Source organism: Salarias fasciatus, chromosome 8 (assembly GCF_902148845.1).
Source record: "Salarias fasciatus chromosome 8, fSalaFa1.1, whole genome shotgun sequence".
NCBI classification, from domain to species: domain Eukaryota; kingdom Metazoa; phylum Chordata; class Actinopteri; order Blenniiformes; family Blenniidae; genus Salarias; species Salarias fasciatus.
In genome coordinates this window covers 4,903,034-5,184,946 of record NC_043752.1, presented here as the reverse complement: position 1 = coordinate 5,184,946, position 281,913 = coordinate 4,903,034, and the positions used below count along the sequence as shown (strand labels likewise).

At 43.8% G+C, this 281,913-nt stretch overlaps 14 protein-coding genes and 5 non-coding genes across 32 annotated transcripts; 8 read left to right on the top strand and 11 right to left on the bottom strand.

The window, feature by feature from the left end:
* The first annotated feature begins 1,307 nt into the window (after positions 1-1,307).
* LOC115393299 (alpha-N-acetylgalactosaminide alpha-2,6-sialyltransferase 1-like) lies at positions 1,308-9,821 on the top strand. 3 transcript variants are annotated; one of them, XM_030098212.1, is made up of 12 exons: positions 1,308-1,414; positions 2,977-3,097; positions 3,520-3,594; positions 4,404-4,701; positions 4,781-4,967; positions 6,466-6,628; positions 6,998-7,160; positions 7,379-7,517; positions 7,597-7,700; positions 7,917-8,000; positions 8,428-8,527; positions 8,829-9,821. In XM_030098212.1, exons 4-12 carry the CDS (start codon positions 4,601-4,603, stop codon positions 9,030-9,032), a joined length of 1,245 nt encoding a protein of 414 aa, XP_029954072.1. In that variant the 5' UTR covers positions 1,308-1,414; positions 2,977-3,097; positions 3,520-3,594; positions 4,404-4,600; the 3' UTR covers positions 9,033-9,821. The 3 variants fall into 3 exon arrangements, with proteins under 3 accessions (XP_029954072.1, XP_029954069.1, XP_029954071.1); XM_030098211.1 differs by adding an exon at positions 1,904-1,934 and having other exon boundaries at positions 1,323-1,414; positions 3,520-4,701; XM_030098209.1 differs by having other exon boundaries at positions 3,520-4,701.
* A 375-nt stretch (positions 9,822-10,196) lies between these two features.
* On the top strand, positions 10,197-21,704 carry LOC115393432 (ras-related protein Rab-37-like). Its single transcript, XM_030098417.1, has 9 exons — positions 10,197-10,443; positions 16,454-16,564; positions 16,838-16,879; positions 17,037-17,103; positions 17,207-17,259; positions 17,361-17,426; positions 18,454-18,510; positions 18,596-18,672; positions 21,352-21,704. The coding sequence occupies exons 1-9, from the start codon at positions 10,288-10,290 to the stop codon at positions 21,455-21,457; spliced, it is 735 nt and encodes a 244-aa protein (XP_029954277.1). The 5' UTR covers positions 10,197-10,287; the 3' UTR covers positions 21,458-21,704.
* Positions 21,705-24,678: 2,974 nt separating this feature from the next.
* nherf1a (NHERF family PDZ scaffold protein 1a) lies at positions 24,679-44,464 on the top strand. 2 transcript variants are annotated; one of them, XM_030098416.1, is made up of 7 exons: positions 24,679-25,349; positions 40,487-40,651; positions 41,719-41,872; positions 41,988-42,031; positions 43,636-43,707; positions 43,804-43,961; positions 44,006-44,464. In XM_030098416.1, exons 1-6 carry the CDS (start codon positions 24,828-24,830, stop codon positions 43,948-43,950), a joined length of 1,104 nt encoding a protein of 367 aa, XP_029954276.1. In that variant the 5' UTR covers positions 24,679-24,827; the 3' UTR covers positions 43,951-43,961; positions 44,006-44,464. The 2 variants fall into 2 exon arrangements, with proteins under 2 accessions (XP_029954276.1, XP_029954275.1); XM_030098415.1 differs by having other exon boundaries at positions 43,804-44,464.
* A 616-nt stretch (positions 44,465-45,080) lies between these two features.
* trnaq-cug (transfer RNA glutamine (anticodon CUG)) lies at positions 45,081-45,153 on the bottom strand. Its single transcript has one exon. It is a non-coding gene; the product is annotated as a tRNA-Gln (tRNA).
* Positions 45,154-46,011: 858 nt separating this feature from the next.
* Positions 46,012-46,083, bottom strand: trnaq-cug (transfer RNA glutamine (anticodon CUG)). Its single transcript has one exon. It is a non-coding gene; the product is annotated as a tRNA-Gln (tRNA).
* Positions 46,084-46,437: 354 nt separating this feature from the next.
* On the bottom strand, positions 46,438-46,509 carry trnaq-cug (transfer RNA glutamine (anticodon CUG)). Its single transcript has one exon. It is a non-coding gene; the product is annotated as a tRNA-Gln (tRNA).
* A 119-nt stretch (positions 46,510-46,628) lies between these two features.
* Positions 46,629-46,700, top strand: trnam-cau (transfer RNA methionine (anticodon CAU)). Its single transcript has one exon. It is a non-coding gene; the product is annotated as a tRNA-Met (tRNA).
* A 177-nt stretch (positions 46,701-46,877) lies between these two features.
* Positions 46,878-46,949, bottom strand: trnaq-cug (transfer RNA glutamine (anticodon CUG)). Its single transcript has one exon. It is a non-coding gene; the product is annotated as a tRNA-Gln (tRNA).
* Positions 46,950-58,526: 11,577 nt separating this feature from the next.
* On the top strand, positions 58,527-104,373 carry aatkb (apoptosis-associated tyrosine kinase b). Its single transcript, XM_030097632.1, has 14 exons — positions 58,527-58,626; positions 77,877-78,010; positions 83,649-83,790; positions 90,095-90,174; positions 91,285-91,403; positions 92,022-92,109; positions 93,720-93,853; positions 95,227-95,311; positions 95,538-95,659; positions 95,782-95,931; positions 97,084-100,600; positions 100,780-100,909; positions 100,990-101,196; positions 102,240-104,373. Exons 1-14 carry the CDS (start codon positions 58,548-58,550, stop codon positions 102,266-102,268), a joined length of 5,016 nt encoding a protein of 1,671 aa, XP_029953492.1. The 5' UTR covers positions 58,527-58,547; the 3' UTR covers positions 102,269-104,373.
* A 3,090-nt stretch (positions 104,374-107,463) lies between these two features.
* On the bottom strand, positions 107,464-164,460 carry LOC115393866 (brain-specific angiogenesis inhibitor 1-associated protein 2-like). 6 transcript variants are annotated; one of them, XM_030098989.1, is made up of 15 exons: positions 164,205-164,460; positions 146,993-147,068; positions 141,730-141,816; positions 128,994-129,005; positions 128,367-128,428; positions 126,797-126,868; positions 125,733-125,870; positions 118,609-118,761; positions 115,986-116,222; positions 115,202-115,406; positions 114,616-114,814; positions 114,459-114,539; positions 114,117-114,300; positions 112,711-112,748; positions 107,464-107,665 (listed from the first exon to the last, which is right to left on the bottom strand). In XM_030098989.1, the coding sequence occupies exons 1-15, from the start codon at positions 164,277-164,279 to the stop codon at positions 107,503-107,505; spliced, it is 1,782 nt and encodes a 593-aa protein (XP_029954849.1). In that variant the 5' UTR covers positions 164,280-164,460; the 3' UTR covers positions 107,464-107,502. The 6 variants fall into 6 exon arrangements, with proteins under 6 accessions (XP_029954849.1, XP_029954848.1, XP_029954851.1 ...); XM_030098988.1 differs by having other exon boundaries at positions 107,465-107,665; positions 114,616-114,817; positions 164,205-164,459; XM_030098993.1 differs by lacking the exon at positions 107,464-107,665 and adding an exon at positions 110,776-111,541 and having other exon boundaries at positions 114,616-114,817; positions 164,205-164,458.
* A 4,989-nt stretch (positions 164,461-169,449) lies between these two features.
* On the bottom strand, positions 169,450-173,148 carry chmp6b (charged multivesicular body protein 6b). The gene is made up of 8 exons (XM_030098998.1): positions 172,960-173,148; positions 171,892-172,001; positions 171,249-171,336; positions 171,083-171,169; positions 170,941-171,006; positions 170,754-170,834; positions 170,535-170,607; positions 169,450-169,965 (listed from the first exon to the last, which is right to left on the bottom strand). Exons 1-8 carry the CDS (start codon positions 173,020-173,022, stop codon positions 169,910-169,912), a joined length of 624 nt encoding a protein of 207 aa, XP_029954858.1. The 5' UTR covers positions 173,023-173,148; the 3' UTR covers positions 169,450-169,909.
* A 1,668-nt stretch (positions 173,149-174,816) lies between these two features.
* abca5 (ATP-binding cassette, sub-family A (ABC1), member 5) lies at positions 174,817-192,492 on the bottom strand. Its single transcript, XM_030098987.1, is given in 39 exon segments — positions 174,817-176,888; positions 177,034-177,089; positions 177,174-177,253; positions 177,580-177,732; positions 177,846-177,965; positions 178,067-178,161; positions 178,259-178,308; positions 178,311-178,333; positions 178,426-178,601; positions 178,681-178,772; positions 178,853-178,970; positions 179,045-179,168; positions 179,248-179,339; positions 179,415-179,483; positions 180,159-180,296; positions 180,379-180,492; positions 180,567-180,737; positions 181,559-181,672; positions 181,779-181,916; positions 182,026-182,153; positions 182,712-182,878; positions 183,026-183,227; positions 183,367-183,486; positions 183,567-183,706; positions 183,828-183,918; positions 184,034-184,172; positions 184,247-184,366; positions 185,940-186,226; positions 186,643-186,701; positions 186,981-187,158; positions 187,259-187,406; positions 187,493-187,681; positions 188,278-188,419; positions 188,504-188,730; positions 188,826-188,923; positions 189,017-189,190; positions 189,890-190,076; positions 191,061-191,230; positions 192,361-192,492. Coding segments are annotated over 39 exon segments (5,049 nt in total). The 5' UTR covers positions 192,374-192,492; the 3' UTR covers positions 174,817-176,741.
* Positions 192,493-192,791: 299 nt separating this feature from the next.
* On the bottom strand, positions 192,792-197,180 carry asb3 (ankyrin repeat and SOCS box containing 3). 3 transcript variants are annotated; one of them, XM_030098996.1, is made up of 10 exons: positions 197,130-197,180; positions 196,601-196,808; positions 196,060-196,227; positions 195,868-195,980; positions 195,332-195,464; positions 195,038-195,215; positions 194,673-194,891; positions 194,281-194,583; positions 193,959-194,092; positions 192,792-193,843 (listed from the first exon to the last, which is right to left on the bottom strand). In XM_030098996.1, the coding sequence occupies exons 2-10, from the start codon at positions 196,800-196,802 to the stop codon at positions 193,629-193,631; spliced, it is 1,665 nt and encodes a 554-aa protein (XP_029954856.1). In that variant the 5' UTR covers positions 196,803-196,808; positions 197,130-197,180; the 3' UTR covers positions 192,792-193,628. The 3 variants fall into 3 exon arrangements, with proteins under 3 accessions (XP_029954856.1, XP_029954855.1, XP_029954854.1); XM_030098995.1 differs by lacking the exon at positions 197,130-197,180 and adding an exon at positions 197,030-197,107 and having other exon boundaries at positions 195,868-195,977; XM_030098994.1 differs by lacking the exon at positions 197,130-197,180 and adding an exon at positions 197,030-197,105.
* Positions 197,181-197,210: 30 nt separating this feature from the next.
* Positions 197,211-203,994, top strand: c8h10orf88 (chromosome 8 C10orf88 homolog). The gene is made up of 9 exons (XM_030098997.1): positions 197,211-197,392; positions 198,480-198,627; positions 198,768-198,965; positions 199,475-199,544; positions 199,740-199,931; positions 200,009-200,119; positions 200,248-200,335; positions 200,670-200,853; positions 203,347-203,994. Exons 2-9 carry the CDS (start codon positions 198,491-198,493, stop codon positions 203,543-203,545), a joined length of 1,179 nt encoding a protein of 392 aa, XP_029954857.1. The 5' UTR covers positions 197,211-197,392; positions 198,480-198,490; the 3' UTR covers positions 203,546-203,994.
* A 1,695-nt stretch (positions 203,995-205,689) lies between these two features.
* Positions 205,690-220,832, bottom strand: htra1b (HtrA serine peptidase 1b). The gene is made up of 10 exons (XM_030098553.1): positions 220,281-220,832; positions 215,489-215,588; positions 215,275-215,389; positions 215,035-215,124; positions 209,726-209,920; positions 209,608-209,640; positions 209,089-209,203; positions 208,927-208,984; positions 207,739-207,834; positions 205,690-206,397 (listed from the first exon to the last, which is right to left on the bottom strand). Exons 1-10 carry the CDS (start codon positions 220,738-220,740, stop codon positions 206,229-206,231), a joined length of 1,431 nt encoding a protein of 476 aa, XP_029954413.1. The 5' UTR covers positions 220,741-220,832; the 3' UTR covers positions 205,690-206,228.
* Positions 220,833-236,591: 15,759 nt separating this feature from the next.
* Positions 236,592-248,247, bottom strand: plekha1b (pleckstrin homology domain containing, family A (phosphoinositide binding specific) member 1b). Of its 4 annotated transcripts, none has more exons than XM_030098625.1 (13): positions 248,152-248,247; positions 247,268-247,455; positions 246,170-246,226; positions 246,047-246,092; positions 245,615-245,712; positions 244,370-244,492; positions 243,634-243,771; positions 243,450-243,518; positions 242,258-242,322; positions 242,118-242,181; positions 241,662-241,751; positions 240,535-240,602; positions 236,592-238,697 (listed from the first exon to the last, which is right to left on the bottom strand). In XM_030098625.1, exons 2-13 carry the CDS (start codon positions 247,406-247,408, stop codon positions 238,430-238,432), a joined length of 1,227 nt encoding a protein of 408 aa, XP_029954485.1. In that variant the 5' UTR covers positions 247,409-247,455; positions 248,152-248,247; the 3' UTR covers positions 236,592-238,429. The 4 variants fall into 4 exon arrangements, with proteins under 4 accessions (XP_029954485.1, XP_029954486.1, XP_029954484.1 ...); XM_030098626.1 differs by having other exon boundaries at positions 240,562-240,602; XM_030098627.1 differs by lacking the exon at positions 236,592-238,697 and adding an exon at positions 238,709-239,712 and having other exon boundaries at positions 240,562-240,602.
* Positions 248,248-252,953: 4,706 nt separating this feature from the next.
* On the top strand, positions 252,954-255,378 carry LOC115393277 (tripartite motif-containing protein 35-like). Its single transcript, XM_030098175.1, has one exon. It carries the CDS (start codon positions 253,072-253,074, stop codon positions 254,509-254,511), a length of 1,440 nt encoding a protein of 479 aa, XP_029954035.1. The 5' UTR covers positions 252,954-253,071; the 3' UTR covers positions 254,512-255,378.
* A 681-nt stretch (positions 255,379-256,059) lies between these two features.
* waplb (WAPL cohesin release factor b) lies at positions 256,060-275,758 on the top strand. The gene is made up of 20 exons (XM_030098093.1): positions 256,060-256,383; positions 257,238-257,734; positions 261,382-262,135; positions 262,803-263,185; positions 264,219-264,349; positions 268,170-268,265; positions 268,353-268,523; positions 268,608-268,744; positions 268,871-268,982; positions 269,094-269,333; positions 269,414-269,525; positions 269,600-269,697; positions 270,120-270,196; positions 271,988-272,124; positions 272,235-272,350; positions 272,438-272,632; positions 273,057-273,273; positions 273,363-273,451; positions 273,575-273,670; positions 274,103-275,758. The coding sequence occupies exons 2-20, from the start codon at positions 257,260-257,262 to the stop codon at positions 274,166-274,168; spliced, it is 3,702 nt and encodes a 1,233-aa protein (XP_029953953.1). The 5' UTR covers positions 256,060-256,383; positions 257,238-257,259; the 3' UTR covers positions 274,169-275,758.
* A 1,395-nt stretch (positions 275,759-277,153) lies between these two features.
* atoh1c (atonal bHLH transcription factor 1c) lies at positions 277,154-277,729 on the bottom strand. The gene has a single exon (XM_030098838.1). The coding sequence runs from the start codon at positions 277,727-277,729 to the stop codon at positions 277,154-277,156; it is 576 nt and encodes a 191-aa protein (XP_029954698.1).
* Between the last annotated feature and the right edge of the window lie 4,184 nt (positions 277,730-281,913).

Sequence of the window (281,913 nt, the reverse complement as noted above, 5' to 3'; positions counted from 1 at the left end):
ATCTTTTGCAGAATTTCAGTAATACATTTATCCAAATTAGATGTTATTCTTCTGTAGATGTTGTGTATGAGTTATTTTCAGCCTGTTCTATCAGCTAGAAATTATACAAAAAGTAATTAAATTATCTTTATTGCGTTTTTTATTTTCTGCTATTATATATATGCAGTTTCTCTTCAATCCGGCAGGGGGTGCTGAAGCTGCCTCAGCGCTTCACAGTTTTGGGAAATTAATAATTGTAATGCTGTAATTCAAAAGGATCTCCAGCAGGGGCGCTGCAACAATTCTGATGATCTGCTGTGATCAGGCAGATGTGAAAATGTTTCCACATAAAAAATCTCAACTGTAAAACTGAAAAAGATGTTATGACAGTGTACGATTCTGTGACTCCGCTGCAAACACAAGAGGCTGTTCAGGCATTATTTACAAGACTTGCTAAAAGAATGCATTTACTTTGAACCAAAAGTTTGAACAAAACCAGAAATGTTTTAAAAGGAGCGATACATATAATATAATAAATAAAATGATTTGCAGTAATCTTGACATCAATTAGTCTTATTCGAATAAAAAACAAAGGAAACATTTTGACAACATTTTCGGGTTGAGGTTTACAGATTCATGTTTGAATGCTAAAGTAAACAGCTCAAACATGAACAACTTTGTGTTTTTGGTGAACAAACAACAATGTTGTGTTCTGTTTCCAGCTGCAACCTTCGTCTGATTGTACCTTGCAAACTTGAAACCTAAACCTTTAAGTTGAAGCAGGAATGTAACCCGACAGGATTTATACACTGAAAAAAATGTTGCTTTTTAAAAATTTTCCCAGGCCTGTCTGTATTCCCCAGTCGTCTCTGCACCGCAGAATCCTTTGAGGACAAACCTTTTGCTCCCATTAGGCTGCTTTATATGTACAACAGTTAAATGCTGTATTAACACCCTTCTATTATATGCAACATGCATATCACAGCCATCACAGTAAACAAACCCTAACCCTATTAACCCTAACCCCTCCTACAAAGACATCCAGACAGTGAAAAGCTTGTGGGCAGAGATAGAAAACTCTGTAGGAAGGCCTGCAAACTAAATGTGTTCTTAATGATGTTATACTAACAATGCATGTGCTTCATTCCCTGTAAATAATCCGGAATAAAAGGCCAGACAAACAGCTTGGAGTGCTGGAAAAGTCGCCCTGAGCATGTGGATCAGTGTGCATGCATGGAACCTGTGGTCCGCTGCGCTCTGGACTGCGGTCACAGGACCTGGAAAGCAGGATCCAGGCTTCAGTGTGTCGCTGTCTCATGTTGGTGCAGTTTACACCCGCGGTCTCTCCCTCCGGTCAGTGTGGCCGCTTGTCTGGAGCAGGAGAGAGGAGTGAATTGGGTCAAATATCTTTGTGCACAGTGGATTGCCTGCTCCGGTACGTAATTGGCTCGGTATCCGTCTATTTTTGGCTCAGCTCCCAGCTAGTTATTGTAATTATAACTCAGGTGTGTGTGAGAGAGAGAGCCACACCTTGAGGTTCCTGTCCTCGGTAGATATCTATTTCTATCTTAAGCAGTTTAGTTGATCTGTTTAGTTTATTTGATCTGTTTGTTTAATTAAAATGTTATGTTTGTTTCACAGTGGCTTACTGCCTGCAGACACCACCATCACCCGGAACTATGCTGCTGTTATAGTTTTATTATTGATGACACGATTTTACCTTTTGATTCCGGCTCTGCCACATTCCGGATTGGTTAGAACATCTAACAAAGCAGAACAAATAAGTGCAACTATAGCGTTAAAGAAATACTAAATACCAAGAATAATTGTGCAAATGCCTGTAGAGCTGGAATCATTCTTCTGTTTTTTGTTAGAGACACTGAATGCCTCATGGTTTCTGGGTTTTCTCTGGACTGAACAACAGGTCCAGGGACCCCAGTTTGAGAACTGCTGCTGTGAGTATACTGTTACTGTGCAATATTTTTTTTGTTGTTGTACTGTATTAAGAAATATAATAATAATAATAATAATAATGAATAATTTCTGTCGTTGTTAGCCGTTTGTGAAGTTTTGTGTTCGTGGGTTCGCTCACATCCTGTGCATCTTCTGGGGCTGAATTATGAAATAAGTCACAGCAGCATGTCTGGTGTTCACATGGCTTCTGTCTTCAACCACTAACTTTGTGGACAAGCTGTCTTTTAAAACAAGAATGTGTGTGAAATGTGGAACGTACATTATAATATAACAAACTATAAAATTCTATATTATTAACAATTCCATTTCAATTTTGTGAGTGATTGCTTCTCCTTTAAAATGAACATAGCGCCAACTATTTACAAATGTTTGAGGAGACCTCTGATCTGAAAAGAAACTGATGTTTACTTTGGGACATGATTGCAGCACAGCTGAGCAGACCTTCAACAGCAGCATCCTTCACAATGCAACATGTGAACTGATGTACAGAACGGGGAGTTGTCAGTGACGGACAGTTGAGTTCTGAGTGTTTTGGTTACTGAACAAGAAGAAAAACATGTTGTATTTTATGACTGAGCTGTCAGCCATGCAGCAAGGACCACTGGCCAGGCACAGAGCCTTAAGTCACCTTATATCGTCAGAAAAACAAAGCCAGATTTTTGTTTTCCATGTGAATGCAATACGCTTCTGTAGAAAAGGATTTGCCTGGTGGTGTGGTAAAAATTTGCATTTGAGAAAAGGAACAGAACTTTATTTGCAAACATCCTGTTTTGAATTGCAAAGCATAAAAACTGCGTGAAACTTCAGTTTATTTTTTTCTTTTATTGTTTTCCTTTTCTGCACACATGGAATTGGTTATTGTCTAAGAAGAGTGTTGAGTGTAATAATGACTTTGCTTTGCTTTAATTTGATCTGACAGTTCAACATTTTGGACACTTTTAAGTTAGAGTGCAATTGAAAACAGACCCTACAATCACAAAAATTGCAAGTGATCTCTAAAATCTATATTTTCTTTCTGTCTAGGTGATGTCTTGATGTCTCAAACTTGGGCCTTGTGGACTCGGACTTGACTTGGACTCGATGAAGGTGGACTTGACAGTGAGAGAGCTGCAAGAGATGAAAAGACTGATTCAGTGTTACTTAGGTATGTATGTATATTTACATATGTTTGTATTTAGGCTGTAGGCTTGGCTGTATGCTTTCATGCAGATGTGTACTCTGTGTGTGTGTGTGTGTGTGTGTGTGTGTGTGTGTGTGTGTGTGTGTGTGTGTGTGTGTGTGTGTGTGTGTGTGTGTGTGTGTGTGTGGGTCACAGCTATTCGGACAGTGCCTTGTTCTTAGTAGCTCCTGGTGTAATATAACCAATAACTGTAATATATTCAATCAGACAGCCGTCTGGTAATATTTGGCTTTTCAGGCCAGACATCAGTCCTGAACGGACATGACAGCAATCAATATTACCGTATTTCATGCAAACGCTGCCTTATCCTGAACTGCTCTTTTTTCTGATATTCCTCCTCCCACGTTTCTTCTTTTGATGTTTTTTTTTTTTTTTCTATGTCACAGCCTGGAACTTTTTCACACTGTCGGTTGCTCTGCACATCCAGCTCTATACTTTTACTGAATTGTCTCGAGGTTATGGTGAGAGCTCCGCCATAAACAACATGTGTCTCAGAGATTCTCTGCAGTCTCTCAAACCTTCATCCTGTGTGTGGATCACTTCCTGTTTTACTGCAGCAGCGTTCAGCAGATTCACTGAAACTTCTCACCCGCCTGGCGGTGAACCGTCACAAGGTTCACACTCTAAACTCCTACTCACCTTCATGGGTCAGATCATCTCCAGAGATGGCTTTTCACCCAAAAGTGTCAAAGTTATTTTCTCATTGTCACAGCCCACCATGATAAAGGCTCTTCTCTCTTTTCTTGCTCTTATTTCGGACTCCTCCTGCATTGTGAAGCCACTTCATGCTCTTACTCAGCCTCATTCTGCCTCTTTTTGCTCCAGTTCAGTCGATCACTGAGACAACATGCTCTTCAGAAGCTGAAATCAGCTTTCCCCCACAACCTACCCCCCCACTCGCTCTGCCTGAATCTGACAAACCATACACCCAGTGCGTGGATGTAAAGAATGGGTGGTTGACATCGATCCTGCTCCATCCTCATGGGGATAAGCTCTGCCCTGTGGCATAAAAAGATCAGATGACACTGACGGTTTCAATTAGATTCTTTAAAAATTAATGTCAACAGATTAGCTGATGGACTCTCAAGATCAATAATATTAAAGTTCCTTTTTTGTTCATCTGGATGCATTATTGAGACGTACTATTCTCCTGTTTGAAAGAAATTCATTTCAAGTCAGTCAAATTTGAGTCTTTTGAGTTGGGTGGCCCCCATAAGACCTTTTAAACTAACCTGTGCTGTTCTTCACCTTGGTAATGGCTGTTGTGCAGCACTGAGGTGACGTTTGTGGTATGAGACAACCGCTTCTCGGATCTCGGACGGCCTCGGGCAACATCCACTATGTGAGAGACGGGTGTGCTGGCGCCGCCCTCCCGTCCTACGTGACAGGCTGGCTTTTCCACCTGCGGACGAGTTCGAGAAGAGCAAGAAGACACCTGTCTGCGTTCAACCCCCGCCGCTCTCAGACATGGTGGCTCGCAGACGGAAGCTGCTGGGCATAGTTATCATCACCTCAGCCTGCGTGGTGCTGTCCCTCCGTTTACATGGCTTGTTATCCAACGTCAGCGGGTAGGTTGATTATGTTTGGGAAAGTCTGAGAATAGCTGTTGAAAATAATAATGTATCGTGCTCATGGTTTCTGATTCAGCCAGGCAGCTTTGTCGAGCAGAGCCGCAGAGGGTGAAGGCTCGGTGGAAAATGATCTTAAAGGAAATCTGAAGCAGAGGGTCACAGCTGAGACCCCGATTCCCATCATCTTCAGAAAGTCCTTCAACAAACTGCCTCAGTGGGATTTTGAGGACACTTATAACCAGGACGCCCCACCGAGACCAACGGTGAGAGAAGCAACGATTAGACCAGATAAAAGTACTCCCTCTGGCTGTTTGGAGGCCGAAGTATGGAGGGATTGTGATCGTTGTCCTTGTTTAATTTTCGAAAAGTTGCTGAAGTCACTTCTTAAGTTTTAAAACGGAGCCATCGTTTAAGTTCAGTGCAGCTTAATATGATCTGAACTCACGTGGAGCAGTAAAATAGAAATTAACAAAGTGTAACTCTGCAGATTTTTTTTTTTTTTTTTTGCATGTGTAAGAAGAAAATAGCAGAATATCCTGATAATGTTCAGATTACTGTTTAGAAATTCCATTATTTACAACCTGGACAACTGTTCGTCTATAAGAGATAATATTACACACACACGCACACACGCTCAGTCTTGTATTTCTATCCTTGTGGGGACCGTCCATTGACTCCCATTCATGTCTAGCCCCTAACCCTGACCCTTACCCTAACCCTAACCCACACCACAACAAAGCCTAACCCTAAAGAAATGTTTTTGCACTTTTACTTTTTTCAGTAACAACAACATGGTCAAGAAAACACTGTTTCTCCTACTTAGGACCGGAAAAAGGTCCCCACAAGGCACGTCGTTCCACGTTTTGCTATCCTTGTGGGGACATTTGGCCCCAAGAAGGATAGAAATACAAGAACGCTCACGCACACGCACACACACACACACACACACACACACACACACACACACACACACACACACACACACACACACAACACACCAAAAGATGATTGCAGCCTTGCAAGGTGTTCAAATCCACCTCACTTGTCTGTTGTGGTTTTAGTTTATGAAACACTGCCACCACCAGGGCTACATGGGGAATTACAGTCATTTCAATATGCACACTTTATTTTGAAAGTTGCGAGCTTTGAGGTGAAGTTAGCCAATCTACAGACACAAACAGATTGTATAAACAAAATACTGACTGTAACATTCTCCATCATATCATTTCAATGATGCCACTTCTGGAAAACCGTCTTGCAGTTTTCCAGCTTGCTAAAGCATTCCAACTCAACAGGAAGTGAACATCGGTGAAAGCTTTGGGTCTTAGGGTTTGGATGAAAACTTTAGGTGACACCTCATTCATAGTTTAACTTACACTTTGTTATCTTAATGGGTCATTTGGCTCAGGAAGTGATTCACTGATGCTTTATTGTGTTTTATTGACTTAAATTTATAAGGAAAAAAGTCCTAAGTCCGATGCTGCAAAAATCTTTAAAGATTAATGTTGACTGCAGGTTATATCAAAAAACACTGATTTCCAAATGCTGTGTCAACTGGAAAACAGTATTTTTTTATTTATTGGTAGTGATTACTGTCAAAACTTACACAGATGTTCTCTCTGTTCACTCCTCAAATAAGTCTGTAAACGCAACCAACTTTTTATAAATCAACAATCACGTTGATCCTGTTCTGAATGAGCTGTTAGGGATTATGTTGATTCTGTTCATTAATTTTCTAATTGCATGTTGACTCATTGTCAGAAATGTGTCAAGTCTCTGAGAAACCTGAAGGACGAGCAGTTCAAGAAGGCTTTTCTCCCCAACCTACGTTTGTACCTGCACAAAGACAACATCAACGTGAGCGAGTGGAACCGGCTGTCACATTTTAACAATCCCTTTGGTTTTATGGAGTACGAGTATGACGGTAGGTGTTTGTTTTTCTGTGTGTTTGCATTATACATTTTGGTATGAAGGTGGCAGTTTTGACAATTGACTTTTATTCTGACAGTTCCATGTTGCTTCCCTCATGCAGCAGGTCCTACAGAGTTTAAAACCTAGTGAGCACACTGGTGCTTTTTTTTTTTTTTTTTTTTTTAACTGAAAAGGAGATTAATATACTGATAAGGGGAATTTTTATAGAGAAAAACCCAACTGTTCTAAATCAGGTGATGGAAAAATGAAAAACTTCTTGTAACCTACAGACGCAGAATGAGGTTTTGTTCTCTGAAAGGTTCACAGTGTTCGTACTGATCCATGTCAACATTAACCAGAATGCGTTTCCTTTGTCTTGCAGAGGTGATGCCTTCACTGAAGCTGATCCCAAAGCCGAAGGAGCCTCTTCTTCTTCCAAAACCAGGAGGTGACGGCTGCGTCCACTGTGCAGTGGTGGGAGGTGGAGGAATCCTCTACGGCTCCAAAGTGGGGAAAGAAATCGACGCTCATGATTACGTCTTCCGGTAAGAAACGAGTGAGGACGGTCCTAAGTTCTTTAGAGGGCACAGTAATGTCATCGCCGTAGGAGAGACAGAAATAACGGCGGTTAAAAGCCTCAATTGTTTTATCGTTCAAGCAAATATACAATTACAACTCCAATGCAAAACCCTTTGCTTTGAAAGCTTGATGATGTCTAATGATTCAGCCACATGTGAAACGTGCTTCGCTGTTTGTGCGGCAGCGTGAACGGCGCCCTCACCAAGGGTTTTGAGGAGGACGTCGGAAACAAGACGTCCGTCTACGTTCACACGGCGTACTCCCTCACGTCCTCCGTCTCTATGCTCAGAAGCTACGGCTACACCGCCGCCCCACACGACGAGGTACTGAGCCTCGAATGGTAACGACGCCATGATTGATCCCACACAGGATGAGTGACCTCTGCTGCCTTTGTTTTCCCAGGGCATCAAGTATGTGCTGATCCCCGAGCAGATCAATGATTTCCAATGGCTCCCGGCTCTTGTCAAAGGAGAAAGAGTTCCGTCTGGTCCATTCCAGGATGAGTGGTGAAGACAGTACATATATGTTTCATTGGGAATAAGTATAAAGATTATAAAGAACTCCAGTTATTATCATGTTCATAAAAATCAGGTCTAGGCTGATTGGTTGGACCTTTTTTTTTCCCCCCCCAATTTTTGAGAGCTGTTCGGTGGAGGTATGTACTCCCCGGGTGCTTTTCTAGTAATGATTGTTTTTCGATCTTTCTAATGTTGACCCTTCAGGCCGAGAACCTACTATTCGGGGCAGTACAACGAAAGTCGCTTCTACGTCCTTCATCAGGACTTCCTTCGATACGTGCGGAACAGGTCAGCATCCCGCCAGGTTACTTCAGAATATCTTTCTGGTACTGTTCCAGTACGTGAGTGAGGATGGTTTGAAGTCAAGAGCATCTTCTTCCCCATAACTGATGTAACTTTCACCTGAACTCTTGCTGCTGTTCACATCAACTCGACGTCAGCATAGCTTTCTTCATGCTAGGAAAAGCTTCTGTGCGTACAATAGAAGGATCTCTGGAGTAGATTTCATAAGTGACTTGTTACTGTTCATTTGCAGTAATTGGTGGAATAGCTGCTTTTCTTTTTAAAGGAATCTTTTTACATTTTTATCAGGAATTCTGAGCTTCTCTTCAAAATAAAATATCTAGAAACAGAACCTGAAATAAATAAATGATTACTTTTCCAACATGTGAAATGACTTTGAGGTGTGTACATTTATTTCGTTCCTCTCTTTCAGGTTCTTGAAGTCTGAGAGTCTGACCACCACTTTTTGGCACGTCGTCAGACCAACCAGCGGAGCGTTCACTCTCTTCCTGGCCTTACACACCTGTGACACAGTGAGTTCATGTTGTTCAACTTGTACAAATAGAAGCAAAAGATCAAAATCCAAAGTATCTCAATGAGTATCGCTGAAATAACACAGTTTTGATTGACCTGATAGACGTTCAGTGAGTTTTCTTGTCATTAAAATTAAATCATATTTTTGCATTGACTGGATGAAGTTAGAGAAAAAACTGAAGTGGTTTTATTTGGTTTGTAATATTATTAATAAAAATAAAACATTTTATGATTTTAAAGTAAAAATAATTCATATCCATTGATCTTCTTCATCTAATGATTTTCTGGTGTCGTCCTCAGGTGAGCGTGTACGGATTCATGACTGACAACCATGAAAAATACTCCAACTACTATGTCGAAAAGGACGAGAAAACCAAAGTGACCTTTTTCAAGAAGCACGACTACCTCTTGGAGAAAGAGACCTGGAAATGGCTCCACAACAGAAAGATCATCCGGCTGTACCAGAGAACTGAAGCAGACTCGAGGACTGAGAAGCAGACATAACGCCAATGTTTTATGGATTTTTAATTTCATTTTATATTTTTACTTGGTTGTCCCAAGTGGTGTTCCAAGAACACTGTGGGCCACATTAACAGTTGCAACAGTTTTTCAGTCTGATGAGGAACAACAACATCCAGTGGCTCCCTTATCCTGAATATGGATCATTTGATCACCCAGATCAGGAGCCAAAAACCAAACATTTATTTAGCCTGTAGAGAACGTTTCTGTTCCACCATTTTATTTAAGACGAAATTTATTCCACTTGAAGTGAGTTAGTCTTAGAAACTTCATTAGATTCAAACTATCTGTAGCAGAACAAAAACCCACAGTAATCAGATGTGGATTTGATAACTGATCACAATTTTGATTTGTTGACCCTCACTGAATCCTGGTTACACTGGAAGAATATCCTTGGCCTAAATGAAGTGAGCCTCAGTACTCATATTATTGATCATATTCCACTCACTCTGAACCTCAGAAGCCAGTTCTATTTGTGATAATGTATTTTCCTACAGTTTGTATCTGAATTATAGTAGGCAACTTTAAAATTCATGTAGATGTGGACAATCAGTGTTTACCTCAACACTGCATTCAGTTCATCACATGATACAGTTGGCTTTTGCCAGAAGGTGCATAAACCTAGTCATTATTTCAATCACACCCTTCATCTGATTCTCACTTTTTATAGCTGCTGATTAATTAACAGTTTTCCTCCACAACCATCTGCTGTCAGACAACTTCCTGATGTTTGAAATACATGAACGGCTTTATGACTGGAGTGAGACGACTGTTGTTGCCATAGAAATAAAATTTTCTTCAATTTTTTTAGCTTCCATCCTCTTTTTCCTCGCTCCATACTCTTTATCCTCCCTCCACCTTCTCTCCATCCTCCCTCCATCCTCCCACTATACTAGGTCATCTCTCCATCCTCTGACTATCCTCCCTATATGCTCTCTCCATCCACTCCCCCCCCCCCCCTCTCTCTCTCTCTCTCTCTCTCTCTCTCTCTCTCTCTCTCTCCTGCGTTGTGTGGTTTAAGTGAGCGATAACGACCCGCAGTGTTAAGTGATGCAGGCTGTGATTCACTCCAGAGGAGGAGCTAAAAAAGAGGAAAGCAGAAGAAGAGAGAGAGAGAGCAGGAGGAGAGAGGACAGCCGGAGGAAAGAGGAAAGCAGGAGAAGCGCGCACGGCATCGGGAGTGTTTTCATCCTCCCCATCCACCGGGATCCTCGGGTTTCCTCTCAGAAGAAGCGGACTCATGGAGCGGATGGAGTCCATGGAGCCGATCACGGCGTACTACACCACGGCTTACCCGGAGATCCAACCCGACAGCGGCTACGGGTCCAGGGAGACCACCGAGAGCCAGGCGAAGACCCCGCCGCCTCCGACGTACGACGAGGAACTGGTGCACAAGGTACCGGATTCTCATCCAACATCTGGGTTAGAACGGTTGGGTTCATTCCCTCAAGCCTTTCCCTGTTTGGGGAAACTTCCTCTTCCTCCTCACTTGTCCGTCGGGACCCCCGGTGCTGGATGGGTTTGATTTGCGCTGTCCGTGGTGCTGATCTCCACAGCGCGCTCGGTGCGTAATGTGCGTTCAATCCGCTTCAAACGCGTAATTCCTCCTGTGATGAAGTGTCATCTGTTAAAGGAGCTGCCCATCACTCAGAGGATTAGTGCCTCTTGATGCCTGGGTGGAGGAAAACACGTCAGCTGAGGACATTTAGACACCAAATACCCTCCAAATCCTCTGGATCGTCTTTAATTTAGAATCAGAATCAGGATTTCGCGTTTTTGGGTGGACAAATTAAGAAAACACAAAGTCCAGTGTTTCTCCCTCAATCATGACAGCGCGGGCATATCCAGAAATGTAGTTTTAAAGGGGGCACAGGGGGGCTAATTCTTAAAATTATAGGCCAAGGCACAATAGATTAGACATTTAAATCTTTGTATTACCACTGTTGTTGATATTACTGACTGTTTCTTGACATTCCTAACTGTATTTATTCCCTTTATGCCAAACGTCTTCATTTTTGAGTGTTGGCATTAATATCAGCTTGGACATGTTTCTCCAGTGACTTTTTTTCTCCATAACAACTGCTATTTTTATTATAATCCTCAGCAGCTCCATGGTACCGAACCACCAATCAATACAATGCAACATAAGTTTATTTTTTTCTTTTAAAACATACAGAAATATCCTGAAAGTGAGATAAAAAAATAAATGTCTCATCCTAAAAAGGCAAAAAAGATGCATTTTCACATGTAACTGAACCTAAAAGCACAATCATTGAGACTTTACTGTGAGGTTTAGAGTGATAAATACAAAACACTTTCACTATAGTCATGAAATTATTCACCTTTTTAACCAATATATTGTTGTCTAATTCAAAGAATTCACTATTGAAGCATAGTTAATGACTGTAAATCCATCATTCAGCCATTTCTCTGGCTGTAAATTGAAAAACAGTCAAAACTGAAAAAAAAGAAAACTATAAAATGAGTATATGTGACAATTCATGAGAAAAAACATGGTTGTATTTATACTCGAGAGATTCCCCTGTTTCTACACATATACACATGTCACAGACATGGATGTACTCATCCACTTTCACACATATGTGAACGTATGAACATATGTAGGCTCCTAGGTGTCTACGCTTATGTAAAGGGAATCATGGGAATTCTTTTCACTCATGCTCTGTTTCAGCTGATTAAGTCAACCTGATAATAAGTGTATTTTCAATTTAAAGGAATATCAAACAAAGAAAGTGAGAGTTTGAATAAAGCCCCATTTACAAGAAAACATTTCTAATGAAAAAAATGCATCATTTTTGCATTTTCATTATTACTATTATTTCATCATCATGTCAACATTTTCATGTTGACACGGAAACTATTTGAAAAAGGAAAAAGCAAGCCAGTTGCATTAGAAAGATTATGAGCTCTGGGATTTGAAATGACTACAAATCCTCCAGTGAGCCATTTCTTTTTTTTATAGTGTTGACCTTCGACCTCCTGTGCGTGAGACAAAGAAGAGAAGAGCAAGTCGCTCTGGGCTGCCGTGAAATGTCACCTCTTGTTACGAGGCAGCGATACAGAAACAGCTTCCAGTGCAGGTCTGAGAGCTGCAGAGCTCCAACTTCCTCTCAATCAAAAAAAAAAAAAAAAAGATTTTTTTTTCCTCCGACAATTTAAATTAAAACCAATTTCTTTTGCGTTTTGATTAAAAAAACTAAACCAAAAACAACAGCAAATAGTTCTGCACAGAAATAGAAAGTCTTCAAAAAGGTGTATAATATTTGCATCTAGCGAGAACTAATCTGTTTATTTTCTTGTCCATTGAAGGCATTCTAGGTAATTAGGAAGAAGATCTGCACCTCGTCTTTGGAGCCTTGTAATATTCTACAAAAATAAGACATCTCAGAAGAATTCATGTGCTTTTTCTTGTTCTCACTTCCACAGTCACTCTCATCTCTTGGCCTTATGTTGCGCTGAAAACAGTGAGGGAGTCTCTGAGGTCTGTGCTAATGACGAGTAATGAACTGAGCTGCTCTCAACACTAATGCTACGATACCACCATTCTCCTAATGCAACCACTGTGTGTGTGTGTGCGTGTGTGTGTGTGTGTGTGTGTGTGTGCCTGTAGTGCTTCAAAAACATGTAAATGCTGTAAGCAGTGACTGATTTGTGTAATGGAAATGAACGTAGTCAACAAACACTCATCTGTTAGCAACATTAGCCTCTATCCACAGCAGCTGTAGATTAGTTTCACATTAATGTTAACGTCCCTTTTATAAGAACTCTCTGCATGTTATTGTATCTAATGTTTTATTGCTGCTTATCATTACTTCATAAATCCTTTTCTGTCAACATCCACACTATAGAGCATCTTCCTCCCACTAGCTGGTGTGATTTCTAGCCTTCAGATTAGACACCAACTCCTCCTGAAGATAGAAGTGTTCCGACGTGTTTCTATCCAAACACAGACGGTGTGCAAACACGGGCAGAGGAGGGAGTGTTGGAGGAACCAAAGCAACACAAACTGTTCTTTTCTCCCACCGATCAGGAACAGTGATTACAAGTGAGCAGCATGAAGCCGTCAGAGCGCCCACACTGTGTCACTACTCATTACTCCCGTGGGGGTTTGGTGCTGTCTCATGCTTTCAGCCTTCCCTCTCCGGGACGGACACGTTCCTCTGCTCCCATACTCCTTTTCGTTCCTGGAAGAGTCATGAGTCTTGTTTTGATAAAATGACTCAAACTGTTAAAACTGGCTGAGGAGCAAAATTACTAAAAAAGATAAAACGCAGAAAGAGGGGGGGGGGGGGGGGGGGAGAAAAAAGGCTAAACTACAACAACCAAATCCACTTTAAATATCAAAAAAAAAAAAGCTATTAAAACCAGCAAAAATTGAATAAAAACAGCAATCAGTCGAAACTGTAATCATGAAATTTAACAAACCCGACAGTTTGTGTATGTAGTTTATTCTATGTGCTGGTTCATCTTTATTTTAAATTTAAGCATGTTGTCCAGATTAACTATATCTGCTGAACTGTCATAAATACATCTATTTCCTAAAAGTTATAGACACCTGGACTAATATATGCAGCAAAATGTAAACCAAAGTGCAAACAGCAAATGGATTCACTCTCTCACCCTGATATCACAGAGAAAAAGTGTTTCAGTAGCTTCAGGAATCACTCATTTTAATGCTATTTTCCTTTTTGAAAAGAGGATAATATCAATGGTAATTCTTCCGTGGTATTTCTTTGAAGCCTGCATATTCGTGCTGAGGCTTTACATGTATTTAAATGTTAGAAATCCCCACAGGGAGCGATTAAAGTGACTGCTGGGCTCAGGAGGAGACGTCAGCTGTGCTGGATTATCGTCGCTTCTGAAACTGTCGGGTTGAGTTAGATCCCAGTGATACGGCAGACTTTATCTCCATGACGATTAATGTGACGTTACGCCAATTTCACAGCATTTCCTCAACACACACACACGCACACACACACACACACACACACCACAGACTCAGAGACATGCATTTAACAGTGTGCTTCTGTACACTCTTCACTTCATCAGTGTCTGATTCCCCGGCGCCCTCGGCCCCTTCGGCTGTTTATCATTTCCAGAAGCGGTTTTTTGACTGCCCAATCCCAGCCAACCTCTGTTGCCCGGGAAACGGCGTCAGCAACCTGGTCATTTCCGTGCCCCCCCCCCCCCACACACACCTATGACGTGAAGACGTTTGTCAGTTACAGAATTTTCATTTTATTTCAGGTAATTTTACCTTGAAAAAGTAAAACCTGTGTGACTCAGTCTGTTCATGTCATTGAGAGGAGGTGGGTTTTCAAATCCCTTTACCTTGCTGGGATATACTTTGGAAATGAATCCATCTTAAAGCAAGTAGGACGAGACATTTTGACTGAAAACAAGCCTCAAAAACTTTTGTAAGATTGGAACTTCTCGTAATGTACCATCACCACCGTGGAGCTTTTCAAGGCCACGATAGAAAACCGAATTAACAGCAATGCCTGAGTGAAGCCGATATGAGAATTCAGAGCAGTATCTTTATTTCACTCCCCACCGCTCTGCTGAAATCCCTCTGAACGCTGACACCGAAGAGAGGCTGCAGAACCTGGAACCGCTGAGAAAAGCTGCTCCAGCATATCAGCTCTAATCCCTCTTTTCTTTCGGTCCCGCCAGACTTTCATCCTCAGTGCTTCATGAAGCATTATGTCAAAACTGAGCTGAAGCACTGCTGCTTTCAGTTGGAGGTTTATTTCCCCCACTTTCACCTCTGAGCGTTGAACCCAGTCTCGTTATTTGAAATGACATTGTAGTAGTTTTATCATTGCGTTTAGCGGCATTGTCCTGTTGCGTCAATCAGCTTCTGTCAGGCTCCAGCTGGTGGACTTGGCAGGTCAATGACAAATAACGATTCTCTATTTGTCCCTGTTCTGGACTAATTCTCATGTCAATATATTGACATTTACACTGTAGTTTCTACTTTTAGCCTAAAGCAGATGAAGGTTAAAATGATGTGTTCTTTTCACAAAATATCTTTTCTGTTACGTTACGTATCAATATGCCATTCATGATATTTCAGTCATGATTTAATTGATTTCAAGCAATAGCTCTTTTTTTGCTGAAGTTAACTAGCTAATAGCTTCAGGATAAATCCTTTAAGCCCGTTCAGATAACAAGAACCTGGCTGAAAGGTTTTGGTACCAGATTGTGAAGAATACTGAGAGGAGTTGATGCTAAGAGGTAATTGTACAACGTTTAATGTGACTGTCTGAAAACATTTGTTTTATATCTCATTGTGTATGTTTTTTTATGCATTTTGAAAAAGGAGGTTTGAATCAGCTTTTCCTCTTGCTCTTCCTTCAAAAAGATTTGGCGTCGTGACAGATCGTCTTCCATATTGTCGACATCTTTTTCTTTTTAAAGCCATATTGCGGTTCATATGTGTGATATCTTCCTCCACAAACACATCGATCTCGGTGGTATCACCTTTCATTTTGTGCTCTGCGGTGAGCGGATTCAAACAGTTTCAAGTCGACAGCTCTCGTGTAAATAGGGTCGATTTGAATACAACCCTCTTTTGAATACTTCTGATCCCACATGATGTTACCCATGATATCATTCTCAAATGCAAAACACACGCAAATTGAAAATGTTATTTAGCGAGCCTGAAACAGGATTTCAGGCTCTTGTTACATGACAAAGTTTGACAAAAGTGCTTACACCCACTGGAAACATGACTCCTTAAAATGGCTCACAAGGTTTTTTGTTTTGTTTTTCGGAACAGCTGACCTGAAGACCAGGATCAGACAGTCTTTGACAAAAATAATCTATATAATCTAGCAGAATTGTCAAACCCTCCAACTCCTCAGGCAGAGAGCGTTGGGACTTTTTCGCACTTCCTGTTGCTTCACAGTGTGGGTGCACAGTGTGTCGAGTGTGTCGAGGTGGCGGCTCACCTCGGCATCATTACAGCGAGGTGACGTCCCCTAAAGTGGAAGTGCTGATTGATGTCTCCGGTGACTGCGTTGAATGCCTTTGACTGGTTTCATTGTCTTGAAGGTTATCTCCCCCGGGCTGTGAGTCACGCTGCGAAAGCAGTACACTGCCAAGCTCTTATAAAAGTTAATATTATTTGTGCTGCTTGGGAGCAGAAACGCTCACTGTGACGCAGACAATGACTCACTGAAAATTATCAAAAGCCGACGTAGTTCCTTTAAACACAAGCAGGTTTTCAAGGCAAGTCCTGACAGAAATGTATTTCTATTACTTATAGCTGATTGGTCTAACCAGCTTCATAGAGGTAGAAGCAGTGCCTGTTTAAGACTCCAGAGTCAAACTGATGCTGCGGTTATGAGTCCTGACGTCTGTCTGTGTGTGTTCTCCTGCAGACGATCCTGGTGGGGGACAGCGGTGTGGGGAAGACCTCTCTGCTGGTGCAGTTCGATCAGGGCAAGTTCATCCCTGGTTCCTTCTCTGCCACAGTGGGCATTGGATTCACGGTGTGTTTGTGTGTGTAGGTGTGTGTTGTGTGTATGTGTTGCTTCCCAAAAATCTGTTCACCTAAATTGTATGGAGAATTTCTCACTGACATTAAAAGTAAGTGGATGGATGGATGGATGGATGGATGGACTGATAGTGGTAAATACAACCAACCGTCTCCATGGATAGTTACCCTTCTGTGTTTGATACTTCAGCTTTTGCATAGATGCTTTGAATGCTGTCCTTTCATCTGCGCCTCCAGTAACTCCTCTGTTTGTTTCCGCTCCTCTCAGAATAAAGTGGTGACTGTCGACAACGTAAAAGTCAAACTCCAGGTCAGTAAGCATTTCAGCTCCAGCGAAAACTTGACGTGCTTCCACAATGGCGTCCCTATTTTTAGCACGCCGGCTGGTTACCTCATGGGCACTGGCACTGCAACTGAAAATAACAAGTTAGCCAAGAGGAACAGTGCCAATTTCTTTTCTGTTTCAGATTTGGGACACTGCTGGGCAGGAGAGATTCAGAAGTGTGACTCATGCATATTACAGAGACGCACACGGTGAGGCGACATGCAAACATACTTTAGAAAACGATAAGAACTGTCCAGGAACAGCTTTATGCACAGATTAAATGTAATTTTTTTTTTGTTGTTTCTCCCAAAGCGTTGCTCCTTTTGTATGATATCACCAGCAAGTCATCCTTTGACAACATCCGGGTGAGTCTGAGACGTGGCTACAAGAGAAGGAAACACTCAAGTGCCACTGAATGGATGTGCCTTATGAGGAACTGCTTGTGTGTCTGTCTCTCTCACTCCAGGCGTGGTTAACGGAGATCCACGAGTATGCACAGAGCGACGTAGTCATCATGTTGCTGGGCAACAAGGTGAGATGAGATGTCTTGAAGAACTCAGCGTGCGGAGGAAAAAGAGCCAAGAGGCCACATGAAGAGGCTTGTTTGAGGGCCAATGAGGACGAGGCGTGCTGTCGACTGGAGAAACAAGAGTATTATTTACTCTCAATAATAAATAAAAGATGAAACTGTGGAGGAGAACTTATGGAGAATATGGATGCTAATTTAATCCTTTTTGATCATGTTTATATTGTGTTGTAATCGTGTGCAGATCTCCATCAATAACAGCGAATGCACTGCAGGCAGTCAATGAAGTGCATATTCACAAGAATATCTATGTTTGTCGGTATGAGCAGTATGTTGGGAACTGAATAGAACTTTCTCAGGTGCACCGAGAAAGGTTCATCAAATGTCCACCAATCTATTTTTGAAGTACTAGCCTTATGTTTCTTCTATGTATTATTCAGCTGTCTAAACTTGAAGCACCTTCACTAAGAAAATGATTTAGCTTGACCTGGGGAAGCCTGAACTCAGCTGAACTTTATCAAGTAGGAGAGTTTATTAGTCCAATGTTGAAGGGAAGGTCATTTCAGGCGAGGCGCCGGCGCCTTCTGAGTCACATTGACAAATAAATGAACCCAACAGGAGGAACTTAAATTGGCCTTTCTATTGACAGCTTGCACACTGAGGATTTATGATGCGTCGGATCTCTTATCAGAAATCTCGACACATAAAAGTAAAGCAAATATTTGGCCAAAAAAACAAAAGAAACTTTTGTTTCGGCGTGTGTGCTGCACCTTTCTTCACATGGTCCTTTGCCAACATGTTTCTACTGTGCTGCTCATAATGTCATATGTCTGAGAAATAAAATACATCAAAATAATCTAAAAGACAGAAACATGTTAAATGTATGTGAATACAAATTACTAGTATCAATTTATCTCATATCCAATTGCATCTAGTTTTATTTTAAATGGAAAAGTATTTGGATCATAAATGAGGTTCAAAAAACCCCAAAATATCTCTCCGAGTGTTAAAAAAAAGTGTTTGTGTTTTTCAGGCCGACATGAGCAGTGAGCGAGCGATCCGGAGAGACGAGGGGGAGAGGCTGGCCAGAGTAAGAGCTTTGATCAGTGCTGAAGGAGCGTGACTGATGGTTTCACCCCCTGCTCACTGTCATTCACTTCTCCGTGTGTCTTCAGGAGTATTCAGTTCCCTTCATGGAGACGAGCGCCAAGACGGGAGTCAACGTGGAGCTGGCGTTCACTGCAGTGGCCAAGTAAGAGTGATAGATCTGTGTGGAGTAGCTTATCAGCCTGGAAAAACACACAGTGCTCGAATGTGAACATCATTAAAATACATGTACTTATTTGCAATGTCCAAAGTTACAATTTGTAGAGAGGAATCGCTTTCTCACCATCAGCTTTGAGACGCTCTTAGAAATCTTACAGTTCAAATTGTGCAGTGTCTCTAAGCTACTCAATGTGCTGGTTTGTACTCTGTGTGTACAACTTCTCTTCAATGTGATGATAAAAAGAGCCAACTCCTGCCTTATCTTTTGGTCAAATCCAGCATTTTTTCTACTTTCACTTAAAGGAAACCCATACAAGTTTTCCTTCAACCTGAAGCTGTAAAGGCCTCAGTTTACTTTTCTGTGAAGAATTTTTTCAGGAACATTTTTCTTGGTTTACGACACTAAAAGTCATTAACTATTTTTTTGGAGAACTGATAAGCATGTCAGAACATTTCCAAAAAATAGCTTCATATTTTACCTCAAAAATAAAATGGTTTCTAGGTACCACCACATCTGTGCACTGGGTGGAAGGGTTGAATTTCTACGACTCAGATTTTAATGGAGTAATTGGTCTAAAGTACTTTAACGCGGGTCAGATGTCCTGCTGTTATTCATGTCAGAATATGTCGCAGCTTCTTGAGTTTCTCCATAAATGCATTAAGGCCTTGTTTCCATGAAAAAACAGAAATGAGACATTTTCCCTCGGAATGTCAAGCAATCAGGCTTAAGTGAGGTTGAATGACTCACTGCTCATCTTGTGGTACAATGTGGTATTGCATGAATGATTTAGCTGTGGCTCGTCTTAACTTTGGTGGATTTCACGGAAATGTTTAGAAAATTATTTTGGTGAAAATCCTTAGAAACTACTGACTTGCTAAACAGTTCTGTATTTTTACTTGTGTTAGTCACTTTTCTTTTTTGAGAAAACTGATGTGATGTGATGCGAACTGCAGCCCGAGTGGTTGTGGAGGCAAAAACTCGGGTCTGGGAGGAGTTCGGGGAGGCCATGGAGGAGGACTATCAGTCGGCCTCGAAGAAATTCTGGCAAACCGTCCGGCGCCTCAGGAGGGGAAAGCAGGTCTCCGCCAACACTGTTTACAGTGGAGGTGGGGAGCTGCTGACCTCAACTGGGGATATTGTTGGACGGTGGAAGGAATACTTCGAGGACCTCCTCAATCCCGTTGCCACGTCTTCCGTAGAGGAAGCAGAGGCTGAGGTCCACGGTCGGGGACAGTACCTCTGGATGGGCAGACCGGGGTGGTGGTCCCCCTGTTTAAAAAGGGGGACCGGCGGGTGTGCTCCAACTATAGGGGAATCACACTCCTCAGCCTCCCCGGGAAAGTCTATTCCAGGGTACTGGAGAGGAGGATCCGACCAATAGTCGAACCTCGAATTCAGGAGGAACAATGCGGTTTTCGTCCTGGTCGTGGAACAGTGGACCAGCTCCAGACCCTCCATAGGGTGCTCGAGGGTTCGTGGGAGTTTCCCCAACCAGTCCACATGTGTTTTGTGGATTTGGAGAAGGCATTCGACTGCGTCCCTCGTGGTGTCTTGTGGGGGGTGCTTCGGGAATACGGAGTCCGGGGCCCCTTGATAAGGGCCGTCCGGTCTCTGTATGACCGGAGTAGGAGTCTGGTCCGCATTGCCGGCAGTAAGTCGGACCTGTTCCCGGTGCATGTTGGACTCCGGCAGGGCTGCCCTTTGTCACCAGTTCTGTTCATAATCTTTATAGACAGAATTTCTAGGTGCAGCCAGGGGCCGGAGGGGGTCCGGTTCGGGAACCACAGGATTTCATCTCTGCTTTTTGCAGATGACGTTGTCCTGTTGGCTTCATCGAACCCGGACCTACAGCATGCACTGGGGCGGTTCGCAGCTGAGTGTGAAGCAACAGGGATGAGGATCAGCACCTCCAAATCCGAGGCCATGGTCCTCGACCGGAGGAAGGTGGCTTGCCCCCTCCAGGTCGGTGGAGAGACTCTGGCTCAAGTGGAGGAGTTTAAGTATCTTGGGGTCTTGTTCACGAGTGAGAGACAGATGGAGCGTGAGATTGACAGACAGATCGGTGCAGCAGCTACAGTATGCGGTTGTTGTATCGGTCCATTGTGGTGAAGAAGGAGCTGAGCCAAAAAGCGAAATTCTCGATTTACCGGTCAATCTACGTTCCCACCCTCATCTATGGTCATGAGCTTTGGGTCACAACCGAAAGGACAAGATCCAGGATACAAGTGGCCGAAATGAGTTTCCTCTGTAGGGTGGCTGGGCGCTCCCTTAGAGATAGGGTGAGGAGCTCGGTCACCAGGGAGGAGCTCGGAGTAGAGCCGCTACTCCTTCACATCGAGAGGGACCAGCTGAGGTGGCTTGGGCATCTGTTCAGGATGCCTCCTGGACGCCTCCCTGGGGAGGTTTTCCGGGCATGTCCCACTGGGAGGAGGCCCCGGGGAAGACCCAGGACACGCTGGAGAGACTATGTCTCGCGGCTGGCCTGGGAACGCCTTGGGATCCTCCCAGAGAAGCTGGAGGAAGTGTCTGGGGACAGGGAAGTCTGGGCATCCCTGCTGAGACTGCTGCCCCTGCGACCCGGCCCCGGATAAGCGGTAGAAAATGGATGGATGGATGGATGGATGGATGGAGAACTGATGTTGTCTGTCTGGTCCTGTTCTTTAGGGAACTGAAGCACCGGGCCGTCCAGCACCCGAATGAACCCAAGTTCCAGATTCATGAGTACATTGAAGCACAGAAGGAGAAATCTGGATGCTGCAGCTATTTCTAAATGGAATATCCGGAGCCATCCTCCCACTGCTCTGGGTGGACAGACTTGTCAGAGACACACCGAGAGAGAGCTGCTAAGTGGGAGGAAGCCCTGTAACTCACTGCTGCTCCCAAAAATATCACGCTGCCATTCATTCTGGACTCAAAGTACATCCATCAATGGAACCGGAGGAGGTTTTCCCAAGTCAGTGACTCACAAAACCCACATTTCCTTTACAGATCATCATGGGCTGCTAAGAATATGTCATATAAAGAGCAACAAAAGAAAAACTGTATCCAAATATAGCCTTAGAAGTTTAGTTTTTTTTTTGTGGTAAGAGTGATATCACTCCCATCTATTTTGTGGAAAATATGGAGATAGTGTCAGGGTGCGGTTCACCGAGCTTAGTATAAATTCAAAGTTTCAAAAGATGATCATCGCTTATGAGAATGGGGCTAAAAATAGCTTCCAATGACTCAAAGGAAAATAGTTTCCACTTAATTCAAGCCTGAAAGAGTTTTTTTCTCAAACGTGAACAAGTCAATCCCCACCCACCTCTGCTTCTGATGGGCGTACACATTAGATTTCCCTAAACACAATTGATCACTCTTTCTAGCACTAGCTAACATGTGCCCAAATGTGGAGATCTGATTAAGTTATCTATCTTATGAAATTTAATAAGTTCACCTACCAGCCCATACAGTTTTGTAACGTCAGGCTGTATTGCTAATTGATTCATAGATGATCTCTTAAAGAGCACAACTTTACAAAAGAGTCTTTTGGGCTTCTTCTTTATAAAATATGATGCAAATTCAAAATAATCTGATAGGGGTAGAAAGGACCAGCATATTGGTATGGTGATAAAGATAAAAAAAAAAGCTTGACTGAGCATATTAGCATGTCTGGTTCAACTGTATTGTTGAGTATTTGTTTAGCTTTGCACTGTAAGCCGGTGTAACAACCGATGACACTCCATACTGAACTCACTGATATCAATACTTCATCCCTTAGAAAAGAGTTGATCAGGACATTTCCCCACAAGTTATCATGTATTTATCGATACATTTTTTTTTCTCATGTAATTGGTCATTTGTTGACTTATCTCAAATTGACAGTAGTTTTTGTAATAGTAATCTTTATTAAGCCAATAAAGCATTTTTTTAAATGCGCTAAAGATGTTTGAAACCCGTGGCTTTGCCAAAGTGAACGCCCATTTCTGCAACTCTGTGTACCAATGCAACAGATCCAAACAAAGGCCACACACTGTGTCGTGGACGCTATTGGAAGCCATGTGCACGGACAAAAGCCTGGCTAATGGGCAATTTTTTTTACCTCGTCACTTTCCACGGGCTACTCTTGGGAAGTGATGGGTAGGAAAATCTCAAGAAAAGCTCAGGGACACAGCTGGAAAAAGAATTAAAAAAAGACTTGTATCTACTTCTCGACATGCATCCAACAATTGTGTCCATGGACGAGGATTTGCTGCATCAGACCAAACACAGCAGGAGCTCCTTTGCACTGATTTGTGTTTGGATTTGTAATTTTGGAAGCATTCATGTACATACCGTCTCAGTGATTGCAGTGAAAATATTTTTGAAAGAGTTTTTTTTGAAGATGTTGATTTGCATATTCTCTGCTTCAAAACGCCTGGTTGTAAACTTGCATGTATGCAGGATTGCATGTATCTTTGTGCAGTGCCTCCAAAACGGAATGAACTCTGTTTTATTTGCAAAAACTTAAACGTGAAGGAACAAACTACTGCATTTCTAATCAAATTTTAACTCAATGCTCAGGAATGCTCAGGGTTAAATTTTGCTTTGCGAGTACAGGATGTGGTGTATCTTGAAGCCACATCAACACATTAAAGCTGCATTAATTCATGTTTGGAAAAATGTTTGTGGACATTTTCCTCCCCATTTATGGAGACGTAGTTGGAGCGTTATGAAAAAGTTGCATTTTCAGTGGTTTCAAGCACTGTTGTCGTATGAATGGACCTCCAAAAAGGCAGTGGGAAAGACACCAAAACAGAATAAACAATGCTAACGATACTAAACTCATGGAAGCTACATGGTTGTCTCGTGCAGGTTTTCAAAAAATGCAGCTTTAATGAAATGATGTCAGAATATATTCATGTTACAGTATAAAATTTGTACTTGACAAGACAAGAGTATGCAACACTCCTCCGCACATGTCTGATATTAGTGAGCTGACTGTGTATTTTCAGGTTGTGGTCAGCAGACTTGATGTACTCTGAGCTGCGTGTTGTGTCAGCCATGTTGTTCAGTGTGCGAATATGCTGCATTAAATTCAATTATTTTTAATGGAACTGCAGTCAGTAACTATACTGTTGATGCAAGAGTGTGTATTTGTGTATGTGATGTAGAAAAAGGTCATCCTTTCTTTCTCGGTTTCACTCTGGGGTGTCAAACATAAGGCCTTTAAGCCAAAACTGGTCTACAAGAGGCTCCAATCTGGCCCACCAAATCACCATGTGAATGGTTAAAGTTTCAATAAAAGCATAGATTTTTCAATACATTTCTTAATAATAGCCGACTCGATACAAAACAGCACTTAGACCCAATTTGAGCTGTGCAGGCTAGTAAACTGGCATGAGCCTCAAAAGCCATGCTGTCAGGGTGAGTCTGCAAAAACATGAATCATGCATCGTTTTACATTTACAGATGATTTTTTGTAACTTTATTTTGCAGCATAAGGTATCATTAAAACTGGATTTATGTTGAGCGTGTTGTAATCTTTGGTAGTGATTGTTTGGTTGCCCTATAGACATTTTCATCTCATTCCCTATTTTGCACTTTGTAAATCTGTAGGGGGTTTTATTCACAAGAGGTAATCACTGTAGTGTTGGATTGAACTGTAGGTGGAGAAAAAGCCTTGTACAGTCACTTCACAAATACTACTTTACTTCTCATGAGAAGACAATTGAACATGGCGAATTACAGGAACTATATAAAATATGATTTTTACTGGACAAAATTTAAATCTATATCTCTGTTGCAATCAATTTAATGTCATATTTCTTCATGAAAACACTTGAGAGAGAGGGAGAGAGAGAGCGAGAGAGAGAGAGCTGCAGGACATGTGCTTTTGTTTTGAAACGCCGCCGTGACGTCAGAGCCTGTGCCCGGTGCCTGATTGGTTCAGACGGGTGATTGACAGGCGGCGTGGCAGAGTGGGCGGAGCCCAGCAACAGGCGGTCCCGGTGAGAACTCCTCATTAGCGGCGGAAAGTAGTTGTTCGGTGTCAGAGCGGCGGAAGCGGAGCTTGGAGAAGTCTGTGTCCGCCCCAGGTGTCAGACAGCCTGTATGGTCATCGCGTGACGGCTCGGAAAAACGGTTTTGAAAAAGTTCCTGTCGGGAAAACAAGCGCCAACATGCCGAACCTACGACCCAGGCTGTGCGTGATGGAGAAGGGACCCAGCGGGTACGGCTTCCACCTGCACGGGGAGAAGGGGAAGAACGGGCAATTCATCCGGCTCGTGGAGGACGACACCCCCGCCTCCAAGGCCGGGCTGCTCGCCGGGGACCGGCTCATGTTCGTGAACGGGGACAACGTGGAGGGCGAGAGCCACCAGCAGGTGGTCTCGAGGATACGGGCCACCACCGGGGCTCTGGCGCTGATCGTGGTGGACGAGGAGACCGGGGAGCTGCTGAAGAGGCACAACCTGCAGTGCCGGGAGGAGTTCGTCGAGGACGGGATCCCGGTTCCCGGGGCCGACAGCGACTCCGACCGCGGCGACACGCGGAGCAACGGCGACTCCGACCGCGGCGACACGCAGAGCAACGCCGACTCCGACCGCGGCGACACGCAGAGCAACGGCAGCGAGGCCCGGCAGGAGAACGGGGACACGTCCTCGGAGAGGTCCGCCAGGCTCAGTGTGAGCTCCAGCACCAAGGTACGGTGAGGCCCGGTGGCTGGGCGAGGGTCAGGGTTCGAGCCCGGGTCAGGGACTACACCTAGTCGGGACTTCATGTGAAGGGTGCAGCAGTATTTCATGACAGTTGTAAGAGATCATGATAAAAGCCACAAAAATGTAATTGTCACGTCTAAAGGGCCACTTTGTGAAGCATCATGTGTCCCAACAGGGACATATAGATGGTCCTCCCTCTATATTTATGACACTTTTAAAAACCCTTTTTCATATTGACAGACTTACAGAGTACATCAGCTTCAAAGATGGTTTCATTATTCCAGGGAAATTGACTGGACATGACCATAAAGATTGATTATGTGCCACTTTTTAGTCATCTTGACATGTCTTTGTCATTCTCTGGTAGTTGAGCATGTTTTGGGGGCTTGGATGAAACTGTTGGCATTTTTATAGATCTGATTATTTGCAAAAGTTTTTACTTTTGTCGTCATTTCCACACTGTTGTATGTCTGCTTATGCTTGTTTGTGAGTGTTTCATATCTTTTTCAGATTTATGTTGATCTACTCCTTGAAGTTCTTGCTTGTTGTAAGAGATTTGTTGAGTTATTTTGCTACTGTATAGTCAGTGAATCCATCTCTGAGTCTTGTGTTGGAGTAAATAACTTGTTAACTACATATTTGTGTGGATTGAATGTTGTTTAGTCTTATTTCAGATCATGGGTTAATTGTTTGCAGTGTTTGCTCCATCTTGTGCTTCTGTGTTGTGGTTTAAACCTTATTCATGTAGTTTTTTTGTTGTTGCTCAGCTCTCTTCGTGATACTTCAGCGTGTTTTAGTTTGTGGTCGTTTTATCTTCCTGCGAGTTCTTGAGAACAGTTTGAGCGTCTTTTTGGTGTCATAATAAGACTGGTTTGTGGTCAGTTTGCACCATTCAGTTTTTTGTTGTTTAACTTCTTTGTAGATGGTTTTGGACTTATGTACGAGTTTTCCCTCAGTTTGTGCCTCCATGGTGAGATTATGGGATTTCTTTTGCCTATTTGTTTTGTTTACTTTTTTATTATTATTATTTCTGCGATTAAATTCTGGCATTTTCTGGCCATAACAAAGCTCTTTTTAGTTGTTTAGCATAACTTTCTATTAGTTTCATATCACATTGAGTTATGCTAATTGTGATTTTATGGCACCTGTAAAAAATGGAATGGCTGAATTGATTATCTCTTATTGAACTCTCTGCTTTTATCACGTTTTAATGGTTGTGTAATTAAACTGCCATTATGCTGGATCTTTGATTTTTCTTTTGGGTTTGCGTTAAGACAACTTTTATTAAGACCTTTCATTTACTTCCCTGTGATTTTTGAGTCTTTTTGTGGTAGGATTTTTTTTCTTTCTTTGAGATGGAGTTTTGACTTTATAGTCATTCAAACGCTCCTTGACCCCGTCTTGCATCACACTGATGATTTTATAATGTTGACATAATCTACTCTTTAATTGCTTTGATGTCAGTTTGCATCTGGTTTTGACAGATTAGTTCTGATTCTTTGTAGCTCTTTGGGCCTGAGAAACTGAGCCTACACGTCTTCCTCTGCAGCTCAAAGCATTGACTCTCTCGGCAAGATTTTCCTGAAAAAAAAAGAAATAAAATAAGAACTAGGGTTTCAAAGTTTTCCATTGTCCTTCATAATCCGGTGCAGGAACCACTCCACTGATCTCAGTTAGATCACTAGCATTTATGATTTGACCTGCCAGCTGTTTATTATGTAAGGCTGTCTCTTGAAAAACTTTCCAGTCAGAATTAAACCACTTCACCGCTGAACTCATCTATTTTTGAGTCAGACTGATCTGCCTGCCGTGGGAGGATTCCCCTGTAAGAAGTCCCTTCCAGTGTCTGTGCAGGAGCTTCAGGAAGCCAACACGCGCCAGACCTGAGCTGAGTGTTTGTGACGCGTTTCTGTCAAGTCCCCAGGCTTTACAGTCAGAAATTCCCCGTCAGGTTTGGCTCGTCCGACCAGAACGTCTGTCGCGTCGGATGCCTGTCAGCTCAGATCAGCATCATCTTTCATGTCTCATGTCTCATTTGATCCTGAAGATTACCGATTGGCTTGTTGAAATTTAGGTGAATCTAAGTGTTTTCGTGACCTGGTTTTGGAGAGAAGTTGGCGGAAGTGTCTCACCTGAGAGAAAAGTTCAGCCCTGCTGAAACTGAAAGCATGTAAAACATGTAGGTTTCTTTTTTGGATTGCCTGTTGGAAAGACCCAGCCTTTGTTCTCAGTTATGAAACAGCTTTCTGGGGTTTTTGTGTAGATTGAGTTGGCCCACGTTGGAGCTGGTGCAAAGTCTGGGCCCCTTATTTAAGCCTTATGTAACAGCACTGCGATCAGCCCCATTGTGGAGGCACTTAGCCGTGTAGAACTGGTCTTTGTTTTGTTTACTTGGTTATTTTTAGACTTGACCCCTTCCACTATTGGTTGAAAGGAAGTTCAGTACAAAGGAACCAATGTTGATTGAATGTTTTTCATGCGTTAAGTTAGGAAAAAACTGATCCATACTAAAAATCTTTACAGTTCAAGGCTGCATAAGAACTTGCCTTCAGCAGCAGATCACTCAGTTCTAGAACTTTTTGGTAAATATTGAAGGACTGGAGCAGAAGCAAGATTTAGTTTTGCAGCAAATTGTAGACTACTAAACCTCGAAATAAACCCAGTGTCATTCTAAAGGATATCTTTAGTTGGTTGATCGGTGACAGAAAACCCAAATACATGCATGACATATTTTTAATGAATGGCTTCAGTCTGCCTGAGAATACAGCAGAGAGAAAACCTGTGGAAAAAGACTGCAAGGGCAGCAAATTGAGACTACTTCACATCAGCGACAGTAAAACTAGTACAGATCCAGCATGATCTGCCTGAAACTACAAGGTGTTGTTTTGAAATGCGTGTTTAACGCATGTTTTTTGTGGTCCTTCTCAGGCATTGCACAACACCCTAAAATAAAATGTCCTGCTTTCCTCTGAAAGTGAAATGAGACTTCCTCAGTGATGTTGACATATTCCGCTTAGCTCAGTTCACGGCCCTCGTGTGAAAACAAGTCTACAGTTTTGCTGAATTGAAGTTTTTGTTAATGATTGTATGATCTACATTTGCACATTCTTCACAGTACTATCTATTCTTTCCTTGCTATGGATTCTTCTTGTGGCACAGGTTTCATTGATCTCAGATGATTGTGTTATCAGAAGAATGCACATGGATTTTTTTTTTCACAACATGGTGAATCTTTGTCAAGGCTAAAGTTGAACTAGTTGAGTCCAAAGGCACTATCAGCCTCTGGCGTTATAAAGAAATAAATATTTTGGGTTTTAGTTGTTTTTGTGAATCCAGTTACTGTGATCCTGACTTAGAATTTGTACCTGTAATGGACAGATAGAAAAGGAAGTTTAGGTTTGTATCTTCATTAGTAGCTCACTGATACTCTGATTGATACGTCCCGTTCAGCGGAATCCTCCGCTGTGTGAGATGCTGCATTCCTGTCTGATAGGAAGCTTGGCAGGGCCTGACTGATGGCATGTTTCTGGGCTGCATTAGCAGCCTCTGAGGGATTTGCTTGAGTGGGTGGACCGCTTGATGACGCGTGAAACCAGCCCGGCTTGTGGTTCAACAATGGCCCCTTTCACCTCATTGGTTGGACTTGGTATTTAAGGCCAGGGCTCAGTCACCGAACATTGTCCCCAAAAAGTCCTGCTGCACATCCCTGCCTTTTCCTGCCCAGAGGAGGCTATCTCTGCTGAGCCAAACCAAGATAGCATATCATGTTGTGGTTCTGGCGTCTGGGGACTCACAGCTCCACCACACCGAGGGCTGTCTATTGGTCTCCATAGAGATCCCCGGCAGCAGAAAGAGGCTTTGTCCACACTGTTTGCCTGTGGAGAAAGGCCTCTGGGCCAGAGAGGAAAGGAGAGAGGACTCTCACGCCTCTCTAAAGGAAGCCATGCTGACCCTGAAATGCATACACTCTCACTTCACACACACCGCCAATAGTCCTGGAGTGATGAGGGAACATGTGAGGGTAAGAGGGGGTCGCTCTGAGGATTAAACTGCAATTTGTTCTGTATTTGTAGATGTGAAAATGTCAAACAAATAGCACGTACCACATAACTGCAACGTCTAGATCTCAGCTCCTGGATAACTCAGATCTCTATCCACTCAAAACACCAAGTCATTTTCCTATACTTGGTTTAAGTGTTTGTATTTCAATTGCTCGCAGGAGTAACACTGGACTCACAACTCACAGTGTATCTGCAGGAGTTTCCTGACTTCTTCCCATCCCCACAACACTTTATTGCACATAGAAACGTGTGGAAGAAGTTGTTTGAAGCGGGGAAGATGTGGTTCCAGTAGGATGACGGGACTTCTTTGGCTGTAGGGGATGACCACAGTGTCTTCCATATCTTGCTGGGATCTTGTCACTCCAAAACGTTTCGCTGTTTCAGCTTCTAGAACGCACAGGTCAGAGTTGAGTGTCGGATCGATGAGTGAACCTCAAAAAAAGCATCCCAACCTCTCCCAGCAGAAGTACTGTCACTCCCTGATGCCCCAAACAAGATAAGCAGATCTTTAGGCCAAAGAACGTGCGTGAGTGAACCAATTTGACCTCCATGACCTCCAAGCTCTGTGTACTTTTTTGGTTCTGGGTTTGGCGCTCCTTGTAAACAGAACCAGATAAACATAGACCCTCAGAATGTAGACCTTCAGGCAATCCCAGCTGCCCTAGTGAATAACTCCCCCCCCCCCTGATGTTTCACAATGTCTCTTATCACCGCGTGTAGAGGAATTTTCACATGAACAATTCATTTGGCATTTTATTGGTTCAGGAGTATAAATGTGAATTACCATGCTGTAACTGCTGTCACACTCAGCAGAAATAAATGAGAAGCAGTATTAAAGGTTATCTTTTGTAACTCGCACGTTCTAAATGTACTTGCATAAGATCTCGCCAGCTGGTGGCTGATGCGCCACACCCGGCCATATTTTTCATTCTTTGCTGCCCATGATCTAATTTCATAAAGTCTTGCTTTTACTGATGGAGGAGGAAGGTCAGTTCAACCACATCTGAGCCCTTCTGTAACAATGATACTGTGAAAGTACCATAAAGTAAAAAATCCAAAACATCCATATCAATTAAAGACAACTAAAGACAAAGTGGTTCTTTTGACTGAATTGCTAACAGGCAATGACGATGACATTTTAAAGTGGCCCTAGTTCCCCATCACTGGTCTACAGATGTTGTAACATGGGTGTGTGTGAGTCAGCCAACCCTGTCTGACTATGGCACCAATCAGAGCCATTCGCTGTTCACCTACTCATTTGAACAAAGCTGTCGTACAGTGGGAATTTTTTTTTCCTGACCATTCTTTGTAAACTACACAACTGTGCCATCTTAAAATTCACTTTAGTCCCGTTTGTTTGCCTTTGTGATGCTGAATTTTGATTTCAACAGTTCGTCTTTACAAAGTCTAAATGAACAAATGCATTGAGTTGTTACCATGCGATTGACTGATGACGTGATTCTGTTAACAAGCAGTCCAACGGCTGTAGCTGACAGTGTATCTACCGAGTGTGCTGGGTGGAATGGACATGCTCATGTTTTTATTGCCACACTGTGTGAGAGGTTTGTTGTTACCCAATGAAAGTAGAGGTTAGCGAACTTGTTCGTTTGAAGTTGTTTCTTCTGGGAACCGTCTCATCATCTATCTGTTTCTGGATGAAAGAAAATCGGGGATTTCACATCGATAAAGATGTTTTTGTAGTACTGATTTCACTCTGTCTTGAATGAATGGTTGCTGTTGCTCCCTCTGAACCTCAATCTGAATGGTGGGAAAGCCTTCCACTTCTGTGTAATGCTTTTATCATGATCATGCATGGGTAATGCTGACTGCCTGATCCTGTCAAATGCCTCATCGTGGTCTTACTTTTTAATTTTTTTAACAATCTATACCTAACTACTTAGAATAAATTTGCCCTTACTTTTGTTAGTGCTGCACGATATTTCACACTATTATCGTTACCACAATAACATGCACAATATATGGAACTGTTCAACTTTTTGCTTCAATTTTGCTCAGTTTCTATTTAAAATAAGCGATTTTACCTTTTGTCTGTTTAATGATGTGGAGTGTAGCTGGGAATCTGGAAATTACTAGTTTAAAAAGTCCCATTTACAAGTTGCGAATGAAATGATCGTGAACTTGATGTTATTTATGCACTTCTACAGTTTTTAAGTAGCGAGTTGTCCATAGAAGCTAAGTTCAAGAAGCTATTTTTACTTTCACTGCTGTAATGTTGCAGCAATGCAGTGTTTTTTCATGCAAACCTCTCCTAAAGCGAGTGTTCACAACAGTCTGAAGTCCAAGGCTGGCCCTCATTTTGTGTCTCACACACACACACACACAAACACACACTTTAACCGCTGAATGTGATGTGTATGTTTGAGACCAGAGTCTTTGCCCTGAGGGGGGGACAACTTTCCATCAGATGATTCCTCATACGGGCCGCTGTCCAAAACAAACTCCATAAAAAGGCAGCTGGCGTCATCTGACTGAGCTCCTCGCTGTTTTCTTAGTGACACAGGCTAAACAAACATGCACTCAGATATCAAGGATCCCTGTGAGCAGGCAGGCTTCCCTTCCAGGATTTACAAAACAATTGAAAGAAAATGTTGCCCTCCATTCATATTTTAGCCTTTTTGGGGCTAATCAGCCTGAGCTGTTTGCTCCTTCAGCCTTCTTCCAAAGTTCAATCGGGGTCTTTGGCATGGAAGTGAGTATAATCACATTTAAAGCAGAGAATTAGGAAATTGAATTCTCTTCCTCTGGGCGCCGGCGGCTTTCAGCTCCAATCACTCAGCAGATGCTAAGTTGAGGATTCAGCATGACCAAAGAGATTGAGGAAGCACAGGCAGTATTTGACAGTTACAACATCATGCTTTAAAATAGCACTGCCTTTTCCTGTACTGTGGCAGAACTCCATATTCATTTAATAAAACTCAGAATCCTTTTTATGCCCTGTTTTATGTCAAAGGTTTAAAGGGCTACAATTAAACAGCAGAAGTTGTGTGTTTATGGAAATAGGGCTGCGTGGTGTTGCATTCATCATTATTGTAATATCAACATTTGTAATATACAAGTATGATATAAGACTTACCGACTGGCAGTAAATCATAGTTTTCCATGCACTGTGCTTTCATGTTCTGCGTGTGAATGTATTTGGTCATGTGAAGAATTTGGTGTCCCCAAATTGTAACTACCGGTATCTTATTTTTCTACATTTCTTTTTTTGTTGCTGTTGTTGAGCTGCTCATGTGACTTAAGAAGTCACCTGTATGTCAAAATATAGTGGTGCACACCATCTAGATGTCACTGTAATAAATAATATTATCATAGTTTCGGTGAAAAACCCAGACTTGATTAGCTTCGCCTGCTTAGTTTGCAAGTTTTCGGAACAGCAGCAGGATCTACCATATTTTACATAATCTAAGTTGCTTTTTTTCCCTGTATCTGCTAATGCCACTTCTATTTAGAAGCGACTTCTCTATCAAAATATGCCAAAAATACGTCTGTGACCACTATAGGTCACTGTATATGACAGCAGAACGCTGCTATTGTACCATATAAAAACCTGTTATTGCTGTATTTGACTGACAGAGCAAGAAAAAATATCTCCAAAAAGAAGAAAAAAAAAAAAGATAAGATAAGATTGTGAAGTGTGCAGTAGTAAACAGAGAGAGCAGCAGAAGGAGCTCGGAGTGTGTGAGAAGCTTGTGAGGGACTAGAGAATAGCAGAGAATCTTACAGCGTTGAGGAAAATAAAGAAGGTTGAGGATCATCAATGATGCAGTTACATCTGGACATGAAATGAAGAATATCATGAGTATTGCAAAGACAAACCCTGTCTGGCTTGTAAATAGTAAAATAGCTGAGCACGCCTCTTCCAGACATGTATCTTTACATCAATCTCATTTTTTTTTTCTTAGCTGCTGCTAAATGTGGGGCGTGTTACAGTCTTCCAAATGAAGCATTCTTTCGACTGTAACGCTGACACCAGATTCATACTGAATGCAGCACATCTCTCTTTAAACTCGGTGGCTTGTAACCTGTAAATGGCTACAGTTTCTGCAAACTACGGCATGGTGTTTCACTCTGTCAGAGGCAGAATTTAAGCACACACGTCTGTCTGCCTGTCTGCAGAATAGCTGTTCACTGTCTGAGTGGAAACGGTGAGAAAACCACTTCCTGCCCCCGGAGCAGGTTGCCACATTGTCGAAGCGCCATTATTTGCTCTTCTCTCAGCCGGTTAATGATAACCGTGCTGTCACACACGGTGTGCGAGCGAACAGCTTCACGGGTAATTAACTCGAAGTTACAAGCTGGCACATCACGCACCAAGTTATGGAGAGTTTCAGCTGTTGTTTTAGCAGCTAAGTACATGTAATGGATTGGAACACACACACACACACACACACACACACACACACACACACACAGTCACACAATGCACTGTATGAAGTCCTCTCTTTGAATAGGAGGAAATAATGAGGAGTGATTTAGTATCATTATGCAACAGCGCTGAAAAAGTTTATCTAAAAAAACAACAGATAATTATAGAGCTGGCACAGCCGAACTGAATTATCTTTTCTTGTAACTGTTGTATGAAGTCAACTTTAATTCCAGTCGTAGTGTTAATCTGTCAGTTATTAAAAGCTTTTCGCTACATCTTATTAGTAATTAACAAATAAATCTGACTCGGTGATGAAATGTGGATTGTTCAAACTTGGTCCAAGAAGAGAAAACATACAAAGACATTAACATCATAGAATTCAGTGCTTGTATTTATCACATCTTTAACGAACGTACTGCCACAAACTGCAGGTTGTGTCAACACTTTTGCCCGTCAGAGCGATCATTGCGAGCGTTGATGACCAGCCCAAACTTTCAAAGTCGGAGTTGCACAATTTTCTATGAACCCTCCCGACCCCACTCGACTTTATTTCAAGAGCTTTCTTTTAAAGACTTTGTGCTTTTCAAGGACCAAACCAGTTCAGCAGATTGCAGCGAGACACTTCACTCCGAGCTTTTATCTCGGGCCGTCGTAAAGTCCTCGCATCACGCACTCCCTCAGTTCAAGGTCCTCGGAGTGAGCTGTTCCTCGCGGTTATGGGAGAGCTGGGTCTGAACACAGGCTCTGATGTTTAACCACAGCGAGCTGTAAAACCATTAACCTTTGGTATCTGACAGGCTTACTGAGTGTTTACAGTGGCCGCCCGCTGCTTGGTGCACCGTCGCTCCAGTGCTAATGCTAATCCTGCACCGCGGCGCTTTGTGGATGAGTCAGAACCGGATAACATGACGATAAAAGTTACAAAGTTCTTATTCCTTACTGCTTGTTATTATAACATTAATCTTTTGCGATAATATGATTTGCCATAAATGCAGGCTCTTACTTAGATGATGCTAATGTCTTTGTACTTTGAGGGTGATAGTGTTCTTTCTCTTGGTCTGTGGTTTTATTTTTCATTTTCGTTAAATTTGTAAATGAGCGAATTCATTAATTTAGGAAATTAATCCCAATTTGCGGCCATTATCCCACCATTTTTGACATTCCATCATTTTCAATTTTCATGAATGCACATTGCATGAAAATACAATTTACTGTTCTTCATTCAATCGCTTGTAAAATGCATATTACAATAACGATGAATTTGTAATATATCGATATTATTTACACAATATTTGGATGCGAATTGATCGAGGAGACGTCACAGGACTACATAACGTGACTAAAGTCACAGAGACACCAACGGTGTTACGTAACGGTGATCGGACAGCTGTTTTACAGTTATGAGCAAGAGGAAAGGGCATTCTAGCAAAGTGATTTATTAGCTCTGCAGTTCTAATTATGAGTGGTTGAAGTTGCGTTGAGCACAAAGAACTAAAAGAGCTCCTGAGCCTTTTGTCATCCAGGTTTCAAAGATCATACAGGAGGTGGGGATAAGAAAGCCACCAAATTCATATATTGCTGAATAAGTGCTGGAGAAGCCTCCACCTACAGCCTCTTTTGACAGACTGTAAACACTGAACAGCTTTTTACCCTGACTGGCAGTTAGGTTAGGGTTAGGCTCAACAGAGTCCTGCTTTTCACGTCCCGACTGCCGAGTCGGCAAGTGAAAGGAGTACACCTCAAAGCTCGTGTGGCTTTTGACCTGCAGAGGAAGATGAGTCCTTCCTGAGCCGGTCAAATGTATTAAAGAGGGCACCGGAGAGACTTTCTTCCGGGCGGAAGTCAATCCTAGCTCCGGGGCTAACTCCGTTCACCTGACTCAGCTGTTAGAAAGCAAAACAAAGGGCTTAGCTCAAGACCAGGAGTATTTACTGTCACTTCAGTGAGTCTTCATACTGCACAGGAACCAGCGCATTCATTTATGCACTTGTATCATTAGAAAAGCCTCAAACACCCTGAACTATGAAGATGTTAAACATGTCAAGAGGCCTCAGTGTTTTTGTATTTGGTTTTGTGTGCTTTCTTGGTTGTTCACAAAAACAAACACTACATTGCCGCACTACTATTCAGTCACTGATAAAATAAACACCAACATATTTATTATTCTAACCAACCAACTCCATAAAGCATGGGAGCCACACTTTCTTTCAGAAAACGTCTTGATTTGTGAGTAAGTGCAGGAAACGCAGCTCTGGTTTCCATGGCGACAGATTGCCTGCTAAGTAGACTCTGCTCTGGACTTTACCCGCCGCTCTTATTGTCGCGCAGCACTTGCAGTCACCACACGGTGTGCGAGTGTGTGTGTGTGTGTGTGTGTGTAGGACTGTTCAGATGCTGTGGTTTCCTGTGCATGCAAATAAACCCTGAAGTTCAGAAAGCAGGGCTCACATGCGCACACACAACGGGGTTTGTTCACAGCTCGAGGCCTTCACACACCCTGAAGAAAGTGGTGCAACGGAAGCTGTAGAAGCTGAAGGAGTCTGGTGAGCGCTGAAAACTGCCCCACATGCAGCTCTAGATTTAAACCGAAGTAGACTTTTAGCTGGGTGTTCTGCCAGAGCTTCCCCTTGCTGCTGTTCATTATCCTTCCTCCACCCCCCCCTGCTGGGTGCTGTCACCAAGCCCAGACCTCAGAGCCCAGTGTGAAGCAAACATAAATAATAATAATAATAAAGACACAGGATCACCAATGTGTGTGTGTGTTAATCAGCATCCACAAAATGATGGCGAGAGTGACACCACCTCTGAAATACCCCCATCCAGAGAGAACCGTTGGAATGAAGAGAAGTCGACGGGGAACTGAAGTTTGTCCTGTGTTGGCCGGTTCTCCGCTGCCCCGCAGTGCATTAAAAGGATTAACTGCTGCTCGCTCACCTTACGTGACTGCCTCACACCCGGCAGCAGCAAACAAAACTGTAGCGCATGCGACAAAAAAAACACACAATCTGTAGAAGTAAATAAATGCACAATCGGTATAGAAATTGGGAAACCTGCTGGTCATTCCACACATCCATTTGTCTCTGTAGGATTTCATCTCCACTCTCACACTTAGTTTTGCTCCTTATATCTTTAGAAAAGCATCTTAAGAAAGCGGTGGTTATTTACCAGTGTGCAAAAGAAAGAAGTAGTAATACTTGACGAAAGGAATTAAAATCAATATTCACATGCGAAAACCTTTGCACACCAGTGTTGCACAATCTTCATGCAGGATGAGCGTCATCTGGCATGTGCACATTCTGAGCTACGTTGTGTTTTTATTGCATCCAATCAGGAAAAGGCAAAGGTCAATTCTGTAGGCAGATAGTTATTTTCGAGGTAAAAAAAAAAAAATGAAAGTCATCATCTTCAACAAACCCAAACCTTTAGACAGACCAAACCATGACTGATCAGATTACATACCAAATAAACCCTTCTATCAGATGAGATTGAGGAGATCCAGTGGTGAGGAGGTGGTGTAACCCGGTTTATGACCTGAGTAGAGTCCGTGAAACACGGCATGTTAGGGTAATTTCCCACTGCTGCTGCTTTGTGTGTGGGTCTGTTGTGTAATTCACCACGTGTCCCATCATGCTTGTTGTTTTGAAAATGGTGGGGAAAAAAATCGCGGTGGCGAATTGATTCAGTTTCTAGAGAAACGCAAGCAGGGCATTATGGGATTGAACCGCAAAATACTGGCTGATGCTCCTGGTTTTAGTGCTGGCATAAAACAGGAAAATCTGAACTCCGTCAGAAATAATTCAATTAGATTGGGGGGAAAAAACTGACCGTGTAAACACAGCTGGACTACATTGACTCATGAAAACATTTGTCAAGCTTCAGTCTAAGAGTTTCCTTTCTATTTGAATTTGTTTATAGATTTTTAAAGTGTTTATTTTAGTTGGTTGTGGATATAATACTATGGCCTAATACACAGATGGATCAGAGCGCTTGAGAGAAAAAAGGTCCTAAAATCCTCATCAGTGTAGTGAAATTTTGGAAGCGTGTATTGCTGCCAGAGAGGTTTTTCTATTTTTCTGCAGCATATTGAATATACACACACCGGAGTAACACCTTGGTTTGAACTGGGAGGAACGAGTTTACACTGTCTTTCTATCGTCTCTGCCCAGTCTCCTGTGACCTCCAGCATCAATCTTGTCCCAGCAAACACCTGGATATTGTGTGTGTGTGCTTTTTTAACACCCCTCTCTGTAAACTACAGGTTGTTGTGGGGAAACCCCAGTAGATCAACAGCCTGTGAAGTCCTGACGACGGGAGAAGCCCTTTCCTCATTCACATACTTTCTTCTCAGATGTCCCCAAGTCCACTGCCATGTGATGTACTTTCTCCCTCAGCTGATGTATCAGCATTTTCACCCTCATTAATAGCTCTGGGCTGTGTCACAAACAGATGAGCATCGTCACACGGGGCGTTCTAGGAATCATCCACCTGCCGTCTGACTCGGTGCTGATTCTGCACCGCTCACTGGACACTGAATCATTGACAGGTGGCCGCTGATAGCTGAGGACGTTGGACAGATAGCAGCGGGTTTATCATATTGGAGGAGCCACTGAAGGGTGGAGAGCTGTTTTTAATTCCTTTTATCAAGATCCTCAGGTATTCTGTCTGAACATGGGTAATAGAGGTTAAAGATCGTGTTCCCTCACATGGATTATGAAGCCACTCTGTGCCAAGTAACAGGGATAAAAGATTAAACTGTTACGAAACGCCCCCTGATTTAACTTTAACCAGCAGAAGTGTTTATCTGCATGATTTTTACTTTTAGTTCTAAATAAAAGCGTTTAAAGCACTTCTGAGTTTCCACTGATTGCAGTTTATGTAAAAAGAGGGTAAATGACTCACTGCACCACCTTGTGGCATAAATTCATATTACAATACAAATCCAGGTACGAAAACAGAACTGAAGTTTTGGTGTTGTCACTTGAAAACGGCACGTAAACATAATGTTTCTACAGCAGAAGTGATGTGGTGAGTTTCTTACAGGGTTAAATGATCAGTCTTCACCTTCACCTGCGCCCTGGATTAAGGCCTGAAGCAGGATTATCACCTGCAGCAGGAGCTGCGCTTAGTCTCCATCCAGCACATCCTGGTGTGGAAGTCAGCTGGAAATGGACGGCCGCAAAGGGAAACAATCAGCTGGAGTTCAAAGAAACCTCGATATTCCTGCAGTTTTCCCACAGTAATCTGACTGGAGCAGATAATTTCTAATAGTGGTTCATCCGCTCTAATCAATACCACGGTTTTATTGTCCAGGAAAGAAAGAGGAACAAGTGGAACTGAGGCGAGAAAGCCCTGTAGAAGAATAAAAATCAATAGATTAAACGTCTCGTTTCACCAGGTTGTTCTGGGATTAAAACAAATAAAGGTTAAATCTATAATGTAGTGTACGTTCGATAGATTTTTTTTTTTTTTTTTTTTTTTAATCCTGCTGGTTGTCTCCTGCACAAAGTTGAAATCAGATTGATGTCTTGTACCAAATGTTTTTTTTTTTAATTGAAAACCATCATCTCATTGTTATAGTAATGAATTCAAAAATCAACTGATATCACATCTAGTGACATGTAATATGTGTGGATGAGCCATAACATTAGGACCACGGACAGGGCAGAGGATCTGTGTTCAGGTTCATTTCTGCTCTACTCATCTTCAGACCCTCCTCACTTGGAATTCGAACGTTCCGGCTACATGTGACGTGTCAAGTGAAAACACATTGGCTTTGCGTTTTCATAGCGGAAAATGTTTACGTTTAAAAAGCGACATTTTGAAGTGGCTATGTGGAGTTGAAACGGCCTGAAAAAGGCGTTCTCACTGATGCAGGCTTTTAGTTTTCCCGTCATGTTGCACTTTGCATTCCTTTCAATAACTTGACTGGCCCGTTTGTTCCCGTCTTTGTAACAAAGTATCTGCTTGATGTTAGAAGTCTCTTGAAGTTTCAGTCAGGTCATATTTGTGATGTTTTTTTTTTGTGTAACTGCACTCTCTCAGGAGTTCAGATTTGTTGGGTTAAGAAGTTTCTCTCTGTGGTGGATGTAGATGATCATCAATCCTCTGGATTTAATTCAGATTTTTTTTACAGGATGTTTGTTGTCATTGACGCTTTCGGCCTCTTGTTAGCTAGGAGTACCAAGTCTGGATCCACAGCTTAGCTTTAGGTAAATCTTCTTTGAAAGAGATGGATAAGGCTGCTACTCCAGCTGCGAGTGCTAACACTACCGCTACTCTTGATTCACTGCTCTGCTGTTACTGTGAATGCTTTGATTCTTAATAGTGCTGCTGTTTCCTATCAGTGTTTTCTACTGTTAATGCTAACCAACCTGCTATTACTGCTATGCTTACGTTGCATAGTAACGCTACTGCTGGTACATCTACTACTAATGCTTACACTACTGCTACTCTGACGTTACTGTTGTTAGTAGTACTAGCCTGTTGCTTCTTTATTGCTCTTTTTTTTAGCTTCTAATTCTTCTGTTGATACTGTTCCTGCTATTGTTACTTAAAGCTACAGCTGCTGCTGCTGTAGTGGAGTACGATTCATTTTGTGTATTGTTTCGAAGACATGCTGATTGTGTACGTGTGTGTGTGTGTTTGTGTGTGTGTGTTTGTGTGTGTGAGCGCAGGACGACGGTCCACGGCCTCGCCTCTGCCACCTGAAGAAAGGCTCCACAGGTTACGGCTTCAACCTGCACAGTGAGAAGACCCGACCGGGCCAGTTCATCCGAGCCGTGGACGACGACTCCCCCGCACAGAGAGCCGGGCTGCGAGCCCAGGACAAGATCATCCAGGTACACACACACACACACACACTCTCACACACACACTCTCTCTGTGTTGTTGCGTTGGTGTATCAGCTCTAATCCTCTTACACGAGTGGGCAAACTGAGCTCCCGGGTCGCAGCAGGATGCAAAGGGTGCGTAGCGCTCGCGCACGTTTCACCTTCACACTGCACGTGCACGCTCCTCCCCTCTCCGGCCCGATGGCCGTGCTGAAGCCTTCAGGTCAGTTTTAATCCACTTAGAGCGTCTGTGGGCTGAATTACAGGAGGAGGAGGAGGAGGAGCAGGGAGCCGTCTGGTACCGCTCAGATTCCTGAACCTCCTCCCACAGGAATTCCTCAAACCGTTATCTCCCTCTGCTCCGTCACCCTCAGCCCCGTGAGATCCTGAACAAACAGCACCGCCCGGCACTGATGGACTCCGATTATCTCTGCTCTCAGCGGAGGCAGAGAGCAAATCGTTCGGGAATATATAACACCTGATCAATAAAAGCAATCATAAGAAAAAACATTCAGCTAATTTAGAGATGTTTAAATAAAAAAATTTAATTATTGGGGAAAAAAATTGCAAAAGGGATGAGTAATTTAAAGACAGTTATTTATTTAATTTATTTAAAAAATCAATACAATGTGATTTCATGTAAATAATAAGGAATTTAAATTGGACTGGAATAAAATTAAAATGATATAAAAGACATAATAATGGAAATAATTTAAAATTAATCAAATTATATGTATTAAATTATAATATAATAAATAAACATTTTCCCATTTCAAACCTTCAAATTATTGCATATTTAGGTTTTGTAATATGAAAATAATTGATAATGATTTTTTAAAAAGTCATAACTAAAATATCAAAATAATATAAAAGATGACAATAATGTTAAGACATTAAAAAGAATAAAATATGTAAATAATATAAAAAATGAAGAAAATAACGATCGTGCCGTCACTAATGCCACCATTATTTCTCTCACAAAATGATACAGCCACCATTCAACATGTTTACCGCTCAGAACCTGAACCTTTTCATACTGAAAGAGCTCGACAGCTGACGTCTGCGTGTGTCTTCAGGTGAACGGCGTGTCTGTGGTCGGCATGCAGCACTCGGAGGTGGTGGCGGCCATCAAAGCCGGCGGAGACGAGACCAGGCTGCTGGTGGTCGACCCCGAGACCGAGGAGTTCTTCAAGAGATGCAACATCCAGCCTGGCGAGGAGCACGTCAGCGGTACGACACACACCCACACACACACACACACACACACACAACACTGCGAACTACATTTGGATGAAAGACTTGTGATGAAGTGTTGAGCCCGTTGTCTGCTTTGCCCCCCTTGCAGGACCCCTGCCTGAACCCGTGTCAGCGAGAGCGTCGGAGGACGAGGTGAGAACCACTAACCACGTTCACACTCGCACATCGTTTCCCGGTCCTGTGCTCTCTCGTAGCCATCATGAAGGTCGAGCTGCGTGGTTTCAGTGGGTGTGTAATTCACCCCAGCCATGGCCGCCGATACGCCAGGGTAGACTGAAAGGCCTTCCGGTTTCTGAATGCCAAATGTGAATCTGCTTTCCTGGCCGAGAGGAATCCCAGACAGATTAACAGGACTGGGCCGTACAGACTCAAGCACCAGAAAACCCCCAAATCCCCAAGCCCGTGAAGGTGAACACACCTCATGTCGGTGCAAAGGGTTAAGCCTGGCATGATGTTTAGGAACGAAGATTTTCTCCATGGAAGTCAGTCATGTAATACCACCTTGTGCCACAAGATGGTGCACTGAATCAGTCCAGACTTAAACTAACCTAACTAACCTAAATTTCAAACTAACCACAAAACATCAATTTGTCTTTTTTTTAGGTACAGTAACCACACAACCTCACAATTCAGCTTTAATGTTTAAATATTCATCACTGTGTTCATAAAGAGGAGCTGATGGAGAGGAGGTGACTGTTGAGGAGCAGCTGCCACTGTTCTGGTTTATTCCTGCTTCTCCTCCTCACGCTCCTCTTCCTGTTCCTGCTCATCCTCCTGCCCCACGGGTGACATTGTGGCTGACCCATCACCATGGGAACACCCCTCCGCCCTAGAGGATCATGGGATTGCGCTGGCTTTAAACTCCAGGATTATGCTAATGAGGCGGCTAACGAGCAGCGTTCACACACATGCAGGCAGATTGTCCACAACAATCGCTCATTCACTCCATTACCGTTATTACATAACTCAGCGCTCAGCTAGAATTCAGGGGCTGGAGAGGAAAAAATAACCTCTCTAATAGCAATCCACAAAGTGAAGTGTGAATAAAACATGAATATTAAAATTAAAACAAAACGATGATGAGTCCAGAGACACTTTCACTGTGACAGAAACAGATGTGATGCAGTGAAAACATACAAACAGTGATATTTTTTGTAGGTTTTTATGGACTTGGACCTGAAAATGTACATTTATAATATCTGGACCTTCTGGAGAGAACCGTCCGCCCCGACTGTTTTTGAAACGCAAAATATGAAAATCAGTTTATTCAGCTGCTCTGTCAGAGGGTGTTTCTGAACCGACGGATTTGAACACAGGATCTGGCGGATGTGCAGCTGTCAGTAGTGAAGATGGGGTGGAGGAGACAGAGGTCCAAAACCACATCCAGTCCTGAGCTATGCTGCCCCCTGCTGGAAGAAATCCAGAAATATTTCTACCCTCTTTTTTTAAACCTTGATAATCTAATAAAATATATAAATAACATAAGTCAGCCATAATGCGTTGTTGAGTTTGTATCCATTTTATTTCCATTAAAATCTTGTTTTATTTTTTGTATTTTTACATTTTTTAAGAGTTTTACAATTCCTGCTTCAGTGATGTAAAATAACCTGTTTATGACATTAGATTGAAAATACAAACCAAAAATTCTTGAGAATCTTTAAAGCGAAAAACATTTCCAATCAGATGGAGCTATACTGATGTGTGTGTGTGTGTGTGTGTGTCTGTCTCTGTCTCAGGAACCGAAGGTGAAGTCCAAACTGAGCTCCTCTGCCTCTAGCGCCTCCTCCAACAGCTCCCTGCCTCCACAGGTAACTCCTGCGCCTCGCTCAGCTGCATGCCCCCGCCATCCTGAAGAGACACCATCCTTATGTGTGTGTGTGTGTGTGTGTGTGTGTTTTTGACAGACTGAAAAGGAGCCCGAGTTTCCCGATGGCCTGGGTCTGGGTGTGTCTCTGGCTGAGGCGAGGGAGCGAGCACAGAAGAAGCGAGAGGCCAGGAAAGCCCCGAAGATGGACTGGAGCAAGAGGAACGAGCTGTTCAGCAACTTATAAAGACCTGTGACGCCCTCCAGCCCCCCAGCCCTCCACCCCCACCCCGCTCAGTGCACCCCCACCCACCCCCCAGTGGAGGATCTGCAGATCATCAGCCCATGAAGGACACTTCCTTTGAAACTTCTTCAGTATTATTCCCACGCGCAGATTTTATGGTTGTAATTTCGGGGTTTCTGCATCACACTGGAATGAATGTTAATACAGGAAGAAGAAGAATGTACAGTTTGTAATGTGGGAGGAAGAAATCAAAGGTTCGATTGGTTTTAGTTTTTTTTGTTTTTTTTAATCAATCCGAAAAGAGGGAGCTGACTCCACGGCACATCTTAACAAGGCCTCCTCCCCCTCCGCCTCCTGATTCCTAGAAATAAAGTTATTTTTTCAATGTGTACATACCTAAAGGAGATGATTTTCAAGCTGATTTTTTACTGACTGATCGTGTAGCGTCGTGTTGATTGTGACTGAGGTGGTCCCGCCGAAGCCCCTCACACTTGATAAAACTAGAATTTGGATCACATGCAGCCCCCTGTGTTTTGTCTTTAGGAATAGAAAATACACACACTCAAAACACACACATACATCAAGAAGCCTCAGAGTGTGTGAGAGAAAATGAAATGTACACAAATATCTTCATAGTATCAACAAAGTCTCTCTCTATATATGTGATCTATTGTTTGTGTGTCGATATGTGTATAATGTTTGAGAAAATGCATGAACACAATTTCTGTAGACTCATTTCCGGTGGGGTGTGCGTAAGTGTTTAGGCAATACACTACTACATCTGTATGCACAAACATGTATTTACATACAAGTGGGCCTGTGAATATTCAGGGAAAAGTTTGGGTCACCTTTTCATATTAACAGATTTTAATATTGATCATGTTATTTTGTTATAGTAACGAATTTGCACTTTTGAGGTAAATATTTAACCTTCATTTGAAGTAATTATAAAACGTGAATCAACATCTCAATTAGTTTTAATATTAATAAATAGATTGCTGTTAAGCAAGAACATGTTTCAAGACTGACAGCTGCTTCTCAGTAGCAGATTTTTATTGTTCCTGTATTTTGCAGTGAATGACGGAGGTCCCTCTCCTACAGGAGTGACACAGTATTTTTTCATGCGAAAACTCAGGTCCCACCGAGATTTGAACTTCGGATCGCTGGATTCAGAGTCCAGAGTGCTAACCATTACACCATGGAACCCATGACATGTTACCAGATGGTGCATTCAGGGACATCCAGTAAACAATAATACTTTTCGAAAAAATGGTCTAAAGGAATATGTCAATGTTACCTGACACTGAAATTCGCATATTTATGGTCAAACTATCTTTCGAATTGCACTGTTCTATCCTCAGTTAAAAAAACACAAAATGTGTGTGTGTATGCCAAGGGCCAACCTCTGCTCATAAAACATGAAGATACAATGTGGAAGTGCAAAAAAGCTGTAATTCTGGAGAAATTCCAGCAGGGGGCGGTGATGCTGGTTTCAAAAAAAGCCCTGGTCTCATTGGAACCCATTCAAAAATGCCGATTTTTAGAGTGCAAATAAACATATAAAGCAGCCGGTTTCAGAACATATTTTGATATCTGATATTTCAATAGTTTCTATAACAGTGCTGGCTTCACCCGACTCTGATTTTCACATAAATCATCTGTTGATTTTATATTACGAGTTAAAGTTTTGCATAAATCGCCCTATCACAGCTCCTCCTCTGTCCACGTGATGCGGTCACGTGACGGGCTGGACCAATCACATTTACATCCGGTTTCAAATATTCAATGTGTAGACATCCTGCTGGACTCGCTGAAGTCTTCAGAACGGCGGTTGGGAACGCTATGGGTGACGTCATGAAAGGCCTATCCATTTATTTACAATCTATGGTGTATGCACATGTATAACACTTTGACAACTTAAACGTTGAAGACTACTTTCACCAATGTTTCATTAGTGTAATCACAATTTTCAGTCGTTGAGGGAAACATCTTCTGTATCTGCGTAAAATGCCGCTTGTATGTTAGTGTAGCATAGCGACATGCCTATGATATGTCTGAAAACTTAGGTTCCACCGAGATTTGAACTCGGATCGCTGGATTCAGAGTCCAGAGTGCTAACCATTACACCATGGAACCAACGAAACGATGACCACATGGTGCGTTCACGCACATCTGGGAATTTTTTTTATTTTCGCAAATGAAATTGTCTAGTTTGTTTTTCCAAATATACTTGTATGTGATGTGATGTCATAATATTCGCAGCGGGAGTGAAACAAGACTTAAATAATCCAAGAGAAGTAACTGTGGATTTGAAATCGAAATATTAATGGGAAGTTTTGTTTCCATGTTGTAGGATTCTCACTGACATCTGAATTCACCAGTTCATCTAGTTAAATATGTCACTGTGAGACAAGAAACAACGACTCCCTTTATGGAATCACTTTTTAGGGCATCTTAGTTGACACCAGATATATGCTTCAAAAGACATTCAGGTCCCACCGAGATTTGAACTCGGATCGCTGGATTCAGAGTCCAGAGTGCTAACCATTACACCATGGAACCTATGACATAATCACCAAATGGTGCATTCACGGACATCTAGGAAATAATAATACTAACGTTGGAAACAGTGCAGCACTTGATGTGTTTGGATTCAGATACATTAATGATGAAGCATTCAAAGCAGAGTGGCGCAGCGGAAGCGTGCTGGGCCCATAACCCAGAGGTCGATGGATCGAAACCATCCTCTGCTAAGTCTTTTTGTTTATTCTCCTCTGGCAGTTTCATAAAACATATCGTGTAGTTATTCTGAATTTGATAGCTCTGACGCTTCAGCAAATTTTTTTTACTGGGTATTTTGATTGTTTTTTTACGGTGAGTGTTGGAAATGCATGCTCATGAAGTGGTTTTTTTGTGCTGAAACAAAAGTCAGGTCCCACCGAGATTTGAACTCGGATCGCTGGATTCAGAGTCCAGAGTGCTAACCATTACACCATGGAACCGATTACATCACCGCCGTGTGGTGCATTCACGGACACCGTAAAAACAACGTGCCGACTGGAGCAACCATGTCAGTGTGTGTGTGTGTGCGTGTGAGTGAGTGAGTGAGTGAGATCTAAATTCAACGGAACAAACAATTTCCTTTTTCAAAATATAAAGTAATCCATTTATACGTTTATTGATATGCCATACATTGTGCTCTTTAACAAAGACCAAGTATTTCAGCATTACATTTTGGCAGCTAAAAAGTCAGGGAGTTAGGATTATTGGAGTTGATCACACACCTTGGCGCATGGGAGACCCACCCAAGATGGCGGCCGCACTGATAATATGAGTCATGTCTATTATGTCTTTGGGTCAAAGGTGACAGGAAGAGGAAGGTAAGCATCGATGGCAGGGATGAAGTTGTCAATAGACCAGCAGATAGCCGGGACAAAGATACAAGGAAGACCCTGGTATGTTCATGTTTTGCTATGTTTTGCCAGACTTCATGTCGACTGAACAGGAAATCCTGTTAGAAGGAAGAGCTGTCTTCATGATGCGCTTCTGGTTAGAGAAAATTAAAAGTTACTCAGAACAGGTCAACATGTCTTCATATTGAACACGCAATTGTATTTAGGTTATCAAATAAAACCAGACAGCCAGTTTGTGTGAAAGAATGTTTAGCAACACAACACAATTTCAGTATGTTAAAACTTCATTCTGTCACCTGAAACTCACTGTCAGGCAAAGAAAACCAGAATAAAAATGTATTCCATATCTTTTCACCAAGTGCAGTTCAAAACTAAAGCATCTGCTTGCTTAGAAATAGAATAATCCAGTTAGACTGTGAAGGGGACATTTCATAAATTTTTTCCATCCTTTTAATCATCTTTTTTTTTTTTTGCCTCTTCTAAACAATTTCAGTGGCTAAATCATAATGAGAGGCAACACTTAACCAATCTCTTGACAGATCTAGTAATAAAAACAATAAACACGTCATACAGTCACTAAATGTGGACTACAATGCCTCACACGTCTCCCATAATATCCATCAAAAACACATAAATAAACCACTAGATGGCGTTTCAACACGTCATGATTCCCACAGTTTGTAAGAGAAGCTTTTTCCTAGAAGTGAATGATCCCTTCAAACCAAGTCCAGCACTTCTCTGGGAAACAGGTGAGACAGTTTTAAGATGAATTTTTAAGTGGAACAAGAAATATTTCCAGAAACACAAAACTATCATTTCCACCAGAGGAAATAACTAAAACATTCAGACTCTTTTATTCATCCATTACATCTCTCAAAACACCGACTTGTTGAACAGTTCGGCTCCGCTGTTTCCCACTATTCATTTAAACAATAATTGAAATTAAAGAAAAAGCTGAATTTCCCACACACTTGAACACATCTGTAATTAAACTCAAACCCAAACCTCAGAGACATTACAATACTGTCAAATTATCGAGCTGATTTACACAAAAATCATCAGTAAAACTTTTGTTCTGAGGATAGAAAAGGCGATCCCTCACTCAACTCACCCAGATCAGATGAGCTTTATTCAATTTTAATTTGAGCTTCTATATTCTGCGGTTGAAATAAACAAATATGTCTGTCGAAGAGTCGTGTTGTGACCTGAATATCTAACATAACCACGAATGTTTCTGTCTGCTTGATAATGGATCCATCTGTAACCTTCAGTGTATCACTGCTGGAGGCTGTTTTTCTGCTGATTGGCTCTCTGAATTATCACATGCTGTGCAAAGTTGCTGTTTTGACCGAGAGGTTAAAGTGGTTTGAATCCTGCCAACCACATAAGAAAGAACTATTGTAACATGTTCAATTCAACGAGTCTCTTTAGCAGCTTTGAAAAGAATCCTGCAGCTCACAAGTTACAGCTTCTCTCTTGTTTTTGCGCCTGAATTTCAGCCTTCAATTCAAAGTGTTAAAGTGGGTTTTACACTCCACAAGTATTCATCTCAACAAAAGAATTTAACAACTGTCTTCAATGTTTTTTTTTCTTCTCCCATTGTTTCATTTCCCTTTGTTTCCCTCTACAGTTTGTCATTGAATACTTGCTTTTAAGATCCCAAACTTTTGTTCCATTCCTCTTCACTGCATTTCACTGCAGTTTTAGGCAACAATTTGAAGAGGCAATGCAAACCTTTTTTTTTTTTTTATTCCAGTGTGCGTTTAGTGTATGTGTTTTCTGAGCTGCAGAAAACACGTTTTTGGAAACTACTTCTGACCGACATGGAACTTTTTGAAAGTGCTCGGTCTCTGTCATTGTTGGTCTGAAAAGCTGATGAATAAGAGTGACGATTTCAATTGAATTACTTAAAAAAAAAAAGTGTTTTTTAATGTAGAGTATTGAGTTTTGAATTGATTTGATGAGTTTTTTCAGGATCAGCCTGCAGAGGGATGACCTCCATTCTTCACTCTGAACCTTCAACCAGCAGCCGTTGTTTATCCCGTTTCTGGACCTTGTTAATCATCCCTGGCGTCCATCGCGGCAGGGTTACTCATGCATGTCACTGATCTCAGGCCCTGTCATCCTTTCAATATGTGAGCATCATGCTGCTTGACGAGCGGGTTTGCAGTGACTCAGTCGGACAGCGGACGAGGTGAAAACAGCAGCTGACGCGACTCAACATGTATCTGAGTGTTGCTGCTCTTCCACTGCCTCTTTCATCACTTCTTCGCTCCCCGTTCCTTCTAACGTCATTTGCACTTCAAGAACCGGTGGTATCAAGATGAAAACGCTCTTTCCCTCGCCGGCCTGGGGTCGCCAAGAAGCGGCACAGACGGAACGTGACCGCTCTGTTTTATTTCTGCAAGCAGGGAGGAAAATGCACTGCGTGTTTTACCAGTTTGACTGATAGGACTAAGAAAGCAAGGCTGACTTAGTGGAAATCTTTACCACTTATTGATTATACAGACCAGTCAGAAAAGTCTGCTCCATTTCCTGGACCCTCCCTCGCTCTGGGTCTCTCACATGCAGGAAAGATGAAGCCAGTGGTGGCCTTGCACCTGTCCTGCTCTCCATTAAAACCGGGGCTTCCTGCTGCTGCAGATTTATGGGAACAGGACCCGACATTAAGTCTGATGGGGTGAAATAGAGCCAAGCCGCCGCTTGATGAGGCAGAACCAGAGCGGGGCTTCAACATCCCACTGAGTCATGTGTCTGCAGTGCAGCACGAGGACGGCGCACAGCAGGTGCGGTCCATTGTCGCCTGTAAATATCTTGTATGTATGAATTCATGTGTGTGTGATGGACTGGTCATCTGTCCAAGTGATGCTGCCTCCAGAAATATCTAGTGGTTGAATTTCTCTGAAACATCTTTGATCAACACCTCCGATAACTGAGGTCCAGCCCACTGTGTTATCACTGTCTCGCTGTAGTACGAGCATCCAGAAGGAGCACAGAGCGAGTACGCCTGCATCCTACATGAATTAAAAATAGAGGGAAGTGAAGCCAGATGAATCAGGGGCTGACTTTTCAGCTCCAGTACAAGAATAGAGGCTTAGACGGAGTAAAAGCTAAGCTCAGTACCTGAAGAGAGGAATGTCAAGCAGAGTCAAGACACAGCGGCTGCACATCGGATTTCTTTGTGTTTTTGATCTGAAAAGGGCTGATCCTGATCCGCAGGGAGGTTGGAAGTGCTGCAGTGCAGTTGGTTTAGAGAGGTCTTTAAGTTATCTTCCTCATACTCAAGCTGAAATAAGGTAGCTATCCGCTGGTAAAGCTCACTCCAACATCAAGTTTTTATTCACAATTTCAAGTTATGAGGCCACATTGAGTTAGTGGGGAAATCCAGAGACTGCAAGCAATAACAATAATAATGTCTATGGTTAAACTATTTAACAGATCAATGAGCTGTAATGAAACAAACAGATGGGAATACATTAAACTGGCATGGGGGAGTAGTGGTTGGCAATATGGCTTCGAACTAGAATATCCCAGGTTTGATCTGACCAAGGAAGGTCTCCTGGACCTTCTTTTCACTGTGAAACCGATCAGTTCACTGTTTAAGAGCCTCAACATGCACGTATTCATATAAACCTACTTAATATTTGATTCTATGTACTTATTTGATATTTCATTAATATTTCATTCTGTTTACACTCAATATGGAGCAACACTGTGAGGAACTGAACTCAGATCAGCAGCCGGCAGGCCTGAACTGGAGGAAGAGGAGCAGAATATGGATTCGTGAGGGTCAGAATATCTGCAAAACCTTCATTAACATCAGATGTGAGTCATATTTTGATAAACTAATGGCATTAGGTGTTTAGGTGTTTTCTTATGTCACAAATCCATTGATAAAACAAGCAAACGTCTTCAGAAACAAAATGTGAAGATACAATTTATATGAAGCTTTCAGTCTTCTCAACTTTATTAAGGATCCTTGGACTTCTTTCCTTGTTATTTCTTCTTGGCAAACAGTTTTAGTGTTAGTTGCTTGCAAAAGTATGAAGAAATATTTTTTCTCAGATTTTCTGAACAGCAGAATCTTTTTGCGGGATTCTCGGTCCAGCTCTCTGCGCTTCACCACCGTCTGCACGGTTCTATTTTTCTTTTCAGCACACAGAAATGTAATCTTTTGTCATGTGGGTGTGATGTATGAGCTGTTCCTGCAGCCGAGCGCCAGACACGGATGATGAACGGACTCTTAGCGTCTGCTGCTAGCCCTCAACAAAAGGGCCTCAGCTGTCCCGGACACATCAGCATCGGCTCTTTGATGAGAAATCAGGGATACGGGAAGAATCGGTCCGTCCCGCCGGCATCGCCGCTGGCGGGTAATCAGGTTTACCGGCCTCACGAGCGAGCTGCAGAGCAGAGGCACATCGGGAAGAAACCGCACGCTTACATAACTCAGCTGTGTGTGCTAACATGTGCATAAAGCAAGCAGGGGAGAACTAATACACACGTGAGTGATCGCCACAGACGCTGTGCTTTCTTTCACGGAGGACCAGAGGTTTGCTGAAGCTCGACGGTCCAATTCATAGTTTTGATCAATATTGAACAAACTTCCTTCCAAGACTGGAGCACAACTCAGAAAAAGAAATAGAAGAAACATCATGTTGCACACAGTCTCTTCACTCTGCACATCTACTATTGATCAACCACGGGTTTGTTTTTACTGGAGGAAAGCGTTGTTCTGATTGTCCATCTATTTCCACCGTCTGCACGTAGCTGGAGCGTTTTCAAAAAGTTGCATTTTCAGCGACTCCGAGCACCGTTGTCGTGTAAACGGACAACCACATGAAGTCGTTTCCGTGTAAACGGGCCCCGAGTGTTTCTGCGCGTTTTGAGCTGTGGGAGTGTTTCATGCTCTCACTCTGTCTGCAGGTTTAATCCTCCACATTTCTTTTATTTCCAACACTGGCTGATTACACAGCATGATGTCTGCATTTCACAGAGGAGCAGTCAATGTTAAAAAAAAAAGAGAAAAAGCTGCTGGAGCTCTGGCATGGAGCAGAGTGTAATTAATCCCATTAAAGCTCCTGAATCGGGGGTTGGAGGACGAGTCCGGGAGCCTAATTGAAATGGACTCTGTGAAGAAGTATTCAGCTGAGGCATCGCGCGTTAACGTGACGGATTAGCAGGGCAGACGTCTCCTAACGACGTGTGAACCTTTAGAGGTGGATCCTGCCGCGATGTGTGTGTGTGAGAGTGAGGCGCCGCCGCTGCCGTGTGTGTGGAGAGAAGATGGAGCCGGGACGCAGAAACAGAGCAGAGGAACAACAGGGGGCGGCAGTGGACGTGTCACGTCCTGCTCCTGGAGGTGAAATCAACGCAATCAAACTGCAGAGAGAAGAAACTCTGTGTCACAGAGCAGTTTGAATGATTAAAGCCTGAACCTGACCCTTAACCTGCTGGTAGAAAACCCCAGTTGGAGACATTTCTTCCAAAGACGATATATTTCTGATAAAGACAATGTAATATATTATCAGAATTTATACTAAAATGTGTCCAGATCCCTTAATCTGCCTTTCTTCTAAAAGGAAAAAAGTCCGGTATTGTGTAAAGTAAAATATAGTGTTTAACACAACAGAATATGCACTGTTATCCTTGTGATCGTTATCAGATTTTGTTGTCCTGTCGTATCTGCTTTGTGCTTTTAAACTGACCGAACACTCCCATGATGCATTGCTGCAGCAGGGGATTTGAAATGGGCACATTTTAGAACACAAAAAACAATGCAGAGTTTGCCTGAGTCTGTCACTGCAGTCAACATTTAAGTCCCAAATAATTCTAAATCCAGTGCAAAATTTGGTACAATAATAATACAAAGTTATCCTGAATTATGACCAATGTTAAATTAAATCAAGTCCAAAACATTTTAAAAGACACCTGAAATCAAGTTCGACCCACATTGATGGAATTTGGGTCTTGACATGACACGTGGAAAGTGCAAAGTGAGCAAAATTTCTAAAATGAATTTCGACGCAGTGTGACTCTTCATTTGACGCATTAGGACGAGGGCGCTTCTTTTGTCGGACGGAGAAAACAAACAGAAGCTTGGGAGCTTGTAAACAAAGCAAAGGAGCTTTTCAAGTGTAATTCGTCAGTTGAACATCCTGCTGTTCTGCTCTGTGACAAAAAGCTGAGCTCCCGTTTGTTTTTCATGTCTGCTGTTAAATTGCTCCAGTTTTCTGTTTCCCTGCAGATCCTCGGCTCCACTTTCCTCCGTGCAGAGTTTCTCACTGTACGCCTGTGACTCCTCCTCCTCCTCCTCCTCCTCCACTCCTCTGGGCTTTGTTTGTGCCTCCAGGACTGAAAACCTCACACACCAACACAGATGCACACAAATAAACATTTAGACTTCCTAATGAGTCCCCCTGTCTGTCCCCTAATTACCTCTGCCTCTGCTTCACAGTGAGACTGTTCAAACTGAATGCGTTAAACCCAAAGGTTAGCAGGATTAATGGTGACAGAGTTACAGTGACTACTGTGAAAAGTAGCGCAGTTTATTTACTGTTTAGTACTAATTGAAGGAACTAGTTAGTTATGAATACAAAACGGTCAAAGCAACACATCGTCAAGGTACTTGAGCTCGTCACTTTTCATGTGAAAAGAGGGGAAAACGTTCCACACCGCAAGTCCGACTTCCCCTCGCCGCTCTGTTTCCAGGGAAACGGCAGACATGCAACACAGTTTATCAGAGGCTGGAAAGTGACGTGAGGAGACAGTGAAACATGAAGGAGACGAGGAGGAGGAGGCAGAAAAGAAAGGATTCAGAGGGAATATTATCTCAGAGAGATATCTTCTGTCCAAAAATAGGTAAACACAGCCTGTCTCCCTCCACACATCATCCTCGCCTTGTGCTTTATCTGCTGTCAGATCCTCGCTGGATCACCCTGCACAGATTGTAGATTCCCTCATATTCTCTTAGAAACAGGTTCCATGTACCTTCTGACACACTTAATCCATCACACACACGGACGAACAGTCTGCCTCTTGGTAGAGGAGGCCATGCTCAGGGAGAACATGCAACTGTAGAGATCCAGAATAGAATCAACCTGGGGTCTTCTCACAGTGAAAACAGGATGTTTGAGGTCCTAAAACCCAACAATGAAACCCGTGTTCCTTGAAGTTAAACTGTTTATAAAGTTTTGCTGGAGTCAGGTTCTGTCTGTGGTTCAGGCCCCGCTCCTCTCCCCCCAGCGAATCAAACTTTTAGTCCATTTACATGCACTCTGAAGGAGTTTGCAGGTAAGCTATATTAAATCCCAATCGGTCTGAACATGAGCAAAATGAGCAGTGAATGCCTCGCTGGGCATCCTGTGGAAGCACAGCCTCAGACCGTCCTCACCATCAGACGCATTAGTGAGGCTGAGGAGGTTTAAGTGCATTCAGATGTGTAGAGGAGGAGGAGGAGGGTTTGTGGAGACATGCTGAGACAGGGACTCCACATGTTCAGGCATCTCCCAGTCAGAAAATCCATCGCATGCCCTGTTCAGGCAGCATATAAGACTGCCCACAGCCTGATCCCGGACAGATCAGAGTGCTGGAGGGAGGACTGAAGTGTGACTGTGCATTCAAATAACCTGTAAGTAAACCTTTCCTCTACTGATAAAGATCCATGTATTCTGTATGGAATTCAATCATTTCATTATTATTTTTTTTTATTTCTATTTTTTTGGGTTTTTAACAGTTCTGTAGTTGGAAATGGGTTTCTGAAAAACATTAATATTGGAATTTTCTGTAGGTTGATTGGTTATTACCACTATTTCTTAGTAGTTTTTTTGTATTTTCAGTTTGCAGAGCTGCAATTTGTAACATATAAGTGATGCCACCCCTTCACATTAGAGGGCAGTAGTGAGTGACTGCAGTCTGTCTTCGATCCACTTCTTCTAGTTTCTCAAGTTAATTATTTATTAGTAATGATCATTGTGTTGTATTTCCTGTTCAGTCTGCAGGATCGACTAAATTCTATAATCTCATGAATGGAATAACATGTTTTCTTGCAGTAGCTTGTAAATGTATGAAAAATATCTTGAAACCTTTAAAAGAACATCCCACGGGGTGTATTTTAATTCAATTTGTCATCTATTTTAAATGCTGTTGGTAAGCTTTAGCTGGTAAAAATCCCAGAATGCATCAGTGTTGTGGAGCTTTTGTTCACTGCAGCTTTCCATCAGGATTTTTTTTTTTTTTTAATTTTGTCCAACGTAAAAAATTTGTGTAAAGTGAGCTGAACAAGAGAGCAAACATTTCTCTCGCTCTTTTTTTAAACCCAACATTGACCAGGAAACTGCTCTAAACCCCGAGAATACCGAGTGAGGCTTGTTTGTTAGTTTCCATTTCCTGTTCATAATATAATGGAACACACACTTCTGATTCGCACACATCATGGAGATATGAACGGGGTTTGATGGATGGAACTTTATTATATTTGACCACAGAGTATTTACGTTTTAAAACCACACCCAACGTGTCCGTGAAGTCATGGATTTTTTTGTTGTAACAAATCAACATTTTTACTCTTTAATGGGATGGAAGCACGTGCTTACATCTGTAGCTATCTTTTATAAAACACTTTGAGCTGAATTTTAGTCAAGTCAGTTTAGAATTGAAGTCTGTATAAAGGAATGTCATTGTTATTATTGTTAGTAGACCTTTGAATGATGTTTGAATCACGTCAGTAAACTTTACAACAAATAGGGAAAATGTATTGTTTTGTTGAGGAATAATTGAGCTTTCTTTTCACTCTTTACAAACAATCATGATGAGAACAGAAAAATAGTAGATACATTCCAACTTTCCTGATTTGGATTTCATCGGGATTTATTCCACATCACAGCAGCTCTGAAGGGAGGATCATGTTTTTCATTCTGTCTCTTCCAATCTTCAGCATTTCCAAAATAGTGACACAAAAAACTGCCAAGACTTGTAGTGAACGGAGGTGTTGCTGCTTTAAATTTCAACGCATTGACATTACATGAGCTCTACAGGAAGGGTTTCATAGACTTTTCTTGTCTTAATAATGAGGATACATTAGATTACTTTGGTCTTTGAGTATTTTCTTATTTTATTCTCTCATGCTTTAATTCAAGTGTGAACTCAGGACTCTTGCTTGCAGCTACTTTTTATTAGATGAAGCTCAGCTCAGGATGAAGTGGATGTCTGGTTGAGGTCATCTCTGAATAAAAAAAGACTGCATGACTTAAGACCGCAAGGTAATTTGATTACTCGGGAGACCTGCAGTCGACTGATGGAAGAATCATAAATAGAAGGAAGCTTTCACCACCTGACATGTTTCCCAGGTTTTATCAGCCCAAACTTCTCCTCACCTGATTAATCCTTTCCGCTTGTGCTTTGTTTATTTTGTCCCCGGCTGCGTTTTAATGGCGTGTTCCCATCGAAAGTCAGTGAGTCTGTACGTCTATTAATAATATATGAAAGATTGCATAACTATTCATCCATGCAACAAAGAGCAGGGTGCACGGCGAGGACGGAGCAGCTTCTGACAAAAGGATGCTTTTTGTGCTTCGACACATCTTTTCATCTCCGTCTTCTGACATTTCTGTGGCTCAGAATCACAAACGTGTGAAGATGTGGAAAGAAAAGATAGTCGACCGGGGATTAATAATCTGATATTTCATTTGCATTCAACCAGAAAATATTCATGAGCAAACTTTGTAAGATGCTACTTACGATATATATTTTTTTTTTATTTGAAGTAAACAAAGAAGGGTGAAGGGGTTTAGTGCTGGGGTGTCACAATAAAAGCCACAGGCAACAATCAACCTGTAAGAGGCTCCAATCCGGCCTCAGAAACCACAAAGAATTTCAAATAGAGTGATTTTTTTCCAAAGCAAATTTATTAAGAGTAGACCCTGAGATCATTACGAGCAAATTAGCATTAGCCTCAAAGCCATTCTATCAGGGTGAGTTTATAAAAACATGCAGAATTCAACAGTTTTGTGGACATTTCTCTGTATTTTGCACCAGAAGGTTTCATTAATATTGGCGTTATATTTAGAATGTAGTTTTCTTTTGTTAATAATTGCTTAGTTTTGTGAAAATATAAGTATTTTCACCACATATTATCACCGCTACAACAAAGAACAGCTTTAGAGTTTGTATTTCCAGGTTATTATGGCTCTATTTTACCGGTCCGGGACACTCGAGATGAAAGTGGACTGAATGTGGATTCTGGATGAGAGGAAAGAGGAAGAGCAACGGGGATGAGAGAGAGATGGGAGAGGGAGAAAGAGAGAGAGGATGGATGGATGCAGTGTGTGGGGGAGGGGGTCTTCTCCATTCATCCAGCATGTCCGAACAGTAGGATTACAGTGGAGATATTCCACAGATATTTCTATCATTGCTTACATCACACAGTTCTTCTAAGGTGTTGCTTCTTTTTTTTTTTTTTATTAAAAGAAAGTAAAAATAAACCTGACCCGCACATGTCTGATCAAAAAAAAACCTCAGATATTCTCAAGTGATGAGAAGATGCGCGAGCTCCTAAAAAGCTCCCTGCACATGTGTCCTGTAGCAGGCAGCAGCCCAGGCAGCCAATCCGCAGCTCGGGAACAGGCCCCCACCCTCCTCCTCCCCCTCCTCATCCCACCTCCTCCTCCTCCTCCGCGCAGAAAAGCCGCTCCATCAGTGCTATTTGGGCGCATTACCGAGCAAGATGGCGCTCCTGCTGTCAGCACCTCGGACAGCTCCCGCGCAGACCTGAACCTCTTTCTCCATCTCTCGTCACGTCTCAACACTTGCGGTGTTTTCTTTCTTTTTCTTTCTTTTTGATGAATCCAGGTGCCAAAAACAAAAGGATTCAATTCCGGCTCAACTTAAACTGCTACCAGGCAGGACTTGACATCCCTCCTCCTCTGTCCTCCTCCTAAAAAGCTACAGAATAGACGCGACCTCAGTCTGTGTGAATCTAGATGTGTTATTTTACGCGTCCATCCGGAGGAATGGAGGGACGAGCGTCCGGATCTCCAGAGGCCGGTTCAGAGAGGAGCGATGGAGCCCTGTAGATCTGCCTCCGATCCTCTCCTCTGAGCTCGGCCCTGCTTTCTCTCTCTCTCTCTCTTCTTCTTCTTCTTCTTCTTCTTCTATTTTTTCCCATCTTTTTCCATCCCTGGGCTGTGAAAGATGATGTTGGCGCTGCTGGCGGCCGCGTCCTCGGTGTTTTTCGGCACCGGCTGCGCGCTCAGCTCCCATTTCAGCTCAGGTGAGTCCACATTCCGCCGCTTTTGTCACGCGCACGGATGACGGCGCACACGGTCCTCGTTCTGACGCGCGTGCCCCGCTCCCAGTGTTCACCTGTACGTCTCCTGTGATGTACAGTTACAGCATCATGCAGAGTGATGTAATCGGGCTGACCTGCAGGATGCCTGCTGAGGGCTGTGCAAAAAAAAAAAAAAAAAAAAAAAGAGAGAGAGTCAGAGAGAGATATGTGATTAATAATCACATCTCTGAAGAGTTGTTTTAAATGCTGAATGAGCAGGTCAGTTTGTGCAGGTCAAATGTTTGCATGTAAAGGTGAGAAGATGAGATCCGAAAGGAAACAATGACAGAGATTGTGCTGGAACAATGGAAAAAAAAATAAAAATCACTGCCTGTCCAATGTAATATTTCTCTGTTTTCATGGTGCAGCTTAAGCAGCCACTAGCCTGTCATTCAGGTGGTTTCCATGGCAACCGGAAGGTGCAGCAGCAGTCTGAAGCTTTCCCATTTTGCTCCCAACAGCAGATAATAGATGGATTTACTCCCACTGAGACAATACACTTTCACTTTTTCTCCATTTTTGAAATGCTGTGCTGGATCTAAACGTGTCAGGAAACAGTAACGTCCTGTTCTCATTCTGCTCTGTTGTGGCCTTTTCCAGATGGCTACATAGGTTTAATGCTCTCCTTCGGAAATACATGATTTAAATTGAACATCCAGCATTCAAGTGTTTCTGTCTGCAGATGACTAAATCTCCAAAGCATCTATATTATTTCTCTTTGTTTTACACATCCTGTTGCTACAGTGTCTTTCCTGTTACCAGAAATTAGAGTACTCAGGTCCCAGTTGGTTAAATAGTTTAAAATCTGCTGATGTGACTGTTATCTGAAGCGAGTCTGTCGTGTTGGTTTGTGTGGCGCTTCTGCTGTCCAGTTTTTCCCTCCAACATGTCATTGTGGTTGTCATGGAACTGAAATAACTGTGATGTTCAGTCCGCTCTCATAAGGAATCAGTGTGGAAGGACCCGGCTCTGAGTCTGAGGATGCATTTCAATCACACATTTTGGAGCTCGCAGCTGTTCTGGAGATATTGGGAGTTAGAAAGAGATGATCACTGATTCCCGGGGTGTGTGTGTGTGTGTGTGTGTGTGTGTGTGTGTGTGTGTGTGTGTGTGTGTGTGTGTGTGTGTGTGTGTGCGTGTGCGTGCACATGAGGCAGAGAGTGAGTGCCTGCAGTTTAAAGAGGATTTAAAATATTTAGGTGATTACAGCTGTTCTAGAGATATGAAGAGTAGAAAAGATTTACATGTCTCTCCTTCCAGGCTCCAGTAGCCTCGTGGCTAATGCAGGACTTGGTGTGCATTGATGTAAATCCCGCTGTACTGTTGCACTGTCACTTTAAATAATAGAATCATCATGATTTATTTGCATCTCTTTTCAATTATTGAGTTGAATTCATTGGTAGACGACACATTTCTGAACTACTAGTATGGAAATACTGATTCAAATTTCCTCCTTGGTTTCCAGTTCTTCTCCAGCTAAACCAAACACAAACACAGAGACTAACCCCTCGGATTAGCTGCTGTGCACATATTTACACAGAGATCTGCTTCCAGGGAAATCAGTTGGCTCCCTTTTCTATCAGCTGCATGCGGGTTTGTGGATGTTTACACGAAAGGTATTTATTTCCTCTGAAGTTCTAGTATGAGTCTCTGAATACTTTAGAGTCACCACAGACTTAGGCCATATACATTTGCCCAAACACTACATCTTAAATGAAGACATTAACTGGAAGTGTTTGGATTCCAGTCATTGGCAGCAGTTCAGTGCATGTAACTCCGTCTCCATCTCATTTTCAGTTTCTTTAATACCATCAGAATCAAAATGAAGGCACAAATCCCCAAAGATGAATCTTTAAACAACAATATGAGGCTCAAGTGTCTGAGTACTGAGCAGCATTAAATTGAGAATGCAATAAGAAACAATAACACAATAAAATTGTGGTAAAATGTAGAAAATTTTTAATTCTCTCATGACAGGTGTCTGAAATTTGAGTTTTACCTGTTCGCTCATCAACTATGCTACAAAAATATTAGCATCATGTTGCACAAGTTAGTGCTCGCTATTACTGTAAGCTAGAGTAGTGTTGTAGTGCTTGTGACTGGTCTTGGTCTTGGTCTTGATCCCTTAAAGTCTTGGTTTTCTTTTGGTCTTGGTCTTTATTTAGCCTTAGCTCCTTTGATGTGGTTATAACATTTTGTTCATTTGTTTTGCAGCTGAATGGGGTAAATATAGTCATCAGTTTGCTTTCCTTTGTACGTCCACTTTGCTTCAGCTCGCTCATGAAGCCTGTGCATGTGAGCATTAGGAGGGAGAAAGCTTGAGGTTATGAGAGTTTTAAATGGGACGTAAAAATGATGAAATGAGGACGGATTGAAGGGGAGGTCGGAGTGATGCTGCTGAAGAGGGCGGATAAATGTTCCAGGGGAGGCGGGGCTTGATGCCACTGGAGGGTGTGTTCCTGGCAGTGCTGGCTGCTTTCCCAGGCCCCAGGTTCTCCATTTCACATTTCTCCCTGGACTCCTGCACACACAGTGGCACGCTGTGATTACATGGACGCTAATCGTGAGGGGGAGCTGGAGGAGGTGTGCTTGTAGGCCCAGTGGACCCTCTTCTCTCCGGGCTGTCGCTGAGTCAGCAGGTCCAGGACCAAGGAGCTGGAGGAGCAGGTAAAGCTGAGGAGGGTGGCAGGGAGGCCTCAGGTGTGGACTGGAGACAGGAGGTGCGCTGATCTTTCCAGGAGAGATGAGATTTTCTATAGGAAGGTGTGTGCAGTTGATGATGAAAGGAAGGCCGGCAGAATTCAGAAACACAAAGCTATGAGTACAAACTGGATTCCAGCCAATTTACAGCAACTGAGCAACCTCTAAAAGCTTTTTCCTCTGATGTGAACCTCAAAACCTCCTGTTCGGAACAGCTTCCCAACACTGACACTGATCTGAAGAGATGAAGACAGACTGTGGTGGTCTTAAGTTGTGATCGTCTTTCTCCCTCCTTTGTATTCCTGAAGAACATGTTGTTCGAGGCATCGTCTTTCCCAGTGTTGCAGGGCTGAGAGAGTCTGAAGTGAAGCTGCCGCAGACATGCCTCTGATTGCTAATAGCTCTCAGAGAGCCTCTGTGTGTGTGTGTGTCTGTAGAAATCCAGAATGCAGAATAATGGCCTGTGATTGCAGCTCGTCGATTTTGTTTTGAAGGAAACAGATTTCTGCTCTTGCTTTCTCTCTTCAGTTCAGACTGATGAGGATTGTCAAAGTCAGATTACCGAACAACAAGATGGTTGTCAGACTTCTGGAGTTCTTTGATTATTGAGAGGATTTTGTGATCAGAAGGAAACAGATTAACCTCTTATCTTGAATTCAACCTGATTAGTGAAACATTTTAATATAACCTGATATTAATGACCATGTTTACCTGTGGAGAGAAATGGGTCCAAAAAGAGAAAGAAAACAGTCATTTACAAATGCAAAAGATTTAATATCATCAGAACAGCTGAGTAATGTGTCCTATACAAGCAGAATTAATAGTAGATAAAATCCTGGAGATGATTTTATAGTCTGTAGATCGGGGAAAGTGGAGATATGGAGTCTGCATATTAATGACAGTTTGCCATCTATCCATCAATAAAACATGCTGGGATGCCGTTTCTCATTCCTTTTAATAAACATCCAGTATGCATGAATTGTGGAACCAGACCGCAAGCAGTGAAGCAAAGTTCTCACAGAATTGACACCCAGGAGAAACCTGGGGTTCAGTTTGGGAGATTTGCAGGCGATGGTTTTAAATTGATAGCAATTGAACTCTATAATACACAGATATCTTCTTTTTTGTGTGTGGATGTACTGCAAAAAAAATGGAAGCTTGGAAATCTTGCTGCCTCTTCATTGAGGGTCCCAGACCCTAGGTTGAGAAACACGAAGTTCTCCTCTGCATTATTAAATCTTCGTGGACATACTGTACAAAGGCGCTCTTAATGAAATAATAATGAATCGCGCTTCTTCATTGATCCTGGAGGGAAATTCCTTTCATGTGTGTTGCTGCTCAGTGGACAGACAATAATGGAGCAGTGGGGGGGGGGGTGTGGAGGAGGTTATCACCCTTCCCCCCCCCCCCCCCCCCCCCACGGAGGGTGTCTACAGCTCAAACATGCACAGAGACGTTGGGATGCAGACGGAGGCTCTCAGCAGTGGATCACCTGCAGCTCGTAGCTCAGTTAATTAAACCTGCCGTGATGCAGAGAGGCTGCGTTTATACACACTGGAGAACTTAAGGAGTGACCTTCAGGCAAATGTCAGTGCGAATGAACCCTAGGGGGGCTTCCAGAGGGCAGGAACGACTCTCATCTTCAGTGGGTGGTAACAAGGTTCAGGTGGTGTCCTCCTGTTCACTCAGTGTGTTTAACATGCTCGTATTTACTCGAGTACTTTAATTAAATTACGTCTTTTAAAGGGATGCAGGATAAAGCCAAAAACGGGACTTCAGTGTCAAGACAACATCTGTGTGGTGAGAGAGAAATATGAGCTGGGCTTCTTCAAGACCCTTCCTTTTACAGATTTTATGAGCTCTTTTACAAACTCTTGTGAATCTTTCTTGGAGAGAAGCACAAGCCCTTAATCCCACATGTGCGTTTAGACCAACACACTGCACTTTATATAATATAGTGTGTGTTTACTTTCTTACAGAATACAAAGACATTGTGACATTGCATTTATAGTGGGCATCCTTTCAATAATAGAGCTCTGAGGCTTGAGCAGCGTTTTTCTGGTAATCCTTTCATTGATCATCTTGTGCAGTGATTTTCAGGCTCACTCCTGCTTTCTGGGTGAGTTTTACCAGCCGGTCGATTTCACAGTGGAGGAGAGACTGTGTTGTTGAATTAAATACTCCACAGGTCGGATGTGCAGCGCTAATGAAAATTAGATCCTCTTCACACTTGCTAGTTACATCTTTAAAAAGCTTTTTAGCTACATGGAAAAACAGAACTCATGCTGTAGTTTTAACTGTTGAAATGGGTAATCATGAATTCAGGCTGTGGTTTCTTTTCCCAACATTTCTTGTGTTTTTTTTTTTAAGAAAAGCTATAGCTATAGCTAAAATGACATATAGTACAACTGTTACCCATTTTATATGAAGACTGATCACTTTTTCTTCCAACTTTCTTCTATTGAACCCAAAAGTTATTTATTATACTGAAGGCTTTCAGTGTGAAACCATATTGATATCAGGTGTTAAATTCAAAGGTTTTTACTTTTCATGAAAGCCTGACTTTAGATTTGATTGGATGAGTTTGATTAGTAGGAGGAAGATTAAGATATAATCTGAATGTTATTACTATATGAAGCAATCATGCTCATGGAGCAGTAGAGAGCTAACCGCTGTTTCAGCATGCTAATGCTAATCTCAGCCGTACCAGCTAATGCTAATGCTATTTAGAGGATATGTTTAGGATATGTTTCATGTTACTGTGAGGAGGAAAGAGTTAGTACATGGAGAAATAGGAATCTTAAGGAAAATATACCATCTAAAACCAACAGCTATTCCACAGCGAAGCGTAGGGAGTACATACCGAGCGTCAATCCTATGAAATCTTCAGTTTCTGCTACTGTGCCAATTATTTCCTAAAAATAATCAATTAAAAATAGAGTAGTTGTGAAGGTAGTGGAGCTGCAGTAACGCCGAGGCTCTCAGAACTGAACGGGAGGCACTGTGAACCGTTTCTCAGTTTCAGCACCATGGAGAGCTCCTCACATCAGCACCAAGCTGCACTGAGCTGAGATGAAATCGCTCCCAGCCGGCCTCCGATCCTCACACAGATTATTTCAGCAGCTTTAAAGCTGAGAGATGAGTGGTGAGTGGTTTAATGACCAATGAGAGATTTATAAAATCATTTCTAAACCTTGAAGACAACCAATGTAGGGGCTTTACAAAAAGGTGTAAGGATTTTGTCTCCTGCGGTGTAGTTCGTATTCCAGGCATGGTCCCATTTATAAGACATCTATAGTTATTAACTGTGAGGCACAGTGTTTGTTTGTTTTTTGTTTTTTGTTTTTTTATGAAACGAGCTTCCAGGAATTTGAACTTTATATGATTTTAGCCAATCATGCGCATCCTAGTAGCCAAGCCAATGACTTCGATGCATTTTTCCTCTCACAAACCCTCCAAGCAAGCCTCCTCTTTCTGAGATCTCGCGGCCATGATGGCGCACAGACACGTTGACGAGCTCTCCCTTTCATTCACTGGTGCACTTCTGCATTTCTTGGCACATTACCCCCACCAACTGTCGATTAGCAGGATTGTGTGAAACTGTTGGCAGGGCGAGTGCCGATGCATTCTTGTCCTCCAGGAATCGGAGAACTGCAACAGAGAAACAAAACGGTAGCAGATCCTGAAAATATTCGCAGAGCCACAAGTGGTCAGCAACACCTTTTATATGTGTGGAAGATTGCCTTCTGAGCTCTATCTATAGCTATCTGTCTTTCTATATGTCTGTTTGTCTGTCTTAAGTGTGTCTCCCTCACACATCACAGCAATCTCATCTTTATAAAAGATAAAGTAGACAGTGTGGAAAAAAAAAAATGAAATTTGTTCTCCAAATGAAATCATACAGGTTATTATTGCTTTTATGACTCCGTGTGTGTGTGTGTGTGTGTGTGTGTGTGTGTGTGTGTAATTATGAGTGTACTGTGGGAATAATTCCATTTCCTGGTTCCTTTTTAGCCTCTCAGTTCAGGCATTAATGACAAATTGATTTGCTTTGGAGTGCCACAGTCTTCGGGACACGTCCTCGTCTCTGTTGAATCTGTTTGCACAGGAGGGTCTGATCACTGGACTCAAGGATCGAGTCAACAGACCAGCTCCGTCCTGCTCCTCCTGCAGAGCTGACGGCAAAGCTTCTGCACATCAATACAGCGAGATATTGATTGACTTTAATACTCTTCTGCAGTCTTTTGGGTTTTATAAATTACAGTGTCAAAGTCTCTCTGGGATTGTAGGGATTTAATATTAGCTGTGTTTATTGTTGTGCAAATTTTTTAAATCTAGTAGCCATCCATCTATCTTCCAACCACTTTATCCTTTTGCTTTATGTCAATCCAGTTCAGGATTACAGCTATTATCGAGCCAGCCAAAATGAAGCGATTGAGGTTTGTGTGATACCGATAATTTTCCTCTTTTTTTTTTTACCTAAACATTGTAGAATAAATGACTTTAGCGGTGGAGACTGCACAGCTCAGTTTGAAGAGAACAAGCTCCTTAAAGAGGCACACTCCACTGTGACATATGTTAAGTCTGCATGGTGGTTGACCCGTAGGTCCCGTCCATGGGCGTCAGTAGTTCCACGGCACAGCCATCAGACAGTCGTCATGGCAACTTTGAGTCGTGCCGGAGTGTCATTCATTGCAGGTTAATTCAGCATCTTCCGAGCTCCTTTAGCAATCAAGGTCTCGAACTGGAGGAAATAAATAAGTGTCTCTCGCGCTCCACTTCCTGTTTCCGCTCGCTCGCTCACTTGCAGATTTGCACGTGAACGGTGCACGTGAGGCGGCTGCAGCTGGAGGAATTTGTGTCTTATTGATGAGAAGTGACAGAAAACATGAAGGAGATGCATTTTGTAATGTGCACATGTATGTATGCACCATATGTAGAGGAAAAACCTTAATCATGTAATCACTGATCACACGCTAACTCTCAGAATAACACAGAGCCGAATTATACAAACTGGAAGAATTAATCATAAGGTCATGTTTATTTCATAAATACCTTCAAATATTTATGTATCTTTGGCATAAATACCTGTGCAATTATATTTTTAGCAACATGCATAATTAAAAGTGGCTGCAAAGAAGGATAAAAACACCCCAGTGACACAAAAAATGAACACAAAGAGACACACTTAAGCTGTGAAACAACATTTCAAAATGGAGACAAAACCGATGAGAAAAGACTGCAGAAAGAAACGCAAAATCATCACAAAGAGATGCAAATGATTAATAACTAAGTTGGGTTGTTCACAAGCTGCTGCAATATTATACAATTCTTTATGATTGGTGTCTCATTATCTATCTCGTTATCTATGAGACACAAAAGAACTGCAATCAGATGTAATTAAGCTATACAATCATCTGAAAGAGACTCAGAGACGTGACATGACTGCAGAGACATGAAAAGGTTACAAAGAAATGCAAAAAGAGCAGAAATTGATACACACTGATTGCATTTTTTTTGAATGACTGTAGTGTATTAAATGTTGTGGTTTGTGGCTGATTGAGAGTGCTGATCCTTCATTATCATTACACCATCCGATGCTCTGCTCATTTCATTCAGTCTACTTCATTGTGAAATGTCCAAAACATGGGTAACAGTTGGTAACATGTGAGTTTGTCCTGTGAAATCTCTTCTTGCTTTAAAAGAAAACCTGCTTTCATGAAGTCGGTGGGACTTTTTTCTTTTCCTTGGTTTTCTTCAAGAGTCAGACATGAAAGTGCTGAAATACCACTCTGCCCCAGTTCAAGCACTGCTTACATAAGAAGCCAGTTCCCCCTATAGAGAGCGGACACGGAAAAATGAAAAACACAGCACATGGGGCTTTTTTCCACAGCAGTCCTACATTCAATGAGTGAATAATTCACCTGCTTGTCTGAGAATCCTTCAGCCCAGAAGCTACATGTTATCAGTTTATGTTGGTCAGTGCAGGTTTTCTGCACGTTGATGCTGATGATTTTGGTGATTTGTAGTGTTCAGTGTTAGTTTATGATTTCAACTTCCTGCAACGAGTGGATCAGCTGTTTTTTCATGTCAGCTTGTTTGCCTGTTGATCTCTGCTGCTCCCCTTTTCTCTTTCTGACCTCCAACCGGAGCTGCTCATGTGGAGCAGTTGAATTGTCATCCATGAATGTGCCCTCGGATGATTCTATTGTTGTTGGTGCTGTATAAATATGAATCGAATTGAATTGAACTGAATCAAATCAAACTGGTGCCACATCAGCTAAACAAACTTCACACAAGCATCAGCATGCATAAAACCAGCGAGGAAGCTGATCGGATGCAGGTACATGAGATATATGGGGGTATGATGGGTCATGCTGGGGCATAACGGGATATAGTGGGGTAGGATGGGTTGTGCTGGGGTATGATTCAATCTGGCCTGTGACTCACAGTTACATAAATCAGCCTCTGCATATTTATCACATGTCAATACATAAAATGACTCCTGTAAACAGGTCGTGCTGAATTCAGGTGCCTTTTCTGGCTGAAAGCACTTCAGATGCATAAAGCTCTCCACCGTAAAGCCATCTTACTTGCAGCCACACACTGAAATGAGGCAGCCTGATACACTAAAAAGTGTCTCCATGGCAACGAGGCTTGGAAAAAAGCGGGGCTCGACGGGGGGGCACTTTAGAGAGCGTCCGCTCCCTCTGATCATGCATAATCAAGGCGGACGCATATCACAAACCTGGCCAGCATCTTCCATTAATACTTGAAAAGACGGTGCAGTCTGTGAGGAGCTGCCGTCTCTCGGTTTCTCATGTGTCACAAGTCAAGATGCTCTGCTTGTTAGAGGCTGCCTTTATGCAGGTTTCTCAGTTCAAAACAAATGTTGCCATGTTTCTCCACTCAGTGAGCCGACTCTTAGCATCAGGGCTTATTTCCTAACTGTTACAATTTCATTAAGCTCCGGTATACCGCAGGAAAAACACCTCATTAATCTTATTATTAGTTCCTGTCAGCACTGTGAAACATGGTCTCTGTAAGTAACATTAGCTTTAGTATGTATCTGCAGTAGCTGTGATTAGCACTGGCATGCTTTTTTACTGCTATTTGTTGTTGTCAGTCAATCTCTTTCTTTTACAGTTTTTCACAATTGCTAAAACACATTTCTTGAAACCTCCATCCATTTTCTCAAAACCTTAAACACAAATCCAAAAAGCCACACTACATTCACAAAAACCTCAGACATTTCTGTCAAAATCGAATTATCGCCTCAAAACCAGTTCTCTTGTGATTAAAACCACACTATGCGTTCAGATCTTACACACAGCAGGTAGAAACATCTTCACCTCAGATCATTCATTAGACACTACATGAAATAACTGAGGACACAGCAAGCAGTCCACACTTTTAAACCTGCTGGGTTATTTTCCCAACCCATTTCCTGGGTAGCCCTAGATTTTGTGCAGATTGGGTCACTTTTACCCCAAATTAGATGAATTGTGTCGACCCAGCAGAGTGAATTGATGATTTGAACAAAATCACCATTTTGAACACTCCTGCAACTCCTTCTCCTACTTGCATCTGGAGACTTCTGGCAACAAACGCAACAGAAAACTGGAGTCCTGTGTTCTCACTGAAGATTATTGCAATGGCTAAGAAGGAAAAGACATATGACATCCCTCTCCTTATACTCATGTGTGGCTGTGGCTCAGTTGGTAGAGTGGTTGGCTAGCAATTGTGAGGTTGTTAGTTCAAATCTTTTCCTCTACATGTCAATGAACTGCACTGAACCCCAGATGGCTTCCAGTGGAGGGTTTGACAGCCTTGCATGGCAGAGGGCACGTGTTTCTGAATTCTGAGGGTTTACATTTTTACTGTAAAGTAACCTTCCCAGACCCGCTGATAAATCTTGACCCAGCATCAGGGTCAAATCTTCAGCCCAAACAGCTGGGTAGAAATAACCCAGCATTGGCTCGGTCCCTTTTGGGCCCAGCGCTGGGTCAGCAATTTCACCCAATGTGGGTTATTTTTACAGTAACCCAGCAGTTTTCAGAGTGTGTAGTGCACAGAAAATTTTTATTTTACGTATTGGAAATGCATTTAGAAAAAAAAACCCATCTAAGTCAAAGTGATATCTAAATTCACAGTCATAACAAAAAATAAATACATAACAAAAGCACACTACTGCATGGTCATGGTCATGGAGATTCAGTCTCCAGCATCTTGTCTTTGTGCACACTTGGTCTGATCACATCATTAGAAATATGTGTGTTCAGTTTTGAGTTGTTGTGTGTAAAAGATGACAGTTGTGTTGGAGTTGTGTTCACATTTTGCTGCCAGTGAGTACAATTTTGCAAAAATGTTGTGAAATGTGTTTAGTGACTGAGAATGTGTCTAAGGTTTTGCAAAAAAGAGCAGATGGGTTTTGCAAATTGAGCATAGGACCTGAACAGTGTTTAAGTTTTTGCCGAAAGAGTGTTTGATTCGAAAAATGAGTTTAGGCCACTGAGAGTTTGGTTCAGGCAATGGGGTTTAGTGTTTTAGCAATTGTGAAAAACTGTAAGAAGAGCTAATCTCCATATTATAGAGCATCTTCCTGCCGCTGAATAATGGTACTACACTATTTACTGTTTTCACACTCACTCGCGTGTATGTGTGTGTTATGTCACAGCCTCTCTTTTTTCTGTGTGACATCTTCGATGTGACGTCACATTCAGCCGCAGCAACATCAGGCAGGAAGACGAGATTCATTCTGCTTCAGCGGTCTCGTACAATCCATCCACACACAGACTAATATGAGGAATGGCAGACACACACACACACAGAAAAGAAGCTGTGAAGGAGTGTGTGTGAGGGAAGCTCTCCTGGGAGGAGGGTGATGAGACGGGAGAGATTACAGATAGAGATGGAGGGCCGCAGGAAGAAACAATCATGGAGTTGCGTAGTCTGTGATGTGCGCAGGTTTGTGTTCTCTCCGCTCCATTAGGCCTCCCCGGCCGAGATGATTCATTCAGATAAGCATCACAAACAGCGGGAAGTGCTCTGGCTCTGCTCTCATGCTGGCCCAGGTTCGCTCAGGTGAACCATTTAATTTACGTTCACGTTTCTTACCTTCTCTGTGCAGTCTTTATGCAATTTGTCAGACATTTCTCTTCGCTTTAACACCACCTCTGTGTGTGTGTGTGTGTGTGTGTGTGTGTGTGTGTGTGTGTGTGTGTGTGTGTGTGTGTGTGCATGAACCACAGCCCGACATCTTTATAAAGCCTTGTCATGTGTTCGCGCTTCACTGGCTGCACGTGAACCGCGAACTCCGAAGACCCATAATCCCCTGCTTCTGCACTGCTTTCCCAGATACAAGAACTTGATAAATGTCAGGTTTTCACTGCATATCACACAGAATAATATTCCTTAAATCATGATAAATTCTCTGTTTGCTGAGGCTGAATTTTTCAGGAACAGAAGGAGTTGGAGAAGTGCAGTTTTGTTGGTTCCCACAGAGAGAAATATGACAAAGAGATGCGATGCAAAATGAACGATAAACCCTGGTTTAGTTCAAAGAGTGCATGGAAATAATGACACAAGAAATTCTGTGAGAGAGAGAGAGAGAGAGAGAGAGAGAAAGAGTGAGAGAGAGAGAGAGAGAGCACAGACTATAGGAAGAAGACAGGAAGAGCACAGACTAAAGACAAAGGAATGTTATGTTATTGTAATCCTCATCTCCAGAGCTCATATAGGTTCACATTCAGCAGTTTAATCTGCCCTCCGCTGCTTCCTGTTTGTTTCTCTGTTTACTCGCTGTGTTTCCTCACTGTGACAAAGCAGACCCACAGAGAACAAGAGCACCGCTGTTTATCAGTGCAGCCAAGAAGAATCCTCAAGCTTGAGTTGTTTCAGAACAATACAAAAAAAAGAAAAAGAAAAAAACCCACACATACACGTGCAGCAGACATCCCATCATCCCCCGGGACGGCAGCGTGCGAAGACGGAAAGAAAAGAGCAGGAGAAATGAAACAAACAAAGGAGTGGCATTCATGTTTCAGTGGGAGGGAATTGCACCGCTGGTCCACTCAGTGTTGTGACCTTTAACAGATCACACACACACACCGAGCGCACTATGCGACCACACACACGTACACACACACACACACACACACACATACACACACACACACACACTCTGCGAGTCAGTCTGAAGCTGAGCTGCATAAAGAGTGGGAGACAAAGGCGAAAGAGTCTGACACTGTAAATCTGTATGTTCACATATTTTCAACCAATATTCAAGCAAATAGAAATCTCTAACAGAAAGGACAGGAATGAAGTAAGAGTGCATGCTCCTTCTCTAAGCTCCCAGACACCACAATGCTTTGAAAAGAGGGGATATTTAATTAGCACGAGAGATGATTTTATTATGAAGCTGACTCAGTGGTACAGGTGCAACAGTTTCTGACTACATGTAAAGACTTGCAAATGAAAGGCAACAAATCCTTTATACCCTTTTCTCATTAGACTTTATACTGTAAAGGAGACTGAAACTGGCTGGTATTTGGCTTTACGACAAATGCAAAATGATGTGAAATCAATAGGCCATAAACTGTCTGAAATGATTTTAAAAAAATGAAACATGTTTGATTGTTTTTTTGCTTTGAACTGTGGCGGACTGGCTGGTACTGGTTTATATGTCAAATACGCCAGATCACAGCGTAGTCATTCCAAAATCATACAAGATGGTCCATAGTTGTTGCAATCAGCATGAAATTTCATCCGAAAACACAACGTAAAACTTTGTACATTGCATACTGCAGGCCGCAGTGATCCACAGCCCTTCACGGACGCAGTACCTCAGTGTGAAAGGGCTATTAGTGTTAAAAAAGGCAGCTATAGCATTCACCACCAAGTTTCAGAGTTAAACTTGTGTGAAGCTGAAATAACTTCAGTCACAATGATGAGGATGCACTTTTTAATCCACAGCTGTGATGAAAAGAATTCAGCAGAAGAGAGGGTGTGCTGTGATGCGACATGATTTGGCTTCATATCATATGTAAAAAAAAAAAAAAAAAAAAAGATACAGTAGGATGTGATGTGATGACAGCATAATATGGTATCAAACAATAGCACACAATGTGTAGTGATATGATCTGATACGGTACAATGCTATACATTTTGGTATGATACATTGTGATACAATCCAATATAATTGCATTATGGGTAAGTTGAAGGAGAAAAAAACACATTGTGACACATATTTCACAGATAGTCCTGTTTAACAGGTTACAGTGAAGAATGTTGCACAGGACAGGTGGAAAGACATGTGAATAATAAAAAACATCAGGGGTGAACAGAGAGAAAGGCAGAGGAAACACGATCCACTGCTGGACCTGCTGCTGATGTGCAGGTCGGCTCTCAGGGGAGCTCAGCGCTGAATATACCAGGCCTAGACACACACACACACACACACACACACACACACACACACACACACACAGTCCTGAAGGCAGAGGTGCCAGTGAGGCTGATCCAGAGCTGCTGTATTATTTGCGAGGGGTTGCTAAACAGGGATAATATGGCCGCTTTCAGGGAAACGTGTTTTGTGGTTAGTTGTGATATGAAATGAACTCTGATTGATGTACTCAGACGCCAGCTGCCGTGGAGAGAGATCTCGTGTCAGCGTGGTGGTCGTTGCTTGTTGTAAACTGAGGAGGACTACGAAAATGAGAGCGATAGGTTGGAGTTCTATTCACAGCGATGACCTTACTCTCAGCCCATTGACTTGTGTTTGTATCCTTTCCTGCAAACCCCCCTGTGTGCGCTGAAGCCCTGACTCCTCACATTCGGCCCTGTCTCACAGAATTCCACAATGCAGAGATGTGTTTTGAGGTCAGTCTCTCCGCACGACAGCTTCCTGTGCAAAGAGGTTACAGTACGTGGGCCGTTTGCTTGTGTTGCTTCACGTGCTACGAGCAGCTAATCCTCGCAAATCCCAGTGTGACATGTCCACACTGCAGGACTGTGCTGCAGGCCACTGTAGGGTCTCACATTGTACCTGAGAGTAAATGACTCTGAAAGGTTTCAGGCCGTTAGATTCCTGCAGGGGGAATTTGACTCACCGAGTGAGAACAATGAGGAGACGTGACAGTGCTCAGGGTGACGCTCAACACATCAGATCTGTGGCTGGATAATGGAGAGGAGCTAAAACTCTGCCCGACATGCAGGTGAATTAAAAACCAAAAAACGTGAAGATATTCTTTTAAAAGAATGATCCATATTTTCTCTGATGCTAATGCTAATTCCCATGCTTTACATTTTTTTAGTCTAGATTTCTGGATTGAATTAAAACCTTTCGTGGGTCAATTTTATTTATTTATTTTTTTGTTGCAGAGACATTCAGCCACACTATTAAAAATGAAGAGGTTCGTTTTTTTGACAGACCTGTGGAAGAGTAAGGACTCCATCTTTGTAAGCAGTAGAACAACCTGATGCACTTCATTAAGTAAGATAAATCAACATTGGAAATCAGATGCTTTGGGTTTTATGGTCTTATATTCTGCTTTTTTGTGACAGTGTGATATAAAATCAGGGAGAATAAGGACAAACACACCAAGTCCATCAGCTATTGTTCGGCAAGTGAGGACAACTGATAAGTGCGTCTTGGTATTTCAGTTATATTTTATGGCTCTTCTGGTTTGAACTGGACCTCAGTGTGTGTAAACATGCATTTTAATGACAGTAGAGCTTGAACCACAGAAGAGCACAGCAGAGTTTTAATGAGACGGTGCCATCTGCGTCGAGGCAGACCGATTTCTCTTTGCATCGTCATAATAAAACAGGTACATTTCAATATTTTCATCATGATATAATTGAAATTTTGCAGAAAACACACATTAGCATCAAACTAGCATTATTATTTAGCATTATTATGTTTATATACAATCGTTCTATCCTTTACACTCATTCCCCCGTCTGTGGTCACTGGTTCATGTCGAGTTGCAGTTTTCATCTGAGTGAGAGCAGAAACAAGATGGCTGTTTTGTGTGTGTGTGTGTGTGTGTGTGTGTGTGTGTGTGTGTGTGTGTGTGTGTGTGTGTGTGTGTGTGTGTGTGTGTGTGTGCAGCAGATCGGTTTCTTTTCTGCCCTCAGAAGCAGACAGTCCATGAGAGGTTCCCACACGTGTTGTGACTTTGTTTGAAGCTCCCGCCTCCCCTCTGCTCCTCCAGTCTCCTCCGTCCTCCAGCTCTCTGTTGTTGCTGAGTCTTCCTGCATCCTCCTCTCTCTCTCTCTCTCTCTGTGTGTTTGATGGAAGTGTGTCGTCAACAGCAGCCGACAGGAGGAGGGAGCTGAGTTTCTCTGATGGACTGGCTCACAGACTCACTGTGAGGAGTTTCTATTGATTCCAGCCATTCTTTAGTGTATGAGCCCCGTTCCTCTCGCCTGCAGTCATTTGAAGGTTCGGTGTTGGTATTTGAACTTCATAGTCAGTGCTGTGAGGTGGATAAGATAAGACGAGGTGAGATCTGCTAAGATTAGCATTTATTTTATTATTTTTTTCCCACCATGAAAAAATGGAACAGATGTAGTGATCGGGCTGCACAAAATGCAGTATATAGACTGACTGATCTGCAAAAAAAGATATATTCCCATGCAGTATGCACTGATTTTTGTATATATTAAAAGTACATTTTAATAATTTTTACCCCTTCCGCCACACTGCATCCTTCTGATCTCAATTTATTCATGCAAAACTTACTCAAATATATTTAGTGAGGACTCTTAACTGAGGCCGCAAAACCATCCCGAGTGATTTTTCATGCTTTAGCATCTCTGCAAAGGCAGATCGAACACGTGCGCCAGTCAGACGTGGCCGCGCTGCAGCCTGCGTCTCACAGCGAGTTTTTGAGGTTCCGCTCCCGGGGGAGACGCCGCTCGGCACACAGCTCCTGCCTCCTGCTCCGTCTTTCTCCTCACGCTCGCTCCCTTTTCATCATTTAGTCATCAAGATCTGCTTCTGCTCTCAGCCTCGGGAGGCTAAAAATGGTTACCACCTCTGTTGTGCTGGAGCTGCTGGCATGAAGTAGTGAGAGGAAAAAGAGAAACGCAGCATCTCAGAAAATGTCAGCGCACCTTCCCGCGCCTGCTCCGCTGTGCTTAATAAACTCTCCGAGGCGACGCGCCGCTGCAAACATGTCGACCTTTAGCAAGAGACATTTGTCTTTTCAGATCTGGGCTCATTACAGCTAACAAGAGGGACAATTCTCTCTATTTCTCTGGGAAAAGCCATCGATTTCAAACAGCCGAGGAAGAAAACGCTCGACAAGGTCTTTGTGTGTATTTCAGAAAGCTGCGGAGACAGCATGTATCTTCTGTCACTTCGTATTTCAGCCTCTCTCTTTCTGACGGGCCAAAAACCTGCGGCAGCGTCGCATGGCTGCACCCGAACATTCCGCTCGTCTCCTTCCCTCTCCTCGGCTAACTGCTGCACTCAGCTGCTTCCTGCACCTGAACTTCAGCCAGGGGATCAGGAGGAACACTCCAGCACGAGATCAGATATGAACTGCACGCTTGATTCCTGATTCCTACCTTCTCTTCTGGGTGAAGCTCCACAGTGTGTTTTATTTATGCTGAAAAAATTCTTTAAAATAGGTGAAAATGTGCAGAAAAGTTTATATATCTTCTAAAATCACTGTTACGCTCCATTACAATCACATCTAGAATGTGTGTTTCAAGGAAATCAATCAAATTTGAGGCCTAACATTCCCCTGACCATAAAGTTGTCCCTACTTTCTGTTCCCTCATAAGACGCTCAGGCTGTGTGTTCGATTCCCAGAGCCGTACGGCTAATTGTGCATTTACCCGGTTAAATTTGCATGTTTATCTTTTCTTTCCCGGTTCCTCCTCTTCCCGCCAACCTCCCAAACAACAGCGTCCGCTCTCGCTCCAATTACACTAAGAGGCTGATGCACACTCAGAGCCAGTCGCAGCGGCTTTCAGGGGATCACAGACCAACTGGCAGCAGAGACGGCTCTGTTTATCATGAATATGCATGTGTGTGTGTGTGTGTGTGTGTGTGTGTGTGTGTGTGTGTGTGGAGGCTGTCAGTGTGAAGGATTTGCGGTTGAAGTCGGTGGTGCGTTTCCATCCGTCCGAGCCGGTACAGTGGTGACCGCTGCAGTTCAGAAGTTTTGGACAACAAAAAATAAAGAAAAAAAACGAAATGCTTCCACCTAAAAATAATTGTAGAATTTATGTCACACGGAGGATTATTTTTAAGTCTTTAAAAAATTTAAAGCAGGCCGACTCTCAAAACAAGAGGAGGAGAGAGAGAGAAGAAGAGACTCCACAAAACAACAACGCTGCGCTTCAGCGGCGGAGCTTCACTGACTGAATTATATAAACCAGCTGAATTAATATTGTACCATGATTAAATTTCATTTCACATTTAATTAAACAAACAAAAGTGTTTGTTGCTCCTTAATAAAACTGAAAAATGGTGCCGGCTGACTCGAGAGACCGGATATTTTCTCCTTTCTAGTCATTTGCATTTCCACTCAGCAAAAGCACTAAAAATATCACGATTTTTGTTCTGTTTTCTTATTGATTTATGATAATTCACACTGGTTCATGCTGATCTGATGGTTTTATCCTGGTTCATGCTGCTTTGTACAGTTTTATGCTGGACGGATGCTTGTTTATACTCATATTCGTGCCGCCCTGACGTTGATTTGTCCTGGTTTATGCTACTTTATGCTTGTTCATGCTGGTTTTTTTCCTTTTCTAATGCTGGTTTATGACACATCTAATGTTTGTCAGATGCTGATTTGGCCGATGTGCCACCAGCACCACAAACAATATAATCTGATACCTGTATGCAGATCAGACAAGCATGATTTGTATTTTTCTGTTGGTTTACCAGCATCACTCAAGCAATTATGTATTTTTTTTCTTTTCAATCAGGTGAAAAATCTCCAAAATACAGGAAAGTGATACTTTATTGAAGGAAGCTATTTTCATCTGTGAAAAGCATGCAGATTTTGTTCCAAACAACAAAATCTGATCATTTTTGATTGAAAAAGAGAAGAAAATGTGGTCGTTAGAGTTGCTTCTTATGTAAATAGGATAACATTTAAGCACTTGTTATGGAGGTCATGAGATCTCCGCCGTCTCATAATGATCTGGGTTTGTGGAAAGCACTGGTGCAGAGACTGTTGCAGCATAATGTGTGTTTCTGGGCCGCTGCAGTGCAGCTGTACAGCACGCAAACGATCCCACAGTTTCAGTCAATCTCAAAATCTGCGAAAATGAAAACACTCGGATGAAGGAAGTTGATATTAAAATGACTTGCGAATCATCTTGCGCAGCCTTGATACACATGAAAACTGAATAAAGATCTAAAGACATTGGATGGAGAAGAGCTGTAAAATTCAGAGCATCTTTTCTCCTGCAGAAACACATCTGACGCTGTGTTTCATGCCTGTCCCTCTCTCTCTTGCCTACAGATGGCGCTCCACTGAGCGAGCTGTCCTGGTCGTCCTCCTTGGCTGTGGTGGCCATCTCCTTCTCGGGCCTCTTCACCTTCGTCTTCCTCATGCTGGCCTGCCTCTGCTGCAAGAAGGGCAAGCTGGGCTTCAAGGTGCAACGCTCACACCTTTCCCCACCACAGCAGGAAACTTCATGTTACACTCATTTACACTGACTGATGTGGATGGAGGACGAAGACCAACACACACACACACACACACACACACACACACACACTCATACTCACACACACACACACACATGGAAAGAGTGTTTGTACGCTTTGCTAGTCTTTAATGACCGTTCTGTGTCGCAGATGTAGAACTGAAAGAGGTCAGAGCAGAAAATAGGACAGACGACAAGGAAGATACTCTGTGTGTGTGTGTGTGTGTGTGTGTGTGTGTGTGTGAGCTCATACTCCAGGTGGCTTCAGAGGAAACTGCAGAAACATTTACGTTGCTGAATGCGTGTGATTAAACCCACATGATGACTTTTCTCGCAGACTCCAGAGAGTTGTTTTAAAAATGAGGTGTGTTGGCCTGCAGGCGTCTCTCTCTCTCTCTCTCTCTGTCTCTCTGTCTCTCTCTCTCTCTCTCTCTCTCTCTCTCTCTCTCCCTCTCTTCTTCCATCCTCTGCCTGTCCCTCTATCTGTGTGGAGGAGCGTCTGTGGCCGTGTTACATAACTTCCTGCTCCGTTCCCCGCTCCGCCTGTTTAGAAATGGAAGTGGACTTGTTGTTGTTGTTGTGGAGCTGTCCTCTGATGCGTCTGCAGTCCACTGGACCACCCAGCGTGAACCCGCCTGGGCCGGGGGGCCGGCGGGAAGAGGGCGGGGGGGAGTGAGAGGGCGCGAGGGCGTGAGGAAGGGCATACCCATGAGCCCACGGTGCATCCGGCCTCAGGGCCCCATCTGGAATCAGACGCAGCCTCTCCCAGAGAGGGACGAGGGGATTTTCAGAGAGCCGAGAGAGGAGGAGAAAAACCGAGGCACTGTTTCCCAACCTGGGGTCCAAGACCCCCTTTGGGGCTGGACTCGAGATCACAGCAGGGTCTGTGTGCTTGGCTGTTGTCAAAATTACATTTGCAAATGTCAAAGAAGAAGAAGAAGTAGAATGAAACACTTTCCGGCCTGTGGACCTGGCAAACTGCAGGGATTTCAGTTTCAAGGTTCCTGAGTGGGCGTCTCACTCTTCAATATGACGTCTGCTGGAGCTAAAAAGATCTGATTCAGATCTGTTTTATTTATCTGTGAGGTGCTGGTTGGCTTATTCTGAGAATCAAAGCCATTTATTGTTCAATTTTAAAGTGAAATGTAGACGTATGTTATGTAAAAGGATATTACAAAAAAATCTGTGAAGACCTTTGGAAATAGTGACATGACTCTGACATTATGTGAGTTTTATAAGAACACTGAGAACTGCATGAACGATATGAAGAAAAAGAAGAAACAGAGGATGAAGAGAAAGAACTAGAATAACTACAGGATGACGAACCAGAACCTAAAAACAACCAGAACCTGAAGAACCAGAAGAACAGGATGAATCAAAACCAGGGACAAATTTCAACATAACACTGTGTAGAAGGTCATTTTCCGTGGCAATTGTTTGGTTGTTGTTAGTGGTGTCCCGATCCGATATTGATATGGGATATCGGTCCGATATCAGCCAAAAAACGAGTATCGGATTTTATCGGATTGCATCTAAAATCTCCGATATAAGCGCTCCGTGAAGCAGTCCATTTTTCACTCCAGCACTTCTATCCATAGGTGACTCTGGTTCACATTCTCAACACAGCAGGTGGCGGTAATGCACCTTAACGTCTGCCACAAATGCCACAGAAGAAGAGCACCTGGATCCAGCCAATAGAACTTCTCAGATCCAGCATGCAGAGCCCATATGACCACAACAACAACACCACCTATGTGTGTGTGCTACTGTAGGAGCAGAATGTCGGCCGTGTGGCAGTATTTTACCGTAAACTCGGACAAAGGCGTGCTACACTTGTCATGCACAAGTTTCCCGTGGTGGCAGAGAATCCGGAAAGTTTAATACGACCAAACTCATCGCACATTTGAAGCATGTTTTTTTTTTTTTTTTTGTGAAGACTGAGAACAAGTCAGTGAAACTGGAGCAGTGAACTATTAAGTTTGAGCAGTTGGACAGTGGACAATATTGTGTTGTTTTTGTTGTTCTTCACCTTCAGCTGTTCCCACTATATACTGACAGTAAAAAAAAAAAAAAACTGAAGTGGACTTGAATTGTTTGCACGTTTAAAGTATAATTTGGTTTTATTGGAGTTATTTAGGTTATTTTTCAGCATCTTATAATTTATTTTTTTTATTTTATTCAACTGTAGAGCACTGCAGGTATTATGTTAGAGGTTAAAATGTTTGTAACCAATTGGTTAATACGTAATAAATGGGTCAGTTTTTCTCATGCCTATTGTTGCTGACTATTGTTCTCTGTGTAACATCACTTGATCAAGCCTTCTCTAACATTCCACACTACAAAAAAGTAATGAAAGTATGTATGATTCGCACTAATATCGTATCGGACCAATATGGGTATCGGCCAAATCTCAAGGTTGCAATATCGGTATCGTAACGGAAGTGAAAAAGTTGTATCGGGACATCCCTAGTTGTTGTAAAAATACAGGCATTTTCCTCACACACGCTCTGCAACACAACAAAGAAAAACTTTAACGTTTAAATTTAAAGGATTTTACGGCACTAGTTCACCAATCCAGTTCAGTCAGCATGGGACTGGACAGGTGAGACGTGTTTGACTCTGCTGCTTCAGAGGACTTGTGTCTTCATGTCTTCTCTCTCTCTCCCATGTGTCTGGAAGCAGAAATATGAAGCTGAGGGTCAGTTCAAGGTCAGACTGAAGCTTCAGGGTTTAGGCATATGTTGTGGAGGTCAAAGGTCAAAGCTCAGATGAAAGTTGGACGGTGGTCCTCACAGGCCTGGCGGGGTGAGGGAGGGGGTGGGGGGGGGGGGTTGCTGCTGAACTGCAGATGTTCTTCAGTTTTTTTGGTGGAGTGAAAAAAAGCGAGGGAGAGAGCGAGTGATGTCACACGTATAGTATGTGAACCCGACCCCCCCGACCCCCCCCATCCACCCCCACCCTGCCGATCTCTCCCCCCGCTTGTATTTTTCTCCCTCACATTTTTGTGGGGGCTCGGCTTCGCTCTGCTCCCTCGTGAGATTACCACCTCCTCCGCTTCCTCCACCCCTCACTCTCCCTCCATCCTCCGGCTATCAACAGTGGTCAAGCTGCAAAGCCTCCTCCTCCTCCTCCTCCTCCTCCTCCTCCTCCTCCTCCTCCTCTTCCTCAGCAGAGGGGTTCTCTCTCTGCAGAGTGAAGAAGTTTTCACACCAGCTGCCCTCAACACGTCGCGCTGACAGGAGCCCCGAGGGGCCGCTGAGTGTGTGTGTGTGTGTGTGTGCGCGCGCGTGCATGTGTGTGTGAGAGAGAGAGGTAGAGAAAGAGACAGAGGTATTGCAGCTTGCAGTTTGCATCTGCTGACATGTCGCCTCCACCTATGGACTCAGAGGGAAGGTAAGATGACGGGAAAAGAATTCATGTTAAAATTAAAGATTCTTGTTTTAAATGAATTTACTATATACAAAAATTCTAAATTCTAATCTCTTTGTTTGTATTTGATCAGTCTGGAAATGTTTCATATAGATAAACTCAAAAATTGAATAAGATCAAACTGTGCATCTTCTCATGATTGGATGCTTTTGAATGTGAGAAAGGTTTTTGCAGGAAGAAAAACTGCATGAAAAAGAAGCTTTTTGTGTTTCTTGCAGCTTGCTTGATTTTATTGTTATTGTTTTTTACTTAGGTAAAAAGTCAGATTTAACAATGTGCATCTGTATATTTTATATACTGGTAATATATCTGAGCTTTGTAGCATTTCCACTACAACTGCATCAAAATGTCAGACAATTCCTGTTTTAGTAAATTAACTGAACTTATTGAAGATCAATCATGATGAGTGAATAATAACTTGTTTTCTGGTTTTAGTTTGTTTGAAGTTAAGGATGTAAGTTATACTGAGTTAAAACAAAATTATCTTTTTTTTTTAAATTTGTTTGATTAATTTGACATGATGAAATGAGGAAATAAATTCTTCATCAAAATAACAGTTAATCAAAACTGACAGATTTATTAGGGAAAAACTTTGTCATGTTGTCAAAGTCACAGATTAGATGCAAGTTGTGGAGCATGTTGCAGCATTTGAAGGAACAGATGACAAAAGTTATATTTTAAGACTTGAGAGGAGAACAACAGCTTTGAAATCAATGAGCTTTAATGACTTGATGCAGATGCAGATTTCTTTGAATTTTAGCAAAAATAAAAACCATTTACAGCAAAAAACAAACAGTTAACTTTTGTAACTGAAAAGACAACAGAAACCTGTGTTGAAATCGTGAAAAAAAAGATGTAGTTTAAAAAAATAAGGCAAAAGTGTTGGTTTCATCTTATGAAATGTACTGATCTGATGTTCTGCATGTTCGATTTGTCCTCGATTCTTGTTGAAAAAAAACTGCAAAGAACGAGGCTTTGCTCAAAATGACACTGACGTGTGTGCGTGTGAGTGAAACCACATGTTGAATGGCAGGGTGAGTGGGGCCGTGTGAAGATGTGGGTCTGAGGCAGTAGGCGTGTGTGTGTGTGTGTGTCTGTGTGTGTTGCTTGAACATTTGTATTGGTGTTGCTGTAGTGAAGCGTGAGATTAATGTGTGTGTGTGTGTGTGTGTGTGTGTGTGTGTGTGGGTGCTGTTGAGGGGCTGCAGCAGGTCACATTTTTCCAGTGATGGGACCCTGCTGCAGCTCTCATCTAAGACCCTTTTTTTTTTTTCCAGACATCCGGTGTGAGAGGACACAGCTCTGCTCCTCTGCTCTCTCCTCTGTTCCTCCCAACACACACAGTATTATTCTCATAAGCCACTCACTACTTTTCTGTAATCTACTGGTAACTGGTTCCTTCTCAGCTGCGTTTTCATTTCAGTGTATTTGATGCATTTTAGTTGCATGAAATAACTAAAACATATTTGTCTGCCACTGATTTTAAAATGCAGATTTTAGTATTTACTGGAAAGTACTTCAGTCAAACTGTGACATTGAACTTTGCTCCTCAGATTACCTCTAACCTCAGCACCGTTTGTGTGACGTTTTCAAGTGAAAATGCGAAACGTTTTTTAGGCATTTTAGGCGTCCGTTTACATTGTAATGGTTTTTGTCCGACTCTATCGCTGTAGAAAAAAGATAAAAATGCAACTTTTATAAAATGGTGCAACTGCACCATAGTCCGAATAAACAGTTCATCTGCACATGTGTGAGTTGATGGACAGTTAAAACAACAGCAGCCTCCAGAGTGTCATGACTCCCAGTCCATGTTCTCCTAACCATCACATAATCATCTATCAGTGCGAATGTCTGTTTTAAAAGCAAACGACAGTGCCGACTTGTGGCCTGGCATGCTAATTACATTGTTTTCAGCGTTTCTGCCATTTCCATCTGAAAAAAAGTGTCTTCAAAACGTTGGCGTGTAAATGCAAAACTTTTCACACCCACTCTCACCTACGTACAGCTGATAGTTTTCTGGTTCTGCTCTCATGCCAGACTTCGGAGCAGGCAGTCTCAGACCATCCTCAAAGGAGGTCCTGCACACAAGGTCTGAACTCCGAGTTGTGAAACAAGCAGAATGACCTTTGACCTCCCGGTGAATCCTTTTGCTCCAGGAATTCAAGAATGTGGACGGGGAGGAGTACCATGCAGACATGTCCACCTTGGCCTCGCCGGCCCCCCAGAGCAGCCCAGACGTCTACATCCTGCCGCTCACCCAGGTGACCCTGCCGGTCGCTAAGCAACCGGGTCGATCAGGTGAGTCCGTCACCCTGGAAATGCGTCTCACTTTGATACTTTTTGTTGCTTTTCACACATATAATGATGGGATTGCGCTATTCTAGAATGCAACACATCTACGAATATAAACAAGTGGCCTACAAAGAGTTAAATCCTGTTCAAAGACACGGAAATATTCAAGCAGAAGACAGCGTAGCTACGCTTGCCTTAAAGGAGTGTATGCAGAGGAGCGTGCAGGGAGCGCGGTGTTGAAGGTTAAACACAGTCTTACTCTCATTTGCAGTTTTCTCCCTGAGTAAATCTTTGAAATCCCTTTGTTCCATTTAGAGTGATTCACTCTGTTTGACGGCTGTTGGAGGGGATGAAGCATAAGATTGATACGTTCTCAGCGAATATCCAGCCGTGACGTCGCCGTGCTGGTTTTGCCAGCGCGCTGAGATTTGTTGAAAACTTTGCGAGAATATGTGAAGGGTGTGAGAGAAATGAGCAGATTTGTGATCCTGGCAGCGGAGGGAGTATTTCCCAGGAGAGAGCTCCACCCTGACGCCGGCCTTGGTCAGCCGGGCCTCCACCTATCCCACAATCCCTCACTGCAGGTCCCTCCAGAACGAACTCCGTGCTCTCTAGGTTTCACTCTCTCCCACAAACATCTGCTTGTTGCATAATGGCGTCCAGGCGGCCGGCCTACACTGCTGTTTGTTGGTATGTGAGGAATGTGAGAGCACAAAACCCCAGTCAGAGCGCTGCTCTGTTTCCTCTGCTTGTGTCTCGACCTGACAGCGCTCGTTGTTGTGCGATAATGGGCCGATGCAGCCCGATAAACTTACGGCTGTGGAGTGTGGTGGGACTGAATGGACCGTGCCCACGCACACGCCGTGCATGCATCAGATGTCGAGCTCTTACAAATGTGAACGTTGTGGCTGAGAAGCTGATGAATAAGAGAATTCAAGGACTCTGATACTTGAATTGCTTTAAAAATGTTTTCTTTTATGTTCTGTTAGTAGCGAGTAGGAAGTATTGAATTAATTTCATGAAGCTGTTTCAAGATCAGTCCACAGCACGTTAATGGTATTTCCAATGTTACAGATAAGACAAAATCAAGCAGTTGCAATGCCACGAGTTTAAGCAGAACCATGCTGACAGCAGCTGATTGCTATTGTGAAATCATTATCACTGATTTGTCTGAGCCACTGTTCACACAGCAACATTTTTAAGTGAAAACGCAAAACATTTGCAGCATTTTGGTTTAGGTATAATTGTAATTGTACTGAAGGCCAACTACGTCGTTTTTTGTGTTTCCATAAATGGACACTGAGTTCAAAATGATGCATTTTCACTTGAAGCTTTGTTGTATAAATGTCGCCTCAGCTTTCTACAGTTAGTGAGTTACTCTGTGAGCTGGAGTCTCTTCCTGTCTATCAGTTCAGGATTGTGTTCTCTTCTGTTATTATTTTGCTAAACTCCGGTTTATAGGAGCATTGTAGTCACACCTGTTACTGCCGCTACTATCTACTGTACTGTTCAGTGGAGGACTTGAATAGTGACATACTGCAATGTGAAAAAAAAACTGTTAGCTGTTTTATAATTACAGTTACTAAAGATTCATTGAGTTTGATACTTGACTTTTCATGTGCAGTAACAGCATTTCCTTTCAAAGAACTTGATTATAATCAAATGCAAACCTTTTGTGGGGTGTATGATGTTCAATGCATAAAAACATCTGGTTGACAGAAATTTGAGGCAATTCTCAACCAGTGTTTTCAAAATGTCTGTCTGCATCTTACTGGGAAGATATTTTGTGTTGTTGGGTAAACTGACCCTCTAACAGCCGCTCTGTGGATAATAGAAACCATATGGTGTGTTCGAAGTGGCAGCCGGGGATTCATTACTGCACCTTCAGGACGGCCTCGCCCACTGACATCATTACAGGATATTGACTTTTGTAAGAGAGAAATATTGTCAAGGAATGCATCCATCGGACCACGCCAAGCATTTCGTAGAAAATCTTTTAAAACCAAACATTTTGGGGGGATTTGTTGCGATTTGCTGTCATTCCGCTGGAACGTCATCTTTTGTTCCTTCAACTTTTAGACTTAATATTTACATTCAGATGTATATATTCATTTGAATGCAGGTTTATTACATATAAATAGCTAAAAGACTAAAGGCCAGAGAAGCTGCAAATTGCCAAAACAGAGATTCTGTTTGAGATTTATTAGGTTTGAATGCAGTTTTTAAAAGTGGTTGTTCTTTGCAGTAATGACTCGGCTGCTTCCAGCCAGCGTTCCCATGTCCTCCATCATCCGGCTGTGCTCCGGGCTGTCGGCGGACTATGTGGATGGGAGGGGCTCCTATTGAGACTCCAGCGCTGGGAGAGTTTTGGCTCAGACAGAGGGTCCCGAACCGAGGACCCACCCTGATGCAGCTGTTCTCTGCTGCAGGCTGAGCTGTAAAGACTTAATGCTGCTCACACCCACTCAGACGAGAGACCAGGCCGCTCTCACACTCCCACGCACGCATTATGCTTCAACATCTTCCAGGGACAATTCGTTATCTCTGCAGACTCGCTGGGCCGAGTTACTTTGTGATGAGTTGAAAGCACAGAGTTGAGAGAGCATACACAAAGTCAGGACATTCATTTTTGTAGAATCGCTCTAGATGTTACAAAAAACTTGATGTGAAAGTTGCAAAACGTATGACACATTTGAGGATTGTCAACCATTTAGGTTCAACCCTCACATATTTCCTGGAAGCTAAGCTGAGAATTGATTAGAACGTTCACAATCACTCTGACACCATACTCCTGCTTTACTAAAGGTTTAACACAACATATTGCAGATGTGAAAAAAAAAACTGATTTAATACTTTTGGCTTTATGAACAGGAAATATCGAGTATGTTCACCAGATTGCACAAAATACTGAAAGAAATATATGAAAACGAAGAATATGATTCCTACATATGAAAAACCCGTGTTGCTTCACATTGCACCCATTTTTAACACATTTGTAAAGGAGGTGTGAATCGGCTTCAGATGTTGCTGAGAGACATTCCGTCAGCTGGCTCAACATGACTTTTATTCGTGGATGTTATTAATTATTACTTTCCCTTTGTGACAATGACGTTTCACAGTTGATTTGTGCTTCTTGGGGCTCAAAGCTCCATTCAGTCACTGCATGATGAACACAGGAGGTATTCAGTTAAGCTGATCGTTCTCAGAAGTTTCACATTTACATGACATAGCTTTGAAGATGATGTCCAACAAAACTTTTACATTTCCACTTCAGAAACAGGCTTTAAAATCCCCAGAAATTTCACCCAAACCAAAAGCTCATTGTGTTGGTTTGAGCTTGTCCATCCCACCTCAGATCGTTCCCCCTTTGCGTCCTCTCATCGAGTTACCCAACGTGGGCGTGGAACGGTCCTCAGTGATTTTCAGATAGCGTTAAGAGGTGGACGTAGCGGCTCAGCGCCTCGGCGCGGAGCTGAGCGCGATGAGCCGGACTGGACGGGATAATGGGAATTCCATTTGGCTCTGAGTGATTCACCCGCCGTGCATCTCACTGAAGACTTCCTGCCTACGACTGCGATTAGGCCAGATGCATTCCTCAGTCAGACGCTGGCAGCACGCAGCCTCCAACCGGCCAGACAAGGCTGTCAAATGGAAATTGAGTTAGTGTATTAGCTAAAGAGAGAGCTCAGGACTCAGTGAGGTAATCTGTGGTACTTTCAGTTTATCACAGTGTATGAGTGCGATAAAAACAATCAAACATTATATAACACGCTCAATGAACCTTTCAGTTTGCACTCCGACATGTTCCATAGACGTACAGTCCGTAGACATCGTCTTCAAAACATTGCCATATAAATGTGAAACTTTTCTGAAATGAAAAAGCAAAAACGATGCATTTTCTCTTGAAACATTGTGCAAATGAAACCCACGTGTCCAGTTAAAACAAAAGATATCTCAGAGCGTTCAGCAGCTGTACTGATAAGATGGTTGATGGAGAAATGAGTCGCTCCACTGTATGAAACTTCTTAGGAAAGAAAGTTTGAAGTATGATTCGATTGTATTAACCTTATGAATTTCCTCTGAATAGTCCACCCAGCAAACATTTCTTTATTGTTTGAAAAGTTAGCTTCTTTGTGTAAAAAGTTAGATCAAAATGCAATCTTTTCTTTTCTTTAACACAATTACCAGACTCTTCTATACAACAAAGGTCCCAGTGTGGCGTCGGTGTAGTTTCTCTCTACCATCATGCATCGTCTGCCTCTCATTGTTCCACCAGCATCATGAATATTTGTTGTAAACATGGTGGTGTAGGTGGGAGCCTTTGCCTTCCACTGTTATCACCAAGCGCAGTTCATTCCTGTGTCAAGGAGCTGGCGGATAATAGGCCCAGTGTGTGACGCTAACTGGTCCTAACTGGTGCCATGCTGCCCTCGGCGGACAGACAATGGAGGCCATTCTGCGTCCGGCCGGAGGGACTGTGAGTGGGCGTGAGGAATGACCAGCGTGGAGACGGGGACAGGGGTGTCCAATATGGCCTCCACACAGGGACGGGACTGTGTGGCAGTCTTGAGGGGGAAGAAGGCACCACAAAGATCTGCCTGTCCGCCTCTACGCCCAGAAGTCTTAGTGTCATCGAGGGAGACGCAGAGAGAAAGGAAAAAGGGCTGGACGGCGAGGGAGGTGGAGGCCGTCGGTCGCAGCCGCAGCGGGTCAGGTGGGGCATGTCCAGCCGGCAGGAAGGACCCGGGTCCTGGGAGGACGCTGACGGAGGACGGTCAGACAGATGGATGCCGGAGACGGCAGCTCCATATAGAGTCGTGTTTACGATGCGTGACGTCCACTCGCATGTTTGGATGTTTCACTTTAGAGAAGGTCAATATCAGATGGACTGAGGATGGAGCCCGAGGAGACACTTAACATCCTGGATGTGGTGCGTTCAATCATCTTACTCTCAGATGTTATATGTTCTGGACTATATATACTGTATATCTGATGATATATTCATGAGTCTTTGAGTCAACCGAGGACATGGCTCCTCTTATTATCTGTTATCTGATCCCTCCTCTTCATCCAGATGTTACCTTACATTACCTGCTTTCACAGTAATGTGTTATTGAGGTAGAATAACGATAAATCACGCAACTTATTTATTTACTCTCATTTTAAATGGCTTTTCTAATCTGAAGTTAGTATCTACTGAGAGTTGATGAAAACAGAAAATATCATTTTCATGATTGTAAATATGTTTTACTGATAAATATCTGCTTTTTGTTTTCAAGCAAATAACCAGGTGAAAATCATAAAAATCTGATGGATTTCTCCATTTCTGTTTACATTTTTTCTCTTAATGCGGTTCATTTTCCACTGGAAGTCAGAAAATGTGTCTTATTATCTCCAACATGATGGAATCCCTCCATCCTACAAAATCTAAATTATTGAATCAAACTGAGTCTAGCATTAGTCCCAAAAGAGGAAATTTGCAAGAAAATGACCCTAAACATGTTGTACAGGTGTTCAGAAAGGTCAGATTACATGCAATCAAGTCTGATTCTAATGTCTCCTTTATTAAATGTGCAGACTGGGAGTAATACTGCTGTTAAAGAGGGTCAGATGGCTGTGATTTTTCTTTTATCTTCTTTTATCTTTCTTTTATCTTACATGTGACACAAACAGTTAAGCATTTTCAGTGACTCCAGCTTTCAGCTCGATGTTCACAGCACTGATTTAATCATGTTCTGTGTTCCTGTCTTTAGTCCTGCATGCTCACCTTGTGAGAAACAGAGATTTATGGAATTTAGTAAATTTAAACAATGAAGAATTTAATATCGTCACATCATGACAGAAACAACAGTTTTGCAGCTAAACAAACACTTACACAGATATACTCTGCAAAATGCACACAGATGATAAAAAAAGATTAAAATGTGTTTTGAACTTGATGTTTGTAAGGAAAATACACCGTAAATACATGTCACGCTTGAATATATGCATAGATACATTCAAAGAAAGTTGAAAAATATATATAAATGTGACTTGATGTGTATAATGACTATATCCACACACACTGTGACAACCTTGAATGCAGACAGAAATATTGTAGTAATTTTATTGAGATTTCAGATTCAGATTCTTCGGTTTTGTCCAGGATGTTTTTCTGTGATCCTTCTTCTCACAGGGCAAGTAGTGACAGATTTCAACAGACCAGGGTTTTAGTGGTTCATCTTATCTGATGAAAACATGATGATGAATGAAACAACTGAATGAAGAGTTTCTGCCTCTCCTCTTCATCCTCCTCCTCTTCCTCCTCCAGTCCAGCTCCTGAAGTCCTCGGATCTGAACCGGCACAGTCTCCTGTACCTGAAGGAGATCGGACATGGATGGTTTGGGAAGGTAACACACACACACACACACACACACACACACACACACACACACACACACACACACACACACACACACACACACACACATATTCAAGTGCCAATATTTAATGCGCTAAAATTAATTAAATGCTGCAATTATTAATTTTTTACAGTACTCAAGTAAAAGTAACATAAGTATATAGTATTTTGAGAAGTATTTCAGTACTTTGAAGTTTTTCTGAGTACTTTTTCAACAACAGTTTTCATGATGAACTAACTCATGCTTCAATACTTCAAGTAGTTTCTGATAAGACAACTTTCGTAGTTTTACTTGGGTATTCTCCACAGCTTCAGTGCTCGAATCTTATTAATAATACGTTAAGTACTTTATGATTGGTGCATTTCCTTTTGAGTACTTTTGAAACAATGGTAATTCAGTGAAAGTAGCAAACACTTTGATAAGTTTCTGTAAAAACTATGTTGTTGAAAATACTGAATGCTCTTCCCAAAAAATACATTTACTTAACTAGTTCAGATTTTGAAGTACCCAAGTAAAATCTCAAAGAATAATGTTACTTTTGAGTTTTACTTGAAAAGTTTCAACAACATTATTCGAGTAAAATAGTTTGTGATTTGAGTATATTATATCGCTTTTAAAATGAGGGGATGAAACAAAAGAAATTAAAGCTTTGAGTAGTTTCTGAGAAAGGTACTTGCCCTTGGATACATGCTGTATTCTTTCAGTGGTCTGATCCTCAGCTGGTCCCGGAGGGGGCAGAGGTTAGCTCGGGGACAGTTTTCTACATAACAGCTGCAGAGTGAACTTGTTCCTGTGTGAAGTTCTCAATAAATAACATGTGGCTTCATTCTCTCTCTCCTGTTTCTCATCTTCTCCTCACATTCTTCACTCCTCAACACACATCCGTCTTTTCCATCTTTGTGTACCTTGACTGGGTATGTCCATCTGTGTGTGTTGTGTGTGTGTTCTTCAATCTGTGCTGCACTCCTGCATGTCCGCTTCACGTCTCGTGTCTGTCTCGTCACCCTCGCTCCATGCTCCATGGGCCTGTGTGTTGCTCGTGTGTGTGTTCATGTGTGTGTTCCCTGTACGCATTCGTCTGTGCCTGTGTGGTTGCAGGTGCTGCTCGGGGAGGTGAACGCCGGCCTGACCTCCACCCAGGTGGTGGTGAAGGAGCTCAGAACCAGCGCCAGCCTGCAGGACCAGAGGCACTTTCTGGAGGAAGCACAACCGTACCGGTAAACACCTTTACCCTCCGCCTCCAACTCTACCACCTTCATCATCATCATCATCGGCAGCAGCAGCAATGACAACAATGATACTAATTTTATCAATTTAGAAAAATAAATATTTGTTCAATCTATTGCGATTATATATAATAATTTGATTTAAATTTAATTTTCATAACACATAGAGAATATTATATATAACAAGATTTTTAATTTGCCTGATTATATTCGTTTTCTTCTTATTATTATCACTTTTATGTTTTTTTTTTATCTTGTTTCAATTTAATACAGTTCAAATAATAATAGCTGTTTTCTTCTTAACAGTTTTCCTTGAGTCCTCACAATAACCTTTAGTATGTTGCTCCATTATGTCTCAGATTAGGTGAGAGTATATAAAGAATAGGTAAAGAATAGAAATGTGTTTGATATCTACATAAATTGTTATAAACGTGCGAATATAAATGTTATGCATTAGTCAGCATTTTTTATTTCAAGTGTAACAAAAAATTGCGTCTCAAACTTCGACTGTGGTGAGTGTTCACCTTATTCTTCCTCCTCTATCTTCCTCATCATCTCTCCTCTCTGCTCCTGCTCCTCTATCTTCCTCCTCCTCCTCCTCCTCCCCAGCTCCCTCCAGCACCCGGCCCTGCTGCAGTGTCTGTTCCAGTGCACTGAAGTCGCCCCCTACCTGCTGGTTATGGAGTTTTGCCCTCTGGTGTGTATCTCAAGCTGCAGGATCAACGTGCACAGACATGTTCACGTTCACTCAGTACATTAAATTGGAAAAAAAAAAAAAAAGGTCCACAGAGTGTAACATATTTTTTATCTATGTATAATACAATACAAAAAATGCTATGAAAATCATGTAAATACAAGATATTAATAATAATAATAAATAATAAATTAAAATCCTGATACTGCCTTCACCTCATGAAATGAATGATATATTTCTAAACCACACTGTGAGCATTAAAGGAATTGAAATGATCCAGCTGAGGTGTGTGCAGGGGTTTTTTAAGGTCCTCGTTAAGGTTGTTTTGACCTTCGCTTTAAATCCTGCATGATATCCTCCATCTCGCCCTGTACTTTAAGAAGATTGAAAACATTGTGTGTTTTTCTGAACTACCTCTGGCAGTGAAATCCGTCTTGGCAGCAGCTTTAAACACTTGGCTCGAAGCCCGAGATGAGTCAAAGTACACTTGTTCCACTGAAGTCCGTCCACCTCGCCACAGGATGGATTCATTTAGGAGATCAAACACTGATTTTTAGAGTAAATAATTGCAGAGGCTGGAGTCTTCCATCTTATCCTCATCCATCTTCTTATTTCTACTCCCCACAGAGGTAATTGCTGTCACCTGATGAAATGGTGAACTATAATTCCATTCATTCATTTCCGATGTGTGTATGTGCGATTTAGAGGCTGGAGGCGAAACCTGACAACACACACCCACAACAAATCACCCACACTGAGCTACAGAAAGGAAAACTGAAACAAATCAAATAAATTCAGGGCTCCTTTGAAGCTTCTCTGATGAACTGAGTAAAATCTGTAATAAAAATAGTATCCCACAGTTCTGCACAAATAGACCTATGAAGTCTGAGGTTGTTTCTACCAACAATCAGAATGTCTCACACAACCCGAAACCCACTCTCCTTTATTGATCTTCATTCCAGGAAATCTCATCTGGGTTCAGCTCAGTTAACGGTTTGATTTTCCAGATTATAAAACTCTCTTATTGCCTCTTGTGATAATAACTTAAAGCCCCTCATTGTGATGTAAAACTCACATCTCCTCAATGGCTACAGATAAATTCCAGGAGATTTAGTTCTTTTTATTTGAACATTTTATCTTCATACCTTCCTCATTTTTATATCCACTTAAATTTGCAAAGCCTTTTTCTTTGTCCCAACGGTTTTGAAAGAAATTGGCCGTGGAGCTTTTACGTATGAATCTGACCGGAATAGTCTCTCCTCCTGTCTGAGATCGAACACATCCTACTTCTTTATTACCCTAACTTTTAAAAAGAAAAGGACCATTAGAAAATAACGCCATAGACACTTTTTTGTTATATAGTTCATCCAGAAGAATAAAATACAGTCTAAATGTTTGAGAGAAAGGAATGTGGAGGCTGTACCATGCACCAATTAATCCTCCCAGATGACTGTATTTGTCTTGTTAATCTCTGAAATATGTACAAATCTACTTAAGATGGGAGTTAATTCATCTGTTCTTTTTTTTTTGTGAACTGTGGAACTTCATTGTAGTGAGAACACTGGCCTCCAGTGGTGAGAGTGTGTAACAGCCTCACGTTCTGCCGGTTTCAGGGGGATGTGAAGGGCTACCTGAGGAGCTGCCGGTCCACTGAGAGCCTGACCCCGGAGCCTTTGGTTCTCCAGAGGATGGCCTGCAACATCGCTTCTGGCCTCATGCACCTGCACAAACACAACTTCACACACAGGTACACACCCATTCCCTCCTGTGAAATGATCATCGTGAAATAATCTGCAAGCTGTTTTCATGGCTTCAATGTGCAAGGTGGCAGAAATGGAGACGCATAGATTGGATGTGAAGAAACATTGTGAAATCGCAGAGTTCTACTACAACTCTCCGCCACTGAACTGGGCTGTACACCCTATCTTCTTCTGCTACCTCAGATCACCAAACCTCTGAAAGAAGTGAGAAATTAGAGAGTCTGACATGTTTTGGTATGAAAAATATGACGACCAGATAGAAGAAATGCAGACAGAGATGGTTTGGTCACAATGAAAGGAGAAGAAAGAGAGAAAACCATAGCAGAGGAGGTCTGACGATAAAGAATAAATAACCAAAACCTCGAGAGGAGAGTGTGGGCTGAAGGCACACTTCTGGAACAGAGGAAGATCAGGGACACCTCAGAAATGTAGAACATCAGGAACAGCTGGAAGATCAGGAACAGATAAAACATCAGGGACCGCTGGAAGATCAGGAGCAAGTAGAACATCAGGAACAGCTAGAAGATCAGGAAGAACTCAGAAACCTATAGAACATCAGGAACACATCAAGGACAACAAGAACCCATTGAACAGCTATAACATCAGTAACAACTGGAACATCAGGAAATGACAGAAGGTCTGTAACAGCTGGAACATCAGTCCCAGCTCTCCTGGACTTGCTGCTCCTCCTGGGTCTCTTCCTGGAACAATATCCTGGTGCTGACTGAGTGCTCCTTACAGACTCCAGCATCAGTGATTTTGTTGCAGGCGGTGATCTGTTTTCCACAGAGTCCCCCACACCTCCTCCCACAGTCGTCTGAACCATTCAGCCATGTCTTAGTTTGTTCCTTCCTTCTTTTGCTTGTGTGTTTGTTCATTTGTTCCTGTGCCTGTTGTTGCCATTTGGATTCACAAGGACTTATTTGCACACTTTTATATGTAATACATGTGTTTTTATGTGTATGTGTTTGTATATGTTTATTTTTTTATGTTGATTTTCATTATTTTTTCTGAAAGAGTATGAACAAAGTTATGATAACCATTGGTTAAAATCTCTGATATATTTGTAACACACCAATATATAAATAACTCAACCTTTTCTGGCCGTACATCATTAATTCTTCAAAACAATACTTTTGGAAGGGGGCTTTATTTGCCCATTTTGTTGCTGTTAATTACTACTGTTGTTCTTATCTTTGAATCGGTTATAAACCTTGCAATTTTGTCCAGTGGGAGCACTCAAAACTGATAAAAACTGCAACACTGTTGATAAAATGTGTCTGTGTTCTGCCGGAGTCTTGTTGAGCTTGTGTTTGACTCGTGAAGAGATGTAAAAGCTTCTCCCGTCCTCTGTCACCAGTGACCTGGCTCTGAGGAACTGCTTGTTGACCGCTGACGTCTCTGTGAAGATTGGAGATTACGGACTCTCACAAACCAAGTACAAGGTGAGCCACAGGCACAGTGTGACACATGCACAGTTTCTCTTTTTCAGTTGCCTTGATTGAATGAGAAAAACTATCAGATGACTCTTGAGCGAGTGAGGCTGCTGCCGTTTCTTTGAGTCTTCACAAAAAAAAACAAAAAAAAACAAAAATGATTAAATAGCAAACTTTGAATGCTTGAACTGAGCTTTCGTCTGCATGTCTAACATTTGGTTGACCCTCCTGTCAGGACGATTACTACATGACGTCGGATCAGATGTTGGTGCCCCTCCGGTGGATCGCTCCGGAGCTGGTGGATGAAGTGCACGGAAACCTGCTGGTGGCAGACCAGACGCAGCAGAGCAACATCTGGTAACATCAGCACACTCAGACCCACTGCTGGTTTTGTCTTTGCTAGGGCTCTCCATTGCACATCGACACATTTCTTTGTGATGACTGCCGCTGCATGTCTGTTATTTCCTGCCGTGTCTCAGGTCTCTGGGTGTGACCATCTGGGAGCTTTTCGAATTGGCAAACCAGCCCTACAGACACTACTCTGACAGACAAGTGCTGACCTACGCTGTGCGGGATCAGCAGCTGCGCCTGAACAAACCGCTGCTCAAAGTGCCACTGGCCGAGCGCTGGTGAGTCAGACCGAAGCCCGTCCAGCACAATCCAACACAACAGTCAAATGTCCAGACCAATTAAAAAAAAATCATGTTTGTTTCTTGGTGTATAGTAACTAGACACATGATGACTGGAAACACATTTACTCTGAGTTTAAAATGGAGTTGTTTAGATCTGTGATTGAGAAAGTGCTATTGTCCCAGGTATGGAGGCACTGCTTAACCTTTTATAGTCAGTGAGGTGAATTTGAGGTTTTTGTGACAGAAATGATAACAGCAACAACAGTTTTAGAAAACGACTGTCCCTGTGTTCAATAAAAAGATCCCAAAGCCTATTTTAAGATGTTTACCAGTAAAACCTGGCTATAAAACATTCAACCCGATGCAACTTAAACTAAACTACATGAAGTCAAAACAATAAAAAATAGTGCCAGGGAGGATAAAATGGCCAGGAGGAGGAAGAGCCGTGTAGTTTTAACAGCTTTCCATTTTATTTTATTATCTGATACAAAGTGTAATGTGGATTCATAAACTGGAAAACGGTAAGTTTGAGTGCACAATGTCACTGTCCACCAAATGGGAGGTGAACAACACTACAAGATACTTCAATCTGCAAAGATAACACAAGAATGAGTCGAGCAGAAATGAATATAAACATGATTCAACATTTTAGCTTTTCAGGAATCTGTAAATGATTGTTTTGGTGATTCATTTACTCACTTTAGTTCAGGGACCACATACAGTCCAATTTGGTCTGTCTTGTTCTTGAGCAGTAATATGATAGTGAAGTAACCTGTAAACATTTGAAAATAAAAAGTTTTCCTTTTAAGTATATTCCATTAAGTACACATTTTTCAACCGGGATTTCTCGAAACATTTGATTTCTGTAGCCTTTGGCAAGTTTTCACAAACTCTCCCCCATAGTTTACCTTTGATGGTAATGCTCTCATGCTAGCAATAAGCTCTCAGCATCAGCATCACCGATTTCTTAGCTATTAGCATTGCCGCTTACACTTAATACTTTTGTTGTAAAACTGCAAATAATGTCTTCAGGAAGGTCCTCACATGGGCCAACTTTGACCTGCTCTATTTTTCAAAGAGCAAGCATTCACTGGGTCAACCACAGTCAGTATGTGAGAATGTTTTTTTTTATATTTTTGTCATTAACAGGTACGAAGTGATGCAGTTCTGCTGGCTTCAGCCTGATCAGAGACCCAATGCAGAGGAAGTCCACCTCCTGCTCAGCTACCTGTGTGCCAAAGGGGCCAGCGAGGCTGAAGAAGACTTTGAGAGGCGCTGGAACTCAATGCGTCCCAACACAGGATTCAACAGCCAGCGAGGTGCCTCGGCAATGTCGCGAGACCATCCCCCTTCAACCTGCTCTTCATTTCCTCTCCTGGAACAGTTTTCCGCCGGTGATGGCTACCATTCAGAGTCTGGAGATGACATATTAACAGTCACTGAAACCAGCCACGGCCTGAACTTTGAGTATAAGTGGGAGCAAGCCAGAGCAGAGCAGTCGTATAGAGCCTCGGACCCCTCGTCTACCCTGGGTCCACTAAGCCATCACTGTCAGGAACCCTTTTATCCACCTGGGGGCATTGTGGGTGGTTGTCCTCTGGAGAGCCTCAGCCATGGAGTTTCCCCTTCTTATTATCAACCAAAACATCTGCATGCCCCAGGTGTGCTTCCCGTCCTCAGTGCTCATAGCCCCTCTGTAGGCAGTGAATACTACATCCGCATTGAGGAGCCGGTGGACTGTAACATCGATCCAGACTTCACCATGTGCACCTACAGTCCAGACTACCAGGGCAGCAGTGGGAGCTTCCTGACAGGGAGTGCAGACTCGGGTGAGTGCATGGCCTGCCCATCACAGGCCAAGAACATGGGCCCCTATTGGTCCGCAGACCTCCATAAATCTGATGTGTATGACTCCAATGACTCAAGTCCAGCCATCTCCCTGACCATGGAACCTCTTTTAGGGCAAGTGTCAGACAGCAGCCCCCTGCGACCCTGGGAGTCGAGTCACTATGTGTCCTATAAAGACCGAGATGGAGGTTACTATTATGAGCAGTCGCCACCTTTGGGTTTAGATCACTATTTGACTGGAAGTGAGGCATCCAGTGAACATCATCAGGAAAGCTGGGGGTCAAGAAGCTTGCGGCAGGCATTGGGTGAGTTGGACAACCCACTAGGTATTTCCCCTTCTGTGAACAGTCCTCCTCAACAGGCCTACCGAGACCCATACCTGGAGACAAGTCAGGCTTCCATCATAGGAAAGAATGTGACCGGGGGTTACTATGACATGATGGGGTCCCTGAGGAAGACAATGCCCAGCCACACAAGGCACCACAGCCACTCTGTCAGCATCAACATGGAGACCGAGGGGGCTCTCTTCATTGGACACAGAGAAAGTGATTCAGAAGAGGACGAGGAGGACATTTTTATTGAGAGACACACTTGCAATACTTGGCCTTCAAAGCACCGCCACAACAGCGTGGGTCACCACAGACGGGCTAGTCACAGCTGCAGACAGGACACTTACGCAGACTTTCACTACACGATGCCAAGTACGGACATCGAAGACTCGTGGCCAGATGAGCACAGCCTGGCTTTTCACTCTCTGCCCAAACCCATTGACTATCTTGAGCCACACCAGGCCAAAGATAACAGTGCCTGCCTCAATCTGAGTAAACACCATCCACTGGTGCCCTCGGACAACTGTAATGCCTACATATACCTGTGCCATGAAGGAGAGAGTCAAGTGCCGACATCAGGAGAGTGCTGCCACTCACATTTCGTTGACCCTCTCACTGGTTTGCTTGTCAGAAACAACAGCTATTGCCACAGCTACAATCACACCAACTACATCAGAGATAAGGTGATGGACATCCCAACCAATGAAGAGATGATCAATTTATCACCGGCTCCAGGAGGTCCTATCATAGCTAAACCAGTCGTAATGAAGTCTGAGGTCTGTGAAGAACAATATGTTGATCTTAAAACTAACAATAACCCATTTAAAGAAAAAAGGGAGGAGATTATCAAAGAAAGCCTCAGCATGCAAAAATCTACAGAGCCTAGAAAAGAAGAGGTGATTCTCACAATGACTAAAAGCACTCCTCCTCCTCCTCCTCCTGCTGACAACATGCATGTGATGGTGCCCATCACAGATCCACAGTCAGAGCTCAGTCAGACTGTTGACAGTGGTATAGATCGTGGTGGCTCCAGTGTGAGCCTCGCTGACATCCTGGACTGCAGTGATGAAGATGAAGAGGATGAAATCACTGACGATATCACAGATGTCACCTCGGGTATTTTTGCTGACGAGTCCAGCGAACTGAATGCTTCTCCTGCCTTCAAGTCACTACAGAAGCAGGTAGGAACTCCTGATTCAATGGATTCCATGGATCTGCCCTCTACAGTTGGGTCATGTGAAGGCTTCAGTCCTGCGTCCTCGCACCCCTCCAGCTCACCTAAAGCCATGGACAGTGGATATGATACAGAGAATAATGAGAGTCCCGAATTCGTTCCCAAAGAGCCTCATGAAGCACGTGAACAAAGCCTTGGAAAGCCTCCTCTCAATGCACCGCTGGAGGAGGAGGAGATGCTTGAGGAGCATGGAGTGGAGACCGAAGTGGAACCCACAGATGGCGATCCATCTTTGGGTGAAGATCTGGCCATGGAAACTTCACAGACAGGCGACCACATTCTTTTACCTTTGAGCAACAACACTCCCTATAGAGACTCTGCTTATTTCTCAGACTATGAGAATGAGAGGCAGAGTCGAGATGAGGGAGATGACCTAAGAGTAATAGAAGAAGAAAATACAGAGAAAGAACATCGGATTGAAGAAAAGAAGGTTCAGAAAAGGAAAAATGAGGAGGAGGGGGGATTGAATGATGTGGTTGTGAACAAAGACATCAAACTTGAAGAGGTAGTCCCATCAGCAGAGACAGAGCAGTGCTTTACAGAGGAGAGCTGCCGGGATGAGGCACTACCTCTGGATCGATCTGCCTCAATAGAGGGAGGTCTGGATGAATGGCCATCCCAGGAAGAAAGTGCTTCCTTGGGAGACTGGGCAGCAGAGGTAGTGGGCGCCATGGAAGAAGCTCTTGGTGCCCTGAACGGAGATTGTTCCTCAACAATTAAGAAAGGAGAGGAGGAAACAGATGACATGAAACACTCTGCTCAAGCTTTCGAGACAAAGGATCAACCTGCTGTTAAGACAAGTCAAAATAGACCATTGGCAATATCCAGTGAAGTCCCACACACCTTACCCAAAGATGAGGTGGCCTTGCAGCAAACAGCAAACACCAGAAGGTTTTCTTCTTCCTCACCCCCTCCACCATCCACTCCTCCGCCTCCGCTGCCTGCGACAGAGGGCCGAGCCTCTCCGGCCGACGGGGAGGAGGCGGATGAGGAGGACGGCGACACCGACGACAGCGACGAGTCGGACGAAGAGCTGCGGAGCTATAATGTGCAGGAGCAGTCCGCCGGAGAGGAGAGCGAGGATGAATTCTACCCAGTGCCCATTGTGGTGAGCGACGACAGCGAGGCCCACAAACTGCGCAGCCTCCTCAAGATGCCCACCCTCCTCAGCACAGAGAGCCTGGAGGAAGACCTGGATCGCAAGAGGAAGACAGTGTCCTTCTTTGATGATGTCACCGTCTATCTGTTTGATCAGGTGAGCTGCAGAAACCCAATGTTCAAACAAAGAGACAGCAGCTTTGCAGTTCTTCAACTGTCTTCAATAAAAATGCCCTCAGTCATGGCTAATGTAATGTTTTTCTATATTTTTTACTTGTTCTGCAGTGACCAAAATCAGCATTAGCTCACTGCTTTCTTTCCTCTGTTGATCACTAGGAAAGCCCAACTAAAGAGTTGACTGAGCATGGCTTCCAAATAGGAACCGAAGGTCAGAGTTCACGAAGCAAATCCCATGAGAGAGTCAATGCCTCAGATGACTCGTCCGATGGAAACATCTCAGAGGAGAGTGAGTACATCTTTCACTTCTTCTATCAGAAGGGCTTTTTTAGAGAGCTGGTATCAAACTGTTAGTGTCTTATCTCTCAGGTGCAGGGTACGAATGGGAAGACGACTTTCCACTACTCCCTCTGCCAACATCCTCGGCAACGTCGGACTCCCCTCCGCCGCGCTCCGTCACCAAAGCTCCGGAGCCCAAACCAGCGGTGCAGTTCTCCCGCTTCACGGTCTCCCCCTCCCCCGTATCCCGATTCTCCATCACACACATCTCTGACTCGGATATGGATTCTGTTGGAGGTCGGTCATCAGAAACTCAAAGCTCCTCATAACACAAATGCAGAAATTTAGATCAGATATTCTCCAGAAATTACATTGGAACTTTTACATGTATTGAAACGTAGCGCAAAACATTTGGAAATAGAGAATTTCAAAGCTTGGATGTTGATAAAGAATGTTTATTGAAAAGAATACACCTTTTATGATGTTTTACAGCAATCGGTGTCAGACACATTTTGTACAGCCCAGTTTCATCTTGAGTGGGCCAAACTGAAAAAAAAATGTGCCAGAATAATCTTTAAATTTATACTTTGAAGTTTTTTTTTTGTTTTTCTTTTTTGTGGCGCAGCGCTACATGATGAAAATCTTTTTTTATAAAACCAAATAATTACTCCTAAAAATGACTACAATATCAAAATAAACCAAATTTTAATGAAAGTTTCTGGTGTCAAATACAGTGAAATGTCCAACAAAATATTTCTCATGCATTATGCAGCTTTTTACAGAATCACTGTTTTGGCAAATGAGCCTTATATGTGACACCCCCGTTTTAGAGTAAAGAAAAAACACGATTCACTGTTATTTATAAGTAATAATCTGAAAAAATGCCAAAAAATGTTTTTTTATAAATAATAATTAGATATTGAAGTCCCTAAACAGGCTAAAATTCTCACTGGATATCAGTGAAAACTTGAAATATTGTCCTGCAAATCATGTTTCAAGCATAATGGAAGCTGTTACCATGTACGGTTATTTACCAAAGGGTGAAGTGTTCGCCCTCATAGTTCAGATACATACTACTACCACTAATAATAATAATAATGATGTGTTAACATATTTACTAACAGCTCCTCTTTAATGATGTTTTATGATTAATCCAGTTTGGGAACCTAGCCCATTAAATGTGCAACTATTTGCTGGAACTTATTGCCCCAGACTTAATTACTACACTAATGAGATAATACTCATTCTGGCCAAATTTGCCCACATTAGTACAGAATAATTATCCTGTAAAGAGTCCCTGATGCACATTAATCCTCTCTTCCCTGTCGTCTTATCTGCAGGAAGCAGTGAAGACGGAGACAAAGAGTGAGGAGCCGTGGATATTTACTGCCTCTCTACGAAAACAACAACAACAACAACAGAAACTTGGCCTACTCGCATGACTTCTGATTTCATTTTTAACCGTCAGGTTTTAGAAACACAAGACAGTGCCTCTTTACCGCCTGTGGACACTTTGGAAAAATCCGTCGCACCACAACGTAGGACTGTTCAAAACACTGAAAAGAGAATGGTTCATATATACCATTTCCAGAGTATTAATATAGATATATAGATATATATAGAGATATATATACTGTATGTATAAGGAATTTATGAAGCCAGGAGAAACTTGTATGTTGAATTCTGCGTATTTTTCTGGATCAAAGAGACCAAGACAAAGGACAGGCCTTTGGAAAGCATCACATTTTCCACTTCTTTTACCTTTTGGCTTTTAGGACGAGGAGTGTTTAACAGGGCGTGGAGACACCGGGACAGTTTCACAGTTTCTGCCACCGTTTCAGTGGGAAACACTCCACTTTTTGTCCTTTCGGCACTTTGACTGTACAGCTCAACAGACTTTGTACTTTTTAGGAAATGGTTTTACTTGTCTTAATGAATATCAACCACAATCCTTGAGGTATCATAAGTAATATAGAGTTAATGTCTGGGTGCGTTCAGAGACGGAGGACATGCTAGTGTGAACACAAAGGGATTTTAATGTCTGTCTGGTTACAGAAAGTTTTCCTTTTTCTTTGAGGAAACGGCTGATCAAACCTTAACAACCTATTTATTTATAGTTTATTTTTTGTTTGTCATTGTTGGGTCATTGTTACACTTCTTTCTCTCTGCCGGCTCCACTTTAACAATCAACCCGCCTTCGCCATAACATCCAACACAGCTGGAAGAGGAGGACGTCTTTCAGATTTCACCATTTTTATTACAACAGCAGGTACAAGCTACACCGTCAAATAATAACTATCTGAGTGAATCGCTGCAGCGGTCAGATTAGCATCATCTTCAAGCCCGAAGGCGAAGATAAAGTCTCTCAGACACCGTCTGAATGAGGAGGAAGAAGACAATACATCTGAGCTGTTAAAATTCGACTTTATTTTCCTCTGCAGTGATAAAAAGTGATGCTAGCTTCGAGGCTAACAGTCCGGAAGCCCCGTCTTCAAGTGAAAACTCGTCATTTTTGCATTTGCAATGCATTTTTACGCTATGAAAATGATGTCCGTTTACATGGAAATGACAGAAACGCTGAAAAAGACGTAGTTTTCATGTTGGGCCACCGGTAGGTGCTGTTTTTATGTTGCGCTGAGAATTTTGCAGCTCCTGTCCTTTGTCGTTTTTGCCCACTTAGTATTGGTCTTTTGCAAGAAATGAAATGTGTCCCTGGCATGCACACAGTAGCAACATTTCAGAAAAGCTGCATTGTCCTACAGAGGGAGTGTTTCTGCAGTTTCTACGACTGTCCTGTAAACAGACATTCAAAATGCAGCAAAAGTTGTTTGTTTTCACCTGAAAACGTCGCATATGCAACCGATTTACCAACGAGTGCACTGGAAGCAAATGTTTACCGACACGCTTCTGCATACTTCGGTCTGTGCTGATCAGTGGATGCTCTCTACTGCAGCAACTCAACTCTTTCTCAAAAGGTACCCCCTCGTTTTCTGTCTTTATAATGGCTGATGGAGCTCTGAGCTTGCAGATTTTCTCACTTTATCTCTGAGGATTTCTACCGCTACCCAGTCAGAGTGAGCTGTAGTGGAGCCAGTTCAAATTTAGAAAAACAGCGAACAATCAAGTTTTCCCCCTGGACGTTGAAAACCACTAATCTCATGAAAATCTCACCACTAAGAGGGTTCATGTCATCAGGTTATCTGGCTGCATGTCAGTGAAGATCTGGACAAATCAAAGTATTTCATCACATTGATGCAAAGATCCTGCAGATCTGTCAAGTTAAGTATCATTAACCCTTTCACACCCTGCTCGGCCGGAGGGATTGTTTCATCCTGGAAAATTTATGGGAATTTAACAGAATCATTGTTACCACTCAGCTAGTGTTGATTTAAATTGATTTTTTTCTTTATTGAGTTTTGTAATTATCAGTGTTTTTAAATGTTGGACACAATTTAAAGAAAAAATAATAATTTGATTAATTAATGTAACTAAATGTATTCAATGTTTTTTGAATAAGCTTATTTTTTGGCTTTACCTTGGAAATTGTTCAAAGCATATTTATTTATGTTACTGCCAGGAATATTACAATTACAGTATATAAAATATTCATGGATTTTCAAGAAATTTAATATTGTAATGTTGAAGATTTTGATAATAAAAGTAAATACAATTTTGATATTAAATTTTGAAGAATTAAAGAAAATGTACATAACATTTGAACTTTACTGAGCTTTACTGCTAAATTTATTTATGCATTAATTTATGTGTTTATTTAAATGTTCATTTCTTTATTTATTCATCAATCCTTTTTTTCTCCCTATTAAAACAGCTTAAAAGTTTTTTTTTTTTTTCTGTTTATAATTTCCACAATTTTTCCAGTATGAAATAATGACTGAAAATGACCACAATGTAGTTTAATGGTTTTAGTCTGTATTATTGCAATACAGCCCAAAACATCTAGACTCGGCTTCTCTGCTTCTTCCACATGATCGCTTGTTTTTTAAGAGAGACATCACCTTCAACCGACTGTACTGTTACTATCAGACTCTGGTAATTCGATTTGGAAACCTATTCTGGTGCCAGAAGATACATTTTTATTTAAAAAAAAAAAAAAAGGATGTATTTTGTTTTGTTTAAATTTACCACATTTTGTTTCATTGCTCTGATCAGCTTGTGGAGAGATAACTGGAGGACTGCTTTGTTTTCTGTGTGTAAATGTGAGGAGGTGACAGAAAAAAAAAAAGAAGCTGGTTTCCACCTTTTAAATGTCCTACGACCGACATGTAGTGTCCTCTAAGTGTTTGTTTGCCTCCACGGGCTTTAAATATTCTGTACGAGTTTAGCATAGAACCATCTAGGTGGCTGTCTGTAATATTTTTGTATCTCGACATCAGAGTATTGACGTACTGTACCTGTGAAGGAGGACGCTCGGGAAAAGATCTCTTCTGTTTCTTGTTGCCAAAGAGAGGTTGTGTTGTGGCCCAGGGGCAAACAGACGGAGACGGGTGGTGGTGGAGAGGGTCCGGTTCAGAATATGTGCCCCCACACTGACCTGGTCACATCATTACTTTCTGTACCTTCTATCAAATATGAATAAACTCTGGTTTACACATCTTACACCCTCTGAGTGAGTGATCCTGATGTTTCCTGCTAAATGTAAGATGGTCACTACAGAATTAACACTAACGGCAGTGTCAGTGACTGAAAAGAAGCACAATGTGAGTAAATACTGTGATTCTTTATTCTCAAACTTTAAACTGTTTTATCAAATCACATAATCACAAAGTCAGCCATCACATCCGGTGGAATAATTTACCAGAACATTCTATTCATATGTATTCATTTTACACATGTTCAATTTAACTTTTATTTATTATAATTTTTAATCCTCTCAAAGATCTCAACAATATCCACAAAGAAAAAAACACCAATATTTCTTGCTTCATGACCTAAAAGTGGTCGATATGTTCCTCTGGTTATATGATCTTCTTTTATAACCAAATATGTTTTTTTTTGCAACATGTAGTGTCCAGATTGTTTATTATTTCCACATTTTTCAAAATGAATACATAAATTATTTGATAATCTTGAGTTAGGAGATATTTTCCAAGAAAAACAACCAGCCAAATAAACATAAATCATATTTTTTTTTTAGCATTTGGGGAACCTAAAAGAAACAATGAAGCCACATTGAGCAAGAACAATTAAAACAATAACAGCTTCAAATGTTTTTTTAAAGTCTGAATAAATATCATTTAATAAAAGCTGAAGAAGTTGTTTCTTTAAAAGCTGCTATTTCAAACAGTGAAATGTCCTTTCAAAGTTTGTGTTTTCTCATGAGGACAGCAAATGACTTGATGTTGTGGTTAATTCAGCAAATGTGATTTGTAAAAAGACCATGAAATGACAAACTGAACCTTTAAGAAGACCTTACCAATGATACGAATGATCAGACGTGAATCAGTGATCTGAGCGGAGGACTGTTGGATGCTACAGACGTCTCAGAGTATTGAAGATACTGAAGATAGAGGATGGAGTCGTTTGCTTATCAGGATCCATCTCTATGTCTGGTTCACTTATTTGCTCATCTGCTATGTTTCAGTATCATTCTTTTGGATTTATCAAACCAAAGCAAATTTTAATAACATCAAAGCCCTTTTGTTAGAAAGGTGAAATCTGAGTTTTAAATGTAAAGAAACTGGAGATCGAACAAGGAAGAAGTGTCTCATCAGTGAGGAGAAAAACCAGGAAGGAATGTTTCTTTTAATAGCATTTGGAGTAACTGATTTCTCTTCATCCTACTCAGCTCATCATTAGCTTCAGATGTAGTTTTAGCCAAAGCTTCATTCAACATCGAGATGAAGGATCATCTTTATAATAATTATCCAGGAATTTTAATAAGTGACTACTTATTTTTTGTCTACTAACCTTTTTAATCTCAGCCACATGTAAAGCTTCTTCTTGAAAAGCAGTTATTAAGTCCTGACATTAACTTGCACAACACTGGATTTAAGTCGAATGTCTTTGAAGTTCAATTTTTAAAAATGTCAGATTTCATTCTCAATATTTCTGCTCAATGTGAAAACTTGAATTTCCCCCCTTTGTCATGATCGAACATGGTGATGAAATGAACGAGGGTTTGAAACCGAGACGTAAACTCCGAGCATCAGATTGTCTAAGTCACACTGAACAAACTGAAAGTGGCTCCGAAAAGAAATGAGCTGTGATCAAGAGACGAGCAGAGCTACTGATCACAGGTTTTCACGGCGTTATCACACCATGTGTGTGTTTGTGTGTGAGTCTGCTGAAACAGTTAAGTGCTATGAAATTGAAAAAAAACCAACATTTTTTTAAACATTTTTTTCTTTCTTTTTTTTTTACATTTTTTAAAACATCTATTCATGTGTTTTATTTTAAGCCTTGGTTAATTATTTTTTGTTTGTTTTTTTATCAATCAATTAATAATTTTATTTTCAGTGATGCTCCACTGTTTCACATACATACACACTTTGAAAACCATTATGATTACTTGAATTTCTGTTGTGATTGTGATCCCGTGAGCCTTTCAGCTGGGCGGGGGGGCTCAGACCTCCCCAGGCCTCCTCACGCCTCCCCCCGAGGAGCCGAGGCCTTCTCCAGCAGGTCGTAGTGAGCCTCATCCATCTGCTCCTCCTGCTCCTCCTCCTCATCCTCCGCTCGGTCCTCCTCCTCGTCAGAGAGAGGCGGTTTGGCCGGAGCCTCCACGGCCGGCTCGTTGGGGGGGTCACTGGGAGGAAGAGGAGGACGAGGAAAGATTTAGCTTTAAGCTTTAAGCTCATGAAACATCTGCATGAATGATGAGAAACACCATGAAGCAGCATGTAAGGTGACGAGTTGAAGGAGTCGTGCAAAAAACGAACAAGCTCAAAAAAATGAGGGATCATAAAAAAAAAAGACAACAACAACAACAACAACCCACAACCCAGAAACCACAAACACAAAAAGCTGACAGTGAGGATGAAAGATGGAGACACTTTAAAGACTCCACTTACGATGGGACTTAAAAAAAAAAAAGAAAAGAATTTGGTCCCTCAGAAGCGGGCGAGATCAGGTCCTGTTCTGAGAGGCAGAGAAATCCCCACAGGTCAGCAGGTCGCAGCACAAACACACATTCAAAACAACACGGTGATACAAAGCTTCACTTCTATTCAAAGAGGCTTTAAAATCAGAGCAGATGACTGGGACACTCTGTCAACCTTTTTCTGTCGTTTGGATTTGATATCAATAATAAACAAATGGATTCTTATTTGGGATTTCAAAGCTCTCTTGAATGCCAAATAGTAACTCTCGCTTGGTCTTGTTTCAAATTTCAAATATGATTTGGCACTTATGTGTTGAGGTCTATGGAGGCTTCCAGTCAAACTCAGTCCAGTTCACACAATCAGAAACATTCATAGAACACAAACCGATCTCAGGCCTTTAACAAACTGTGTGTGTGAACATGAAGGTATATTGAAGAGTGAGCACAATCACAGTGGCAAACGGGCAGAACATGGCACAAAAACACACTAAAAAAAAACAGACACGGAATGAGATGCTGTGATTGACACACACACACACACACACACACACACACACACACACACACACACACACACACACACACACAGTTGAGTTGCAGGAGGTACCTTTGCGAGGAGCAGCAGGCCAGTGGGAGCATGGTGGGTCGGAGGATGTGGCGGGAAATAACTACTGAGCACAACACACATGCAGCAAGGCCGGGGGGAGGCTATGAGGAGGAGGAGGAGGAGGAGGAGGGAGGAAGGGGGAGACCCCCCCCACTCCTCAAAGACATGTTCACATCATGACAGGTGACTTGTAATGCGCTGGTTATTTCAAGCGTTAAAGCAGAGAGGGAGATCACCAGCAGAGGGCGCACTCATTCTGCTGTTAGTGCTCAAGTGTCTTTATAGCAATGAAAAGATTTACAAGTTAAAAAAAAAACAAAACTTTTGGCTAATTCAAAAGCTAATTCTCAAATGAATGAACAGAAACAACAATAATAATGTCCAGCTGATTAAATTTATTTGTCTTTTTAAAAGTAAAAATTCATCAACGTTACACTCTTTGGTGCCCTCGAAGCATGCATACCCATAATTCCGCTATACATTTTTATTTTTTAATTACTAATATTATGACCCTTTCATAACAACCCACATCCCCGAAATCAGAGCACATGTTGGTTGGTTGTGCTATGTCTCTGCAGTCATACCTATTTTAGTGGAGAAAGAAGAAACACTGGCAGCTTCCAGTCGTTTGCGCTCGACTTTTGCCTCTAAATTCATCAGGACAGACGCAGGGGGACAAAAAGAGGGAGGGCAAAAAGCTGAGGGACGAAGACACGGAGAGGAGAGGAGACACAAGACATGTGCAGCAAAGAACCTTCTACACTCCAGAAATGTCCATTTTCATTACATAAAAACCTAAATTAAGAATTAAAGTGCACGTGTGGGATCAGGAAGGGGCAATAAAGAGGACTGAAAATGAACATTTTTGCAGTGTAGGAGATGTAGGAGGGTTTTAGTGATCACCTCTTCTCTTTGGTTAACACAGTACTCTGGAGTTCGGTTTTTTTTTTTTGTAAAATTCTTGGAGGTTTAGTCGCCGACAACATGAAAACCAACAGGAACTGAGGTCAGAGTTCAATTCTGCTTCTGGAGGAACAAATTCATGAATTCATCTGTTAAAAACACTGTGAAATGAAGAGCACAGTAACTATAACTGGACTGAGCTCATACTTCAGTTGTGCGTATAAATCCTAATTTTGGTCGTAGAGTTTTCTATTAGCATTAGCATTAGCATTGTCTAAAGCTACTCTCAAAAGTAACAGTGTTTAACGTGAGGGTAACTCTGTAGGAAGTCAGTGTGAATCAAAGTTCTCCAAAGTGATACTTGAGCAGTTAGCTGTAGCATTATCAGAAATTGTTTGAAGTAGCAGCAATTAGCACGACCTTAAAGCTTCTTCCTCCTGCTAATGTAGCTTCAGACAATGCTAATGCTAACACTATAGTCCAGAAATGTGGCCATTGTTAACATTACAGAGTTACTTTCTCAAGTTATGAGTAAACTAATTCTCACATTGGCAGGTGACCCATGTTGAGGGGGGGTCTGGACCTCCAGGAGCAGGACTGGACCCCCCGTGACTGAGCAGGATCGTTATAGGATGGTGGTTACTGGTTAGTACAGACGGGCACTAACTGGGCCGACATACAGACAAGCAGACCAGCGTTTTTCTTTTATTCAGCACAGAGAGAGAGTCAGACAAACACTTCTTTTCATCTTCAAAACACGATGCGTTTTACTCACTGAGGTGGTCAAAGTCAAGCCTTTAATAGCAGAGACAGCAGCGGGAGGAAGCTGAATGAGGTCTGAAGGGGGAGATCACCTCCTCCAACAGTGTGGAAACCGCAACGAAGACGCTTGTTTCAACTTCACAGCACGACTCTGCTTCACTTTTACTTCAATATCTGGCACTGACACTGGACTGTTTGGTAACGTCAGGTTTGCAGGTTCATTGTGCATTAAACCGGACAGACCACGTGTCTTTTCTGTCATGTATGAACAAAAATAACAGAGAATTCAGTGTGTAAAATATGAAACAAGTGTCTTCTTATTGGTTCAAAGGAGAAAAAAAAGCATTTTTGGCTCAAATAAAAGAAACTACTAATAGTTTTATTTATGACAATCAGCATGTGTGAAAAACTTCTCTTCGTTAACCTCATTCAGCCAGAATAAAAAACAACCCAGCACCTCTGTGAGTCTAAAGGCCGATACAGGAAGTGGATTTTACACAAAGTCGGAGATCCAGACTTTCATAAGGTGCGATTTTTTTTCTTTTTCTCTCTTTTCATGAACTGATCGTAGATACTGTATGACAAGCACTTGTGTATGGCACATTTATGTACAGTAAACATTCCCGTTATCACAGTTACATGAGCTGTTCACTACATGGCCTCTTATATCAGAGGAATACAAAACCTCACAGCATGAAAAGGTTAAAATTACTGTTAAGATACTGAAAGATCCAGTAAACATCTCCAATGTTTATTTATTTGTACAATATGAAAATCCTCTTTAGGATCAAACACTCTGATTTTACATATCCTTGACGTTGCCGTTCAGATGATGAGTGTAGGACATTTGTGGGAATCGGGTTCCTCTGGAAGGGTGGGGGGATATTAAACCCCCCAACCCCCACCCGGGTGGTGTCGCAGAGAAATGTACATGCATGAAAGACAAGCAAAAGATAAGTTTTCCTCAGAGAGAGACGGTCCATCACGTTGGTTTGAGTATCAGGATGGCGCACAGTCCGTTTGGTTGTGGTTAGGCTTGGCATGGCTTCACTGGGGAGTGGGGGTGGGGTCGGGGGGGGTCAGAAAGAGCGGGACGGGTGGAGATCAAACCCGAGTCTCATCCTTGGGGAAAGTTTACAGCTGTAAGCAGGAGGTGAGGAGGCAGGAAGGGTGGAGAGGTGGGGATGGTGTTAAGGATGGGGGAGGGAGGCAGGTGGGGGGTGGGCAGCGAGGTGCCTGTCCTATCACACGCTGAGGCTGAGCCTGTTTTCTGTCCTCACACTGTGGAAATCAATTTGCCATCTGTGGAACTGTGGAACAAAGAGAGGGAGAAGCTTCCAGGTGGGCTGGACACACACGCAGAGGCAGAAACCACGCCCACCCGCGCCTAACCCCGCCCACACACACTCACACTCACACGCACTCCACCTGACGCTCCTGCAGGAGTGGACTGTATCAGGTCTAATCAGTGATGGGGATGTGTGGGAAAGCAGCCAGCAGATGGCGCTGTATGGAAGGCAGGTGGCATGATGGGAGGTGGCAGGGAGTCACAGCATGGAAAAGCCCCAAAAATCAATACTAAATAGAGGCTTAAACATCCCATAGTGGCACTCTTATTGCGTTTTATTAGCAGAATGGCTTCACTGTTTACAGAGTAAAAGCATCTCTTGATTCAGCTTCAGACGCAAAAAGAAGGGAAAACGAATGGTTTCATATTGAAAATATCTACAAAAGTTTTAAATTTTCTGGAAGTGGGCGGGGCTTTGTAATTTGTATTAGCTGCAGAACTAGGCCACGCCCCTTTATGCAGAATGAGCTTTCAGATCATTGACACCTTCTCTCAGGAAGAGCCAAGGAAGAATTATGTAGAAGAAGTACTGAAATAATCACAGTTGAATTATTATTTTAGCTATAGGCGAGAGATTAACGACCAACAGGTTTAACTTTGTGGAGTTTTTGTAAAGGTACGTAGGAACAACTTCATTAAAAATACATTCTTAAACCTATATAAACCTTAAAGCCTATAAAAACTACAATACAAAGTTTTGATATTAAATATATGGGACCTTTAAGTCAAACATAAAAAAGGAACCAATGAACAGCATGAAATGTGGCCTACTTCTATAGATCTACTGCAAAGGTAGACATGCACAACATATTCAGAAAATCCTACACTTTATCGCTGTTGTATATATAACAAACAAAATGAAACGAAGCGAAACAAAACAAAACAACATGCAAACAAAAGCGAATGGAAACACAAGTTTAACAAAGAATTCACCAGTGAAAGTAAAGTTGGTGTTTCCAGCTATGTGTGTGTGTGTGTGTAAGTCTGATCATGTCTCCGACTCCAGTCGAGGAAGGTTTATTAGGTGCTCTCACAGATTCAAGCAAAAAAAACCCACACAAAGCTACAAACTGCACCCAGAAGTGTGTTTGTGCATCAAGTCCCCTCAGAGAGGAATCAAGCGGCTCTTACCTGGTGGGGAAGCGAGGCTCGTATTCTTCAACCCCCGTCTGAGGAGACAAACAGAACAGCGAGCACACGCTCAATAAATAGAACTTTTACGACAGCAGCCACTTGATGGCAGCAGAGATCAGTGAGGACCTCGTCCATTCATGCTCGGACGAGTTTTTCTTTCTTGTAGCGCAGAGTATATGTGACGAAAACATTTATATTTTAGCAAATCCAAACAATTACTACCCAGAATGACTAAAACAGGAAGCCAGTTTTAATGAAACCCTCTGGTGCAAAAATGCAGTCAACAACAACATTGAAGGCAAGATTGGAGCCTCTTGTAGGCCAGTTTTGGTCCACGGGCCTCATGTTTGGCGCCCCTGCTCTAATAGCTCTATTTTTGTTATAATTGTGATATTAGTGACATCTGCTTGAGAGAGTTTAGATTTTTATGACTTCTGTTTTGAAATGATCGAAAATCCTGTTCGAGGTATTTCTGTTTACATCTGGTAAATCTGATGGAGTGAAGTGTTGAAGGAGGAGTGAGAAATCTGGGGGAAATACGGCCGTTTGTGAACTGGCTGATTTGGTTCAGTTAAAAGTTATTTCAAATAAATCACAGCAAGACGGATCAAGTGTGGAGTCAGCATTCTGTCCCGGAGTGTGTGAACTGGTTTTCGTGCAGTTTCTGCTTTGAATTCGACAACATTAGTTTGGCACTGTCACGTGGCAACAACACTGGCCTTTCTGCGTGGAGTCAGCATGTTCTCCCTGTGCATGTTTGCTTCTTTGCAGACGCTCGCAGATGATGATAACCTCCAAGCTGAGCTGCAGAAGCTCTTGAGACGCGTCTGCTGCCGTCTCTACTTAAATGCCAGCGGCCATCACTGCTCCGATACTTTAAGACGTTACGTGACTGCTGAGCAATTAAGAGCCGCCCACATGTGATTTTTGTCGGCGAAGCGTGGGAGGGAAGCCGGGCTGATGGAGGAGGCTTGTTATCCAGTCAGCTCACACTCAACTCTGACGCTAACGTGATACAGAATCTGAGGAATTTGTTAGAAAGATAGTTTCTGAGTAGTTTTGCTCTGGCTCAGCTTTAAATTGATTTTTCCACTTGATGTTGTGGTGTTAGGTGAGTTTCTGACCGATTATAAGAGGCATAAAGTTCGCTTTGTTCTAGCTTCAGACTAGATTTCGGGCTAACTGTGGACCAGTTCCAGACAAATCTGGGATTATTCCAGGCAATTATTGCAACAGCTTTGCTCTATTTTCATGGCTTCAGGCTAGTTTTTGACTGAATATAGAACAAGGTATTTGCATTTACAATTTGTCATATAAAAAAGAAGAAAAACCCCCCTCACACCCCAGATAAAATAAACACTCAACAAAAAAATTTACCGTAACCAGCAAAGTGAGCGTGTTACCTGTGAGAAGCCCGGTCCGGCCACGCTGTAGGGCCGCTGCTGCTGCTGCTGCTGCTGCTGCCTGCCGTGCAGCGTCCCGCTCTGCGCCGCCATGCGGGGGTGGGCGCCGTAGTCGGGGACGGGCAGAGCGACGTCTTCCCGCTCCAGCAGGTTTCCCGTGCTGCTGCTTTTCCCGTGGTGGAGGCTGGAAATCACACGGAAAACAGGACGGTGAGGGCGCCGGGAGCGCGTTTTTATTTCCTTCCATAAAAGACAACAGCTCTTCCTCATCTGTCCACAGGGGGGCGCACTATTTCAGTGACACAGCGCTGACAGTAAGAGAACCGAAGCCCCGCCTCTTACTTGTGAACTCGAAGTTGCCTCATGGAGTCGCCTTCGTTGTCTGAAATCACCCTCGTGTAGGAGAAAGGAAACCAGCCACGCCTGCAAACACAAAACAGTCTTACTAAAGTCCACTGAGACGCCCGATGGCGGCGTGAACCGGCGGAGCTGCACTCACATGCGAGTCTTCTCGTTCTCCCCGTAGTGCCAGCCGTCGCGGGCCTCGGGCACCAGCAGGGTGATCACGTCGCCCTCGGAGAAGCTCAGCAGGGTGCTGTTGTCGCCGGCCGCGTGCGAGAAGATGGCCTGAACCCGGGTTCGCCCGTTCCTCTCCAGACCTGCGGCCATGGAGCTGGACCGGGGCAGGGTACGGGTCTCCGCTGGCAGATAACCACACAACCATGTCAGACAAGGACTTTGTGCTGGTTTTAGGATAATCTGGAATTATTCCAGACGAGTTTTCTGATCGTTTTGTTCTATTCCACTGGATCTCGTGGTTTCAGGCCAGTTCCTGACTGAACAGATGACAAGCAAGAAGCTAGCTTTGTCACTTCCAGCTAGTTTTTGACTTTATATGACTAATTTTAGAATGGCTTTAAATCAGCGTCCTGTTAGAGTTGACTCAATTTTTTAAGGCAAAATTTAAAGTCAGTTTTTGAATGAATCTTTAGACTTATTCTGTCCCGCTTTGACTGCCTACATGTCAGCGTTCATTCAAGAAATACTCTCCAATGCGGATTGAGACAATGTGTGTGTGTCCTCACTCAGGGTGGTCTTGTTCTTGGCGGGGGCCACCTTGCGGACAGGCAGAGTGTTGGAGTAGACCTCTCCCCCGTGTCTCTGTGTCTGGGGGGAAACTTTGCCCTGGGCCACTTTGCCCTCCATCCACTGCTGGTAGTCTTCCCCTCCGTGAGCGCCGGCGGTGCCGTTCATCACCGGCATCCCCGCGTCCGCAGCTCCCATCAGCCTCTGCACACACGCACACACACACACGCTCAGTTAATTAAAAGACAAACTTCTCTGGCTCTCTTTACAGTTACATAACACCCCGCAGATCATTAATAATAAGGAGTACACAAGGATCTGGGTCAGGACACACTCGCTAATAGAAATACTGTATCTGAAAAAACAGATTTAAACATGAACTTATGGAATAAATAAGAATCTTCAAAGGAGATCCTCCGGAAATGAGGAGAAATCTGTTGGTAATTAGATTCAGACTGAAGTAGATCTACATCTAAACCTCTCTGTAAAAAGGCCACAGCAATGTTGTGGTATTTAAAATGCAGAAAACGGAACCATCAGGTTAGAGCACAGTCTGAGGTCTGGAAAAGCATTTTTACACTTCAAATGTTGCATTGTATTAATTCAGAACTGTAATTCATGACGTTCTTCCTTCAGGAGACACTCAGGCTGCCTCTAAGAGCCACTTTGGACCCAATCTTGAATCTGCGATTCACCACAATCTTCAATTAGATCTGGAAAGTTGCTTTCTTTGGTGTCTCCAAAACGCTGCTAAACTCCATCCCCTCCATCAGAAGAACCCACCTGCTGCCCCAAGCCCCCGCCGGCTCGCAGGGCTGCCAGCTCTGGAGGCACTGGGAGCGGTTTGGCCCCGGGGATGGGTTCGGAGATGGCCAGGCTGGGGTGGTGTGCCCCGGGGGGCAGGGTGCCCACCGCCCCGCTCATCTGCTGGGCCAGAAACATGGCGCGGTCCGGCAGCTTGTTGGGCTCGGCGCAGGCCTGCTGCCACCCCGGGATCTTCTGGGCCAGGAGCTCCTTACCCTGCACACACATTCAAGAAGACATACATGTTAAAACAAATCCACCTCTCAGTTTCATACTTTCAAAATGTTAAATTCAAAATGTTTTTTCAACACATGAGGAGTCAACAAATGATTCTGCAATATTTTCCAATATAATTCACATGATCAGAGTTTTATTGCAGAAAATACAGCTAAGAGTTCCTCAGAAACACACACAAATACTGAAGAACTTATCTTAAGTCCTGCATTCTAAATAAACCCCGTGGGTAGTGTTGAGCTGGATGTATGGTGACCGCATGAATCCGCGGTGTGAATGAAGCTCTCAGCAAGCTGCATCATATCAGGAGCTCGGTTACATAAAGATCCACCTCGTCTGCATTCATCAGCGGTGAATAAATGAGTCCTGAATCCATGAATAAAGAGGATAAACAGTGGCGAGTGTAGGTGGGCTCCGGCCTCAGGTGTCAGGCTGTGGGTGGGACGCTCCAAGAAATCAACACAAACTCCTGCACTTATTCAATCTGAAGGAAGTTTGAGAGGTTTACGGGTGAAAAACACCCGATCGAGGTCAGGGAGTCCTGCTGGCACGGTGTGAGGGCTTTCACGCCGTCCGCAGGCTTTTATTTCATCTCATCGCTCTTTAAAAATCCATCAGTCGACTCCACGTGCAGAAAAAAGCAAACACCTGAGTCCGTTCTGAAGGTCTTCACCTCCTGTTTGTTTCAGTCACGACTTTAAAGTGAAATCTGTAACTGTGTGAGAGCTCAGGATCCAACAGGAAGGTACAATCATTTTCTTGAAAGAAGCTTCTTACAAATGGTTTTTATCAATACTGAGACTGACTGCTTCTCTGATTGACCTTCTATTCAATTTGTGTTTAGAAACTTTTCATCCAATTTTTTGTTCTTTTATTCAATTTCTACTTCCTTTTCTTCGAGTCCTTGTTTGTCTTTAAATTCTTCATTTATTCAGGAATTCTTTTCCTCCATTTCATTATTTTTTTCCATTTTTATATTGTTTTTCTTGAATTTCTTTTTCTCCTTTTCACTTCATAAACTTTTACTTTTTTATCATTACATTTCTAAGACATGTACTGAATTAATTCTCCATGTTTTATTTATACGTTTGCCTATCTATTCATTCATATATATGTACATAAATATATGTATTTTATTTCTATCTATGTATTTACATTTTTTTTTGTTTATTTTGCATAATTATATTTTTTTGTAAGTATTCAGCAAATGTTGAAGTATGAGTCTCATCAATATTTTCCTTTCCTACTTTCTCTAACCTTGTTATTTTTCTCCATTTATTAAAAACCTCTTTTACCTAGAAGTCTGGTTCATTCCCACTACATGACAGAAAAACTAAGTATTTCAAGGCCGAGGCTCCGAACCTTTTCTCTCCTCTCTTTTAAAGCGACTAAAGATTCTCTTCACCCTCTCAGGTTTCCACAGTTCTTTAGGCTGTCAGAGCAGAGTTGTAAAGATCCACTTCTCAGTGACATTTCTCACTCTGGAGGCTGGAGTGTGTTCGTGGTGAATCTGAACGGACCCGTCCGGATGCTTCTCCTCTTTCTGCAGTTGGATCATCACTCCGGCAGTTTGTGCTTCCTCCGTCTATCAATCAGTCATTCAGACACTTTGACGCCCACACACAGTCTGAACCAGTGTTCTTGTAAAAAGTAGGTCATTCTCTCCTCCTCCACCTCCCTTCCTCCTCACCCACTCACCCTTCCACAGCCTCTCTCATTCACCGGGACGGTGAAGGCCGGATGGTTCGTAACCCCAGTACCTGAGAGTCCACTTTTTCAAATGAATGAATGGATGAATGCACGATGGCTTCCAGAGAAGTGGAAGAAAAGCTCGACAGCAGGCACAGCATGTCCTATTTCTCTATATTTTCCAACGTAAAGCCTGGATAATAGAATGAACTGGACCGTTTATAAAACCAAACGACATTGAGATCTTTTTCGTGTATATCTACTTTACTTTAACAAGCTTGCGCTGACCTCGTCAGCATGACTCAGGCTCTCATAGCTCTACGCTTGGACTCCATCAGCTTTAACTTACTGCTGAGAAACAGCATATTTAACATGAAAACAACTTAAAGCTGTCAGTCACCGCCTGCAAAGTCCAACGCTGCTGCACAACCAACAGAGAATCTCCCAGCAACTCAACTTACATGTGTTTATGCATCTTAGTTCTTCTTGAGAGGATAACAAAATTAGAGTAATTACAAATAATATAACCAGTGCTAAACCGCACAGGACTGAAACATAGGAGGAAAGACAGTTAATGTGCGATCCTTGAATTACTGTAAACATGGATGGATGGATGGATGGGTGACTTGGGAGAAGGATTGGAGGATAGATAAATGAGTGGAAGGCTGGACGTACTCACCTTGCCGTGGTAGGCGCTGCTGTTCTTGGCCACGGCGCACTGGCGGTCCACCAGGAAGCAGTACCTCCTCCTCTCCTCCGACAGGGCGTTCTTGTAGCCTTCGGCGATGTAGCTGTCCAGCTCGCCCTGCTTGTTACTGATGGCCTCCACATACTGAGGAGAAGCAGGAACAAGACACCTCTGTTTTCATTTCATAAGCAGAAATGCATGAGATAATATCCAAACCTCCAAAGACTCAACGCTTCTGTGAATTACCACCAACACACGATACATCAAAGTGGTGATATCTGCGTATTGTAGACATTGGCTTCTCCAGATGAGAATCAAAAAGATTCTGTTATTTTGTTTTTGGTTGACTCTACAGCGACTCACACCCAGTGAGTCAAAGTGTCCTCATTCATATAACAATCTGTAAATCTAATTTCAGATGAACACCCTGCTAAGTTAACCCCAGATTGCAGGGTTTAGAATGAAAAAACTTTGATCAGTAGCAAACTTGAAGTACATTAAAGTAATCTGATTAGTTTAAAAAAAAAAAAAAAACAACAACCGTGACATTTGAAGCATCTCCTCACAGAATAAATGTCCCAAAAAAAAAAAAAAAAAGAGATAATCCTTTGTGTAACATGGGTGAATCAGCATATTAACAATTGAGGCTTTGAACAGCCTCAGAAAATGATGGACCTGGAACCCGAAGGGACCGAGCAACATACATCACAATTATGACATAAAAAGCAGACAAATGGTGCTTTCATGTGCCGCCACCAAAATTAAAGGGAAAATGTCACAGCGCATCAGACCCGAAAAGCATGAATTAGAGGAGAAGAAGGAGTCAAGCCTCTCCGGCTGTCTGATCCTCCATCTATTATGTGATCGTGGCGTTCATGCAGATTAGCTGAATCGGAGCAAACTGCAGCTTTTAAACCCGTTCACCCTTCGCTCCTGCAGCGCTCAAGTTGTCTTTTTCAGCTGCGCTCACTCAGCCCACTGTAAGCATCTGTTTCATGTGAACCGCTATCTTTCACCATCCTGCTAACTGGGTAGACTCTCAGCTTTAGCATTAGTCCAAACTTTGACCTTCACATCACTAATTAACCTCCCATTTACTAGAACAGGAGCCTCATTGAACCTGAACTTAATGCTTCTCCCAGCAACATGAAACATGTCCCACTGGACGTAGCATTAGCATTAGCATTAGCCTGTAGCCACAGCAGCCATGATTAGCATTAGCAGTTAGCGTCCCTTTTGCGTGTTGGCAGTTCTAAGTCAGCTGTTTTCTAGTAGCTTCTTGTCATTACTTCATAAGTATATCTCTTCCAGGAGAGCAGCTTAACGTTTTATATCAGCTTCATTTAGCTAATTTCAGGAACGCAACTATTACTGAAAGAACCGTACTTTGTAAGGAACAAACTTTCAGTAACTTGCACAACCTCAAGGTGAAGAAACGGAATAATATGTAATAGGTTCCCTTTTATAACTCAAAATTATTAGATTCCTGTGGAATCGAACAATCCGAGAGTTCGTCCTCAGAGTGTCAGACAGCGCTGAGCTGCGGTACGAGGTGTTAATGACCGCGGCTGGGCTGTTCGCAGCCTACACACTGACACCGGGCTGCTCGGACCAGCAGCACTTCCACTGATGGGGAGTCTGCATGCAGGAAGTACACAAAGAGCGAGGGTTTTAAATCAAGAGTTACCTAAGGCTGTGCTATCAACACTATCGCACGTTAAGCAACACTTCACGTGCTAATGAGGCAATTAATAATGCTAATTCAAGCATTCATTAGTGATTCCCTCAGTGCGAAGCTTAAACACACATTTGTTTAAACAAATAAAGGTATTAAAGGGCTAATCAGCATTTTTTTTAAGTGTATATCACAAATATTTTCACAACCAGCAACATTTTGAGCTGCGCATGAAGCATCGGCCCTCATTTTGACAACTAGTAATTAAAAATGTAGGCCAAGTGCACGGCTGTGTTACATAAATCTTTTACACAGCTTAACTAAAAGCATTAATAACTCCCTGCATTTAAAAGCTTTTCAATCATACTGACAGCGATTATTTCCGTGTTTTGAATCTTGATTATGGGTATCTCCGTCTCAAAAGGCTCCAAATCTGCAATGAAAGGCATTTGAAGCAGATGTTTCTTTTTCATGTGCAGATATTTGACTGAAGGGAAACCTGATGGTGTGGAAAGAGAAGAGTAGGAACAGTCTTGGGTCACATGAAGGGTCCTTTATAGTCAGAAGAAGAACATTCTTATTGACCTTTGTCTTTTGCGATCTAGACACAGCAAAAAGTATTATCTGAATGTTTGGAGAAAAGTCAGAAACTTCAGACTATTCTATCTGAGGTTTCAGGAAAGGAAACTTCAATTCATTTCAGCAAGTCTGCTTTAAATTGTAATTTAAAACTATTTTCATGAGGTTTTAGTGCGTTCTATATCTCTACAGCTCTTCCAGTGGCGTTCCTCAAGGATCACTTGTGGGGCCTCCTATATTTGATCTACTGTGTGTTTCCAATGAGAAATGTCACATCCTAATAATAATATACACATTTATTGATATTATCTGAAAAACCCGCATTGTGTTAGTGAAATTATCTTAGCTTGCATGACTACACAAAGCAACAGTTCACAACCTGGAGTAAAGGACGCCCATGGCAGAGCACCACAGTCCATGGGAGGGGTCCGAGGTTCCATCCACTGTATTACTATTTCTTTAGTAACACTATAACACAAAAATGTTGCTGAGTATTGCAAAAATGATACGATTTTATCACTTAAGGAGATTAATATCTGAGTGATAAGTTTGATTATTCAAACTTGAAATGCTGTCGTTACATGAATGCAAATTTATTGCAGTCCAGTCAGTGTTTTTTTTTTTGCAACGTATGCATATTGTGATAAAAATAAACTCATAGTATATACAGTATCCTCTTCTAATTGACTTCACATACTGTCCAAGCAGAAGGATTTCAGGCGAGATTGGATGTGAAACTTTCAGAGCTTTAAACTCCACAGAAATCCCCGGAGAATGGATGCACTCTACATTAAAGTACATTTATCCACCAGAGCTCCGTTTCTTCTCCATTATTCATGTAGCATCAGTAAATCAGGCCTGCGGTACCCGGTGTGATCACTCTTTAGATATGGAGTCCTAATTAGATTCCAGCCAGCCTTTCATGCTCCAACCAGTTTTCTTCTCCTTCCAGAAGCTCCTCCTGGTTTCTGCTGACGGCGAGCACAATCAGCATCTCAGACGAGTTGCATATTTACCGTCTGTGGTGGAAACGGATTCCTCTCCACCGTAAAAATAAAAAACTTTAGGAGGTGCTCTTTAAATTCCACCAACCAAACTGAGGGGGGGTGTTAAACAGTGTGTGGTTTTATGCTAATTTATTCATATGTGCTGGCTGCAGAAATAAAAACCACTGCACCACTCAGATGAGTTTCTTGAATTCGCTTTGAAACCGACAAATCTCTTTAAGACAATGGAACCAGAAAGCCTGCAAGTAATGAAGCACTGTGAGGGCTCCAAGAAAAGCTCCCTGACAGCTTCAAAAAGAGGATTTTCTGGATTTAAAAACAGTCTTTTTGGACTTGGAGCAGAAAACTGAAGGTCATTTCCAATATTGGCAGGTTGGGCTGGGTCGCAGCATCAGAGCAGCACAACATTTCTCCACACCCAGAAAACACTCATATTAAACTTTTTGGCCAAACACGGCCATTGAATGGGGGAAAAGGACTTTTTAAAGCAGCCGTCAAAAAACAAACTCAACCATCATGACTCCAAATTCTTCTCTTTCAATCACAGCAGATCTTTCTCGTGGCTGTAGGGTGAGGGTTAGCACATACTCATCCTCTCATTCTTGTGTTTGTGAAACTCGTGTTCATAGTTCCGAGACACAGACAGAAATACGTGCAACAAAAGGAAAGAAACTCTCCTCTTTTGGCTTGAAGAAAACTCTTTCCTCCTACACAAGCCCTCCTAACCCGGATGAAACGTCTCCTCTCCCACTATCACTACACCTTTTCCACTTTCAAGCGCCAACATGACTCAACAGAACCTGCAAACATTGACTTTTTCAATCAATCGCCATTCTGAACGGTTATCCAATTAGGAGTTCGGTCTAAACGAGGCCAAGCACTCAGGAAATCTGATTTCTGTGTATTTATTGGAAAAAAAGTATGAAAGATGACAGAGAAAGATATTTAAAAGTTTTTTCAACCATCTTAAAAAGTAGGTCAGACATGAAAAGGTTGCTGGACTGAAGGCAACGTCGATTGCCTATGTGATAGAAAACAGGAATCTATCAACTTAAACCACAGCAATATGTTACTAATGGGAAATATCATTAAGCAAAGCATCTTGTTTCACCTCTTCGCTGACGACGCAACTCTATGTGCTCGTGTGTTCTGACAACAGAACAAAAACTCAACCCATCCACATGTGGAGGACTCCATCACAGTAAACAGAAACACGTGCTCGTGTTCTGGATCGATTTCTGACACGAGTCACCCGGCCACTCCCTCTCACCATACAGCAGCCGTCCATGGCAGCAGCGCTAACGGTTACACAGTAATTAGCTCCCCTGCCTGTGAAGTGCTGCGGGGCGGCTGCCTCCGCCTGGGGAGCTGCGGCACAATTAGCCCCTGAACCTCTGACACTGTTTCCGCCGCGCTGTAATGATGACTTAAAGCCATACGGTGTCACTTCATATGACTCACTGCGTGGTTTTAAAAGTCCAACGTTTATCCAGCTTTGCATGGTGACTTCCAGTCAGGTTGTTTCAGTACAGATAGGAAAATTCACTTTCAAGTTCAGAAAATCTTGCAAAAACATCTGAAATGTACACAAAAATCATAAAGAACACTGGTTATACTTATTTTTTCTGACTTTAGTTTACTGTCTTTGCTCCCGGAAGCACTGGTTTAATTTCCAGTAAGCATTAGCCACTGGGCTGAAATGGAAATAATTTGTTTTTATCCAGAAACTAAACCCTTGATGTTGTATGTGAGTCCTTGAACATAACACATTCAATACTCCTAATACTTCTATTAGTAATAATAATAATAAAAATAATAATAATAACTCATCATGTTTCAGAAAATTGCTTGGCTTTTACTAATTAACCTTGCTTCATGCGATAGTGGAAAAGCGATTAGGGGCTTTTAAAAAGGAGAAAAGGCTCAGAAATCCTTTTGACCACTGCAGCTTTTCACATAATAACCGCTGAAGTGACAGAATGCTTGAAGGAAATGTACTTCCCATGTGATGAATCAGTAGCTGCATACACAGTTATTTTTTGCCGAGACTGGCTGTCAGCAGACGAAGCCTCACGTTCCTCCTTCCATTGTGGGTTTAATTACATGTGTCACACATGAACACTCACGTGCTGACGGGGCTGAAGCACAAAGTCCGCCGATCACAGATTCAGCGCATCTCTGAGAGCCGAGCGGCCCCCATACATAACCTGCTGTAGAACTAAACTAGTGCTTGTTGTTTTTGAGCAAACAACTTTAATTACTGCTAACTCGCAGATGGCTGCACACCCTCCCTGACAGGCATGAAGGACGATAAAACTCCGTCTCCGCGCGGCTTGATTGGATCACAGCAGCTCAACAGCAGCATCTTCCCGCATGTTGTGTAACCATGTGTCACCACAACACCTACAGACGGGACCGCGGAGACCCGCAGCGTCTAATCACGCCTCCACTCAGCCCCGTTACCTGAACAGAGAGAGAATATGCCTCACTCAACCCATTTACCTGATCCACTTATCAACAAACATTATGCAACGGGGATGAGTGCAGCTGAAGCAGGACTCTGGCACCGGTACAGGAGGCTCCATGAGTGTTTTCAATCACTGAATACTTCTGTCTCAAAGTATCTTCATACGTCTTGAACACCTTCAAAACCAGTGGAATCTCATTTCAGCCTCTTAATACTTTCAAAACCTAAAAAAAGAATTAAAAAAATACTGACTACACATTGATTGTTAGTGATCATGCTTCAGGATTCGATTATTCTTGCCTAATAAATATTCAGTGTCAAAAAGACAAGAACAACTTTGAAGTTGTTTTCTAAAGTCTCTGTTTTCTTTGTTGCTTTCACTCCTGGTTATTAGTGTAGAAATTATCGAGAGGTTACAATCCTATCTAGGAATTCACAGCTGTTGGAGAGATATCTGGAGCAGAATAGACAAGAGGAACTCCGGAGTCCCAGAAAATGCAAAAAAAAAAGAAGAATGAATTCAAAATGAGTATGGTGCCAAAATACAAGGACTTTTTGAGCATTTTAATTTAACATTAGTATGACAGGAGTTAAACTGCTGAAGATGAACTGAGAGATATCAGGAACAGTTTCAGCCAAAGCAAATCTGCTCTAGTTGTCAATGGGAAGCTACATTGCAACATTGGAAGCTAACGTCAGTTTTAGACCTGGAGAGGAACATCAATGGACTAAATGCATCGGCTGCTTTGGGAGATGATTCCACAGTCAATGGACAACTGGAAGATTTTGTTCCGGATCCAAAACCGAACACCGGGTTAGTGCTTTGGTGTGGAAGAGCATTTGTTCAGTAGCTACAGCTGGAACCACACATTTACACAAACATCACAGGCCTGCGATATCGATACCAAACATATCTGTAAATTGAATTTTTCGTATGTTTCTACAATATTGTGCAGCAAATTCTGACGTATCAATCAGGCCCTCTGCCGCCAGCAGTCGCACTGAAGCACGAACCCCAAGAGAGGGAGGCAGAAGCCCGCGAGACGCCGATGGACCGACAGTCTTCCGATGGAAGCAGAGTGAATTATGGGAAGCGAGTGGTTTCTCTGGAGGCTAACCGGCAGGTTGTGTGCACCTCCCGCTGGCCTGGAGCCAGCTCCGGCATGTTTTTCTTGGCACAAACTGCTGTTGTGCGTCTTCGACCCAGCCGTCCTGCAGCTAACCATACGGACGCTTCACGAACCGCAGAGACCAGACATCTGCTTCAGTCCTCATCGATCCGACAAGAACAGGCAGCGGGATCTATAAATCCCACCTCTCACAGTACCAGACAACACACACACACACACACACTCACACACACACACACACACACACACACACTGACCTGCATCTCCTTGTCTCCGTACTTGGACGGGTGCTTGCTGCCCTGGCTCTTCCTGCGCAGCTTCTTCAGCTCCGCCTGGCACTTCTCCAGACTCTCGCCTTTGCTCTTGTGCTCCATCTGGTACTTCTTCAGAGCCGCCTGAGGGGGGCAGCACAAAGGGGGGGGGCATGGGAATGTGTCAGCATCCATGCACAGTGACACATCTCTGTAAAGCAGGCCACCACATACAGGGAAGCCTTTTCAGGAAGTTAGAAGTGAAGCAAAAAAATTTAAATTTGTTTCTTCAAAGCGTCATTTTATTCGTTAAGTTTAGCATGAATCAGCACCCATCTCCATATTCATGTGTCAAATTCACTCCGGGTTAGAATTGCAAACTTTACAAACATTTCACTGAAGAAGCCAATCTTTCATATTAATCTCATCTTCATCCCAAAGGATTTCCAACAGGTTGATATGTCTCCTGTATATAACCTCAGAATTTTATAGATTCATGCGCTCATGTAGTGATTGATGCATCCAATCATCCACCTTTAACTATCTGGACCTCACTTAACTCTGCATCCAACTACCAACAAATTCCTTCATCATCATCTTCATCCACAATTCTTTACATCTTTCACACAAAGATCAATTCAAACCACCTAATTAAAAAAGCAGAATGACTCAGTGTTCTGGGAGCAGAGTGGGACGTCATTTATGTAACCTGCTGCAGAGGAGAAATGAGTGTGAATATTGTCTGGAAGTCAGTGATTCTTACTGAAGCTTGGTTCATGCTGTATTTCCTGTAAGTCGGCTCCACGGGGAGGCTCAGATCTGCTAAAGGTGCTGTTTTATGTGAGCTTACGGAAGATCAAAAGCCTCAGTTACACAATGAATCTGAACATGTAGTTCCCACTTATGCTTAGTGCTCTGAATAAAACTCATTAAATGAATTATTTAAGTGTCAACTGTCGTGTTTTTATCGATAAAACTGGAAAAAAGTCTAAAAATCTGTCCACGCAGAAAGTTTATCGCATTTGGATAAGACGTGAAAACAACTGAAGTTCCAATAACAGCATGCTCACATTCAGGTAGCGGGCATCCAGCTCCACCTTCTTCTCCAGCTCCGTCAGCAGCTCGTTGTGGAAGGACTTCAGCTGCAGGACAGAGGAGAGAGAGAGAGGGAGAGAGAGGGAGAGAGAGGTCCAGTCAGCAGAGGAGACCTTCACTCAGGCGAGGGGACGGCTCATGGTGGATTCAGAAAAACGAGTCAAACATGTCCGACATGTGAAGTCACTCATGTGATATAAATGAAAAAGTGGATCCAGTTTCAAAGTTTTTAGACAGTTTCCACTGTTTGATTGACGTAATGTTGCTCAAACATTAAATCTTCATCTTTATCTTTTATAGCCTTTTCACAAGATTGACAGTGATGATTTTAGTAACCGATCATTATTAATCTGATGTAACTTCAGATTATAAAACATCTTCCTCCCACTGACAAACAACCTCAGCTATTGAGTCACAGCAGCAGCACAATAAACGATGTGACCGTTATTAGCACAGGAAGTAACTAGTTACTTTTTTATTTAGGGATTCAATAAACTCCACGACTTGTTAAATAAGGCCTGCTATTCAGTAACTTCCTTTTCATGGCTTCCAAAACAAACATTTGAGGTAAAGTAGCTTTTTTCAGACCTTCTTTCTTACCTGGAAATAGAGACTCGACTGTGAAAAGGCAAAGAAAAAAAAAGTCCTAACATTTCCTGAACACGGTTCCACATTAGTCTCCTGATGTGAGAGTGTCAGGTACACAAAATCCTCACTGTAGCTTTGAACTTTTCACATTTCAAAACACCTTTTAAGGACAATTTGCATGAAGAAGGAAGCCGGCTGAGGCTCGCTCCTTCCCTGCTTTGACTCAGCGTCACCTTTTAATATTCCTGCTATTGACCAAATTACTCTGTTCACTGCAGTTAGTCTGTAATTTTGCGCAGTATCAAAAGGCTCAGTAAACAAACCGCTGCCATCAGAAGGCAGAAAGGAACGGAAAGCAACTGTGGTTTCTGACCACACTTTGAAAACCCTATATGAAATACTGCTACAATGAAATTGGGTCATTGTTCATAAAGTGACTCAAACTACACAAAACTTGCAAATTGGCTGAAATATATCTTCTTTCCACTTGTGTGGGTTGAATACAGAAAAAGTGTCACTGCAATGTGACAATCAGCCGTCGTGTTTCATGTCTTATATATTGAACTCCTTTTTTAACACACTTATTAAGAACTTATGTAAAATACTGTGAAGGAATTAAATATGGAGAGTATTTAAATTCTGTTAAATATTAAAGTTTTGATCTAAATACAACATTTTGTTCTGTCATCCACAGACGAACTGAACCGATGTTATAATTTTGGTGAATTTACTTTTTTAGGTTTGTATTTTTACATCATGACGATGCACCCTGAACGCCTCACGCCAAACTGCTTGCAGATACATCTGATCTGACAAAATGATTTGCGGTTGCGAGCCTTCTAAAAGGGGATGCGTCGTTGTAATCTCGGTGGTCGTTGTCGTCAGAGCAACACATGAATCACACGAGGCGACAGGCTGTGTGTCTACCGGCTCGCGGCGTCACCACCACATGCTCACCATCTCCTCGAGCTGGATCTGGATCTGTCTGTGCACCTCGGCCATCTGAAAGAGGACCTCCCCTGCAGAGAGAGGACAAGAAGACGGAGCGTAAACACACGAGGGAGGGGCGATAAACTCAGAGGGGAGGGGGGGACGGGGGAGGCTACAGTACAAACAACGTGCAGGAAGGAAGAGAGAGACAGACCATGCAGCCACACGGGACAGATGAGAGACAAGGTGTGCCGTGTGAGGGAGGCGACGACGAGATGAGACGTCTCAAATCATAAAGAACGTTACGACAATGTGCAGCACGGACAGAACCAAGAAAAAAAAAACAAAACAACAAAAGAGTTCATCTAGAAACCTACAGAGATGAAACTGCCAGAAATCAGAACAGATTTTACTGTACGGAGCTTACGAGGCTACTGCTAAAGAAACACACAGAATAAGAACAAAAAGAGAGCCTTCAATATGTTTTCATCCTTGCATTAAAACATATGTTGTACTACAGCATAACAGGAAGGAGGAAAAACACCAAAAAAAGCTAAAAAAAAAAATAAAATAAAAATAAAAGACAAAAGATAAGTAGAAAGTAAAGGATGATTCATGCAGCCAGAGAGGTGCGTGTTGATTTAAGATACCTACATGCTGCCTCTTCTGAATATGCAATGCATTGTAAGAAAAAAAACAAAAAAACAAAACAAAAAAACAAAAACAAAACAAAAAGAGAACAAAAAGATCTAGTTTGAGCAAAGAACTGAAGGATAGAGACCTGGAGAGACAGTGACAGATCAAAACTACCCCGAGAAAAATGAGACACACACAGAGAAAAAACACACTCAGACAGGCAGTTAGTCAAAGGCTGCACTTATTTACACACTGTGCTCCTCTAAGACAGCACAAATACTGAATTCATCATGCTCTAGCCTGTCAAAATATAAGAAAACAGTGCACAGAAACAATTTTTGACAGTTGATTTCTCACATTTCTGCCTGCGAGGACACATTTTTACACGCCGTGGTGGTCCACATGCAGCTTTAGAACGGCCATTATTTCACTAACAAATGTTTGCTTAATAAGCACATTCAGATCTGTCATCTTATTTGACTGCAGTGGATTCAATGTATTTCTCAGAGCTGATATTAAAATTCAAATTCTCAAAAAAAAAGACACCGTGTTACATGAAAATACCAACGAAATGCAAATTTAGGATTTACGAGCTGCATTTACTTAAGAAGATTTTACTGCAGCCCCATTTCAAAAAAGCTGGGACACTGTATTCTCTGAATAATTTGTGAATTGTAAACATTTCATTCCCAAAATAACCGTCTTAGTCTCTGACTGGTTGCAGATTATCGAACCTCTGCCTGTCTGAACATGTCGTTTGACAATCAGACATATAACTGCTGCCAAATGCTGCTGCTGTTAAATCCAAAATGGGCTAAAACTTTCCATGAAGCGGTAAAACGTCTCAGTTTCAGTATCGGATATGATGTTTGTGTTATTTTTTTGAATCAGTAATGAGTCACTGCATTCGGTTGCATTCGGTGTCCCAACTTTTTTGGGAGCTGAGGCTGAGTTAAAATATGTCTTAAAGAACAATAATTCCTCTCAAAATGTGGTCCAGACAATAATAATATCTATGGACACTCTATCAGATCATATCTGTGGTGGAGGGAGGGGGGGCGGAGCGGTGCGGGTGGGCGGGCAGGAGGAGGGAGCACCAGCGAGAAGGGGGGGCTGCCGCCACAGGATTAATGAGCTTAATGAAAGTGCTGCGGTCGACGGAGGGATTTAGAAAGGTCACAGCAGGAGGCGGAAACAGAGGTGGAAGAAACATCGGCGTTTACTCGGAGAAACCGAAAATATTAAAGCTGGATTTTAAAGACCTAAATTCTTCATCTCTGCCTTTAAATCGTGCCTGTGGAGTTATTGTCTCTCGATCTGAGGTCAATATCTAAAACGTTATTGAAAAGATAATCCAACGTATTGACTGAAAGCATCCGGCGCCTTTCACCTGCCAAACAACCACAAATGTCACGTGCAAACACACATATATATGGGAAATCTGAGTAGAAGCTTGACCCACGACACACAGAGACACACAGTTTGTCTGCAGCGTCCGGCTCCTCGCCCTCCCTCCCATCTGTTCAGGAAAATGGACGAGCTTTCGAAGGGCTTCACTGCTGCAGAACGGCGCGGCCGGCGGGGCTCTCGGGGCATCCAGGCAGATAAATGCACCGACCTGTTCTTTCAAACTCTCCCGATTCTTGGAGGGCACCCAACACACACTCCCTCCTTCACTGTTTATTAATAACACGGCCAACGGCCATCGACAGGCGGCGGACGCTGGTCCAAAATAACTCCATCAGACACACGCACCATTAAACTAATGTGGATCCAGCCAGAGGGACGAAGTTAGGCTGTGTTTTATTAAAGAAACAATAGAGAGGCTGGAATTACTGAGGTCTCTGCCACCAGACAGATTCGAGGGAAATGTGAGCTTCTTGGCTCGTCTTTTCTGATTGTTTCTGCGTGTCAATGAACAGTTTCAACGTATTACTGACTTATTTCTCAACCTGCGTCCCAATTCATCTACCTTCACCCACTGACTCATCTACCTCCCAGCTAATGTGATTAAATATGCCAGCAATTCAAAACAATCCAGGTAGACACTGAATATTGGTGACTTCAGGGAGTGTTCTAAATCTGAAACCAATAGAAATGTTTAATTTCTAAGCCCCGCCCCCTTGATTGAGTCACATATGTGTCTATTTCTTTAGCGCCAATCAAATCCCAACCATGCAACAAAAGAATTAACCCAAGACGATCGTTTCTTTGGGTCTATACACATCAAATCTGAACCAAGAGGCTGTGATATTAGCTTTTCTAACACTCAAGGTATTTAATGCTTTAAAGTGAATTTAAACTTCAAACTTTTTTTGTTTAATCGTCATTAAATAAATTCCTTTCTCAGTTCTGAGACGGTTCTTCTCACTAAGTCACAGTTGAAATGTGGGTAAAAAGCGACACTGTTCCAGTGAAGCAACACCACCGACGTGACAGTGAGACACGACACTTTGACACAAAGCTTTCCTTCCAAATAAGGAGCTCTAAAAGTTGCAGCAGGTTTGTTGAAAAGCTGTCAGATTGTCTTGTTGTATTTCTTGACCCATCTGTCGTGTCCCTAAAGTAAAAACGCTAGTGGGTGAAGTTTCAGTAAATTACAACTCAGGTTTCAAATGGACCCTTTTCACCAGGTTTTCAGTTGTTAGAAGTTTTTTTTTTTCTTTTCTAGCTTGAAATCTGATCAAAGAGCAAAATTGTCAAGTCTGTCAATCAGCTGCATTCAAAACCACTTTAATAACAAACAGAAGCGGCAGCAAGACGTCTGGATTTCAGCTTTGGCATGTTGTTACTTAAGTCTGATTATGACCTGAAAGTCACAGTTTTGATCCCAAATGTAATTAGTTGAATTATTCTCCCCCCCAAAAGGTCATGTTTTTCTGCTAAAATCTTATTTGCATCTTTTCTTCTGGTTTCTTGTGGCATCTTTTTACCCTTTTTGAGTCTCAGTTTTTGAGGAGATCTCCTTTGTTATCAGTTCTGCGAGTGAAATTCTCACCACAATAACTGTTGAAATCTGGAGAAAGAGAGAAATCGCTTCAGCAAAAACAAACTCACACGTGTACTCGGAGTTATCGGCTCGGATCGGTTTGTTTCAGATTTCTTTGTCCATCTGGTGAAATTCCCAAAGTTCAGCGCGATCACAGCTAATGAGCATTATCTTTAAAAGAAAAACCAACAACTGGAAGAGGAACTGCAGCACAGAGCCGCTCTGTCCTGATTAGAGACCTTTGTTCTGCGGGTTTTCATCACCTGGAAGGTCCCCAAATTCCTGGATGTTCTGCCTCACATGGCACCCATCTAATCCCAAATCTCTCCACCCCGCATTGTGAAATATCAGACTTCCACTCAAAAGAAGTAAGCTGCTTACGGTTAATCAGAGCCGATCACAACTACCGAGGTTTAAAGTGGAGCGAAGCGTGTCGTCGTGGGCACTCAGCGCAATTAAAATGTTTAAATGCTGATTATTTCAGGTCTTCGTTGTGAAACATCTCACAAACTGACTCGAAAACTTCAATGTCGTCTCAGTCTTCCAGCAAAACAACAACAAAAAGGTATGTTACTGTTTGTCTGATACTCATAAGATTAGGTTAAGTCTGGGTTGAGAGGTTTACAGCACACGTGGAGCAGAAATAAGCACCAAACAGACTCAAATCTGCCGCATAAAGACGACAGATGCTGAAGTTCATTTTCAGAATAAACCCTGCAAAACACAAACTAATCAATAAACCGAAGCACAGTCTGAGCAGTTCTCCAAGAAGCTCCACGAAGAGACGGAGAATGTGAGCAGAAAGGTGCTTTATGTGGCAATATTATAGCAGGCTGAAAGCAAACAAGCAGCTTTAATCCCCCAGAAAGCTGCAGTGGAGGGAGAACAAGGTGCTGCGGGGAGATTTGTCCTCCTCGGAGCTGCATGACTGACACCGTCATTGTTTGTGCTCCTCTGGCTCTTTAATTCTGCTAAACGCCGGCTGCGTAGAGACATCCCCCGAGGCCGCGTGCGGGATTCTCCGCCGCCGCAGATACAATGCCTTATTAGTATTTACATTTTAAGCATCTGCTCCAGTACAAAGTGACGACGAGGTTTAATCAACAACGGTTTAATCTCCATTTTGTCGTACAGTCGTCCTCAACAGCGCTGCGCAAAGTGATTGAGTTCAAGATAATCAATAGGCATGACTGACCATACATTATCATTATGTGCTGGGCGATGGCGTTCTGAATGAAGACTGATGATAGAAGGGACGTTCGGAGCAAGGTGAACGTTCACGGGAACACCTTGTATTTTAACAACTTCAAGGTCACTGACTGGGTGTTTCATTATCCGAGTCGACCTGGGACGGAATAAACCCGGTGATCACACCCACATTCTGACACTTTACATTTCAAAATGTTATTTTAAGCTCCATTATCAACCGAAATGCGTTCACTGGACGGTTTCAACACCCCGTGACTCTTCAATGGACTCCTTTCACGAGTCGACTGGCCCTCACAGCTTAAAACAAAGAGAGCTGACGAAAGAACACTCAGGACGGGCGATGAAAGAGCCGGAACCGGGCCGTGCACGCTCAGTCAGCAGCCACGTTTTGATTGAAGCGGAGATTTTCTGAAGGCCTCTAATGAGCCGAGAATACGGCGCCGTCTCCATCTCGCGCCTTCTTTCTTATGTGTCTTTTTTATTACGTGTCTCCGGCTTCTTCCTCTGATGGGGTGACTCAAGGAGAAGGACTCTAACAGGCGGAGGCGGTGAGGGGAAGCTGGAATGGGCTCTGTGGAGCCGTTACGATGACGAGCAGACGGACAAAGGGAGGCTCAGTCACCCATTATGGTTACCTAGGTTTTGGTAATTAAACAGCAAGACGGCCCGAGTGTGGAATGAAAAACACACGACAGGCGAAGAGAGGAAAAGGCCGACGCTTCCTGTCATTGAGAATCCAGAATCCAGCACTGACGCCTTGCCTGTCAGATGATAACTTCAGAAAGTGAGACGCGAATCCGAACTGGTTTGGGCGTAGATCATTGCTCACCAAAATGGAAAATGGAAACAAAACTTTAGACCAATTACCCATGATATTATGGGCACCTTTTTAGAAAGAAAGAACAGGAGGGAATATTAGGGAAAATTGGTTTGAATTAGGGAGAATTACATCAACCTGGATAGGAAAATGTAGACTAATTCACTAGTAGTTGGGGGGAAAACCACTCAACCACAGGTTTCCTCCAATGGCGAGCTTCTAAATGTGACTTATCATGTAAATCTTGCTGGAATGAGCTACTGAGGTGAACCGATAAGAGATAAGGGTTCAACTCGGCCGTCGGCGGTCACGCCGTTTCGGTTCATCAGTGCCGTCATCCCACCTGCCCCCTTCGGACCCCGACAGTGCAGTGATATGTCCCAGACCTGTCATCCCAAGTCTGTTACAGTCACACATGACTGCAGGAAAGCAAGCGTGGGAGGAGTGCTTCGTCTTTGTGAGGCGGTGAAGATGACGAAGCTTGCAGTATAAAAAAAAAAAAAAAAGGGGGAAAAAGCCCTGTGAAGGAGCTCCTGCTGCAGTTTCCTCTTCACACAGTGATGCCGGCTGAATGCAGATCGGGGGTTGAAGCTCGGGGGAAATTCAGCCTGTGCTGCCTCAGAAAAATGAGGGTTATAGCGAGGTCACTGCTTCTCCTTTAAAGCCAGCGGCATGAGATTTCAAGCGAGACGCAGTCGGAGGAACAACAGCAGAAGAATATAGTGGAAGAGTTTTCCTCCGAGATGCTCTGCGACTCCACAATAAAACAATCTTTAATCTCAGAGCGTCACAAAGGCTGTTGTTTTCTCATCTCCGCTCCGGAGCTCTTATTATTTCTTTCATCTTCATGTTTCTTTATCTGCGCTTCGAGGAGCTCATATATTGTGCTGCAGACGTCCAGCTGTGCAGCAACGGAGGGGACGCGAAACACTTCTGTCTCACATGGAAATTAATCATTTCAGACAAACGGGGGGGAGAATTAAATGAGAAAAATCCACTCTGAGTTACAGCCTCTCGTGCTGCTGCTGCGTGATCCAGACAGCCCCGTCACAGACTGACACCACACTTCCACATCAACATTTCAAGAGAAAACATTCTTGTTTTCAAAAAGTGAAGGGTGTGTGTTCTTTATGGACAGATTGTGTAGAGGTGAATATATGAGAAAGTATCTGTTTCCAATTTAAAGCCATGGGAAAAAAATGAAGAGCAACAGAAGAGGCTGAAAAGTTTGAGGTAGAATACAGAAAATAGCTTCAAATGAAGTCCACAGATTAAAGTCACGTGGGGCCAGCTGAGGAAACGTCTCTCAGCACAAACAGCAGCGTCTGTGCAAAAGGAGTCAATTCGAACCTGCTAACGTACAATAATCCTCTCCCTACAGGATTCATGAAGTGCTGTTGTTTCGTGTCTGTATGATGTGGCTCTCAGATCAGCCTCCACACACGTTAACTAACAATACACCCTAAAAAAATGAATGGTAAGAAACAACCCAAATTGGTTTATTTTTTAACCCAACAGTTAATCAATATTGGACCAGCCCAACAGTAGTTATTTTTACCCAACAAAATGGGTTGGTCTTTTTAACCCAACAGATGGGTTCACAGATTTAATCCAATCATTGGGTCAAATCAATTTTAGTCTGGGTTGATTCTACCAAATGATTGGGTTGAATATTGTGCTCATTTTTAACCCAAATGTTGCATCAAATTAATTTCAGCCCTGGGTCAATTTTACCATGTATACTGGTTGAATGTGCCCAAATTCTGGGTAAAATTAACTACAATTCTGTGTTAATTCAACTACACACATTGGTTTAATCTTCCAAAAAATGATTGATTCATCCATTTTCTATGCTGCTTTTCCTTTTCAAGGCCGCAGGTGGCTGGAGCCGATCCCAGCTGCTGTGGGCGAGGGCAGGGTACACCCCGGACAGGTTGTCAGGGCTGACACATACAGACAAACAACCATGCACACTCACATTCACACCGAGAGGCAATTCAGGGTGACCAATTAACCTGACATGCATGCTTCTGATTTGTGGGAGGAAGCTGGAGTACCCAGAGGGAACCCACACACACACGGGTAGAACATGCAAACTCCTGACAGAAAGGCCCCAAGCCCCAGAACCAAGACCATCTTGCTGTAGGCAAGAGCGCTAACCACTGTGTCACCGTGTGGCCATGTTGATACATGAATAAATTAGTACAATATGCATGCCTTGTAAACAGCTAATTTTCAAAGCCTTTTAAAATTCAATCTATACTTGGTCATGCAAACAATACAGTATGCAATGACGCACTTGTAAACAATGTTTAAAGTATTTATTTTGAATTTCTTTGGACCCGTTGACAACCCAACAGTGTTCAAAACAACCCATGTGCTGAGTTCAAAAATCTATGTTGGGTCTGATGGACTTTAACCCAACACATGAGTTGCAATAAATAACTCCAAATGTATCATAATAGCCCAAATTGGGTTACCGATTTCATAACCCAGTGATTGGGTTAGTAAAATGACCCAACATTTTTTAGTGTGTAGAAAACATGTAATTAAGGATATCGATAGACTGAAACTGATAAAAATGAACTCACTGGTAGGAAGCTAAGCATAGCCTGCTGAATCCGGTGAGATATCTAACAGGAAGTTAACATCTGCAGCAGTATGAGTCACATATTTGTTCTTTTAACATCAAGCAGAGTTATATATATATATATATATACATGCATATATATGAAGAGGAACATTCTGTGCTTCAGGCTGATAAATTAAAAATTGAGGTAAAATCTGACATTTCACACAGTATGTTGTGTAATGCCTTTTTCCATGTTATGTAAGTCACTCTCATCGTTCCCGGTGTGGATCGGGACGCTCGACGATTCGATTAAAGGTCGAATTAAATTTTAAAGCATCTCCATGGATCCAGCCCTCCATCATCTCCCAGCTGCACAGACGGACCGGAGGAGGGCAGATGGATGTGAGATGCAGAAATGAATGGCTGCGCTGATGTGACGGCGGGTGTGAGAGCAGGTTATGTAAAGCGAAGCCAACTGGATGCTTCAGGAGCTCAGATCTGAGCCGACACCACCTCTGCCCATTATTGCATTTGAATGAGGGAGCCCTCATATGGGCAGAGAGGGGAACCGGAACTGCAGGAGCTTCCTTCTCTTTTCCTGCACCGATGCCCATATTTAGTATACGGAAGGAAAGCCGGTGTCGTTCTCCGCCGTGCTGACATCACCGACAAACCATGTTTGGGCTGCAGATGGAGGCTCGTACTGCGAGTCTCCTCCTCCTCCTTCAGAGCGGCTCCAGTCGAGTGTTTCATTGACTCTATTTTTAGGAGTGTGTTCTCTCGGGGCTGCCTGCGCTCCCACATCAATGCGGGGGCGTAGGCAGACACGCACAGAGCGAGTAGTGAAAGCGGAGAGGATGAGTGGGACGGCGTGGAGCATCTCGGTCCCCCCCCCCCGGTGCGGCGCGGCGGCCGCGAGACGAGCCGGAGCATGTGAGGCTTTGTTTCCTCTTCCTGTGCTGCAGCAGCCGGGACAAGGACAAATAACGCAATTCCACACACACATCTGAGTCCCTCTAAATGACATGCAGGGGCGTGTGTGTATGTGTGTGCGTGTTTGTGTGTGTGTGTGTGTGTGTGTGTATTTTGCAGTGGTAATTGTTGACCATTTTGTTCACCCTGAGTTGATTAAAACTTTGCAGCTTGTGAACACACCTGACTACAAACCGATGCTGGGGCTCACATTTCTACCCGAAATGTTCCAGATTCACAACAAATGTGTAAACAGTCTGTTTGGTTCTGAACAGAAGTTATTGTGTAACTCCGAGCCGATCAGAGCCTCCACTGCATGCTTCACAATGTACGACCGCTGACAGCCTGCTGCGTTTTCCTCACATTCCTTGGTTCATTTTTCTGCTCGGCAGCACAACAGACACCTGCGCTTGTTTGTGGAGATATGTCAGTCGAAACTCCACAGTTATGTTCACTATGCGCAGCTACAGCACGCTGCAGGGTGAAACGCTGATGCACACACTCCAACAAAAGCACACGTTGCACTGCGAGTGAGAGCTCATCTAATAACCCGAAATGTGCTGAAATGCCACGCCAACTGGCGTCCGCTCGGTGTGGGCTAATTCATGGGCGGTCCAGCTCTCCTGCGTCCCACCAGCCTCGCTTCTCCCGGTCACACGCTGCTCCGATGTGTCACAGTTCATCCTAATGAGCTCATTCACCGCTATTGTTTTCTGGACGGTCGGAGGAGGAGGAGGTGCAGATTTTCAGTCCACCAGAATTCACTGAGAGTTCGCCGAGTTTACTCCGCTCCCACAACCGGTGAGAAATCCCAACTCAATTCTCAACAATCCCAAATTGGCCAATTTCACAAATCTGCCTTCGGTGATCAGTTATGAAGTGTGAGGCAAAGCTCTGCATGGGTGATTATACGAGCACGTATACCGCACAAGGGAGTTCAGGAAATTACACATAACTGTGCACGCACAGACAAACACAATCCTTGTTATCTGATGATTAATAAGACAGCAGGCTTGAGAATGTGATGCTGGATGAAAGAACAATGATCCTCCATGTTGCCTTCAGCCTCTTCTGGAACTAAACACTCCGAAATAATCGATTCCTAATTGATGTAATTGAGGTTACATCAATTAGTGGGAGGACGACACTCCATAATGTGGATGTTAGCACTTCTCGAATAAAAACAGATTTAAGCAGCAAGAAAACAGATGAGATAAATACTAACGAGCAGCCACACAGCTGTCAGAAAGGGAAGCTAATGCTAAATGCTAATGATGATGCTTGTGCACGCACTGCTCATGCAATGAACAAACCACGAAGCCCACATGCTGGCAGGAAAACGTGTAAGTCCATTAATGCTGACAGCCGACAATCATAAACTAGAAGATCGCTGCTAGAAGTTGTGAATCGCGTGATTTTCAGACACGTCTTTCACCGCACTTCCTCCAATGATGATTTTTGACCAGTTGATGACCTTTCAAAATGCTCCTCTTTGACACCTGCAGACACAAGTGATGACGTCCTGACTTTTCCTGCACCTGAATCCTCCTGAAGCCACATTTCCACTCTCTCTCTGGCAGAAACTCAATGACCAATACACTAAAACTTCCTGCAAACCCTCCACCGACCCCCCCCGCAGCCGCTCCCCATCCATCCCTCCGCTCGGTCTGCAGCGGCTCTGAGCACTGCTGATAAGTGCAGACGGCCGGCATCGAGCCATTCTGCTCTGTCATTTCACCGGAGGCGGAGGGAGGCTGTGCCGAGTTAAAGGCGCTTGCTGAGTCACGCTTAGACAGCCAGAGAAAAGAAATCGTTAAAAAAAAAAAAAAATGGAGCACAACACCAAGCAGCTGGGCAGGCAACCCCCTCAAAAACACAAAGCGTGCAGACAAAAAGAAGCCAGCACAGGCACCGGTGCAAAAGTAGTGAGCAAGTCGACGGGAAAGGACGTACGGATGGAAGATAATGCATCCCGCTGGAGGAGAGCGCGCACAAGGTTAAAATGTTACATGTTACGGAGAAAATTCTTCATGCAAATGCATGAAACGGTTTATTAACGATGCCGCTGAGAAGTCACTGGGTATCCAGCCGATACGTACAGGTTCATAGTAAGAGCTACAACATCAGAAGTCTGTTGCATCCCCCAGTTCGTCTTAAAATGAGCCACAGGAATGATCCTGATGTCTTGTCATTGATTACCACAAAGATTCAAATGTCGTTAGTGTAGTTGAAATGCTGCGATCAGTTTCTATCGGTCCTCCAGATATGGACAAAACTGCACCTGGTGAGACCAGAGGTTAGACAATCTAAAAAATAACACAGTGTGCACAAACAAATATATTCACAAAGGCTCTTAGCAGATTAACCTGTGTAACCATGCAGTTATTCACATTGTAGCCAACGGCAAATGTGCACTCTACACGTGTACGTAGAATCAGGTAATCCCGGCTCTATTACTATTGCAACAACTCACGAAGGCCGAAATCCAGCTCACGTTCCCTATCAGCAGGTGAACAATCCAACGCTTGGTGAATTCTGCTTCACAATGAGACGAAGAGATGGCATCAAAAGATCAAATCGCGAAGCCACAAGCCACAAGCAGTTATCCCTGAGGTGACTTCTCTGACACCTCTCGCTTAAAACCCGGGAAGTATAAGAAAAGAATGTGAGGTCTCACTTTTTCCACAATTTTCATACTGAAATTAAACATCAAGCAAGCTCATTCATTCAAAAAAATGTGGAAGAGAGGAAAAATAATGAAGCAAAGCTGTAGTTTCCTAAAGTATTCCACAGTTCCTTTAAGAAAGGCCATAGATCCCCCCCACCCGTGAAGCCAAACAGTGGTGGACACGCCTATTTTCACCAACATACGAAAGCATTCGGTAGTTTCTTGACCTCAGATCGGACAAAACCTCAGATCCCCCGTGACAGATGGATCCTGGAACCCAGCCTGGGAATCACTGGGCATTTTGTGAGAATACTAGTTCTGCACAGTTCAGCTCGAAGCTGTGTAGAACCTCTAGTTTTCTCAGTTCACTTTTTATTCCTGCATGAACATGTGGTGAAATTATTGCAGAAATGGTTTTGTGTACAAGTAGTTTTCTTTGCCTAGAAATCAGAGAAACACCTTCATATAGAAGTTGAATGTGAAAACCGCTGGAAACACTTCTCTCTGAAACCAAACGAAGGGAAAGGATATTTTCACATCTCAAAATTAAAGTGGGACCGCGAGCATCGCTCGAGTGTTTACACAAAAAAAGAGACACGGCCAGCAGAAAATGAAGTGATGGCACTCCAGAAGAACTGCGAGGAAGTACCAAAACAAAGATCTCCACGTGAATAACGGACGCAGCTTCGGAGCTCCCCGTTTCACCCTCCTCCACCTCCGCCTCCACCTCCACCTTCACCTCCACCTCCTTCCTGCCCTCTGCTCAGTCACTCCATGCCCGCCATCCAGGACTGACGCACAGCGTTCCCGCCCCCTCTGCGCCCCATGACAAGGGTCCCTGGGGGCTTCACAGGTGTCCTCCTGCCTCCTACCTGCAGTCAGCACTAAAGCTACGACTGGACCGAGCAGAACCAGAGCTGACCCAACCGAAACCAGACAACACGCCGTGTGAGGAGGGTGAGGAGGGGGCTGAACAGGAAGTGAGAACGCCATCCACAAGAGACGACTGGAGAGGTTTTATCTTTCCTCGATGCAGGGAAAACAAGGGATTAACTAAATGGGCATGTGGCGACAATCACACAGATTAATCCTTGGTGATAAAGCATCAAACAGGCTCAGAAATATTTATAAGGACAATATGTAGGATTCTCTTAATGCTGCTTTTGTGTTGCGGGTGTTAAAAAAACATGTCCTATGTCCGAATCTGCTGCTTCTTCTGTCCTTGGGCTGAATGCAAGAAGAGCCAGAGTGGCTCACTGCACCATCTGGTGGTACAAAGTGGTATTAGGTCGGCGGATTTCCTATTTTTCAGTTCTTTCTTAATATCCTGACTAAAGATACTGTACTTTCAGCTGTCGAATGACCTTAAAATCGTCTTTATGTGTGCGGGAGTTGGTGTACATCCAGTTTCAGGTTGGTCATCAGCTGCTTCTGCTCCAGAGTCTGAACCATCCCATCCATCACCTTGCTTTGCGCAGACCCCCCTCCACCCCCTTCAGGGGCGCTATGGCCGCTACAAGGACTCACCAAGATCCTTAGAGCCTTGACTTTCGCTGGCCATCTCGCCCATCCGCACCAGAGCGTCGAAGTAGCCCTTTGCAGCATATGTGACACCTGGAAACATGGAAGCATTGGGCATCAGATCAAGGGTGCAGAGTGGAAACTTCTTCAGCTCTGCAACCCATCTGTCCCCCTGCAACCCTCCCCTCCCCCAGAGAGGCAAGGTCGGGCATGGGAAATAAAGAGCGACAGGCGGAAATGGAGACCAAGCAGCAGAAGAAGAAGCTCTATGGAGGCAACTAGAGGAAACAGAGAGGAGAGCTGCAGAGACTAACCTCAAAGACTGAACTACTTTCAAGGATCTCTTCACACAAATTTCGGAAGAAATTTCTGTCACTCCTAAAGGTATCAAATAATGCTGAGCAAAATCCATCAAACTGCAAGACTTTCATCACACCTTTCACTCATCTTCTCTCTTTTTTAACTGACAACAAATTGGGCTGTTTCAGAAAAAATCATGTTGACTCAGAGAAACATCCAGGTAAGTCTGTCGCCTTTGGGAGTTCAGTACAAAACTCCAAGAAAGGTTTCCTAGAAGAAGAATTGCCACAGTGTGAGCTGGCATTCAAGAGGAAAACAGCCCAAATAGAGAGTCTGTCTGAAAAAACAGCCGGCATCACTGGAGTTCTGGACTCTTCTGAGGCTTCAATCAGTAACTGGGAAGCAAGAAAAGTCCCATTTCTTAGTGGGATCTCAACCAGCAGTGTAAGGAGGTGAAGGCAGTGCAAAGAACCCGTCCCTAACCCCGACTGCAACACCTCACAGGTGAGATTTGACCAATGCAGGTCTCAGAGATAACATTCTTCTTCCTCATGTTCAATTCTCACTTAAAATTCAGACCTGGTAAATCTAGTGAACATCTGTTGATAAATTTGATAACTCTATCATCATGGAAGAATGTTCATGTTTGAACAAGGTGCTCGGTGACGTTTAGACTCCACTGAGAGCTTCAGGCTCAGTAACACCTGGAACAGCTGAAGGGTTTCCTGGTTTCAATCCTTATTTTTACTGACAGATTTTATTTTTCTGAACATCTTCAACTGAAAACTCAAAAACTTTCATTGTGTTTTAGGTGTTCATGTGCAAGAGTTCTGAGAGCCACTGAAAACACAAGTTCTTGGGAAATGGCTCCCACGATGGAACTTTTTGAAAACGCTCCAACTTTTTACATAAACAGACATCGTTTCAGAAACATTGCTGTGAAACGTGCAACTTTCTTTTCTTTCTTTTCTCTGTGTAAATGAAGGAGCAGTGTATGTAACATAGACTTTAAAAGGATCTTTTCAATTAAAAGCCTGCTTGTGCAGAACAATGTCCTCACCTCTGTGGTCACTCGTGCACTGCGGAGTGAGAAATTATCCTGTTGCAGGTTATGAAAGCACGTGAATTCAATACCGGACGTAATGTGATTTGATGAAATGAAATGAAAGCCCTGCCTCCTCGGCAATCAGGTAAAAAGAGATCCGGGTTTCACATGTTCCAGTGTCAGCTGACACGTTTTGAAGAGGTGTATTTTTGTCACAGCAATACCGGAAGGAAGCTGTTTAGTTCCCATTACTCCAAACTCCTGTTTACTGGAGGACAAATATTGTTAATCCTTAACTAACTAATCTCAACATCGAGATTAGAAAAAAATCTTCCACTGACTGGTGTAATTTCAGCCGAACTAAAGTTTCCAAACCTGTAATGTCAGTAAACATTTTTTATAAGTCGATCACTGAGTTTTGATGTCGACTTTCCCTCGAAGTGGAACAACTGGATGTGTTTTTTGTCATTTGGATGAGTGAGATCTTTAAATTCGGACATACTGATGTAGTGAGAAGCTTGAAAGAGAAAAACTTCCCGCAGCAGACAAATGAAACATCTCTACAGCAGGTTGACACTGTGACTGAGGCTCATAAACAGGGACAGGCGGGAGCCTCAAACATCAGCGGGGGACAGTCGCCATGACACAGGACATGTCCGCTCAGCAGATACAGACAAACGGATGAAGGTTCGGGCTGTCACATGGCCGGCGTGGTGTTCTGAGCGAGAGTCCCAGAGAGAGGAAGGTGGGAGAAATGGAGGGAAAATCTATTCTGATCCGCAGAGACTGCGAACAAAGCCGGCGCCATGCAACGTTATTGTTCTGGAGAAGAAATGAGTGTCTGGACTCTGAGTCGGTAAACACACTGAAAAATCACATTTCACTTCTTTATCCAGAAGAAGGAGCAGAGGAACGCAGCAGAGAGGAGGAGGTGAGGAGGTGAGGAGTGTTATCTGGCTCCAGTGGGATAAAAGAGAGAGAGAGACGGAGAGGGAGCGTGAGAGGGCCGGGCGAGCGAGGCTAATCCAACTCAGGTCTGAGAAATCTCAGCACACAGGTGAGGCAGGATGGGAGGAGGAGGAGGAGGAAGACAAGCAGAAGGCAGAGGAAGAGGAGGAGGAGAAGAAGCTGGAGGAGGAAGAGGAGGAACAGGAGGAGGAGGAGGAGCAGGGTGTGCCTGTAAAGAGGATTAGAACATCGATAGAAAGCAGCGAGTGTCGGCGTGATTGAAACATGAAGAAGCTTTGATCAGCTGCATTTGGAGGATGTCCGACTCATTTTAAACTCAAACTTTCCACATTAATCCCATCTGTGATGGGGCCAGAGGTCAGAGAGGTGTGCTTGGGATCAGAAGTTTACTGTCCGTTCAAATCCCAGAGCCAACAGACAGGTCTCCCCTGACCTGGCCACCGCAAACTCTCTTTCTAAGCTCAAAACTCAGAAATCTTTGATTGTAAATTAGATCAGTTTACAAAAATGTTCAATGTCTGAATGCTAGTTACATATGTATGCTGAATTAGACAAGAACATCATTATTTTATCATTTTAGAGACAATTTTAGAACTTGAATTATTCATTTATTCTTCTGTTCCAGCTTTAAATTGAGAATTTCAGTTTTCATCTGAAGGTAGTTTGATGAGGTATGTCCTATAACTGATAGAATCCACTACATTTGGTCAGAAATCTAAATTGGAAAAAAAGAATCTGTGATAGTTTTGGTTAAAACTGTAATTCTCCTGGATGTGCTTCTGATCGGCTATGGATCCCAAAAGTTGGTAACAATGATCATCGTCCTCTGATTTAGTCAATCACATGTGTGTAAACTTCAGCTTCAAACAAACAGAGGATATCCAGCCTTGCAGCTCCTCAGTATCAACTGCTATATGAGCTGCATCAAGCCTCATGAAGCTTCATCAAGCTGCATCCATCTGATCAAACGACATGAAGCTGCTTCAAGCTGCATCAAGCTACATTAAACTGCATGAAGATGTATGATGATCCACCTAAACAGCTGCAAGCTACACCAAGCTACAACAAACTGCACCAAGCTGCATCAAGCCACAGCCAGGTCGCACCAAGCTGCATCACAAGCTGAACCAAGCTGCTCGAAGCTGCATCAAGCTGTATCAAGCTATATGAAAGCTACTTGAGGATGCTTCAAGCTATATCAAGCTGCAACAAGCTGTGCTGAGCTGCATCAAAGCGCACCATGCTGAACACCAAGCTGCACCATGCTGCAACAAGCTGCATCAAGATGCATTAAACTGCATCAAACTGTATCAAGCTGCAACAAAGTGCATCCAGCCACATCAAGCTGCATCAGACTATATCATCACATCCCAAGCTGCACCGCCACGGAGCCTCGGGACACCACAGAGCGGGCGGTGTCCCTCCGGCAGCCTATGAGATGAGAAGCCGCACTGATGTTTCTCTTCTTTGCAGGGTGTCCAGCTTCACTCTGCACCGCTTCGCTCTACACTCAGTCTGGCATTGATGAAGCGTAATCCCCACTCAGGGAGTCGCAGGGCTATTTTTAGCTTTATCTATCAGACTGGAGTGAAGCCTCCTTCATTGGTCTTGTGGGCTGCTGAGTCTTCCCTGCATCACCCCTCCGAGCACAAGAAAAGAGAGCCCTGCTCAATGCTGTGCACAGAATATCAAATGACCACTGCAGCACCACCAGAACACACGATCCCGGAAACCTCCGCTCAGACGTCCCTCTGAGGAGGTCGCACAACACTGGAAAAGATGTTTTTAGTCGATAAATGAGCTCACATGCAGTTTTGTGCTTCCTGCTGGCAGAAAGGTGCGACTCGAGGACCATTCTGAAGCCCATTTCTGTTTGGATTTGCATACTTTTATTCCACTCTTTCCCTCTAGTTTTCTATTTCTCCACTTCCCGCCTCCCGGCTCGTCCTGGAAACCCGCTCGGCCCGCCCCCGATTCCTCGGCCCCGCGGGGGGACGCAGCGTTATTCTTCCTCCTGTTCCACTTCCCACTGTCTGATGCTCCACTTTTCTCTTTCACCTTGAGCCATAGCTGCATGTGTACGCACCTCTATCGCACTCAAGCGCGCACACACACACACACACACGCACACACACGCACACACACGCACTCCCCACAAAAAGAGACGACAAAGGACAGACATTTAGGATGGCTGGTGACTGGAGGACAGAAGACGTGGAGACAACATCGACCTCCGAGGTTCACCTGGAAACTCTCATTCAACCTTTGCACAGTGTCACAGTCAGAATTCACCTGTTTGGACATTTGATTTGATCGCTTTATTACATTCCTACAGGCCATAGTGGCTGTTTTTGTGTATCTAAGTAGTGCTACAGAACATATTTTGGCACTAAAGGAGTTGACTTTACCATTTCATTACATTTTTCACTGGCCACTTTCATGCGTGCCAATTTTGGTGAATTTCTGAGCATGTGTAGGGGTCAAATTTATGCGTCAGTGAAACAATACCTAAAAACAAAGAAACACTAGATCAGATTTTTTTCATAAAACTACACATAAATGTGACGTTAAGTGGATTCTTTGTGCTAAAAAAAATCACCATTATCCTTTAAAACATAACTAAAAAAATGTCAGCAAGTATCAGATTTAATGCTATGACAGTATTACTATTCTTACTTTTTCAATGGTTCATATGTGTTACTATGAAAGGGCTCTTGGTCAATATCGACCTAGTCTGTAGGATTCAAATGAAAACAGCGCGTGAGGGTTAATGATCGTTCCCTCAGGTAGGCGTGTCGTCGTCACTCCTCCTCTCTGCTCCAGGTGAATCACAAATATTTGAAAGCGAGCGGCGCCGAGCGTCGGGTCGGCCGACCCTCTGCCCGGGACCACGGGAGGAATGAGAGAGAGACGAGGACAGAAAACTGAGCCGAGTAAACGGTGGTTTGTACTCACTGGTGAGCGCCTTCTCATAGCTTTTCCCCATGGCTATGAAGTTCCTGAGGCAGGGGTTGAACTGCTCCATGATGGACTGCAGGAAAGACAAAAAAAAAAAAAAAGGTTCAATTAGTCCGCGAGCAGAGAAAGACTTCGATGCAAAAACGCCGACATGTGCTCGGAGACGGTCCTTACTAGGACACGGACACACACTCATACACACACACAGAGTCAGCTGATCCGAGGAAGAGGAAGAGGAGAGCATAATGAGGACAGGAGCAAAAAACCACAAGAGAGAGAGGAGTAACCACAGGAGGCCTCGCGTGCGCTCGCGTTGGGTGTTTTTGACTCACGTTAAAATGTGTGAGAGACTTAATGAATCTTCCCTGTGTCATACTGCAAAAGCTGTGGAGGCTACTGTGATCACATTAAAAGAAAGCTCTGTTTCTCTGCTTTCTGCTGGTTTTAAACTTCCTAAAAATCATAATCAGTCAAGGAGTTACGGTGCTGAACATCTGTAGAAATTCAACTTAATGTAAATGTTTATGCAGATGACACCTTTTTGTGAATTGTTATTGACATTTTCTCAACAAAGTCTCTTGGATTAACTTTGGTATTTTGAGATTGTTTAAATACAAACAACTGGTAAAATGCAGATTTGAAGGTTTTAAAAAAGTCATAAAAACTCTAAAAACTAAAACAGCCGCATGTTTTGAGCTGAATCATCACCGTGCAACATCTAACTAAACAGAACTCATAAATAAATCCTTGTGTCCGTTTAAAGGTTCATTGCTGTAGCTCCCAGTAAGACCGTGAAACATGAGAAATGTCAAACATGAGAATACAAGACGGAGGATCTGAAAAATTAAAGGTAACTCTGAGAAAAGAGAAGAACTCAGACCTAAAATTTAAATAAATCAAGACATAAAAGAATCCAATACCCCAACAATGCTTTTGGGAATCTCTGTGAGAGGACTTTGAGTTATTATAAAACCAATATGATGTGAATCAGAGGGTGACTTTTAATATGCGGCTGCATTTGGTGACAGAGTGAAGACAGAAACTCAAACATGCAGACCTCGTGTTTTATGTCTTCTTGAAGAATTTGCTGGCTGTACCACAGTGGAAGCTGGATTTGGCTGCAATGGTTGAGCTCAGCAGCAGATCTGCACACACTGTTTCCTCTGTTTCTTCACACAAAGCTGCAGCACACTGCTCCTGCTAATTGCATTTTTTTTTTAATAAGTCAGTTTAAAAATAAAATGTTTTCTCACTGAGTTGGTCATCAAAACAGAGAAAAACCTTCAGAAAAACATTGAATTCTCACAGAAAAACTGAAAATAGGAGTAGTTTTTTTTCCAGTAATTAAACCACAAAACCGCTGTGTTAGCTCGTCGGCGGCTCCCCAACTAAAGGCTGCAGGCGCCCTCTGATCTCTGATCAAGTAAAAGTAATGGGGAGTTCTCCAGGTCTGTGTGTCTGCAGTGACTCAGTCCACGCTGCCCTTTCACTTCTGCTGCATCTCCAGCCAAACCCGGTAATTTAACAACCCTCCGTCTCTCACCGACTTTCTCTCCTGACTGAGGAGGACGGATGAAGAAGAGAGTGAGGGGTGAGCAGAGGACAGAGGAGGAAAAGAGAAAGAAAAGATGAAGCTGGTTTAAAGACCGTTATGCAAAGCTTTTCATTCAGAACTTATGGAGCGTTTTGGAATTCTTTTTTTAAGCTTAATGGGGATTTCTTGTCTTATCCTGATGTCTTATCTCTTTCACTCTTATTGATCTAATTTCAATAAATGTTTAAGGAATAAAACAAGCTGTGTGTCCTCTAAACTGTGGAGAGTGGAGCATTTGTGGGATGTGCTGCTCAGACAGGTGGTTATAATGCACTGTTGAGTTATACAATAATGGCGTGCTTCTTTTTAGAAGGATTCTGTTGTGAACGACTCTCATATGACTGGAGTGGACAGGATGGAGACGATAGAGAGGATGAAGAGGAGAGTACGAAGAGATAGCACGGACGAGGAGGGCGGAGAGTGCAGAGAGGACTCAGTGAAGAGCATGAGGCAGAAGGAGCTTCACGGCTTCCCTCAGACGTCGTTCCGTGGCTCTGAGAGACTCCGGCTGCCTGCTAATGTCCACCGGCTGACGCACTACAGTCACCTTGGAGCTCAAACTTCACCAGGACTTAAAAAAAAAAAAAAAAAAAGAAAAAACGAAAAGTCAAGCAGGAAGTAGGACAAGGCGACATGGGGTGGGGGGGGCAAGAAAAACAGGCTGTCTGCCAGCTGAATGAAGACAGGAAGAAAGTGAAGAAGCTCCGGACTCGGAATACAAAGTGTTTTCCACCCTGGAAAGTCCATTTCTGATGACTTCTGATGGCAAAACTCTGAAGGAAAGCCCCCCGCTGTGAAGGGTGGGGTACATTTGTCCAACATTGCTGCATCGCTTCAGTCTGATGTTGTATTCAGACACGACACACACACACACACACACACACACACACACACAAACATCAACACCATGGAGAGAAAAGAGCATTTCTATGTGCGTTTCTGAGGACAAACAAACCTATTTATACCCCGATTCCCTCTCGCCCCACTCTTCCATCTCCGGGTGCATTCTCTGTTATGTAAGGCATCGGGCGGATGAACAAGGCAAGTGCGTGGAAGCGCTCCAGCACCACACACACACACGAACACACACACACACACACACACACACAGAGCAGCCGAGTCTTACGTCTGAAAACACAGGGTGTGTGTGTGTGTGTGTGTATGCATGTGTGTGTTTTCAAGCGTTTGACTAAGTGATGAGGCGTGTTATGTAACGTGTGTCAGACAGGTTTGGCTTCATGTATGAGATTCTTGCATGTTGCTGTGGTGCTTTGACTTCAAGTACAATGAGCACACACACAAGTTTTAATAACTCCTCAGAAGATGGACATTATTGCTTTCTTATTCACATCATTGTTTTTTTATTTCAATATTTATTTATCTCCATGTAATTTTTTTATTTCAAGGACTTAAGAAAATATGGTGGATGAACCTTATTTTCTTATGCAGACCCGAAAAGGTGAATTCAGCTATTCTAACTATTCATTTAAGAGAGTTCACAGGGTATTTTTGTTCTCTCAAAAGCCTGAACTCAACCACAGCCTTCAACCAAAGCACTTCAACTGTTACATAAATAAAACTTTGAGGAGAAAAGATTGTCAGAATTGGACAAAAGTTCACAAGGAGAAAAAAAATCAGTCAAATATGTGTCCGAGACCCCATTTACATGACAACGTTTCAAGAGAAAATGCATTGTCTTAGCGCAATAAAAATTTGAAGCTAGTCTAAAGCTAGTCTGGTGGAAAACGAGAGCATTCAAAAAGTGTCCAAAATACTGCAAAAACAGTTAAACCCACCAAGACCTCAAAAAATCAAAACTCTAAGAATAGTCATTATAAATTCTCAAAAAAAATGTTAAAATCCCCTTAAATAAATAAACATTATCTCAAAGTGGTTTAATTTCATTCGAACATCAGGAAAGCGTGGTTACTATTCCACTAAACTGCTGTTTACTGGAGGCATCTCCACAGTGTCGCCACCATCACACAGCGCTGTGCTGCCTTTGTGTTTTCAGTATCTTTCGCCTGCTGATCAGTGAGGCCACTTTCTCTCTGATTTGTGATGCGTTCACTGTCTGGTAGTCACACTCATCCCTCCTAAAGGTTAAATCCATTTTGCTCTTGAGTCAGCTCATCATTTGCACAGTTTTTTTTTTTTTCCCTCCGTCTTGGCTCCGGGATCGCTGATACGCTTCACGGTTGGATTTTTGAGTATTGGGTGATTCGCTCCACTGTGGCATTTTAGTCTGCGGCTGTCAGGGAGCCAGAGAACATTTAAAAACTGCTGTCTCAGTCACACAGAGAAACAGCAAAATATCATCCGAACACGACCACAGTGACACCAGCAAACAGACTCTGGATGACTGTTTCCACAACACGGGATAATGGAGCGTTTGTCTAAATGCCGGGATTTAGCTCCTGTCCAGGTCGTCGGCGATGAAGCACGTTCAGGCGAAAGCACAGTCCCCGCATTGTTATCAAGCTCCGGTATTTAATTGGTGAGGGTGATTAGCGAGTCAATTAAAACCCATGACCGGCGCGAACAGGCAGGCTGAGACAAAGCGGCGTTTGGTCCAGTAATCCTTCTCATTTCCCACGCACGCACTCCAATATGAGCTTTCACGGGGAGGAATGCTAATCAGCCTCCGTTCGCTGAAGGAACAGGCTCAACTGATGGAGTGTGGATTAAGCAACGACCGGCCACATTAATGATCTTATTAAATTATCCTCCAACTCCACCAGCACGTTGCGACGGAAGGGAAAACGCATGAATTAGATTAGCATTAGCAGGTGTTTCACGCTAATGAAGCAAGGTTCAACGATGACGAGAAGCAGTGGAAACTCTGGACGACGACCAGACGTCCGTCCAGGGCTTTGTGACTGGAGTTTCCTCCAACAGTCCACAGACTTACTGATTTTCCACACTCACAACAGTACTTTTCTTCAATGTCCAAAGGGTGAAGGTTCTTTTTTTTTTTTTGTTCAATAGCTGGCACTTCTTCAATATTACTACCAATATGCCCACGCGTGGCATTGACCTTGCTTCAAAGCAAGAATATCTTGATTTTATCTGTAATCCGCATTCAGTCATGCATGCTCGGCCTGGCTGATAACTTGTAGATATATATGCATAAAATGCTGGCAGGAAATATCAGGCGTGTTATCTTTATGGCATTTTAGAGAATAACCTTGAACTGATAGCACCTACTCTGCTGCTATGCAAACAAATAAAAAATAAAAAAGGATTTCTAGAACCATTAAATGTAAAATTCTACTTCTTCCTCCAGGATCTCATACAAATGAGGAGGTCCTCGCAATGAGGACAAAAATAGAGCAACAGAAACATAAGCCTTGATGCAGACGACACATTGTTGTTAATTGGTATGCAACCAACACATTTTGTTGATCCAATTTCAAGTGTCTGTTTTTTGCCTTGTGTCCGTGGCGCCGTTTCACCTGACGTCAGCTGCAATTGGCTCGATACTTCACGACTCCAGGTTTGATGGATGGAGGGTCATTGAGTTGGGTGCAGATGTCTCTGATCAAGGTGGTCAACAGTCACCGACTCCTCAGTTCCTCCTTGGAACTTAAAGGAGGTTTTTCAACTGTATCTTCATTGGTGTGGTTTCTTATACTCTCATTCCCGCCAAAAGAAAAATTCTGAGCTTTGATTCCAGCTGCTAACAGGCTTATCGTGACAAATAAAGCAGCTCCCTGGATGTACTTGCTTTAGATTCAGCTAAATTGCTTCAAAACCAGAAAAAAGGTTTTCCTACTATATACCATTTTACATATCCAAGTCAAATTTCAGACGAGCAAAATGCATTGGGACAAAGTAGAGGGGAAGACACTGGATAATTTAAAAAATATCCTCCTTTCATCTCTGTAATGTGTAATAATGAGAGTTGATAGTATTTTCCCAGTATTACAGCTGCTCTCAGAGCCACTGTGGCCACCGCAGATGGCTGAGACGAGGCAGAGGGAGATTGAATCGGTATCCGCTCCCCCTCAGCACCAAGGTTAATAGATCCGTCAGAGCGCCACGGCGGAGTGCGGACACCGCGTCCCATGACAGATGAGTGATGTGGAAAAGAGTCAAGAGGTTATACAAGCTATTAATAATAGAACAGGGGAGATGAAACTGAGATTTCTCCGCAGGGTTCGCGAGTTATTTGAGCTTATTGAGAGGTTAACCTAAAATCCTTCACTTATACTTTTAATTAGCTAAGCTAAAATTAAAACATCAAGTTTGATGTGAAAGTACAAGATATCGTCTCTGGTGACTAAATCCTATAGAATTCTGGCTAAATGCACTAACTTCTCTGTAATTTAATAGTTTTCTTCAGAGAACAACATGAACAGAAATCAAAACTATTTTCAAGTGTTCACAGCTTTTAAAGAGAGATGAGGAGCAGCAAAGCAGGAATTACTGAAGGAAGTTTTCAACTTTTCAGAAACGCTCAAAACAATGTAACACACCTGGCCAAAAGATATTCTTCTTTCTTTCTTTTTTTTTTCAGCTCTTTACAGCTTTTCTGGAGAAGAAAAGACACTTAAAAATCTAAGCTTAGATCCACTGATATGAAAATTTAGACCGATATTTATATTACATTGAATGTAGAATCACGATAAACACAAATCTCTGATCATGCGCTACCGATAAACCAGGCGTTTGAAAAACACTGTAGAGAATTCCAGGCATCTTTAACTTACGAGTTTTACGGTCCAAGAAATTGACAATGAGAACTAGAACACAAACACGAAGGCAAATAAACGGATTTGCTTAAAGTCTTCTTGAAACTTAATCCTGGAAGTCGTCTAAAACTTTGCGCACAGCTGCATTTTCTGACAAAAACCTATGAATTGCTTCCCACACAGGTGAGCGCGCTCGGAGAAAAACAAAAGGCTGGTAAACAGGCGACTCTGAGAACATTGTGACCTAGCTGGCTCTGCCGCGGCGCCGCATGGAAGGCAGTCAGCTGGCGGCGGGAGGCGAGCTGGCGGGCTGAGTCAGAACCTACACAAACAGCAGCGGGTTAATATCATGTCGGGGTGTAAATTACTGTAAAGCCGAGCCAGCCATGTGGCGCCATTAGAGCCCGCTGTGCCACTCGCTGCCAAACAGATTAACCAGCCAGAGGAGACCTGGCAACCCCATCGAGGAGCGGGGGGACCGGGACACGCCAGGTGGAGACAAAACAACAAGGAGGAAGGAAAATTTAAAAATAGAGTGAAAGCAAACACAGCTTCAGGATGAAGATTTTACCTTTTAGAACAGGTTGAGCTACTTAAAGCGTTTAAATCCTCATTTTAGTCAGCCGACGTCAACTCAATCTGTCCAGAATGTCGCACGCTCACAGATGCAAAATCTGCAATATAGCCACAAATAGCCAAATATTGTACGGTTTAGGAATCTGCAGCATGCAAAAGATGGGAAAGTAAATGTCACGCAGTTTTCAAAAGTGGCAGTAGCACATTTGTTCAACTCTGTAAACACTAGAGAACTAGCATTCGGCTGAATTTGCTCTCTTTAAATCACTGCATACACACAAAGTTATTTGTACCATGTGGTCGCTATGGAAACAGGGAGAGTAACCTCAAGTTTAACCTGGTGAGTGTGTGTGTGTGTGTGTTATTATTTGAGACTTTATAATGAAATATTCTAACACACAGATTTTCCTAGGTTTTTGTGTGTACTGGGGTGTGGATTTTGTGGATCTGATGGAGATTGGTTTTGTTTGCCCTCCTTGCTGACTGACAGGCTTACACTCGTTGTGCTGTTTACCTTTTGGTCTCCACCACACCCTTCTTAACTATACAGCTCTCAGAACAGTCAGTAGCACTGTAGGCGAGCTCAGTGATAATGGGATCCTGTTAGGACTTCCCGAGGGGTCAAAAAAGGGTCATCTTCCCTTTTCCATGAATCTTTTGTCTGAATTCTTAAGTCAAATGAGCAAATTACATTTATAAAAAAGCATAAAGGGCTTCAGTTGTCCACTGTATTGATGTCTTTTGACCGACTAAACTCGCAAATAAAGGAAATCCGGCATTCAGGCTGAATTTAACACTTGATGTGGAGCCAATGATGGGATGGAGGTTTTATCTCACCCTACACACACACACACACACACACACACACACACACACACATACAGTAAAGGTCATCGGTTCCACTATGAAAGCAGGGAGGACTCATGCGGCGCTGTGCTTGGCTAACAGTCAGCAGTCAAGGTGACCTCTCATCATCGAGTCGTACCTGTGTGTGTGTGTGTGTGTGTGTGTGTGTGTGTGTGTGTGTGTGTGTGTGTGCGTGCGAGACCTCGTATCCTGCCACCTCGCCCTCATTACTCACACGTTACGAGTGTCAGCTGGCGGCGCAAACACTCATCACCGTCACGCTGGCTCACCGACTGCAGCGGCGTCCCGTCACCGCGTGATGTTTTCAATCGAGCCGCGCAGGTGACATTCTGAACGTGACAAACACTCTAATCCTCCACCTGCAGCGCCACGCCGCGTTATTACGAGGATCAGGAGGGCTTCTAATAATACACAATTACACTCATGCATGTGTCACTTCCTGTGTGCGTCTTACTAAGCATTTTTTAACCTGGATGTTTCTGGGGTTTAAAGCTTGCTTCTCTCGTCTCTCGCTTTATCAAAAACAACTAATAATCATGGAAGGGTTGAATTCTTTCGAACTTTCTTTTCTGAATATATGCTACATTGTTGTACTTTCTAGTTAATAGTGGGAAAATATGTAATTGCATAATGTTAGAGAGTAAACAGGATCAATGCAGAACAATGAGTGCTGCAATTGGCTGTCATATCTCTAGAACAGCTGTGAACACTGATCTTCCAGGATGAAATTACAGTCAAAATCATTTGATATTTTCTCAAACATTAAATCTGGAATAAGAAAACAGCCACGATTTGACCAGTGGGACGGGATAATAACATGAGACAGCCCTACCAGGTCACGCAGCGCCGCCGTAATGCTGTAAATGCAGGTTGATGTAATGACAGTGGAGATGTTGGGAAACACGTGTGAGCTCGCTCGCGGCTCACTATTGACATCAGCTTGTTGTCGCGGACGTCTTCGGCTCGGCGAGGAGGCGGAGGTGTCTACAAACACCACCTGCGGAGGTAAAACCGTCCAGCAGCACCACACCGCGTGCTGCTGACGCACGTCAAAGCACAAAAACCAAGGAAACATAACAGAAAAGTGAGGATTTCATGGCTAAAAAAGAAGCGATTAGCTCAAATTTAGGATTTTAAATTGAGTTTACATCATTAGAATTGAGGGAACCCAAACATGGTGGATGTTCCACCTCACCATGACCAGGCCGGTTTATTCACCGCCCTGTAATTGTGCTGAAGCAGCATCGTCATAATGAAGGAATGTGAAATGCAGCAACGCACTTTAATTAACATGTTTCAGGACTCGTTCCTGCAGCGCCACGCTGGCCGTTTCCTCGGCTCTGTCTTGACCTCACGCCCACAGATTTCCAACTCCGAGCCCTCACATGTGTGTACCGGAGGATGGACAGTGCAGGGCGAGCGGAAGAAGAGGACGAGCGTCCTCTACATTTTACATTGTGGCTTAACGTGAGCCTAATAACGTCCGCTCACGCTTTTCGGGAAGTGGACATTATTTGCTTCGGCTCAGCCGTGGAGACAATCGCCGCGCTAAAGCTGCAAAGCTTCATCGCCCTCAGGACTGTGTGTGTGTGTGTGTGTGTGTGTGTGTGTGTGTGTGTGTGTAGTCAGTCAATTTCACTTTCAGATGAGCTCTTATCTGCATGCATTGGAATCGGAGGGAGAGTCAGCGCCCCCCCTGTTCCAGCTTCAGAGAGAGAGACGGGGAGAGGAGGGGAGGGGAAGAGAGAGTGGGGAGAGGGGGGGCACTTCCGGCGCCATTTATGGAAGTGCTGGAATCCCCCCCTCATCCCCCCCGACTCCCTCCTCCTCCTCGCTCCATGACAGGGCAACCCATCTTTATTCAGCTCACGTTCAGCTCATACCACAGGAAAGCTGCCGAGAGGCGAGGAGGAGGAGGGAGGGAAGGAGGGAAGGAGTCTCCAGCATGCCAAAGAATGTGAAGATCATCATCATCATCATCATCATCATCATCATCATCCTCATCATCATCGCCTCCAAGTGACGCATCCGATTCACGTGAACCAGCATATGTCCACGCCAACGTTTTGTTCACGGCAATGTTAAAATGGAAGAAAATCACAATGAGGAACTATTCTGGAAATATGTGACGCTATGAAAGTGTGTGTATGTGTGTGTGAATGAGGTAACAGCTTTAATCCCCTGAATGTAGCCTCACCCCTCCATCTCCCCTCTGACCTCAGGTCTAAATGTCACTCCGAAGCACTGAAAACGCCACAGCTGAGCCTCTCTCTTCCCTCTCAGCTCTTATTTTCCTCGCTCATTAAGAGCGAGAGTCGAGAGAAGACGAGAGGATCTTCTCACTCTGCCTCCGTTCGTTCATCCGTTCGTTCTTTGGAGAGTCGTCCCAGTAACGCTGCTTTCATCCCCCGCCAAGCCTCCACCTCTCCTCCAGCTCCGGTTAGATAACTTACTGATGTGCTAAAGGCTGCTGACGCGCCAGATGCCAGCAGTTATGTTGGATGACAGCGAGGGAGGCTGTGTGCTAACACGGCGTTTGGTGGAGTCTAAATAATGGAAGCAGAGCGGCGTGCGGCTTCAATCCAGCTCCTGTCATCGGGAAGGAAAAGTCCAACGCAGTGACACTTTCAGACGTTTGTCATGTAAAACCGCTGCGGTACATCAGTGCGTCTGACCTCTTTTTCGGGAAGCTGCTGTTGGTTTATGTCCCGTTTACACGAGTGACTCCAAGCGCCACTGTCACATAAACGGACCCTCAAAACACAACTTTCGGGAAAGGCTCAGACTGGAATCGACTTATTCAAAAGGGTAAAGCTTCACTTTAATGAGCATGAGGTTTGAATAAAGAGTCTTAATTCTGTTTAAAGATCCGAGTTCTGTATTTAAAGAGCCTCATTACAGAGTTTCAGTCTTTTAAAGAGAGCCTTTGTTTCTTTTTTAAGTAATCCAGCCTGTTTTTGAAGACACTAGGTGTATTTTTTGTGCTCTACAGAGGCTGTTTGACATGCGTGGCAGCATCCCTGTACCTCTTGCATAACACAGAGCATCACTGCTGCCACCCAAAGATCAGCAACAAGTCACAAAGCTCACACATTCACGGCACCGTCAGCGAGGAAAATCCCCGGTCTCAAACAATTACTCCGGAGAAATCCTGCCGCAGCAGAGCATTTGGACTCGATAAGTTTCTGGCTGGATGCTCAGTTTCACCTCAAACAACCTCGAACACCAACACGGGGAAGCGGGCCAGAGCGACTCATCGGCCTGATGGATCCCGGGCTGGACGTGACACCTGAGCAGCTTCTTCTCTCTCTCTTTTTTTAACAGTGTTCAGAGCAGCTCGCTGCCAGAACGTCTCCAGTCTGTCCACTGCTGCACTTCATCATCCAGCAGGTGAACCACATCTCACCTGCAGCGCTGCCTCCCAATCCACAACTGACAGAATGAGATGCTCTGTAATCTGTATGTTGAAGGAGGAAGACGCCCTCAGTAATCTGTATATTCTGGAATATCTGATAAAAGAATAGAAAAGTATTTCTCAATCATTTCTTGTCATGTTTGGAACAGTGATTTTCCGTCAGACAAAATCAAAAGACTCTGAATGGAGTTTAAAAAAAAAAAAAAAAACAGCTCTTAACAGATTGCACTGGTGTGACTGTGGGGATAAAGTGTTCACTGACGCCCCGCACACTCAGGACTGAAATCCTCCCCGGAGACGAGAGTTTTGGCTGAGAGAGCGCTGCTGCAGCCTGGCGTCTTCCCGAGGCCGACTCGCAGCGTGACAACATCCAGCCGGAGCTTTATGACTCCTGTCACTTAAAGCGCTCCCCGGTGACGGCCGGCGCAGACCGCACAGCGGCTTCATCGCGGGGTGATTGATGCTGCGCGCTCACACGTGAACGCACGCGACGCGGCTCGGGCGCTTTAAATCCAAAGAGTCTGTCAATAACTGCAGGAATAAGATGGAGCGACGGAGGTCGTCTCTCTCCCATCAGCCACATTACAAGCCCCAGTATTCCACATTAGGTTTGGATCAGCATGACAAACGCCACAACTGCTTCTGATCAAAATGTTGCTGCTTCCTCCAAGATACTCTCACATCTGGATTATAGAGCATCTTCCTCCTACTTCACATTAAATACCAATACCTGATAATAATACTGCAGTTATTGCCAATATTTATTGATATTGACATAGAAACAGGTTTCTATGATGATATTGTATACTGAAAACCACGTAAAGACTGAATATGAACAATTATCATTGATTTATTTATTTTCAATCAAAGTTTTTATTCATAAATTTAAAATCTCAATGTCTTGACAAGGTTATATAAATGAAATCAATTTCAACTCAGTGAAATTGGTTAAATTAGAAATCTATCGCTCGTTAATAGTGCAGTGCTAGAGGTCAAAGGTCAGTCGTAGCCGCTGCCACATAGTCTTGTCGTGCTGCAGCAGGTCACCCACACGTGAACTTTTCCGGTCGACGGTTTGTCGGACTCTGATGCGGAAAAAGCTTTGAAAAGAAATGTGACAAAGGAAGCGGTAGGAATCAATCACCTGGCGGCGCGGTGATTCTTCCACACCTGGCCCCGGCGCCCCGGCGACCAGCGCTGCTGGGATTACAACGCTCGCCTGAATGCACTCCTGAACAAACACACAGATGGTGTTTGTTCAGAGAGCACAACAACCTGAGGACACACAGTTTACACACAGCGTCAGCGGGGAGCCAGCGCACGTCGCCCTGCAGCATCCAAACACTCACAATCAACCGCAGGGACCCGCTCCAAAAGTGTGTGTTTTTTCTCTCTGATTTGAGTTTACGTTCATCCAGACGTGCAGCCGGTCGTCACTGACGAACAGGCTGAACACGCCGTCGTGAGACACCACTGCCTACACACACGCACACACACGCACACACACACACACGCGCGCTTCCGCTTGTGTGAGTCATCTGAAAAATTACATTGAGCTTCTCTTGTTTCGGCAGCAGGTTACAGCCTCGGTCCTCCCACCGATTTCACTCTGCCGGCCGACCGTCAAAGGAAAAGCGTCGGAAACGAACGCGCGCACGGAAACGCGGTGAACTCACGGACCAAAGCCGGCCGAGGCCGCCGCAGAGACGGGAGGTGACGAGGATCCCTCGTCACGTCAAACCGCGTGGAAAGGTTCAGCACGCTCAATTTCAGCGATCCTGTGTTTGAGTCACAGCAGTCACACGACAATGATTTCAAGTGAAAACGCCTTTTAGGCATTTCGGGCATGCGTTTACACGACGACAGTGTTCAGAGCAACTGATAATCCAACCTTTTGAAAATGAAACCCTTTTCTTGAGGGTTACAAACTTATTTTTCCTGCTGAAGCTGTTCAAGGTTACCCTCTTCCCAAAAGATGACAGGCCGGATCATAACAGAACTTCATGCATATTTATACACAACTTATGATGCAGTGTGACGTAGGTCTACACCTAAATGCAGATTACAGACAGACATTGAGATTTTTTTTACATATTAAAGCAAGGTCAAAGTTCCCTGTGGGCTGAGCCGCCTCGCGCAGCACTCCGTGTTTGACACTTCATTGCGATATTATGTTGTGTAATTGATGTTCCTAATGTTCCCGTCTTCATGCCGATGATTTAGCTGCTGACATTTATCGCCGCTGCCTGGTCGCCTCGGCGGAGCAGCAGAGTGTTATCTAATGGGAGCTGGCACCTCCAGGTCTTTTCATCTTCCACGCTTTTAATGAATTAATAAAGACCTGTTAGTTTCTCTAAACACCATGCACACACACACACACACACACACACACACACACACACACACCGGGGGTCCTGCAGCTCTGCTGATGACAGGAAGAAATCCCCGGTGCTGCATATTTAAAAGCGCGCCCCCCCACCCCGAGCAGAGAGACACCTCGCTTCAACTTGTCTCCAGATTGATCATTAATCTGAAGCTATTTGTTCAACAAACACCGAAATACCGAAAAAAAAATTCAGCAGCATTTTTCATAAGGTAATCAGTTGCTAATGAATCCGCCATTTTTTTGTTCCAAAAATCCAAAGACACTGCGACAAACCGACCAGCGGCAAAGACTTTTTATCAAGAAATCGTACGCGGTGGCTGAAAATGGCCTCGTTTTGTAATTAATCCACCAATTTTCCACCATGAAACAAGAATAAATAGCTTCGAGGTTTCAAAACTAGATTATTAAAATGGATTTTTTTTTTTGTGTGTGTGAAATCAATGCTGTTAAAGCCTAAAATGTCATTTAATGAAGGTCAAAATTTCAGACTCTCGGTGCAACTGGAAAACTGTGTGAAAACAGTAACACTTTCATTTTACATTTTAGATTTTGTTTTTGTACACAAACTGAAATACTTAAATCTTTATTACCTTAGAATCTTTACTTATATTTCATGAGTTAAGATTTCCTTTAGTTTCATTATACAGCCACTCTGAGCCCTCTGGAGTGTGCATGGAATACTGAAATGGAATAGAGCAACTTTCACATCTTCACCTCCCTTTAGTATTTGGCGGTCATAATGTTATGGCTGATTGCTTTAGCTACACTTTTCTGTCCTGCACAGCAAACTGGAAATCCCTAAACTTCCTCGGATTGGGAGGAGCGGTTACAAGTTTCCTCACGTAAAGAAAAACCCTGGTCAAGTTCGCCCAGGGGGAGAGAGAGAGAGAGAGAGAGAGAGAGAGCAGTGAAACTCAAGAGTAACACCTTCACACACACCCCTCCCTGCCTCTGCTGAACACCTTTTGTTTGAAGAAGTAACAAAAGGAGGATCCCAGTGTCTGTCACTTCACAGCGCTCGTGTTTCTTTCAGTTGCGGGGTCGTCCCGGATTTCTGGAGGATTTAAGGTCAAAGCCTCGACGAAGTCGCCTTATGAACTCACTTCATGACAGCCGAGTTGGAAAAGTTTGAAACTGAGAACCTTGACTCTTCATTTGACTCACTGTGGCAGCCACAACCTGCTTTACATCAGTGTTTCTAGTAACTCTCTGATCCTGGTTCAGCCTGTTCGAGAGTGAAGTTCGACAGAACTTCAATGGCCCCAAGGTTGATCCCTGTGGAACGCCATCAAAGTAAATAACTGCACTGAAGCAAATCATTTTTTCAAATTGTACTTTTCATTGGTGGAGCTGTAAAGACAGCTGGATACCTGGTTGCTAGCAAATTAGCCTTGAAGCCATGCTGTCAGAGTGACTTTGTGAAATCACCCACAATGCAACAGCTAGAGGAGAACATTTATGGACATCAAAAGGCTTCATTAAAATTGGATTTATGTTGAGATGGCAGTAATTTTCCATAGTAATTGTTTGGTTTTGCTAAATTATAGACATTATCATCAGGTACGCTCTGCGCCACTTTAAAGTTTCAAGCTAAAGGTTATTAAGGCGCCATTTCTAGATGGGACTGGGCTGTTTGTGGTCCCTGAACTAAAATGTGCTTGACTAGACCATAAGAAAAATCAAACTAGTGCATTTACAGTCGACAGTCTAGTGAATAAGCTCGTCCTGGAGCTCCACCTGCCACAAAAACACTGATGTCACGCATACATATATATATATATATATATATATATATATATATATATATATATATATATATATATATATATATATATACATACATATATATATATATATATATGTCAAACATTTGAGTTAAAACCTGATCCACAACACACAGAAACACAAGCTGTCACGCAGAGTCCAATATGATTAAAGCTTCAGCACCCCTCCCATCTGCATCATCTTCACTGGGAAATGGAGAGAAAGGAAAGCTTCCCTTAAACACACCTGTACAAGCTGAAAGCTCCAAAACGAACGCTGTGGATGGATTTCCCAGCAGCTGTTCAGATGTGAGCTCTCATCCTTCCGTCAGCCGGGTGATGTCTGGTTCAGCCTCCCCCAGCAGGACTCGGCCCGCCGCTGACAGCTCCCGCTCCGAGAGGCGCTGAACTGAACGGCCCCGGGGGCAGAACTGACAGCTCGCAGGTCTGCACTGAAACACACTCTATGGACTCGCTCGGAAAGAAGCCAAACCAACACGGAGCTTCCTCCACATCGTTTTGTCTCAGGAAAGGAATTTAAAGACTTTCGACGGGAAGCAAGTCACCTTCAATCCTGACGACAAGCTGCTTTCCTGTTCCTTCCAAACCACTTCCAATAAAATCTTGACTTTGTTATACGACATGAACTCATGAAACATCTTGAACAAAGTCGATTTACCTTCCGGTAGAAGTTAGATATGGAATGAACTTGTTGACCTCTACAGTGCTGTCCTCGCTCTCCGCTCCTCTGCCTCCCATCAGGGGAAATATCAAACACCGCGCCTCAACATACACCCAGCGGGCCATACCACGCACTTCTCTCAGCAAAAACACTACATTACATAGCTGGCAGGTCGTCGCATCACAAATCCACAGAGAGGTTTATGTAAACGCAGAGCAGTGGAAGCTGCTCCAACAACACCTGCCTCAAATCAACGAGCCATCGTGAAGCTCCATCAGGAGCCAGACATTTCAATCAGGTGTGTTTTACAGCAGAAATATGCAGGGAACAAACACTTCACGCCAGAAATGGTGAAATTTGCCTGACTGTGGCCAGTTTAAAGTGGTTACTTCAACTGATTTCGCACAAAAATGGCAAAATTATTTTACACTTTACAGGAAATGTCAGAATCTTGAAATAACGTTTCATCAGCGAGTGACTGTTTAAAAGGTTATTTCCACGTTTAATACATCAAACCTCAGTCAGAGAACCTGATGGGGGTCTAATGCTCCGAATAAGGAGCATCTTCAGGCACTTTTGTGTTCAGATAACACATGATACAACATGTTTCCTTAAATCCATACTATGCTGGGGTTTTTTTCATGGTATAAGAGCAGCAGTGCTCATAAATGTCTCCAATATGAGGAGCTTTTTCAGCTCAAAATGTATCAATCTGGCCATTGTGGCATCCCAGAAAGTTCATGTTAGAATTAAAGTGATTTGAAACGAGCGATTACTCATCTTGGTACATTAAATCTTCTGCTTTCATTCTGTCAACTTCAAGATATGAGTGAAAAGATGAAAAATGCCTTCAGTGAGCCATGATCAGAGTACTGTCTTCATAGTCTGGAGGACAGTCGGTGTTTTAGAGGAATTCATTCAGAAATGTCTCTGATGTAGAGTTAAACTCTGTTTTTGCTCATTTTTACACACCACTGTTTCTTTCCATGTTCTCAGCTGAAATAAGTGAGCGTCAGCCTGAGAAAACCTTTAAGGATTCTAAACTCATGTCCTTCTGTTTCATTTCTCTCTCTCTGGATGATCCGGATGACTGGAGGTGGTGATAAACTTCCCGGTCCTGTCACCGGCCGTCCCCGGGAGCAGCAGCAGGTGTCTCCGCCGCTGCGCCCTGGCGCGCGCTCTGCGGCTGGGACTCGAACTACGAACCTGTCCCCCCGAGCGGCTCCGCTTACCTTGTAGACATTCTCCGTTATACGGTGCACCTCGTCGGTCCGGGACATCCTTGTAGGAGAATCAGTCAGAACCATAGACCGGTGGCTTTTTTTTTTCTCTCCTTTTTTTTTTTCCGTTGTGGCGCGGGAGACGATGCGTCCGGACGCGGCGCGTGTGAAGTGTCGTGTCCGCCGCGCGCCGTGGGAACGGCAGCTTTTATAGGAGTCCTCCCGCTCGCTGCCCACACCGGCTCCCCCGCGCGCGCAGACGCTCGCTCCCTCCGTCCGTCCCTCCGTCCGTCCGCCCGCCTCTGAAGGAGCGCAGAGGCGGACTCACCGGAGAGGGGCGGTGCTGCGCGCGCGGCCGCTGGGAAACAGCACCAACAGCACCACCACCCGCGACAGGAGCCGCGAGTCCACGCGAAAAAGAAAAAATCCCTTTAAGCGGCACGAGCGCGTGTATAAATCAGTATGTGTACTCAGGACAGATTAATCGGTGTGATCAGAAACGATGTGAACAGTTTGACACAACTGAGTGAGACCTGGAACTAAACATCTGGAAAGAACATGCAAACTCACAGATTCAAACCATTCCTCTGTGAAGAGCCTGGGCCAACCACTACACCACCGTGCCACTGCCACCACCAAACTTCAGATCCTGAAGAGACGGACGGATGGATCAACAGACTGACAGGCTGACGGATGGACAGATGGATGGATTAATAGACAGCCAGATGACTGAGAGAAAATAGATTGATAAACAGACCAGCATATGAACAGATGGGTGGAAGAACTGACGGAAGACAAACAAACAAATAGAGGGATGGATGGATGAACAGAAAGACCAACAATGAAATGGAGAACTGAACAATGAATGGATGAATGAAGAACTGTATGAATGAGCAATGGACAGATGAACAGATGGATGCTTGAATGGACAGACAAACGATTAGCAGAATGGCAGACAGACTGATAGTTTGACAGATGATGGATGGATGGATGGATGAACGTCAGGGATAACCTTTTGGAAAGATTCTTGTTCATCATGTCTGCCCTCTGCTTTCCACCACCGATGTTTTCATTGTCCAGCAGGTTTCGGTCTGTTTACGGGAGAATCTGCCCAGAAAACACAGTTTGCTGCCCCGCTGCCGGATATTTGAAAAATAAAGAGAGAGAATTGGGTCACAAACTGTGCATTATGACGCCAGGTTTTGTTTGTTTTTCTTCTTTTTGGACGGGTTTAGCTTCTATTGGCGTGAGATACTCGGACTTGTGCTGAAACATCAGTTGTGCTTCGTGTTTCTCCACCAAGCCAATATTTTTCTTATTGTTCTGAGAAACTAGCGCTGAGTAATCCCAACGAACAGCATGCGAGAGAGTGTGATGCTGGTATCTGGGTGCTTCGCACTGAGCCCAGAAATGCGGCACGTTTCGCTTCCACATGGCCTCTGCTGTACTCATTAAGAAGAACCAGTGTCTCCACACACTGACTGGAACTGTTGGTACAGTCAGTCTGAGTGTATAAACCCAAAACAGCTCATCACCAGCTCTTCAATGCATTAGAATGACTTTTAAGAGGTCTTAGTCATTGTTTTACTCATTTGAAGCTATGAATACAGTTCCTCCCACGCAGACGGACAGTGCTTTTTAACTAGGCTGAAGGTACATCAGTAAGTTTGAGGAAGACGCTCTATAATCTGGATGTTAGAGGAGGAAGATGCTCTATAATTTGGATGTTAATGGGAGGAAGATGCTCTATAACGCGGATGTAAGCTTTTGTTTGAAAAATGTTCATCGACTCATGACAATGGGAAAAAGCAACAAAGCAGCTTGAGCTAATACGTAGCTCTGTAAGTCGACTGCATCGAGACAGCAGCTCTGTCAACTTCCTTAAAATAAGACAAAAATAAAAATCTGGCACATTAAGAACTAATTTCTCATTAATGCTGCTAAAAGTAGAGCGATTCCAGTAGGCCATAGTGGACGGACTGTTGTCCACATATGTGCGCCTGCTCTATATTTGTGAGCCTTCTGGCTGAGTGGGCTGCGCTCCGTATGAGTGGGACGGCGCCCTGCTGCATCTCGGAGCCTTGTGTGGTGGGAGAGGGAATCCCACTCATCTTAGCACCTCACGACGTGAAGGGGATCCATGAGGAGGAGACCGAGCAGCGTGGTGAAAGAGCACTGTAACGATGTCTTTCTATTCCAGGCCGCCGCCGCCGCCGCCGAAGGCTCGGGTGGCGGAGCGGCACCTTGCTCGGGCCTGATTGTGTTTTGATTGTCACATGTGATTAAATCGAACGCTGAGGAAGAGGAGGAGGTTTGTGAAAATCGATCGGGCGTGTTTTTTCCTCAGCCACATTCCCACCGACAGCGGGGCGATTGATTCTCTCCTCTGGGAGAGTTCAATCCCCACTATTAGCTTCAGTAATTGAAGGTGTGCGTTCGACCGCCGGCCCATTTTCAAGAATAATTACACACAAATGAACGAAGGTATTGATTGTCAATCATGGATAGAATAAGAAAGAAAAAAAACTCAGGTGAGGAGGTCAAGCTTATTAATATAAATATGATTGAATCAGCATTAGCATTAGTGGCATTGTTGATCTCTATATATTTTCAGACTCTTTCAGGCTTTGACTGTGAGAACAGTGTTCACAGACATTTCTTCGTACTGAGGTCGATCAAAACTGAATCATTTTACTAATGTACTTATTTTTTATATTGAAAAATATGAACTTCTTTAGGTCGTGTAGAAAGAAATTTGGGTATATTTGACTTTGGGCAGGACTCTAAGGAGAATGCTCTCTCTCTCTCTCACACACACACACACACACACACACACACACACACCTGAAGCTTCTGCTCAGCAGCATTTGATCTCCTTTATGTGCAGCCTACTCACCATCGTCCTCTCCGGCTCAGATCCACGTCTGTGATTCATCAGCGTGGCGCCCACTCCCACACACACACACACACACACACACACACACACACACACACACACACACACACACTAGTGTTGAAGTGCACAGTCAGCTGCAGTCCATTCAGAAGCAGGGCCCTGCTGTGAAGTGGATTTAAGTAACTCCGCAGACAATTCAAGCTATTTCAGGCTCGTCAAAAGCCCCACAAAACCAACATCGACGCACAGTTTCTGTTCAGGGAAAGTAATTCAAGGTTTTATATATGGGGCACTTCACTTCCTCCCAGCCTTCTTTAGTCCGAGCGATGAAAATAACCTTGGTTCGGCCTCATGGCGATAACAAAGCAAAGCCATGATGGCATGATGTGTCAATACACAAAACAGCAGTGAGAGGCGACAATTTTTACTCATTTTATTATATTTCTTTTACTTTTTGAAAAATCTATCAATAGCGGACAACATCTATTTAAAAATGGACCAAAAGCATGCAGGCACACGATCTGACCGAAGGTATTCAGTCTTTTCTGTGCTTGTTTCAGGCTTCGAGTTGAACCTTTCTGGAGAATAGTTTCATCTAGCGCATGAAGAAGACCCTAACAGAGAGCTTTCACCACACCTGTTTCCCAAAGTCTTCCTGAGCCACTGCGGTTGCTTTTCTTGTTTTCACTCAGGATTCAGAACGTGCGGCTTTAGCCTCCATCCACTTTAGTTTTGCAGTACCAGTCGAGACCACAAGGTGGTGTATTGAGTCACTCAAAGAAGTGGCCATAGGCAAAAGAGTTCAGAGGTCAGTATGTAAAAAGTGACAGAAAAGAAAAACACATTAAATAGTCCAATAAGGAACACACTACTCATTTTTTTCTTTCAGGCTGTTTCTAACTTTTCAGTGGAATCGTATGGAACTTTCTGCTTATTATGACACCTTTTCCATATTTTCTCTCAACATTTCTGCAGTTTTAGCATCTCACTGTCATTTTCACAATCAAATATTTTTCGGCAGCTGGAAAATAAAGATCAATGTGAATGTGATAAATGTGTCTGGCAGAGGAGAGAAGCATGTAACCCTGATTCTTATGGATCTATTTATGAATAAAGACGCAACAGACAGGAATTTAATTTTTTAAGCAGAATTTTTGGGGGGCTTTTTTCATTTAACGAACATAATGATTAAGGAATCAAAGCACTAACTAACAGTGATTGGCAAATAGAAGAAATGACACTTGGGAATGGAAGTCAAGTTTATATTACAAAAATGATTACTTTAATCAGAACTGAATACAAAAGAGTACAATAATGAAATTACCTGTATGCTTCAATAATGTATTACTATATTATGAAACACTTGTCACAGTTTCTTTAGTTTACCGGTTGGGCTGTTTGTTGTCCCTGAACTGAAACGTGTTGGAGCTCCTTTCAGTCCAGCGCTCTGTTTGGATATATTCTTTCAGTATTTCAAGCGTGGGTTTGTTTATGAAGTCCGTCCATCTTTATTCATCAAACGCGTGACTGTGACTTTTTCTAAAGCAGCTTTCTATTCTTTCTTCTCCATACTTTTCTCCCTGAATGAAGAGCAGACATGCTGCTGATCGCCACCTCACTAATGAACCTGCTCCCACTCACACTGAGTCACCTCCACCTCCTCCTCCTCCACCTGCAGCTCCTCCAGACGCCTGCTGCCACCTTGTGTTCAATAACTGCTCAGAAAACACTTTTTTTTTTTATTGGGGAAACAAATTGCTGAACCGTCTGAGGAACCAGGTGGATGAAAACGACGTCTGCAGCTTCCAGTCACCGGTGTGTGAAGATTAACTGATTTACAGATTAGATGGGGGGATCATCACATGTACAGCGGCGTTAAGCTCCGTGGATGTAGGCCACTGCTGGAAAACTCCACAAAGGTGACGACAGGTTGTGAGCGCTACACCTTGGAGAGATTACATTTTGTGGACGAAGTGGGGACGCCCACAGGTGACACGATCAGTTCAGCGATGACACTGCTCTAATCCACAGAATTAGGTCAGTTAATCTGCTCGGAAAATTACCTCGGAGATGCTGGATATTGTGTGAAACAAGGAGGTTCAGGATCCAGAGACGTTTTAGGCTCCAGTCGAGACCTCAAACTAAGACGACACAACAGCTGGAAGAGCTTTTATCAATATTTAAAGAACTGGTGGAAACCAGATGACTGTCTCGCGCGTTTTCCATTGTAAGCAATATTCAACTGTAACACTGTGTATCGTTTTTATCAAATGGAAAACAGACCTGGGGAGGGGGGGCATTTATATGAGTTTTATGGAACCAAAATCCAGGATGAATTAAAACGATGGAAGAGAGCAACAGTTATGGCAAAAAAAAGAAGATAAAATGTGTTTTATTCCTCATTGAGCCCAAATTATGACATACAACATGTGGGGATGGGGAGGTGGGATTAGTCTCTCGAACACCTTTAAAAAATCTGGAAATCCAGACACAAGCGTCTGAAAATGCCATTACAAAGCACAAGTTTGAGATATGAGCCCTGTGGAGGAGTGTTTGATGTAATCCGATAAAGTTCAGCAGACAGTTTACAAAGCAGAAATCAAAAGGATAATCTCATAGGTTAAAATGAGTTACATACACGAGCACTTCCTGTCTGTGAGAGACGCATCAAGTGGTAAACAAACTGATTTCAGGCACATTGATCTGATCTCACAGATCAGAGTTGCAGGTCCGGACGCCGCGCTCCAGTCCGGGGGCGGAGCCGCTCCACCTCCGGGTGGATGAGCGGACGTCTTCAGCGCGTCAGTCAGTCGGGTTGACGTCAGGCCGCGAGCATCTGAGGCTCCGCCTTCTTCCTGGGACGCTCACGCTCGCGGTCTGAAACCAACAGGAAGCAACTGGTTGGTTTGGAGAAAAACTCAAATGCTGCAAGTTCACACAGCTTAGGGAAACGGACTGGGAAGTTCCCATCGGGAAAGCAGGAAATTTAAGAGCTTCGTAAAAGTTCACATGACAACAAACTGACTTCTAGAATCTATCGACAGAGTTCTGCCACGTGGACACTCCAACCAGGAAACTTTTCCAGATCCCAGCTGAAGACTCCAGGAGCTCTGTGGAAGGCTGCATGAAACTTACAGGAGTGACTCGAGTGAAGGAAAACTTCAAACTCCCAGTGGCAAACATAAATACATGAACACGGTCAAATTGGGACTTTTCCTCTTGGGAAGTGGGAAGCTTTGGATTGCAAGTGAGACGACGAGACAACGAGACGACGAGACTGGGAAATGAGGATTTTCCTAACTGGTAATGTTTCAATTTTAGGCTACATATGTGAAAGGAACCCATTGTTGTATATAAATATCAAAATGCCGCAGTGACTCGTTCTGAGTGGGATTATTAATCTGGGTGGAGATCTGACTGAATAACCTTCATCCCAGCAGGATTACCTGGTTTCTCCTCTGCGGCTTGTGGGACTTCTGGCAGCTCGTCTGAAGGAACGTCGGGAAGCTCCACGTCTCCCTGGAAGAGTCAGAGTTCAGATGAAGATGAGGAGGAGGAGGAGGAGGAGGAGGAGGAGGAGGAGGAGGGGGAACAGAGAGCTGCTGCCAATATGTGGATAGATTAGACCGGATCAGACCGCAGGACGGAGCTCCGAGTCCACTGACCTGAGTTATGGCCTCCAGCTCGGCCAGGACGGCGTCTTCATCCTCCTGAGACAAGGAGCCGGCCAACATCTCGTCGATTTGCTGAAGGAAAACAAAAACACCAACACAGTAAACAGCTGGTTCCTCTGGAAGATGAGGTTACAATGTTACTCCGAGCTGATTTCTTTTTTTTTTTTTATTAACGAACCCTTTGGTACTCGATGGAATCCTGGGTTTCATCCATAATCCGCTCCACCTCCTCGATGGACATCACCTGCAGAGAGAAACACTCCGTCAGCAGTCTGAGGTGGAGACATGAGACATCAGATCAAACTACACGTCACTTCTACCTCGTGCATCTTCTTCAGACATTCATTTCCCACTTTCAGGCCGTCGATGACTTTCTTCTCGATCTGAGCGAACTCCAGGTCTTGAACCTGGAACGGGAGACGTGACCGTGAGGATCTCTCAGTGTCATTGGGTTCGTTTGGTGTTGGGGGTTCTCTGGTGACTCACCAAACGCTCCAGATTACTGATCTGGTTCTCCGTCTTGTCCAGGAGCTGATCCTGGTAACGCTTCTTCTTCAGCAGGAGGAGAGCTTTCCTGTTCAAACAAAAGAGTAAAAAAAAAAAAAAAAAAAACTCAGAATGAGAAGATTTGATCGAAACAGCTTAAACTACTGTCGCTACAGTTACTATGACACTAAACTCCCGTTTACTGGAGGACAAGCTTCATTAATTCTGAAGTAACTCCTGAGAGCAACATGAAAGAAATCCTACTGGAAGTAGAATTAGTATCATATTGTCCCACATTTGCTGTAGTTAGCATTAACATGCTTAAATAGCAGCGAGCTTTCCATTCTAAGTCACTTCATAAATCTTCTATAAAAGTTAACATCTACATTATAGATCATTTTCCTCCCACCAACACCCACTTTCAACTGAAATGATGCAGCCTGTGTGAAGTTAAAAATGTAGAAGCATTACTGAACTGACTCCGGAAACATTCAGAATCATCACTGTGAGCAAACTGCAGGCTACAAGGAGGGCTTTGAACTTAAGATTCTGAAAGCAATAAAATGACAGTACTGTAACAACCAGGACACACACACACACACACACACACACACACACACACACACACACACACAATACGCACTCTTTCTTTCCATCCTTCAGCAGCTGTTTGGCTAAGCGTCGCTCCTTCTCCAGCTGTAGGTTGATCCTCTTCTGATACTGTCGCAGTTTATCTCTCTGCTGCTTCAGTTGCTGCAGACACACACACACACACACACACACACACACACACACGATATTAAAACCAGATGTGAAGACAATTGAATTTATGTAATCAAGTAGTTACATCAGTAGTTACTACAGTCAAGTTTCCTCTATCAACATTCAAACATTACCAAGATGAAAAAACGTACATATCTAATTAAATAAAATACATCAAAAATACTACTTGATTACAGTAATGTGAGCAATTTGTTACTTTCATCCCCTTTAAAAGATACATTTTATGGGAATGGGGAAATATCTACATTGATTCTAAATTAAATATACTCGCACAGTTTTATATATATACATACATATATATATATATATATATATATATATATATATATATATATATATATATATATGAAAGTACAGACGACTCTAAATATATGGAATTTCAATAATGTGAGTATTTGTAATTACTTTTTTAACTCGTACGATTTCAAAAGTAGAAAAGTAGATTATGTGTAGTAATTTGTACTCAAGTATGCGTAAAATTACTCAAAAGCACAAGTAATACGCCTTAATAACAGTAATGTCAGTTATTTACATCGTTTATATTTACATGCTGTCTCCTCACAATGACGCGCAAGTATTTAATACTACGATATAAGTATCATATTGTGAGAACTTCTAGTAAGTCGGTTCTGATCCGGTTTTTTCTGTCCCAAGAAAAAAACTGCCTGTGAGCCCCACAGCTATGAGCAGTTTAAAATCATTTTACATTTAGTGAGCTGTCTTTGTCGATTTGAATTCTTTCTAAGAAATAGCCCAGCGGGTTTAAAAGGCAGACCGGGGAGTGTCACAAACGTTCAAATGGTGTTGTATATATTATCTGCTATCATTTTTAGGGCCTCTTCAAAGTTAAATGATCTGATTTCTAGGCGGAGTTTGGCACAGAGCAAGTAGCATGCTAACGTTAGCTTCCGGGCGAGGCTGTTCCTACCAGAATGGCTTTGTCCTGCTCCGTCACTCGGGTTTGCTTCTTTTTCCCAAACAGGTTCCCCATCCTGACACAGCATGCCAGCACCGAGGTGCCGCCAGAAAGGACCCGGAGATGTTTTCTAAACTTCTCAGGAGGAAGTCTATCGCTCCATGACTGTCTACATACACTGTGTACCCGCTTCTTCTTCTTCTCTCGAATTCCCGGCAGGTTAAGAAACAACCTCCAGATCCACAGCGTCGCCGACAGGCCACGGGCAGTACTACAACAATATTACTTATAAATTCTCATCTACTTTTACGTGCCTTGTAGTTTTTTTAACACTCTTGATAGCATACTTGATACATTTGTCTCTCTTTATCAGACAACATGTAGCAATTCACAAAAGAATTAGTTAAATCAATCATGGATGGGTGAGGAAAAAAGTTCCAAATTCTGAGTTTTTTTTTTTTTTTAAAGATGTTCTTTTATGGTGGCCCTAATCCTCTTCCATACTTAAATGATTGGGGTAACCTGTTATTTTGTTTCATTTTGACACTTTGGTTTTCATAAATGAATGGTTCCCAAGTTGCTGTACAATTATGGAGTTCTATATGTTATGTATTTGTGCATTTATGACTTTTTGTCAGTTAATAAATCAAATTGTCTTATATTTACTCGTGCTTAAATAAGCTTCAGACAAAGGCAAAAAATAAAAGATACAGAAAGTGATATGGATCAACATTTATTCATGAAAAGGTCACGAAGAGACCGCAGACTTCATTAATGACACGGAGCGGCGACACAAGAAACTACAACTGAACCATTCCTTCCCAAATCAAATCAGTGCACAGAGGAGTCTCACAAAGATTGCATAATATAAAGAAAGTTTATCAAAGTTCCCAGAAATAGTGCAAATTTACTACCACCAGGAAAACAAGAAATGAGACCCACTCCACTGTTAGATTGTTAATAAATGCTCATTTATCCCCCACAGAGCTTCAGGTAATGTTAGGTTTCCACTGCGGAGGAAGCGGGTCACTCCGGGAAGTGCAAACCAGCTGAGGATGTTTTCTGGATGGCTACATGTCACTGAGATGTGTGTATGAGGCTGTGATGACAGGAAAATGACACGTGTGCAAAGCAGAGGAAAAGATGTGCAGACAATAAAAAAAAAATAAAATTGGAAGTTTGTAAATTTCTGTTTAAGATCAGTGTGCAATGAGATTTTGTGTGTGTGTGTTTGTAATTCTTAATACGTTATTAGTGTGTCACTAACACTATGATTTAATGAGATTTTGTGTGTGGCTCGAATATTATCCACGTTTGTGATACAATTTGTGTGAGCGTGTGTTACTAAACTTTTGATGCACCGAAACTCAAGAACATCTGAGGAAGATCGACATGTAGCTGCTTTTGGGAAAATGTATTTTAAAAAAAAAAGTAAATCCAACATGTATGAACTTGGGCCTGCAACACGTGTTCAGTGTTTTTACTTCATGTCACAATTCAGCAAACAAGGCTACATGTGTGCAAAAAAAAAAAAAAAAAAAAAAAAAAAAAAAAAAAGTAGGATTTTTCACAGGCAAAATGACACAAAACACTCCTTCGGAAACAGTTCTTCAAGGCAACATCCCTTTTTTTTTTAAATAAGAAAGTATAGTTAGTATATTGTATTCAATCCTATAAAACATGAGCGGGATACTTCTTTAAACTGGCTTGTACTCAGCATTAGTAAATGACACTGGAGGCAAAAAGAACAGAAAAAAAACCAATCAATCAAATGAAGCCACTTCATAAACACATGGAATCTTCCCTGTGAAAGTCCAGATCCACAAGCGGAGCGCTTTGATTCAAGTTCCGGTTCAAAACTTCATCAAGTCAGAGTGTTGCAGGGATCCAGACATCTGGAGGGCTTTTTTTTTTCTTCTCTTTAAACCGGGAAGTTGATATGATGATGGATTTTGCCATAAACACTTGGCTAAAATAGCATCCACTACAGTGAGATTAAAGTCATTAAAAAGTTACACCAGGAAATAAAAATTCAGGATGTTTGACTGAAATCTGGTGCCACATTTAAAATAAGTCCAGGGAGCTTGAGGCTCCGTTTTCAAGTGAAAATGCAAAAACCTTCATTGTGTTTTGGTGTCTGTTTACACGACAACGGTGCTCAGAGCTGAAAACACAACTTTAAGAAAACAGTGCCCAAGGTGGAACTTGTTGAAAACGCCCCATCGGTACAGAAACTAAGAAACAATGCCACTTGTTGAAAATGCTCCTACTCTGTCTCCGTGGAAACGAGGAAAACCGTAAAATTGCTGAAACATAGCTGCTGCACATGCACGGAGTCCGTTTCCATGGAAATGGACAGTATTTCCAAAGTGTGTAAACTTCCCCGAAACGAAAACGCAAAAAAAACAACGCGTTTCTTCACTCCAAACGTTGTCATGTAAACGGGTCCTTACATACCAAAAGATTCCTTCAAGGCAACCACAAAAAAACCCCGAACACATCATGCATCAGGCTGAAACTCCAGCAATGAAATAAAGTTTTTTTGTTTTTGTTTTTTTAATTTCCCAGGGAACTGGGCTGATGCTGAGAGGAAAACAACACCGTAGACACAAAAATATCACCAAAACACAAGTCAAAAGTCTTTTTAAATTCCCTTTTTAAGCCAACGTTGTCGCACCTGAATGTCATGGAGATGATTACAATTTGTCGGGTTGCGTGTGTATGTGTGTGTGTGTGTGTGTGTGTATACGGGACTAGAATGGCAGCACAATGCAGGTTGCAGCCTGCCAGTCCGCATTGAGGGCAAAGAAAAACCGTCAAACTTTAAAATCTCTGCTCCTGCAGGAAAAGGTGCAAAATGCAGGTTTCCTGCATTTTGCACCTTTTCCTGCACGAGCTGAGATTTTTCAGAGTGCGTGTTACACCCCTGCCCCGAGATGATGCAGAAACTGTATATACAACGTGAGAAACACACAAAACGCGGCGGCGCGATTTGAAAAAAGTGGCACCGGAGTGGCGGCGGGCGCTCCCGGCCGAGTCGTACATTCACAGGAAAAAGTCCTTCGGATCGGAGGCTTCCTGTCCCCCCAAACCCCGCCTCCCCGTGCCTTCTTGCGTGTGCTACATATACTGGTGTGTGTGCATAATCTACACTACATTCCTCCGGGCCGGAGACGCTCGGGCGTGGACGTGAGAAGATGTGCATGCTGGTGTTTAAAAAAAAAAAAAAAAAAAAAAAAAAAAAAAAAACATGAGGAAAAAGGTCCAACGAGTGAGTGGAGGGTTCACTTCCTGTCCACGCACATGCTACCAAACACTTAGAACACACACACACACACACACACACACACACACACACACACGGAGGACGGAGCGGTTGCCCTGTGAGGAGGAGGCTTTGGTTCGATCCCAAGTTCCGGTAGTGTTTCTTCTTCTTCTTCTTCTTCCTCTTCATTTTTTTTCCTTCTCCTCTCCTTCCCCACACAAACACACAGTAATGCCTCCAAAACGATGGGAAGGATTATAAAGTTTAAATAGAATATATTAATCGTCAACTTCATTTTAAAAAAAAGAAAAAAAAAATCACTTCCAAGAAAGGAGGAAGTCCCGCCCCATTTAGTCAGTAAACAAGGAGCACCATTGGACGAGGGTTACACGACACGCACGCTTCGGAAACCACTCACACACACGTGCATACACACACACACACACACACACACACACACAGTGTACCCAGGCTCAGGTGCGTGCGCCCCCGGGCGGTGGGGCACGAGAAGGGGGGGTGGTGGGCGGAGTCAGAGCTGGTGCACGACGCTGCCGTCCGGGTGGGCGTGCGACGACGCCGGGCCGTCCTGCCGCAGCCGCCGCCACTGGAAGGTGGTGCTGAGCGAGCCCACCTCGTCCTCCTCGCTCTCCTGCTCCTTCGCAAACTCCATGAACACCTGGGGACCAATGGGGCGGGGGGAGGGAGTGACACTCATTTTGCTATATCATACATTCTTAATTTGTCAATCTATTGTATAACAACACTATTAATAACAGATCTGATTAAATCAGCCTTGTTGCTGGCGCCCCTTCAGCACTCACCTGCTCTAACGTGGACTGGGAGAAGTTGTACTCTTCAAAGTTAAAGGTTTGCTTTGCTGAGGAGACAAAGAGAAAAACAGAAGAGTTCAGCTCCATGAGTGACGGATCGGCGGGCCGAGTCACAACTGAGAGAGACTCACCGCTCTCCAGCTGAGAGAAAGCTCTGGCCAGCGACTTCACGTCCTCCATGGGGATTTTATAAACCATCAGAGTGGCGAAGCTGCAGGGAGAAGAGTCCAGATCAAATCTACATTCTGAAGGGTTTATCTGTCATTTTTAACAAAGGAGGAATTTTATTTTGAAAGAGTTTTGAGTTTTTATTTTGAAAGCCAGTGCACACAAACCCTAAACCCGAATAGCCCCTAAATTTTGTAGGTTTTAAATTTAATTTTTAAATTATGAAAGGACTTTTATTTTGACAGCCAACAAATTCCTATCTTAGCTAACCCCTAAATTTTCATTTTCATTCAACAAGGAATTTTATTTTGACAAAGTTTTGCACTTCTATTTAGAAAGTCTGAGAATCCGGAATGCCTCCGGCCTCACCTCTCCTGCCGGGCAGCGTGAGGGAAGATCCGCAGGATCTCCTTGTGCAGCAGCGCCACCTGCTGGAGCCCCGTCAGCTCCTCCCTCAGCTTCACCTCCAGGCTGTAGCCTCGGCCGTACTTCCCCTTCAGGTGCTGGATGGAGCCGATACACCTGGAGGTGGAGCGAGGGAGAGAGGGAGAAAGAGAGAGAGAGAGAGAGCGAGAGAACGGGATTGAGGACAGGAGGTCTATGCTCGCCGGTTCAAGAGTGGTCTGAGAGCCGACCTCAGCTGTCCGGACACCATGATGGCCACGCGGTCGCACACGGCCTCCGCCTCCTCCATGTAGTGCGTGGTGAGGACGGCGCCACGCTGGCGGTTCTTGAACGCAGCACGGATGGCCCGCCTGGAGGAGACAGAGAGAAGACAATATCGGTCACACTTTGATCCAATTTTAAGTAACAAACCAAAATCAAACATAATGGAAAATATGAAAAAGTAATTCACCACATGCGCTGTTTGGATTTGGGATCCATTCCTGACGACGGCTCGTCCAATAAGACGATCTGAGGATTCCCGATCATACTCAGTGCAAAGCACAACTGCAAGCAACAAAACAAACATGTAAACGACCAAACGGCGGCTCCCTGCAGGCTGATTATACATCCAGATTCTGGAGCATCTTCCTCCCTCTGTCACCTTCCGTTTGAGTCCTGCCGACAGACTCTTGGCCTGTTTGTTGACGTGGTCTTCAGCTCCAGAGCGTTCACCACACTGAAAACAACACAAATCAATCAATAACATGCCGCTCTCCAAATTATCGTTGAAATAGCTCAATCTGATTGAGTAGTATTTTTTTCCCTCACCGTTTGATGATGCCGGGGACATCCTGTCCTTTCAGCCCCTTGATGGCGGCGTAGATCTCCAGGTGCTCCTGCAGGGTGATGCGGGGCCACAGGGGGTTCACCTGAGGACAGTAGCCCACGTGCTCCAGAGGGTTGTCCACCAGACGGAGCTCGGTGCTGTAGTCTCCCATCAGCACCTGGACCGGTCAGCACAACGCACCGCGTGGTTCAAACAGAAACCGGAGAAATGCCGAAAAGCATGCAGTGAGGTCGTACCTGTCCTGCAGTGGGATCCGTGTCACCGGCCAGCATGTGCATGATGGTGCTTTTCCCTGCTCCGTTCGGACCCAGCAGCCCCAGAACTTCCCCTGAGGAGACAGCGGAGTTAGCCTTCATACTTCCTCACAGATTCCTGTGGAAAAACCCAGCAGGCCAGAGGAAGCTTCACCTTTCCGGACGCAGAAGGAGACGTTCTTCGTGGCCACTTTGCTCTTCTTGCTGAAGGAGAAACCTTCCCTCCGTCCCTTGTACTGCTTCTTCAGGTTGCTCACCACCACCACGGCTTTCTGGTTGCACACAGTGAGGAAGGTTTGAGAGGCGCCCGCCCAGACGAGCCGTTCTCACCGAGACGGTCCCTCACCTCCTCGCAGGACTGACAGCTGAGCGCCTCCTTCACTCGGGCCTTCTCCATCTGGACGTCCTCGTCCTCGTTCAGGCCCTCCTCCGGGTTCCTCTCCGTCCGGGGCTTCGCTTTGGACGAGATCCTGCAGAGGTTTAAGGGAAAAATGCATATTTGAAGTTTGTGTGTGTTTGTGGCGTCCGGAGCTGAAAGCTGCCGCTCACCTGCAGAACTGATCGGTTTTCATGGTCCTCCCTCCGTAGTGGATCTCCAGCCAGCGGAGCAGGAACAGCAGCAGGATGCACTGCAGGTAAGGCTGAGCACAAAGACCCACAATGAGCTCACACTGCTCCCGTCCTCCGGATCAATCAGTCTGGATTTAAATACGTACGGCGACAACTGCAATCAGCAGGTTCTTCCAGAAGAAGTTCTCCTCGTAGAGAGAAGGAAGGAAAGTGGCCTGGAAGAGGAGAGGAAGCCGTTTGTTCTTCTGTGCAGATTTCAGTAAAGCTAATTAAACGCATGTGGCTCATCATGTGGCTATGTTAGCAGCTAACGTTAATCAGAGTTTAAGTTATCATCGTCACCTTAGCTGTAACTTATTTCAATGGTATCTTCTGAAGCTGTGGTCACATGGACCAAAATTAATCCAATCAAATGCAGATTAGATTAGATTTGTACCATCCGATTGAAATTTCAATGAATCAGATGGGGTGGTTTATTCCAGATTTTCATCCAATCATCATTCATGTAAAAAGCACAGCAGGTTATAGGATCGCTTGTGGGATTCTGTGTGCATGCGCAAACGGCAAACATCACAGCGCAAAGCATGATGGGATTGATCCACTGAAATGATTTGAGTCACATCTTGATACATGTAAACCGGCACAATGTTCGGATTACGTTGAGCGTTCATGTAAACGGGTCAATCTGATTGGCAAAAAAGTGACCATGTAAACACAGCTAATGTGTGATTTTCCATCAGAGAAATCAGCCGAGTTTGTTAGCTTGACACTACGTTTGGTAACGACTGAAGTAAGATTATCGCCCAGATTGTAGAGCATCTTCCTTCCTCTAACTGATGTTAACACCTTACAGACCTGCAGAATTCAGGGTTTTAGTGGTGAGGTCTGACCTTGGTGATGCAGTTGAGGCAGCCCATGAGCGGGTACAGCGGGTTGAAGAAGCACAGGATGTTGTGCAGGTTCCTGGTCAGGTCGGGGTTGTCGTTCACAAACGACAGCTGAACCACTGTGGCCGACACCACGCACACCTGACGCACGGGTCAACGAGAGGCCGGGTTAAAGCCTCCATGCAGGATTAACAAGAGACAGAACAACAGAAACTTTGCTCACCATCATGGAGATGACGGAGAAGAAATCCCTGTTGCTTTGGACTCGAGCGAAGCCGAAAGAAAACACGTAGGTGAAGAGGATCATGGCGGGACCGAAGCCGACCGTGCAGAGGACCTAAAAGAGGACAGGAGAGGGTCAGTCTGGGAAGCGTCAGGCGGCGCCGGTGGGTCGCGACGAGCTGTACGGACCACAGCGGTGAGGTTGCTGGAGGTGAGCAGGTTCCCGGTGTGGAAGGAGAAGAGGATGACGGTCATGCAGGACAGGATGAGGTAGTAGAAGGGGATGTCCACCGCCGCCTGGCCGCACCAGTACGCAGACGGCACCAGACCGGAGATACGCAGCGTGGAGCGACACTTGATCTGAGGTGCAGAAAAGACGAAGAGGATTTTTACCCTGGGGTATCAGAGGGCAACAAATTTTTGTAAAATGGAATTTTCTGTTCATTTCAGCCTGAAAAAACTGAATAAATAAAAATTTAGGGGCCCCAGACTTGATCCCTGTGGAACGCCACAAAATTAAATAACTGCATTCAAAGGATAATTAATTACCATGTATCATCACATATTTTGATGTACTTCGCTTCATAATTTGCATTCCCAGCCTGAAAAGCTTCAGGAATCACCAAGAGAGGTTTATAAAATACTTTCACATCTGTTGGTCAGAGTAGGCGTTTCTACCACTGTTTGTCTTCACACGAATGTCAAAGACATTTTAGTGGAAGGGACACTTTCATCTTTAGTGGGCTGGAATGGTAAAATAGCACTATAATAACTTTTAAATTTACAATTCTGTTTTTCTGTGTTGTGGTGCAAAGCATAAGTGACTTAAATGTTCATATTTTCACAAAACAATTGCTAAAATCTCAACATGAAGCCAATTTTAATGACACTTCTGGTGCAAAATACAGTAAAATGTCCAAACAACTTCTCTTGAAGCTGTTGCATTATGCGTATTTTCACCAACTCGTAGCTAGCTTTCACACCTTCACCCATATCTCAGCTGAGGTGTCAGTGTTTTTGGTAAACTTTGGGAACCTGCGATAGTGCTGGGTTTGCAGTTTCCATTTGTAGCGTTTAGTAAATCCTGTTTTGATTCAGAGTTTGTAGATGAGCCCCGCCCTCAGGGTTTAAACGACATTGTGGTTCTCGCAGGTCCGGCTTCAGCTGCGGCGGGCATTTACCTCTCGGTCTCGAGTGTGGTCCATCGCAAAATAAGCAGGCATCCCTGCTGCCAGCATCCCCAGGATGATGGCCTCGATGTACACCAGAGCGTAGGACGTGGCATCAGGGATTTGCTGGCGAAGAACACAACAGGAGTTGGTTATTTTGCAGCTTTAATATTTATTATTCAAGTGGATTCTTTCGCATTACTTTGCTGCTAAAGCACTGTCAGGTACTCACATAATCAAACGGTTTGGTCCACGTTCGGATGTGCCCCGAGCCGTTCAGTCCCCTCAGCAGAGCGTTGCTCAGGATGTTAACAGCCATGGGCAGCGAGTGAACCGTGGTGCTGTTGAACGCAACACTGTACCTGAAACCCTGCGAGACGAAAAGTGTCACACACTCCGGCAGCTCAAACAAGCAGCATTTCATCCAAATCAATCAAATCCACTCTCAGATTTCATTAAGTAAATGCAAGAGGATTCACCTTGCTGGATCCTGTGACGTTGATGGCGGCGCTGTGAGGAGCTGCAGACATGTAGTCGCTGTGTTTCATCACCTCCACTTTGATATCCTGAGATTCCAGGTTGTGGATGAAATCAGAAATATCTGAGCCTGTAGGACACACAGAGAGAAAAGTTAAGAGGCGTGGAGCAAGTTCCACATACACAACTACGTAATATGATTATTAATTGGGGGAGAAAAAAAAAAAAAAAAAAGGAGGTCGCTGGTTGTCGTGGCCTTTCAATGAAGCACAGAAAAATATCTACATTTTCAACAGAAAGAAAAGTCAGGTATGATCACATGTACTTTACAATCAAATAGTATTTAAAAAATACAAGATATTAAAAATAAATAAATACACACAGAACAAGAAAAAAATTCTGACAAAAAATTTTTAATTAAGAAGAATAAAATAATACCAAAAACAATAATAAAATGCTGGGGATGATGTTCAACACCACATTTAGCTAATAATATCATAGCAGTGATTTAAAAAGTTCAGAAATTTTTTTTTAAATGTGTTTGCTTCTGTTTATGATCTATAAGTTACAGGTTTTTCAGACAGCAGGAAAACTTTATGCACTGAGCTTTCATATTCAAACCGGTTGGATAAACTTTAGGAATCATTTCAAATGCTGGAAGAGCAGATGACGAGAGGATCAAGCTCACCTGAGGAGTTCTGGACCAGAAGGCTGGTGGCGTACCTCCGGGGCGCCTGGTTCCTCCTCAGGAGGTAGATGGGTAAAAACTGACGATCTGGGGAGTGAATCTGGATGTTTCCTGTGACCAGAGACAAGACCAGCACCGCGGCCACAAAGACCAGGAACAGGGCCAGACTGCAGGAGGAGGAGAGAAGAGACATGACGGATAAACGAGGGAGAAAGAGAGAGATCTTTTCTGTTTTTCACAAGCACTAACGAAATCAATTCAACTTCCAGCCTCCTGTTAAAACAATCGGCTCTGTCTGCCGTCTCCTCACTCACGTGTAAATGAAGGCCTTCCGCTCGCGCCGCATGTTGAGCATGTGCAGCCAGGCCACGGTGCTGAACTGCTGCCTCCACAGGGCGTGGCCCGACACCACGTCCGACTTGCTGTCCGAGAAGGTGAGCAGCCGCTGGTCCGTGTCGTCCAGGGAGACGCAGTCGCCGTCGTCCTCCGCCTGCTCCCGATTGAACACGCTGTAGTCTGAGGGCCACGAACGCCAAAACAATCAACGGTCTGTGGAGAAGCTGGAATCTGATGCACATCTTCAGATTCTGCCTAATTTATTCAGTTAATATCACATATCGAAACAGTACGGAAGAGTTTTCACTGGATTTCTCACCAGCTTGATCAACTTCAGCTTCGGCCTCCAGACGGAGGAAAACATCCTCCAGCGTCGTCATGGAAACGCCGTAGTTGACGACACCCAGCTGTGGCTGAGAGTCGAGCTCGGAGAACAAATCTGTGGAGGAAACGTGAAGAAGTGTCAGCGGTCAAGGCTGCATGTGAGAGGGTGAGGCGATGAGGGGGGTGAGATCTGACCCGGGAAGGTGTCCATGCTCTCGAAAGGCAGCGTGAAGGTGAGCTCAGCCTCGTGCTGTCGAGACAGCTTTGCTTTGGGGACGTGCCGCTGGACCAGCGAGGAGATGTTCTCGGCGTCACACCTCTCACTGATGGACATTCTGTGGAGGAGCACACACACATCTAGCACTAGTTACACACACACACACGCACGCAGTTAACACACACAACAACTAAAGCGTGAGCAACAAGTCACAGACTGCCGAACAAAGGTGGACTTGCCTGAGATGATATCCAACGCCACATTTCGTTTTGAGGTACAGCGAGGAGCCGACACACTTGAGCTGTCCTTTAGAGATCACAGCTTTACGATCTGGACAAAAACAAAACAAAAAAAACAAAAAACAAAACACAGACGGTCAGTTTCAGAATTAACATGACTGCAGTGAAAACTCCAAACACGTGTGTGTGTGTGTGTGTGTGTGTACCAGCAAGGATGTCAGCCTCGTCCATGTAGTGTGTGCTGAGCACGGTGACTCTGCCGGCACGGCGGTTCTTCAGCAGAGACCAGACCTGGTGCCGGGAGCAGGGGTCCATGCCTGCGGTGGGCTCGTCCAGGAGGAGGATCTGACGGAGATAGAAGATGTCACACTCTGCCCCGAACACCTCCCAGCGACCGGAGGGGGTCTGCTCCGGGCTACCTTGGGGTCTCCCAGGATGGCGATGCCCACGGAGAGCTTCCTCTTCTGGCCTCCGCTCAGATTCTTGGCCTGAGCCATCATGATCTTCTCCAGGTCCAGATCCTTCAGCACTTTGGAAACCTGCCGGAACGCAAAACACATGAAGCATTTTTTTAAATCTTAAATGAAACTCCATCCATCCATCCATCCATTTTCTACCGCTTATCCGGGGCCGGGTCGCGGGGGCAGCAGTCTCAGCAGGGATGCCCAGACTTCCCTGTCCCCAGACACTTCCTCCAGCTCCTCTGGGAGGGTCCCAAGGCGTTCCCAGGCCAGCCGAGAGACATAGTCTCTCCAGCGTGTCCTGGGTCTTCCCCGGGGTCTCCTCCCAGTGGGACATGCCCGGAACACCTCCCCAGGGAGGCGTCCAGGAGGCATCCTAAACAGATGTCCGAGCCACCTCAGCTGGTTCCTCTCGATGTGGAGGAGTAGCGGCTCTACTCCGAGCTCCTCCCTGGTGACTGAGCTCCTCACCCTATCTCTAAGGGAGCGCCCAGCCACCCTACGGAGGAAGCTCATTTCGGCCGCTTGTATCCGGGATCTTGTCCTTTCGGTCATGACCCAAAGCTCATGACCATAGGTGAGGGTGGGAACGTAGATTGACCGGTAAATTGAGAGCTTCGCCTTTCGGCTCAGCTCCTTCTTCACCACGACGGACCGATACAACGACTGCATCACTGATGCTATTTAGTTACACATAAACTAAATAATCTTTTACAATAAATGTTGACATCAGGCAGCTTTTATAAATTTGAAACTTGATTTGTTTCTTTGTTAGACTGAAGAAACAAGCTCAGGGACTTAAGTTGTGAACAGTTAAATCTCTGAACTTGAGTTCAACATTACCAAGCAAATCAAGAGAAAAAGTGTAAAAAGAAAAACGTGTTCATCACTGGGATCCCCCAGTATCCAACAATTATTCGACATGACTGACGCCCACATCCTGTATGTATGAAGTGTTTTAAATACAGATGCTCTCTTGAATGTATATATGAATTTGGAGAGCAGTGTGATTCATTGTTTTAAATCTGACACTAAAGAACTTCAGCTTTACAGGGTTTTATTTCAGGATGAGGAGACAGTTGAGACATATTCAGGGTCTATCTCCACATAAATATTTGTCTTTATGAATGCCTGAAACAAGCTTTTCACAGGTCTTCACCTTTTCTCCTCTTTTAATCTGTTTATTTACTGACGTAATAACTTATTTTATATTTTATTTATATTTAAGATATTTTAATTACTGTTGTTTTAGCTGCCGCAGTTGTAACAGTTAATCTTCATTATTACTGTATTATGAGCTCCTGAACACATTGATTTTCCCTCTGAGGGACAAAAAAAACATTTCTTCTATTTCTACTACAGCTGGAGAACTGTGACCTCCAATATGTCAAAAGCAGTTCAGTGGAACATCAAAGAATCTTGATATTTTCTCCAATATCAACTAAAAACCAAAGCAAGAAAGCACAAAGTTACATTTCCAGCAGCTCCAAATATCTCCAGTGTAAGGTCAAAATATGTAGGACACAGACTTTATTAAATCTTAAAGAATTGATTTGTTTTTCTAATAAAGAAGATACGATTGCTCCTGTTTATTACTGAAATCTCTAAAATTAAAATTTCCCAGAGACAAAGTACAAAAAATTAATCCTACCTCAGTGTCGATGTCTGCAGGCCGGATTCCTTTAATGGCGGCGAATATCTGGAGGTGTTCCTCCACCGTCAGCACGTCAAAGATGATGTTGAACTGCGGGCAGATTCCCACCAGCTGCTTCATCTCTGACGCGTCCGCGATCTCCGCCACGGGCGTCCCGTAGATGGTGGCCGAGCCCTGGGTGGGGGGGCAGATCCCGCACAGGATGTTCATCAGTGTGGACTTCCCGGCACCGCTGTGTCCCAGCAGCGCCGTGATCTGACCCTCATAGATGTCAAAGGTCAAGCCTGCAAGCGAGGAGGCAGAGGAAGAGATGGAGAGAGGAGATCAAACACCAGCTCTCCATTCCAGTTCATAATGACAACTTCAGAAATTTTCTTTAAAAATGATTTTAGCAACACGACTGTCTGATCTGGATAAATCTTCACAAACACACACCTTTATGCAGACGACATGCTACTTTCTGTCACAGTTACTTCCTCAAAAAAGGAATCATATCAGATCAGTTTTTTATTTTATTTCTGAATCTAGAGTGTAAAAACATGAAATTTGTATAAAGACAAAAATACCAATTCTACATGTTTTACAATTTCACAGCTATTTGCTGTTTTTTTTAGCATGGAACTGTATTCCAACCCAGCTAATGTGTGAATAATTCTTTTGCTATTTTCTTCCTTTTTCTTATCTTTAAAAAGCGACTGACCTCTGAGAGCCTCCACCACGTTGTCCTTCTCTTTGTACACCTTCCTGATGTTGTTGATGCTGTCGAAGAGGATGAAACCAGCGAGGGGACAGAGTGAGGGGGAGCGTATCTCAGGAGTTCAGGCTCGGATCAGAGCATACAGTCACTTCAAATCAGGAACAGGCTGCAACACGGTTTACTGACAATTTCTACAACAGCTCAAAGATTCGTCTGTCTCTAAAACGACACACTCATAACATCCTTACATTTATGAACTTCTGATAAAGGAGAGAGAGAAAAGTTGCATTCAGGATACTAAAATCCATCTGACTCATTCACACGGTGTATCAGAATATTACCGGATCGCCTCTTTGCCTCTGAACTCGGGGGAAACGGGCTCCACGGACTCGTCCCCGCCTGGAGCGCCGTTCGCCTCGGCGTCGTACACCGAGCTCACTTCCACGTACCGCTTCCTGCGTTTGGACCAGTAGGACGGCTTCAGGAAGTAAACCAAGGACCGCCTCATCCCAAACTCGCCTGCACAGGAGGGCAGAACAGAGATGGGAAACATTATCTGACGGGTCCAGACCAAGAAATGATATACAGTTGAAAAAAAGAAAGATCAGTCACTGCGTACCGGGCAGGACCTGGTCCAGGTAGATCGCCAGCAGGAGGTAGAGGATGCAGTCCAGGACCAGCATGAGCAGCGGGACGTACAGAGGGTGAGGCCCGTTGGCTAACGAGGAAAACACAGCTCCGTCTCCCTGCGCCTCCAGATACACCACCTGAACACACACCGACATCTCTCAGTACACCTGAGCGTTGGGTTTCTACAGCCGTCACATTCCTCTGCGGTGTGTCGGCGGCTGACCTGAGCGATGCCGATGGAGAAGGCGCTGGGCGAGAGCAGGCAGAGCAGCCACACCAGCGGCTGGGGGAAGTCCTTCATGAGCACGGTGAAGAGCGACAGGCAGCCGAACACCACCGTCAGCATGGAGCCCACCGTGCTGGCAAACTTGGGCTTCTTGAAGAGCGGAGTCAGCATGAAGGAGAAGAAGATCTGACAGGGAGAGAGCCGACGACAGCGTTTAGAAAAATACGCGCACACTCCAAAAAACTCAAAACCCACCATATCTAACAAAATAATTTGGTCGTTTCATTAGTTTTTCACTGTGATTACACATATTTTCATTTTGAATCAGCATTTTTGCTTCTAGAAATGTTTTCTAAAAATTTGAAATTACAAAAACAAAAAAACATTTTAATTATTCAGCTAAAAAAAAAAGAATCCAAAAGTAACCAAATTGTATTGAAAGTTATGACATCAAAATGCATTAACCAAACTGGCTTTCATACATTGCACTCTGTAGTTTCAGTACATTCAGTCTGCAGCTTTCTAAATCCAGCTGAGAATAAATGAGAATTGTGCAGCGATCTGGACCAGAGTAACAAGATTAGCCTTATAGTATCAGTTTGAAACACAAGAGGAGGGCGCAGCGAGTCACAGCGGTGAAACAACTCAGAGCACAAAACAAGCAGTAGGTGAATTAAAGTACACTATGCTGCAATTTTACCTTCAAACTATTAAAATAAAACTGAAAGTATTCTAATAATTGACACAAAAAACCTGAATCTTCTCCCTGATAAAGCACTCACAGATGATATTCCGTAGAGGAAGATGAGGAAGAAGATGACGAAGAAGTCGCTGTTTGGAAACAGAGCGGTGTAGGTCGCGATGATGGCCATCAGGATGGACATGGTGGTCACCAGAGCAGCGTACAGGAGGCCCCACGACAACCTGGAGCAGAGAACGCCATCCATATGTTTACAAACCCACACGCAGCTTTAGGAGCCACCGCTGAGCTTCTGCACAGCCCCTCACCAGAAGGCGGTGTCGTACAGCCCCATCATGGTCATGGTGTCTTTCAGCCGGTGCTCCTTCTCGGCCGCCACGTTGACGATGAGGAAGGTGACGAAGGGCGTGAAGGCCAGGACCAGGTAGATGGAGATGAGGGCGTGGGGGAACTTCTGCACCTCCACGGAGCCGGGCTGGCCCATCATCACCACGTTCAGGTCCATCTCGCTCCACACCGAGCGCTTCGTCTGCATCTGGACGCCGCATGGAAAAGTTCAAATATTCAAACGCAGACTTTCACTCCAAAGACAAAGACGGAATATTTTTCACTTGAAACGTCTTGACGAACCTGGATGATGGCGGCGTCGATCAGAGACTGTAGGCGAATGAAGCCAGAGTACCAGTAATTAGCCGCTCTGCAGTTCACCGAGCTGGTAAAACAGTTTGCTGCAAGAGAACAGGAGCAACATCATCATCAGCATAATCCTGTTTGGGATCGAGTTATCGAAGGTCCTGCGGCTGGGAATCGGCTCCATTTACCGATGGACTCTGTGTAATCGCTGGGCAGCGGCAGCTGGTTGTAGGGGAAGCGGAGTCTGTAGGACGAGGCCGAGCTGTCCAGGAAAACCACGCCAACGTAGCTGGACGGCTCGTACAGGCTGGCGTTCTCCAGATCCTCCTCGCTGGCGAACATGTCCAGGCGATCCTGCATATCTGAGAGTATGAGGAGGCTTTAATTCTGTGGACTGTGGCGGGAAAACACGGGCTTTTCCCTGAGGGCCCTCAACAGTTTGATTCTTAATAATAATCAAAGAGGAATAAGTGACAGGTAAACTGCCACACTATGTTTCACTCAACAGGGAGCTGCTATCTGGAAACACAATATATTCTTATAAAATCTGAAATGAACAGAGTAGAAACTTGCTGTGTGTGGATACTTTATGCTAATGCTACTGGACTGTGATACACAAAAGGCCCAGTGTGGTGACATAATATAATTTATCTGAGAAACTTATATAAATCTTAATTGGCTCATATAAAAAACAGACACAAAAGAGGAAAAATATAGTAACACGGCGTGCTGTGTCAGGCTAACCATGCTGATAGCACCCGGACACAATACAAACAGAATCACAGTGTGGCGATGTAACATCTGTATCTGGATAAAACGTGCTAACGCTAACCGGCTGACATGAGTAGAGGTGACAATATAGCACGCCATGACTGGATTACTGCTGCGCTATGTAGCGAGATTAAACAAAAGGTAACTGGAGGAGAGCTGATTAATGGATTTACATTCATGATTGCATCTCTTTTTAAAGGGAGCGGTGCTTTAACCCCAAGCTAACCCGAACAGATCAATCGTTTTAAGGCCGGTCATCCATATTGATGAAACAGTGCTGTCAGACTCACGCATCTCCTGAGCGACCATCTCCATGATGTGGTTGGTGATGTTGGTGATGGGCGTGTATCCCAGGCCTTTGAAGAAGTGGCTGTCGTGCTCCAGCTCCGTGGTGCTGATGCCTCCATAGTAGACGTGAGGATTGAGGGTGCTGATGAGGATCAGGAGGCTCAACAGGAGCAGGGGTAAGATCAGTTCCTTGAGGGAAAAAAACCAAAATGTGTTCAGTGTGTTTGGCATCTCGATTCATGCGGATTTGATGAGACCAGATTGAACTAGAACTCACTGCAGCAGAGAAAATGTTCACTTTCTAACTGGCATTTTTAATAAACTACAGCAGCACACTGAACATGGAGCAGTTTACGGTTCATGGCTTCAAAACCCTGAGCAAACTATCTCTTTACCTCTGGAGAAGCCGTAAACTCATGAATCTTTTCACTGAAATTCCAACAAAAATCCTCAAAAATGTAGCCTCTTCATATTTTCTCCACTATCGACAAGGAAGTAAAACACCAACATACTTCAGTATAAAGCAGCAAACAGTGATCTGAACAACCAGACTTCTCCTAATAGTCTTTTCTACTGAACTTTGCTGAGTACTGCTGAAAAAGATATGGGAGGTCCCACAGTGTCTCCCCTCTGTGGAAAACACACACCGGGACATGAAATATGCATCAGTGCCACTTCAAGCCAAATAAAACATTCATGTTCTGACAGAGAGGAAATTGAAAGGATAACAAGAAGAAACTGTCTCACTTACTCAAAAGAAAAATCTCAATAAATTTAAAGGAATCCAAAACAAAGGTTCTTTTCCAAAGACCAGGGAGGTATTTTGTTATTTACCTGACGGTTTCGGCAGCTGTCAGCTGTCTTCTTCAGAGTGTCACGTGATGTTGTTGTGACGTATCTTGTCTGTTTTGGATTATAACTTGGAAGACCAATGAACCTTTAGGACTAAATTTAAAGGAAATTTAACCTTCCAGACACCTTTTTTTGTACTGCAACTTGTCAAGTTTGCTCTAGTTTCCCAAGTAGAAGAAGAATTAATGACTTGAATCAATTAGTGCTACTACAATGATACAGTTGCGCTATTAGGAGAGGACATGCTGAGCTGGACTATTAAAAATGATGCATGAGTTACTGTTTTAATGAAACCACAGCGGCCTGCTGAGAGGAGAGTACCTGCAGGCTCTGCTGCTTGGTCCTCCACTTGATGAGCACATTCTTGTAGAGGAGACTTCTGGTCTGGTGCCACACTCCAGCATCTCGTCTGTACGCGGGCTGCATGCTCCCAGCATTCCTCATGTGGATGATGTACGGACGAGAGGTCGTCTCGCTGATCCGGGCCTCAGCTGGAAGGTCGAGGAAGCACACGCACATTTACCGACCGGGTCATTTAAATCCTGTTTAAGGTCATTTAAGTACTATTTCAGAGTATTTAATTTGCTTTTTAGGTAGTTTATGCCATGTTTGGGTCATTCACATAATGTTTAGGATTGTTTATGTCACTTTAAAAGTTATTTGTGTTGTGTTTAAGGTCTTTTATGTCCCGATTAATGTAATTCCGATCTGTTTCAAATAATTTACGTCCCATTTAAGGTCAGTTCCCTCTCACTTAAGGTAATTGCAACATTTCAGTCTCATTCAAGATGACTTAAGTACTATTTAAGGTCACTTAGGTCTAGTTTAAGGTAATCTCAGTACGGTTTCACGTCATTTAAGTGTGTTTGAGACCAGAAGACAATCAACAGCATGCAACAGAGGAGATCTCAAGAACAAAGAGGGAAAAAGTGACTAAAGGCAACTGAAGAGAAAATAAAAATCACAAAAACTCCCCAAAATTAAAAAAGAAAAAAATGACAATGTTGATGCTCAACCTCTCCTTTCATAACTGTGCAGATGACACACAGCTGTGTCAGTGTGTATGGTGAATATTACATCCAAACAAACACAACATAATAATAAATGCAGTCACTAACAAGTGGTCAGGGTCGCTCGATAACATTAACTAGCTAGTTTGAATATTTAGTTATTGATACGAACCACCTGGTTTGACTACTTAGATGGTATTAACCAGGTTATTTAATTATTTCATTAGATTATATTTACCAGCTGGTTGGACTCCCGAGTTAGATGGCGTTAACCAGCTGGTCTGATAACCTGAGGCTGCTTCTGGAGGGTTAACTAGCTGCGTTAGCCTTGTAACCTGCGCTAACCTGCTCGTATGCTAACAGACGGACCACCATCCTCTCTCTTCCCGCTGTCTGCACATTCTCAGCACTTCTTCTGACTGAAGGTGTCTCTAACTACCCCAAATACATTAAACTAGATTAAAACCTCCAGTGTTTTCTCAGCTATTAGCGTGTGCGTATAGTCACTGGCGTCGAGCTAACAGGCTACATCAACACAACCCTCATCCTCTCTGTGGAGGAGGAAAAAACGCACAAATATAGCAAGCGACGGGGAAATGGAGCGTACTCACGTATGAAATACATTAAGGCATATCCTTATTTTGAGTGACTTGACGGCGTTACATTACAGGCGTGTTTTTCATACAAAACGAATCTTTTTGTAAAGGAGCTGCCTGTGTTGTCCCTGCGACGTTACTTCCTCCTGTCAAACGCGGTGCCCAAAAAAAAACGTGACGTCAACCAATCAGAAATGAGCGCAGGGTGATTGACAGCCGTTTCCACCAATCAGAGGGCGACAAAGCCTTTCCATGTAATACACAGATAAAAACAAACATACAATAGTTACTTTGAACATTACAATTGAAAAAAATATATGCTCAATTAGATAATTACACTGTTGGTACTTCCACAGCAGTGATAAACAATCAAAATATGACACCAAATATAAATACAACATTGTAATATATACAGTATAATCAAAAAGAATGAGATAAACCGGGGAAGTGTCAACATTAAGCATTCTTTTACAAGATAAGTGAGGATCACATCAGTACATAACTGTTAACAGGCAAGAAGGCATGTAAGCATTGCCTATGTTCTCTGAAATGTCCCAATTTGAAGTGAAATGAATGGCAGGGTGCATGTTAGAAAACTTTGACATTGGTCGATTTACACTTTCACTTGAAAAAAAAGATCTCTGACTTACTAAAGTAATGAGGCACAGTCACAAATCAATGGAAATAACCGGAAATATTCTGACCTAAAGAGCAGTTTCTGCCAAATTCCACAAAACAAAAACACTAAAACAAGGATAACACAATACCTTTTATTTAGATGTCACCCAAGGTCACTGTACTTCATACAGCTGTATAAATAGTTGCCATATCCATATAAAAACTACATCTTAATTATAACAAGCTTTGTAACTATATCGTATTCCATTTTGATTTTAGCTTTTTCTTTAACCTTTTGTTGAAGCATTTTTCTCATGTACTTGTTTCCGTTGTTTTATTCATTTTAGCAGTTTCACCTTTTTTTCTTTACTTTTATTTTTCATTTTTTTGAGTGATTTCTGCTGCTTCACCTCAGATTTTTTGTTGTTGAGGTTTTTATCTATTTTTACCATTTCCAACCCAATTTTTTTTCCACTTTGACAGCTTTTTTCCAGCAATTTCATCCGTTTTAGCAAAGAGATAAGAGCCCTTTTGAAATAAGATTTAAACTAATGATGCTGAGGTGCCACAATTTTAGAAAGAGGTTAATTTGCCCTTTAAGAAGAGCAGATGTGTTTTTGACATGGTCAAAGTAAACAAGCCGAATCCCAGAGGATCTGAAACATCTACAGAACGTGTCTGTGCTGGTGTGCGCTCTGCTGGCGTTCGATCCGGTCTGTCACGGTGTAGGACGCCTCGGGAATGTCTCTGAACGTCAGGAAGCGGTGAAGCGGCGGCGGGATGGGAAGCCGTTGGACTACATCGGTCCTCATCAGTCGGTCTGGACCGAGCACGTCCCGGAGCTGCAGGCGGCACAGGTGGCTGAGGCGGGGGGTGGAGCCTGTTGGCAGGAGCAGAGAGGTGGTGTACCATACACACAGTTGGAAGTAAATCTGCAGTGTGAGTGTGTGTGTGTGTGTGTGTGTGTGTGTGTGTGTGTGCGCGCGTGTGTGTACCGAAGTGCGGGCATGGCTCCCATGTCCTTTCTGACCGCCTTCGATCCAGAATGTGCTTCAGAGCCGCAGGCAGAGTCCACCAGTTCACAAACTCCAGAAGGTAATTCAACACACCACCATCAGCCTGCTCCAACCTGGAGGACACCACAGTACACTGGTAACCATGGCAACCACCACTGGCAGAACTACCGAGTACATGGACAACTACTGCACACAGCTTGAAAGACAGAAATTCACATGTAAATGTAGAAAAAGCTCCCCTAAAAAGCTAATTGTTTACATTTTTTGATGGTTGTTTACATGTCTAGATGGAGTTGTTTACATGTGAGGATGAAGCAGCAGCGTGGGCTCCAGTCCGGCCTGCAGCAGCAGAGGAAGCCAGCAGGCGGCGAACGGCAGCTGGCTCAGAGCCACACAGATCATCTCTCTCAGCTCTTGCAGCTTCATGGCGGTCTTCCCGTGGCGGGGGGCTCCGGAGGGGTCAGAGGTCAGAGCGCGCGGTGGGGGGATCCACTTGTAGCGGAGCAGCAGCTGCAGCAGCCCCGTCTGGTCGGTGGAGAAGACGTGAAGCCAGTCCTCCTCTCTCAGACTGGCTCCTGCAGCCACCAGCAGCCTCACGGACTCACTGAGAAAGAATCACAGCATCATCACCAGCCACTGGTTTTAATGTTCTGGCTCATGGGTGCAAAGTAAGAAATCAGCATCCTCACACACCTGTACGGTTTTCTGGTGGGTTGACAAAGTGCTAAGGAGAGTGGCGAGTGCAGATCCAGCGTGTGTGTGCAGTCCTGAGCGTCCGGGCTGAAGCCTTCCTCCAGCAGCAGCTTCACGCTCTCGCTCCTGTCGCCGTGCACGGCCACGTACAGCGGACTGACCATCCCCGCGCCGCGGTCGCACGAACGGTCTGTGGCGGCTATCAGCCGCCGAAGGATCCTGCAATCACATGGTGACAGAGAGGATCTCAAAAATGACTGAAGATAGATCACAACACTGCCCCCTGGAGGTTACTGCTGTTGCAGTACACATGAGAAATCACGCTCATGTGAACATGAAAATGAGAAAAGGTCCACGGGAAGTACCCAATGTGGCTGAACTCGGCGGCGGCGTGAATGGGGAGCTGAGGCCAGTCCTGACTGCAGGCGGCGTTCGGATCCGCTCCGTGATCCAGCAGGAGAGCCACGCAGGCCTCATGACCCTCCTGAGAGGCGATGAGCAGCGGCGTGGCCAGGTCAGCTGACCGGGTGTTCACGTCAGCGCCTGAAGAGGAAAAAAAGGCATCAGGAGAAAGACTCGGTGGTTATATCTTTCTATTATATATTTTATTTATATCTTTTGCATCCAAAATTTGGATGAGCATTCTAACTGTGACCCACCAGCATTAACAAGTATTTCCAGACATTCCTTCTGTCCGTACTGCGCAGCCAGAAAGAGCGGAGAAATCTTATGGTCGTCCACAGACTCAAGGTCACAAACGTCAACAAGAAGGCGGACAATTTCACTGTGACCCTGAGAGAGAAGGGAGAGAGAGAGAGGAAGAGAGAGCAGGGGAGAGACAGAATGGAGTCATTTTAATGAAAAGAAAAATAAATGACCTTGGTAAAGCTCTTGTATTGACAATGTTCCTGTTGGTATCATTGTGTTAACTGAGCTGTCAAGCACCATCTTGGTCACTGAGTTCAACTGAAATTCCATCAGTTAGTGGGAGGAAAATATATAACCAGGATATTAGTTCTTACATCCATTCAAAATGCTTCATACAGAAGGACATCTTTTATTTTACTGAACTGAGTTAGTTTAGGATGAAAGAGATGCTCCTTCTCAATGGGAACTATAATCATAATCATGAGTTAGTAGCACATTACCATGAAGAGTCGTGCTGCGTCTGTGTGTTTGTGTCCTTCTGTCGTACCTTGTAGACAGCCTGGTGAAGGCAGGTCCAGCAGGACGCCGTGTGCGCTCTGTTGACCTCCGCCCCTTTACCGAGCAGCAGCTCCACCACCTCCCTGTGCCCGTTGTCCACTGCTGCAGGAGAAAAGAACACAAGCTTCAGCTTTCAGAGAGGTGGAAAAACACTCCAAAAAATATTTTTTAGGAGTTGTACCTGCATACAGAGGACAGGACAGGTCGTTCGTGAGCTGGTTGATGTCTGAATGAGCTTTGAGGAGGAGTCGGACCACCGGCAGGTGTCCACGCTGCGCTGCCAGGTAACATGCAGACTCCCCCTCGTGTGTCAGAGAGTTCACGTAGTCACAGATGTCACCTGAAGAGCCTGCCCACACACACACACACACACACACCACACAACACACACACACACACACACACACCACACACAACACACACACACACACACAAAGTCAGCCTAGAGTGTGACATGATTCAGATTTTCATCTATAGTTCCAAACAGTGTGTGCATTTTTCGAGGATCAAAGGCAGTTCACATATTCAGATTTTTTTTTTAAATCTTTAGGAATCTATGAAAATGTGAAGGGTCCATCATTTTTCAAGTAATTATTAAGTATCAACTGAGCAAGGGTATAGACATCAAACGTTTTTGACTGTGTGATTTCTTTTCGTCCTCATGTCATGTTAATCAGCTTCCACCTCCTCCAGGGTGGAGATGTAGCGAGCAGCTGTCTCACCGCCTGCAGCGGACAGGATCTCCCGCACACACTCCCTGCTGCCCGCCGCCGCCGCCTCGTGCAGCGGGCTCCAGCCGCGGTTGTCCCGGGACTTCACGCTGCTCCCGCTCCGGATCAGCCTCCGAACCCGCCTCGCGCAGCCGGACCGGGCGGCAGCCGCCACGCTGGACACCGTGTCACCGTAACACTCCGTGAAGTCCATCACGAGCTGCACAGATAGGAAATGCAAAGGGATTACAGATCCACTGCAAACATTACAAATTAAATTCACACTCTTGTGCTTCAGATTAACTGGTGACCGATTCCCGAGCGCGTCCCTTGTTGAAGATGTTAAAGAACTCGGCAGGAATCATCATTTAACAGGGAGACCAGTTAATCCACAACACCAACATCCCGCTATTATCGAGGATAACAACCAATACAACTCACATAACACGATTCCATCAACCAAATCTCGTTTAAAACAAAACTACAAAGACAACAATTCTATGAAATGGCATGATAGTTTCTAGTAAAGGTGCATTTTTACCCCAACTTGTGGCGATCCGCAGCCTCATTTGTGTTGACAACCTCATGAGTCGCCACTTGATGACGTCAGACGTCACACCAAAACAACCCACGCTCCGTCGCGCTTTTGGATTTAGCCACGGGAACCCTCCAAAAATCACATTTTATAACCATTTAAGACTCGAAATAGACCGTTTTGGAGGTTTTTAGTACGTCCGCAAAAATGCAAAGCATTCGGTTTTGAAAACGGGATCGTCGACACTAATCACGGAGGACGATTTGCAGGTAAATGAGCTTTACTGCTTCACGTTAGCCACCTGTGTTTACAGCAGTTCATTTACCGTGCAGCAAAATGATTGATTTGTGTTGATTTTGTGTTTTCACCTCTATCTGGTTGGTGCATCAATGAATCATCCTGCTGTCATGTGATACACAGCCAACACACATCTGTGGGCCCCACATGGTTTGTGTCTGGGCCATCTGGATACAAATTGGGTATGGGGTGTAAATGAAACAGCATACCTGAGGCCCAAATGAGCAAACCATGGGCTCCATTCAGGTTCACTAATGAGGGCTTTAAGAATCCTAGTTAGATCAACAATGGGAAGTGCGTTAACTAAATGGGTGAAATATGAGAAAACGCTATTAAAGGTGCTGTAGGCAGGATTTTGCTAGTCAGTGCTAATTTTTCTGTGTTTTCTTTGGATTAAATGTTAGAGTATCCATTGATAATCCTTTACGAGTGTAGCATAATTGCACTACCGCCAGGGCGCAGCGTTTCCATCTGTCTCTGTTCTGAGCTGAAAAGGAATCTCGACAGCTCCAGGTATCTTTGACCAATCAGAAGAGCCCATGAGGCTCTAACTGTGATTGGTCGAGGGGCGTTCGTCGCACGTTCTTGTGGGAGGGGCTTAGCTTGCGTAAGGGCGTGATGTCAGAGAAAACAGGACAGGATTGGCTGTGCTGGGTTTCAAATCGCCATCTTAGATGGGTCAAATCACCAGAGATGCGGGATCCTGCCTACAGCACCTTTAAACCCATATGGGCCAACAATGTCTATATGGGTCCAAATTTCTAATCAAGAAAGTTACCTATCTGTGGGCAAATTAAAAAATGGGCTCCCTTGGTTAAACCGTATGGGCTAGACTTGGACAAACACAATCATTACCATGTTATTATCCATGGGTTCTAGGTAGGACACTAAAGAGTTCCCCATATATGAGTTAATTGTGGGTTAATACAGAATGGGCTCGCCTGTTCTATTCATCTCTTCACTTAATAAGAAAAATAACTTGATTTGTGCTGAGTTGCTCCCTGACACTGTCCTTCACGTCTCCTGAACCGTCTTGTGCTGTGTCCTCTCTTGTTGAAGGTGACGGCATCATGGCGGATGTGGCTGTGAGGACCGAAACCTCCTGGGCCTGTCGCACTCAGGGATGCCACCTGAGTGACGTGCTGCTTCCTGTTCACGCTGGTAATGAGGAGGAACTCAGTCAGTCAGAAACTGCAGAGACAAACAGGTGAGAGGCTCCAAGATTGTATTCAGTTGGTTTGATTTATACGGCACAAATTACAACATCTTTATGTTCATGAATAAAACAATTCCACATGGGCAAAAGAGATGTAGGACCGCCGTCCTGATAACGTGTGTCTCTTCCAGCGGCGGTGCAGTGCTGCTGGAGCAGGTGGAGGAAGGCGCTCCCTGCGTCCTCACGCTTCACTGCAGCCCCGACTCGTCCGCCGCCATCAGCCGCCTGCTGGTCACCAGCGAGGCTCGGACCATGGAGGTGTACGACCAGATGGGGGAGTACTGCGGGACGGTCCGGGGGGTCCAGGACGACGGCGTCCAGCCAGAGAGGTACATTTTCTAACTGCTTTTTGTAATTAAAATAGAATTTTTCTTGATATTTCAATGGTCGGAGCCAATCAGACTCTGTAAACATCCAGTCATTAAGAATTTTTAGAATCTTTAAAGTTTGCCACCAAATGTACCCCGAAGTGGAATTACATTTTCTTCCCTTGCCTTTAATGCCAAAATAATTCATTTTAGCTGTCAAGATCTTTTACTTGAATTGTATTTCATCTATTTCAACTCAATATGCTGCATATATTACTATTGATTTAATATTATTGGAACAGTATGTGTAATATTTCATTAAATTTTGTTAAAAAACAAATAATCTAAATATATGTAGACCATAAAGACTGCAGAGGCCGCAGCTCTCTGTTACTGCTCATTAAAAAAAGAGTAATAAAGTGGGTTCTGCATCAACTCTCTGCTGCCACCTCGGGGATAAAAGTGGAGTCATATAAATTTGACGAAGTGCACCTTTAAAGCAGTGGGTTTCTCTCTTTTGTGGCTCACAGCGGAGGCAGAGGGCCCTTCTACAGGAAGCAGCTGATCCTGGAGCATCCGTCCTCCTCCTGTGAAGTCAAGGTGAGAGTTGTGTGTCTTTACTGGTGTATCTCACCTTTTAGTGAAGACATTCTTCCCCCTCAGCATAAACTGACAGGCTGTTAGTGAGAGTTTGAGCTGTTATTCCTCCTTTTCAGAACTGCTTAACACTTTCAAGTTACAGATGTTTAAGATATTGGAGACAGCTGTAATTTCTCATCTGTGACTCTGGCTCAGCTGCTGTCTCTGGCCGGTCGGAGCAGCGTCGTGGTGTGTCGGGTGGTGGTGGTCCTGCAGCCTCTGCGGCCCCCGCCGGCTCGCGGCCCCGGCATCGACATGCAGCAGGTCCAGACTCTGATGGAGGAGATGGGAACCAGTCTGTCCCCTGGAGCCCAGAACCTGATGGACATGGTGCAGGTCCAGCAGAAGGTCGGACAGATTTTTAATTTTTACAGTCTGATGTCCAACATGTGGTTCTAAGCAGCCATGTGTTTGTGTTTCTCCAGAACCAGAGCTCTCTGGGCGGGTTCCTGCCTCTCCTGATGGGCGGTGGAGCTTTCTCTGCTCTGACCAGAGGAGCCAGCAACAGCAGCCACCTCCTGCCTGCAGACTCCACGGTACGGTACAGTCTGTGCTCGCATAGGCTCTGTTTCTGCTCCTCAGGCTCTGTTTCTGCCTCACCAGACTCTGTTTCTGCTCCTCAGGCTCTGTTTCTGCTTCACCAGACTCTGTTTCTGCTCCTCAGGCTCAGTGTGGAGGCTCCTCTGAGAGCTGCTCCTCCTCCACCACCTCGTCCCCGGACCAGCCCATGTCTGACGTCAGCTCAACCACCGGTAAACATCCGCTCAGTTTCTGGTGTGGGTCGAACCTCCTCTGGTTCCAGAGGGGTCACGGTCATGCCTTTTCCCAGAAGGATTTTTTTTTTCACCTTTTAAAAATACTAAAAAAAACTCAAACAGCCTAAAAAATGCTTCAGATATTTATCATTTTTGTGAATACAGCTGAGATTATATCTATAAGTGGGATTTAAAGTTACTCCTGAAATGAACAACCTCCTCTGACATCTGATAGAAATGTTTTCCTTCCAGTTGTTTGTCCGAAACATGATTTTCTAATTCAGAGTTGAATGATTCCCTAAACGTGCCTTCCCCTCCCCCGGTCCTCCAGGCAGCAGCGAGGCGGAGGGTCCGGTCGGCCACGCCCAGCTGGCGGACATGATGTCCCACTTCCTGAGAGGCGGCGGCGGGGCGGAGCTTCTGCCCGTGCTGCAGAACGTGTGCGGTCAGGTGACCCAGCTGAGGCTGGACGAGGCGGCGGCCGAGAGGGAGAAGAGCTTCAGGACGGGTTCCTGGTGAGTGGAGCCGGAATATCGGCTTTTTTTTTTTTTTTACACGGATTCCACATTTTTTGAGATTGGGCAACTCTGGTTCAAATCAATGGAAAATTAGCTGGATGCTAGAGCTGATCCCACTGTTTTTTAATCAAATATTTCATAAAGTAATGAATTAAGTGTCTCCTGATACAGATGATTTACAGACGATCGCTTACCAAGACAGAAGTTTTGGATTTGAACTGCAGCTGAAACTGAGCATTTGTGAACTTTTACCTCTCTTATGACACACTTCAGTCTGCTCTGATCCCTAACTGCTCTTTATACTGAGAGGACTAGAATTGTGAGATGAAAATAAAAAATCATTAAATGTTATAACGAAATAAAAAAAAACAGCCAAATGATGAATTTATAAGAAACAGATACACAAAAAGTCTTGTGATACTTTTTTTCACCACTAGATGGAGCTGTGACTCACTGTAGCATCCAGTCTGAGGATGAGGTGATAAATACAATGATGGGCAGCTGGAAGCAAACAGCTGACGATCGGCTCCACTCAGAGCCGAGGATTCTGAGAAACGGCTCTTAGCTTCTTCTGTCAGTGTGATCGCTTCTGATGTGACCCAGAAAGAGCTTCCTCCACTCTGCGCCAGAGGTCAGAGATGTGCTCCCGTTCCAGCGTCACACCCATCCCCACATCTGCCGAGCCAACACGGCGTCAGAAAACATTGGGAGGTCACATTTTGTCTTCACAAACGCCTACACGTATCTATGATGCTGCAACAGTCGAGCGTTTGTAGCTTCCGCAGCGCCGCCGAGGGGTTCAAACAGAGGCTGCTTTCTTCCACGGAACAATAGTTTGAGTTGTGCTGAAGAAAACACACACACAGAGGGATGATCACTGCTTTCAGAGCTGCCTGTTTCATGCTACTGATAACCTGTGGGGGCAGTGCTGAGCAGGATAACTAATGGGTCAACAGAGAAGAGGACAGAGTTAAAGACCGCTTCAAAGAAAAACTGGTTGTGTGGATGAGAATAGGTGTAGAACATGCAAACTCCACAGAGTAATCAGATAAGCTGGACTTGAACCCAGCCGTTGTTCCCGCTGCCGCCTGTGGCGCTGCAGACCACATGTGAGTGATGGAAGGCGGCTGTGGGTCCAAACAGTCGGGCTCTTTGTCCGAGCCGAGCGGCAGGCGAGGGCAGGAAGAGCTTCAGCTCAGTCCGACTCCACTTCGAGGAGCACAGAGGAGCACGGAGGGTAACGTCTTCCTCGATATGCAACATTTCAACTCTCAAACAGACGACTCCGACGTCTCACTGAGCCTCGTCAGCCTTGCTGTTGATGGAATTGGTTAAAGAGCCGCAGAACCGTCATGTCTCTCTGTTAGCATCAGCAGCAAGTCGTATCCTGACCTCCACATTCAGGAGGATCTGCGACGGGTTCGAGGTACCTGGGAGAAATTCCGGTGATGGTTTCAGGGGATGGTTCTTGTAATTGTTTTTGGTACCTGTGGAAAGTCCCAGGAACATGTCCTGGTACCTTGGTGCAGTTGGAATTCATCTTTCAAAACTTTTCCTGTAATGAAAACTGTCTCCGCCGCTGTCAGTCAGGATCAGGTCTTTCTAACTCCAACCCAAACTTGGATGAAATGAGTGATGTTGAAAGTTCTCTTAACGTTTTCTGCAGGATGAATTTTCTCCTCGTTTCATTTTCCAGCAGTAACTGAGTAAATTCAAACCAGCGTCCGTCTATCCATCTTCGAGTCAGGGTTTCAATGTGTGGCAGGTTAAACGCTAACATGCAAACCTTGGACTCGAACCTACGACCTTTTCAAAATAAGATGACAGCGCGAACCGCTAAAATCACAGGATGTGCACATATTTGAAGAATGACTCGGTTCTTTCTGTCAGGCTGCCCCGGGGCGGCTGAGGCTGCATTGCATTGTGGTCCATGTTTTCAGTCTGTGGCTTCTGAGGTTTCAGTTTGACTCCTGCATGAAGTTTGAGCCAAATGCAGAAATACATGCAGTGACTCAGCGAGCGGCGCCTGATGAAGCGGACTGGAATCCCCCCGATGTGCCGCTGAGCAGACGGGAATCAAACACCAGGGGCGAACGGCTGGACAGGAGCCACAGCGATCGCGGCGAGGTGTGATTGAAGGCTGCTGGAGGATCCTCCGCCTTCCTGGAGGGCAGAGAAGTCACGCTGCAGGAATCCGCTGAGAGGGCGCAAACGCAAACAGATCCAGGCAGAAAACAAGAGTGGAAACGCTTGAGGAGCTGGAAGAAGAAAGGGAGATTTGAGACGCATCTCTGGTCTAGAAATGTCTTCCAGGTGGTCAGAATGAGGCCGAGTCTGAACGAGAGTGAGAGTAGTTGGTTTTAAAATGAATTTTCTCAGGTGTTCTGAGAACTGTCACTGATTAAAAACAAGACTAATTTCTTTCTGTAATGACTCTGAATGAGGGCTCTGAAGTCTCCGCCCACTAACCGAGCGCGCTCGTCTCCGCAGGGAGCTGGACTCGGCCATGGAGCGCCGCCTGGACGAGATGGAGAGGAGGCTGAAGGAGCACCTGGACCGCCGGCTGGACGCCCTGGAGCAGAAGCTGGACAAAGCCCTGCTGCTCGTCCTGAACCACGCAGAAGGGGGAGATCGCCGTGACGACGGCCGCGCACTGACCCTCAGCCGGGAAGTTAACGCGTCATTTTAAACGCCTAACTCCTGACAGAAGGGCAAACCTGTCTCCTGACTGACATGAACGCAGGACTAAAAGCGAAGCCGTAAATGACTAAACACACTGACTTCCACCAGCAGATCACTCCCACTGTGTGTTCACTTTAATTTCCAATTGTTCTGAAGATCCACGCGGCAGTACACCTGAGGACGTAACTATTACTGTCAGTCTCTAAATGGTGAAAAGAAAGCGGGAAACGTCCTTGTTCATCACGTTTTGCCTGGCGGAAAAAAAACTACCAAATCCCAAGAACACCATGATGGAAATGAGTTTAACTTTTAAATGACAAAGTATCATCATTCCTGCTAATAATGACACTGTAATGTTCTGAATAATGTATATGTCTGTAAAACAATTAAAATGACTGTTTTCACCTGTGATGAACTGTACTGACACCGAGCGCAAGTAAAAATATATTTATTAGAAAAAACATCAGTGAATTATTTCATTAAAGCCAACATGTGGAAGAAAGTTGCTTAAAGTCAATATTTACTTATGTAGAAAAGTGTTAAAGTAAAGGGGGCGTGGTCCAGATTTAATTGACTTGTTCATAACAAGCAGAAACAAACGTGTAGTACAATAATGGGGGCGGGGCTTAGGAAGTTCACTCAACATTTCTATTGGATGAGGATTTAGGACACGCCCATAAATGTAGAATCGTCTTCAGTTTTCAGTTTCTTATCAGTTCATTCCAGAAAGCTCAAAAACAGAAAATAGAGATAGATACAAAAGAAACATATTTGTATTCATCTGAATTATTAAGATTATTGTATTAATGACTTCATTAATTTTCAATATACAAAACCATTGTACATTTATGTAAATAAATGTATTTCACAGTAAAGGAGAAAAGTTGATATAAGAATACTCTTATAATTGTTTTTTTCCCACACAGATCAGGGGATAAGTGTATAATTATCCATCAACAAGTTGCAGAAATACACTGAGATCACATTAACGTGCAATAATTTGAGAAAAAGCTGTCTGGAGCTTGTTGATGGTAATACTCAGTGTTGGACTGCTCTGTTTCTTTTGGATCTTGATCAGAACATGTGAGTCAGAAAGTCTCTAACAATGCTGATTTATGGATGTTTTGTGAGAACGGTAGTTCAGGGAAAGCGTTGCTCAACAGTTCCCCTGCCTGAAGGGTAAAAACCACGTTCAGCTGAAGTTCCCCAGCTGGTCTTCCAGTGAGAGACTCAATAAACGGGTCAGAATTGAACCACCGAGTCTTTCTTTACATATAAAGAAAATAATTAATCCATTATTTGCCGTTGCTGCAATGAAATAACAAATATTAGTAGAACAGAATGTAAGTAGAATATTATCTATTATAGAATTAATATTTAAAGCAAATTTATGAATGAAAAGTATACACACATACATTATAATATATATAATAGTTTGACAGTAAAAACTATTTACAAAGTGTCATAGTCAGGGAGCGATCAGCTGGGTCGTCTGAACATTAAAAAGTGCTTCATTTACTGTTTTACTACTACAGTTACTTGTTCAAACCATTGGGTATATTTTTAATTCCTTTATGTATCCAGTGCTTGATTTAGATGGTGTAAATGACTAAAAACCAATTTTGGTGTCCAAAAATTACAAAAAGTATGTCGGTTATGCACCCAAATATTTTATTTTGGGCTCCTTGGCTTCAAATTGCAGTTGCAGCTGAAAATCGTCGAGTTGAAGAGTGAATAATGTGATCTTAATGGGCAGGGCTCGATGATAACACCTGTCTGATTGTTCCAGAAGAACATCGGTTCATTAGCTTGTCCAACTAGATTTAAAGTGGGCTGAGGGTGCGTGGGGGTGATGGTGAATGTGATAAAATACACTAAATACAAAATAAATACACTAAATGCAAATATGCCAAACAGACAAACATTTAAGGGCACATAAGGTGGAATTGAAATTTCGACTACTTTTGACTACTGGACCTCTCAGCCTTAAATCAAGTGTCGTTATATATTCTATTCCTATCATAATCACAGGTGAGACTTTGCCAATGACAGCACCTCACTGGTGCAATATTGTTTTTACGGATACTTCACGAACCATTAAAGGCAATGATGATGTCAGTAGCTTCCTGTTCCTAATTCATGAAGACAAAAGACATTTTTAAAAATAATTTTATTCCCTGTTTTAAAAACATTGAAGTCAGACACATCAAGACAACAGTACTATTACAAAATATTCCATGAGAACGTACAGTACACAGTGAAGGCTAACCTGCAGGAACCTCCGGGGAGCAACAGGTGGCGTTAGTCGAGAATAAACGGTCTGTGATGATAGTGATGATGATGATGATGACGAAGATTAACAGGAAAAATCTGACAGGTTGAAGCTTCAGTTCCCAGCTTGAAGGTGTGCGTTCTAAAACAGGAGACCAATGCTAAAGAAACCTTTCAGGTGTAGCCCCACACACCCACACACACACACACATAAAAATGCACTCACACACACGCTCTCTCTCTCACACACACACACACACACACACACACACACACACACACACACACACACACACACACACACACACATATCCCCCCTACTGGTTGTTTTTCTAAATGAGGAGTCCATGACTGGTTGAAAAAACTCTGAGAGCCAGCTCGGGATTGGTCGACAGGTTGAAGGTGCTCGCGCTGAGGGTTCAAGGTTCGATCTCGTCGGGGACGATGGTGAGGATGACGTCCTCGTTGCCTCGTCTCACCACCGTCCGCAGCGTCTCGTCCTGCTTTATGGCGGTGCTGACGTCGCTGGCCGAGGTGACTCGCTCGCCGTTGATGCTGATGATGACGTCACTCTCCTTCAGCCCGGCGCTGTCGGAAAGAAATGAAAGTTTATACAACTGTGTTGTCAGATGACTCTGGTTGGTTGTTTTTTTTTTTGGTTGGTTAGTTGGTGGTTTGCGATTGGTTGGATGGCTAACTAGTTGGGTTATTACTTTGCTTTGTTTGAACGTTATTGAGTTGCTTGGTTGGGTGGATAACCAATTAGTTGATTACTTTGCTTTGTTGGATGGTTGGTTTGCTGATTGCTTTGCTGAATTGGTTGATTGGTTGGTTACTTGGTTGATTGTTTGGTGGTTCATGTATGATTGGTTGGTTAACTGTTTGGTGGTTGGTTGGTTGGAAGTTTGGTTGGTGGTTGATTGGTTAGTTGGTTGGTTCGATGATTGGATGGCTAACTGGTTGCGTTTGCTTTGTTCAAAGGTTGCTGAGTTGTTTCATTGGGTGAATAACTGAGTAGTTGATTGCTTTGCTGAATGGATGGTTGTTTGGTTGTTCAGTTGGTTGGTTGGTTGGTTGGTTTTGTTGGTTGGTTGGCTGACTACTTTGCTAAATTGGTTGGTTGATTGGCTTTGGCGTGTTTGGTATCTAACTGGTTCGTTGATTATTTTGCTTTGTTGGATGGTTGTTGAGTTGGTTGATTGATTGGCTGTGTGGTATGATAAATTGCTTTTTGTAGTTGTTGCTGTTTATAAAAAGGAGGTTTAAATACAACTTTATGGGTGCTATATTTAAGCCCTGTGGAAGGCTACAAAATAAAATCACTGTATTTAAAGCACGATAACTCCATGGTATCTGGTGTTTTTGATATTCTACCTGTGGTTCTGTCCAGGGTTTTACCTGCTCCAGGGTTCAAATTAGATTTTTCCATGTCAAAAATAAAACGTTTTACATAGCAGACCTGGAAAGCTGACAAGGTGAACCTGAATGCCGTCTGCCTGCTCCTTTAAAACACCTCTGAGTCTCCACAACTGAACGTCAGCCAGAAACAAGAGTGAGGCAGTTTGTCCTCCCCGCTGGACGCGCCGAGCCTTGTGGGTGGGAAACGTCTGGATTTATGGCTCGGCTGCCAGCTTTCGGCTCCTTTTCCAGAAGGAACACAGCAGCTTTCAGGGCAGCTGTGAGGATGTGACTCCTGAAACTAACCCCACCTGCCGCGGTCGCAGGTGGGACGCTGCGGTGGGCTTTGAAGAGGTTTTACCCGACTCTTCCCTTCACATTAAATATCCTAAAGGGACGAGTCTGCACACGTCTTCCACCACCTGAACTCTGAGCATTTTTAGTACAAAACATCTAATTCCCCTTACCCTTCTAATTAAATACCCCCGGATGGAGGGAAGGGTGATAATCAGAGAAGGTGGGGACACTCACGCCTCAGCTGGGGTCCGGCTGATGACTTCGATGACGTACGCTCCCGAGGTGACGTCCGGGAAGTCCGACGTCCTCTCCTTCAGCTCCTTGGCCAACCTGGAGCCAGAAAAGAGGAAAGCTGTAAAAACATGAACTTCTGTGCAAACTGTCCTTTAATTTTGAAAATTGTCAACATTTTGACTCTTTTCTGACATTTCTTTGATTTTTATTTCCATATATTTACTTCATCCTAATATTTTGACAACTTGTATTTTTATTTTCTTTCAAAATGTCAAAGATGTGAAGCTTTTTTAGAATTCAAAGCAACTCTTTTTTCTCATTGTCAGATATTCACTTTTTTTTCTGTAGAATTTGTCAACCGTATCGCCAACATGAAATAAATAAAAGAGCATGAAAAAAAATCAGCCCTGTGACACAAACTCTGAGTTCAATCTGGAAGTTTCTTAGATTTTTTTTTTCTTAATTTCTGCACATTTTCTCCTATACATTATATTTTATTGTCAACCTTTCCATAAGAATAACTTTTCTCAACCATTTTATTGTATTATGGATATTTTGACTTGAACTCATCTTTCTGAACATTTCTGCTTCACTTTCTAATTAAATAAAAAAAAAAAATCTATTAAAAAAATAACATGAACCTGGACACATTATGCAACATAAAACACACAGAGGGGTCATGTACAGTCAGAATAAAATCAAATTGTGTAATGTCATTCAGGGTTTAAACTTCATTTTCATCACCGGTGGTACGTTCAAAGACACTCCAACATACAAACGTTAGGTGTGAGCAAACAATACATTCCTTCATTAAGCAGCTTATATGCTTGCAGCTTAATGTCAGTAAGAAACAGATAAGAAAAACTCAAAAGTGTATTGTCTTTGTAGAAAAAGTTAATAATGTTATGTAAAGCTCCAGGCAGCTGGAAACAAGATTCATCTGATATAATTCGATCACTGTTATTACAAAGTGTTCCCCAAACTGAGTAAAAATGTAATGAATGATGTAAGTGGTCCTCTCTGGTGTGTTTCAGTGCGGTGGGACTCTGCAGAGGCGTTCCAGTCATAAATGAGGTCACACTTTCTAATAAGACCACCACACCTCGGTTTGACCGGGACTCGCCGGGGGGATTAAACCCACCGCCTCCCCTCATTGCATCAGTCAGCCGGGGTTAAAGAGAGACTTACGTCGGAGTGAGACTCATCATCCTGACGCCGATGTATTTCTTCTTCTGAGATGTTTTACCTGGAAAACATCGACAAACCATCACAATCAGCAGAAACTTTAGTTACTGTATTATTGATCACATGACGGCGACCGGTTACTGGCGAGGGTCTGTCGGGACCGACCTTTGGCCTGTCTGTCGTGAGACTCGGCCAGAAACTGTCGGATTTTGTCTGACGGGATGGCGAAGGAGATTCCTGCTGTGACCTTCAGCGTATTGATGCCGATCACCTCTCCGTCCTGTGTGCCATACACACACATACACACACACACCCACATGTCAGTGCCTCACAGTAAAAAAATAAAATTTCCCATGAAGCTCGTTAAACGACGTTTTGTAACAGTGAGACTAACTTATAATCAGAGACGGCTGGAACCGCGGAGCTCCTGCCAAGTGTTACCTAAACTCTTTATTTACCTTCCCTAATAAGGACTTCATGGCTCTGGGTATCTGTTTATGTGAGATTACGTGTATCTCTGTTCTGTAATGCATGGGAGTGACCTCAGAGGAACAGCACAGCGTTTGTGTTTCATAGGGGAAAAGCCTCCTTAAGCTCATTTCACTGTCAAAACTCCACAGATCAGGTTTAATCTGCTGAAAAACACTCTGTTACAACAGTCTGAAAGGCACATTTTTTACTCACCAGATTCACGAGTGGCCCTCCTGAGTTGCCGTACTGGAAGAAAACAGTTAAAATAAGTCTTTTTTTAAATCACACTTTGGAACAGGAAGCGTCCTGACACTCTGCGCTCTCCACTCACGTTGATGATGGCGTCGGTCTGAATGTAGTCCATGTCCGAGTTGCGCAGGCCCAGCTCCTTGCCCCCCCTCTGGGTGGTGCTGACGATGCCGGTGGTGACGGTGTTCTGCAGGGAGAACGGGCTGCCGATGGCGACCACGAACTCGCCGGGCCGCAGGTCCGCGGACTGTCCGAGCAGCAGCACCGGCAGCTTCATCTGGGAGGAAGAGGAAGAGGAAGAAACACTGTGAGAACCAGTGCGGAGCTTCATACTGCACTGGCTGGGACAGAAACGCACCTGAACGCACCATCGCTGTGACTACAACTGCCAAAATGCCACAAGAAAGTTCACAACGACATGTGACGTGATGTCCCGACAGCTTCCAGTGAGCCAACGCTGCTTCGCAGGACACATAAAATTTGGCGTGAACTCAGCAGCAGACAGCGTGGGCGACGGACGAGCGTGAAACACCGCGTGCAGACTGGAAGCAGCAGAGTTTTAACTGTACCGCAGTTTTAATGAGGCGTCAAACAAAGTTCCCTGTTGACTGGTGGATGTTCAGCTCTGTGCTGTAAGTCTTCACAACCGAAATGGGAAACAGTGGTGCAGCTGTTAGCATCGGGTGTAACTGATGTCCACGACATTAGCACGAAATCAGCTTCATGGTTTGTTAACATTTACTCGACACTTGCTTCAACGGTTAATTTTGTTTCCACGGCATCCACGCAAGGCCTGCACAGCATTTCCCTCACATTCAGATGACAACCACATGATATTCCCACAGACGAGGAGGGACCCTTACCGAACATTCCCACGACTCAGAAGCTTTCATGCACCGTTAAGCCCTTGTTATGGGTTAGGGTTTTGCTCAACATCGGTCCGTGGTGGCAAAAAAGTTTGGGGACCGCTGTACCAGGCTTTCCTCAGAAATCCCATGATAATCCCACTACAATAGCACGCCCTTCCCAAGACACTGTAAAGATCACAATTCTTTAAAAACACTCGCTCAACTCTGACTTGTTGATTGCAAGAAATCCTTGCAAACACATAAGATCAATGGACTGGTTAAAAACAGCGTGAGAGGAGTTTTCTTTAATCTCTTTGTTGTAGAATCCGACTGCAAAGATACCAGCGACTGAAGGGAGCAGGAAAACAGAGGAGCAAAACTCGAACTTGCTTCTATGTTTTTCAGAACACGGGAAGTTGAAAAAAACTGAACTATCTTGCAAGTGATTTAAATATGATGCACATTTTAACTGGCTCATTTAATCAAAAGTGTGAAATTACAGCGATTTTCTGATGAATTAGAGAAGAGAGCTGATATACTGTGTTGCAGACACACACACACACACACATAAGCACGCAGGTAAACAGCAGTTTACTCCATCAGACATGGTTTCCTGCAGAGAGCTGAGTCAGCTCTTCACTTCTCAATGAGCCGCCCTGAAATATTTTCCTTTCCATCTCGCTCTCCGCGGCGTTCGCTGCCCTCCAAATAATCCCGCATGTGTCCGAGCTACTGAAAACATCCACACAAACTTTTATGTTTCCAGTGAAGGAGGAACGCTACCACTTTTACCAGCTAATGATTTGCTTAAATAGACTTTATTAGGACTTTATTGCCGGCTCACTCTCTCCCAGTGACTTGTTGCTTCTCTCTCTCTGAAGCCAGTTGAGGCCAGGAAACACTCAGACTGCAGACGGCTGCGTTTCCTCTCGCAGCGCGTTTCCCTCGGCAGACGGAGGCATTTACACTCAGAAGACACTCCAACAAAAAAACACTGCTCCCCACTGTGATGGAGGAGTTTGCATGTTCTCCCTGAGCTCACGTTGGTTCCCACGTGCACACAGCGGATACTTGCAGCAGTAGTAAAAGTTTACAGTTTCTAAATTCTTCTTTACGTGTTTACAGTTCAAGGCAAGTGTTTAACTGTGAGCCATCAAAATAGGTATGTTCACATAATAACTTTGTGAGTTAAAGTGTCTCTAAAAAGCTGTGATATGTTGTAGGAATTGATTACAGCTACTAATAACTTCTTTAAATAGTGGAATCAGTCAGTGGGAGGAAGATCCTCTGTAATCTGGATGTCACCTGAATGTCGGCAGTGAAAGAGAAAGGAGCCGAATTACCAGGACAGAGAGTGACGTCGTCTATGAACTAATGTTAAAGTTTTCAACGTTTGGAGGTCACCTGATTCCTGACGACTCGTCCTACTGACCTACTTCAGGAGCAAATGTGGTTAAGATCAGAACAACTGACACGGGGTTAAAATCTGGTCGCAGATTTCATCGAAGGCTACACGAACATGACAACATGCCTGTGTGTGTGTGTGTGTGTGTGTGTGTGTGTGTGTGTGTGTGTGTTTCCACAGTGCTGACAGACACATGTGAAGCTAATTTCCACAGTTAAGTAACCAGCCTGCAGGCTTTGACCCACTTTAGGACAGTTTTGTAATGCAGACGAGCAGACGGAGGGCAGCGAGGGGTGAGGGGCAGAAGAAATGAGTCACAGGCAGCCGAGCAGCAGATGTGACACGTGTGGACGTGTTTCACGTCCCGGCGCAGCTGGCGGACCGAGGACGTTTCCAGGGCAAACGGCGGAGGGCGTGCTGAAGCCGCGCTTTCCCTCCGGAGGCTGGCGTGCAGGTGAAGCTGCTCTCAAAGCCACAGGTATGCTCAGCACATCCGAACACGGAATCGAACACGGGAGGGGTGCAGAGGACGGCCCGAGTCTGGACGGGTCACAGCACGAATGAAACATCTGGAGCCAAAGCCTCATCTCCCTCTTCCACTGCCGACTGTCATTTATCCATCATTCATTCATTCATCCATGCTTGGTCTGATTCTGTGCGGCACAGTGGTACAGTGGTTGGGAGTCACTGTGAACATTTACTTTCTGTGTTTTGTTTGCCTATTGTCCTCCCCTAGTTTGAAAACAACTGAATTTGTGGTTCTAAGGCAACATTGCAGACAAAACTGGCTCAAATCCAACATTTTTGCTTATATTTGAGCAACATCTAATTTTTTTCACAACCATCTGAACAAAAGAAATACTTTTTTCAAATCTGAATCCATCCTATCTTTAGATGTGATCCTGAATCAGCTACATGTCTCATTATTACAATCCAGCCTCTATATATATAAATAGACGCTTCATTAATAGTTCTTGACTGTTGCAGCTGATGTATCAGCATAGCAGCCATCTTGGATGGGTCCCTGCTTCTCTTTTCATACATTCACTTCTATTGAAGAAGGAGACCTTATCACATTTAAAACAACCAGAAGTCACTGAATTTACAGCTTATTTTCACACAGTGCAGAATATGAACACTTTAATCACGAGTTAAGATAACGATGTGTAGAAGATGAGTGATGTAGTGATTTTATGGTTCTTTAAGTACCTCTGTACTTCTTAAACAGTTTCCTGACATACTTTGTAAATGCTTTCAGCTCTGTCGGAGTTGTTTTGCCGTCAGTTTAAAACACCTGCATCTCCTGAAAGTAGCTATTTAAACCGGCTCATTCCTGAAAAACACAGGCGAACTTGACTCGATCCCTTCAGCAGGGCGCTCGTGTGTCCCCCTGCACTCGAACACAGCTCCGACCGTCCCTCCCACCCGCCCACCTTCCCCGGGTCTGTGGTTTTCTGGGTGAGATGACAGAGCCGAGGGGCCACGCTCGCTTGTAATTGAAGAGACGCCGACGCAGCAGAGCAGCAAGGGACCACAACAAGGAACAAAGAGCTGTTTATTCCCTCCATCAGCTCCTCTTCATCCTCTCCTTCTCATTATCTGTCACACGACCTTCTGAACCTCACTCCTGTCCACTCAGCGCAGAACGGAAATGTTTCCACTGGAGACAAACCCGAGCAGTGCAGCAGTGGTTTGCACTGGTACCTCACAGCAAGCGATGAAGCTTGAAGCACTTGAAAAACACTGATGAATTTTCATTAAAAAATTGTTTCTACTAAAGTTGATTGATAATACAATAGAACAAATTGCTATAAATGCAGAAAATATGGTCCAGTTTGAGAAAAATAATCAATATCTCCATCGCACGATTGTTACTGTGTTGTTTTACTTGGTTGTTATTAGTGTGAAAATATGTAGAGGATTAAATATTCTACTGGAATTTAGAGGAATGACAGTCAGAAGGTGAAAAGCACAAATTGTTCACAGCTTTTCTAGAGATATATGCAGGAGAAAATTAAGTTTTCCTCAATGAACTTGACTCATTTGTGAGTGTGTTTGAGCATACATACAATCACCATTAAGGGTTAAAGTGTCAGTTAATGTTCTGTTTTCTTAAATAAATGATTGCCAATTTGTTTGAAATGTGCTGCGAAGCTTTATTAAAGCTGTGAGCAGTAATTATATTCACAACAAGAGAAACATTTATTTACTCTCAAACCTTCTCAAGCTTGACAGATTGTCTTGTTTTTTATATTGTGGCAATAAAATCCAGATGAGAGTTGTGTAATGTCGTCTGTGTCTTGGTGCAGCTGCACTTAATTCCCGTCTGTTTTCTCTGAATGTATGAATGTCCTACTTGATTATGTTACATGGAGACACAAACAGCTTTATTCTGGAATAAATCACAGAGTCAAACACACTTTTCCTCACAGTTTATGCATAAACGGCACTCCGAATGGAGGCAGCGCCCACTCGATGACTTGAAAAATGTTTTTCCCATACAGAGGTGGAAAACCTCCCGTCCTGACATCCAGTCATCCACAGACCAGAACAAAAGGAACAAAAACAACTGATTTAACCCAAATTCAATCTGAACCTGCTGAGTCAGGAAAACGGTTCAGATTCTTCAAAAACCACAAAAAGTCAACTCAGTTCACAACATTTCCTTTATCCTTTGATTTTCTCCATTTCAACGTGTGTGTGTGTGTGTGTGTGTGTGTGTGTGTGTGTGTGTGTGTGAGAGAGAGAGAGAGAGAGAGTTGAAGTAGTATCAATGCAACTTTCCAATAAATTAATGATGCATATTTTAGAAAATATGCTATATGAATTCATTCACTCAGTTTTATTTTGTATTCAAGATAAAGTTTAGTTTTATGATCCCAAAAAAATTGAGTTGATTGTTATACATTTACAAAATTTTATTTCATCAATTCAATTTAATTTACTTTGATAAATTGACACCGTCAGCGTTTTATATCTTTTTTTTCAAACAAAAATGCTTTGTGCTGGTTAGAAGATATTTTATCAGCAGAAATAACAAGTTTAGAAGTAAACACGAGTGATATGAATCAATGTGAATTATTTGTTTTATCTTTAAAATTTTGAGTGAATATTGGAATTGAGAGGAGTGAAACTCACCGGAGTGTCGATCTTGATCAGAGCGATGTCGGCCTTCTCGTCCACGTCTTTGATTTTTGCGTCAAACGTAGCGCCGCTCTTCAGCTCCACCTGGCGGACGCAAAACACCCCATGTCACCCTCATAAACCGTCCAACTTGATTAAATCTGCTCAAGACCTGATTTCATCATTTTAAACGTGTGTGTGTGTGTGTGTGTGTGTGTGTGTGTGTGTGTGTGTGTGTGTGTGTGTGTGTCTGACCTTCACTCTGTGCTTGTTGGCCACCACGTGAGCGTTGGTGACGATCAGTCCATCCTCGGACACCACGAAGCCCGAGCCGCTCGCCACCGCCACCTCCCGCTTTGAGAAGACCATCCTGAGGAAGATGAGATTTACCGATTCAAGACCTGAAACACGAATCCACAGACTTCCCTCCTAGGGCTTCTCCACGTGCTCGCTGCAGTTTCTTTCTTACTTTCGGTAAAGTTCAATATGAACCACAGCAGGAGCGATTTTCTCCACCACGTCTGCGATGAAGTTGTACTTGAAACGGAGGCTGTCGGGATTCTGCTGGCCTGGAAGAGAAAATGCACACACACACAAAATATTCATGTCAAAAATATATGTATGATTACCAACTGTACAAAAAGTCTGAGCAGAAAAATAAAAAATTCAATTTTTGAGAATTTTACATCTTGATAGAGAGGTAAAAATCTTTACAATTTTTTGCACTCTTTGGAAAAATGTTCACAAAAAAGTCAAAGTCAAAATCCTGAGAAAAAAATTCTGTTAGAAAATGTTTAATCAGAATGTTAAACAATTAAAAAACAGTACAAACCTTTGGCTAAAAGTAAAAAAAAAAAAAAATCACTTGTTTTAATATTCATTTATCTTTTTGAATACGATTTGGTGTAATGCCTCATTTGTAGTGATAGTAGTGATTGCTGTTCACTTATTTCCTAACAATGTATAATAAATATCTTATTTACAGCTTAAACTTTTGCCATTTCCTTTATTACTTTATTAAGAGACGCAGTGGTTCATGACACCATCTAGTGGTCGAAGGTGGTATTACATGTTGGGGCAATTGAGAAGTGTTCACTGGCTAACAGTTTAATGCTTGTTTTTTAGAATAAACATGAATATCAAAAGTAGATGATGTGGAAAAAAAACATGTAACTATTTGCATAAAGTTAAAAAACAGTTATAATATGAACTTCACTTTTCTTGTTTTCATATAATTTAAATTGTAATGAAATATTTCAGAATAAACACTTTCAATCATGTTTATGAGAAATACCTGAAGAATACAGGAGATTGCTGCGGTCGTGATGGAGAATCTCACATCTCACAGTTCCTTTGTTTTTGCAGAAAAAAGTGTAATTGTTTTTTATAACACAGTAGGACGTGTGATCTGTTTCATAAGTTTAGCAGGATTAAGTTTCAGGATTGAAGGACAGGAGTCTGAAACCTGGTGACATACTTGAAATAAAATCCTGAGCAGATATTTGAACTTGAATCAAACGGCTGCTGTGCTTCATTAATCTCCCATTAGAGCATTTTTCCTTGGTTAGACAGCGAGCGGAGGGCCGGTGAGGACACGTCTGTGTTCGTCCTCCAGCCACAGATCTAATCAAACCCTCCACATACTTCTCATCTCACCACAGTCATCAAAACGAGTCGCTATCAACTCGCCTGCAAATACCGAGCCATCGGATAACGCTGCCAAACGCACATGTAAGAGCTCGTCCACCGGGCCAGCACATCAAAGTGTGTGTGTATTTTTAAAGGATGATATCATAGTTTCAGTCCACTTTATTTCATTTAAGAGTTAAAGAATACACATTAAATTCCATCATATTTAGCTTTACTAAAGCAAAGTTTTTCTTGCTTCTTCTTCTCGTAATTTGTTCATAAAACTTAAGTAAAGCTCAAATCCAGTTTTCCAGATTTTGTACTTCAGATAACATTCAGATTATAGAGCATCTTCCTCCCACTAAAATCCAGACTAGAGCATCTTCCTCCCTCTAGCTGGTGTGATCTCCAGTCTGGCCCACAGTGCAGACTGTCTCGGTCTGAGCTGCAGGTCGTCGCTGCCGCCGACCGTCTGGAGCACACTGCTGCGTCTGTGTGCGTCTGTGGCTGCAGGGTTTGCGGTCAGGCAGCTGCTGCTGCAGCTTTGAAGTGAGCTGAATGAAGTCAGTCAGAGCAGCGAGGAAAACCGGCCGACCCCAGACCGCCGCCCGCAGGTGTCTGCGCACGGTGAGGTGAGTGGAACCGCAGCAGGTACATTAATAATCCTGCTCACATGTCGTGTCCTTGAATGCACCGTCAGCTTCTGAAAACAGTGGTGCAGGATGTCGGTTCAAATCGATACAACAGGCTGAATTCCTTCATTATTCTGTCTTCTCAAAACAAAGATCCGTGGTTTGCGCTGTCGCCTCACGATGCAAAGTCTAGGTTCGAGTTCAGGCCAGAAACCTAATGAAGTCATGTTACTCGGAGGATAATTTGAGGAAAATTCCTGCAGCTCCTCACAGACTCAAATGACCCCAAAACCTTATTTTGTTGTCGCCGTTTCCAAGTCTTGTCAATCACACAAACAGGCTGCAAGTCTGCACAGGAAGAAAAAAAAACAGCACAGGGGAAAAAACACATTATGTTCTCCTTAAATCTGGGTTAAATAAGGGTTTGACCCACATATGAGTCTGTTAGGAAGTTACACAATGAAACAATGAGGTCCAGGAGATGAATCACCACCGGGCGAACATGGACTGACATCTTCCAGACTCCTCCACTCAACTGCAAAGCTTCAAGAGCGTGTTTGTGGAAAGTTTGGAGGGTAATGGGCCGAGGATGGAGTGAGGACATGAGGGAGGGAGAGACACAGGGATTAAGACGTGATGAAGGATCTGACACATGAAGACAGAAGAATGAAACTAAGCCAGTGATTCAACAGTTTTCTCTCTTCATCAAAGATGTGCTGACTGTGCATGACTGATTCACTCATTAAGTTCAGCTTAGGTACATTAAAACCACTTCAAAACTAGAGCAGTTTGAGGCCAGTTCAAACACCAGCTTTAATGCAGTCCAAATACTAGTTCCAACCCCAAGAAAAAGTTGTTTAAACCAGTCTGAAACCAGATTAACCCAATTTTAAATCAATCTCCAAACTAGTTTCGGTCAGAATCTCCAAGCTGGTCAGAAAAATGTTCAAACACCAGCTTTAAACCAGTTTCAAATGAGTCTAAACCACTGTTAAATCAGTCCAAAACATAGTTGTATAACTGTTTAAAAACCATAGCAAATCTAAGTCCAAGCATGGTTCCAAACAGTCCACATACTAGTTTCAGACCAGTCTGAAGACCAATCTTGATTTGGTTCAAGTATCAGGTTCAACCCAGTCTGAAAACTAGTTCTAAACCCTTTCAAATAATCTGCTTAAACCAGTCCAATGCCAGCTCAAAAACAGTGTTAAGCCAATTTACAAACCAGCTTTACACCAAATTAAAAAACTACTTTCAAGGTGGTCAGACAACTGAACCTGGTTTAATCTGTTTTCATTCCAATTCAAACCAGTTTCAAACCAATCTCCAGACTAGCTTCAAGCTGGTCAGCGGGGTTCATATACCAGCTTTCTACCAGTTTCAAATGAGTTTAAAAACCAGTTCATGACTCTGTTTTAATTCTGCTCCAAGACTAGTTTCTTTCCAATACAAAACTAAATCCAGTCCAAAAATGTTTGGACGCAGTCCAAAAAGTGACAAATCAGGCCAAAAACTATTATCAAACTATCAAAACTAGACCAAAAATCCATTTGAATAAAGTTGTTTTCATCATTCTGAAACCAGTTTCAAACCATTTCAAATCTCACTTTCAAACCAGTTTAAGTACCAGCTCCATTCCCCTTAAAAACTTACTTAAATTCGAATCGAGCTCTAAAACCAGTTTGAACCAGTCCACGTATCAATGTCAGACCAGTTTGAACTGTGTTTTGAACCACTTCAAAAACCTGCTTAACACGTTTCAAACCTGTTTGAAAAAACTGGTTCGAACCAGTTTTAGACCAGTTTTAAACCAATCTAAACCACTTATAACCGAGTTTTGGATCAGTTCAAAGACTGCTTTCAAGCCAGCCAAAAAGAATCCAAAATGCATTTTAAATCTGAAAAAGCAGTGAAATTGTTAAAATACCAGTGTTGAACCAAAGTTTAAAATGAGTCAAAATCTACTGAGGAGGCGGCTGCCTCCCAAACTTTACCTGTTGGGCGTCATGAACCCAGTGACCTATCAGAGTGATGCATGCTGGGAACTGTGGGTTTTACGCTGATGTTTTAAATGTGACTTGTGGATCTTTTTTCCTGCGCTGCTCCCTATTTTCCAAAAAACTTGACGACATCTAGTGGCGGTGTGTAGAACTGCAGCGGAATAAATTAATTTTTTACATTTTGAATGAAAAGATTTGTTTCTTTGTGGCTGACATATCATCTATGATCCCACCTTGGTAAAGGATTGAGGGTATTTGAGAACATCACATTATTAAACTAAAGAAGAACACAACTATTGACGAGGTGCACAGAACGAAGGAACAGTGTTATACTGCCTTCATTCAATGATTGTAGAAGCATTTTTGGAGGGATTTGTGAGTTGCATTCAGCCTGAGACACAGACACACAGTCTGAATGTTTATCTGCAGCTTGGGTCACTCAAGTTCACTCACATTATTGGGATTTTTCTCTTATCACATTTGTTCACAGCCTCAGTTTCCCTCTTCGCTGTCTCGACCTGTTTCTGTGTGTTTTTTGACTTTCCACCAAATAAATTTTGCCTGGAGCTGCAACTTTCAACTTGAAAAAAAAAATACATGCCTGATATTTCATGACTGCAATTTATCACATCAGAGTTTTGTTTATAGCCATTTTAGTTGTTTGAATTGTCAGTTTTAGTTGTTTTCACTGTTTTAATTTACTTATTTATCTTTTTTTAGAGCTTCTTTCGCCACTTCATCAGTTTTAGGATTTTCAACTTGTTTTGATCCAGCTATTTTTAACCAAAATATAAGGGTTCTTCAAAAATATAGAAAGAAAGAAAAACAGCTGAAAAAGTTGAAATTACTACAATGGCAAAAAGTCATAAATAAATAGATAAAAAGATATAATCAGACATTTTAAATATCATTATGTTCAAATAAAATGAATATGATTACTTTTTTAAACTTATTTTCTGACAGTTTCAGGGAACCATTACACATGCGCACGCACACGCACCTTTCCCGCACGCGCCTCTCTGGATGAAGATGACCGGCGGCTGCTGCAGCTTGGTCGCTCGGCTGCTCACGCGCTTCAGCTCGCAGACGTTCGCGTAGGACACGCCGTCGCTGCCGCACACCGGCTCGGAGCTGGCGCACACGCACACGCCGGTCTTGCCCCGGCGCCGGACGGTGGAGGACACCTCCACGCCGTCGGTCACCACGCACTCCATGCCCTCGGCGCAGTCGCGGTCCCCGGTGCCGCCGCACGGCTCGCCCTCCCCGGACGCGCACACGGGGCAGCAGTCGCAGCGGTCCAGCACGTCGCCGGACAGGCAGTCCGCGGGGATCGGCGCGCACTGCGACTTGTCGCACCTCTCCGGGCAGCCGATGGCGAAGCGCTTGGATATCCGCGCCTCTGCGCGCGGGCTGGAGGAGGCGAGCAGGACCGTTAGGCACAGGAGCAGCTGGAGACGCATGGTGGAGGAAAGTTGGACAGAGAGTGCAGGAGGAACTCAGAGCTCACTCTGGAAAGTTCTGATTTTAACAGATTTGACTGCGGGCTGAGAGAAGATCACCTTCACTGACGCGCAGAGGAGATGCTGCAGGCTTATAAACGCTGAAGGATTAAAGCTCTCTCCCATTGGTGGAGATGTGTGACGTCAGCGGGGGGGGGGGGTGCTGGGGAGGCAATAGAGTAAATAGTCACAACTTTACTCAAATACAATCTCAAATTGATCATTACTGCAAACACCACTCAGATGAGAAGGAATCAATGAGTGCATAAAAGTTATGAAGTGTCATTATTTAAACTTCTACAATCAGCTTTCCAGTTTCCTCAAGCAGCCTCAATCTGATTTTGCTGAACTTCAGGCTGCCTCTAAACCCACTGCAAAGACAGAGAAAGAAAAGGATGAGGACATAAATGTCAGGGTGTCAGAGAAGTTCACCAAATATTATCCAGGAAGCAGAGAAGGAGAAAAAGGGCCAGAATTACATCTTGTTCATATTGTAGCACCATCCGGACGTGCCATGAATGGATCACTGAGATCTGGTAGTGGAACTTCGAAGTTGCACGTTATTGACATGAACTAAAACAGTCATAAAACAAAGAGGGGTGTGAGAACACTGTGCCAAATTTCCCAGTCTGCCAGCCTCCAGGCTTCTCATTTATTAGCTGTATATTCATTATTTATGATCTGATGACGTTAGAGATACATTTTTTTAAAAATGTGATCAGCCTGGTCACGCGGTGCTGATCAGATACAGATTTAATTTTTTTCCACATATGACTAACGCTTGTGATCTAAAAAACGCGTGTGTCTTTTCCTACTCACTCTGTCCAAAATCAGATCACATTAGAGGAAAATAATCAGAATTGGGTCCCTTAACTCTGACGGTGTGCAGCCTAAAAAACACGGCAGCTTTGACTCAGATCCCAAAGATCAAGTTGTTTTCATGACTTGTAAATGTTTTTTTCCTCCATTCATAACATTTTCCTCTGACCTTGGGAATCCAAATGTTTGTGCGAGTTGGATTAAATGTATTTCAATCCAGGATGTAAGTTTAGATGTTAATTTAAACATGTAAATATTATCAAACAGAGACTGAATAAACTTAGAACTCCAGATTCCTTGTTTGAGTTTGATCTGCTCTAAATGACCTGGGTGAATCCCTCCGTCTGTATCCTGTAATCCTTTGTTTGGAGACAATAAACGGAGCTGTAGCTGCTCGCCCTCATCGACCTGCTTCCAGTTAGAGCCGATATGCGGCCATAGATTTTTCCAGAAAGAAAAGAAAGCCCAATAGATCAGCGACGGAAAGATCTGCTAACTGACTGATGTCTGCTTCGCCAGACTGGACGTTCTCTTTCAGCTGCAGAAAGTGAGTAAATGGATAAACGCCGCAGGACCTCAAAAACTCAAGAAGTGGTGAAGTTTGTGTAACAAAGTAGTGAAAAGTTGAGTGTTAACTGCTTCAGTTGTTTCTCTTCTTTGTTTGGTTATTTTGCATCTTTATTGGGTTGTTTTGTGTCCTTCCTTTTTTTTTTCTTTTTTTTCTGCATCTTTCTGCCATAATTTGATGTGATTTTTGTTTTATAAATAGACCAGGAAGCTAAAGAGACTACCTTCAGAACGAGCATTTCTCAACATGTCCTGCTTCAGGACACAGGGACAGACTAAATAGTTCTCTCCAGGTCTGAAGTCCACCGCCATGAAGTACGATTCCTGTTAGCTTATTCAGCAATCAGGACTTGAGGAACAGCAGCGTTTATTTCCCAGAACGTGAGTCTAAGTGATCATTTACAGACACTTCACATCTCTCAGCAGCACACTGATTTGCGCTGATCCCTGGGGACTCTTTATACTGCTGCACACACTCCAGACGTGTTCCGAGCTTTCATCAGCGTTAACAGCGCCGGCCTAAATGACTGATCAGTGTCGCTGACGCTTCACAAACACACATTAGCCGCCTCTGTTCGCTTCATCGAACTGTTTGTGCTTCAGAGCCCAGCTGACACGTCACAGCTGCAGCTCCGATTTGGAAACAATCGATTGTCCCGAACCGGGAACGATCAGCGGCGGCGGATTCTGTCACTTCTGTGACGTAACGTGATTGTTATGTCATTGTTTGACTTTCGTGGGAAGTAATGGACCCTTGATGCGCTGCAGCCGGCCCTGCTGGACCAACTCACCCGTTTCTTTGTTGTGGAAACGCTTGTTGTAGAACATAAGGGGAGGGTTACTACAGACTTCAATTCATTTCTGAGTTCATCCTGTACCCAGATGTTGTGCTCCACTATAAAACTCCATATAGAGAGAAAAGTGTGTCACTGAATCACATCCAGTGTTGGAAATAAAGGAATTCCTTACTGTAGTGCTAATACTGTAGGTAGAAACTAACCTGAGTTCCTGTGTCTTCCAAAGTGTTGTTACACATTGTTTTTTATCACATGGAGAAAAATTTTGTAGTACTGAAGAGCGTTCTTCCTCTGGAGGCCACATTTTCAAGATCTTGGTCTTGACCCAGTTTCTACCTCATAAAATGTCTTGGGATGCTCTGGTCTTAGTCTTGCCCTGGTCTTAGATGGTCTCATTGGTCTCAGCCCCTTAAAAGTCTTGGTCTTGAGATGTTCTGGTTTTGGTTTTGGCTCAGTCTTGGGCATAAGGTGGTCTTGCTGGTCTCTGTCCCCTTAAAGTCTGTTCTTGGTCTAAGGAACTGGAAGCGAGTATTCATTTCCAAGAACTGAAACGATTTCCCCTCACAGTGGACTTCTCTTGTCTTCTCTTCATGTATCGTTAACAAACACTCAGGTCCCGTTGTGACTCCACGGTCTTCCTCCGGCACAGAGCTGCTGCTGTTGTGTTTGGGTCAGACCTCTGTTGAATAACCGAGGCAGGAAGAAGCCAAACGAACCCACCCAGAGTCTAATCCCTGAAGGGTGTGTGTGTGTTTCTGTGGAACAAAGGTGGCGACACATAAATCTAAATGATAAAAGACGTGAGAGGCCGGGGCTGAATTTTTCATTTTTTATTCCTACAAATGTGACATAAAGATTGATTTTAATGTTTCTGAAGCCCGACTGAAAAGTGTTTTCTCTCATTAATTCTGATTTTGTGTACTGACCTTGTTTGGCCCCCACAAAAAAATCTACTGTATATACATCTGTGTGAAAAATTACAAACTTGGCAAGTCTAGAAACCTAAAAAAAATAAATAAATAAAAAATGTTATTCATACAGTGAAAAGTTGATAAATGAGGTGAGAACAGGAGGGTATGACGTGCATCTCTATCCCTACTATGAAGTAACAATATGAGCCTTTTTAGATGGGAACAAAAAATACATCGAAAATCAATAAAAAGAAACTAAGAATGCCCAAACACATGAAGCCTAAATTCTTATGTTGGCCTTCAATTTCTCAAACTCACATTGCAACTTAAAATGTACAATAATGACTGAATCAGAGGGAAACGGTCCAATAAATTCGTTTGAATTAGCTCTAAATGGATTTTTCAGTTTTCCTTATTTTTAAGGTTTTGAGGTACAGATGGAGTAAATAAAAAAACAGCATGATGTAATGAGCTCCTCCACCTCTGGAGGCCAGCAGGGAGGCTTCATCCTGGTCTTCTGTTCCAGACCTCCTGTTCCAGACCCAGCGGGCCCAGAGAAGCTGCACTGCCGAGGAAATCTCCGTCCGTCTCCCCGTCTCTGTGTTTGTGTGTGTTGCCGTTGCCACCCTGGTCGTCACTATAGAGATGTACTTACACGGTTCAATACGATGAAGATGTGTGTGTGTTTGGCAGCTCTACGGGATGCTTGAGAGGTTACACTGCATTTTGAAGGGAGTCGCGGGGTATGGGGTGAGATTGACGGGGTCCCCCCGGACCTGCTGACCCCTCGGGACGATTACAGATGAATCAACGATGATGTCTTTCAGCTCTGAACCAAAGTTCCCCTTACAACGTGGATTTTTGGGATTTTTGTAGCGTTCAACTGGAATTTCCCTCAATTTCAGTCATTCGAGAAATTATTTCATTGATACAATGCTTGAAGAAACTTAAAAGGTTTGAAAAAAAGTCATTCTCTCACTCTTTGAAGAATAGTTCAGATGCTGTAGTGGCCTGTTAATAGGAGTCTTCATCGGTTTACTAAGACTTTACGGGAATAAAGGTGTTCCTTTGAGGGTCTGGTTTTTAAATCGGGGTTTTAGTAGTCACTGAACCTGAGAAGAGACTGTTGGTTGTGAGCGACTTCCAAATGTTCTTGGATTCTTAATGGTTCTTGTGCACATTGTCTTTCAGGCTGGTTTTCATGGTCACTGAAAGACTTGGAGACAGCTGGTTGTTAGATGTTCTTGAGGATAGAAAAATGTACCAATGCTGTTGTTGAAATTGTGATTTGTTGGGGGAAAAGTTTGAAAAGTTTGGAACAATTTTACACATAAGGTCAAACTTCAGGAAACACCCTCAGTTTGAGAAATTACATTTAAAGTTGAATTGGTATTCCATGGGATTAAAGTCACTGGTCACCAAAACACCAAAAGGACTGGACAGAATTTAAGTGGATTCTCAAATAGGTTTTAGTGGATTTTCCCTCGAGACAGTTACCGATCCAGTAATTTTTCACATTGTCTTTGAGCCAGGCTATTTGTTTTTCAAAGTGGTTTTAGTGATCTTCAAAGTTCTGCTGGTTGCTGAAGAGTTTGAAGTGTGAGGAGATGGAAGAGGATTCACAGATCCTTGAAGGGGTCAAAGAGACTCGGAGAGGCTGTATGAATTGCAAAAAAATAAATCCTTCTACAATGTGAGGCCGATTCTGTGGAATTCAAACGGGCCTGGGGTTTCCAGAGGTCTTTGAATGCATCCAAATGACTTTTCCGATATCACACCGTTCCTCAAAGATTCCTCAGTTTTCGATGAGTTACTAGTGGTCACTTACAGAACTGTCAAGATGTATTTCATGGTCCTTTAATCGCTGAGAAGGCCAGAAGTCATTGAAGGTTCACAAGTGTTCCTTTACACGTCTGACTTCAGCGAGCCAGTAAAACATCTGGTGATGTCTGAAGGAATTTCCAAGGTGTCACACTGAGCTTCACAGGTTGTTGCTATCTGGAAGGTTTACCAATCTTTCATAGGTTTCTCGTGGCCACTTTTACGATTACAGAAGGGCGGAGATTAACTGGATCGTCCCTTTGTCTTTGAATATGCTTTACATCTTTGAAGATTCTCAAATCTGATTTGAATAATCCTTTCTGGTATTCATGCTAAGGTCCAGAGTTTCTGGCATTAGTTGGTGTTTTGAGAGTCTCTTATTCAATAATAAGTCTAAAGCATGGAAGGTTCATCTGTCATTAATGGGTTTCAAGTGGTCTCTCAGACGTTCACAGGAGTGTCCAGAAATGTTTGATGTTTCTGTAATCCACATGTCCACATGTCCTTGAAGGTGCACCAACTTTCTCTTGCAGGACTGGCTTCAGTGGCTTTTTAAGGGTCTGCAGAGAGGTTACGCTAAGTTTCACTCTTCCATGCACTCGTTGATCCTCCAGGAAGTTCAGAGCACTTCAAGAAGCTCCACGGATCATTGAAAAATCTTCCAGCGACACTTTTGGGTGATTCACTGGTTTCTAAAAGGGTCATGGGTTCCCTTTAGGTTTGCTAATGGTGCGTTTTTAAATCCGGGGATCAGTGATAGATTTTAACTGATCCTTCGGGGGATCAAAGGGATCACGTTCATGATATCAGTGGTCACTCAAGTGTTATAATGGAGAGACATGGGTCAGTGAAGTAGTTCAAAAGGTCTTCACGGAGGCTGAGTAGATGTCTCAGTGGAGCCAGAGTGGGCTCTTAATTTGCTTAGTCACTGTTGGTGGAGTTACAAAAGAAATCTGCTACCTCTCAAAGGATTCGGACCTGTTTTTGTAAAGGAGTTCAAGGGGTCTCTGAGTCCTATAAATCCTTGAAGTAACATGGGGAAGAAGTTAGCAGCCTCGGGCTGAGCCAAGAGTGGACGTGGTTTTTCAAAAATCCTGATTAATCTCAGTTATGTAATCATGAATGCACTGGGGGAGCGGGCCGGGTGAGATTGTTCTGCTCGCACGCCGACGTTTAATTCGCCGTTACATGATACTATGGAGAGAGTTTGACTCGGAGATGCAAGATTGCTCCACTGTGTTTAATTAAATTTATGTATTTCTGATGATCACACAGTTCTGGTTTTTGTAATAAGTTTATGTTCAGGTCGCTGCAGATGTATTGGTTCTGTTGGACATTTCACCACGTTACAGGACACTCACTGGAATATTTTGAAATTAAGATTTCAGTTGTTTTTCCCCTCCCTGATTGTACGAACTGATCAGGCTGAACAATTCTAGGAAAACATCTAATCCTGATTTTTTTTTGTGGCAGATATTGCGATTTCGATTTGGTGGCGATATTTCTTGAAATCAAGCTTCATCATTCACAGAAACACATTTCAGATGACAGATGGAACATCACACCATCAGAACATTAAATACTATTTATTCTGATGAATACTAAAAGGTAAAGATTGCTTCCAACATGTATTTATTGCTGAGAAAAACACGTGAGCTTTCTTTAAAGTCCTTGACCAACGGTCGTTATTAGAGCTGAAGAACTAAAGGAGTCATGATGTTATGTAACACTTGTCAGGTTGTATCAGGGATCTTTCACTAATACGATTATTCATGAAATATCCCCGATACGAATACCAGTCATTCAGATGAAATCTTTTAAAAAGAATATAGAAAATATAACTTCAAAAATTGTAATGAAATGTGAGTTTCTTTTTCTAATCATGTTTAATAATTCAATTTCAATGTTCCCAACTTTCATTTACAATTTATATTTTGAACAGTAAATACATCAACAGACAGTAATCACCCTCATCCATCCCACCAAAAAGGGGGAAAAAAAATCAGTTTCTAATTATATTTAATGAATAAATTAGGTTTCAGACTTTAAATGTTTGTTTTTATGACAACTCTCTGTCCACCTTGTCACAAAAGTTCAGACTAAATGTTTGAAGTGTTTACTGTGAGTCATATCAAATCAAATCAAATCAGATTTTATTTATATAGCACTTTTCATATTAATAAAAACAACGCAAAGTGCTGAACATTAAAAACAGTCATAAAAACAAAAAGAATAAAAACCGCGCCATCAACAGTATGCACCACACACACACTCACACTCACACTCACACTCACACTCACACTCACACTCTACCATTAATTCGCACAGAACAGAGGAGACATGGCATGGCACTGAGCATCTTAGGGAGAACGCCACCAGTGGGGCCCCCCACACCAAGGGAAGTCGAGGGTCAATTAAAACTGGGGCTCCAGCGCCCGACCCCCGACCCCGACAGACCATGGGAACTCGCACACCAAAGTGTGGAGCCCCCAGGCCAGCCAGGACCAGAGTACCCGGGCACAGTAACCCCAGCATTGGACCAGCACCAACTCCCGGTGTGAAGGACCCCCCTGAGGAAACACTGGAATTAAACAGCTAAAACATAATAAAATATGACACGAAATTAAAATAAGATAATAAGATAGGATTATAAAGTTAAAAAAAAAAAAAAAAAAAAAGTTGAATGTGCAAAATAAAATAGAATAAAATTACACAAATAAGAATGGAATAAGAGGACTATAAAAGGTCAGTTAAAAGCCTGATTAAAAAGGTGTGTTTTCAACCTCCCTTTAAAAATATCAACGGTCTCTGCGGTCCTGAGGTTCTCTGGCAGGCTGTTCCACAGGCGGGGGCCATAATGGCCAAAAGCCGCCTCGCCATGAGTCTTGGTTCTGGCTTTAGGAACACACAATAAGGCACTGCCAGAGGACCTCAGGGCCCGCGAGGGTCGATAGGGTAAAAACAGATCAGCTAGATAAGAAGGCGCAAGGCCATTAAGACATTTAAAAACTAATAAGAGAACTTTAAAATCGATCCTGAAGCGGACAGGGAGCCAATGCAGCGACTTTAAAACCGGTGTAATGTGGGCCCGCCCCCTGGTCCTCGTCAGCACGCGTGCGGCTGCGTTTTGTAATAGCTGTAAGTTTGAAATATTCTTTTTGGGAAGACCAGAGAGCAAGGCATTACAATAATCTAATCTACAGGAGATAAAAGCATGCATTAGCACCTCTGTACTGGCCTGAGAGAGAAACGGGCGGACTCTAGCTATGTTCTTAAGATGATAAAATCCAATCTTAGTTATGTTTTTTATGTGTGGAATAAAACTTAGCTCAGAGTCAAAAATCACGCCCAGGTTCTTAACTGATTGTGCTGGTTTAAAATCCCGTAATTTTGGTAAAATCTTCTCTCTCTGACCTTCAGGACCGATAACTAAAACCTCAGTCTTGTCCTGGTTGAGCTGCAGGAAATTCACTGCCATCCATGACTTGATGTCTGAAATACAGTTAAAAAGGGTTTCTATTGGCCCTGAGTCATCAGGAGACACGGCGATGTACAGCTGAGTGTCGTCAGCGTAACTATGGAAACTGATGCCGTGTCTCCTGATGACGTCCCCAAGTGGAAGCATGTAGAGATTAAAAAGTATAGGACCTAAAATTGAACCTTGGGGAACCCCACACCTAATTTCATGGGTTCCTGAGGAACAAGTATCCAAACTTACATAAAAACATCGATCTGTGAGATAAGAACTGAACCAGTTAAGAACAGTACCAGAGAGGCCCACCAGGTGACTCAATCTGTTTATTAAAATGTGGTGGTCTACTGTATCAAATGCAGCACTCAGGTCAAGTAGAACCATCACTGTGAGCTTTTTATTATCTAAATTCCACCTGATATCATTTAAAATCTTTAAAAGGGCCGTCTCGGTACTGTGGTTCACTCTAAAACCAGACTGATGTCTTTCTAAAATGTTATTAATCATTAAAAAGTCATTGACTTGGTTAAAAACCAGTCTTTCTAAAACTTTACTTAAAAATGGTAAGTTGGATACTGGTCTGTAGTTATTAAAAACATCGGGGTCTAAATTGCTCTTCTTCAGAAGGGGCTTCACCACCGCCGTTTTAAAGGCAGCGGGGAAGACACCCGTCTGAAGAGAGCTGTTCATGATATTTAAAATCTGTTCCTCAAGGAATCCATAAAGTGATTTAAAAAGTGGTGTGGGAATGGGATCTAAAAGGCAGGTTGTTGATTTTACTTGGGAGAAAACTCGACCAAGAGTCCTCGCATCAACCAGGTCAAAACTGTCCAGTGTTTCCTCAGGCATGGACAACGGTTCAGCTGTGTTCACTGATAAAACCTGTTGGGGTAAAAGACTAGACCTGATGTCCATGATTTTAGTTCTGAAGTGGTCTGCAAAGTCTTCACAGAGAGCGTCTGTTGGCTCCTTAAAAGCTTTATTAAAATTAGTGCCAGTTAAAATGTTGAAGGTGGAGAAGAGGAACCGGGGGTTGTCTTTATTGTCTGAAATAAGTTGAGAGAAGTGGGAAGTTCGGGCCTGTTTAACTGCATTATTGTAAATTTTGAGTTGTTGACGTAGAATCTGGTGATGTACGGTCAACTTGGTTTTTCTCCACCTTCTTTCAGCACTCCTGCAGTTTCTTTTCAGTTTGATGACTATATCATTTCTCCTCCACGGGGGTTTGGAATGGCCCTTGATTGTTTTAGTTAAAAGTGGAGCGACTGAGTCCAGACTGGACTTCAGTTTACTGTTAAAATCGTCAACAATAAAATCACAAGATGCAGGTAAAATCACTGCAGGAGTGCTCTGTAAAATCTCTATAAAATCTGCAGCCACTTCAGAAGTAAGGTAGCGTTTCCTCACTGTTCTCACCGGGGCTTCCTGCTGGTTAAAACTGGTGATGTTAAAAAACACACAGTAGTGGTCAGACACAGCCAGGTCAACAACAGAGGACACACTGATGGACAGACCGTGGGTTATAACCAGGTCCAGGGTGTGTCCTCTGTTGTGAGTTGGCTGTGTGACATGCTGTTTAAAATCTAAACAGTTTAAAAGGTTTAAGAATTCTCTGGACATAGAGTCCGAGTTGTCATCAAGGTGTAAGTTAAAATCACCAGTTATTAAAATTCTACTATATTTAGAATGAATTATTGTTAAAAGTTCTGAAAATTCACAAATAAAAAGACTAGAGTATTGAGGGGGTCTGTATACAGTTAAACACAGGATCGGGGGACTGCTAAAAATAAAGGCGTGGTGCTCAAAGGATGTAAAACTGTTAAAAGCTACTGCACACGCATTAAATGAAGTTTTTAAAATGGAAGCAGTCCCTCCACCCCTCTTACCCTGTCTGGTTGAAAATAAAAAGTTAAAACTCGGTGGGGAAGCCTCAGTGAGGATAACAGGTGCATCGGTGCCAAGCCATGTCTCAGTTAAAAGCAGACTGTCCAAGTTATTATCTAAAATCAGATCATTAATAATAAAGGATTTGTTTAAAAGAGAGCGCACATTCAGCAGGGCCATGTTAATGGTGGTGGGGGGGCTGAATGTGCGCTCTCGGTGAAGTTTCACTGTTAAAAGAGTCTTTTTGTGTTTAAGAACAGTCCGGGGGATGTGGTGTCTGCACGAGGTGATAACTGTATAAATGTAAAATGAGTCACAAAGAAGGAACAGATTTAAAACTACAACCAAAGCTGAGAAGCGCCCGTGTCGTCTGCCCGGCTCCGTTTGGCCCGCCCTCAGTCCTGTTTATGATGTGAAGAGCGCTGGACGCCGTTCAGACGCTCAGCTCGGCGCTTCCCAGAAACCCGGAGCGTGTGTGCGTGTGTGTATGTGTGTGCGTGAGTGATGTATCAGTCTGATTCCCCTCCAGTTGAGTCAGGCAGCAGTACGGTTTAGATTTATTTGTGTGTGTGTGTGTCCGAGTTGGACAGCGTAGAGCTGGCCTGTGTGAGCCTGCAGCTGTCAGGCCTGGACACAGTGTGCTCATGTGGACGTCCCAGTGTGTTTGTGTAGGAGTGTGTTGTCAGTCTCCCAGATGACTCACACCACTCCTCCCATCCATCCATCCATCCATCCATCCATCCATCCATCCTGTCCTGTTTCTTCAGAGTTCGTGGTTTTACATCTTGGCTCTAAATGAATGAGCGCTGAAGGCTTCAGAGCCGTGAGGCTGATTTCAGCAGAAAGCTTCACAAATAAAAATGAATCTGCTGCTTTCAGAGGAGCCGGTCGGATCAACATAAGATGGAACAGAAGAACTCGATCTCGGACGTGGATCACTCTGATCCTGGACCTCTCGACTTTACTGTTTTCAAGTGAAAACTTACATCAACTTTTGTTGCGTTTTAGGTGTCAGTTTACATGACAACGACGTTCTGAGCCCCTGAAAATGCTCTGATACCGTCTCCGTGGAAACAGAGGGAAATGCAAGTTTTGTGAAACGCTGCTACTGCGCACAAGCAACACAGCCATTGTAAATGGCTTTTCTGCACATGCTCAGTCAATGGACAATGGCGGCGTCCAGAGTTTCAAGGCTCCCAGTCCGTATTCTCCAAGGACTTGGTAGTTTTAGAGTTGAGAGTCATGTGGAATAGCCATCCATCTTCGCCCTCTGCCCATACGGACGCCTATGTCGCCATTGATCGCCATCGTTCATCTTTATAGCGTATTGCTCTCTGTTCGCTGTGAACAAGCGCATGGTTCCATTACAAAATCAACCAACAACAACAACAACTCACTGCCTCAGCTCAATGCTTCTGCTGTTTACCTGCAAACGGACATCATGTTCAAAACATTTCCACGCAAACGGGAAACTTTTTTTTTTTGTTACTGAGTTAGTTCAGGAATCATGAGGCTCCTCCTCTGGTAAACAGGAGTTTAGTGTAAGAATAACTGAAAGACAAAATTAAGTCAATAAAAGTGGATGATGAGTTTCTCAGTTTCCACCAGCACGGCTTCGCAAGATCCTTGTTTTCATTGTCAGCATTGCAGTTTTCTCTTTAATCCTCATCTGGCAGCCCGGCTGGCTTTCTGTCATTTTTATATTTTTAAAATATGAGCCTGGAGCGGGTTCATTCCTCCCTCCTATTCATCTTGTTCGGAGCAGAGCTGCAGTGGATTTATGAGGAACAGGAAATTACTGGGTGAAGGTGCATGACTGGGATGAGAAAAAAATCAAATGAATAAATAAATATCATAACCAAGGACGGGACAGTTTGAGCGTCTCTGCTGCAGCCCGACAGACGGCAACACACAGGTCACCTTAACTCCGGGGAACTGGTGTGAAAAGACGACTTCTTCTCTTTTGACTCCCTACTTCATATATAAAGTTGAATTTTTTAAAGGATGTTTGTGATTCAGAGATACATTCTAATCAACACCATCCATCCATCCATCCATCCATCCATCCATCCATCTATTCTGAGCAGGTACAACAGTAGAAGTATTACTTAACCATATTGCTTTACTTCCAAGTAGGAAAAATATCAAGAGGCCTCAAATTGACTTCGAGCTGCTTTCAGCTGCAATTTTCAGTCATTACATAACAAGTTCAGACATTTTGTTATTCTGTGTCATTCGGTAATTATGAATCTGAGCCTGAGAGAATCACTTGGAGGACGCCTCAAGGCTCCGTCCTCGGGCCTCTTTTATTTAACTTCTACATGCTCCTTCTCTTTCAGATCATGGAACGTTGCAACATCTAATATCATAATTATGCAGATGACACACAGCTCTATGCATCCATGGCAAGTTGAAGCATCTTTTAGTTCCTTCGCTCGTCATCGGTAGAACAAGCCTTCTGAACACCCAACACACTGACTTCCCTGTTTAAGGGTCGTGGAGTGAATAGCACAAATGAAGTGATTTGAAGCATCAGTGCCAAAAACAAAAAGACTTATTTGCTTTCTCAGAAACCCATCTGTACTTTTCTGTCGAGAGAAACAGAGACGAGCTGACAACTGAAGCATCTCGCTCCAAGCAGCTCTGTGGTTTTCGGACCGAGCCAAACCAGCCTGAGCTGAATTATTATTAACCTTCAATTTGGTCCCGAAAGCGTCTCTGCATCGGGCCGAACTCTCCCAAAACAGCATGAAATGTCAGTTGAACATGAAGAAGTTATGGTGGGAGATGTTGGCTAATGAAAGTGGACACCAAGCTTTTTGCTTTTAAGCTTTTGTTTTTGCGGTTGCAGTGGAAACAACGAGACGTCAGCTCTGCGTTTCCAAATAAAACCTCGCAGTACATCTGATTTACTTAAATATGGATTTGCTCACTTGGTGTTGCCCCCCCCCCCCCCCTCCTCATCCAGCCCAGGTTATTGAGGGTGTGTAGCTCCAGGTATCTGTACTCCTCCATGACGTCCACGCTGACCAGGACCAGGACCAGGACAGAAGTCAGATGCTAGGACAGAGGACAGAAAATGTAAGTCAGAAGAAAGAATAGGAGACAGGACAAAGAACAAGGACAGAACAGATGATATGACAAAGAACAGAGGACAGTCAACAATCCAGGACAGCAGAGGACGTCCATGAATGGAGTTCATAAACTGGATTCACTCCAAGAAGAACCTGCACTGAATCACAGTCCACACGCACGTTGGTGTTGAACAACAAAACTCAGAGAGCAGGACAGTGGACAATAGATTTGTTGGGACGTTGAAGACATCTGCTCATTGTGTGCGAGTTCGTCCCTCGGGAATAAATCAGCGAGAGTCTTTCCGGGGAGTTCCTCCCCTTGATAAACTGATTTGGAAATATGGCAGTGGCTCTTCTGTCAGAGCTGAAGGCAACAGCTGGAGCAGAGCAGATGTTACCTAATGAGGAAGCCAGTGTTTAAATCCAGGCATGTTGTGCATCTCCACTCACATTTGGCACCTCTGCACATCCAATGAATGCTTTCTTATTTTCTTCGTACAGTTTGTTCTGCCTTTATTCTGTTTATTTAACATTATATTATACAATTCCGAATGACCACATGCTTCAGTTTTGTATGCAGACTCTACAAAAGTTACAGGAAGGCTGTGAAAATTCTCCCACAAACTATGATTTTTGTCTGGAAACAAGCTTAAAGTTTGGAAACTAACTGATGTAACTTCATCTAACATCCACATTATACAGCATCTTCCTCCCACTGACTACAACTTCAAATGAATTTAATAGCAGCTCAGCAAATGCTAACATAAATCAACACAATGAACTTTAACAAGCAGCGAGTAGAAAACAACTCATAATCAAACCCAAATTAACCAATTCATGCAAATCTATTAGATATGTTAGTTAAGATGTGCCAGATTTTACACTCCGATTAGTTTTTTTTTCAATAAATTTTATGTCTTCCTTCCTTCCTTGCTGGTTAATTAAATCTTAGGTGTAATTCAGCTGTCAGAAATCCATAAATGTGAAAATTTATAAAAACAAAAAGATGATTCAATTACATTCCTTACCTGTTATTTATCCATCTTGCACACCGTCTTCAGGGAGTCCTTGGTCTGATGATCTGCAGCCAGGATCCAGGAATCCAGAGCAGAAGAGTTCAGCGGGAGCGCCTCCACCTGGTGAGACCACAGCATGAAGATTGAAGGACACTTCCTCCAGCTGACAGCAATCAGCATTCAGAGGGGAGCACTGAAGCAACAGCTCAGCATCATCCAGTTCCAAAAGAACCCTGATAACAGAGACGATGTCATGAAACCACAAACACACTGCCACGCTATAAACTTTAAAAGTGAAGTGCACAAACAGTCGTATGGACAAATGACCAAGTTGGATTGTTGAAACAGATGACAGTCAACTTTACAAACTCATGTTCGCACAGTCATTTATCACAGCCATGGCGCTCATGCACAGCAGCAGCATTTCAGAAAAGTTGTGTTTTCTCCCATTTACACACAGAGCGTTTTCAAAGAATTGTATTACCCTTGTTTCAATAGCAACATCTTGACAAGTTCTACCTTGGGAACTGTTTTCAAACAGTTGCATTTCCCTTGTATCTCTGGAGATAGACCACTTCCGACAAGTTCTACCTTGGGAACGGGTTTCAAAAAGTTGCACTTTCAGTGGCTCTGAGCACCAACGTCATGTAAACAGACACTCAAAACACTATATAAGTTTTCTGTTTTCACTTATAAACAGGGATTTAATAACTTGTTAACTTTCCAGTTAATAGGGGAGAAAATGTCAGGAGGCTACAATGTTCCACCAGTCTTCAGCCGGAACATAACCGAGGTTTCAGTGTTCACAGCTTGGGCAACTTATGTTCGAGGATGTAAAGTCTTCAGAAAGCTGAAATGTTGAAGTGTTCACAGCTGTTCGAGAGATATGAAGAGCAGAAAAGAAACAAAGTGTCTTTACAGCTTCAAAGAAGACAATCCAGTGAGATTATTGTTAAATTTCCTTTAATAAATAGAACACATGGTCTTTGATTTACACTATAAAGGGTCAGAACAAGTATCTTTTTTTCTTAATAACTCTTTAAAAACAACAATGCAGGCACTTTACCCGGCTTGTGTTTCACAGGGGTCAACAGGAATGAAGGGGATGAGTGCCTGTGTGTGCACGTGCACATGGGTTTATAAAAGTCAGTAAACAACATTTACATAGAATTTTCTCATCACTGTAAATAATATCACCAAAACTAGAAGAAGCACATGAGAAAACACCCACAACCAGAATCCAACAGAGTGGAAAACAAACAAACAAACAAAAAACTAAATAAAACATTTACACATCAACAGTTTGGTTTCACGAGTCCAAAAATCTTACAGATAAAAAACAAGAACGTGGCCACTTTGAGTCATTTTCATCCTATAACGACCTGCAAACGCCTCGTGTGAAGCACTGAAGTGCAGAATCTCTGCAGGTTCGCACAGTGAAGAAGTCTCTAAAGGTACAGAATGTGATATCTTTTCTTTTCTTTTTTTTTTTTTTTTTTTTTACAAAGGAACTGACAATTCTGAACATTTTTGGAGCTGCTGTCTCTCTGTCCTTTTCCCTGAGGTGGCTATTAGCATTAGCGTTAGCCAGAGCGATTGTCCTGATGATCCATAATTCCACCAAACACCTGCTTACTGCCTATTGCTTACAAATCCACGAATCCTGTCCCACTATAAGTTAGCGTTAGCCTGTATCCACAATGGCTGTGATTAGCATTAGCATGTTTAAGTGACGGTTAGATTCTTTTTCTTCCAGACTCTTGAATGAAAGCAGGTGAAAAAAAATATTTCAGTAGTTAACTATAATCAGGTACTAGATCTCAAGTTCTTTCAAGATGTTAACAATGAATTATCTAGTTTAAGTACAAAGTCCACAACTTTTTAACTCTATTCAAGTATTACCTTCTTGTAAGAGTCCCAACACTGACTCACACAAACAAAATGTGACTGTAATGCATATATATTATAAAAGTCCTCAAAAAGCGGAACAAGAGCAACATCTGTAACCACGAGTAACAAAACTGCATTTAAATCCTGAGTGAATCATTTTAAAGCGAGCTTGAGTCAATCTGAACTTCAGTGCTCCACAACGGCAGGCCGAACCCGGAACCAGGAAGTCCACTCAGAAACTTTGGTTTGTTTCACACACAGATCAGGAACACCTGCCTTTCTCTGACAGATCAAAATGTTCTAAAGATTTTTTTTTTCTTCAGTTTTTTTAACCAACAAACACACAGGAAGACAGACGAGAAATGGTTTTAGGAAGTCTGAGTCAAGAGACCACCAGAGACCACCAGAGACCACCAGAGTGGTCCACGGCTCTAGATGTTGGTGATGGCGGACAAGCTTTACTTTAGAAACTGCTGATAACTAAACTGGTTAGTTAGTTTAGAATATGTTAAATCTTTTCATACAGCTTGTTGCACATGTGACTCCAAATAATGGATTTTACAGCTTGTAATTTGTTTTTACAAAAAGTTTAGTTTTTCAAAATGAGCATTTCATTCAAACTATTGGTTTTACGTCCATAAAAAAAAAAAAAAAAGGCAAAAAATAAAATTGGAACCAAATTATTGTTTTGCTAACGTTCTGGACATTTTCAAAAGTATTGCTATGTTTTGAGTTGTCTACATGAAGGCAATGTCTCAAATGTTTCAGATAAAGCAGCGTACACCTTCTTCTGCTCCAAAGTGACAAAAAACATCACACTAAAGCCCCATTTACACGACAACTGTTCAGGTGAAAGTGCGACATGTTTGTGTTTACACGTGATTTACACATGATGTAGCTACCATGCCAGGCCACCAGTGGGCGCTGCTGTTTGGAATGGAATCCACACACAGAGAACAACATGCTATAAACATTAACAATGAGCGTATGTTATCAAAAAGGTGCCTTTTCTCCCATTCGCACGGAGACGGAGATGGAGCTTTTTCAAAAAGTTGCACGCTGAGTTGTGTTTACAATAGTTTCCTTTAACACTAAAAACACAAAAGTGTTTCTTTTTCACATGAAAATGTCATGTAAACAGAACAGATGTTAGATTTTAATTCTGGAGGAGAGCTGGGAAAATATCACACGTTGGAGGGAGTGGGCGTGGCCAGCACCTTGTTTCGGCCAATCAGTGATCAGAAGGGGGTCCACAGTCAAAGCGGGTGTGTGTGTGTGTGTGGGTGTGGGTGTGTTGTCCTTCCTTCCTTCGCTCCTCACATGAGGGTCATCACCAAATCCGGCCTGGTCTCCTCCTGCTGGTGGAGCCCCCTGCTCCTGCTCTGCGCCTCCTCCCGCCTCACTTCGACGGCTGCAGCGTCTCCTGCAGGGAGAGGCGGGAGCGCGCCGGCGGCAGGGGCACCATCACCGACTGCACGCCGCTCAGCCTCCACGGGAGGAGGCCCAGGAAGTCGTCCTGGCGGTGGCGGGAGTCCAGCGTCAGGCTGAGCACCCGCTGAGCCGCAGGAGGAGGAGGAGGAGCAGGAAGAGGAGGGCGGCCCCGGCTCGAGGGGGTAGTAGAAGACGGAGGAGGCCGTTGGGGAGGGGGAGGAGTTGTCGCTGTGCTCCTGGAGAGAGGAAGGAGGAGAGGAAGTGAGAGGCAGCAGAGGCGTCTGAGAGAGAGACGGATGGGTGATGGATGGATGAAGATGCAGGAGAAAAAGGGAAACCACTCCTGTTTCGCTTCATTCAGGTAGAAGTATCTTGTTAAGTTTGAAGTCACTTTTTCCCCGCCAGCAGACACGAAAACATTTCTTTGCAGCTCGGAGAAGGTGAGGTTTGTTTCAAGAAGCTGAGAAGGATTTTACAAGACTGAAGAAACAAGTCTCCAACTAACCAGCAGTGTGAAAATATCTTCACATCCACAAAAAACCTCCAGGTTTTTTTTAAAGTGTTCAAAAAGCGAACAAAAAGTTTGATGTTCTTAAAGGAGCTGCAGCAACTGTAAAATACTGCATGCAGTCAGGGGCGACACGTACCGACGAGCGATGCTGCACCGCCGTGGAACAGGAAGCAGCAGCAGAAAACAGGAAGCAGCAGCAGGAAGTAGCAGCATGAAGCAGGTAACAGGAGGCAGCAGAGGGAACAGGGAAGCAGGAAGCAGCAGGGGAAAACAGGAAAAAGCAGCAGGAAGCAGGAAAGAGCAGCAGGAAGTAGCAGTGGGAAACAGGAAGCAGCAGGAAGAAGCAGGGAGCAGGAAGAGGAAACAGGAAAACATCAAGGGGAAACATGAAGGATCACCAGCATCAAACAGGAAACGGCAGCAGGAAACAGGAAGGAGGAACAGGAAACGGGGGCTGGTGACTGGACGATAAGGCAGCAGGAGGCGGGGCTCATTCAGGGAAGGTCACACCTCACTCGCTGGAAAACACACACAGACACACACACAAACACACACACCAGAGGGTTAGCGGGGGAAATAAGAGGAAAAAGAAGCTCGTGGCGACTTTGCGAAGTCCGGCTGGAGGTCAGGAGAGCTGCAGACGTTACGACATGGAGACAGAGAAGCTTCAGCAGGTCAGAGGAGACAAGCGACAGCCGAAAGTAGACGTTTGACACTGGGAGGACGGACCGAGGATCAATCTGAGGATTAGATGATGAAATGGAAAATTAAATAAATAAATAAAGAAATAACATCAAGAAAAATAAAAAGGAAAAAAAAATCAACAAAATAGAAAAAGAAAAAAATATCAATTAATATATATATACATATATATATATATATATATATATATATATATATATATATATATATATATGGAAAATGAATGAACAAAGGAAAAATCAAAGGTAATCAACAAGTAGGTGCAGAAAAACGAACTGATTAAATTAAGCAACCAAGGAAAAAGGAAATTAACTTAAATTAAAATGAGGTGAAAAAATAACGATCTGTATTAAAGAGGAAAATAATAAATTAATTTAAAAAAATGGATAATGAAAGCAGGAAACTAAGAAAAAGTTAGACGAAAGGCAAAATAGAAAAGAACAAAACATGACTGAATGAATGAAGGAAGCAATAAAATACACAAATCAGAAAATTAAATAAAATAATAAATGTTTGTATCGGTGCTCGCTGAATAAAGATATTTTCGTTATTAGATTCCGTAGATCATGTTTGTGGTCTGCAGCTCTGGGAGTCGAGGTCTGATCTCGCAAGTCAACAAAAGCATGAAAAAAACTGAGCGGAGCGGCGTTGAGACGGAGGTGAAGATGAACGGATGACGGTCAGTAAAGAGGAAGATGACTCTGGTGAGGATGAGGAGCAGGGACGAGTCGGCTGGACTCGGATCTCCAAATGGAACTCCTCCACTCACTTCTACACACTGAAGGGGATGGAGGAGGTAAATGAGGTGGAGGAGGTGGATGTGGGGGCTACGGGAGGCGGGGCGGGTGGGGGTCACATACATGCTGCATTGACCAGAGCTGAAGTACCTCTGTATACACGGGCTGGACAACCTTCTGGCCTGACGGATCTGAAAACAACAGTTTACACCGACAGCTCAGTTACACGCCACAGAATCGAAAAAAATATATTAAAAATAAATGAATACATGAAAAAGTGTGACTCATTATTATTATATAAATGTATTGTGGCGATAAAGTGAGAAGAGGAAAAAAAACCCCCTGTAAGAGTTCAAGGTTCACACACACAAAGTGAAACATCCGAACAGAGAAATTTCCACTCTTCAAACTGAGAAAAGAGGAATAAAACATTATGTGGAAGAAAGTGAGGAAGTAACAACCACCGTCAACATCACCGCCACCACCATCATCCTCCTGGCAGGAAAAACCCTGAAAATGTTAAAACTGTGAACATGAAACAACATGAAGCGACTGACAAAGAAAAATAAAATCACTCAAACGTTGAAATTCCACACATGATTATTTCCTGTTTCCTTAAAAGAATGACAACGATAAAGATAACAAGAACATAGATGTTGATAAACGTAAAAATTAGAAACAGGCAGAAATATCCAAATAATATTCTATTGACCACACTGAATTCTTTAATTATTCCTTTCAGACATCAGAATTTTTTTCACATGAGGAAACATTTGAATAAAAAGATACAATGGTTCATGAATCAAGAAAAAATATAATAAACTATTTTTTTAGCCAAACTACATCACTCATGATCTTTTTCATTGTTTTGTAGTTTTGAAACTCACTAAGCTGCAGTAAAGTTTTGCTGCCAGCAGAGGGCGACACATCACCAACAACCTGGACTCAGGTGAGTGATTCACACCAAGGAAGGAAAATAATCTCAATCAGCTATATTTATGTTAATTCTGTTGATTTGTGTACTTATAACAACTTTATATTTGATGAATTCAACTATTAAAAACAGCTTTTGTCACACATGTATGAAAATAAAGTCTATTAAAATATTTTAGAACACAGACCAGATGTATGTGGTTTCTGTGTGTGGTGACATTATTTTGGTAAAATCGGAAGTGAAACCATCTTGGTTTAATGTAATGACATGCATGTGTGTGTGTGTGTGTGTGTGTAGCAGTGATCAGGATACCTACAGTGTTAGCGGATCGTCCGGGGCCACGCTGAGCCACGATGGCCCCTGAGATGGCTTTAATCCAGCTGTGCATGTCCTCCGGACTGTCAGTCTGACACACACACACACACACACACACACACACACACACACACACACACACACACACACACACACACACACACACAGATAGAGACATTCAGCTGTGACTGTTGGATTTGTTGAAAGCAGCCCTGCCTCCAGGTTACAGCATCAGATGAGCCTCACGCAGCCCCATATTGGGTTGATTTTCTGGCTTTTGCATGAAAATGAAATCCAAAATCAATACTAATGCAGACAGGGCTGCCAAGTCTTATTCACTAAACTCTAAACTCGAGAATGAAGGTTATAATATAACTTTAAGGGTCCCAGGTTTGATCCCTGTGGAACACCAAAAATTGAATTAACTGCATTTAAAAGCATGGTAATTATTTATCACCTGTATGTAGAAAGTTCTGGAGCTGGTCACCACCTCGAACAGGTTGTCCCTCATCATCAGCTCGCTGCGGAAACACACAGCAGAGCGGTTTGTGACTGCTGGGATCGAACACAGCTCCCAAACCGGGTGCTGACTCTCACCTCTGTTTGCACTCCTGAACTTTGTGGATCTCTTTCAGCGGGACCACTCGCAGCGCCTCCCTGTCCTGAGGAGAAAGACAGGCTCAGGGTGAGGAGGAGGATCCAGAGGTGAAACAGCTGATGATGATCGAGTCCACAGTGAAGAAAACACAAGCTGTGCTGTGTGGCCACAAGTAAAGAGTCAATATCCCAGAGAGAGATCTGACAAAATGATAAAACTGAATAAAGGAGCAGAAATAGATCAATAAAAAGAGCATTTATAATTAGTAATCATTTAATAGATCGTGAAAATTCTAAAGAGAATTAGAATTAGGACAGGGTTAAAAAAAATTGTTTTGTTGATTTGATTTGATTTTCCTTTGAATGGCTCGATATTGATTCATCAAATCGATCTATTGTCTTTTCTACTGTGTGTAATGCAGCCTGAAAGTTAAAGCTCAGTATTCTCTTCAGATCTGGTCAGTCGGTGAGGAGCGTGGTTCACGTTCAACATCATGACGGGAAAAACTGAAGACGCCTCCAAGAGTTCAAGATGGAGAATCGACTCTTTCAGCTGTTTCTCTTCTGATACAGTTGAGTTTGTTTTTCAGTTACTCTATAATGTTACTCGTAAGCTTTGTAAAGTGAGGACATTCACTTTTCTGTCTGTGACTGTTTCACAATGCGTCTGTCGTCACCTGATTCACACTGCCTGATGTCTTCTTAAATTTGTGTTTAGGTCAGGTTCAATAAAAATCAAAATGATCTAAAATGGCCAAAAAAAGATGGTAAGAATAAAGACATAAAAAGTGAACAAGAACTAAATCACACACACACACTTCCCTCACTCATCTCTCCAAACGTTGAGGGTATGTGGAGGCGTTTGGGATGCTTGCTACGGCAAGTTCAGACACGCACGCACCCACACACAGATATAACACACCCCACAGGGTAAAGCACAGCTACCAGGAACACACACTGATACCAGAGTGTGTTTATATGTGTGTGTGTGAGTGACTGAAGTCTGCCTGGTTTATCATGTTTTCATTTTTAAATCCTTCTCTTCAGTCTTCTGCATTGTGAAACACACGTGGTGAGTGTGTGTGTGTGTGTGTGTGTGTGTGTGTGTGTGTGTGTGTGTGTGCGTGTGTCCATGTTTTTGGTTGTAAAGGATCATTTCAGTTTTATACCAACAGAAGTGAAAGTGTCTCACCGACTCTGATTTATAGTAGCTGACGGCGTTTTCATCCAGCATGAAGTATCTCCTCTTCCAGTTCCTCATCTGAGAAGAGAATTCACACGAGGATTGGTGTGTGAGTGTGTGCGTGCGTGCGTGCGTGCGTGCGTGCGTGCGTGCGTGCGTGTGTGTGTGTGTGCGTGCTTGTGCGTGCCCTGACCACAGCTCCTTGTTTGACGCAGTATCCGGCCTTGATGACCGTGTGGTCCTGAACTCCTCTGGACAGGAAGAAGGGCAGCTGGTTCTGACCTCGCTTCACCACTCCTCGCTCTGCCCCGTTCTGCCCCTCCCCCTTCTCCTGGAAAACACACGCACACACACACCATTATGAAATTCTTCCTACAATACCCACAATGCCTTGGCTGTCTGTGATTCTGGAGCCAGCTGTGTGGTGTGAGCAGAAACTGTAGCCCGGAGCTCTGAGAAAATGAGTCTGAACATGAAGCAAATAGCTTGAAAATCATCGTCATTCTTTTATGTTTTTCCCTTCTGTAGCTTCAGGGTGTTCTCTCTCCTCCGTCAGCTCGCAGCAGCTAAATGGAAAAGGTCATTTCGTCCTTTGTCGGGTGTCAGTTTCAAAGAAGATCTCAATCTTCTTCTGTTGCTTCATGCTGGAAGAAGCTGCTGCTGCTGCTGCTGCATACCATCACAGACAGGATGAGACCTGCTGAGGGACACGCAGCACCCAGAGAGACAGTACCCTGGGTGTGTGTGTGTGTTACCTGTGTGTGTGTTACCGCTGTGAGCTAACAGCATGTGTCTCTCTAACTGGTAAACGTGTACATGTGGTTTCTGTGTGCAGTGACATCTAAAGGGGTGAAATCTAAAGTGAAACCACTTTGATTTAGTGTGATGACGTTTGTGTGTGTGTGTGTGTGTGTGTGTGTGTGTGTTACCTGTGTGGCAGTGATGATGGGCACTCCTCCAATGATCTCCGTCTTGTAGGAAACCTGTTTCATGGCTCCCAGAACTTCCTGAGGAGTTTCAGTGTGAGCCGCGCTCTCTCCGGGCTTTGGCACCTGCAAACCAAACACAAAGCAAACATCAGGACGTCACCTGCTGACGGTCGTTACTTCACAAATCACTGACGAGAAAAAAGCTACATGCTGAAATTCCCCTAGCTGTGTTATTCCAGTGATGCTTTGCAAATATGAGGCATTAGGCAGATGAGCAGATTAGATCAGATGAACTAATCCCAGCTGGGGTGAGTAAAGGCTAATGCTAATGCAAAACACAGAAAACGTCTTTTAATGGGGCTTCCAGTGATTCTAAAGCTAAAAGTGTGTTCAATGAGCAGGACTGAGAGAGACAGCAGCTCTGCAGCTCTTTTAACATCCAAGAACATTAATTCGTCTCCAGACTTAATGATAGTAATAAATGTTATAAATAAATGCCAATAAATTAAGTCAAATGTGTAAAGAAAGAAGGAACCGTATTGGTGTAAAGTGCATCACGTGACTAGATAGAAATACAAACATAGAGAGCCCTGGTTATTCAAAGGCAGCTTTTAAATATAAGTACAGACATCTATTGACATACATCGATGTGAATAGATGTATGTCATGAGCGTAGAAATCTATCTAATGTTATCGGTCAAATTTGATTGATCACATAATCACATGGCAATATTTGAATATTTTAGATTAATGTAGTGTTTCCTGTTTGTAATTCATCCTGTAAAGTGTCCATTTATTTAATTAATCATATATTCAGTTTTATAATAAATAATTGAACACGCATTAGTTCCATTAAGTGGGGATCCAAATTATTTTACATATTTAAACATGATTTCCTTTTAAAAGTAATGCAATAGTTACTTTGCCTAGTAATTAGTTACATTTAAAACATTGTAACTTAGTTACTAACTCAGTTACTTTTTTGGAGAAGTAACTACTAACTATAAGTCAATACTTTCCAAAGGTAACTTGTCCAACACTGGACACGAGTGTGTATGTGTGATCTGGGCGTGAATGTGGACAAAAGTGTAACTTCAAGGATGTTCTGCCTTCACACTCTGCCACAGCTCAGCTCTCATTTTCCATGGACTGAACGCCGCGGGCCACACCACAAACGGGGTCACCTATTGATCCATGCGCTTGTTTTTCTGTGTGTGTGTGTGTGTGTGTGTGTGCGTCGCTCACTGTTATCTTAGTGGCATTGTTGAGCACGCTGATCCACTCCACTAAATCCTGCTGGTCGTTGGCCTGCAGATAAAACTTCCTCATGCCAGCGTTGATGACTGCAGACGCACACAAACATGTGTTGGTTTAAGAAGGAAAAATCACCACAGGAAGGAGAGAAACACTAAAAATATCCACCCACACACACATCGCACATACACACACACCACACACCACACACACAGGTCATTGTACAGCTTCCTCCCATTGAGTGACACAGAGCTTCTGTTGGAACAAAAGGGAGGAAACAAAGTGACACAGTGAGCAGAGCAGGAAGAGACGGAGGAAGAAAGAGGTGAAGAAGAGGAAGGAAGGAAGTAAGGAAGGAAACGACACTGTTTACAACAACACCCCGTGTGTGTGTGTGTGAGTGAGTGTGAGACATGAACTCACCGAAGCAGAACTCTGCCTTCGGCCTGAGTTTGGTGGCATCGCTGACCTGAGAGAGAAGATTCAGAATCAAGACATAGAGAAAGATGAAGAGGAAACTCTCACGATGAAAAGCAGAGGGCTGACCTTGGAGATGTAGGCCAGACTGAGCGAGCCGACGTTATCTGCTCCTTTGGGAAGGTTCTGAGGAGGAAACACAACAAAAACATAGAAATATCCACCTTTAATAAGCAGGAGAGAGAGAAAAAGAAAGAGGAGAAAGATGAATGTTGATACCATAACTTCCTAACTCATCACTGAGGCGTTCAAGGAGTCCCCCCCTGTGGGAATTCCCAGCGTTTCTACTACTAATAGTCTTTATTTTTCCAATTCAGCTTCCCGTTTTTATGCCTGTGGTCACACTGAAGTGGAACCACACACACACACACACAGTCAGGAAAACACACAACCCGCTTCAAACCGGTCTCTATCGAAATCATGCGTGCAGTAGGTTGAGTTCTGTGTTTGAAATGTCTGTGAAAACACCCACCCACACCCACACCCACACCCACACCCAGACAGCGTCACTCAGTCAGAAATGATAATGACATTTCAAACCAGCAGATTACAGGGAACATGAGTAATCTGACTGAAGCGGTGTCATGTAAACACTTGTACCTGATTAGATTAGAAAATGATCAAAGGAGGTGATTTCATCCTGATGGCTACAGGAGGAAACACTGATTTCAACCTGCACATCCTTCTGATCTGATCTTTGTCAAATTCAACAGGACAGTGTGTGCAATATGAAAGAGAAGTCGAGTAAATGTCATTAATTCACAGAAGTGTGTGCAAATTTGTACGTGCAGATATGTATGTGCGTAGCAGGAATGTTGTGTATATCTAACCCTCCCCCACAGGCCTCCTGCTCGCCTGCTATGACACAGATTTATTTTCATTTTTGCCCTCAGTCTAGACTTAAAGGCTCTGTGTTAAACAGGTCTTGTGATTTTATGTTTGCACTGCTGCAATGCAGCTCGGTGATGTGGAAGTGAACCAGCAGCCTCACGAGACTGACTCTGCAAGTCTGCATGTAGGGCATTAAAACCCAGTGTCAGCTATAAGGTGAAGACATTTACAAGTCCTTTTAGACGTACACACACACAGGTTCTTGTCTAACATGTTTTGAATGTTTGGAGGATGAGAAGTGCTGATCTCATCTCACCTGTGGACAGTCGTCCTCACCTGTGGGTTGTCCATGTACCACAGCAGGTTCCCCTGCTGCGTGTCCAGGATGAAGTACCTCCGCAGGAAGCGCCCGCTGCTCTCATTCTCCTCGATGTCCAGGAAGCCGCAGATACGATTCTGTCGGTCCACGTAAGGCATCGCAACCCCGAGCAGCTCTCAGCCCGCCCAGGGGCATCACAGGGGGTCTGCAGGGGACAAGAGGAGGGTAAACCTGCAGCCAGGCACAAACCCACATAATACATCCCATCACCTGCACATACACCTTTTTTTTTTTAAAATCCTGAAGCTCCAATTTATTAAATCCAGCTTCATGAATGTGAATATCGTATAGTTCCTGAGCTTCTTCATGACAAAAATCGAATATCTTCTTATTCAATTACAATATTGTACATCCCATCTCTCTCATTTTTCCTTGGGTATCCCTCAGGGCTCTGTCCTCGGGCCCATCTCTCTCCTCCTCCACATTTTCCTTCATTATAATATTACAATAGACAATTTCTACCATTCCACAATTTTTTTACTTGATAAATTACACATGAAAACTGGCAAAATAAATGAAGTGATTAACAATAAATAAGCTTGCTTGACCGTCAGAAATGTACTGACATTGATGATCCACGGACACATTAGCATACAGTGCAATGGAGAAGAAACAACACACACACACACACACACACACACACACACACACACACACACACACACACACACCCGAACCGTCCCTCGGGCCGGAGACGTCCGCACGTCCTCCCCCACTGAGGACCGTAATCCGACCCGCAGACGCTCCCCGCGCGCAGGTGAGGTCCTCACGCCGCGCGGTGACGTAGCGCCACGAGACAAAGCAGCAACTTTCATCATCATTATTGATTTTCTTCACTTACACAGTTCTGCTCAGTCCGAGTCCGGGAGGGAGGCAGTCCGGTACCGACGATCACTCACACAGACCACTTCCGGTCGCTGCTCCACAGAAACCTGCGTGAAGCACAGCGAGTCACTTCCGGTGACCCTTCAAAGTAAGATTCAATTTTAAATCGTTTCTTACAGTCTGAAATCTCACTTAACAAAATCCAAAACACACATTTAATGCATTTAAGTTAATGCAGTAATTTATTTCGAATGAAATATTTACAAAAAATACATTAGCTGAATTTAGTTTTTGAGATTTCAGATTGCGAGAAAGCATTTAAGCATTTTTATTTAAAAAATGAGTGAGTGGATACAATTTTTAATTACAGGTTAATTAAAGTACAGAAAAGTAAGAAAGTAAGCACTAAGTATTGAAAAAACAACCAAATAGATATTTGGATGACATTTACCTTGGCATTAATTTAAAATCAAGAATAAATACAGAGGAAGAAATTTCTTTGTTATTGCTCTCAATTATCTTAAAACAAGTAAGATATTTAATGTAAGTATTTGTTTTTGCTGTAGACTTTATATGTGTGTACTGTATGATATAAACTTTATAGTGTATCTTATGCACACACGAATAACATAATAATTACTACATATTAGATTGAAAGAATGAAAACACACACACACACACACACACACACACACACACACACACATATATATATATATATACATACATATATGAATAAGCAAAAAGAATGGAATTACGAAATTCATTTTCTGTGCTTTAAGTCTAAATCAAAAGTAATTTTGTGCAGCGATATAGTAATTTGTGTCTGTGTTTATTTTTGTCTTCTTCTGGCTGTTGAATTATAAACTGGCATGAGTCACTTTAGATTTACGGTTAAAGAACAGAAAATGAATTCAAATATTTAAGCAATCGGATTAATAAGTAAATAAAACATAATACTTGTAGAAACTTAATTTAGATTTAAGTTTAAATAAAGTAATCACATTTTCAGAAGTAAATAAATAAGCAGGTATGTTAGGACTAAGTAGCAGGGCCGGCTCTAGGCATAGGCGAACTAGGCGGCCGCCTAGGGCACCACGTCCCGAGGGGGGCGCCGCGGTCGTACAAGGGGCGCCACGACGCTCTGTGTTCCGTGTGCCCCACTGTGCAGCGGTCCGACGCACCGCGCTCCTCGTCCTCGGCGCTGCCCGGCACTGATCGGTATTGTTCGGCATCGCTCCTCAGCGAAGGTCAAAGTCAAAGTGGGTTTTATTGTTAATTCTGCTGCACATACAAGACACACAGTGGAACTGAAATACTGTACTTCTTGTCCTTCTATGATTTAGACATAAGCACCCAGAATAAAATAGAGAACACAGATAAAGCATATCACCCAGAATTGACTAGAAATAAGAAAAAGAAAGTACATGAAAGAAAAACAAAGCTAAAAGATTGTGAAATAGAAATTCTAAAGTGGAATATGCATGATCTTTTGCAATATACCCCTGAAATGTGCAATATATATTACAGTATACACTGAATGGGCTATATAAAAGACAATTAAGTATAATATAGATAAGTGAAAAAGTAATACTTGGACTGAACTAATTTAGAATGGAAGTAAACTTCCAGAAAAGAAAAAAAATAATTTGAATAAATTAGTATATATGTATGTAAAACATTATCATTTGTCTTTCATTTTGAAAGCAGTGTGCAGTGTAACTGGTGCTGACTTGACTCTGTTGTAGCTTTTCAACCAATCCATGAGCCGATCTCCTGCAAAGTATACTGGGAGATGGAGTGTGTGAGCGCTGTGATGGAGAAATTGTGAGGATGTGAGAGGTCAGAGGTGAAGTGAAGTGTGGTTTTTTTTTAATCAAAGGTCACTTGGGTCTCATTCTCAGAGAGAGGAAAAGCTGCAGCTCCTCCTCCAAATGATTCATATTCCTGCTGAGGTGAAGAGTTTAAAAGTCCTTGTGATGGAAAAGAATAATTATGCCTTTGTGAGCCTGCATGGCTGAAAAAGAGAGGAGGAAACAGCATCTGTTAGAGAGTTTCATACTGAAGCAGGGGACTTTCCACAGGTGTGTGTGTGTGTGTGTGTGTGTGTGTGTGTGTGTGTGTGTGTGTGTGTGTGTGTGTGTGTGTGTGTGTGTGTGTGTGTGTGTGTGTGTGTGTGTGCGTGAATTAAACAGAGCTCAGAGGCATTTCCTTGCATGGACGGCAGCTCTTTGTGAGGACTAAAAACAACCGCATACAGGACAGAACAGAATAAACAGAGACAGACAGACAGAGAGACAGACAGAGAGAGAGAGAGAGAGAGATCTTTAATGTGTTTATTCTATGATGCTCAATGTGCGCTGAGAGATTAAACTCCACCAAACTGGAACCATCAAACCTGCAATTTCATATTTTTAATATCTACTCCACCTTCAAACTTAGAAAAAACCTCACCTATGCTGACCCGATGAAGCAAGATGTAAACTCTTCCTTATGTTCCCATGAATACAGTCCTATTGACCCAAGATAAAGTATGAATTCAAAAAGGGTAGCTACTGAAAACAATGCATAATTCAACATGAGCTCAGTAACCACATCCAGAGAAATTAAAGTTAAAAAAAAACAACAGGAGACTGATGGAGAAGAGGCAAGAAATCCATGGTGTTCCAACTGGGACATCTAGTGGTGAAAAGCAAAGGTACTGTTTTCCTGCAGACTGAAGATGAAAATGAATTCTCTGAGCTGGAGCAGGAATCAATAGCATTGGGCTGATTTCCTGCATTTTTGATCTGATCCTAAAAGACCACAGCAAATTATCAGTGTGTGTGTGTGTGTGTCTGTGATTCTGAATATCTGAAGTAAGTGTTCAATCACACAAATAAATCCCAGCAATTTGTGGACCAAACTGAGCAGATGGGACATGTTTGGTCCCAGAGAAGCGTGAACGAGGTTCTCTCCTGGTGATCTGGATGTGATTCAGAAAATCTTCCTTCTCTGTCTGTGAATAGAGAAAAACTCTTCAGGAGCTGAAACTCAGATCAGAATCCACCCGAGAGTCTTCTGCTGGAGGCACGAAGGGATTATGTTTGTTGTTGCTTCTTCTCATTGCCATTAGTTAATAAACCTGTTTCTTTCAAGACGAGCTAAGATCCAGATTATAGAGCATCTTCCTCCCCCTGACTGATGTAACTCCAGCTAAAATTAACACAGGACATTCCTATTTGAAATTATTTGTACATTGTTAAGCTTGTTCAGAAAATTTAAAAAAGAAACATCCAGGGAATTGAGTGTTTCTACCTCGGTAAGTACGAGTGATTTTGACAACAGTTTTGTTTTTTTTTTAGAGTGTGTTTCCAAAAACAAGTGATTAGATGGACGGGTTGGAAGTCATTTGGCATCTCCTCTGCTTTGTCTGTGCCAGAGTGGACCCTGCGGCTGCGATCTGCTGCATGTCAAAGGCCTAATTGTCTCTGAAGCGGGCCCCGCCAGCCCTGATGTCCGCCCCGGTGCCGCTCCATTCTCCTCACGCTCCAGGTGCCACCGTGAAGCTCTGCCAGCTTCTCCACAGCCGCCCCGCTCCTCCAGGAGCTCCTGGCACCTCCGAGCGGGCCCGGGACCTGCTGCTCATTGTGAGGAGGCGGCCCCCTCCGAGCTGGCTCGGGACGGATTTCATCCAGGCTTAGTGCCCTGCAGCCGCTCTCAGACGCTGTGAATGCCAGGATGACCTGACTGTCCCCACACACACACACACACAGCAGGGCACATGTCAACAAGCTCTGATGGAGAAACCGAGGATTTGAAAAGAGAACGGAGGTGAACACGTTTGCAGTAAAATCCTCTGGTGGAACAGGTCCGACCTGGTCTGATGGAGTCACCTGCTGGTTTCCACGTCACTCACGTTTACGTCACTTCAGTTTTCCTTTTAAATGGCTCTCAGGCATCTGGAAACATTTTTAAAACACCTATCATTTTATTTACATAAAGCCAGGGCTGTTGTTCAGGGACCATTATGTCAAAGTGCAATAATCATCGTTAAATTTAAACTTTCAACATTTTTGTTGTTGTGGCGCAGAGTATATGTGATGAAAATATCTGTATTTTCACAAAACCGAACAATTATAACTGAGTAATAAGAATCTCAACATGAAGTCAATTTTAATGAAACCTTCTGGTGTTAAATTCAGCGAAATGTTCCAAAAATGTGCCCGATAGCTGCTGGATTAGGAATGTTTTTGTCTGATTGGTTATTTTTGCATGAGACTGAAAAGTCCATGTTGATTCAGTGTTTTATTAAAGTTGCCATTTCAACCATTTCAATGGTTGAAAAAGTGGTGTTGAATAAATGCAGTATAGACGACGCTTTTTCAATGCTGAAATGCACCACAATGAATTGATATTGCTTCAGAGGTGGGGGGTGGGGGGTGGGGTGGGGTTGGGGGGGGGGGGGGGGGGGTAGGGGAAACCTTTTAATGTTTATCATGGGGTCATATCACCTTACTAATGTTTGATCCGGTCAGATCTGGGAAGCTGGGTAGGTTTAATGTTATTTTAGTGGTGACCATAGTGAGCATTTGCAATGCATTTGTTCCTTTTTTGGCACAAGAGAACATTCCTCCATAATAAAAATATAAATATCTGTAAAAGCTGTCAGAGTTCACAAAGGGCTCGGATTCGGTGTGATACTGGAAGTTGAAGCTTCCTGGTTCTTGAAACCATCTGTGTATTTTCTTCTCACAGCTGGTGAGTCAACATGTGGACAAACTCGTCTTCTGGAGCTCCGCCCCTCCAGAGACTCACCTGAGAGCCAGCAGGAAGAAATCTGACGACAGCCGTGGGAGAAAAGAGAGAGGAGAGATCCTCCAGTGATCCTCTTTCATTTCGGAGAGACCTCCTCTGACCCCCCCCCCCCCTCCAGAGAGGGATCAGAGAGCTCGCCATGGCTTCGTGCTCGGAGGAGGACTTGTGCTGTCCCGCCTGTCAGGACTTCTTCAGGGACCCGCTGCTGCTCTCCTGCTCCCACAGCTTCTGTCGGAGCTGCCTGCACAGCTGGTGGAGCATGAAGCAGGTGCAGGAATGCCCGCTGTGTCGCGTCGTGTGTGCGTGGAGCAACCCGCCCTCCAACCTGGCTCTGAGGAACCTGTGCGAGACCCTCCGAGGCCCCCGGTCCGCCTCCAGGTCGGCATCGCTCTGCCGGCTGCACCACGAGAGGCTCAAGCTCTTCTGCCTGGACCACCAGCAGCCGGCCTGCGTGGTCTGCAGGGACGCCAAGGTCCATGCAGACCACCGCTTCAGACCCATCGATGAGGAGGCTCAGGAGCGCAGGGAGGAGCTGCGGGCCGGCCTGAAGCCCCTCCAGGACCGGTTAAAGGCCTTCACCGAAGCCGAGAGGAACTTCCGGCTGGCGGCGGAACATCTGAAGAAGCAGAGCCGGCGGGTGGAGCGACGGGTGAGGGAGCAGTTCCGGAAGCTTCGTGAGTTCCTGCAGGAGGAGGAGGAGGCGCGACTGCAGGCCCTGAGGGAGGAGGAGGAGCAGAAGACCGGGCTGCTGAGGGCCATGACCGAGGAGCTGAGCAGGGACATGGAGGCTCTGTCCCACGCCGTCACAGCCACAGAGGAGGAGCTGCGAGCTGACGATGCCTCCTTCCTCACCGGGTACCAGGTCTCAGGGCGCCGAGTCCAGCAGTGCCTCCAACCGGACCCCCCGCAGCTGCCCGAGGGAACGCTCATCGACGTGGCCAAACATCTGGGCAACCTCACCTTCAACATCTGGAACAAGATGAAGGACATGGTCACATACACGCCGGTGGTCCTGGACCCCAACACGGCCAACGCGGAGCTGGTCCTCTCCGAGGACCTGAGCAGCGCGCGACACGGGAAGAGACAGCGGCTGCCCGACAACCCCGAGCGGTTCGGCTTCTGGGACTCGGTGCTGGGGTCCGAGGGCCTCTGCCGCGGGGCCCACAGCTGGGACGTGGAGGTGGGGGACAGCAGGGAGTGGGAGCTGGGCGTTCTGCCCGAGTCGGTGTGCAGGACGGACTTCTCGGGCTCCGCGGCGTGGAGTCTGGAGCTCAGCGCCAAGGGGTACCGAGCGTACTCCCCCAAGCACAAATACACGGCGCTGCCCCTCACGCACAAGCTGAGGAGGGTCCGGGTCCACCTGGACTGGGAGCGAGGGGAGCTCACCTTCAGCGACCCTGACAGCAACACACACATACACACCTTCACACACACCTTCACGGAGACGCTGAGCCCTCACCTGTGCACCAGGGGGGCTCTGCCTCTGAAGATACTGCCTGTGAAGGTCTCAGTCCACACTGGGGGAGCCGGTCCCGGAAGTACCTCCTCTGGTACAGATCCAGTCTCAGATTTATTGTGAACTGGTTGTCTCACTTCAGGGTTTAGGCAGACGTACGGTTAAACTCATCAGTTTAGTCAGTTCAGTTTTGCCTGATTATTTTCATCTAAGAACACACAAGATCTGAGAAAAAAGCCCTGCTTGCATGACAAAATGAAATGTATTGTTTTGTGGTTTTGTTCCAGGGAGAATTTTTATTTTCAGGAGAACATTTTGAAAAGCATGCCTCGTTTCATGAGAACAGCAGAAATGCTGAAAGCGATGTAGTTGGCACGTTGGGTGCTCTTGTTTGTTTTTGTCATGAAGGGAGATGCACAAGACATTAAGGGCCTGAGACTGAGTCAAAACCAAAAGCCAGACTTGAAGGGGTAGAGATCGAGTAAAAACCAAGACCTTGAAAATGTGTTCTCGAGACAAGACTGCTCTTCAGTACTACTACACCACTAATCTTTACTTAATCATGAATAAAATTACATGCTTGGAGTAATCTTACAAAACTAATTAAAAAAAAATCCCAAAATAAAACCAAATCAAAATACCATGAATAATCATAATCTCAGTGGAACTCCTCTGAAGTTCGCAGGAAATTTAAAATCCTCACAGCACACGAGTGGAGTTACTTAATAAACCTCTTTCCTCCTCATATTTCAAGAACAGCTGAGGACACTGAAATCTCTACACTTGTAATTTAAAATTACAGATAAAACAGCCTTGTGGAACACTTTAGCATCTTGAAAAAGGTAAAAAAATAACAGTTTAATTTGTATTTAGTTGTTGGTATGCTGTCTGGGGGAAGTCACTTCATTGTGTTTCTGCTGTGTCCTGAAAAAATCTGTCATAATCTCTTCCTGTTGTTCCAAACTTACATGTGTGAATAAATGTTTGAAATACTGACTCACAACTTATTCTTTTGTTGCTTTCTTCATACCTACGATCATAACAATGGTTAGGACAAAATACGCATTTAAGGTTCCTTCTATTTATTTCAATTTTGCCACATTTTTAACACAACAATCACAAAAGAAAACCATTAAGGCAGGCCCACTACTATAACATTATTCTACAACAGAATAAATATAATAGAATGTTACAATATCACATGAATAAGTACGTATTTTCAACTTATAAATTCACGATGTTTGTATTTTTGACCCTATCCTTCAATCTTTATTATGATTTCACTTATTCTAAGGTGCGTTCAGGGCCTGCTGTCAAATGCACCTTTTCCGAGTTTTTGTGATAGTACCTGAACACAGCATATGCAATGATACGAGCCACAACAAGTGAAGGTAGAAATGTTAACATCCGGTTTTGGTGAACAAAATAAGAGCAGTCAAAAACAAAACCCGTCACATTAAAGATTGAAAAGAGTGTTATTTCAGTACAAATAGAGAACTTGTAGATACATTAAACATTAAGTAGTTAAAAAAAATTCTACAAATTATTTTTCATGTGTGTTTGAGGGCATGCTATGCACCCTGAGGTGATTTTGTTCTTGTACGTTAATAGTGGAGTTTTGCATTGAAAGGCAGAGCCGGAAGCTGCCACTCTCTGCCTGAGCTTGACGCAGAAGAGAGCGAGTCCAATGGAAGCCTTCGTCGTAGCCCGGAGTAGACAATCGACCTGCAATTTAGCCTAAAAAAGAGAACCTATTTGCTCGGATGGAGTTATAAACTGCATCTTTTACCTCCGTGGTCCGGATCTGAGCTTCTTCCCCGGAAGAGTTTGCGACGCGCCGGTTCGGCCTGCTAGCGGCGGGCCTTGTTTATACTCCCGAACAGGGCAGCTCGGAGCGGGGGAAGGAGGGGAAGGAGGCCCCGGTCCTGAGCCACTCGTTACGGCCGCTTCGGCTCCGGACGGCGGTTTGTGCGGATCGGCCCTTTAGCTCACCAAGTAAGTGCGGGTGGCTTTGTGCTTTCTGCGGGAGAAAAGCCTCCCTGTGCGGATGTTTTTCATTTAGCGGCGCGACGCGGCTCCAGATTGGAGTTATTGTTAGCCTTTAGCATGAGGCTAATGCTAAATGCTAACAGAGGAGAGCTCGAACTCACGTCAACAGTGAAAGATGCTCGCGAAGATGCTGCTTGAATCCACCATCACACAGTTTGATCCACATCTCCCACCTGTTCCGATGTTTGCATCCAACCTCCTTTTAGCACCATCAGTCCAGTTTACTCCATCAGCGCCCTGAGATGCTAATGTTAGCTTTGTTTTGTCGCTCCAGCTGGTAGAGAAAGTGCTGCAGCTCTAGTTCCTCTCCAGTTTATTATACATTAAACATAAAAATAATTTTAAGTTATACAATTTGCTTGAAGATGACATCGCCACGTGAGAAATAGCCTTTGAACTGATATACTACAATTGATAGATTTTGTTATTATGTAATAAATTGGTCATTGAAAGTGGGTGAGCAGGAATTCTGGTGAAAGAATTGGAGGATTTATGAGTTAAACTGTTCAATTAAACAGCTAACCTTTGAAGATTATCCCCATGAGTTGAATTAAAACTAAAGATCTTAGCTTGATGCTCTTAACATTGCAAGGTCAAGGCCCATCTGTGTGAAATGCAAGCAGAAAGGGGGGAAGACACTACCTTTATAAGCTAGAAACATCCAGGTATCAGTTCAGATTTCACTCTCAAAACCTAAAGAAATGTTTCCCTCACTGGCTGCGTCGTAGCTGCTTGTGTACATTTTGTTGCATATGTGACAATAAAGCAGTTTTCTCCTTCTTCTCCTGGTGTGTCTTCAGAGAATATGACCCAGATGCAACAATGACGTCCAGATTTGGTAAAACCTATAGCCGCAAAGGAGGGGAGGGCACGTCCAAGTTCGACGAGGTTCTGTCCACCAAGCGAGGCACCCTCAGCACCAAATGGGGCGACACCACCTACAAAGCCAAGGTGGGCTCCAAGCGGGCCGGCGCTCCCCGGAACGACTCGGTCCTGGAGGTGTATAAGAGGCCCCGCCCCTGTGGGGACGGCCTGGACGACCCGTTCGGGTTCGACAGTGACGAGGAGTCCAAGCCAGTGTCGTCGCGCAGCGGCAGCAAGTCATCGCCCGCCAAGCCGGCATCGGCGGAGCCGCCGCGGGCCGAGAGGCCGGGCGTCTCTCTGGGAGCGGGCAGCAGGTCCAGCGTTCAGGGGGGATCCGGCGCCCGGGCTTCGTCATGGCTGCCCGGAGAGAAGAACCAGGCCAGGGCGGCGGACAACACAGAGCGGTTCTTCAACAGCAGCGGTGGAAGCATAGGTAATCCACAAATCCACCCTGAGGCTGCCATCATGAGCCCCGAGAATCTTTACCCTGCTTGTGATATCTGAGTCGATATGAGGCGTTGTAGCTTGAGCTGATGATCTCTTTCACTTCACTAAGAATGGCAGATGAAAGAACAGCGCAGAGTTCCATTCACTTCATAATATGTGGACCACTGAGTTAGTTCCTTGAAGGCAGGCAAATGAAACAACTTTGACATTTCTGAACTTGTTACTGCATAAAAAGAAAGAAGATCAATTGAAATTACATCGTTCAGTGTGAAGAATATGCCCTATAATCTGTATTTTTGCTGAATTTACATCAGTCGGTCTGAGAAAGATGTTCTATAATGTGAATGTTGGTGGATGATGAAGTACTCTTTTGTCTGGATGTTAGTAGGAGGAAGATGCTCTATAATATGAATGTAAGCTGAATTTACTTCAGTTAGTGGGAGGCAGATGCTCTGCAATCAGTGTTCTTTAAAGAAACAGCTGTATGAGCCAATGACAACTGTTAATTTACTCATTGGTAGTAATCAATTACTTGTGTTTAACTACTAAAAGTCGTCATTTCCAGTTCTACCAAACGGAAACTCAGCGACTGATGCTGCTGGTTTTACATGTATGTAAAAAAAATAGTGTGTGTGTGGAAACTTCGGTAACTGATTAACTGTTTTCATAATAGTAATCAGTTACTTGTGTAATGTGTCACTTTGCAACATGTTATTATGGGCACTCTCTGTCCTGTTTTTGTGGTCTGAGCTGAAGTGAAGTCATGAGGCGGACAAATACACAAGCCTCATTTTAACACTCAGCTCTGTGCTGAAATCTTTTATTGGTGGTTTTTAAGTGCTGATTTTAATGGCATCTCCGTGTGCTGAGTCCCCCCCACCACCACCCCACACCCACCGTCCCTTCACTCAGCTTTCGGTGGCTGCTGCTGGCCACCTGCCAGAGACGCCGGCCACTCCAGCAGCAAGCTGCTCCGCCGCGTCTCTACGAGAGACCAGGACAGCAAAATGCTGTCGCCCGCTGGTTTCACAGACGTTTCAGAAATCCCATCGACAGTTTGTAACGGCATGTTTACGTGGTCTCAGCCGCTTGTCCTCGTGAACTTGCATTTTTCCTCTTCTGCGCCGTCACTTCCTGTTTCCAGTTGCGTTGTGACATCTTCTTTTGTGGTGCTGAAACAGATCCTGTTGATAACACGGTGTGGTTGTTCCCTGTGGTGTTTTGGTCCCTCAGCAGTGGAAGTACACTCGATTTGTCTTCTTTTAAACCAGCCCAAAAACAAAAAAATTTTTAACAAAGTCAGAAGATTGTTTAGTAAAACTCCATCCATAGTGTTTGGTCATTGTCACGTTATTTCGGTGTAATTTATCGGTTCACAAATGCCCTGCCTCTGCACGGTAAAGACCTACATTAACCAATCTAATCGGTGAATTCAGCGACGACCAGCCGATTCCAGGCAGACTGGAGTGAGTCACAGCTTCATCATCTTAGGGTAAAAAAATAGGCAATCTGGCTCGTAGATACTGCCGAGTGGTGCGTCAGGGGATTTAGAAGTGAGTGTACTGAAAAATTAGTGAGTGAAAGTAAAAAAAAATCAGAGGTGATATCAGGAAGTGTGACTGGTCTGACGTCTTCTACATCAGGAGTCTCCAGTCGCTGCTTTCAGCTGCCTCGGACACATCTTGTTTTTTTCTTTCCCTCGGGGAGTCAAACAGAGGTTCCTGCAGGTTAACTCGAGAGTGGACTCCCCACTCCACTTGACTGAGGTTTGAAAGAGTTGTTCGGCACATCTTTCTGCGATGATTCTCGCCTCGGTCTGGTACTCGGAGACCGTGTGTACCAGCTGAAAGGTCAGATCCTGTGCCGTGTTCCGAGCCTGCCGCCTTTATGTGCAGGTTTTTCTTCAGCTGGTCTTTAAATAACACACACCAGAGATGTCGTCTCTCAGAATGGGCAGATAAAATTCCTATTTAATGGATTTCTTTTCCAAAACATCTTTAAGAAAATCGTCAAATCATGCAAAGCCAACTTCTTTACTACAACAATTCTGACAATGAATCCTGCAAGATGTTCAACGTGTGAACATTTAGTGTTGGTTTAATCACGGTGTGATGCTGACGTGCTCATTCAAATGGGATTACCAGCACACTTGGAGCCTCTCGGAGAGGCTCTCTGCCGGTTGGGGGTTGCTGGACGAAGGCAGATTGGAGCCAGAGGCGAGTTTCCTCGTCCGGCGGTGCGTGTGATGTTCCTGCAGGTCCGCCTGTGCCTGGTTAGCCGTGGATTTAGGGTTAGGCTGATATCTATAAAAACGAAGTGTGGAAGTTTCCTCAATTCGATCATGACCAACACCGTCTGAAGTGGAACTGCCGTTTTTGACCCTGTGTGTTGTCAAACCGCGCAACTCTGCAAATGCCTGAACTGAAGTTTTTATAGTTTGCAGTCATCTCACTTGTTACACTGATGGATTTGCTTTAAAGCTTAATTTTATTTTTTGAATTTCTTCTTTTACATCACATTCAGTCCTTAAATAAAAAAAAAAAGAAATCTAAGGAAAAGCTTCAAGGAGGGGAAGCAGTCTTTTATAATCCTTTGTAAGCTTGTATTTTTCATTTGTCGAATGAGGCCTGAGTCAGAAAACGACGCGCCGGAGACGGCCTACTTTTCATTTCTTGCTCTGACAGCTGGGCCGTTTCAAACAGAAACCACAGCTCCCGTTCAGAGCAGAAACAGATATTCTTTGATGTTAAACTCCCAAGCAATTTCCTGCCTTTTGCTCCGAGTCGTCCGACGCTGTCACCCATTGCTTTATCTGTCGGGGGCAGACGTGGCCGGCGGCCGCTAATAACCGCAGAGCGGGCGTGCGTGTCGTCGTGGAAGACGTCCGTCCGGACCCTTTGATTTTCCTCCAGAAGTTACCTCTGAAACGGGCTTTCTCTCAGCTGCGCTCGTCACTGCATGCGACCTGTTTCCAGGGCGAAGCGGTGCAGACGTCGGGCACAAGCTCGCTCTGCACGGCACGCCTCCGTATGAAGCCACAGCGTCGAGTGATCCGTGTACCGGAGGAGCACCTGAAACCGGAGGGCGTCGTTCCACCTGCAGAGTGTTTCGATTTGTTTTATGTTTTATGCATTTTTATGCAGGAGTCTGCAACCTGTGGCTCAAGAGCAACACGTAGGTGGGTGGCTTTGGGTAGTGGCTCCACTGTTTGATCGTCGAGACAAATGATTCTAAATCACGTTAAAAATGACACAACAGCTAAAAAAAAAAGCTACAACAGTGAGAACAAGTGGTATGCGCCGAAAAATATTTCCAAAAAGTGCAACTTAAAGTTCAGAAAATACATTAAAAATCATCTTCATGATGTAGTTTGAAAGCTTCCTTATTGGCAGTGGCTATCTTTGCATCATCGCTGATTCTTGAGCGTTACTGCCATCAACTGTTACCTACAACCCCCTGGTGGACGAATCTGGAACTGCAGGTACTTGTGTCAGATCAAAAACAAGGATGAGGAGACGATTTCAGAAACCGGACTCTGCACAGTGTTCAAGTAGCTCTGGATCATTATGTAAATGTCGAGTTTGATATGAATTTGCTTCTTGAAATCTCATTCTGCGTCTGCTTCCGTTCCAGGATCGTCCAAACAGAGCTCCTCCACCACTGCCTCCTTATTGCCGCCGTTTGAGAACCAACACAGCTACTCGTGGTACCAGAACGCCTCCGAGAGCGACAGGCAGCCGCTGGCGCAGACCACCACCCTGAAGACCGGGTCCGAGGCCGAGTCCACGTACGACTCCTGGGACGTTATCATGGGCCTCCGGCCGCCCTCGCCCACGCAGGAACCTCGCAACCCCGCCCCCACGCTCTCGTGGGCCTCGGCGGGAGTCACCGCCCCCGGCTTCGACCCGGCGCGGAGCCGGCACGAGAAAGCCCCGTCCCCCCCGCGGCTCGCCCACAGCGAGGAGCTCCGGGGCGACTCCGACCCGATGGAGCCGTCCGATTTCTCCCACACGTCCACTTCCACTTCCTCTTCACTTGAAAGAAACTCAAACTGTCGGACATACAGGAGGCCGAACAAACAGGGCAAAACCCCGGACTCTAGCGGCTTCGCCAGCACAGTCTTTGGCTCCGATCTTTCCAAACCTTCCTCCGACGGCAGCGCCAAAAGCACGAGCGGAGGGGGGAACCGGGGCCGGACGAGGGACTACACGGTGCTGCACCCCTCCTCCATGTCCATGTGTAACGTCACCTTCCAGGACCGCGCCGTGGAGGAGTTCAGTACGGACGCGGCGCCCTCCGGTGGCGGCAGCGGTGCCGGTTCGGGTGACACGACTCAGATCGGAGAGGCGGGATGGCAGCGGAAGAAGACCGAGCAACAGAGTACAAGGTACGGTCGACACATGACGAAAAACTTTCGTCTTAAAACGACGATGGGCAACAAACAGAGTTCGCTTTACAGCTGCAGGTTAAAGTGTTTCTAAGGAATCTCACCTTAAAAATAAACAGAATTAAAAAGGTTCAGGTAGGAAACAACGTCTCAAAATAATGGAACTCGGTTAACCAGATTAGCAACAAAGCTCGAACTGTTATTCACGCAGACACGGTTGGAACCGCAAGAAAAGGTTCCACAGATCAGCTCATTTTCAAAATGAAGTGTTTCACTTAGTTTCTTCAACATTACATCAGACGCGCCGGCTGGAGGTGAGGGGACAGAAGCACAAATTGAAGGGAAAATGACCAGGAGTCGACAAAGTCAACAAACTGCCCCGCTTTTGTAACATGGTGGAAAAAGTGCAAAAAAAAAAGATAATTTTAAATGAACTTTAAATTTCCAATTTTTTTACACAGCGTCTTTTCAATCCTTGAGAAATGATGAAGTCAACCATAAACACTGTCTGGCAGACCAGCTGCTCCACAAACGGACCCAACGGACATCGTTTGTCCACTGGGTGGAAACGGACATTGTTTCGAAAACGTTGTCATGTCAACGCAAAACTTTCCTGAAACAAAAACAATCTGTTTTTTTCATGCAAATGTGTCCGTCCTCTCTGCAGGTTCAGACAGACGCAGACCAAGTCGAAGAAGGTCAGTAAGCCGGACCTGTTCGGCTTCGAGGACGCAGACCCCGCCCAGGACGAGAACAGCTCCGACAACGCCGACGGCCACTCCAGCTACAAGATCAAATACTTCGGCTTCGACGACATGAGCGACAGCGACGGCGCCGGGGACGACAACGGCGAGGACTACGGCCGCCACAAAGAGAGGCGGCGGCGGAGGGCCAAGATGGCCGTTGACATGGAGACGACGCTGGTCCCGGAGGAGGAGACGCTGACGGAAGAGCCGCCCGATCCGTTCGAGAGGCTGGAGATGCTGGAACAGCCGGCGATGAAGGAGGACAGGAAGAACTCTGAGAGGCAGGAGAACAAGGCCAGATCAGGTACACACACACACACACACACACGAACGGTGGTCCTGTGCGGAGCGGAGTGTGGGATAATGCGCGCTCGGGGAGATTTAGATGAGCCCGTAGAGTCGGGATCAGTCCGTTGAAGAATTTGTGCTTAAGCCGCCGGTTGTGTTGTCAATTAAATGATGAGGACATTAACGGGAAATATTTCCGCCTCTCCGGAGACCGGCATCGCCACTTTACCAGCAATTTATCACCACAGGTGGACTGAATGCTTTAGTGGGTCGACGGAGTGAAGCCGACGCTTTAATCTCTGCGTTAAAATCTCATTTGAGACAGCCGAGGCGGACTCCTTGGCGCCGCGGCCCCTCGGGGCCCATCAGCCTCAGACCGCCGCCGATGTCTCTTAAAAACTCATCCAAGGGTATTTCGATAACAGGAACGACTTTAGACGTGACATTTTCTTTTTGAAAATGCTAATTTTTCCTCGGCTTTGCTTCCAGCTTTGCCAACGGCCCTTGTAGCATCCTGGCTGGAGCCCCGGTTTGAGAACCTAACATTTATATTATTTATGTAATAGATTCACAACAGTCTTCTCTGTTGGATCCAGAATGAAGAATCTATCAAAAACTAGCTATTCCACAGCCTAATTAACCTCATAAAATCACGCAGTACCTGGAAGAAATTCAACCACTGAGGAACTGACTCACTGCTTCCCTCTAGTGGACAAAAGTGGCATGATTGGTATAAATAAGCGAAGAATTCGAAGAATTTTTTTTGTGTAGTTTACTTATTTAAGAGTGTTCAAACTCTGTGAAGCACTTTTGAAGTTTGCAGCTGAAGCGGCCTCACCTCAAAAAGTTGTTTGCTCCATGTCGCTGTGGAATTATGGGGAAAAAAAAATCAACTTTTCAGCTGTGTTTTCTTGTTACTAATGCTAGCGACCCATTCACACACATCTCCACAGGCTGTGTTTCTGGTTTCCTTGTGTGTGTGTGTGTGTACATGTAAACATGACACAGGTGTGTGTCTGAGCTCTGACGCTGCCTGTGCTCTCTCGCAGTCCTGGACGTCCTGGACTTCTCGGAGGACGACCTCAGGGTGGTGGCGAGCGGGCCCCGGAGGCCGCCTCAGAGCAAATCCGCCGACAAGAACCCAGACACCTTCCGGAGGATCTTCAGCGCCCAGAAGAAGGTCAGCCGGGACAACGGTTGCACTCACACCGCCGTCACGCACGTTTATGAAACGACCCAAAAAGCTTTTTTTTACCGAAAGAGTTTTCTGTCCCGCTCTGAAACAGTCCAAAGCTATTTTTGCACAGCCACAATTTCCTCAGCCGCTCTTTTCCAGCTCCTGCAGGAAGCCCTTGACATCAGGTGAATTGGTAAATTGAAGAGATAATTAGATTTAGCGCCGTTTTCGCAGTGGGAGGCTTCTTAATTAGACCTCGCTGCTCTCTGCGCGGCGAGCCCAGTTTGTTTGGCTGAGCGCTGGAAGGCCGCTCCTCATTACAGCCGCCTGGTAATCTGTGCCGTTTGTGACAGTGACGACGGTCATTATCAGTGCCGCAGATTTGGGCATTCAGATGAGTGAAAACCATCATTCAGACTCAGGAATTGAGTTTGATAAGCTCTTACAGCCACACAGTGAGGAATGTTTCCCATTGAGACACTTTTCTAAGCTTTAAATCAGCGCATTTTGTGTAAACCTAAACTTTTCCAACAGATATTGTTATGAATAAAAATCACAAAGTTATTTTTCATTTTTCCATTTTCCTTTTTCTGGTTTTTAGTGAGTGTCCTACATGAGGTTAATTGAGTTGTGCCACTTCTTTTAATCATGATTTTGAATGTGAAAGAACAGTGCTCGATTTAGACGGCTGCCAGACTATCGTTTGGGACTAAATAAAACAATTTTGGCAACCAGAAAATCATTAAAAAAACACTGGTCAGGGGTTGAATTATTTTATAATGGTTCTAGAGTACTGCTCAGTGACGGTTCTAGAGTACCGGTCAGTGACGGTTCTGGAGTACCGGTCAGTGACGGTTCTGGAGTACCGGTCAGTGACGGTTCTAGAGTACCGGTCAGTGACGGTTCGGGAGTACCGGTCAGTGACTCACAGACAAATGACTTCACGTTTTATTCAAATAGGACACATAAAGCAGAATGTCTATTTTTGATGACAAAAGGTTGATTTTAGCTTCTAAAAATTGTCTAAATTAACAGATGTTGGTGAAGTTTGGGACCTCAATAATGCACATGTAAATTGTAGCTACAACACTTGATGAATACAACCTCATTCTTTGCATGGATTTTTTTTTTTTTTGTGTCCATTTGAGATAATCAGATAATGAACATGCTATGGATGTCAATAGTTTATTATGTAAAGTGACTTTTAGGAAATGGGATTTTCCCACCTGGTAATTTCTTGAGTTCCTTAACCGCAGCAGAGCAACTTTATTGTTTGTAGCTTCCTGTCTGCACCTGAGCGCGGATTTAATTGCTCCTGAAGTGTCCATCCCACAGAGCGGTCACAGCGCCCCGAGGAGCAGAATAATGTACTTAATGTACCCCCCCCTGTCCCCCGCCTCCCCCCGCCCAGTTTCATGGCCCGACTCTCAGAGTAACCTTCCTCCCCTTCACTTGAATAATGTGCTCTCCATCACTTTGGTTTTAGTGCTCCCCTCCCGGTATCTCTCCTCCCCCCCCTCCCTCCTCCCACTCCTTGCTTTAATACACTTTGGTTCCCAGCTCCTATTTACATAATGGCGAGCCGGAGCCGAGCGGAGCTCATTACAGAAACAATAGCCCGTGGAAGTGTCCGTCCTACGGAGGAGTCGTCAAAACTCTGCCTCAATTACAGTAAACTGTGCATCTGTGGCGCGCCCGGCCCCGGAGTTGTTAGCTCATCCAGCCGAGGACGCGGGGGGATGTGAGACGTTAGCATAATGACAACACGCAGAGCGACTCATCCATATTTAGGAGGCGGCGGCGGCGGCTGTGTTTTTATGGAGCGAGTGGTTATTACATCCATAACAATGACCTTCTCCAGCGGTCCAGAGTGCCTCCCCTCGCCGCCGCGCCATTAAGCGTGTTGCTGGTCTGACCATCAGGTCCACATGGCCGACTCGGGATAATTGTAGTTTGTTCCGAAACTCCAGAATACCTTGGAAAGTTCAGGATTCCTGAAGGATCTTGGGTGATCGGAGCCGATCGAAGTCAACATAGCTCAGAAATGATGAGCTACTGATTTCTTAGTAAACAAGAGTTTAGTGAAATAGTGACAAACACATGAGAATTCGCATCATTCGGAGCTGTTATCTCAGCTGAAGACCTGTTCTCTGGAGGAGGAGCCTCATTAAGAGTAAAATAAGTAAAAATTCTGTTGATAAATCAGTTCCTCTCAGTGGCTGGCAGAGGAAGAAGTGACTCCACCGCTTGTCGGAGGCGGCCCGTGTGCAGTGGAGTGTGCAGCCGCCCACATGGAGCTGCGCTCTGAATGACTTTGGCGCACACACTTAGCTTTCACTTTTCTCCGGGCCGCGCTCGCCCACCTCTCCTCCCTCGCCATCATCCCTCCCATGCTGCTCGGCGGCGGGTGGGCGGGGCGGGGGTGGGGTAGGTGTCCGTCTGTGTCATTCAGATTACCGTCGGGGGCTTTAATTCGGTGTGTTGATGTTCCAGCACAGCCAGGCTCATCCTCTAACTCCCCTTTTGTCTTTGCTTATTAACCCCGTGGAGCCACAACACACACTCACACACACACTCACACACACGGCCAACTCTGTCCTCTCTCTTTTCTTTCTCTCTAGTCCCTCCTTTTGTTTTTCATTATGAAGCCCCGGCAACCACCAACCACAGGTTTGGCAAAAATACACAAAGAAGAGCGGCGACGAGCCAAGGATGAGGGCTGGTGTGTGTGTTTGTTTTAAGTGTGTGTGTGTGTGTGTGTTTCCTGCTGTTTGATCAGTGCTGGCAGACTCTCACCTCCTCCTGCTTCTTTCACCTCGCTGTACCTCCTACTTCATTATTTGTTTGCTTCTGCAACTTTCATGAGACCATAAAATCTGTGTGGTTTCTGGAAAAAAAAACCCCCAGAATTTTTCAACCTGAAGAAAGAATTTTAATGTTTTTTGGATAGCCTTCTACCATGGGCCAATAATTGCACATATTTGTACATTCTCTGGATAAATTCTTGGCTCTGGTTGGCCTTTTCCTCTTTATTATGGTAGATGTCTATCTTGACTTCTACTTTTGCCTGATCCTGACATAAGCTCCTAAATAGCTCCACTGATCCTTGGTGACCTCTGCCTCGAGGTGATTTGAACTTTCCCTGCTTATCTTGACTACTGTGAGCTTTTGTCCCGTCCTTAACCTGAGAGATAAGTTTCTTGACTCCCGTCACTTTCTCCTCCGATTGATTGGGGCGGACAACTACAACACGGTATCTTGATTCATTGACTTCTGCCTCATCCTGACTGCCATGGCCGTACGGATATGGATACGTCTCCCGTTGAACGACGTCCTGATCGGATCATAGAAATACATATCTTAAAGTTGAAGTTACGCTTTGATGCTGCTCATTGAAACTGTCTTGGCGATATCGCGACTCCTGCTGGCTTTTACGTTACTCAAATTCAAACTGACATATGCTCAACTTGACTTTTGCTGTGTCCTTCCCGATTCTTTATTAAAACTGGCTTAACCACTGTGGCTCAGCCTTGAAGACGTTGTTGAGCCACACCTTTCTGCAAAAAAGACTGCATAAAAGCCATTAATTTCATGTCCAGTTGACCTTCTTCTCGCCCTGTTACCGATCCTACTCACCCTCAGCATTGACCATTTGTTGATAATATCAGCTGAAATCGCTTCTTCTCTTTTCGATTGCTCTGGTCTTGAATTGTCGCTCTTTGATCCTGGGTTTTAGGCGGCAGGTGAGAGGAGGTCATAATGTGCTCTCTGTACAGGTCCTCTGGTTTATGGCGCTCACCTCTTGTGTTTGTGTCGATTTCAGTCTCCCACCAAAGCTGTGTACAACGCCAGACACTGGACGGTGGACAGCGAGGAGGAGCCTCCTCCGCCTTTCTTCTCACGGACTCACTCGGCCCCCGTAAGTACACCGCACCCCTCCATCACCTTCCGATCGCAATTCAGAGAATAATAATGACACTCACCCACCCTCCTGCGTCCGTTCCAGGCGTCGGTGTCATCCGGAGGACCCAGCAAGGAGCCCCAGGAGTCCCAGAAGGACGACGGCGTCTTCAAGGCCCCGCCCCCTCCGCCCAAGGTCACGAAGTGTGTGACCGTGCCCACGGATCCCTACCAGGACACGGTGACGACGCTCAAGTGTCGCAAGGAGCACAAAGAGGTAAACGGTTCATGTCTGCTCGGTATGAATGGATCTTCATTGCTGAGAGCGTCGAGGCTGATCCGTCGCCGCGTCGTTTTCCAGCTGTACACCGTCGTCCAACACGTGAAGCATTTCAACGACGTGGTGGAGTTCGGGGAAAACCAGGAGTTCACGGATGACTTCGAGTACCTGGCGACTGGTCTGAAGAGCGGACAGCCTCTCAACACCCGCTGCCTCAGGTGAGGGCCGGGCAGGAACGCCTCCACCCACTCGGGGTGGATTTTATCGTTGCGTTATGGGTCAGGGTTCAGGTGAGTTCCCCTTCCCTTCGTGTCGTTTTCACCTCGTTTGTGCCGTTCCTGCAGCGTGATCAGCCTGGCCACGCGCTGCGCCATGCCCAGCTTCAGGATGCACCTCCGGGCCAGAGGGAAGGTGGCTCAGGTCTTCAAAACGCTCAACGACGCCCCGCAACACCCGGTAAGGACTCAAGTCAGAGTCCCACACGCAGCTATAAGCCTGAAAGTAGTGTTTGAGCTGCGGATGTGAAAATCGAGACGTTGATGGAGTTGTTTGGTCTTCTCCCTGCAGAACTTGGCTCTGTGCACGGCGTCCCTCATGTACATCCTGAGCAGAGACCGCCTCAACATGGACCTGGACCGGTCCTGCCTGGACCTGATGATCCGCCTGCTGGAGCTGGACCAGGACCAGGGCGCCGGCGCCGACTCCACGGTCCAGTTCAGCGCCCGAGAGATCGCCAAAATAAAGGAGAAGATCAGGAAGCTGTGCGACACCGTGCACAACAAGCACCTGGACCTGCAGAACATCACGGTGCGCCGCGGGTCGCCCTCGAGCGGCGTCACGGTGAAGCTTTTCGCCTGCCGCTGACGCCGTCCCCTGTGTCCCTGCAGACGGGTCATTTAGCCATGGAGACGTTACTGTCGCTGACCTCCAAGCGGGCAGGAGACTGGTTCAAGGAGGAGCTGCGGCTGCTGGGGGGCCTGGACCACATCGTGGACAAAGGTCAGCGGTCACCGCAGGACGACTCCTGTATTCACACACCACACACTGCCTGATCACCGGCCGTCTCCCCACAGTGAAGGAATGCGTGCACAACTTGAACCGCGAGGACGACAAGGAGAAGCTGGTGTCGTCGCTGTGGGGGGCCGAGAGGTGTTTACGGGTGCTGGAGAGCGTAAGTAGACCCCCAGATCAGACCGCCGGATTGAACGAGACGTCTTTGATCTCAGTGGGACTCACCTGGGCGGATCAGACCCGAGACGGGGCCGAGCCACACTTTGATGTGTGTCAGGTCGACGGGAAGCGAAATGTTTAAATTTTCCTCACAGTTTGAAGCATTTTTCCCTTTTTTTTTTTTTTTTTTTAAACAGTTTTGATCTTCATCTGAAGCAAATCAACTTTACCCTTCAGTGTATTTCTGTGAATTTAATACGAATTTTTTCAGAAATTAATCTTGGAGGAGAAAGACTCAAAAATTCTTGAGGGATTAAATCAAAATATACACAGTTGTGGTCACTAAACATTTCAAATGTCATGTTTTTATATCTGGAACTGTAGGAATATTCCGATAAACCCGCTGTGTGTTTGTGTGTACAGGTTACGGTCCATAACCCGGAGAACCAGAGCTACCTGATCGCCTACAAAGACTCGTCGCTCATCGTCTCCTCTGCCAAGTAAGTCCAGCTCCTCCTCTGTGTGGTGAGCGTGTCGGTTAACTCCACCTGAACCGAGAATTCAGCAGTGGAGTCGTTAAAACCAGGCGATCCAGCGCCTGCTCCGAAGAGTCGCGCATATTTAGGACTCTGTTGTCCCAACATCCACAGCAGGATGCTTGGTAGCAGGCAGCTGGATGCGCAGGACCAGGGTTTCTTTTCTCCATTTCTGATCATTTCATGTTTTTTGTGTTAAAATCTTTGAATTTTATCATTTAAATATGTGACTTTTTAAATGATTTGCTGACTGTGGAAGGGAAACTTCCCGGATCAGCTGGAGAACATCTGGTTGAGTTGATTGCCCTCCTCCTTGTCCTCCTCTTGCTCTTCTTCCTCCTCCTCTTCCTCCTGCTCCTTTTCTTCCTCCTCCTCCTCCTCCGTCCTCTGTTTGACCGGACCTTCGGCCCCGGTGTGAGGAGGATGAGGAGAACGAGGGCCGAACGGGTCAACAAAGAGCTGCTGTCTGAGCGAGTCACAGGCCTCAGTCTAAGCCTTCAGCTGTCCGCTCAGTTTAACTCGATTAACCCCCGAACACACACACACACGCGCGCGCGCGCGCGCACACACACCTCTTTCCTCCTGCTCGCTGCCACACACGCTGCACTGATTGTTTCAGTCCAAACTGCCTCCTCGGGTGTTTCAGCTGTCTGCAGGGCTAATCTAATAACCCCCAAACAGCGCTGTGACACACACACACACACACACACACACACACACACACACACACACACACACACACGCTCGTCCTTTAGCGTGCAGCCGCATCATGAAGCCTGTTAGTGTAACTAAAACTGCCCACAGAGGACTGATTGTGGCTATAAACCATCTTCTGCCCCCTCTGATGGAGCGCCTGTGAGAATGAAAGTCAATCTGCCCTCGTCGGGGTAAATTAGCTCCGACTTTCACCCTCACTGAAACACTCGGGTTCGACTGATCGAGCCAGGAGTGTTTCACAGGGAGAATTCAGCACTACAGCAGGTGAAAGGAACATCTCTGCAGATGATGTGATCGTCTTTGTGCTCTGATATTCGCTCTCTGGGATAGCCGAAAAAAGTTGTTGGTACCTGGGGAAGGTTCCTGTGTGAAAACGCAGTTAATGCTAACACGACACACTATGTGCAGCCACTGTCTCAACTTTAAACTTAAAATCCTAATGCAAGGGGGCGGGGCTTTAGGAACAGCTGGTGTGAAATGTGGTTCCACTAATGGGGAACTTTCCATTTTTGAGTCCCGAACTGCTTTGACTCAGGTTAACTGGTGAACTCCCCTTCCCGTGTGATTAAATCTGCATGTGTGCTCTGTCCTCCTCACTTCCTGGACACGTACGCTCCTCTGAAGCAGACGTTCATCCCTCTCTCTTGTCCCCCTCTCCTCTGCATCCTCATGTGGAGCCTCTGGTTTCTGCCCTGTGTCATTAGATGTAATCTGATTATTTTCATCAGGCTGCTGCTGACCCGCTTCGACCCGCCGCCTGCTGCTGCTGCTGCAGCAGGTTGACCTTGTGTGTGTGTGTGTTTTAGTGTGTGTGTCCCTGAATGCCGGTCTGTTTTATGAGCGAGGAGGAGAGTGACTCTCAGACGTCTGGATGTGACTCCAGCTGCTGACTGTAAATCCTCCAGCAGGGTCAGGAGAAGTCACTGGAAGTTTATGTTTTCTGGGTGTCTTTTTGCTCAGAATATGTGGATGGAGTACTTTTCCGGTATTTAGTGAACTCAGCGTTGACGAGTTGCCCCCCTCCTCTGGTGTCCTCAGGGCTCTGGCGAGGTGTGAGGCCATGATCCAGCGTTACAGCCGGGAGGTGAACGCTGACGGAGCCGTGGTGGGGAAGGCGGTGGAGGACTGCATGAGGGCCATCATCGGAGTCCTGCTCAACCTGACGCACGACAACGGTGAGCGGCCTCAGAGCACGCTATTGCTAATGCTAATGCTAACGCTACACCCAGTAATGGCATCAATGTACTCTTAGTGTTGCACAGTACTGATGTGTGTGTGTTTTCAGAGTGGGGCAGCACAAAGACGGGCGAGCAAGAGGATTTAATAGTGACGGCTCTGAACTGCGTCCTCAAAGTCCCTCAGTATCTTCCTCAGGAGCAGCGGTTCGATATCCGAGTGCTGGTGAGCAAAAACGCAGAAACTGTCTGCGTCGCTAACCCGGAGCCTCGAACCTCGAACCCACAGCTGACCCGGGTGTGTGTCCTCCAGGGTCTGGGCCTGCTGATTAACCTGGTGGAGTACAGCGCCAGGAACAGGTACTGCCTGATGGAGATGGAGATGGAGGGAGGTCAGGGTCCCTGCGACTCCACCGTGCTGCTCAACCCCCAGAACCAGAACCAGAACCTGAACCAGGACATCGGCTGCAGCACCGGGCCACTCAGCGCCATCGCAGCACTCGTACAGGTACGCCACGGCATGTGTGGGGAGGTGAATGGGAAGAAGTAGAACCCGCAGAAGAATCAGAAACTAGAACTAGGACAAGAAGAAATAGAACTGATAACAGAAGAGGAACCAGTGGAACTTGAACCAGAACGATTTCAACCAGAACCAGAACAAAAACAGCTAGATCCAGACAAACCAGAACCACAATAAGGGCCTAGAACCAGTAAAGATACAACCAGAAGTACAACTAGAGCTAGAATCAAAAGAGCTAGAGCAACATAGCCCAGCTAGAACTATAGAAACTAGATCCATAGAGCTCAAACCACAGGAGCCTAAAGTAGAAGAGGTAGAATCACAAAAGCTGGGAACTAGAAGAGTCTTGATCCATAACAAATTAAAAAATTGGGAGGGAAAAGTGTAACGTTGATCCACTCGGTCCCCTCAGCTCTTCCTCCAGCGCGAGCGAGCCGCCGTGCTGGCCGAGGCGCAGACTGATGACCTCATCAAGGAGGCGCCCAAGCCGGCGCTGGACCAGAGCGGCGAGTGGCAGGAGACCGGCGGGGAGATCCAGTGGGTCGCCAACGACAACCAGGCCGACAAGCCGGACGAGGGCAAGAAGAAGGCGGCGGACGAGGAGGAGGAGGAGCTGGATCTCAACAAAGGTACACACACACACACACACACACACACACACACAGGCATGTTTGTTTGTGGAGTTGTTTACTTATTGAGTTCCTGTTGTGTGTCTCAGCTCTGCAGCATGCAGGGAAGCACATGGAGGACAGCATCGTGGCCTCATACACAGCACTGCTGCTGGGATGCCTCTGTCAGGGGAGCCCTGTGAGTGACACACACACACACACACACACACACACACACACACGCACAGACACACACACACCATATGTATGCAATATTTTACTGACTGTGTGTGTGTGTGTGTGTGTGTCTTCCTTCCTCCAGTTGAATGTGACTACTGTGAGAGAGAACCTGCCCAAAGGAGATTTCTCCATCATGACAGAAATGCTGAAGAAGTTCCTGAACTTCATGAACCTCACCGTGAGTCCAGAAAACACACATTCTCTCCTGTGATTGGCCGCTGGAAATGTCGGCCAAGCCCCCTTTTATTTTATAAGGCGTTCTCGTCACCACATGTGGTAGAACCGTGAGTCTAGAACCACAAGAGGCCTTGAACCACATTAGGCAGAACTAAAAGAGACTAGAACCAAACAGCTTGAGCCGCTGGAGCCCAGACGCATCAAGGTCCTAGAACCACATGAGACAGAAATAAAAGCGTCAAACTAGAAGAGATTAAAAACACAAAGCCTAAAACCAGCAGAACCTTAGAACCAAAAGATCACAGAACCACATCACTAGAACCACAAGGGGCAGAAGTAAAACCTGGTTTTGAAAGAGACGAGAGCCACAGTTTTTTTTAAGGAAACAGTTTATTTGTGCGAATATCTGAACCTTCTCTCCGTCTCTCCACAGTGTGACGTCGGCACCACCGGACAGAAGTCCATCTCCCGCATCATCGACTATCTGGAGCACTGCTAGGAGACACACACACACACGCACACACACACGCGCACACACACACACACACACACACACACACACACACACACACACACACACACACACCTCATTCTTCTCTCAGATAACATTTGCATTCTTTTTTTTGTGTGTCTTAGTTCTGTCTTCATGAAAATCCCCTGAAATTGCTGAGTTTTGCAGCAATGATCCTTTTTTCTTCCCTGCCATTGTTCATTTTTCCTCTTAAGCGTGGCGTCTCTTCGCCGTCTGCCCTCTCTGCCCGGCCGCCCGTTCACATCGATCTTCCCCAGATTGGACTGAAGCTGCCGTTTGATTTTCCAGCGGCTCTCGGCTCCGCTCGGTGAAAGAAAACTACTGACCACAATAGCCGCTCCGCTCCCGCTTTGAAGGCGGCGACCCCGAGTCGCCCGCCGCCGCCTGGTTCCTCTCACGCTGCGTCCACCTCTCAATCCGTGGCCCCTCCCCCCCTCCATCCCCCCGCTCACACACCTGACATGCCGCCGCTCCGCGGGCCGCTCAAACTTCTTCCTCCCAAAGTTTTCCACACAATCGATCGCTCCACATCAGAGCTGCGAGTCCCCCGCCGGGCCCGAGCCCTCCCAGACCCAGAACCTGTCCTCCTCCAGCTCCTTTCAATTACGCCGCCTTCAGCCGCGGCACAAAGGACGGCGGGACGCTCGGGTCCGAGGGGTGAAGGCAAACCGGGTTCTGTCTTTTTGAAAGCCCGGCCACCAGCGGAGCGGCTTTCAGCTCCAAGCCTCAAACCCAAAATCCTCTGAGATTCTTTCCCTCTTCTTCAGACCGAGAGGAAAATAATCCCCAAACAGATTTTTGCCTTTTCGTGGTTTTAAGCTGCCACTTTGTGTCGAGAAATTGAAGGGATAATGAGCTGCAACTTCCTCCCTCATCCCAGCTGAGAGTCCAGGACGACATTTCCCATGATGCCTCGGGAGTGCAAGCACACTTTTTCATTTAAATTCGATCTTTTTAAGCGTGAAGCTACCAAAGTATCTGATTCAGCTGTCAATCATCACGTCCCGCCTCCCTCTTTATTAATCTTAATTTAATCCTTTATCTGTTTAAACGTGATGGAAATAATAAATAAAATAAATGGAAATAATAAATTAAGTTTTCCCACGTTCCTCAGCCGTTTGCGTCGGCGCAATACCGTCTTTATCCAACAGGTGGCAGCAGTGAGTCAACGCTCCCCTGAGTTTCTCTATTTTCCGTTAATGTTGGTGTCAAAATCTTCTGTTCTTGGACTGAATGAAGCGACTCGCTGCTCCACCTGGTGGCCCGAGGCGGTACTGCAGAGGGAATCCGCTTTATTTCTCCGTTTGTTTGACTTGTGTCATCCTGTTCTGTGTTCATTCTTCATGTAGACACACACACACACACACAAACACTCTCTCTCAAACACACACACACACACACACACACACACACCCACACACACTCCCACACTCTCCCCCCTTTTTTTTTTTAAGAAAAAAAGTTTACAAGAGCTTTATTCACAGACGTCTGCGAGAATGAATGGAAGAGCTTTCTGTACATAGTTCCTGTAAATAGATGTCGGGTGGGTCGAGGTCAGGGGAGGGGGTGAGGATGGGGGGGTAAGAGGGGTGCAGGTCAGGGGCAGAAGCGGGGGGAGGCGGGGTTTAATGGAAATCTAGAGGGTAGACTCTACTTTTGTGAATGGGACTCTATTTTTTTTTCCTTTTCTAAAGGCTTTCTCTCCCCCGGTGTTGTTGTTGTGGACGGACAGAGCTTCTTAACGAGCCACTGCAGGAAAAAACTTGATCTTTGTACCGATTTGCAGACCCCGCGTCTTTGGTTACCTGTAAATACTTTGAAAAGAATAAAAGTTGCTACTTTCAGTAACTCCGCCGTCGCCTTGCTTCATCCCCACACCGGAGTTGTTCCTGAGTTAACGTTGAATAATCTCACCAGACTTTCATCTCAAAGGATTTTGACTTTATTCAGGATCAAACGCACCGATTACAAGAACTTTTAAGTCTTTTTATTTTAATTTGTATAAAAGTAGATCTGATAAAAGTTCCAGTTTCAAGCTTTTAAGCATACAATTCAAAATATTTTCATGGTTTTATCACTATAATCCATAGCTAAAATAAAATATTCATTCAGAAATGAATAAACTAGCCTAAAACTGTTGAATTTTGGTGACGTGTGAAAATTAATAGACTTAATAAAATAAGTTAGCTCAAGTAAAATGTTTTAAAAAACAGATGTTGGGAGTTTGAATGACCACTCCTTAAATATATTGGAATTGAATAAGTCAATTTAACAGAAATACTTCATCTTTAATGTTTCTTAAATAGTAAAATGCACAAAAAAGAAAACAATGTTCAATTTTTACATTTAATGGATCTGACAGGCTTACAGTTAAAACATTTCACTTCACTATTACTGTTTCTAGCAAAATTGAGTACTTAATTTATAAAACAAAAACAAACTTAGATTACAAGAATTTAATGTAAAAGCTTTTTTCCAGCATTTTCTGAAAGGAAAGTGAACATTTTAGAATGAACTCACAACCAGATGACAGAATTATATTCTCACATCTCATGTGCCAGTGATCATAATATTGACTTTACTCAACTTAATGTGTTAGTTTAACTTAAGCTCTGCAGCCTTTTTGACCAAATGAGACATTTTCAGGATTTTTCAAATACAGTGTATCGGGAGCTGCAGGAAATCAGTGTGGAAATGCAAATAAGATAAAAATGAAAAAAACGAAATGTTAATTTCCATCCCACATGTTGCAAATCTCTGGTTTTTACCTCAAAATGTGAATGAAAACAATGAAAGAAAGTTTTCCGATGCACACAGATCTGTTTTTCACACTGTGGAACATTTCAATAGCAAAAAGATGAAAAAATATTTTTTTTTTAAAAAATTGACATCAAAAAATAAAATTTGAGTCTGACAAATAAAAATAATATTAATAAAGTCTGGGATGGAGTTTTACAGAGAGTCACAGTCCTGCTCTTCCTCCTCCTCCTCCTCCTCCTCGCTCCTCCCCGGGGCCCCGCCGGTCCGCGGGCCTCTCCGCGGCCCCTCCTGCAGCAGCTCGCTCAGGGTGGAGATGTAGATCTGCGCCATCTGCAGCGTCTCGGACTTGGACAGCTTCTTGTCGCTCTCCAGGTTCGGGATGACGCTCCGCAGCCGGTCGAAGGCCACGTTCAGTCCGAGCATCCGCCTCCTCTCCCGGGCGTTGGCGGCGAGGCGCCGCCGCCGCTGCGCCCGCTCCAGGGCGCACCTGTCCGGCTGCAGGTAGCGCAGCGCCCCGCCGGGGCTCAGCCGGAGCTCCACGATGGCGCACGGAGCCTCTCCTCCTCCTCCTCCTCCTCTTCCTCCTCCTGTACAGTCGCAGCCGCCTCCTGCTCGTTCCGCCGGGGGACGCTCCTGTGCGCGGCCCCGCTGCAGCAGAGCCTGGATGTCTGCGTGGAGAGCCGCCGGGGCCGCGGAGACCCCAGGTTCGAGCCCCGCCTCTGGGGACACAGACAGCAGCGGAGGGAACAGGCTTTTACGCGGCGGCATGGCTCTCTTCTTCTTCTTCTTCTTCTTCTTCTTCTTCTTTCTCCTCCTGGAGCAGAAACTTCTCCAAAGTTTGACGTTCCTGGACTTTCAGGGGGCATTTATGAGGGGAAGTGGGTGGGGGGCAGCCACGGGGACGCGCGTGCGTGCGTGCTCGGGGGCGTGGAGAGGGTCGTGTGCTGCGTATTGAACAGAGCCAGAGTTCAGCAGGAGGTCCATTAACCAAGTTCATCAAAAGAGGATTAGAAGCGTCTGAGTGGACCGAGGAGGAGGAGGAAGGATGGATGGAGGAAGAGGAGGTGTATTAAGGATGGAGGAGGAGGAATTTGGATCAGAAAAGGGTGAGAAAGAGAGTTCAATTTTCTCCACAAAAAAGCAATTTTGTCAACATTTTTCCTTTAAGCTTTCATAAATTTTTAACAGTGAAAGCTCTATGAAGTTGAAATTATATATTCCGCCCATTTCTGTAAAATTTTTAAGTAAAGTACACAAAAATAACCACAAAATCATCAGTTTAAAGTGTTTTTGTTTCTTTTTTCGTGGAACTGAAACAAAATATTTCACCTCACAATTCTTACTGTTTTGACAAAAACTGAATATTTGAACAAATTGGAAGAGTTAACTGTGTAAAAACATCTCTCTTGTATTTTGATTTGTTTATTACACTATTTTAAAGTAAAATACTTAAAAAAAAGTATAATTATGAAGAAAAAAAACAAGAAAACCTCATTTAAAGATGGCCCTTTTCCTCCTAAAAGATATTTCAATAAATAACAGATTTTTTTTTACTTCAGAGACATTTTTAAGAAGTCTCCAGTGAGATCGAACTATAGTGAGCAGCACATTTTTTATAAGTGTAAAAATTTCCTTCAACACTTTAGACTTGAAATGGTTTCCCTCTGTGAACTTTAAAGGGTTAAAGACAAGGTTTCATTTATTTTTTGTTTGTTTTTAATGAGCAAATGTTTAGACTTAACTGAAATTAGACTCATGAAACAAAGTTAATTTGAAGACTGGAAAAGCTCAAACCTTAAAAAGAAACACCCAGAAAATGTTGAAAAACAAAGAAAAAAAACCTTTAATTCTCTTTGTTTTCTTTGCATTTCTGCTTTTCAGTTTTCTTTGAACAGTTTCCTCCTTTTCGTTGCTTGCTGTCATTGGATCGGTGGAAGTGTGCGGTGGACTCTGCTCAGAGCTCCACAGGTTGTTGTTGTGGGTTTGAAGTTTTCGGGGGTTAATTCAAAATGGCCCCCCTCCCCGGATCTGCTGTTGACTGACAGCCGTCCTCTGAGGGTATCGAGCAGCGTGACCGGACGCCGTGTGCCAGCTCCTTCTGGTGGAGGGTCCGGACTCTCGCCCCCCCCTCCCTCGCCGCCCCCCTCCCTCGCCCTCTGTCCGGTCCGGAGCGCGTGGGGAGGGTTGGCTCCGTGCCTCAGTTGACAGTTGTTGGCACGCTTCGCTTTATTAAACCCAATGAAACGGCTCATTGCAGCCAGCGGACGGTCGCAGGCCGCAGATCAAACAGAGGACACCCACCGCACAGCTGAAGACACGGGGGTGGGGGCTTCATGGATCGGCCCTCCGTCCTCTGCCCTGCGCAGCCGGGAAGTGGGAAAGTTTGGACTGACAAGTGGGAAACATCCATGTTGACGATGTGTTAACGTTTAGGAAGCTGACCGAGCTGACTCTCTGTCCTATTGAGTCAGATCTACTTGCTCGCAGCTTTTCGGGGGATATAAAGAGCAGAAAAGACAATTATATCAGTGTGACTTGGCTCCTGAGCTGTGTCCATTCACTCATGGATGCAGAAGATGAAGAGAGTGAATGGCTGAAGTAGTTCAGTGGAAAGTTCACCACAGTAAGGTCCGTAGTCTGAGGAAGATGCTCTATAATCTGGTCATTTAACGTTTGTTTCTGCGCTGTAACCTCTGCCTGTTGAGCAGACTAGTTAGCGGTGAGGTGAGGTGAGGCTCGCTTGTATTCAGCTGTTAACACGCCGCGCTCTGTTAAACCCAATGAAACGGCTCGTTGGAGCCAGCACGCCGCCACGGACCGCAGATCAAACCACTGCTCCACCGAGCCAGTGGAGCCTTCAGCCCATTCAGGTCCTGCAGACCTGCTGCTCCATCACATCCATCCGCTCACTTCGGCTTCAACCATCTGGCTTCAGGACGAAGAGGAAACAACTCACAGCAATAGCAGACACCAACTGGACTTCACTGAGTTTTTTTCCATTAATTTAAAGGGACAGAATTGAATAAATTCCTTTTATTTCAAAGGTTCTCTGTAGGATCTGCTTCACTGAGTCTTAAGTATGAGGTTAAAAAGGCAGTATAGTCTGTTTTTTGATTAATTTTCAAAATAAATAAATGTCTTTGTTTCTGTTATTGCGTTGTAGCACAGTGTGACCAGTAGGTGTCACTAAATTAAAGTAAGTTATATTAAAGCTGCCGTAATCAGTTTTTCTTCAGGTCAGTGGCTGAAACACATTTTCTAAATATTCAAAACTGGAGAAATCTTTAAAGTGCAGCACACTGAGGGAAAAAGATCACTTGTGCTTTCCACAAAAAGAAATAAGAAAAAAAAAATTACTGGGTCTACTGTGTAACGTCGTTCCTGTGGAAGATAAAAAGCTTCAAACATTCGGCAGAGATTTCACTTTGCTTCGGTCTGAGTGGATTTTAAACGTCTGAGGGTCATTTCAATGTCTTACATCATCAACGTGCGCCAATTAAAGCTTCAAAATGTGTGTTTTTTTTCCTCTCTCTCTCTGCGTGAGTCAAAAATAATCTGCATTCCCACTGCTCGAGCCCATCACGGTTAAACATTCAACTCTGAACATATTAGGAGCAACTTTTCAAAAAGACCCCAAAAGTGAAGTGACGCCATGAATAGATTCCTAAAATAACAACAATGTGGGTAAAAAGAATAAAATATGTAATGTTTCCAATTGTTTCACAGCTGTTCTGCACGTCATTAGTTAAAAAAAAAGCCTGTGAACCATCCTGTGATCTCTATCAGACCTTCAAACGGGTCCCAGACCACAGGTTGCACAACATCTGACATCTGAGTATCGTTAAAAAAACAGGTCGAAGATGCGACCCAGCGAACATTTTCTCACGGCCGAGTCCCAGCTGTTCGCAGGAAGAGGACCTGGCGGACGACTGGCTCTGATTGGACGAGTCGACGGCCAGTCAGGAAGCTGCCATTCAACTGAATGAAGGTCAGGAGTTACAGGTGACCGTCGTTGGCATGGCGACAACCCACAACAACGCTTTGATGTGATTCAGCTGGAATAACATGCACACACACACACACACACTGAAAAGGCCATGCGGGCCAAGAGAGGAGGCCGATCTTTCATTGGCGAGGTCACCTGCCTAATTAAACACACACACACACACACACACACACACACACACACACACACACACACACAGCTGGTCTGATCGATGACTAGTAATTGGAGCTCCGGTGAAGTGTGTGTGTCAAAGTAGAGGCACAATGAGGGAGGAAGGAAGGATCAGTGGTGTGAAATGAGACAAATGAGTGTGTTGGGGGGCTTTTTGTGTGTGTGTGTGTGTGTGTTGGATGGTGGGTTAGGGGATTGGGGGTGGGGGGTGGGGTTACACTTCTCCCTGATTGCTCAGAGATTGATCACTGGGCGCTTTCCTTGCATGTATCTGTCTGCTCACTGTGTGAGTGTGTGCAGTGTGTTTGTAGACTTAACTTACTTGTGCGAAAACGACTTTCCTTATTTCTTACTCCATCAACTCTCCTGTTATGTGTGTGTGTGCGTGTGTGTGTGTGTGTATGCACGAACCCATGTCACACTCCAGCAGACCGACCACGTGTCTGTGCGCCAAAAACACAGGGATCAATAACATTATTAAACAATGTCTGCCTGCGGGCGAAGAAACTGCAGGATGGTGTGTGTGTGTGTGTGTGTGTGTGTGTGTGTGTGTGTTGCTATGACAACTGAGCAAAAGAAGATGAGTTTTGGTTTAAATCTGTTGTAAAAACTGTTAAATGGATGTTCGGTGGAAATTCTGAGTAAATAAACAGACTTTCTGAAGCTGGTAGCCAATTTTTGGGAAAATTATTCTGAAATAGAAATGTGTGCATGTCAGCCAGTGAAACTTCAGTAATTCTGTAGCTTCTTTTGTTAAAGAAGAGAAGAAAAACTG

Excerpts from the sequence above, each read along its gene's own strand:
- nherf1a (XM_030098416.1), top strand. The coding sequence starts at position 24,828 with ATGCCGAACCTACGACCCAGGCTGTGCGTGATGGAGAAGGGACCCAGC. Across the intron at positions 40,652-41,718 it reads CCCAGGACAAGATCATCCAG|GTGAACGGCGTGTCTGTGGT; the intron begins GTACACACACAC and ends GTGTGTCTTCAG. Across the intron at positions 41,873-41,987 it reads TGGCGAGGAGCACGTCAGCG|GACCCCTGCCTGAACCCGTG; the intron begins GTACGACACACA and ends CCCCCCTTGCAG.
- LOC115393432 (XM_030098417.1), top strand. The coding sequence starts at position 10,288 with ATGGAGCGGATGGAGTCCATGGAGCCGATCACGGCGTACTACACCACG. Across the intron at positions 10,444-16,453 it reads ACGAGGAACTGGTGCACAAG|ACGATCCTGGTGGGGGACAG; the intron begins GTACCGGATTCT and ends GTTCTCCTGCAG. Across the intron at positions 17,104-17,206 it reads ATATTACAGAGACGCACACG|CGTTGCTCCTTTTGTATGAT; the intron begins GTGAGGCGACAT and ends TTTCTCCCAAAG.
- htra1b (XM_030098553.1), bottom strand. The coding sequence starts at position 220,740 with ATGCGTCTCCAGCTGCTCCTGTGCCTAACGGTCCTGCTCGCCTCCTCC. Across the intron at positions 209,204-209,607 it reads GAGGGCCACTCGTGAATCTG|GACGGAGAGGTGATCGGCAT; the intron begins GTGAGTAAAAAA and ends TATGGCACACAG. Across the intron at positions 208,985-209,088 it reads TCACGACAGACAGGCCAAAG|GTAAAACATCTCAGAAGAAG; the intron begins GTCGGTCCCGAC and ends GATGTTTTCCAG.
- aatkb (XM_030097632.1), top strand. The coding sequence starts at position 58,548 with ATGATGTTGGCGCTGCTGGCGGCCGCGTCCTCGGTGTTTTTCGGCACC. Across the intron at positions 90,175-91,284 it reads GACATGGATGGTTTGGGAAG|GTGCTGCTCGGGGAGGTGAA; the intron begins GTAACACACACA and ends GTGTGGTTGCAG. Across the intron at positions 101,197-102,239 it reads GGATATGGATTCTGTTGGAG|GAAGCAGTGAAGACGGAGAC; the intron begins GTCGGTCATCAG and ends TCTTATCTGCAG.
- asb3 (XM_030098994.1), bottom strand. Across the intron at positions 195,216-195,331 it reads GGAAATACTTGTTAATGCTG|GCGCTGACGTGAACACCCGG; the intron begins GTGGGTCACAGT and ends TTTCCTCTTCAG. Across the intron at positions 194,892-195,037 it reads GCCGAGTTCAGCCACATTGG|GATCCTTCGGCGGCTGATAG; the intron begins GTACTTCCCGTG and ends ATGTGATTGCAG.
- c8h10orf88 (XM_030098997.1), top strand. The coding sequence starts at position 198,491 with ATGGCGGATGTGGCTGTGAGGACCGAAACCTCCTGGGCCTGTCGCACT. Across the intron at positions 198,966-199,474 it reads GACGGCGTCCAGCCAGAGAG|CGGAGGCAGAGGGCCCTTCT; the intron begins GTACATTTTCTA and ends TGTGGCTCACAG. Across the intron at positions 200,120-200,247 it reads TCCTGCCTGCAGACTCCACG|GCTCAGTGTGGAGGCTCCTC; the intron begins GTACGGTACAGT and ends TCTGCTCCTCAG.
- atoh1c (XM_030098838.1), bottom strand. The coding sequence starts at position 277,729 with ATGCCGCCGCGTAAAAGCCTGTTCCCTCCGCTGCTGTCTGTGTCCCCA.
- LOC115393299 (XM_030098212.1), top strand. The coding sequence starts at position 4,601 with ATGGTGGCTCGCAGACGGAAGCTGCTGGGCATAGTTATCATCACCTCA. Across the intron at positions 4,702-4,780 it reads TTGTTATCCAACGTCAGCGG|CCAGGCAGCTTTGTCGAGCA; the intron begins GTAGGTTGATTA and ends TTTCTGATTCAG. Across the intron at positions 4,968-6,465 it reads ACGCCCCACCGAGACCAACG|AAATGTGTCAAGTCTCTGAG; the intron begins GTGAGAGAAGCA and ends ACTCATTGTCAG.
- LOC115393866 (XM_030098988.1), bottom strand. The coding sequence starts at position 164,279 with ATGGTTCTGACTGATTCTCCTACAAGGATGTCCCGGACCGACGAGGTG. Across the intron at positions 141,817-146,992 it reads CTATGAGAAGGCGCTCACCA|GTGTCACATATGCTGCAAAG; the intron begins GTGAGTACAAAC and ends CCATGTTTCCAG. Across the intron at positions 112,749-114,116 it reads CCGGACCGGGCTTCTCACAG|ACGGGGGTTGAAGAATACGA; the intron begins GTAACACGCTCA and ends TTGTCTCCTCAG.
- LOC115393277 (XM_030098175.1), top strand. The coding sequence starts at position 253,072 with ATGGCTTCGTGCTCGGAGGAGGACTTGTGCTGTCCCGCCTGTCAGGAC.
- plekha1b (XM_030098624.1), bottom strand. The coding sequence starts at position 247,408 with ATGCCTTACGTGGACCGACAGAATCGTATCTGCGGCTTCCTGGACATC. Across the intron at positions 246,093-246,169 it reads GTCTGGCCTACATCTCCAAG|GTCAGCGATGCCACCAAACT; the intron begins GTCAGCCCTCTG and ends CTTCTCTCTCAG. Across the intron at positions 243,519-243,633 it reads GCGTCAAACAAGGAGCTGTG|ATGAGGAACTGGAAGAGGAG; the intron begins GTCAGGGCACGC and ends TTCTCTTCTCAG.
- chmp6b (XM_030098998.1), bottom strand. The coding sequence starts at position 173,022 with ATGGGGAACCTGTTTGGGAAAAAGAAGCAAACCCGAGTGACGGAGCAG. Across the intron at positions 172,002-172,959 it reads AGCAGGACAAAGCCATTCTG|CAACTGAAGCAGCAGAGAGA; the intron begins GTAGGAACAGCC and ends GTGTGTCTGCAG. Across the intron at positions 169,966-170,534 it reads AGCCGCAGAGGAGAAACCAG|ACCGCGAGCGTGAGCGTCCC; the intron begins GTAATCCTGCTG and ends TGTTGGTTTCAG.
- waplb (XM_030098093.1), top strand. The coding sequence starts at position 257,260 with ATGACGTCCAGATTTGGTAAAACCTATAGCCGCAAAGGAGGGGAGGGC. Across the intron at positions 262,136-262,802 it reads ACCGAGCAACAGAGTACAAG|GTTCAGACAGACGCAGACCA; the intron begins GTACGGTCGACA and ends TCCTCTCTGCAG. Across the intron at positions 273,671-274,102 it reads TGAACTTCATGAACCTCACC|TGTGACGTCGGCACCACCGG; the intron begins GTGAGTCCAGAA and ends GTCTCTCCACAG.